This window comes from Prunus persica, chromosome G1, assembly GCF_000346465.2.
Source record: "Prunus persica cultivar Lovell chromosome G1, Prunus_persica_NCBIv2, whole genome shotgun sequence".
Taxonomy (NCBI): domain Eukaryota; kingdom Viridiplantae; phylum Streptophyta; class Magnoliopsida; order Rosales; family Rosaceae; genus Prunus; species Prunus persica.
The window spans coordinates 28342695-28562331 of NC_034009.1; the positions used below are offsets into that span (position 1 = coordinate 28342695).

General features: G+C 38.7%; 38 protein-coding genes, 3 non-coding genes and 2 pseudogenes across 56 annotated transcripts in view; 17 read left to right on the forward strand and 26 right to left on the reverse strand.

Moving 5' to 3' along the window:
• Window positions 1–283, reverse strand: part of LOC18789814 (vesicle transport v-SNARE 12) — a 2269-nt gene extending 1986 nt beyond the window's left edge. The window contains exon 1 of the mRNA XM_007226052.2: window positions 1–283. This exon is cut by the window's left edge and continues 50 nt beyond it. Within this exon, the coding sequence (XP_007226114.1) occupies window positions 1–47 (47 nt within the window). The 5' untranslated portion in view covers window positions 48–283.
• On the reverse strand, window positions 618–3560 carry LOC18792463 (26S proteasome non-ATPase regulatory subunit 11 homolog). The gene is made up of 2 exons (XM_007222485.2): window positions 3270–3560; window positions 618–2209 (listed from the first exon to the last, which is right to left on the reverse strand). Exon 2 carries the CDS (start codon window positions 2181–2183, stop codon window positions 915–917), a length of 1269 nt encoding a protein of 422 aa, XP_007222547.1. The 5' UTR covers window positions 2184–2209; window positions 3270–3560; the 3' UTR covers window positions 618–914.
• On the reverse strand, window positions 3919–7728 carry LOC18789038 (annotated as a pseudogene).
• On the forward strand, window positions 8011–13819 carry LOC18793469 (CSC1-like protein At1g69450). The gene is made up of 9 exons (XM_020555660.1): window positions 8011–8963; window positions 9254–9317; window positions 9458–9667; window positions 9861–10052; window positions 10751–11049; window positions 11486–11762; window positions 12459–12734; window positions 12933–13166; window positions 13265–13819. The coding sequence occupies exons 1-9, from the start codon at window positions 8527–8529 to the stop codon at window positions 13433–13435; spliced, it is 2160 nt and encodes a 719-aa protein (XP_020411249.1). The 5' UTR covers window positions 8011–8526; the 3' UTR covers window positions 13436–13819.
• LOC18788200 (protein argonaute 7) lies at window positions 17495–21515 on the forward strand. 2 transcript variants are annotated; one of them, XM_007225324.2, is made up of 3 exons: window positions 17495–18106; window positions 18530–19769; window positions 19922–21515. In XM_007225324.2, exons 1-3 carry the CDS (start codon window positions 17764–17766, stop codon window positions 21378–21380), a joined length of 3042 nt encoding a protein of 1013 aa, XP_007225386.1. In that variant the 5' UTR covers window positions 17495–17763; the 3' UTR covers window positions 21381–21515. The 2 variants fall into 2 exon arrangements, with proteins under 2 accessions (XP_007225386.1, XP_020411318.1); XM_020555729.1 differs by having other exon boundaries at window positions 18533–19769.
• LOC18791779 (protein UXT homolog) lies at window positions 23114–25564 on the reverse strand. Its single transcript, XM_007224949.2, has 6 exons — window positions 25326–25564; window positions 25072–25101; window positions 24824–24925; window positions 24451–24558; window positions 24167–24221; window positions 23114–23363 (listed from the first exon to the last, which is right to left on the reverse strand). The coding sequence occupies exons 1-6, from the start codon at window positions 25415–25417 to the stop codon at window positions 23295–23297; spliced, it is 456 nt and encodes a 151-aa protein (XP_007225011.1). The 5' UTR covers window positions 25418–25564; the 3' UTR covers window positions 23114–23294.
• Window positions 25767–27759, reverse strand: LOC18791416. The gene has a single exon (XM_007224124.2). It carries the CDS (start codon window positions 27297–27299, stop codon window positions 26226–26228), a length of 1074 nt encoding a protein of 357 aa, XP_007224186.1. The 5' UTR covers window positions 27300–27759; the 3' UTR covers window positions 25767–26225.
• Window positions 34304–36841, reverse strand: LOC109947122. Its single transcript, XM_020556601.1, has one exon. The coding sequence runs from the start codon at window positions 36839–36841 to the stop codon at window positions 34304–34306; it is 2538 nt and encodes an 845-aa protein (XP_020412190.1).
• On the forward strand, window positions 56450–57962 carry LOC18790595. Its single transcript, XM_007222496.2, has one exon. It carries the CDS (start codon window positions 56694–56696, stop codon window positions 57699–57701), a length of 1008 nt encoding a protein of 335 aa, XP_007222558.1. The 5' UTR covers window positions 56450–56693; the 3' UTR covers window positions 57702–57962.
• Window positions 58057–59188, forward strand: LOC18789048. Its single transcript, XM_020563913.1, has one exon. The coding sequence runs from the start codon at window positions 58153–58155 to the stop codon at window positions 59107–59109; it is 957 nt and encodes a 318-aa protein (XP_020419502.1). The 5' UTR covers window positions 58057–58152; the 3' UTR covers window positions 59110–59188.
• Window positions 59253–64629, reverse strand: LOC18791390 (probable protein S-acyltransferase 22). Its single transcript, XM_007221943.2, has 9 exons — window positions 63995–64629; window positions 63809–63922; window positions 62541–62942; window positions 62103–62171; window positions 61949–62020; window positions 61275–61403; window positions 61049–61129; window positions 60518–60706; window positions 59253–60264 (listed from the first exon to the last, which is right to left on the reverse strand). Exons 1-9 carry the CDS (start codon window positions 64034–64036, stop codon window positions 59491–59493), a joined length of 1872 nt encoding a protein of 623 aa, XP_007222005.1. The 5' UTR covers window positions 64037–64629; the 3' UTR covers window positions 59253–59490.
• LOC18788527 lies at window positions 70426–74845 on the forward strand. Of its 4 annotated transcripts, none has more exons than XM_020554382.1 (11): window positions 70426–71235; window positions 71715–71761; window positions 72068–72454; window positions 72615–72698; window positions 72833–73057; window positions 73218–73356; window positions 73445–73607; window positions 73755–73883; window positions 73971–74165; window positions 74265–74387; window positions 74494–74845. In XM_020554382.1, the coding sequence occupies exons 3-11, from the start codon at window positions 72190–72192 to the stop codon at window positions 74602–74604; spliced, it is 1434 nt and encodes a 477-aa protein (XP_020409971.1). In that variant the 5' UTR covers window positions 70426–71235; window positions 71715–71761; window positions 72068–72189; the 3' UTR covers window positions 74605–74845. The 4 variants fall into 4 exon arrangements, with proteins under 4 accessions (XP_020409971.1, XP_020409968.1, XP_020409970.1 ...); XM_020554379.1 differs by having other exon boundaries at window positions 70427–71235; window positions 72815–73057; XM_020554381.1 differs by lacking the exon at window positions 71715–71761 and having other exon boundaries at window positions 70427–71235; window positions 72815–73057.
• LOC18789223 (probable WRKY transcription factor 3) lies at window positions 75037–78271 on the reverse strand. Its single transcript, XM_007222810.2, has 4 exons — window positions 77501–78271; window positions 76332–77017; window positions 76078–76233; window positions 75037–75656 (listed from the first exon to the last, which is right to left on the reverse strand). The coding sequence occupies exons 1-4, from the start codon at window positions 77936–77938 to the stop codon at window positions 75383–75385; spliced, it is 1554 nt and encodes a 517-aa protein (XP_007222872.1). The 5' UTR covers window positions 77939–78271; the 3' UTR covers window positions 75037–75382.
• Window positions 88421–92080, forward strand: LOC18789342 (glutamate 5-kinase). Of its 4 annotated transcripts, none has more exons than XM_020569744.1 (12): window positions 88421–88617; window positions 89119–89349; window positions 89568–89665; window positions 89799–89841; window positions 90231–90292; window positions 90417–90473; window positions 90735–90770; window positions 90855–90932; window positions 91157–91223; window positions 91305–91367; window positions 91474–91577; window positions 91647–92080. In XM_020569744.1, exons 1-12 carry the CDS (start codon window positions 88536–88538, stop codon window positions 91677–91679), a joined length of 954 nt encoding a protein of 317 aa, XP_020425333.1. In that variant the 5' UTR covers window positions 88421–88535; the 3' UTR covers window positions 91680–92080. The 4 variants fall into 4 exon arrangements, with proteins under 4 accessions (XP_020425333.1, XP_020425327.1, XP_020425331.1 ...); XM_020569738.1 differs by having other exon boundaries at window positions 91657–92080; XM_020569742.1 differs by having other exon boundaries at window positions 90735–90764; window positions 91657–92080.
• On the reverse strand, window positions 92401–94545 carry LOC18792034 (eukaryotic translation initiation factor 5A-2). The gene is made up of 5 exons (XM_007223575.2): window positions 94212–94545; window positions 93380–93502; window positions 93235–93291; window positions 93038–93112; window positions 92401–92785 (listed from the first exon to the last, which is right to left on the reverse strand). The coding sequence occupies exons 1-5, from the start codon at window positions 94332–94334 to the stop codon at window positions 92684–92686; spliced, it is 480 nt and encodes a 159-aa protein (XP_007223637.1). The 5' UTR covers window positions 94335–94545; the 3' UTR covers window positions 92401–92683.
• Window positions 94884–97811, reverse strand: LOC18790064 (mitotic checkpoint protein BUB3.3). Of its 2 annotated transcripts, none has more exons than XM_020569753.1 (10): window positions 97498–97811; window positions 97280–97410; window positions 97008–97090; window positions 96574–96825; window positions 96343–96415; window positions 96133–96213; window positions 95977–96058; window positions 95723–95823; window positions 95528–95632; window positions 94884–95389 (listed from the first exon to the last, which is right to left on the reverse strand). In XM_020569753.1, exons 1-9 carry the CDS (start codon window positions 97600–97602, stop codon window positions 95548–95550), a joined length of 993 nt encoding a protein of 330 aa, XP_020425342.1. In that variant the 5' UTR covers window positions 97603–97811; the 3' UTR covers window positions 94884–95389; window positions 95528–95547. The 2 variants fall into 2 exon arrangements, with proteins under 2 accessions (XP_020425342.1, XP_020425347.1); XM_020569758.1 differs by having other exon boundaries at window positions 95514–95632.
• TRNAW-CCA lies at window positions 97890–97961 on the forward strand. Its single transcript has one exon. It is a non-coding gene; the product is annotated as a tRNA-Trp (tRNA).
• LOC18790183 (cell division topological specificity factor homolog, chloroplastic) lies at window positions 98333–100421 on the reverse strand. Its single transcript, XM_007223881.2, has 2 exons — window positions 100207–100421; window positions 98333–99094 (listed from the first exon to the last, which is right to left on the reverse strand). Exons 1-2 carry the CDS (start codon window positions 100291–100293, stop codon window positions 98510–98512), a joined length of 672 nt encoding a protein of 223 aa, XP_007223943.1. The 5' UTR covers window positions 100294–100421; the 3' UTR covers window positions 98333–98509.
• LOC18790352 lies at window positions 100516–103903 on the forward strand. The gene is made up of 7 exons (XM_007223275.2): window positions 100516–100928; window positions 101301–101412; window positions 102044–102203; window positions 102401–102549; window positions 102732–102883; window positions 103248–103362; window positions 103597–103903. Exons 1-7 carry the CDS (start codon window positions 100648–100650, stop codon window positions 103735–103737), a joined length of 1110 nt encoding a protein of 369 aa, XP_007223337.1. The 5' UTR covers window positions 100516–100647; the 3' UTR covers window positions 103738–103903.
• Window positions 103931–105436, reverse strand: LOC18789780 (uncharacterized protein At5g01610). The gene is made up of 3 exons (XM_007225876.2): window positions 105094–105436; window positions 104682–104736; window positions 103931–104505 (listed from the first exon to the last, which is right to left on the reverse strand). Exons 1-3 carry the CDS (start codon window positions 105193–105195, stop codon window positions 104126–104128), a joined length of 537 nt encoding a protein of 178 aa, XP_007225938.1. The 5' UTR covers window positions 105196–105436; the 3' UTR covers window positions 103931–104125.
• Window positions 105742–108832, reverse strand: LOC18792295 (chorismate mutase 3, chloroplastic). The gene is made up of 6 exons (XM_007222623.2): window positions 108506–108832; window positions 107379–107601; window positions 107153–107239; window positions 106871–107014; window positions 106284–106376; window positions 105742–106167 (listed from the first exon to the last, which is right to left on the reverse strand). Exons 1-6 carry the CDS (start codon window positions 108694–108696, stop codon window positions 105931–105933), a joined length of 975 nt encoding a protein of 324 aa, XP_007222685.1. The 5' UTR covers window positions 108697–108832; the 3' UTR covers window positions 105742–105930.
• Window positions 117153–119728, reverse strand: LOC18789169 (protein O-linked-mannose beta-1,4-N-acetylglucosaminyltransferase 2). Of its 3 annotated transcripts, none has more exons than XM_020562544.1 (3): window positions 119625–119728; window positions 119183–119338; window positions 117153–118553 (listed from the first exon to the last, which is right to left on the reverse strand). In XM_020562544.1, the coding sequence occupies exons 2-3, from the start codon at window positions 119313–119315 to the stop codon at window positions 117310–117312; spliced, it is 1377 nt and encodes a 458-aa protein (XP_020418133.1). In that variant the 5' UTR covers window positions 119316–119338; window positions 119625–119728; the 3' UTR covers window positions 117153–117309. The 3 variants fall into 3 exon arrangements, with proteins under 3 accessions (XP_020418133.1, XP_020418127.1, XP_020418117.1); XM_020562538.1 differs by having other exon boundaries at window positions 119183–119341; XM_020562528.1 differs by lacking the exon at window positions 119625–119728 and having other exon boundaries at window positions 119183–119412.
• LOC18788785 lies at window positions 120328–121533 on the reverse strand (annotated as a pseudogene).
• On the forward strand, window positions 125468–125541 carry TRNAN-GUU. The gene has a single exon. It is a non-coding gene; the product is annotated as a tRNA-Asn (tRNA).
• Window positions 132112–138451, forward strand: LOC18791172. The gene is made up of 4 exons (XM_007225348.2): window positions 132112–132463; window positions 134130–134365; window positions 134640–135456; window positions 135919–138451. Exons 2-4 carry the CDS (start codon window positions 134132–134134, stop codon window positions 138132–138134), a joined length of 3267 nt encoding a protein of 1088 aa, XP_007225410.1. The 5' UTR covers window positions 132112–132463; window positions 134130–134131; the 3' UTR covers window positions 138135–138451.
• On the forward strand, window positions 141001–143589 carry LOC18791803 (pentatricopeptide repeat-containing protein At2g03380, mitochondrial). The gene has a single exon (XM_020558917.1). It carries the CDS (start codon window positions 141440–141442, stop codon window positions 143582–143584), a length of 2145 nt encoding a protein of 714 aa, XP_020414506.1. The 5' UTR covers window positions 141001–141439; the 3' UTR covers window positions 143585–143589.
• On the reverse strand, window positions 144297–147597 carry LOC18793303 (putative pentatricopeptide repeat-containing protein At1g69350, mitochondrial). Its single transcript, XM_020558914.1, has one exon. The coding sequence runs from the start codon at window positions 147401–147403 to the stop codon at window positions 145049–145051; it is 2355 nt and encodes a 784-aa protein (XP_020414503.1). The 5' UTR covers window positions 147404–147597; the 3' UTR covers window positions 144297–145048.
• LOC18790986 (clp protease adapter protein ClpF, chloroplastic) lies at window positions 147747–150953 on the reverse strand. The gene is made up of 9 exons (XM_020558928.1): window positions 150775–150953; window positions 149968–150379; window positions 149802–149861; window positions 149284–149378; window positions 148940–149112; window positions 148571–148683; window positions 148342–148387; window positions 148224–148263; window positions 147747–148067 (listed from the first exon to the last, which is right to left on the reverse strand). The coding sequence occupies exons 2-9, from the start codon at window positions 150298–150300 to the stop codon at window positions 147911–147913; spliced, it is 1017 nt and encodes a 338-aa protein (XP_020414517.1). The 5' UTR covers window positions 150301–150379; window positions 150775–150953; the 3' UTR covers window positions 147747–147910.
• On the reverse strand, window positions 151362–156422 carry LOC18789087 (protein GDAP2 homolog). 2 transcript variants are annotated; one of them, XM_020558922.1, is made up of 15 exons: window positions 155946–156422; window positions 155364–155822; window positions 155122–155199; window positions 154772–154827; window positions 154544–154663; window positions 154363–154433; window positions 154070–154163; window positions 153741–153944; window positions 153213–153464; window positions 152712–152820; window positions 152534–152601; window positions 152219–152288; window positions 152062–152136; window positions 151874–151956; window positions 151362–151721 (listed from the first exon to the last, which is right to left on the reverse strand). In XM_020558922.1, exons 2-15 carry the CDS (start codon window positions 155685–155687, stop codon window positions 151646–151648), a joined length of 1680 nt encoding a protein of 559 aa, XP_020414511.1. In that variant the 5' UTR covers window positions 155688–155822; window positions 155946–156422; the 3' UTR covers window positions 151362–151645. The 2 variants fall into 2 exon arrangements, with proteins under 2 accessions (XP_020414511.1, XP_007225559.1); XM_007225497.2 differs by having other exon boundaries at window positions 151874–151965; window positions 155946–156420.
• LOC18791945 lies at window positions 158592–159868 on the reverse strand. The gene is made up of 4 exons (XM_007225833.2): window positions 159566–159868; window positions 159297–159386; window positions 159111–159207; window positions 158592–158907 (listed from the first exon to the last, which is right to left on the reverse strand). Exons 1-4 carry the CDS (start codon window positions 159816–159818, stop codon window positions 158766–158768), a joined length of 582 nt encoding a protein of 193 aa, XP_007225895.1. The 5' UTR covers window positions 159819–159868; the 3' UTR covers window positions 158592–158765.
• LOC18792255 (UDP-glycosyltransferase 13) lies at window positions 160512–165041 on the reverse strand. Its single transcript, XM_020556613.1, has 4 exons — window positions 164901–165041; window positions 164291–164789; window positions 162445–163112; window positions 160512–160739 (listed from the first exon to the last, which is right to left on the reverse strand). Exons 1-4 carry the CDS (start codon window positions 165039–165041, stop codon window positions 160512–160514), a joined length of 1536 nt encoding a protein of 511 aa, XP_020412202.1.
• On the reverse strand, window positions 172379–175141 carry LOC18792781 (26S proteasome non-ATPase regulatory subunit 10). 2 transcript variants are annotated; one of them, XM_020564230.1, is made up of 7 exons: window positions 174755–174792; window positions 174402–174489; window positions 174117–174317; window positions 173784–173916; window positions 173510–173634; window positions 173209–173355; window positions 172379–172763 (listed from the first exon to the last, which is right to left on the reverse strand). In XM_020564230.1, the coding sequence occupies exons 3-7, from the start codon at window positions 174309–174311 to the stop codon at window positions 172629–172631; spliced, it is 735 nt and encodes a 244-aa protein (XP_020419819.1). In that variant the 5' UTR covers window positions 174312–174317; window positions 174402–174489; window positions 174755–174792; the 3' UTR covers window positions 172379–172628. The 2 variants fall into 2 exon arrangements, with proteins under 2 accessions (XP_020419819.1, XP_007223775.2); XM_007223713.2 differs by lacking the exon at window positions 174755–174792 and adding an exon at window positions 174836–175141 and having other exon boundaries at window positions 172382–172763.
• LOC18790193 (transcriptional regulator ATRX homolog) lies at window positions 175495–177117 on the forward strand. The gene has a single exon (XM_020564220.1). The coding sequence runs from the start codon at window positions 175708–175710 to the stop codon at window positions 176881–176883; it is 1176 nt and encodes a 391-aa protein (XP_020419809.1). The 5' UTR covers window positions 175495–175707; the 3' UTR covers window positions 176884–177117.
• Window positions 177457–180948, forward strand: LOC18793836. The gene is made up of 3 exons (XM_007224289.2): window positions 177457–177977; window positions 179016–179279; window positions 179710–180948. Exon 3 carries the CDS (start codon window positions 179805–179807, stop codon window positions 180591–180593), a length of 789 nt encoding a protein of 262 aa, XP_007224351.2. The 5' UTR covers window positions 177457–177977; window positions 179016–179279; window positions 179710–179804; the 3' UTR covers window positions 180594–180948.
• Window positions 181297–183244, reverse strand: LOC18790760 (uncharacterized protein At3g61260). The gene is made up of 6 exons (XM_007224150.2): window positions 183036–183244; window positions 182843–182922; window positions 182455–182715; window positions 182000–182348; window positions 181672–181753; window positions 181297–181592 (listed from the first exon to the last, which is right to left on the reverse strand). The coding sequence occupies exons 1-6, from the start codon at window positions 183059–183061 to the stop codon at window positions 181401–181403; spliced, it is 990 nt and encodes a 329-aa protein (XP_007224212.2). The 5' UTR covers window positions 183062–183244; the 3' UTR covers window positions 181297–181400.
• LOC18790621 (heparanase-like protein 2) lies at window positions 183347–185897 on the reverse strand. 2 transcript variants are annotated; one of them, XM_020554280.1, is made up of 9 exons: window positions 185586–185897; window positions 185445–185481; window positions 185184–185367; window positions 184920–185074; window positions 184598–184831; window positions 184328–184517; window positions 184121–184246; window positions 183911–184010; window positions 183347–183805 (listed from the first exon to the last, which is right to left on the reverse strand). In XM_020554280.1, exons 1-9 carry the CDS (start codon window positions 185802–185804, stop codon window positions 183473–183475), a joined length of 1578 nt encoding a protein of 525 aa, XP_020409869.1. In that variant the 5' UTR covers window positions 185805–185897; the 3' UTR covers window positions 183347–183472. The 2 variants fall into 2 exon arrangements, with proteins under 2 accessions (XP_020409869.1, XP_007226518.2); XM_007226456.2 differs by having other exon boundaries at window positions 183347–183808.
• TRNAT-AGU lies at window positions 186569–186642 on the reverse strand. Its single transcript has one exon. It is a non-coding gene; the product is annotated as a tRNA-Thr (tRNA).
• LOC18792865 (pentatricopeptide repeat-containing protein At5g66520) lies at window positions 186733–188610 on the forward strand. The gene has a single exon (XM_007222313.2). The coding sequence runs from the start codon at window positions 186798–186800 to the stop codon at window positions 188403–188405; it is 1608 nt and encodes a 535-aa protein (XP_007222375.1). The 5' UTR covers window positions 186733–186797; the 3' UTR covers window positions 188406–188610.
• On the reverse strand, window positions 188525–192018 carry LOC18788874 (probable leucine-rich repeat receptor-like protein kinase At1g35710). Its single transcript, XM_007225629.2, has 11 exons — window positions 191602–192018; window positions 191306–191453; window positions 191128–191199; window positions 190807–190878; window positions 190549–190620; window positions 190292–190435; window positions 190120–190200; window positions 189951–190022; window positions 189760–189831; window positions 188972–189043; window positions 188525–188891 (listed from the first exon to the last, which is right to left on the reverse strand). Exons 1-11 carry the CDS (start codon window positions 191690–191692, stop codon window positions 188801–188803), a joined length of 987 nt encoding a protein of 328 aa, XP_007225691.1. The 5' UTR covers window positions 191693–192018; the 3' UTR covers window positions 188525–188800.
• Window positions 194536–196979, forward strand: LOC18793918 (probable inactive purple acid phosphatase 2). Of its 2 annotated transcripts, XM_020569693.1 has the most exons (3): window positions 194579–195376; window positions 195462–196750; window positions 196898–196979. In XM_020569693.1, exons 1-2 carry the CDS (start codon window positions 194675–194677, stop codon window positions 196731–196733), a joined length of 1974 nt encoding a protein of 657 aa, XP_020425282.1. In that variant the 5' UTR covers window positions 194579–194674; the 3' UTR covers window positions 196734–196750; window positions 196898–196979. The 2 variants fall into 2 exon arrangements, with proteins under 2 accessions (XP_007227447.1, XP_020425282.1); XM_007227385.2 differs by lacking the exon at window positions 196898–196979 and having other exon boundaries at window positions 194536–195376; window positions 195462–196896.
• On the reverse strand, window positions 197080–199197 carry LOC18793788 (putative SNAP25 homologous protein SNAP30). 2 transcript variants are annotated; one of them, XM_007227394.2, is made up of 6 exons: window positions 198954–199197; window positions 197992–198521; window positions 197692–197785; window positions 197467–197591; window positions 197284–197381; window positions 197080–197195 (listed from the first exon to the last, which is right to left on the reverse strand). In XM_007227394.2, exons 2-6 carry the CDS (start codon window positions 198418–198420, stop codon window positions 197096–197098), a joined length of 846 nt encoding a protein of 281 aa, XP_007227456.1. In that variant the 5' UTR covers window positions 198421–198521; window positions 198954–199197; the 3' UTR covers window positions 197080–197095. The 2 variants fall into 2 exon arrangements, with proteins under 2 accessions (XP_007227456.1, XP_020425292.1); XM_020569703.1 differs by having other exon boundaries at window positions 197099–197381.
• Window positions 199944–205688, forward strand: LOC18793797 (alpha-1,4 glucan phosphorylase L-2 isozyme, chloroplastic/amyloplastic). The gene is made up of 16 exons (XM_007225430.2): window positions 199944–200048; window positions 200215–200514; window positions 201006–201235; window positions 201352–201453; window positions 201619–201795; window positions 201943–202218; window positions 202353–202624; window positions 202803–202920; window positions 203117–203491; window positions 203638–203790; window positions 203903–204031; window positions 204283–204519; window positions 204623–204699; window positions 204791–204977; window positions 205092–205292; window positions 205406–205688. The coding sequence occupies exons 2-16, from the start codon at window positions 200313–200315 to the stop codon at window positions 205520–205522; spliced, it is 2853 nt and encodes a 950-aa protein (XP_007225492.1). The 5' UTR covers window positions 199944–200048; window positions 200215–200312; the 3' UTR covers window positions 205523–205688.
• LOC18791881 (probable WRKY transcription factor 57) lies at window positions 213836–217964 on the forward strand. The gene is made up of 4 exons (XM_007222551.2): window positions 213836–214550; window positions 215653–215796; window positions 216082–216521; window positions 217479–217964. Exons 1-3 carry the CDS (start codon window positions 214129–214131, stop codon window positions 216506–216508), a joined length of 993 nt encoding a protein of 330 aa, XP_007222613.1. The 5' UTR covers window positions 213836–214128; the 3' UTR covers window positions 216509–216521; window positions 217479–217964.

Consider the following 219637-nt stretch of genomic DNA (forward strand, 5'->3'; position numbering starts at 1 on the left):
GAGAGCTCGCAGTACTGACGCTCGTAGCCTTCGAACACCTCACTCATCTCGATTGATACGTGGCACACTATCCCCACTGGTTCAATTGAGAATTTGCGAATCGAGAAGACAACGATCTGAAGAGTCTGAGAGGGGATTTTGGGTTGTTTTGTTGGTTCTCCAACCTCAATTTTTCAGATTTTGTTGGTCTTCTTGTAGCTCACAGTTGACGGAATTCGAGATTCGACTTTGAGAGCTCGTCCGTAATTTCGGTATTTCGGAGGCTCAATTAAAAAAAGGAAAATGAACAGTCGTCGAAAAAACGTCCCGGTAGATTTTAAAGTTACCATGTCATATATTTTTGTATTTTCCTTGTACGACACTGCGTTTCGATCATCTTGTTTCTTTTTCCCTTCTCATAGAACTGAACTCTGACCCTCTATAAATTTTAATTTTGTATGATTATTATCATATACGTTTGTTCAATAAAGAAATTTTCGTTTTCCTTTTTCTTTTTCTAATAAAACAATACCATCTAGGCTCCAAGGTCAGTACCCTGTAAATTAAATTTGTGACAAAATCAAAGATTATTGTGCACAACGAAAACAGCTGAAGAATTAAAACTCTTGACAAGTTGCTGAAAGGGGGAGAAGAGGTGGGATTACGGGGATTAATCAACAAACCGCAGTAAAAGGGCACATTTCCTAAACAAAGTTAACCTCTAAAGTAAAATCCAAGCAACCTGAATAGGCTCAATACAAGTTCCTTTGTGTAAAATGAAAATTCTCCAAATGGTAGAACCTACCAAACTCACAGTACAATTTAGTCTAAAACCATAAAATGAAAGGTTTACTGCTGGCATTACAGTGTCGACTCAGAATAGAACCAAAAGAAATGAAGGGAAGGCAGGAAACTGCCTCCTTGAGCCTACAACCTCATGCCATTATCTTTGCAGACCTCACGTAGAGGCTGTCCACAACCTTGCCGATGTTAGATATGGTTTCCAACGTTGCAGGGTAGATTGCATCCGTTTTGGGATCGTCGAAAATGATGAGGCATCCAGCACCCTGATCTAAAGTCCCTGCAAACTTCTTGTCCAGAATCATCTGAGACAGTTTCTTTTCCACATGATCGATTGGCAGTTCAATGAGTTCTGCAATATGAGCAATCTCCACCCTTGAGAAAGGCTCAATCAACCTGCAGAGATTCTGTTCCAACAGAGTGTCATACAGGGATGAAAGGTGCCTGTGGACAATGGGATCTTCCTCCAGCTGGGCCTTAAAATCCCGAAGAGCAGTTTCAAAGAGCTTTAAAGAGCGCTTCGAGTGAGCATCAGCAACTGCTTTCATAGCATCCAGCTCGGGCCCCACATACTGTAGTCCTGCTTTTGATGATATTATACCTGCCACATCATCAGCCTGGCTCACCATGATTTTGCACAGCAACATATACTTGAGGCTAAATACAGCCCGAGGGTCTTCAAGAGCATTGAAGGCTTCAAATGCTTCAAAGAAATAACTATAAGCAGTCTTGTAGTCCTTTTCTTCGGCATGAAGAATCCCACTCTGCAAATCAATAGTTCCCTGCTGAGCTGGAGGCACATATATGGAATTGGCTGCTGTTCGTGCAGCTGTGAGTGAAGCCTTGGCTTTAGGGAGATTTCTCAAAGAGAAATGGAGCTTACTCTCCAACAAATCTATGTCCACAAGGAGAAGCTTGTCATCTAGCCTTCTCACTTCCTTGATCAAGCCTGATAGGAGACTTAGTGCTTCTGAATACTCCTTGCTTTCCATCAAAAGAGATGCAAGCCTGGCCTCCACTCGCTGTCGAAGGAAAGTTCGCTTCTCAGCACGGGTCCACTGCACCATTTCTTTGCAAAGGGAAATCTGAAGATCAGATGTGCCTGGTACTTTAGCTACTGCATCAATAATACTACGAACAATTTTTGCAGTTTTCGCCTTGGGAATCAAGTTAAAGAAAGGCCTCAACTGGGTAAGAAGGTTACGAAGATCCTCTGCCCGATTTTCTTGTCTAAGAAGATCCGTCAGATTTGCGATAGCCTGTTCCTTTATCCGCAGAGCTTCAGAAGAAGAAGATGGGTTTTCAAGAATGCGATAAAGAATGGAAATGGCTTCAGATGGGGCTTTGGCCTCTAAAGCTTGAGCAATCGAATCAGTAGTTGCTGGGAGATATGATGAAGACATTGTCAATGCTTTGAACTATCCAAGTCCTGCAGAAAGAGAACAATCCAAACTATTAAAATCAAATAATAAAATTGCCTCAGCATCTTAATACGAAGATAAAAGAGGCATCACTTTGGATCCCAAGCAATTGCATGCCTCCTAAAAACTGAGATTTGACCTGCGAATATTCTTATAATATAAAACTGCATAGGAAGATGTTACTTAAACCTTCTACTGCACTAACTTCTAAAATGATTCCCAAGTCTCTAATATTGACAAAAATGGACAAATAACAAATTTTACTCCCTCCCAAAAGCATTTACCAACATTATGAGCCATCTCCAACGAAGTAACTGATTTGGTACTTTAAGAGAACATTTAACCAGCTTCACCCCAAAATTCATCTAGCTGACCCCAATTAGGAGAATCCATGAAATTCTGTTCGTGCAAGTGAGATCTACATAGCTAGTCTATAACTAAATTCTTCTTCATCTGTTTATTTTTCTCTGTCACTATTTCACACCAAAACTAATGAAAATACAGAGTTAACAGTACTAATGAGAAAGCATATTTAGACCATGTATTTATGATATATCTTTATCAACATCAAAAACTGAATTTTGCTTACCATTTTATACTCTACAATATAATTTGATTGGCTAACCAGAAATGGCACTCTGCAGATTTTAAGGTTCAACTTTGTTTAAAGTACCTCAGATAATAAAAACAAAATTCAAACCAATAAAAGAAACTTAGACTCGAACACCCATGAATAAACAGTAACAAGAAATTCAAACAAAATCAAGGAGATGAATGTTTGAAAATACTAAAAATACAGCAATACATCAACATTTGAGCAAAATCGTATGAAAATACAGTAAACACATACTACCCACAGATATAGATGTACAATATAGAAATTCGAAGGCAAGAAAGCCCTGAAATTCAAGCAGAAAGCAACACATAAACTGAAATAATTTCAAATCGAGAAAAGAAAAAAAACCCTAAACTGAAGCATATCCCTAGTTTGAAAAAATAAAAAATGAAACCTAAATTTACAGAATTGAAGTAAATGAGATCGCAGGAAGGAGAGGGATGGATAGATACCCGGTTGACCTAGGGAATTCGACAAGCTTGAAGAAAGAGTGAAGAAGATTCACAGAGGACGAGAGGAGGAGGGTCGGTGGTGATGCACAGCGAGAGGCCGATTTGTGAAGTCCCAAATCTTAAGTAAAGGCTCACCTTAGCTGGGACGGTCCCTTTATTTTCTCTCTTTTTCTTTTTTTCTTTTTTTCTTTTTCTGCGGTGTTCCGATTCGCGGTGTAAATTCCTTGATGGACTATCGCTGCACGGGAACAAAACCCCCTCTCCACCAAAAATAATTGCTCTCTTTTAAAAATATCAACAGTTTTTCTTCTTTTCTTGTTTCTAAAGAAAAGCCTGTCCTTGGGCTGGGCTTGCCAATATGAGCTTTGATCTTGGGCTGGGCTGGGCTTTGTTTTCTTCTCTTTGGAAGACTGTGTGAGCTTTATTTATGATTCTTTTTTTTCTTTTAGACGCATTTTTTTATTTTAAAAATAAATATTATTATTATGCCAATAATGTAGTAAGAAAGTTTTATTAGGCATTTATCTTCTACTCATAAAGAATGAAAAAGGTACATGCACACAATAAGATATATATTTTTAACTTTGAAACATGATCGAATCAACTAAACAAGCAAAATCCAAATCATAGGAAGGTCTGTAATTACTAATAAGCAGAAGAAAATTTTACTATTGTAGAAGTTAAATTGAATACAAGCGATAATCTACTTTAAATTAATTTAAACTTAATAAAATCATGAGTCGACGGCAATTAAGATCATGTTCTTGCATTCCTTGATCCCACACGAGTCAGAAAATCAGCTTTAATTTGAGCAACTGATCGCTTAGAACCACACTTCTCGCATTTAAGAGAGAAGAGACATTCTTTTTTGAAAGCATAGTGTCCGGACTTTTACACCCATTGCAATTGACATGTTCCTTGACATATCCGCGTAGTATTCCTTAAAAATTAGGGAGCTTTAGTTTTAAAACACAATATAGTTTACTAATTTGGAAGATAGTAATACAATTTCATCTAATTAGCATAAGGCAAAAGACCAAATTGTGGTACCTAATTTTACAAAAATATCATTAAAACATATCAAAATTACACACAATGCCACTCCTTGTAAGGCAAGCATACTATGCCACATGTCCATATCTAGCCAATCATATCTCGCCGCCAAACTTCCGCCGCCGGCCACCGCCGCCGGCCACCTGCCACCACCACCGTTGGCCGCCATCGCCTGCCACCGTCTGTAGATGACCAACTCCGTTGCCCTTTATTCACCTTTAAAAAAAAAATTGTGTCATTGAATAGACTCGAACCTTGACCCTCAAAAGAAGAAGGCTCACTCACAAACCACTACACCAAACTTGATTTTGTAATATTTATTCAATTATACAATATTTATATAAACAATCAATGGTTTATTAAAAAAAAATAAAAATAAAAAGCATTTCAACACTTATTCACACAAAAACTGCAAATAAAAACAGAAACTGCAACAAAAATATAATGTAGATATCAATTATGTTAAAAAAAAAACAAAAACAAAAACGAAAACAACTACAAAAACAGTTGTAATTAAATAAAAACTGCAATGCAGTTTCCAGTTTCCAAAAGTCCAATTTTGAGTTCTCTTGCTCTTAGGTAGTTCTACTCTTCTCTTGCCCACCTAAGTCCTCATCTAGGTAGCTTCTACTCTTTAAATTGGTGAGGTTGAAGACCAAGGAAAGAGCAAAAATCCAATTGTAATTAAATGAAAACTGCAATGCAGTTTCCAAAAGTCCAATTTTGAGTTTTCTTGCTCTTGAGTAGTTCTACTCTTCTCTTGCCCACCCAATTCCTCATCTGGGTAGCCTCTACTCTTCAAATTGGTGAGATTGAAGGCCAAGAAAAGAGCAAAAATTCAATTGTAATTACAAAAACTGCAATGTAGTTTGTGCAAAACTATAATGCAGAACTTGTATAAAATTTTACTAAACTAAAGCTTAAATGGTATTGCAAAATATCATATGACAGTGATGTCATAAACAACAAGCATCTCTATCCTAAGAACCGCAATATGATCTCAAGTTTCCAGGTCGAAATTGAAAATATAGCTAGAAACAAAACAAAATTGAAATATGCATTGCTGCAAACTAAATAATTTAGATAGCAAACTCAACAAGTACAAAGAGAAGGGAATCAAATCAACACTAGCTTAACAACTCAATAACCAACAACCTATGGATTACGGGGCAAAAAATTTTGTGAATATGTTACTCAAGTGGAAAATGAGCACAAATATGGCATGAATGAGCAGGATAAGGTAAACTTCTTTTTTCGCAATCTTTTTTATTTTATTTTGTTGGTAATCAGTGTTTGTGTATATTTGATAATGAACTTTTTTGCAGTTTTTTTATTCGAAACAATTATACGAAAAATTGGAAAAGAGAAAATTTCATTTTGACCATTGCTGGAAGCTGTTGAAGGATGCCCCAAAGTGGGTGGATGATATGCACAAGAAAAAACCATCAAATAGAGTAAAAGGTACAAGTCTCTCTCCTGAATTCTCATCTCCTTCTACTTCACAGAGTTTGGTAGAACTTGTGGAGGACCAAGTCTGTAATACTGAATCTGGGAACATGGAGAGACCACAAAAAAGGAAGGAGGTTACAAATACTGATGTTGGGAACATAGAGAGACCACCAATAAGGAAGGACGTCCTAAATACTGATTTTGGGAACACGGTGAGAGCGCCGATAGGGAAGGACGTCCCAAGTAGGGATTTTGGAAGCAGGGAGAGACCATCGATAAGGAAGGACGTCCCGATTATTGATTTTGAGAACACAGAGAGACCACTGATAAGGAACATTACAATTACTGATTTTGGGAACATTGATAGACCGCCAGTAAGGAAGGATGTCCCAAATAGTGATTTTGGAAGCAGGGAGAGAACATCGACAAGGAAGGGGGTCCTGAGTATTGATTTTGGGAACACAGAGAGACCAGTGATAAAATAAAAGGGGTAAAAACGTTATTTCAAATACAAATTAAACAAGCTTAAAGAGCACATGGGTAGGGCCATTGGCTTTTAACAAAATAAAATTTAAAACTCATCCACCATATCCAAAACAAAAATAGATAATGTATCATATGCTAATTACTAAAGTTTTTTATGATTATACACTAATTTTTCTTAAAAATTATTGGGTGCAAATCTTCCGTTGACAACCAACCTTTGTTGCCCATCAAGTGATCCACTTCTCCCCAGTTCAGTCAGCAAGAAAGTCATGACATGATTCGGCTCCCTATACATCATCTTGCACTCATCTATGAAATTCACAAAAACTGTTCTGTCTGTGCCCTCACGAAGTACTTGTGGAGGCCTCAAAACTATCCTACGCCTGTCTCTAGCCAGCTCCAAGTTACTCTCGCGATCACGAAGAATGTTAAACACCCTATCAAGAAGCTCCTCATATGTGTTCCCCTTCCAAGAATGGGATGGAGCCCCAGAATCATCCACGGTATCTTGTATTACAACCACCTTCTTTTTCTGCTTTTTATAGGATCAAAGGGAGCAATATTTGATACCACCTCGTCCTTCATCTCATTTTAGAGTGCTGCTATTTTCACATCTGTGTCTTATTTTTTTCACTCACTTTATCTTCCTATCCATAATGTAAATTTGGAAAAACATAATCCTATTTTTACACCTACCGTTATTCCTAAAATGCCATTTAATTATTAATTCAACCAAAATAAAGTAAAATATTAATAATAAATAACATAGAAATAAAATATAAACAGGTCTCTCTCCTCTCACCACCTTCCCGACCCACCCCAACCCCTGAAGCCCTCAACCCTAGCCATCATTCCTTCCCCCACCTCGTTCAGCCTCCATAATTCCCTATCTTTACACGCATTAGATAACTCTTCTCTATAACTATTACTTTCTCTACTCCTTCTTATGAAATGGGTATTGTTGGGTCCTCCAATTTTCTGCAAACCAGAGCCTCCATTGTCTTCCTCCTCTTAGGTATTTGGATTCTGGAAGAGTGAGCTTCAATTTTTCTATAAAAAAAATTCAAATTGTGGGAAATTTTTTCTTCCTGAAGGAAAAGAGAAAAATGAAAATTTCTTTCTTTTACTACTTGTTATATTTATGTGTGCCCTGACTTGGTCTTGCTTAAGAATCGAGTAAAGTTTCAAGCTTTCATGGCTGCAACATCATCTTTAGCTTTCCTTCAAGATTTGGTTCAGATACCAAAAGCCCCAACAATCTTAAATGTTTCCTAGTTTGCTGAACAAGACACGTAAATAACTGTTGCAGGGGAATGGTGGCTAGGGTTGCTTAGGGGTGGCTGTAGAGATTCCAAGGATGGGTTGGGGGTGGCTCAGGAGGGGGAGACATAGGGAGAGAGAATTTGTTTTCATAAAGAAAATCTTATTTTATTTTAAGGAGAGTTTGAGGTTTTTTTCCTCAAATTCTTAAAAATAATTTTATAAAAAAATAAATTTATTTTTAAAATTTTAATTATAAAATAAGTGAAAAAATATGTGAAAATAGCAGCACTCTACTTATTGTTATATGCCATGACGTTTGAAATTAAAGAAAACTCTACTACTTCTCTAATGAATTATATAGGGGCTATTTATAATATTCTAACCCTAAGGTCAAAAGGAATTTAAATAAATTAGGAAACATAAATCAAATCTTAATAAAATTTGAAAAAATAAAAATCCTACTTAAATATGGGAAACTAAAAAATCCTACTACTCCGAAACTAAAAAAACCTGAAATTAGAAAATTGATCACGTGCTATATATACTGACCGTGGAGCCGAAGTCTCAAAAGTTCGGACGACGGCGGGAATTTTGACTGGTAGTTGGCCCGTTTATGGCTACCGGTCCGGTCCCTTCACCGAAATCCCCAAAATCACCCCCGGATTCAAAAATACAAAACACCCTCGTTTTTTCACCACTATCATGAAGAAAAAAAATCCCCCAATCCACCCAAACATCGCGAAACGGAAGCTTCCTTTCTTCCGTGAGAAGTAAGGAAGAAACACGCAGGGCCATTTCCGGCATTAAAAAATTTCCGAAGCAGCGGACAGTTCCAGTCCTGTCGGTTTAAGCTGCTAAACAGAGCAAAGCCACACACCAAACACCACCCCCCCCAAAAAAACAAAGTACAAAGCTCAATCATTTGAATGCCAGCGGTAGGATCCAAACAGTGATCCAAAGCTCAGAACTTTCTAGGGTTTACTGAAACCGATCAGCAGCTCAAGAAATGCTCGTTTCGGCTCTGTTGACGTCGCTCGGAATAAACTCCGGCCTCTGTGTCTTGTTCTTCACGCTCTACTCTATCCTGCGAAAACAGCCCAGCAACTATGAGGTTTACATGCCGAAATTGCTCGCCGAAGGAGAATCCAACACGTCGAGTATTTTCAACATCGAACGGCTGATTCCGTCTCCCGATTGGGTCAAGACGGCCTGGCAGCTCACCGAGGACGATTTGTTGTCGTCCTCGGGATTGGACGCCGTCGTTTTTATGCGGCTTATCAATTTCAGCCTGAGAGTGTTTTTGTTTGCTGGAGTGATTGGGGTCTTCGTTCTGCTTCCGATCAACTGCTCCGGAAATCAGCTTGAGTACGTTGACTTTACCGATCTGTCGAACAACTCTTTGGACGTGTTTACCATTTCAAATGTGAACAATGGCTCAAGCAAGTGAGTTTTTGCTCCAATTACTGTGAGGTTATTTCAAGCTGTTGATAGAGTTAGCAATTTGGAGCTCATGTTGTTAATTTAATTTCTAATTATAATATCCCTAGATTCTAATAATTCAATAATTAAGTTCCTAAAGTCTGAATTTTAATAAGAAAGATTTACCTAATCTTTGACTTGTGCTAATAAAGACAGGTTTTTCTTTCTTGCATCCCTCATCAGTTAGTTTTCCTTCTATATTATAGCCATGTTAGGTGCAAAAGTTAACTTATTTATGCTGACTCTTTTTACAGGTTATGGATTCACTTTGTTGCTGTGTACCTTGTCACCATCTTTGTCTGCTGTCTACTTTATTATGTAAGTAAAGCTTGGTGTGTTGAAAACTTTGCTACCTATGCTTGGGAGATTCTGATGACAACGTCACAATTAACAGTTTATGGTGATCTTTGTAAGAGGCAAAGGTTGAAATGGATACTGAATAATACTTCATTCTGCAGGAGTATAAATATATTTCTCAGAGAAGGATCGACTATTTTCTTTCATCCAAACCTCAGCCACATCAGTTCACCATCTTAGTTCGTAGCATTCCTGTTTCTGCTGGGAGTGGTGTCAGTGAAAAAGTTGACAGCTTCTTTAGGGAGTATCACCCTTCAACATATCTGTCGCATATTGTTGTTCGTCGAACAAACAAGCTTCAAAGTCTCATTGTAAGCATTTTGTATGATTTCTATCTTCTGCTTTGATGTTTCTAAGTTTTCTGTTTCTCTCAAGGATCCATAGAGTTAAGATACTGAGAAAGATCATGGTTGGATCTTATATTAAATTGCAGTTCATGCTTCAACATGTTTTTCTATGCTATACTTACATTTCTAACAGTTATATGTTTTCCTTATTCTTTAGAATGATGCGAAAAAACTATATACCAGGCTCATTCACTTGCAATCAGATCCCAACCAGCAAAAGTATAAACGTTCCAGTTGTTTTGGGTTGTTTGGACGCAAGGTTAATCTTGTGGATCATTATGAAAAGAAGCTTGAAGACATAGAGGAGAATGTGAGAATGGAGCAATCAGAGGTTTCATTAGCAGGAGAAGTATGTCGTTAACTCTATCTTTCTCTCTTTCCCTCCCACCCCATCTCCCCTCTCTTCCTCATTCCAGAAAAATTGTTATTTTCATCCATTATAGTTTTAATTTTATGGTGTGATTCTTATATTTCAAGTCAAGTGTTACGTGCAGATCTTGGTTTATGTATGTATTGTGTTTTTGTCAAATGTATCTAATACAGTAGATTCATCAGTGGTCAAACAAAAAAAGTCATTTGGATATGACTAGGTGAAGCATATCATTAAAGCATATTTAGGCATACAACTATGATAAATTGGGCGACAGGATTTAGAAATCTATATTCTGTTTCTGTGGTTGACCTACTCCTAATCCACCCTTGACTCGGGGACTGCCGGTAGGGGGTAAGAAATTCTTGTGAAATTGTGATAAGTTCTGGCTCCAAGCTCCATGCGGTTACAATCTGTTACCTGCTTGTATTGTTCTGTCATGCTCTTACTGTACAACTTAGGATAATAAGATTCCCTTGTTTACCTGTTATAAAATGTCAAAAAATAAAAGCTTCCACTATCTTTTCCAAATCATCCTCCCATCTAATAAGTCTTTCATCACTGTCACATTTTCATTGTGAATAAGTGGCAATAGGGGTGAACTCCATGTAAACTGGTCAGTTATCATGGTTCTGAGGGCACGTTATTAATTTGCATTCGTTTTTCTAATGTTTAAGGAAGTCCGATCTGCTTTTGTATCCTTCAAGTCTCGATATGGTGCCGCAGTTGCTCTCCACTTGCAACAATCAACCAATCCTACACACTGGGTCACAGAGCAAGCTCCAGAACCTCATGATGTTTACTGGCCCTTCTTTTCATCATCATTCCTCCGAAGATGGATATCTAAGCTGGTGGTTATACTTGCATGCATTCTCCTGACAGTCTTATTCCTCATTCCTGTTGTAGTTGTCCAAGGTCTTACTAACCTGAACCAGTTGGAAGTTTGGTTTCCCTTTCTCACCAGTGTTCTAACCATGTGAGTAAATATCATAAACCTCTCTCTCTCTCTCTCTCTCTCTCTCTCTGTCTCTCAACACACATTATGAATTTAAGCAGCCACTTGCTAGTGACTGCACTTTCACTTTTCACTTCAATCATTCTGGTTAAGTAAAGTGTCTTTGGTTTTCTCTTTTTCCTGATGAATGTCCAGATGTAAATGCACCAAATTTCAATCCATTAAATGAATCGTTCTGCAAAATTTGTGGAATACTTGATCTTAGACAAAATGATGAGAAAGCTGTATCTACCATAAATATTGTAGAAACTCTGAGGACACTTATCTTTAGCGATCTTTTTAAATGACCTTGTGGTTTTATGCAGTTCAAAAGTTAAATCGTGGTAACTTTTTTACAGTTTTTATCTTTTGGATTGGTTGATGATGTAAAGTTCTAACTTTGTGCGTCTTCCTGCAGCACATTTGTTAGTCAAGTCATTACAGGCTACCTCCCCAGTCTTATCCTTCTGTTGTTTCTGAAAATTGTGCCCCCTGTCATGGAGTTCCTTTCATCCATTCAAGGATTTATTTCTAACAGTGATATACAAAAGAGTGCGTGTTCAAAAGTACTATGGTTCACAATATGGAACATTTTTTTTGCTACTGTATTTTCTGGCTCAGTTTTGTATAAGGTTTCTCTCTTTCTTGACCCCAAGAACATCCCTTCAAGGCTAGCTGTTGCTGTTCCAGCACAGGTGGGAAAATATGTCCTCCATGATATTATTGCACAAAAGTCTTGTCCGATGAATTAATAAACTTCGGAGAATCGGAAACTACATACATGTCATTGTTATGTGTTCTCAACTTATCTAACCTGTAGGCTTTTGTCAATGCATTGTTGAGTGCCAAAATGGTAATATAACTTCCTGCTACTCTGATTGATTTGATAGGGTAATTTGGTACTTTTTTTTATATTACCCATCTATATCTGCAAGTAAAAATATGTTTCCCAGAAATTGTAATTGAATCCTTCTGAGAAGTGATGAGCTAAAATCTTCGACATGTGGTGCTTTTGTTTGGGGTTTGAATATGGGGTATCATGATAAGCTCCAAATGATGTTTGGTATTCAAGTTTTAAGTTCTTTCAGTATGTCTGAGCCTTTGGATCATATTAGAATTTTATCCATCCATCTGGCACACTGTTGCATGTAATAGATCACAGCTGCACATTTCAGGCACACGGCTACAATCAATATGCTAGACATATTTAGTGTCAGGCACATCTCAGACTGGAAATATATTTTAGCCAGATAAATTTGAAACTGAATTAAGTTTCCCTTCAGTTTAGGCATGCAATAAAAATGATGAGTGTACACTTTTACTACCTTATCATTATCATCAGGTTCACTATTTTCATGTTAATAACATCATTTACTATGGGTGTGATGCAGGCTTCTTTTTTCATTGCTTATGTAGTCACATCAGGATGGACGAGTACTTCATCAGAGCTCTTTCGCATATTTCCTTTACTCTGGAGTCTAATAAAAAGACCTTTTACTGACAGTAGAGATACTGAACTTGAAGTTCCAGGAATTCCTTATCATAGTCACACCCCAAGAATTCTTTTCTTTGTACTTCTCGGGATCACATACTTCTTCCTAGCTCCACTAATTCTGCCTTTCCTCTTGGTGTACCTCTGTCTTGGATACATCATCTATCGCAATCAGGTCAGCAGACTTAGCATGTTGATAATTTTTAATTTAAAAATTATCATATGGAAGTATCATTTGTTGAGTGAGATCAGAATTTTTTGGAAGAATTATTAAAGATTGCATTTAGAAGTTATTGTTTGTGATTTCTTGTAACTAGTTAGAGGATTTGATTTGAATGTAGTGTATTGATACTCAGCAAAATTCACTGTGCAGTTCATAAATGTATATGCGCCTCAGTATGAAACCGCAGGGAAGTTTTGGCCAATCGTGCACAATTCGATGATATTTTCTCTGGTACTTATGCATGCTATTGCAATTGGAATCTTTTCATTGAAGAAGCTCTCTCTAGCAACAACCTTAGTTTTTCCTCTTCCGGTATTAACACTTCTGTTTAATGAGTACTGCCGGAAACGCTTCCTGCCCAATTTTGTTGCTTACCCTGCTGAGGTATGTTTAAAATCCACATCATTGTTACTCTTTGACACGAAGACTCCCACCTATAAATCTTTTGCCCTGGTGTTCACCTGGTTTATTTTCTATTTCAGAGTTTGATAAGAAAGGACAGGCAAGATGAGAACGATCCTACAATGCCTGAATTTTTGGATGAATTGATCAGCTTATATCAGGACCCAGCCTTGATGCCTATCCACTATTCTGGGAACAGTGACAGACTTAACAGCCCTCTTTTATCTTCTGTTCATCAAGCAGAGGTTTGAGGTACATTTTTATGTGATATCTTATTCTTTTCCCTGTACAATAGAAGTGTCCTCAAAAGATCACTCTTCCATCCCAATTGATGTGCTTATTCCCCTTGTGTATGCATGCATATCCATCTGTGAATGGGCGTGTACAACCAACCATATGAGCTATTTATAGTTGTGTTCTTGAGATTAATTTTCATAAACTTGTCCCAACTGATTTTCCTTCAATCTGGAACTATCAGCATGCCATGCAGTCTCTACTAAAGAACGAGCAAAGTAATTAACTAAATGATTGTCAACTTCTTAAAGGTATCTTCTAAGATTTGAAGTGCTGCAATATCCAATGTATGTTTCTTGTGTTTAAAGAATTCACTAGGTAAATCATCATTAGTTACTGTCTTTCTTTGGTCTAAGTCATCATCAGTGTCTGCCTCTTTTGTTTCGAAGATATTCAAGGGAAGAAGGTCAATGGTCAAGATTTTCATGTCAAGGATCTTGTCAGTCTTCTTCTCATGAGTAGTATGAGCTAAAATTTAGGAAAAAAGAAAATTTGCTCTATCAACTTTAAGATAGATAAATATATCTGATTCTTCCCCTTTATATAGCAGATTGTCAAAAGCTTCTCCTTTTCATTTGCCACATTGCATGAGAGAGAGAGAGAGAGAGAGAGAGAGAGAGAGAGAGAGAGAGAGATGTTTCAGAATGATTCTAATTTGAGTTTTACTATTATACAGTGATGGATTGAATTCTTTTCAAATTGATTTGAAAAATATGCATATGAATTTCACTGTTCCAAGTTATATTTGAATGAAGCTGGTTCTGTAACCTGTTCTGCAAATACAGATCAGCTGTGTGTGGCCCAAATCTGTCCTTATGACTTCAGCCATCTTTGTAAACATCATATACAACATTAAACATTAAACATTTAATTAAAGAATATAATTAGTTTTCTAATTTGCTCTTAATTATACTGGTGACTTGTGATTCCAATAACATATTCATTTCTTCTCACATGCATGTATATACTACTAAACTCCGTAATTGACACCACTGAATTGGTCTTCATGCCGCCCACTGAATTGGTGTTTCATGATTATCTTTGACTGCAGTATGTTTGTTAATCATTGTTTAATTAATTTGTTTTTGAATGGAATTCTCACTTTAACAAATTGGAACTCTTATTAACCAAAAGTAAATAACTTTATCATTCCCGATGATTTCTTTATTTATCAGAATAATTTTTTATGATGTCAAAGACACACATCAAAGCAAAGCAATGGATGGAGATGAAAGTGAAGTCTTGAGTTCCTATTTCATCTCGAGAACTTATAATATTCATCTGTATTGGAGTGCTGGTAAAATCCCATCTCATGAAAACTAGTATTATATTTCTAAGTTTAATAAGAATCCAAATTTTTAACCACTAGCTAAGAGAATCTTGTGTGATTTCGCAATAATGAGGGCATAAATTATAAATATAGCAGGCACGAAAACAATGGATGAGTTGGACCCTTAGCATAGCGGCGCGTGATGCTAATACAATTGTTTTTTTTTAATTTTTATCAATGGTAGCACAATTGTTGATGACACAATTATAATCTTCACGGTAAATTAAATACATATCAAGGTCTATGATAGACAAGTGTTACCTTACCACATCGGGTAAATTCATCCTCCTTTCCCTCCTCCAGAACAGGGCAATGTTGCATACTTCAAAATTAATGGGTGTATTGAGACTCACTTACTTTTTACAATAAAATATTATCTCATATCTCTCATCTACTTTTTATGAAACACAAAAATTAATATAAAAGATAAAAATTAATCATATGATAATGGTTTGTGTACAATTGCATTACTTTATCTCTTGGAGGGACTAACTTTTTCTATGAGGCAAATATAATGAGTAGACAACATGCCACATAGGTTGTTATAGTACAATTTTGCTTACTTCATTTGCATATTCTCTTGGAGATTCAAATTATAAATATAGCAGGCACGAATACAATGGATGAGAGAGGACCCATAGCATAGCGGCGCGCGTGATGCTAGCACAATTGTTGATGATTGTTAACTCCATGATAAATTAAACACATATCAATGTCTATGATAGCGGCGACATAATGCCAGCATAATTGTTGATGATTGTAAACTCCACGATAAATTAAACACATATCAACGTCTATGATAGCGGCGGTATGATGCTAGCACAATTGTTGATGATTGTAAAATCCAAGATAAATTAAACACATATCAACGTCTATAATAACGTCACGACAAGTCCTACCAAGTAGCCAATGGAAATTCAAACTTCAAAGGCATTAGTAGTTTCAGTTAATCATGTTTTTCTCTGGGCATAAGAGCCATATTCAACAGTAAAAAAGCACAAACGACAGGTTCAATCAGATTGATTCAACTATATATTCTTGTTGCTTTAATTGCCTTCCATTGTTGCAGTGGGAGGATTTGATCTTTTGTCCCCATTCTGTTTTACCCTATTTCTTGGTTGTATCCAATTTGGATTTGCATTTTCCTCTTCTTGGTTTCGTTTTCTTCCTTTTGTTTTCCATTTTATCATCATGCATATCCAGAATATGCCCCGGGCATAGGGACACCCTTGAGACATGGACAGCTTATGAGGGAATTTGTAGAAATATGCACATGTTTCCAAAACCAGTTTTGTTTTGGGTTTAATCCGTTCTCTGCTAAAAACATAACTTTCAAGGATATGATAGTTGGAATTCCAGCCCAAAATAAAAAGGAAATGAATTGGAAAAGATGGGGTCTTTTCACTTGGCAATAATGGAGAAAGTAAAGGATGGAAAAAAGAAATAAAAGAAGCTAAAGATGAGAGAAAGCCACAACAGCTTTTCCCAGGGTTTGCTGGTGGTGACTGAAAGTCTTGGGATTTTGCCAATGGGTTCCCACCACACTGGTGGTGGCTTCCCCCCCTTCTATGGCACCCCAGTTCGAACCCGTTCGACTTCAATATAACCAAAAAAAAAGTCTGGGATTTTGCACCAAATTATCAAGAACTGCCCAGTTTTAAAATGTTGGGCTCAACTTTCTCTTTTCGTCTAGGTAAGGTAGGTAATTGTACACAGTACACTCAAAAGATTATTTGTCAATATCCATATTATGCAAAGCAAAGCAATAGACATTATATGTTCCAAAAAAAAGAACAAAAGAAAGGAAAGAGAAACAGTGGACATAATGGATGGAAATGATGTGGTCCAAATCTTGAAAAATCTTGAAAACAAGTTAAATATGTAGAGGCTCCACACTAATCATATTGTCCCATCACCACATTCCAACAATGTTTATCCTTAAAATTCAAAGAACCCCACCTTCCCAAGTGCATGAATGGCCCCCTTCTCATCAATTTGCCACTAATCATGTTCACAAAAGATGGGGCAAAGGAGGAACGGAAGTAGTAACAAAAGTGAAATACAAAAGGAAAAATATCAAGAGGTTTAGAAAAAATAAAATTTATAATATTAGAAGGAATTCTAAATTCGAATTTTTATCGTATCAATAAAAAAACATATTTAATATAGAAATTAAACCCTATGTGATGAACAACCTTCACGAAGGGTTGCTCTTAAGTGTTGCCGGTTTCAAATGCTGACTTATCCCACCAAAATTATTTATTTTATTCACTGGTTTGTTCTTCATTACCTTTTCAACCTTAATTAATATTTTCAGGTCCCATAAAATGGTTCCAAAAGATCCAAAATGTCCGTATTCAAAGACAATGATGCATTAAAATAAAGGGGGGGATAAAAAGGCAGTCAAATATTATGAATTGTAGTGTGGAATGAACAAGTACAATATATGAATTAATAAAAGTCTAAAAGATGAGAGTGCCTAATCACTATCAGAAGCAATTAAATTTTATTTAAAAGACCAAGCCTTTCCCTCCTCATTTTGACTCGCAAGCATTTTCAAGGAACAAGTCCAAGAAAGAACCTATTTGTTTTTGACAGATAGTCAATGGACCAGAAAGGGTGTTTTGTTTTGAATAAATTGGTTTCTCTAGTTTTACTCTTACCTAAATACATTGATTAGGCGTTTTACCTTTCTTTAAGGCATCAGTCCACTTTTCCCTTCAAACTATACTCACCAGAATCAAACCTTCTTCAGAGCTCGACATAAAGAACCTTGGGATTTTGGAACTAAAACCCAAACTCTCTCTCTCTCTCTGCAATAACTACAGCTTCTGCTGAGGCATCTTCCCACTGATATCACAAACAGAACCCATCTCTCTCTCTCTCTCTGTCTCTCTCTCACATGCTCAAAACCTCTCTTGCTCTCTCATTCTTGTTTTTTCACTCAATCAAGTAATGGAAGAGACCGAAGAATCCAATGGTAACAAGAAATGCCACACCAAAACCAGAAGCCTAAGGGGCGGAGCCAACCCTCAGAAGCATCACCATCAGCATCAACTAATACAGTACTCAAACCAGTTTGGTTTCTGCAACCAGAATCAGTACCAGAGATATTACTACCCAGCCCTTCTTCCACTCCCTCCTCCAATACCTCTGCAACTAGCTTTAACTCCACCTCTGCCGCAAAACTACAACTTCAGATCAAAAACCCATTTGCAGAAACCTTCATGCAGGCTCAATAATGCTCCTTTTGCCGCCTCTTCAGAAACCCAAGTGTCCACCGCCACAATTTCACCATGTAAGTATCAAAGCCCTCTGCTTTTTGCTATTTCCCCTTTCTTTGCATGTTTGTTCTTTGGAAGTGCAACTATGTATGCAATGATTTCTATTTTGTTTTCTGTTTTTGTGAGGATATGTTTCTTTATTCATTGAGGTTATCAGGAGGACACACTCACCAAAAGCGTAGGCAGAAAAATGGATATGATTTTTCTTTTTCTTTTTCAAAGTTTTGTTTTTTGCTTTCAGTTTTACACATTTGGTTCTTGTCCATTCAATGGCGACTTTCTGATATAGAACTGGATAGATATAGTTATCTGCAATGAGAAGAAAATTGCTAAAATTGATGTTTGTTGCCAGTTCTACCATCTACTGTTGATTTAGGCTTAAAATTTCTCAAGTTCTGACAATCTTATGAGTAACCTTGTTCTCTGTTAAAAATCAGCAGCTTCAGAGGGGTTCCAAGAGCAAACCAGTTCACCTTTCAAAGGAGAAGATGTAAGGAAGTTGACATGTGCAAGAACAGGAAAAGCAATAGTGACTGCAAGGAGACCAGACTCTGGTGGTGTAGAAGGAACTGTTATCTCTCTCTTAGCTAACCATTTTCTTGTCCAATTTGATTCATCAGAACGAATTTTCCATTATAATGTTGACATCTCGCCTAATCCCTCCAAGGAAGTTGCTCGAATGATCAAACAAACACTGGTAGAGGATAACTCAGCTTTGCTCTCTGGTGCTATTCCAGCTTATGATGGCCGCAAGAATCTTTACAGCCCGGTTGAATTCAAAAGTGATAGACTTGAATTCTATATAAGCCTCCCCATCCCCACAAGCAAGCCAAGCTTGCCATTTGGAGTATTCAGTGGTTTCCAGGAGAAGCATCAACAACTTAAACTATTTCGTATAAATATCAAACTGGTGTCAAAGATTGATGGGAGGGAATTGAGTAGTTACCTGAGCAAGGAAGGGGATGACTGGAAGCCTCTTCCTCAGGATTATCTCCATGCCTTGGATGTCGTTTTGAGGGAGGCCCCATTGGAGAAGTGTATACCTGTGGGAAGATCACTTTATTCAAGTTCAATGGGAGGAACTAAAGATATTGGAGGAGGAGCTGTGGGATTGAGGGGGTTCTTTCAAAGCCTTCGACCAACCCAACAAGGACTAGCTCTCAATGTAGATTTCTCTGTGACTGCTTTCCATGAAAGCGTTGGAGTGATCTCATACTTGCAGAAGCGTCTTGAGTTTCTTCGAGACCTTTCTCAAAGGAAGACAAGGGGTTTAACTGAAAAAGAAAGGAAAGAAGTGGAGAGGGCTTTAAAGAACATCAGGGTCTTTGTTTGCCACAGAGAAACTGTTCAGAGATACCGGGTTTTTGGCTTAACCGAGGAAGCCACTGAAAATCTTTGGTTTGCAGATAGGGATGGGAAGAATTTGAGGCTGGTGACTTACTTCAAGGATCACTATAACTATGATATACAATTCAGGAATTTGCCTTGTTTGCAGATTAGTAGGAGTAAACCATGTTATCTTCCAATGGAGCTATGTATGATCTGTGAAGGCCAGAAGTTTCTTGGGAAGCTGTCAGATGATCAGACTGCAAGGATACTTAAAATGGGCTGCCAACGACCAAAAGAACGAAAAGCCATTATAGATGGAGTCATGAGAGGTCCTGTTGGACCAACAAGGTAATTTTTCAACTTCTAAAAAAGTTCTGATGGAAATTTGTTGTGAATTGCCTTGAAGGTTGAATAATACCATCTTAGTTTCTGTTCTTGAAAGTATCCCAATTTGCTCTGTAATTAACTTTAGATGTTCATTTGTTTCTGTTTCTGTACAGTGGCATTCAGGAAAGAGAATTCAAACTCCATGTTTCAAGAGAAATGACGCGATTGAAAGGAAGAGTTCTTCAACCTCCAAAGCTAAAGCTTGGAGATGGTGGACATGTAAGAGACCTAATTCCCTCTCGTCATGATCGCCAGTGGAATCTTCTGGGCAGCCATGTGTTTGAAGGTACTCGAATCGAGAGGTGGGCATTGATTAGTTTTGGTGGAACCCCTGATCAGAAGAACAGCATTCCAAAATTCGTACACCAGCTATCTCAAAGATGTGAACAGTTGGGCATCTTTCTCAATAAAAACACAATTATTAGTCCCCAATTTGAACCATCCCAAGTCCTTAACAATGTGTCTCTTTTAGAATCTAAGCTTAAACGAATCCAAAGAGCTGCATCAAACAATCTCCAGCTGCTTATATGTGTAATGGAAAGAAAGCACAAAGGCTATGCAGACCTCAAGCGAATTGCAGATACAAGTGTTGGGGTTTTAAGCCAATGCTGCTTGTACTCAAACCTTGACAAGTTGGGTTCACAGTTTTTGGCAAATCTGGCTCTCAAGATCAATGCAAAAGTTGGAGGATGCACAGTTTCTTTGTACAATTCCTTGCCATCTCAAATCCCCCGGCTACTTCAAACTGATGAGCCAGTGATCTTTATGGGTGCAGATGTGACTCATCCGCACCCACTCGATGATTTTAGTCCTTCTGTTGCTGCTGTGGTTGGTAGCATGAATTGGCCCGCAGCAAACAAGTATGTTTCAAGAATGAGGTCTCAGACACATAGACAAGAAATCATCCAGGACCTTGGTACAATGACAGAAGAATTGTTGGATGAGTTTTACCAGGAAGTCGGCAAGCTCCCAAAGAGAATAGTTTTCTTTAGAGACGGGGTAAGTGAAACGCAATTTTATAAAGTGCTTCAAGAGGAGTTGCAAGCCATTAAAGGTGCGTGCTCAAAATTTCCTGGTTTTGCACCTCCTATAACATTTGCAGTGGTTCAGAAGAGGCATCACACAAGGTTGTTTCCTTTCAAAATTGATCCATCTTCCAGGCAGAACCAGTTACTGGACGAAAACATTCCCCCGGGAACTGTTGTGGATACTGTGATCACTCATCCAAAAGAGTTTGACTTCTATCTTTGTAGCCATTGGGGTGTTAAGGGAACAAGCAGGCCAACCCATTACCACATATTGTGGGATGAAAACCAGTTCACTTCAGATGAACTACAGAAACTGGTTAACATTCTGTGCTATACATATGTAAGGTGCACCAAGCCAGTTTCTCTGGTGCCTCCGGCTTACTATGCTCACTTGGCTGCATATAGAGGTAGGCTTTACCTTGAGAGATCAGAGTCCACAGCTTACACCAGAAGTGGTTGCACACTCTCCCGAGCTGGCCCCCCAAAGGAAATGGAACTACCAAAACTTAGTGAGAATGTAAGGAAACTCATGTTTTACTGCTGAATTTTAATTCCTTTAACCTCCTTGCATGGCAGTTAATTCATTGGTTTATATAGGAAGGCCACATAGATTATGTTAGTCCAATGTAACAGAACACAAGCTGATCAATTGCCTATGCTACTTCCCACTTATGATTAATTTGTAGGCCCTCATTGACACTGTCGAAGTTTGATGAAACATAACTTCTGCACCCAACAAACACATTATATTTAAACAATAGAACTTAACTACAACAATTTTTACATTTTGTATCATTAATTTCTTGATTAATTAGTTTATTGCTGGGGAGACAGAAAAGATGAAAGGGAGGATCTACTGGCACTCTTCACCTGTGACATTGACTTTTCCAGTGTAAATACATGTAGACATAGCTATTTACCATGCATGCAAGTATGCAAGGGCAAGAAGAATAGAAGGGGAAAAGCAAAACACTTGAACAAAAGAAAAGATGCATTTTTTATGTGGCCCCCAATAGATGGTACACACTCACCTCACCACTCACTGAAAATCTGAAGGGATGCCAGCCCAATTGAGCGAATATTACAGAGACAGACAGAGCCTAGCTCAGAGAGAGAGAGAGAGAGAGAGAGAGAGAGAGATGTAGAGGAGGGAGGAAGAAAACAAAAGCCTAGAAAGGATGGGATTTGAAGTAAAGGCAGTCCAAGTCTGACTTTGGACTTCCCCTTTTGTCTCTTCAGCTTTGCAAGGCCTTTTTCCCACCATTAATTTCTCCATTGCTTTTTTCCCCTCCCTTCGTGTCTCTCTCTTGCATCAGTCTTCTTCAGAGACAAATACTTTAAAGTACTGCACGGCCACGAGAAGATACAGAAAGACTGAGACACAACGTGGGTTTTGGCAGGGTGTGGTAGGGGCCAATGTACCCTCTACTCTCTACCTCTCTAGAGTCCATAGATAGATGGAGATGTCATATGTATCACTTGTCCCCACTTTTCAACTTAACCAAGTTCTCTGTTGGCGTGCACAAAATAAGCATCTTTGAGTCATTGTAGTGTAGTGCTGTAGAAAATCCATACTTTTCTTAGCCAAAAATACTTTTCTTAAGTGTTTAGAGAAAACATGTTTGATTAAATCCTGAAAAATAAATCACAAACAAATACAAAAACAGATGAAAGATGTTGCTTAAAGTTGTTATCTTCGTGATGGGATATGTCTGCAGGCGAAAAAGATATAGCCTTTGGGTAATAGAGTGTAGGATTATTGATGTCGGTCATGCAACCTCTTTTATTTTGATTATTTCCTTTTACCCAAAGTAGCAGGCTATTGACTAGTGAGGTGACAAGAAAAGGCATCTCCGTTTATTTTTTTGGGCACAAACCAGACGAATTTTTTTCAGGCGGCATCCAGAGCCAGCTCAAGTCTCTGACCGTTTAACTGGAACGAATACTTTTTTCACCATTGATGTGATTGCTTAAAGATTGTGAAAACTGTACCTCCAAAAACAAAAAACTTCTGAATGTGATATTGGTTGTGTTTCTAATTTTCTATTCATTATGGCAAAATCTTGAACTCAAGCTCGGCCCACTGTAGATATCCACATGCAACAATTCTATTATATATGACCAACAGTTAAGAGATAAAACCTCACCTAAGACCCTAACTGCAGAATCACTCTATCCAGAGGTCATTTGAAGGTGCATAAACCCTTTGGATTGCAAAGTTGGGGTGTTTGTTCTGTCGATATGGGTTGGGCCAACTTTGCAAATTGCTAGATACCGTGAGTAATGTAGTAATAAATGACGTGAATTGAAGCCCAAGGAAAATGCTCCCCTCATTGAAACATGCCATGGTTGATAAGGTAGCATAAGCATCAACTTTACATTAGTTGATGGTCAAGCATTTCTAACAGTCTTTGTTTTACTTGCAAGTCATAAGACACAGAAGTATAAGTTGTTGATGTCAAAAAATTCTCTCTGGGGCACGTTTCTCTGCTGGAAGCTGGAGTAATTCTCGGATCCCTTCGCATACCTGAAAGCAACGTGTAAGATTTTTGTTTTCGTAACCCAGAAACCTAAAAGAGTAATATACTTGTTCAACTACATCAAGATACAGCACTTTCTGTAGCACAGTTGCGTAATCTACAAAGAATTTGTATACTCAAAAGCTCAGAAAGAGGGCGAAAAAAAAGGCTCAAGTTATCTAATGTCTGCGCCTTCTAGTTTCTATCTTGGAAGCAAATAATATTTGAGTTATTAGGAACACCTAAAGTTGTTAAGATTTTATCTAGTTGCGGTAATTAAATGAACTGATTATCCTATTCTATAGGAAGTTATGTTGCAGTAGTGGAGGCAGTTTGTTAGTAGTGTCAGTAATGGATTAAGTTAGTGGAGTCATGTCCTTGAATTTAGCATAGTCTGGAGATGTAATGTTCTTTTTTTTTCTTTTTCTTTTTTTGTGTGATGACCTTTCCTATTGAGAGGGGTGATAGCACACTAAACTCACACACACTACACAGATGCTAGGACTCGAACCTAGGACCTTGCCTGAGGGAGTAAATACTCCAAACCACTACACTAGTGGGTCCTTTACGGAGATGTAATGTTCTATTTAAGTTCAACATTATCAATATATAATTAAGCTTTCTAGCACCTCTCCTCACCGGTGTTTGAATTGGAGTTAAACTCTACAATAATAGTATGAAGGCAGAGAAAATATCCTTACAAAATAAGATAATTTGATGAGTGTTAAACAATTTCCACTTCTGCAACCCTTGTCAACATTTAAAAAAAATGCAATAATCGAATAGAAAGCATCAATGGAAGTGAACATACCAGCTTTATCTGGGCTTTGATTGATGCAATAAGGTTAGTATACTCTTCAATTTGCCTACAGAGAGGAATTTGATACATTAAGTTTGAGCAATACTTGAAAAAAGAAGATTGAAGGTACCAAATCAGGGCAGAGGGGGAATTTGAACAAATCTTGTAGGATAACTCCCAAAAATCTAGTAGAATTCAACGAGTTCGATTATGTTTCTATCCTCTATAAGACATCCTACTATAATAAAATCTTCCAAGAAAACCGACTTCGAAAAATTATAAACAAAAGCTTGTACCTGGCTATCTTTTCTTCTCTTTGAGATATGTAATTTAAAGCTTCAGACCAGGTGAACTCCACATGAAATCCTAGTCCAATGTCTACAAATATGCGTCGTGTATCCGGGCTGCAGACATGCAGAAGAAAGAACAGGTAAGACACCATTGATATCAAAGATGAAACAAAACCAGGATTAATAGCAATTCGAACACAACTGTAAACAGAAAATTGTAACATGTAACAACTCTAATACAAAAGTCCATTGCATGATTCAGTAATTAGCCCCATGTTCCAGTGACTAAGAGCAACAAAGTGACCAATACATAGAGTACCATAAAAGAAGTTCAATGAAGAGTGAGAGCACACAAAAGGGAAAAAATCTGAAGACTTACACATCAGCTTGCATATAGACTTCAGAGCCAAGGTTAACCAAAGTCCTAAGACTGGTTACACTGTTTTTCTCCAAATTCTCAATGTTGTTCCGCAAATCCGAGCTAACAAAAGTCAAGGAAACACCTTTAACAAGCAAAGATCATCAAACGGGGTTGCAAAATTCACCGCATTCGATATTCCAATTGATCCATTAGGTCAAATTAATCAAAATTAAAAAGGGGAATATAAGGAAAAGCGAAAAGGATACAAAACTTTTTGTTGCTCAAACACCTTGTCCCTGCAAAACAAGAAACAGAAAAAAGCTATCAAAATAAGCTATAACTTCAAGGTACCAGTTCTTCAAGAAATTTGAAAAGCAACTAAGAAACCCTAACGGAGCATGAGAGCAAACTCAAGCTTATGCATTTACTGCTCTGCTCGAGCTGGGTAATGCTCACAAAACAAAACCCTAGGAAAACGGCTTCCAGGAAAGCAGAGGTCGGAGGTGTGTTAAAACGGTACCGTTGAGCAATGGCGCGAACAAGGTCTGGTTTGAGGCGTCCATCCACGAATTCCTCGTATTTCTGTATTTTGTGTTGGAGGTGACTCTCCATGAGTCCCAAGGCAAAATTCACGAATATTTCCGCGATTTTGTTTTTCTTTTTCTTCTTATTTATTTTATATTTCCGTTTTTGTCTTAATCTCAGCCGTCGGTGGCATCCACACAACGGATGATTAACTTTACTTTACTACCTTTTCCAACGACGTCGTATTACATCTTAAAAAACGCTAGAAGCGAGTAGTAATTCTCGTGGACCCAATTTACAAATTTTTTTTTTCGTTCGGACCAATTTGAATGGGCTTACTGGCTTACCGGGGCAATGGCCCAATTATGTCTTCTGGGGCTCAAATCACAGAGAGAGAGAGAGAGAGAGAGAGAGAGAGAGAGAGAGAGAGAGGAAATTTAAAGGAAATAAAAAAGTCAATAAATAAATTTTGATAAGTGGCGTGACTACATGTATTAATACACTAGTTGGGCATAGTGTACGAGAAAAAAAAAATATAGGCTATTAATTGAACTATGGATTTGTAAATTCATTTTTGAATCAAATTGACACTTCTACATCAGTTCTTTGCAATTACTAGACATTCAGATACCTCTCTCATTCTTCATCCTCCCTTCTATCTCCCTCAAGAAGTCAATGTCTGCACTCATACGAAGCATATGTCAACTAGCTGAAATGCACTAAGAGGTTACCGCCTGCCATGAACCCTTGTCTTGAAAGTTCTACCAAGGCACAAGTTTGCACTGTTTGATCAGGTGGTACCACGAACCGGCAATGAAATCCTAATTTTTCGTATAGCAGCTCCCATCTTCAAAATTATTGAATAAAAAAAGTTGTGCTGGTGGTACATATGGTGTCATTGAATACCAACTGATTCAGCAGAAAAGTTTATGGTTTCCAAAATTGAATGAGACTCGCTGTCTAAAGATGTTTCCATCTTAAAAGATCTGCAGCTGAAGTAGAAAACAGCACTCATCATGGAGTCGATGAGCACCACGAACGAATACATGATCACCAAAAGAGGCCCTTCCCATATGCGAGAAGACCCATCTCCGTAGCTCAACGTCTTCACTCTGTGCTCAAACAGCCCCTCAACAAATGCCATTCCGATTGTTGATCCAAGAAATATCAAAAGACCCACCTGAGTCTGGCCCTTGATTAAAACCCCAGACTGAACCAATGCCTCTGGTCCTGAGACATCCTCCAACACAGAGATCACAATAGCAATGTTGCAAATAATAATAGCATTGGCAAAAATAACCGAGAAGATGAGGCCAACCACCATTGCAGCATATACAATATGAGGAGGTGACAACCCAAATATGGAACATGTATTGCACACAGCAAGAAGAAGAATCAAAAACAAGATGAGGCAACCCACAACCACCATACACATCCACACATACGTCGAAAGAAGCCGTCTCCATATTTTGCACATAATTAAGTAAAACTGGGATACATCAAACTTCTTCAGGGAGTAACTACAATACACAGAGTAAACCACGGCGGCTTTCGACAACAAAGACAATGTGATGTACAGAGGAAAGCACATAGTGGATGAGATAGCCATCTCAGCAAACCTCTGGCAAGAATGACTGATAAAATCCCTCAAAGGGAGGCCACTGGACTTGGCAATTAACAACATCCTAATCGTTAGTCTCTTTACAAGTGACTGATCAACCAGCAAATTCGACAAAAGCAAGGCAGACAAAGGGCAAATTAGCAAGGCGGCAATGGCCAAAAAGCCCCACGAATTGTACCGGAGAATTCTCACAGTTTCCCTCAAAATCTCCAGAGCATTCATTGAATGGAACCTATGATCGTTACCAGTAGGTTCTAACTCAAATCTCAACAAATGGGTTTCTTCGGATCCCTCTTTCTTTGAATGATCCAATCTCATTCTTGGGGAATTTTCAGTATAAGCTTCCATTTCTCTTTGTTTCTTGAATCAATCTCTCATACCAATTCAACAAATTATGACATCTATATATATATTATATGTATATATGTGATGAGAATGAAAGATCTAACAGAGCTAGATTTAACTCTAGAGTGATAGCTGAGAAGGCAGATTTACATGGAAAAGCTTTAACAGCAGTATAGGTGATGTACAAAAGCGAGAATCAGATCTGGGCAGTAACGAAATTGAGACGGTGCAGTACCTTCAAAGCTGGAACCCACATTGGGGACGATGATCCAGAGGCGTTTCGCGAAGCTTCTGCGTGGGATTGGAGGAAGAAGAAGAAGGCGTTGAGAGAAGCTCTGACTCTCATGGAGATATGGAAAGTCTCTTTCTTTGTGTTTGTGAAATGTGCGAGGCGTGTGGCTTTTGGGCTTCTTCTGCGCGTCGGTGTGTTTAACTTGGTCGGGCTTTTATATCGGACGGTGTGGAGCTGCCAGCTTCACTACCTGACGTCTCTAAAACGGTGACTTGTCCATTAATTTAGTTTAATTTTTTTGGAAAATAGCTTAAAATGACACCCATTTCATAATTTTAACTAAAAATACCACCAATTTCCAATTTTTGTACAACTATAAATATAAAATTATTGTTCACTTATTGCTTATTTTTCACAAGTTCAGAAATTTTGTTCTCTCTTAGCTCACACAGCTCTCTCTCTCTGGCACAGCTCTCTTTCTCTTTAGTATCTGTCTATCACAGCTCTCTGTGTCTCTCTTGGCTCTCTATATATTGGCTCTCTCTCTCTCTCTCTAGCACAACTCTCTGTCTCTCCCTTTGCTCTCTTTCTCATAGCGCAGCTGTTTCTCTCTCTAGCTTCGTTATGTCTCTTTCTTCCCTATTCGATCTCTTGCTCTCTGTTTGGAATCGCGAACCCCTCCCGTTAGCTATGTCTTCAGAATAGTTGCTTGCAACCTTGAAGCTCTAGTGAATTGTTGACCTCGAAAAGGTAGTGTTGATGGTTATTTTCTTAATATCAGTGGGAAATGGGTTATAGTTTGATTGTTTGGGTTTGTGTTAAATTCGTTTTGGCTTTAATTTCTTTGGGTTAGGTTTTGTTGAATATTCATGCTCATTCATCTGGGTTTGTACCAATTGCATTTAGATTGGTCTGGATATGTGAATCTTGAAACTTGGGATTTTCCATTTGATGTAGTAGATCTGGATAGTGTGATTCTAATGTGTTACTAGTGGACTGCTGTTGTGTTCCTCTTATTTTACAGTTGTATTGCTGTTATATTGCCATTATATTGCTTATATATTGATGCTATATTGTTGTTATATTGTGGTTATATTGCTATTGTATTGTATGGTTATTGTGGTTATATTGTGTTAATGAAATGTTGTTTTGTCATGGTTAGAAATGGAGACAATTGTTATTCTCGTGTGCTACAATGAAAAATGGGTCACCTCGAAGAAGATGTGCAAATACGAAGGAGATGACTCAAAAGGCTTAATAGTTCCACGGACCATCAAATTTGCTGAACTGTTGGACCGTGTGTATCAGATTGGTAATACCAACAGCAGGGAAGACAATGTTTGCTTAAAATTCTCAGTTTTGGTGGCTTCGAATGAGTGGAAGCACATAAAGATTGAGGACGATGATGATGTCAATTTTTTTATGAAGTAAAATTCCAAGGTAACACCTTCAAAACTAACTCTCTTACTCGTGAGTATAGAAGATAAAGGATTGACAAATGATGTAGTTCATAGAATGCATATCACTACAGATAGTAGTCGGATGGGTTATTCTTCAGTTGTCATTGTTGAAAGTAATGAAGTAACTTGGAATAATACAAATGTCACTGATGTGGGAGGTGAAGTAGGGACATATTTTATAGATATGATTGATTTTAGCGAGGTGGAGGAGATGCATGGTGGTGATAATGGTACTGAAAGAAATGAAGTGTCAGTGTACTTTGCCCCTCCTAATTTGGGCTGCTTGAACACAGTTGCCCAGTTGCCAATAATGCGTTTAGAGGAGAATCTGAACCCACTCATCGACATTATTGGAGTCAAATGGGTGAACAAAATCTGTACAATGCAGCCGGTGTAAATGATGAAGAAGCATATTTGGACAGCGGGTTTTCACGAAGTGATTGGAATCCGAAAATTACAGTTTGACAAATTTTCTCTAGTAAGAAAGCATTGTTGACAGAGTTACGGTTGATGACATTAAGAGGCCACTTTGAATTTAAGGTTCAATTCTCTTGTAAAAACAATATTCCATTGCGCAATGTATCTTAGACAATATGATTTGTGTTGCTTTGGTAGGTCATGTAAACTCTACTTTTATTTGTGGTGGGTTTCGTGTTATGTTGAATGGGAATTCTTTTAAATTTGCATAATTTGGGTTGCATCAGCATGCTGTATTGCTGACAGATTGCTATTATATTGAACTTTTATTGTACTGGTATTGCTTCCAGATTGCTATTATAATTTGAGTGCGAAATTAAAGGGACTGGAATGTAATTCCAAATGGATCCAAAACATTAAAGTTCTTAGAATTCCTATATTACACAGTTACTGTGATACTCAGACTATACCTTCTTTTCTGATTACAAATTCGGCCGATGCATAGGCCAGATGTGAGGCAAATACAAGGTGAAATGTCCTATGTGTTTGACTACATATACTTGTTGAAGGAGCATTACGAATGTTAACCTCAATAGATTGCTCATGTCTTGCCAAGAACACTCTTGAATTTATGCAATGTGCCCAAGCCAGTCCCAAAGCTGGACTCACCCGTCTGCCTGATGTGTCCAGGGACTCCAAGTTTCCCAATCTCACCCCATTCACTTTATCATGTGGCCTAATAAAATCCACCACTTGGTTGGTGACAACCACCGCCAACCCAAACTTATTTGCTAAACCCTTCAATGTCCTAGATATGTTGAAGAAGAAATTCAGTCCGTTGCAATCTAGACAATAACAAGCAATAAACAATCAGCACTTATCAACAACCTATTATAAGATATTAAGTGTGTTGATGCGAAAAAATGGTTCTACACGTATTTCGTCAACTTAGTGATTTTAGGCCTTCGGTAGGTGACTGTCATCGGTAGATGTTCTACTGCAGAAGGGAGAGTACCTACAAAAGGTCACGTTCGGTAAGTCCTTGGGATACCGGTGTGGTACCGGCCGAAGGCTCTCCGATGCTTTAGTAAGTACGATTTTAGTAAAGATAACTGACAGATCAATCGATAGCGTACCGTTAGTTCTGATCCCCTTCTTTTGGGGATATGGGTCTCCTTATATAGGCCTTGGGAGGTATGCACTGTGCTCATATTTCCGATGTGGGACTGTTGACATGGAAGCTGAGCATGACACGTGCTCGATGGTAAAAGAGCCAAGATAGGTGGCTTCGGTAGGGAACATGCCGAAGGGACTCTGTGATCAGTGTCGATCCTGTCCACTTGTTCGGTCGTCATAGGCCGTTTATTTACGATATAAACAGTAGTCCCCCAGGTTCTCTTCCGAAGGTCCTTCGGAAGGGAATTTAGTTCTCCATGGCAGTTTGGAAGATAACCTGCCGTTCGGTAGGTTCGTTCTGGGGAGATTGGCCTGGGACTCGAGGGGTCGTTGATGCTGAGAGGGTTTTGGAGCAGAGAGGCGCTTCGTCTTCTGTGCCTGGCGTGCAGTCTGCGGCGCCATTCATCGGGTGACGCGTGACCAGTGAAAGCACGTCTGACGGCGCATTGATGAGCCGTTTAGTCTTCCGAGGCGTACCGTTACACCTCGCTCCCTATAAATAGAGGTGGTTCCGGGTGTAAGGCTCACTTTGTAATTGTGAGTTTGACGCGAGAGCTCTGCGTAGGCGATTTCCGAAGAGAGTGAACGGCAAACAAGGCGATTTTTCACAGCGGTTCTCGGCACACAGGGTGATTTCCAACGAAACTGAACGGCAACCCAATCATCCCACACTACTCAAGGTAAACTACCGTTCGGTACCCTCTGAATATTCTTTCTTTATGTAATACGTCTTTCCATGGCATAGGCTAGCCGATCGTTAAGTAGAATTTTCCTTCGGTAGTCTAGTGGCCATAGGTAGCGACATAGGTATCGGTAGGTTAGTTTGTGGCATGGGCCTTAGCTTCTCTTTCTCTGTTTTGTAGATGTCCGATAGCGAGTCGCCGTTCGACAGTGAGCCCAACGCTTTCGATGGGGAGTTGTCCTCGGGCTGGGATACATCCAGCGGGGCTGTAAGCCTCGATGCCGAGGGTGGAGAAGACACCGATCTCGAATTATTCGGTGAGGAGGTGAACTCCATTCCCACCCATGGCATTGGTAAGGGGCTGATGACGGGGCAACCGTTACCCTTGGCCGCGGTGTACAAGGACGGTACCCGTGTCGGGCCGTTCGAGCACTAGCCTGAGGCCTCCACCTCCAGTCGTAGTGAGGGCACTGCCGGTCCCTCCCGGCCGAGGGTAACCATCGTCCACCGAGGGCCGCCTAGGGTACCGGTGGGTGTGCCCCAAAAGACTCTGTTCGGGGTCGACTACCTGGAGCCCAACAAGATCACCGAACGGGAGTTGGAGAAGATCAGGGCCGAGTACCTCATTCCGGACTCGGTGATGATGAGGATACCGAGCCCTGTCGAATCCCTAAGCGACCCGGCTAACGGTGAAGTGACCTTCTTCACCGACGTTCTTCTGCAAGGGGTTCGGTTGCTGTTGCAACCTGCAGTGCAGAAGATCCTTGCCCAGATCGGGTATGCTCCCGGCCAGTACAACCCCAACTTTTGGGTGGCCTTGATGGGGGTGATCGCTGCGTTCGGGATTGCCGAGGAGGGGGAGCCTTCCTACGAGCAGTTCTCGTACCTCTACAGTATCACCAAGTCCAAGAGCGCCGATCACGGCGGCTGGGTTCAGGCGAACTGCCTGAAGGCTTCCGAGCGGGGGCATTTCATCAGCTCGGTGCCGACTTCTCAGAAGTCGTGGAGGAATCGGCAGGTGCTGCTCTCCGGCGATTGGGAATCGCCATCGGGAATACCCCTTAGCTTCCTGGTCCCTACGACATTCCAGATTGCCGGTAGGTTTTCGAACTACTGATCGGTAAGCTGGCTTCTCTTCTCTCTTCCTTGCTTTAATTTATTAATTTCCCTTCGGTATGACAGGTAAACTGAAGCAGCCGAGCCCCAGGCCGAGTGAGATCGGGCAGCTCGACAGAGTGAGGTTGAGAGTACCCGCCGCCGAGCGAGTTTATCCACGCTTCCTCTTCACCGGCAATCTTATCAGAGCCGGCCTTGTTAACCCTGCCGAGAGTAAGTATATCGTTCCTTCTCTTTTTTTTTTTTTTTTTTTTTATATATGGCCTTTCGCTTGCCGACTGACCAAACTCTTTTGACTAGTGACGGACGCAAGGAAGGCCGCCGAGGCGAAGAAAATGAATGAGTCCTCCAGGAGGCGCCTGATGATGGGCCTGGAGGGCAAAAAGAAGAAAAAACAGCCTGAGGCAGCTTCCGTTCGGCAGGCGGTGGCGGATCCGAAGGATCAAACCCTCGCTGAGCGTGTTCGGCAGCTTGATGCCGAGGCTGTTGCGAGGCGCACTGCCGATAAAGCCGCTGCGCTGAGGCATCGGGACGCCGAGGCTGCCACCTCCAAGGCCGCCGGCAAGCGACCGGAGATTGTCGATTTGGAGGCCGAGCCGGTCCCCAAGCGCCCTCGCCAATCGGAGGTTCCCAGGGCCGTCCTTGCGGTGGAGGACGAGGACAGTCCTTCCGAGGCTGTCACCATCGCCTGCCCGGCGAAAACTGTCCAGTTCGTCAACCATATGATCCTCGGCTCACAGATGGAGCTGCCGGAGATCGACGAACTACCGAAGAAGTTTCTTCGGGAGGAGGCGGGACACGCCTTCCGGCTTCAGGCCTCGGTAAGATTGTATTTCTTCTTTCGTCCTTTTATTTTTTAAAGTGGGGCACGCTTCTGACCTTCTTTGTTTTGTGCAGGCATCCATGGACATGTGGCTCTGCGTCAAGCGGGCCATCGCTGCTGCCGAGCGCGCCAAGAAGGCGTACGAGGACGGCAGGTCCAAGATTGCCGAGGTTGGCAAAGCGCTCCAGGAGCACGCCCACTTGGTCAAGGAGAAAGAATCTGCCGAACGGCATGTGGAGGAGATGAAGGGGCTCCTGGAGGCGGCGCTGGAGGCAACGAAGGATGCCGAGGCTTCCAAAGACGCGGTGCAGGCGACTTTGGGGGAGTCGGAACGGGCGAAGGCTGCGGTGCAGGTGGCCTTGGTGGAATCGGAAAAGGCCAAAGCTGCGGAGATCGAGGCTGCCGTTTGGTCGGCGATCCAGGGGTACCGTGCGTCTGAAGAGTTCACTGTCCTTCGGGATAAGGAGGTGGGCTCGGAGATGGCGGACCTGTTGTACCGTTTCAAACGGTACAACCCTGGGCAGAAGCTGAACCTGAACTTCATCGCCGATCCTCCTCCTCTACTGGAAGGGATAACTGAGGAGATGATTGAAGAGTACGAGGGGGAGGACGTCGCCGAAGGCTCCGGATCTGCCGAGGCCGCTGCTGCAGATGAACCCTGAGGGCCTTGTAATTTGTAATAATTGTATTAGTTTTTTTTTTATTTGTACGTACCGAACACCTTGATGCCGAGGGCATCTTTAATTTGAACGCATATTTTTCTCTACTGTTGTTCAATCTAATTTTGTTTCAATTGCCAATCGTACTTATTGCCAAAAGGTTCCGTATAGGATTTATAACGTTAAAGGGACACTTCGAAATTTGACCAGTTCCGGTGGAATCTGTAGGGTAACAATTTCGAAAATATTCATTGCCGTAGGCTAATACAGATGCCGTAGAACGTTATCTTGCCTATATTGGCAGCCGTAGGCTAGTAGAGTGATTTTAACAAGAGGTTCTGAAGTAATAATGCCGAAGGCTTTCTATTAATCTCTGCCGAAAGGCATTTACAATTTGTCCTACCGTAGGCTAGGTTACAACTCTGTCCTGCCGTAGGCTAGGTTACTTGAAATAGTACTTGAGATGTTCCACGTTCCAAGGATGACCGAGGGTCTTGCCGTTGGAGTCCTTTAGGCGGTAAGTTCCTGATCGAAGGATACCGATGATCTCATAGGGTCCTTCCCAGGAAGGTCCGAGGGTTCCTTCCGTGGCATCCTTGGTTGCTAGGGATACCTTCCGCATAACCCAGTCTCCGATTCGGAATGAGCAGTGTCTGACCCTGGAGTCATAATACCGAGAGACACGCTGCTTGTAGGCTTCATTCCGAAGGTTGGCATGTGTCCGGTGCTCTTCAAGAAGATCGAGGCTTAGAGAGAGTGCTTCTTCATTCGACTTCGGCGCGAAGGTTTCCGTTCGGTAGGAAGGTTCGTCGATTTCCACGGGCACCACAGCCTCCGAACCGAAGGCCAAAGAGAAAGGGGTCTCTCCCGTGGACGTTCGGTAAGATATCCGAATGGCCCAGAGTGCTTCGAGAAGCTTTTCTGGCCAGACTCCTTTGGCTTTGTCCAGTTGCCGTTTCAGTAGTTTCTTGATGATTTTGTTTATTGCTTCTACCTGACCGTTTGACTGGGGATGGGCCGGTGATGCGAAAAACAAGTTGATTTTCAGGCGGGTGCAAAATTGCCTGAAGAGTTCCGAATCGAACTGCCGGCCGTTGTCGGTAATGATTGCATAAGGGATACCGAACCGGCAACAAATGTGGGTCCAGACGAAGTCTTCCACTCTTGATGCCGTTATGGTTGCCAGGGGTTCAGCCTCTACCCATTTGGTGAAGTAGTCAACGGCAACCACAGCGTATTTTACCTGGCCTTTACCTTGCAGCATCGGACCGATCAGGTCTAGTCCCCATTGTGCGAAAGGCCAAGGACTCACGATCGGTGTCAGGGGTTCGGCAGGGATATGCTGTATGTTACCGAAGCGCTGACATTTATCACACTTCTTCACTAGCGAACTAGCATCCTGGTGCATGGTCGGCCAAAAGTATCCCTGCCGAAAGGTTTTGTGGGCGAGTGACCGGGACCCGGAGTGGTCGCCGCACACACCATTATGGATCTCCCGAAGGACGTAGTCCCCCTGTTCTGCCGTAAGGCATTTGAGATATGGAGTTGTGTAGCCACGTTTGTAAAGGACGTCGTTGATGACGGTGTACCTTGCCGCTCGGTACCTAAGCTTTCGGGCCTGGGCCTTGTCTTCTGGAAGGGTGACGTTGGCCAGGTACGAGTAGATAGGAGACATCCATGTATCTTCGTACCGTACGGTACATATTTCGGAGGCTACCGTGCTCGGTTGGGCAAGAATTTCCACCGGCACCTTTCTTCCGATTTTATCATTGATTGCCGAAGCTAGCCGTGCCAATGCATCGGCATGGCTGTTTTCGCTTCTGGGGATCTGCTTGATCTCGTAGGCTCGGAAGCTTTGGAGCAGCTGGTGGGTAGACGAAAGGTAGGCGTTCATGGAGGCGTCTCTGGCAGCGAAGTCTGCCGTTACCTGGTTCACAATGAGCTGGGAGTCGCTGTGAATCCTGATTTGTTTTGCATTCTTGCTCTTGGCTAACCGAAGGCCGGCCAAGAGAGCCTCATATTTCGCTTCATTGTTGGAGGTTCGGAAGTTGAATCGGAGGGCGTACTCGATCTTGAGTCCCTCCGGTGTTGTCAGTACCAAGCCTGCTCCGCATCCTTGTTGGTTTGTCGAGCCGTCGACGTGCAGGATCCATACGGGATTTGAGGCGTCGAACCGTTCGGCATCTACTTCCATCGGCGTTCCAGTTTCGGTTACCGGCTCGGGTGTCAGCTGTGCTGTTGATGGGGTGAGCTCGGAGATGAAGTCGGCAACGGCTTGACCCTTTTCGGCAGGCCTTGGCATGAATTGTATATCGAACTCTCCTAGCTCGATCGCCCACTTGATCAATCGGCCAGAAGTCTCTGGTTTTTGGAGCACTTGCCGAAGAGGTTGGTTAGTCAGGACTTTGATTCCGTGCGCTTGAAAGTATGGCCGAAGTCTTCGTGCCGAGACTACCAGGGCTAGTGCAAGCTGCTCCAATGGGGGATACCGAAGTTCAGCACTCTGGAGTGCCTTGCTGACATAAAAGATCGGTAGCTCTGCCCTCTCTGGCTTTCGGATCAATACCGAACTGACAGCAGTGCCAGATACCGAAAGGTATAGATAGAGAATCTCCCCAGATAATGGTTTTGACAGGAGGGGTGCTCTGCCCATGTAGTCCTTTAAGTCTTGAAACGCTTTATCACACTCGGCAGTCCATATGATATTCTGTTTGCCCCCTTTCAAGGCTTTAAAGAACGGCACACATTTGTCGGTAGCCTTTGAGATGAAGCGACTCAAGGCCGCGACGCGTCCGGTAAGGCTTTGAATGTCCTTCGTCGTCTTCGGTCTTTCCATGTCGATGATTGCCTTTATTTTTTCGGGATTCGCTTCGATACCCCTGTGACTAATCATGAACCCGAGGAATTTCCCAGAAGATACACCGAAGGCACATTTCATCGGGTTCAGCCTCATCCGGTACTCTTTCAGTATGCCGAACATGATTGATAAATTGTGCAGGTGTTATTCGGCAGTTCTGCTTTTTACTAGCATGTCGTCAACGTAAACTTCCATGATGCTGCCGATGTATTTGGCGAAAATTCTGTTGACGAGCCTTTGATATGTTGCCCCCGCGTTCTTCAGGCCGAACGGCATGACATTGTAACAGTACAAACCCCTGTCCGTTATGAAGGCGGTGTGTTCGCTGTCGGGAGGGTGCATGAATATCTGATTGTATCCCGAATAGGCGTCCATGAAGCTCAGCAGTTCGTGTCCGGCGGTGGCGTCCACGAGCTGGTCTATCCGTGGCAACGGGAAGCTGTCCTTCAGGCAGGCCTTGTTCAGATCGGTATAGTCTTGGCACATTCGCTACCCGCCTGTACCCTTTCGGACCATCACCGAGTTTGCCAGCCATACCGGATACGTAGTCTCCCTGATGAAGCCGATGGTTCGAAGTTCGTCAACCTCTGTGCGCATCGCTTCGTATCATTCGGCATCATACGAACGGCGCTTCTGTCTTACAGGCTTATATGCGGGGGAAATGCTGAGTTTATGGCTGATGATCTCAGGATTTATGCAGGGCATATCTTCGTAAGACCATGTGAACACCTCCGAATGGTGCCGTAAGAAGTCTAGGAACTGCGCTCGGAGGTTAGGGGTGAGTCTGGCGCCGATTTTAACCCGACGATCGGGCTGCTCGTCGCTCAGGGTTATCGTTTCCAGTTCTTCGGCAGGTTGTGTGTGTGGAGTCGGGGACTCATCCCTAGGGTCGTCAACGGGTCCCGTACCGTTCGGTATCCCCTGCACAGACATGGTCTCGTCGGGGATTTGGACAGAGGTTGACTTGAGTACCATGGCGTAGCAAGTCCGCGCGCTTAACTGATTTCCTCGGACAGCCCCTGTGCCGTAGGGGGTTGGGAACTTCATCAGTAGCATGTGGGGGGAAAGATGCGCCTTGACCTTGGTGAGTGCCGTCCGCCCAACTATGACGTTGTACGCCGTCGGGCAGTCAACGATGAGGAATTGATCGTATACCGTGGTTTTCCTTGGCGTGGTGCCGAAGGTAATGGGTAGTTTTACACTACCGATCGGTTAGACCAGGTCTCCGGAGAAACTTAACAAAGGTGTCAACTGCCGGTTCACCTGGCAGTCCTTTATTCCCATCTCTCGGAAAGCTTCGGAAAAAATCACGTTTACCGAGCTCCCGGTGTCGATCAGCACTCTTCCTACGTCGTAGTCGGTGATTTCTGCTCGGATGATCATTGGGTCGTCATGGGGATAGAGGATGCCCTCTTCCTCCTCTTCGCAGAATGTGATTGGTTCCCAACGAACTTTCGGGATTTCCTGGTGCCGATTCACCTCTATGCCGAATACCTGAGGAAATTGCGCGGCACGCATATATTGCTTCATTGACCGGTTGCTCATTCCTGTGATGGTGGGGCCACCGCTAATAGTGTTTATCATGTTTATCTGCCGAATTGAATTCGGCACCGGCACCGTTGGCTGCCGGGCGATGTACTGATATAGCTTCCCCTCTCTGATTAACCGTTCGACAATTTTTCTCAGGCTTATACAGTCTTCCGTATTATGGCTGTTGTGCTGATGGTATCGGCAGAATTTACCGGTATCCCGGTTGTCTTACCGATTGGGTCTTCGGGCATTCGGCTTCGGTATTATTTCCTGTTCGTTCAACAGGACGGCCTCGTAGGTAGTGTTCAACAGGGTGAAGACTTCAGTGCCGTGGTCACGATTCGACAGTGGTGCTCGGTTGTCGTTGCGACCATACCGCCCTTTCCCTTTCTTCGAGTGTTCTCTTCGATCGGCGCGGTTGTCTTTTCTCTTATGACCTGCCGAATATGTGTCGATTCACTCGTAGGGTGTCGCTTTTGCCGGATAAGCACTTGGTTAGGCGTCTCCTCGCGGTGCCGAAGCCGCGAGTTTCGAGTTGAAATATTCGGCCTTGGCGTGGACTGCCGCCTACTTCATCAATTCGTCGTACGTGCGCCAGTTGCTGCTGTGTACTAGGTATCGGAAATGCGAGGACCAAAGGCCACTCTTAAAGGCGCCGTAGGCTGCCCTATCGTCTGAAGCGCGCCGCGTATTCTCTCAACGGTTCGTCTTCTCTTTGCCGAATCGTGTACAGATCATCGGCAGAGTAAAGACGGTCTGTTTGGATCATGAAGTGGTTGAGGAAAATCTGCTTCAGTTCGTCAAAGGAGTCTACCGTTTCTGGCTCCAACCGGTAGAACCAGTTCAAGGCTGCTCCGGTAAGGGAGGACGGGAATAGCAGGCACTGCCCTTCGTCGCCCAGGCCCTTGGATCCGATGGCGGACTGAAATGAGTGGAGGTGTGTTAAGGGGTCTTCCGTTCCCGTATAGAACGGTATACGAAGTTGTTGCCCTTCCCGATCCTGCCGAGAGTCTCGGATGCGCCTGGTAAACGGTCCTGGCCGAAGCTTTCCCCACTCCGGTCCTTGGGAGTGGGCTTTGTCGTTTTCCATTTTCTGGATTCTTTGAAAAAGGAGTCGGACAACGGGGTCTCGGCTAGGGATTTCCTCGGAACCGTAGTCTTCCGATCGCCTTTGTAGGTCTAGTGGATTAACCTCCGAGTTCCGCGAATGTGTTGCCGAACGGTAGGTGGAAGTTTGCGTCCCGGACGGGATGTACTCGGATTCTGACTCCTCTGCGGGGCCCAGCCCTCTGACTTTCCGAATAGGTGATTTGTCCCCTAGGACTTTCATCCGTGAGTCCCTTAGTCGAGCGCTCACCCTGATCGGAGACCTCTATCTCTCTTCCTCTCGATCGTTAGTCCGATGTTCCCGGTCGTTAATCCGATGTCGGCAGTCAGAGTAGACCTTCTTGGGGATGTGCGGCTGGTCCCTGGGTGCCGGAACTACCAACTGTTTGGAAGGTGCGGGTGTTGCCTTCGCTACCTTCTCGCGTTTCTTCTTCCTATGGAGGGTCTGCAAGCTCTCGGAAGAGCGAGTTGTCTGGATGTTCTGCATGTGCTGCTGGTGGAGCAGCTGCTGGGTTTCATCCACTTTGGACGAAAGAAAGTTGTTGTGCTCCTGAAGCCTCGCCATGTCCTTCCGTAGGGACGCGATTTGGACTGCCAGCTCGGCTTCGGCGGTTGTTTGGGTTGCAGGGGCTTTCCCGATGGGAGTGCATGGGGGTAGCGCTGGGCTAGCTCTGCTCTGCCTTCCGAACGGTATGCCTTCTTCCGACAAGAACGTGGGTACTGAAGTGGTCCCCATGTGTTTTGGAAATGGTGGGTTGATAATTTTTTCGATTTCCCACAGACGGCGCCAAACTGTTGATGCGAAAAAATGGTTCTGCACGTATATCGTCAACTTAGTGATTTTAGGCCTTCGGTAGGTGACTGTCCTCGGTAGATGTTCTACTACAGAAGGGAGAGTACCTACAAAAGGTCACGTTCGGTAAGTCCTTGGAGTACCGGTGTGGTACCGGCCGAAGGCTCTCCGATGCTTTAGTAAGTACGGTTTTAGTAAAGATAACTGACAGATCAATCGATAGCGTACCGTTAGTTCTGATCCCCTTTTTTTGGGGATATGGGTCTCCTTATATAGGCCTTGGGAGGTGTGCACTGTACTCATATTTCCTATGTGGGACTGTTGACATGGAAGCTGAGCATGACACGTGCTCGATGGTAAAAGAGCCAAGATAGGTGGCTTCGGTAGGGAACATGCCGAAGGGACTCTGTGATCAGTGTCGATCCTGTCCACGTGTTCGGTCGTCATAGGCCGTTTATTTACGGTATAAACAAAGTGAAAAATAAACAAAAAATACAGAGCATAAACAAAACCCCAGCTATTTACAACTGACCTACTAATTCAATAGCTCAAAGCCACGTCTCAAGACACCCAGTACTCTACCACTCATGCATAATATAATATCTAAAGACACATCTCAACACACCAGATAATCATGAGACAGCTTCAGCTAGAATGGGAATGTGCGGTAGCACAAGCCTAATTGAGAACAAATCAAGACTAATGATAGAAATCTATCTGACTAGAAAGAGTTTTAAAAAAAAAAAGACATCGGGAAAGAATTGATTGACTTCAAGGTATAATGTAATGAAACATCCTATGAATTAGTGGCAACCACAATAATGACTCCACTATAGCCCTCCTTTCAAAGGTAAGAAAATGAATGAAATTGGCACAATCCCTTCAGTTTTTTCTTAACAAAATAAGAGGTCTGTATGTATTCTCTGCTTTATCGATATCAAAGATAAATTAATAAATAAACCATCAAAACTGTATAAAATGTTTGTAAGACATGTACAATTACAAAATTATAAGTTCTCCTCTGAAACAAAGTTCTCTAAGTATCCATACACAAACAAGAAAAGCAAAAGCTTAAAAAGTTAGCTTATAGCAAAATCAATGTCCCCATTTCTCTAAACCACACCTGCTGGTGGTAGGTTCCCATCTTCACTCATTTCCCGCTTTCTTTTAAGCAGACAATGATCAAGCACAAAAGAGCAAACTTTTAAAGAACTCATATTACACCAGATATAGTTCTAAAGAAAACTTATCCATATCCAATATGCAAGCCCTAAAGTTAGTAAACAGAGTTCTAAAAAAATATGTCAAATTAATAAGCATTATTCTCAAACAAAAAGTATGATATGGTTGGGAGTTTACAAGTTCAAAATGATATACACATGTTAATTGTCTTCAACTTTAGATATCATCTTCAACAAAGAAAATACATATCGATTAGACTTGTAAGAAGGTTAAATGCAATGGTCATAAAGACCCATAGTAAGCCACCAAATACCAATCAATAACTGCTACAAAAACCATAATAAAACCATAATAAACTAAAAATACAACAGCACTAAAATGCCAACACAACATCACTACATTAGCAATACACTAGCAAAAAACCCACAATACGACATCAATAGCAACAACAAAACAACAGCAGTGCAAGCATCAGTCCACAAAGAACAAACCCATTCACTGTTTCAAACAAGGGATCATCATACTAAGATCATTTCAGAGAAACCCCAAAACCAATTTCAGTGAAACCCCTAAATCAATTTCAGAGAAACCTCTAAACCTTCAACCAATTTCAAACAAACCCCTGAACCAATTTCATAGAAATGCATAAACCCTAAACCAACTTCAGAGAAACCCTGAAACTGTAAGAAAATGACGATAAACAGTACCTGTTCAAGGTGAATGATGGAGTTGAACTTCGATGAACAGATTTCGCTGGGAGAGGAAGAGAGAAGAGAGAGTCAGAGCTGAGCAACGAGAGATTGAGAGCTAAGCGACGAGAGAGTGAGAGCTGATCGACAAGAGATGAGAGAGTGAGAGCAAAGCGACGAGAGAGTGAAGAGAAACTGAGAGACGGAGCCAAGCGAGAGAGCTGAGAGAGAACTTCAGCAAAACTGATTGAGAACTTCAGCAAAAGTGATATATGTGCAATAAGGGGACAATAAATATATATTTATAGGTTATAGTTCCAAATTTTTTTAAAAAGGGTGGTATTTTCAGTTACAATTATAAAAATGGTGGCATTTAGAGCTATTTTCCAATTTTTTCACACAAAAGTAGTTTATTTAGTTTAATATTTGTAATTAAGTAATATCTTATTTAATTATTTTAATTAGTAATTATGTTCTAATTATTAAATATTTTAATTGATTTCGTAAATTACTTAATAAATCATAATTAATTATATTTAATTCTTGTAAATTATTTTGTGGACTTTAAAATTAGTTTTAATTTTTGAAATTATTTTAAAAATAGTTTAGGACCTGTTTGATAACAATTTCAATTTTTATTTTTGTTTTAATGTTTTGTGCTAGAGTATAGAAGAAAAAGAGGGTAAATAGAAGTGAGAATAAGAGTGGATATGAGATTGAGAGGGAAGGTAAGATGGTGACAGGACCCGATCCAAATTCCGCTTTGGAATCCGAGTCAGACCCCGTGCGTGTCCGACACTTGGCAAATGTCAGGCACAAATGACCTATTTGCCCTTCTATACAAAACACGATAAAATAACAATGTTGACTTCTACCGAAAAACCGGCAGAGTTTCCCTTGTAACTGGCTCAATACCAAAATATTTTTACCTGCCAAACAAGTATACATATATACAACCAACTGCCAGCATATGTATATATACATTCCAACATTTCAAATGTCAATCTAGGGCAAAACATCAGAGCGACTACTAAATGTACAAAAGAGTGAATCTGTTTACAAAACAAAATCCTACATCAGAAGAAAGGCACGGAAGATGGGAAGTGGCTTGGTGGTGGATTCATGTGCACGTCTATTTCCTGGGGGCGCAAAACAACAATAAGGGTAAGTGGACCCAAAAACAAAGTTTAGAAAATACCATATGAACATACTAACCTCACTGTAAAAACAATTATACAAACGAACTTCTTTTCTATATTTCTGCAATCAATGCATGTATATAACTATACATTTGAAAACAGTTGAAAATCATCACCTAGGTGTACCCTATTTCTGTCAAATCCTTATATCCGTCAATTCCTTGCATCACCATGGGTGACACATACTCACAGGTCTCAGTGACACGAGGTCAGTCCGAGCCGTAACTCGCAGGATTCAGGGAACCGTAGTCCACCTTTATCCGCATTACTCGCTCCACACAAGTTCGAGTACCAAGGAACTCGTGGGGCAACTGTCAAGCATGCTGACTAAACCGTAGGCAACAAATATAATCCGAAGGCAACATTTAATAACTGGGTACAAGGTGATTGAAGAAAATATAAAGTTTCTGAAGCAAAACTGTTGAATAATTCACTTTCTGTAACCTTTTAAATTCTGCTGCCATTTATCTGATAATTAACGAGAATATCCGTTCTTATAAGCTTTAAAGGAAATTTCACTCGGCAGCATGCAACATAAAATATTTTATAGAATAAAACAGCTGATAACTGAAACTGAACTGCTTAAATTCATTTATTAAAACAAAGAGTCCACTCACTGATAGTTCGAGCTCGCTGGACCTCTTGAAGGTCCCTCCTGCGGGTCAACTGGTGCCCGGGTGCCTGATTCAATGACCATAATATTCTATTAATACAATATAAAATTAAATTAAAAACCCTACTCCCGGCTCCTAAAAGTACGTGCAGCAATTTAAAGTGATCCCTATGCCCATAAAACCTTTCCTTCCACGTGGGGTAGTTTAGCGGTATCTTGGGACTCAAACAGCGCTAAGGTCCAAAAAGTCAATCCGGAACCCCACAGGTCCATGACCTCACAATATGATCCGGATGCCGCTAGAAGGTCCAATATGTCTAGGACACATGTCCCGAGGGTATTGGTGTCGATCGGACGGTCAGAGTAATCACAATCATGTAATCGCATAATTTCTAAACCCTCGCCCTAGGGTTCGCGTTTTCGGAGTATCCGAGACTCCGATTCACAATCTGTCGAATCCTACACGTTTCTAAAATTATCTCGAATAACATATCTAAAATTGATTACGATCCAACGGCTCAACCGTATTGAACCCGATAATCGCACAATATGGAAAATCCGTTCGAGGCTCAAACGGTATCCAAATTGAGATCCGCGAATTCCTATGCGCTCGTGACGACCTAAGGATTGCATCAGAACACAGTGCCACTGCACCACACTCGTCCACGCGCCGCCGCACGTGCCGGCAGCAATGGGTGTCCAAAGCGATAACGCATCGCCAGAAAATCTCAAAACCAAGGCTCCAAACTCCTATACTAGGTATAACACCATATTTGGAACCACTTGTGTTCTTGGACCTACCCCAAAAACTGACCGGAAGTGGCCGAATACGGAGGCCGAAAACCGGCCTAAACTTCAAGTTCAAAAATCCAATAGCTACACTGAGAACTGATTAATTCCTACCCAACAGGCAGCTAGAATAGCTCGAGAGGTTCAAAATCCATACGTGGCTCGACTGAAACGGTGGCCGGAGGAGGGAGATTGGCGGCTGTGAAGATCGGGCGATGTCGGCCGCTTCTTCTCCAAATTCCGGCGAAACCGCAGCGGCTGGAGGCGGGAGCTGGCTGGGGTTGGAAGAGGACGTCGTCCCGGTCAGTTTGGTACCGATCCCGTCCACAGGCGTGGCCGGTGGCTAGAGTTGCGAAGGAGAGAAGGAGGACGACGCGGGAGGGAGAGAGAGAAAGAGAGAGAGAAAGAGATAGAGAGAGAGAGAGAGAGAGAGAGAGAGAGAGAGAGAGAGAGAGAGAGAAAGAGAGAAACTGAGGTTTTTTATAAAATCTGATTTTTCAAATTACCATTTTGCCCCTTGTGATATTTTACTCGTATTTTCTTCGTTAAAGCTCCGATTCGAGCTCACTTCGTGTCTACGAACTCATTTCGTCGTGCTTTACGCAACGGTGTATGTGGAATTGTCAAATTCCTTTTCGGTCAAACAGTCAACTTTGCGTTCATAATTTAGTCAAATGGCAAAATTGTCTTTCCGCATAATAAATTACTAATTAAATATGAATTTTATGTTTGGGTCATTACAGATGGGAAGATCCAAAGATAGGGGGATGAGTAACAAAAGTGAAAACAAAAATTAAAAATTGAAATGTATTTGAAATTCTTTTCACTTTCAAGTTTTTTTTCACTTTTGTTACTCCTCCCTCCCATTCTCCCTTCTCATCCTTTTTCTCAATCTCACTTTCATTTTCCTCTATACTCTAGCACAAAAAATGAAAACTGAAAACTAAAATTGAAATGTTTATCAAACGAGCCCTTAAATTATTTTAGTATTCCAAAAATGGATTACAAACCCTAAATCTAAGTCTTGAACAAAAAAAAAAAACTAGCTTCCAAACTTATCTCAACTTGTTCCAAAACCGTTAGCAAGCCTCAAACTTGTTTCACTCAATAATATGAGCTTATTAACAAATGCAGCCTATAGCTGAACTGATACCATTTGTAGTTGCACTCGCATATTTTAAGTACAACCCTAATAAAGTGAGCACAGTAACTTAAAATTTCTGGGATTAAATTATCAGAGAGCTCAAAGAGACAGTTTAACACTTGATGTTAGAAAGATGAAGAGTAAATGTTTGGAGACCCTATGCCTGTTTTCAAACACCAAGGAAGACAAATGCGTTTTGTGTTCAAAGTTCCTGCATCACCTTCACCAGTTACCGTTGGAGTAGGAAGGAACTGGTTCTACTATCTTTGATCAGGCTCCATGGCTTTCAACGTTTCTGAGGTGTAGTAAAGTTTGCAACAAACGTAAAAAGGCCGACACTAATTTGCGTAATTTCCTCAGGCAACGTACGTTTCATTCACATGTTACTTGACTCAACTAAGATACAAACAAATACAGAAAGAAGAACTAACAGTTGTGTAGAATCTGAAAATAGAATGTCAACATGCAAAGTTTAAACACTCAGATGCTTGTCATGTAGAATCTGTAAATGGGATGCAAGACATCAATGTACCAATCTTGAAACACTAGCTTAAGCTAAGAAGGAACTTACTTCTTGTAAATATAAACAATTTTATATTTTAATTATTCTTTATTTTATGAATAATTAGTATTTAAGTATTTTAATAATTTCATAAATTACTAATTAATTATATTTACTTATCTTAACTATTTTTTTGGACTTTAAAATTATTTTCAATTTCACAAATTTCTTAATAAATACAAATTATTTATATTCACTTATCTCAAATTTAACAACCAACCAATGTTTCTTCAAATTGGAAAACATGTTCAATAATAGAATCTTGGAGCCTATTACTTTCAGTTTGGTTTAAGACTTTCTGCATAGAGTTCAGTTTCTTCTAACTTCTCAGTTTTATCAAGCTAATACAGAAACAGGAAATTACTAGCATCATATCATGCTTTTTATCCACCTTCACATCCACGAAGATCGGATTCTAAAACCTTCAATGATAATGTGTTCTTTTAAGTTGTTGTTAAGGCAAAATAGCCTAGTGATAAAGTGAACGGCATTTTAAAATAAAGTTGCAGCACATGCTCAGAAATACTGCCACTAGGAAATACAAGGAGCTATCAAACTCCTATAGAAACCTTCTAAAACCTAGCCTAGCTTGAAAAAAACTGTCTCAAACTCCGGCTCACACAAGTGAAACATTTAATTTCTTATTTCAAAGGGGTATGACATCTTACATGGAACGAATAACTGAAATATAATACGGCGGACCTCCCTCAATTGTATTCATGATCTTGAGAATGACAAGAGCAGGATCACACTTGTACAGCTAAAGAGCTTGCCTAAAAGTCACAAGGGGGAAAATGACATTAATAAGCAACTGTACCATAGAGAGAGAGAGACCTATGCCGATGAAATTTCGTCGGTAGAGACCTATACCGGCAGACATTTGCTGGATATTGGACCATATAGAGAGAGAGAGAGAGAGAGAGAGAGAGAGAGAGAGAGAGAAGGGGAAACGTAGTTCATTTTTGTCGATCAATAAAGCCACAGCCTTACTTTAACTTCACACGAGCTTGTGCATAGTGCTCCATCCGAATCAAAGCTTGTGTCCATGCATAAGCTCCACATATTCATAAGCTCAAATGCCTTAGATAATCACTGCCATTGTACAAACAAAATGTCATCAACATCTAACTGTAAAGGGTATAGAGGGATTCCAGCCAATGATGAGGAACCAAAGTAACTATTAGGCTTCGATTCTTCCAAAATGAATAAGAACAAAGAGACCTTCAACAATCAGATTTCATTGCTATCAAATTAAACAACAAAAACAGACTGATAAATAGTAATTAAGTAATATCTTAGTCTTATTTAATCACTTTAATTATAAGTCATATTTTAATTATTATTTCTTTAGTGAATACTTAGTATTTAAATATTTTTAATTAATCTCATAAATTAGTTGATAAATAGTAATTAATTAATTTTTAAAAGGCTCATTCCATCACTGTGAGCCGAGCCTATTAGAGAACACCACGTAGTCATAGGTGGGCTGGGTTACCTTTATACCGACCCAATCAGATATGGTACCCTAGATGTCGATAAAGGGCCTCCCAGCCAAAACCTGATAGGACAAAATGTGAAACAGTGCTCGGGCATTCAAACACCAACCTGACCACTGTGGTGCCGCATATCACTAGAGGCGCACTGATGATATACAGGCCTAATCAGACTCCTGTCAAGTCAGTCACTCCATCCGCCTGATAAACAGCCTGGCAATGGAAGGAGATCAGTTAATGTACTTCCCATCCAAGGTCATGTGTCGCCTCGCCCGTTGACCCCTAGGGTGCAGCCTGGTAATGGAGAGTGATCATTTAATGTGCCTCCCATCCAAAGCCATGTGTCGCTTTGCCACATGATCCCTGTCAGATATCATGGTGATCAGAATAGGCCATTTAATGTAATCCAGTCCCACCAGGAAGAAGGAAGATAAATATCTCCTCCTTAAATATCTTTGTCTCTTCTTCTACCCCCTATAAATACCCTTCACCTATATCTGGACAGAAGTAATAAATATTCTCACCTTACAAACCTCACATCCTTTTCCTCCATCTCCAAACCACTTCTGATGTCACGACCCCATTTGAAAAATAAGGAATATTCTCAAATCATAGTGTGAGTCATACCATAGTCATAAGAATAAAATCCTACAACCATGATATGATGAGAAATATAGCTACAAATAATACAAATTTAATTAACAACACAAAATCAGAGTCGCAGTAGCTCGTAGTTAAATATACACTAAGATTTTTATCAAACGGTTGACTACTTACAATTATTAATTACACAAATCAACAACAAAAGCCCAACAACTTAGTTAAGACCCGCTTCGTCAAACTTCTTCTTTAATCCTGCACATTCTATTAGGGTATGAGCATTCTAATGCCCAGTAGAGTATCGTCAAACCCCTCAAGGCCAACTATCATAGTTAATCAAAGTGTCATGCATCAAACAACACAAGATACAGAAATTATGCAACCATACCAGATAAATAAATTTGCATATGCGGTGATGCCATGAACTCACTTCCTTCTAATCCCACTAATTCATACCTTAGGGCAACAAGCCTGCATGTCTCATACCATGCGTTTTACCACTGCGGCTTCGAATACCCTAAAATATGAACTAGTGCTCATCCGTCCCTTAACCCAGTTTTCTTTTGTTTACGAATTTATCAATTTTCACTTTTCATTAGAGGCCCTACTGCCATCACCTCAATATATTCAAGCCCTGCTCCTGTCACCTGAATATATTTCACATTTTTTTACTCAGATATATCTAAGGCCTTCTCTCACCCTTTAGATATACATCAAACGACACACACACCCTTAGCACCACTGTATTTATGATGTATATGTAATGCAACGCAAACATCATTTATCTCTGCTGAATAATAATACAGATAATAATAATAATATTTCAGATTTAATCACATGAATAATAATATTCACCCAACGTTAAATAATATCCATGAAGAAACGTCAAATAATATTCACCGAGCAAAGCAACAATAATATTCATATTTATAGCACTATATATAAGCATCAAGATTAAAAGTGATATAGCCCAATCATCGGGAATCTGGAAATCCTACCTCGTGTCTAACTAACTTAACCTTGTGTGGGTTCATCCTCGAAAGTACGCAGAGTAGAACACCTAATTAAGATAATTTACAGATTAAAATTCACTGGAAATAAGGAAACATGTTTGAATGTCCTACTGGTGCATGTAGATATAAAACCCCATAATACGCTCGATAAGTTGTTCGACCCGATCATTACTCCCTTAATCTCACGTCCAATCAAGCATAGAACCAAGCGTCAAGGAAAAACCAATCTATTCCCCTCCTATAATAGCTCTACTCTTTTGGACGTTTAAAATCTGGTGGTTCGGCTCTAGACTCATAAAGAAAATTTAAAACATCAATTTAAAACAAAAACTTCAGTTCTGCTAAACATTTAGGTTGGAACATGTTAAATTTAAAAATTCACTAAATATTGAGTTTAAATCAAAATAATGTAAAACTTTCCATATCACAACTAGACATAGAAACATTAAAAATATCAAAATTTGATAAAAAGTAGGGTTAAGGAAGCATGTCAAAATAGAAACCAAAACAGACCAAGCTGCAGAATGTTCTTTTCTTTTTCTTTTCAGGTTTGTACACTTTATTTTGAAAACTCACCATAATTTCAATTTACAACCAAACTGGATAAAACTTTCCACATTTGAAGAAAATACGTGAAAGTAAAACACAATAAAATTTCATGAAAATCGAAGTTCAGGAAGTTTTCAAACACCTATTCAAAACAGGGCATGCAGCAAAATCAGAACAATTCTAGTAGCATAGTCTCCACTTGGTGACAGGACCCGCCCCGAATTTTCAAAAATCCGAGACGAATCCTGTGAAAATTCCTGACATCACCTCGATGTCGGGGCCACTTCTAAAACTATACCTTTTTTCCCAAAATGGAATGAGGGCACGAGACTGTCTACCGAAATTTCGGCAGAGTCTCCCCTATAAATTGAATATTTCCCAAATTTCAACCTGCACAAAATTCACTATTTATATCCCAACAGGCAGCACACACAATATAACTTCATGCAATCACATAATCGGCCTCTGGCCTTCAAAAAATTCGAAACGAAACCACCAACAAATTCTAAACACAATTATGAACTCCAAATGCGATTTCCATCATCTAAATTCCCAAATATTAAACGTACAAAATTTAAACCTCCTAACAAGACTGCATCTTATTTTCACCTAAATTTCAGGACCAACAACAAGATCCGAACCAACCTCCATCACACAACATGAGTAAAATTTAACCCACAGTTGCACCTAGGCATTACCCTAGGCTGCCTACGTACCCTCACCGAGGGATCAAGCCACACGTAGTTCTCTCATACAGAATTTCCAAAACCATCAACATGAAATCAATTACAGAAATCCCAAACAAAATCTTTTTCAAACATCATTCGTTCCCATCTCAGTATAATAATCATTAATTCATCTCTCTAATAACCACATAATCTCCCCATACGCCGGTACTACCAACGCCACGTATGGGGTCTGTCAACACGCCGGATAACCTACATCACGTGCAACCTCAACATACTATCACATAATATCCCCATACGCCGGTACTACCAACGTCACGAATGAGGTCTGTCCACACGCCGGATAACCTACGCCACGTGGGACCTAACAATCATATAATCTCCCCATACGCCGGTACTACCAAAGCCACGTATGGGGTATGTCGCAACACCGAAAAATCCTACGTCATGCAAGACCTCAACATCATATCACAATATCTCCCCATACGCCGGTACTACCAACGCCACGTATGAGGTCTATCAACACACCGGATAACCTACGCCACGTGCGACCTCAACATCATATCACAATATCTCCCCATACGCCGGTACAACCAACGCCACGTATGAGTTCTGTCAATACGCCGGATAACCTATGCCACGTGCGACCTCAACATACTATCACATAATCTCCCTATACGCCGGTACTACCAACGCCACGTATGGGGTCTGTCCGCACGCCGGATAACCTACGCCACGTCGGACCTAACAATCATATAATCTTCCCATACGCCGGTACTACCAATGCCACGTATGGGGTCTGTCTCAATGCCGGAAAATCCTACGCCACGCGAGACCTCAACATCATATCACAATATCTCCCCATACGTCGGTACTACCAATGCCACGTATTAGGTCTATTAACACGTCGGATAACCTACACCACGTGCGACCTCAACATACTATCACAATATCTCCCCATATGCTGGTACAACCAACGCCACGTATGGGGTCTATCAACACACCGGATAACCTACGCCACGTGCGACCTCAACATATTATCACATAATCTCCCCATACTCCGGTACTACCAACGCTACATATGGGGTCTATCTGCACGCCGAATAACCTACGCCACGTAGGACCTAACAAACACAGAGTGGTACTTATAGTGTAATCAAAATTCGGGGAGGTACCTATGGTAGTGCGTATAGCACTTCAAACTGACATTCTAAACTCTTTTTATACCTTTAAAAATATATATTAAGTTCTAAAGTTGTATAAACCTCACCTACAATCTAGCATCCGATAATTCTCGAATTCAAAACAAGAAATTAATATTCTAATCCTACATCATTAATAAAACTCAACAATGCTCAAGACCTGTCACTAAGGACATTATAATCCTCCTAGGAAGGTAAAACTACATCAGAAGACTCGCAGTCAATCAAGGGTCAAACTACCCAATCTTGGTCAAACGGGCCCACGGGGCCCACGACCTTCAAATTCCAATCCAAAAGTTCTTATGGGTTCTGCAAGGTATAGGACACTCGTCCTGCAAGTTTGGTCCAAATCAGATTGTCGGATCGCTCACGATCGCACGATCTGGCTGTTATTATAAAACATAAACTTTAAATTATTAAATCAGAACATCTTGGGCTCCGATTCACTATCCATGAATTTCTACACGATCCTAGAAATACCTAGATTAACCTATGATAAATTCAAGACCATCCAACGGTCCCAACCTATCGAACCCGGATAACGCGCAATAGGCGGTATCCATTCGATAGTCAAACGACGTCCGAATTGAGATCCGCAAAATCCTACGCACTCGTAACAGCCTAAGAATCTCATCGAGACAAAGTGCAACTTCACCACCCTGGCCCACGAGCCTCCACACGCATCGGCAACGCTGGGTGCCCAAAGCGATTACGCATCGCTGAAAAATCTCAAAACCATGGCTACAAACTCCTACCCTAGGTATAACACCCTATTTGGAGCCACTTTAGTTCTTGGACCTACCCCAAAAACTGACCGGAAGTGGCCGGAATCGCAATCCCAAAATCGACCAAATTTCAATTCGTAAATCGAATTACCTACGCTAGGAATTGATTGAATCCTACCCAACAGGCAACTAGAGCATGAAAAGTAGGTGAGAAACCATACCTCATTCATCGGAATCGGTGGCCGGAGGAGGGAGATCGACGTCGGAGAAGTTCGGACGACACCGGCCACTTCTTCTCCATTTTTCGATGAAACCACGGCGGCTGGCGCCGGGACCTAGCTGGGGTTGGAAGAGGACGACGGCCCGGTCATTTTGGTACCGGCCCCATCATCATTGGTGGCCGGAGGAGAGAACGGCCGGCCAAAACATGGCCGGTTGTAGCTGCGCGCGCGAGAGAGGAGAGAGAGAGAGAGAGAGAGAGAGAGAGAGAGAGAGAGAGAGAGAGAATCTGATTTTATCAAACCATTTTTGCCAAAATTACGGTTATGCCACTGAGGGTATTTTGATCGTATCTCTCTCGTTACAACTCCGATTCTAGCCCACCACGTGTCTACAGACTCATCTCGCCGTGCTCTACGTAATGGTATAGTCAAAATTCTCAAATTCTTTCCCGGTCAAAAAGTCAACTTTAAATCTAATAAAATATTTTAGGGGTAAAATGGTATTTTTCTCTCAATAAATTAATATTCACTAATTTATTTAGGACCGGGTCGTTACACTTGGAAATTTCACCCCAAAAAAATCAATTTAAATTCAAATTACACAAAACCAACTTTGAAATAACCCTTGAGATATCCATTTTGATGTAACAAAATCCCATAATGAAATTGGAACAAAATCACATCGAAATAATTTAGAACTTCACAAAAACACACTTCGAAAGAGATATATGTCACTGAGGCAATCTAACCAATACTTGATTTACAACTAGTACTCAAAGAGACAATAAGAAGATGAGCTTCATACCTTCAAAGAATCATTTACTTGAGTTGATAGTGGCTAATTTGATCAATTGAATGATAAGTAACAAGCCATTTGAGAGAAAGTACACATCTATAACAAGAAATTCAATATAATCAATGAACAAGTTTTGTTCATACCAATTTTTAGAGAGTTATAATGGTAGCATTTTGCTGACCTTTGGATATGTTATAAAGAGGAGAATTTGGAGTAACTATCATGAAGAAATCATAGTGTTTTGAGTTTTCAAAATGAGTGTTCTGGACTAAAACTAGGGGTGGGCATGGTCCGATTCAGTTCAATTCTCACCTCAAATCAGAATCGGAATCGGTACTATTTAACCGATACGGTTCGGTCTAGTTTAAGCAAATTTTTTTAAAAAACTGGCCAGTTCGATTCTGACCGGTTCCAATTTTGAACCGGATTATTAAAAAAAAAATTTATTTGTAAACTTTTATTTTTTAAAAAAAATAAAAATTATAATAAAAAATTTATTTTTTTGGCTTAAAATTTGACAAATGATCCAATTCATACAAAGAGAAATTTTTTGAAATTGAACTTGGAAAAATATTAATTATAAAATTTAAAATATAGCATTGGATTTTAAAATTTTGTAATAAAATAAAATAAAATAATACAACCGGTCCGATCCGGTTTGGTGCAATGTAAAATCAAAATCAAAATCAAAATCGGTTGGAACCAGTTCGTTTCTATTCCAGTCTAGTTTGTTGACTTTTTTGGTCAACCGGTTTTTTTTTTTTTGAATTTTTTTCACCGGTCCAATTCTGTGTTCCGGTTTTCTAGTCCCGATACCCACCCCTAACTGAAATTGAGGGAAGGAATTAGGGTCGAAGACTAAAAACAAGTTCCACTCTAAACATTCCCAAGGTGTTTATAAAAGTGCAATCAACCTAAACTTTTGACATGTTAAAATACACAGAATTTCAAACTTTGATGAAGGAACCAAAGTCATTTGAGTACAGGAAATCATAGAAACATATTAAAACCGAGCATACTATTGCGAAATCAGAAAATGGTACACATACTGTGATCATACCAACTTTTCAGAGCCTGTGCTAGTCAAATTGAGATGAAATTGGAGAATGTTATAGGAATCACATAGATGAACAACTTTTATGGAGGAAGTTTTCTCATTTGAGCTTCTGAAATTTGAGTTCTTGGCAGCTCCAAATGACGAATTTTGGATTTTGAAGAGGAACAAAAGAAGAATGAGGATGAAAATAAGGTGAATGAGGAAGAAAGGGATGATACAATGAATGATGAGGATAAGAATAATTTCATGATTGAAGAATCTTAGGCTAGGTGAGTCATCAATTTAGAAAAAAGTGATGATACAATGAATGGGGAGGAAGAGAATAAATTCATGATTAAAGAATCTTAGGCTAGGTGAGTCATCAATTTAGAATAGGTGACTCATCCTTTCATAAATAGTGGATTTGAAAACTTGAGGCAAGGGGGGGAGAATGGGAGGAGGGTGGTTTGATGCCCTTCACGTTTCATATATATATATTTTTTTTAAGTTTTTTTTTTGCCTATAAGGGTATTTTGGTAATCTTTCACACATAGGGGTATTTTTGTCATTTTTGTCCAACTTGAAATTAAACACACTTATTTTAATAATCTCCATCCAAAATCACTTGATAAAATACCCATAATCATTCTCCACCATAATATTATTTTTTACTAAAATATGAAAATCCACCTTGAATTTTTCGGGGTATTACATCTGACTTAACCATCGGAGGGGGTTCAACTGGGATAAACCCCAGTTCGCTCCTATTCTGATAACTGTTCAAAGTGAGTAGGTCTCTTTCATAAGACATCTCAACCAGGAAATCAGGTATAGGCCCTAACCTTAATCCAAGTCCATGCCATACGCTATATGAGAATGATACATAGTTTACAAATTATTTTAAAATTTTTTTGTAAAATTTTTTTAATACAAAATTAGTTTGTTTAGTTTAATATTTTTAATTAAGTAATATCTTAGCATTATTTATTTACATTAATTAGTGATTATGTTTAAATTATTATTTAAATATTTTATTTTATTTCATAAATTACTTAATAAATAGTATTTAATTATATTTAATTAACTTAAATGATTTTGTGGACTTTAAAATTATTATTTTTAAATAGTTTCAATTATCTAAAATCCTAGAAAATTATTTTAGTATCCAAAAAATGAATTTTAGCCTCTAAACCCTAAATCCAAGTCTCAAACCAAAAACCCTAACTTCCAAATTTGTTCCAAAATCATTCTCAAGCCTCAAACCCCAACCATAAGCCTAGTCTAGGGCACTTATGACTCGATTAGGCTTGGATACTAGTATAACTCACCTAGGGTTAGTACCACGTAACCGGACCTAACCCTAGTTAGTTGAGTATGACGTGAGGAAGATTTTAACAAGTGGTTTGTTGTCAGAATTCCGACAAAACTTGCCAGAAGACCTCTACTGACAAATAATTATCGACAGAGGTATATATATGCCAGCAAATGTTTGCCGGCATATACCTATCCTAGTAAATTGTCGCCGGCATAGACCTATCCCGGCAAAAATTTGTTGGGAGTTTTTTTAGTAAATTAAAATTTAGTCTCTTTAGTTTAATATTTATAATTAAGTAATATCTTAGCTTTATTTAATCACTTTAATTAGTAATTATATTTTAATTATTATTTCTTTAATGAATAATTAGTATTTAAATACATTTAAGCCAAATTAAAATAACAAAAACCAAACCAAGAATGCCGCTTAGTCTGACTTGGGGGATAGCGTTTCCATTGAGGTGGTAGTCATAGTCATGGCGGCCCGACTAAGACTACCCAAGGAAATAGGGCCACCAAGTTTCCAGGCCCGTCTGATATCTGCAATCCCATACCAGCCTAAAACCAATTCATTCAAGTTATCCAATCCAATCCAATCTGTCGACCTCCATACTTCCTAGAAAAGCCGAAGAAACTGTGACAGCATTGCTCGACGTCATCTTCTTCATCCTCTGCTTCCTTCTTCCACCTGCAATTTACTAAACCTTCACATTTCTTCAGTCCCAATCCACCATGGCAGCTCCATCGGCACCTCTAAACCTGTGCACAGTGCTCAACGAATCGAAGCGCATAGTCAACGCCCACTCCCGCCACTTCTTAGCCATCTCAGTCCTCTTCCTTCTCCCTCTCTGTTTCTCCTCCATCGTCTACCCAACAGTCCAAAACCTCCTTAACGAACCATCCCCAAACAACTCCAAGATATTCCTCCAAATTTCTACTTTCAATCCTCATCAACACCAACCCATCATCGCCACCAAACCCCTTTGTATCGCTCTATCTTTCTTCCTCTTCATCTTCGTTTTCTCTCTGTGTGCCGTGGGCTCGATCACCTTCAGCGTATTTCACGGATTCTATGGCCGACCCGTCAAACTCATCTCCGCAATCAAATCCGTTTTATTCTCCTTCTTCCCCTTATTGGGTACTGTTCTTGTTTCCCAGATCCTTGTCTTATTGGTTTTCACTGTTTTTGGGCTAGTGTTGTTTTTGGTGGTTCGAGGGGCTGAGCTGATGGGTTTTCAGATGGAGTACAATTCCCCTTATTTTATTGGGTTTTTAGCTGTTCTTGCGATGGCTCTGTTTCTGGTTTTACTCTATCTTCAAGTGAATTGGACCCTAGCTTCTGTGGTGGTTGTGGTGGAATCAAATTGGGGCTTCGGATCCTTAACTCGAAGCACGAATCTGATCAAGGGAATGAGAGGGGTAGCCTTGTCTTTGATGCTGTTTTTCGGGTTTTTCTTGTCGATTTTGGGGTTCTGTAGTTGGGCTTCGGCATTGGATTTGGATGGAGATACTGATGGTTGGAAGAGTTGGGCATTTGTAGTGCAAATTGTGGTGACTTCCACTTCTCTTATGCTGCTAATGCTCTACAACACGGCAGCGAACACGGTGTTGTATATGTATTGCAGGGCTCTTAACGGCGAGCTCGCCATGGAAATTGCAGAGGAGTTTGCGACGGAGTATGTGAGCTTGCCCTTCGACGATGGAAAAGTCCCTCATCTTGTTTCTGTTGCCTATACTTGATGAGTCAGGTGAGTCAGCTCTGTGATGGCTCATCAAACTGAGAATGCTTGCACTCCTTTGTTAGTGTAGAGTTTAGTTCATCAGACTTTGTGTAAAGAAAAAAGGAATAAACATCAAAGATATGTGAAAGATGCAAATTGGGATGTAAAAAATGTTAGTGAGTTTAGGTCATCGAACTTGTATGAAATGATGTTAAGTATTTGAGTATCTTCTTGTTTCAACGTTTTTACATTGATTTAAAAAACCATTTGCTTTGTTTGACGTTTTGGATTGGCCTCACTCTTGTTAGGCGACACAAAAGTTAAACAACCATTCTGGTTAACATCGAACACAAGAACAAGGGAGGGATTTTGAGGAGGACTGGTTTTAACTTTAATGAAACATTATGAAATGAATGAATGATTTGATATTAAGCATAAGCGCCATGGCAAGCCATTGACCCAAAAAAGCCATGGCTTGCAATTCGTTGTTGACAGTGCTGAGCAGAGCTCACAACCTAATGAACGGCCCCAACGGCAACTTCTTAGACCTCTCAGTCATGTTCCTTCTCCCCCTCGCTTTCTTCTTGTCCACCGTCGTTTACCCAGCGCTCCTTGATTTCTACACCAACCCATTTCTCACAACCCCTGTTTCTTCTTATGAGCTTCAGCAAAGCCAACCTGCCGTCCCCGACATGACCCTTTTTACTTTCATCGCCTTCCTACTTTATGTCTTTGTCTCTTCTCTGTTGGCCGTCGGGTCCGTTACTCACAGCGCCTCCCACGGGTTCCTAGACCGACCAGTGAGGCTGACCTCGGCCATTAAATCGGGGCTGGCTTCCTTCTTTCCTCTGCTGGGTACCCTTGTGGTCTCCCAGGTGGTGGATTTGTTGATTTTGAAGGCGTATGGGCAGTTTGTGTCTATGATTGGGCCATTTCATTTCATTTTCATGGCGTTCTCTGTGGTGAGTACGATTGCTCTGTTGCTGTACCTCCAAGTGATGTGGACCCTTGCCTTTGCGGTGGTTGTGGTGGAACCCAGTTGGGGTTTCGGTGCCCTGCTGCGAAGCTGGCGTTTGGTGAAGGGGATGAGAGTGAGAGGGGTTGTCTTCTCTATGATGTTGCTGCATGGGGTTTTCAGTGCAATGTTAGGGTTTTTTGGCTGGGTTTTGGAAATGGGGTCGGAGGCGGCTGGTAGTGGATGGAAGAGTTGGGCAATTGCTGTGCTTCTTGGCCTGATCACGATTTTGCAGATGATGGTGCTGCTTTGCTATGGAGTGGCAATCACCATCTTGTATTGCAAGGCAGCTAATGGTGAGGAGGAGGAGGAGGTGGTGGTGGTGGTTGTTTCTGATCCAATGGAGTATGTAATATTGGCTTTGGAGGATGATGAGAAAGGTTCTGCTTCTGCTGGTGTTGGATCTGTTTAGGCTTTGAACAATCAAGTGCTACGTGAATTCAGTGATGTAATTTCTCAACAAAAAAACAGTAATGTAAATTTTAACAATAGACCACGCAAGCAAAAACAGCCGATCGAGTACTGTGACAGCAAACTTGCCATTCAGATAGTCCCTAAAATTCAACAGAGGTGAACCTGCAATTAAGCTCAGACAAAATACAAAAGTATGTGCATCTCAGTTAAACCCAATTTTTTTCAAATTTCTATACAGCGCATGTCATGACTTACCCATGAAGCCCTGAAATGAAACTAAGATCTCAAGGCCAATTACGGCCCCCCACAAATGAAAGAATATTGAAATGTCCCCCTTAGTAAAATCAAAATGGCCTAAGTCCCATTAAATCACACTTGATCACAGCATTCTAGTGTTAGCCAGGCTAGAGGATGATGCTTTCAGTTTGCCAACCCGTTCATCTTGATCAGAGCCAAAGAGAAGGTTACTCCAGTTTGTTGACCTTTGGACGATTCTAGAAGGAACTCTATCACTATCTTCTCCACCAGATGCGTCATACCCATCACTGGTCGACCTTGATAGTGGCATTCCCTTCTGACCAGCTGCAGCAGCGGCAGGCAGACCCGTAAGCCGTCTTGCCTCTTCAGCTCCTGATGAGGACACCCGGAAGGGATGGATGTCAGGTGAGTCTAAACTGCTATCAGGAGAAGAAGCAACAATCCCTGTGGAGCTTGACATTGCTCGGCTTGTTTGGAAAGCACTCCGCGCTTCAAGCTGAAGAGGGGCCAAACTAGTTGATGTCTCAGTAAAGCCTTTGTCAACAGCTTTAGCCGAACCCTTTGTCAAAGCATCCATGGGAAGGTCGGCTGGGAGGCGCACCCGCTTCGTAGTTCGCCTTCGATTATTGTCAGGCCTTGGAACCATTCGGCGGCCACTGCTGCCAAAGCTGCTGTCTCTTTCTAGCCCAAAAGGAGCATCACGTCTCACAGGCTGCAGGATCTTCGACTTCTTTCTTGCCTCTGCCGCAGCTTTTGATACCTCTTCAGCATTTAATCTTGCCAGAGTCCACGGACTGATCTTTACTGCTGTATTCTTCTTCTTAACTGGTTCCTCTCCCACCATCTTTCTTCCATACGAACTGACAGATCCAGTCTCTGGGGGCACAACATCAAACTGGAAAAAGAAAGCAACAAAGCAAACAAATCAGCCCATTTTCATTATTCTAATATCTAGATTGTCACTGGAAATACCAGCTCCAGGCAATACAAATGATAGGACATGGGGGAGAATTCCTCTAGAAACACATCAATTGGGAAAGAACTACCCATTGGAAGGCCAATGGATTTTGAAATTGTGAACAAGTGTAAACAGATCGGGGAGCATTATCTTAGATCCACCGTAGCAAAATGGTTTCCGGTCAAATTACCTGATCTTCAAGGAACAGACGTGGAGGTGTACACCATGCACCTCGGTGGAAAGTAGTAAAGGAGCTTGCACTGCTTAATCCGGTAAGTGAGCTAGCAGGAGACATTTGGGGACTATGCTGACCTCCAACTCCTTGTTGCTCTTGCTCCTGCTCCCTCAAAGCAATGATGTAATCATATGTGCTGATTCCCTACACAAATTCAGATTAACATTATTAGCTTCTAAAAAATATATGCTGCGTGAAAAAGGATAAAGATAGGCAGATAACTTTTGGGGAAGAAATTAAGGATGTGAAAATGGGAAAAAATATTGAATTAACAAGCATTTCATTGTCAAGCAATTATTACTTTTTATTCACTATTAGAGGGATGACTAACAACTAGAGATAAATACACATTGGAGGCATGAAAAATGGATCCCCAAACTGCAACGATAAAAATAATCCAGACAATTATAACAAGGATTTGATATTCTATAGTAATATAAATGGAAAATTTAACATGATCGTGTAGGAAGCAATTGCAATGCTAACCTTCTTTATAAGGAGGATGTGAAAAAAGAAAAGTTGTGCAAGTGGCAAGGTTGCAATCATAGCCAAAAGGGTACACACCGCCTGCAAAGTTGAAGATTAGATTTCATTAGTTCTAGAATAGAAGCACAAATCAGATAAATAGATTCTCTAAACTAGCAAAAGCCAATTACAGAAAGCTGATTAGGACTTGGGCTCACTTGAACAGAGACAATAGCAGAACACTCACCACCACAATAATGAAAGGTGCCAAAGAGAAACTGCTCCCCAACTTCGAAGAAATATCCACAGAGAACTGCTTCCTCTCAACAATACAGCAGATAAGCACGAAGATTCCAGTTGACCATTGTAAAATAAGCTGCAATCTCAACCCCAAGGTGTACAAACCATGTACATACCTGTCAATAATTAGTCAAAATAAAAATAACTTGAAAATTAAAAAAAAACTTACTTTGACGTGATCTTCAGGTCTTGGCGTGTTGCTTTTGGGAATTATAGCAGAGAAAATAGGATAAACTGACCATGTAAGACCAGGAATAGTTCACCATTTTTGACATTGTTTAGAAGACTATCGAGGTTAACAATTGGGAAGGCCAATGGTGAAAATGAAATTGATTAAAAATATTGCCAAGCAAAGAGCCCCTACGAGTTCCAGAGTAAAGCTTCTATAGAGATCATTGATGACTTATGGAATCACTGTCAAAATGTCATCAAGATTTTAAAGAGAGGACCTTGATATGGTTGAATGGCGAAAAGAAGATCCATGTGTCTGGAATGGGAACACTCTCAAAGGCGGGTTATTAAGGTTCTTAATATATACAACAAGAGACAATATGCCGGTGATTGTAAGCTTGATTATATGAAAGATCCTAAGAAAGGAAAACAATGGAAGGTTATGCTTACCAAGAGGAGAGAAGTAACCATAAGCGTGAAAAATTGTCGGTAATTCTTTTTTCCAATACAGTTGTTAAGCCACTACAAATCAAAATGGAAATGGCATTAGAGGAATTACAAAGACACAACATAATAATATTCACCAAACTAAGATCATGCATACCCGGCAGTGATGATCAAACCGGTCAACACATTTGTCACAAACTCTGCAGTGTTTGCTGTACTTGAAAACCTGATGCAAACACTTATTCACATCACTTTGTACACAATCAATGCAATAATTTCAAGAGTGGCTAGTGGATGGTTGCACGTAATTTGAGTTTGAGAAGATGTCAAGAATACAATAATTCCCAACATGTTAATTTTTACTCAAGCTTTCTCCTTTTGAAGACAAAAAAAGAGTTAGTCGAACACACCCTATTTAATTCTTCAGTAGGATATCTCCTAAATGAAAACCCAAACTAGCATGCAATGCCATTTAACTGACACCCCCAATGAGTCCTTTCCAGTTTCCCCAGCTTGTTATAGATTATAGAACACAACTGAAAAAATGTACAGTGGAAAGCATGAATCTTTGTAGAATTCAAGTTCATTTGCACACCTCTACTTCACACAAACTGCAATAGAACATGCCTTCTTCGCTCATGTGTTGTACAGAAGATTCCTCACTCGAACTGGAGCAATTGCAGATATATGCACACGGAGAGAAAGCCAACAGGAAGCACGATGAATGTTCTGATTCATTCTTTGTTCCACCTTCACTGGTGGACATTTTGGAAGTCGCATCTTTGCCCAAAACATCCTTATCCAGAGGTTTTCCTCCAACTGTTACAGCATTAGCATCATGCATTGATGATGTTGACTCCCCACATAGTTTAGAATCTTTTGTTCTATTATGCTTTTCATCGGCAGGAATGTTGAGATATTTCTTTGACCTAAAAACTCCTGGGTCTGCAGGATCAGCAGCTGCACACCAAATATATAGGCCGAAGACACATGTAATCTGAAGAAGAAAAAAAAAAGGGAGCTACGTTACTTCTTATTGAGAAGAATACATAGGTAAATATACCATATCATAGGCAATCGTGACAAGCATAAATATATTTCGTTGACAGGCACATCAAACACACTACTTGAAGCTTTAGATTTCTTTTTCTTTTTTCACCTTTCATGAATTAAAACAGAGTACCATCTATTTCGAATGATTGCCTTCGTACCATCTTTAGATTTCCCTGAGCTAAGTATCCTTTTGTTCTGCATACTTCTTTCTATCAAAATTCACCAGCAATGTGAAATTAAATGTGGTCTAGATTCTCAAGGCCGTGAAAATAGAGAGCAACATAGATTGGCGCCAGAAACTTCAACTCAATTATCCATAAAATTAACACAACTGGTTTGCTATCAAAGAAACGGCTGCGCGGACTAAAGATAGTATTTTTCATCTGAAGAGGAGTTTGCAACAATTGCAGCAATTACTTCAAAATTTCAAACGACCTCATATCAACAAAATAGAAGGACGTCACACGAAAACCAAATGATGTGCTTTTGCTCACAAAGTTGCAAAAAACTCTGTTCTTTTAACACATCAAGTTTGGAATTCATGCAACTGAAATCAGGAGCCGTACAAGGCACATATACATGCTTAAAGACAAGCAACCCATTTCCCTTATCAGCTAAAGCAACGAGTTGATGACATCTCGAAGAATCCGCGGATAAGAACCAAAATAAATGAAACACACAGGAAGGAGCAAGAACCCAGATTGGAGAAATTATTTTAGGCATATATAACTAAGCACGGATCTCAGTTCTTAAACCACAAAAAATGAGTAGAAAATCATATAAAATGGGGGATTCAAGAAAGTAGCTTACAAGAGGAGTGTAGAGGCCCATCACAACATACTGAAAAATCCTCTTTCCAACAAAAGGAGCAAAGAACACATAGAAAGCAAAGGCCAACGCCAGAAATACAGCAACAGCCACCACCTTCAGAAATAAACAAAATTAGTACATCAATTGGCTGAGCTAACAACAATGCTAAGATTTTTGGAACTATACCTGGAGTGGATGGTAAGGAAGTTGCCATCCATGCTTCCTCATTTTCTGTTTGAATACTGCTGAAGACCCAAGATAGAAAAGAAGACGATACAATGTATGGGGCAAGAAAAAGAACGACTTGGGTATCTTTAACTTGTTTGTCTTTTATTTATTTTCCTCCACTTTCCCTCATTTTCCGGGAAAAATAAAGGTAATTGATTCACTATGGAACAAACCCAACAGAGATTGCATGAACATTTTCCAGGAGGGTGTCTAATCAGAGAGGAAAAGGAGCTCAAAGGTGGAGATAGATATGACAGGCAAGAGGTAGTGGGTTTATGAGCAACAATGAGGAAGCTTTGTCCCGGCTCACTCAATCATAACCTTATGTTATGGAAGGTGAGAAAAAGAGAGGGTCTTCGCTGGTTTTGGGTTTTCTCTTGTTTCTTCTTGCAAGGCTTTTTTACTTAGCAAAGATCTATGACTGTACACAAATGAGATGAGAGAGAGAGAGAGAGAGAGGGTGTGTCTGGTCTGGTTTTTCTTTCCTTGCCTATAATTACCTACAACCCACCTTTTACTTTTTTATTGTTTGTAGCGTTACCTTTTCCTCTGGGCAAATCATGTGTCACAGGCCATTGTTTGCAACAGACAGTTGTTTCCTTCTCCTTTTTGTAATTGACCACAATCCCTATCTGAAAAAAAAGGAAAAAAAGTTTTTTTCTTTTTCTGCATAATATGGTGATGGTGGCTTACGCTGTGTAATTGGATAATCTTCCTCTTGTGGAAAGGAAAAGCACAGTTAGAGAACAATTGAGGAGAATTGTGAGTTTTGTGTTGAATTTCTCCTTTTGAACGGGTGGGAATACTTTTTTTTTTTTCCCTTCTTTTTTCTATTAACTCCTTCAAGGTATTGGACAAATACCTACTAATACTAAATGCTGTTTTTTTGTTTCATAATGTTGTCCAAATTATAAAGGGGTAGTTGGTTGGTTGATGCCTACACAACAAGAGGAAGTTTGGATCTAGCAGCCAAGCCAACCATGTTAAGAATCTGTCATCTGTTGTGCCCACCATAAAACCTTCTATAACTTGAGTTTAGAGCAAATTTTTGCAATTTTGCTAAGAAAGAACCCATTTTGTTTTGGTCCCTACTCTTCTTTTGTCTCTCTTGGCTTTGGTGAATGCTTAGGGTTCACGTTTATTGTTTTGCACTCCATTACTTAGCTAAATTAATTGTCCTATCATATCCTATGTGTTAAAACGTCGTTGCCATCTTAAATTCTAACTTTAGTCTGCAAAATTCTGCTACTTGGTTGTCACTGTGTTTCTGCACCATGTCTTTCAATCTCGTTTATCAGATTTTTGAGTTCAGCTTGTTAAAAAAATCAGCTTTGCTCAAATAACTCGGATATATGCAAACATATTACCAAATTACCAAAAGCCATGGGCAAAACACAAGGCCCATTTTGTGCTTGAATTGAAGATGTGTGTGTGGGGTTGAATTGGATATTAACAATTGGAAAATATTTCTCTCTTTATTATGTAAGTAAAAGCTCATGTATTCCTGTAATGCCAATAACAGTGTGACATGTGTGCAGAATTTTTTTTATAAATATTTTTTATAAATTATTTTTATATATATATGTGATACGCAAAAATGAAGAATAGTCATACGAAATGAGGCAAGTACTATCTTAACAATTTGCAGGAGCAAGAAGGAAAGAGAGTGAGTGACTTAACAGTGAGAAAGGCTCAAATGGACAAAAGCTATGAAGGGGGATGGGGCTGGGGCAGATTGCCAAGTCCATGCAGGGACTGGTTAGGGTTTCTAAAAGCCTTTTTGTCAATTTGCATTTGGCATTTTCTTGTCAGATTTTGGACTTGATGACACATAAATAAAATATTTAAACCGCTACAACCAATGCCAATTTGGTAACCAAAGAGATTGTAATTGGACCCACATCCAATGGTGGGACCAAGCAAATGGGATCTCTCCACTCCAGCATAAAGACCGAATTTTTTACCGCCTTGATTGGGTAAAAAATATGACGTAAAAAGTTGAATTGAATAAAGGGGTTTGCGTATAGTCACTGACAGAGTTGTTGGGTGCATTAAATTCTTTGGATCTCTCTATCTCTCTGCCTGTCTGTGTCTCTCTCTCGGACCTCAAAACCCAAAAAGGGTCCTTTAGTATATATGCTCTCACTCACGCATTCCAAGCCCCCACCTATTTCCAATTACGTTGACCATACAGATGCTTACAGCCGTTGATGTATTGTTTTGATAGATGATGAAAGGAACGGTCCAAAAAGATACACGTTGGCTTCTACATCATACAAACTGTACTGGATAATTGATTGCTAGTGTTCAGCTCTTGTTCCTTTCCACGACGGGACCATCTGGTAATTGGCATGCAGAAAGAGAGAATCAAAATTTACTCATCTCAAGAGGTAACATATTTTATTGGAAATAAATAATAGCCTTAATTGTAGAAATACCCCTACCCTAAATTATGTTTTGTTTGACTTACTAAGAACGGTGATTCAATCACATGACCTCAAATCATGGTCCGTATTGTCTTATAAAAAAGAGAAATTCAAATACAGAATCTCGATTGTAAAGATAATTACTGTTAAACATTCAAGTTACAAATCTCTTTCAAACCGTGAATTAGTTCTTATTTTAGTGGGTTATAAGTCAAAATCCAACCAACTGTTTACTTACTTGTGCGCAAAATATAATAAGATAAGAAGAGAATGCGGATGGTAGTATAAGAGAACAAGAAAATAAAACACATGGAATAATACAAAAAATTTTGTTTATAATAAGACTAGTTGGGTTTGCCCTTTGTTTGTTTATTTGTTTTTTATGAGAAGCTCATGTCAAAGATGAAGGCGATAGGATTATAGACCCGTGACCATCCTCTTTTGATCTTTTCCTTTTCCTTTTTAGTTGTTTATAGACATGTGATTGGTAAAGCCCGTGACATAGCCCTCCTCCTAGTGTTGGTGTTGAACTTGGAAGTTGGAACCAATGGTCCCTTCACCTAATACAAATTTATAATTAATTAAGCATTATCTTAGACTTTTAATATTAAACAAACACTTTTTTCCCCTTATAAAAATATATATTATACAGAAAAGTATGTATCTGAGAAGAAGATCAAAAGAGAGCACTGAGTAAAGTCATGTGATAGAGAGCTGTTAGTCTCCAGAGCTCCAATCAAAACTAGAAACCCTAGATAGGCAAACTTATTTACTCATATCCACAAACAATTGTTCCATTCCCTTTGCAATTTCTCCTTACTTCAATTCCGATTGGCGGACCCAAAAATAGACGTAGGAAAGAGATCCTCTAAATCCAAAGTCAACAATCAATGGGATCATCAATAATTGATCAACAACTACAACAGTATCAAGTTGCTTCAATTGGTTGCAAACTGCGAAGGCAGATGCCTATATATATATAAGTCGTCGATGGAAACATATGAAAAAGACAGGGTGATTCCAATGCAATGCAAGTTCATATAATTGTAGTTTTTACGGTGATGGTGAAAGTCGAACTCTATCTTATAAAGAAAATGAAGATAAGAAAACATAGCTCTGAATTCATATCATGAGAAGTAGGGCCATGACAAATTTAAAGCTCGGGGTCATTCTTCAGTCTTTACTCGATGGGAAATTAAAGAGGATTGTGTGGGTGTGGTGGATGTCCTTTTTGGCTTTTGAAATATTACATTATTACTTTAGACAAACATGTTGGTGCAATCAATCATGCATGCCCTGTCCAACCTCCCCACTCCACTGCTATGCCTATGCGGTTATGCCCCCACCCTCTCTCCCCCATTGGGCTGGAAAATGAGAAAACAAATGATACCCCAATTTAGCCCCTGATCTTCAGCTTGGGCCCAGGATTTACAATGTAATTGTGGGCTGGGCTGGGTTGGGCTCAATTTCAGGCTACTAAGTGTATAAATTGTTGTGCAACAGGCTTTTGTATCCAATTGAAATTTCTGGGTAATAGTTTAATTTGGAAGATAAATATATCTCTGCCATGTGCTACTTTACACTACACAAGCAAAGCTATAAATTTCAAGAACATGGGGGGTTTTAATGCTTTTTGCAACCATCCATGAAGCTGCTATGTCTCTTAATTTTATATGTTTCTACTCGCACAGCCTTGGACCTTTTGTCTCCCCACAACACTGGGCAGGTTCAGGCTCTCTATGATAAGGTTATGAATTTAACTTCAAGCTCAAGGAGCTGAATTTAACAAACTACATATTTCATGCATTTCATCAAATATCACAGAAACTAAACAGAACTATCTGGTTCTTGCTGCTAATTAAACTGGTTCTGAGTAGCCTACTTCCTCTGATGCAATGTGGTTGATGAAGCGGGTGTACGTTTGCAGAAAAACTTGTATGAAATCCAGCCAATCATAGACTGTCATGTGGAAATGTTATCACGTATGACATACTGTGATTGATCAAAGATAGTAAAATAGTGTTATCCCCGTTTTATACAAGTATTTCTCATGGGTTTGGGCTGCAGGAACAAACCAAGAGAAATGGTAGTGCATTTGTAGCTGTATAGCACAACATAATAATTGGGTTGTTGATTTGGACAAATCATATCTTGTATCTTGTTTTGTTGGCTTCATCTATAATATAATCCAAATTAATTAATGTTTTTTATGATACCCAAGTGTTAGATTTTTATTTTTTTTATGTGTCTCACTTTTCAGATGAGCATCCACTACTTTCTCTAAATAAAAGAGTCTGGAATTCTACAAAAATCATTGGAAACCAAGATTGTTAAAGAATGATTATCAGATTATCCTTCCTTCCTCATTTTGGTGTAGTAGTTAGATATTCTATGTCCTCCATCCTCCTGAGTCTCGAGTGTGATTTGCACCTAACTTCTTTATCTGATATTCTTTTTTCCAGCCTAAAACTTCCATAGAATAATCATATAATGACATAAAACTTATAGGTTGAGGAGAATTAAAAAATGCATCGAGAGGCCTTGGCATTCATTCATAGGCAAAAGAAAGGGGAAGAAAGACTAAACTAAAAGCATTATTTGAAGGATGTTCTGAATATATGAACACCAACTTCAATATTCCTTATATATTGAACTTAAAATTAACCAGTTTTGAAAGGGACTGATTGGGTAGGGCTTCCCTCATTCTTTGGAACGAAGCATTCTTACTTCTTACAAATCACAGTTTGATATATGTACAAAAGTAATTCATCAAAAAAACAAATAGAGAAATCTCTACACGCATGTCAAACTATGATTAGTAGGAAAATAAGAATTCTTACTTCCAGAAAAGGAGGCGAGTATTTTTCTTCTAAAAAATATCGCTACCTACTTCTATTCTTTTGGGGCTATGTAACATCAAGACAAGTTTTTCAATTTAACATTATAAAAAATAAAAATAAAAACAGTATAGTTTATAGTTTGTTTGTTCTTCATTTGGTGGGTGTGAATGTGATGGATCATGAAAACAAAACCTTATAACTTGAATTAAGTCTCCTCATGGCTCAACCACTTCAACAGGGATCGATTAGCTAGTCCACTTCAACTATACTATGACAAATGCCTAATCAAAGACAAAATCAACCCGTTATTACTTTTAAATGTGGGTTGCTTAAGCATCCCATTCTGATTAAGGACCCCACTTTAACACACACTAATTGCATTGTTTATGTTGTTAAATTGTTGTTGTCCATACTTTTTTTTATAAATAATCTGCACAAGTTTAGCAATCATTGAGTTCTTCATAGATAATGGAACATGCTATTCATGCATCGAAATTTTGGGACCTCCCTCCCTTTTTTTCTCTGTTTTCCCTTAGAGTGGCCTAAACAAATTTCATACCATCACATTTAAACAATTTTCAGTATTAATAAGTTTTAAGGTGAACAACCAACAAAATGCCTAATAAATATGAATCTCATTTTCATTAACGACTGACAATCATCCATACACATGTGTGATTGTCCTAACACACAGGAGCGGAGACACATACAGACCTGCAGTGGCCGTGGTCCTCCAAAGCTCCTTAAAAAAGCCAATAACTCTTAAACACCTGCTGCAATATCAGTTAAAATATAAAATTATAAAAACCTTATAATTACAATATTGACCCCCAAAAACAAACTACTAGCTCCACCACTGCTAACACATCTGGCTAAATAAATCTTGATGTGAAATAAGACTAAGAGGTTGGTGGTGTCTTTACATGCAGAATGAGACCCAAAATTTTATATAGCAAGAGTCATGGTCAGTAGTCACTTGTCAGCCGACTGATTCTCACATTTGGACGTGCACAAAAATTTAAACCTAGAGTCTGCCTTTCCACAAGTGCCACTCTGCCATTGATGTCGACCTTCCACACTTGCATACTATTCATCGACAACTTTTACGTGCAAAATAATTTGAACTTCATTTCACAAGTTTTTTCAGCACTCAGTTATATATAATATAACTTATGTATATATATTTAGCTGCATTATGTATTGCGATTGAATCAAGATTCAGCTGCATTATTTATTGCACATAGGCAGACTCTGCACAGTCACTTATGAATTTGATTGAAACTACTTCAACCTAATATTAGAATATTCCACGTTGAATAAAACAAGTCAATGGTAATATGAAAATTAATCCAAAAAAGGAAAGAAAAAAAAAACAAACTAAACCCAAGCAAAATAGTAAGTCTAAAAATATGGTTTGTTGAAGGATGACATTGGCAGCAGAGGAGAAGAGGAGAAGAAGAGAACGCGTATGAGGTGGGTGGGTGGGTGTAATTTCTAAAACCCTGATAATTAAGCCATACCATCAAATTAAAATCCCACCTAAAAAACAACTAATCAAAAAAAAATTTAATTAAAAAAAGCCACCCAAAAAAAAGAAGATAAAGCAGGGGAGGAAGACACAGGAAGACAGAGAGATGGAGATTTAAAAGGAAAATAGGATCCGAATTCAACGGCGCCTGTCTTTCTTTCTCTTTCTCTTTCTCTCTGTGTGTTGGGTTTTGTGAGGTGTTTTCTGTCTTCTCGCCGTTATAATCTGTTTCGCATTTCCTGTGCGGAAAATTCATTTGGAATTAAAGCAGCAAAGGTTGGTTGAAAACAGAGAGAGGCAGAAAAACAGAGACAAGTTCAAAGAAGGAGGCCGAGTTCCTCACAGGGAACGACGGTTTTCCTCTTCTTATTTTCATGCCGGAATATCAATTCTAAGTCCCTCCAGGTCTGCAATTTCAATTTGCATGTTTCTTTCTCTGTTTTTTCCCCTATAAAATCTGATCCAACGTACGTTTTTTGCTTCCACTATTTTATTTTTAAAACTTTAATGCGTTGAATATGATTGCGCATTTACTGTTTCTTTAATGGTTCATAACACATTGCAACCACTCTCTTTCTACCACACGATCAGATGTATTAATTTCTTTTGACATCATAACTGGTTCTGGCTCTCAAATTATCAGACTCTTCTCTTGTCTTTTCGATCATGATTCATGACTGATGGGGACTTGTGCAGTGCAGACATAAATTTTCCAATATTTCGTGTTCCATTGGTTCTCTGTCAAAACTTACATAAAACGTTTACAGATCGAATGTCTTCAAGAATATTCACCTGGTGGTGGGTTTGTAATTGCATTCAGAATTTATTGATGGTTTTTTTTTTTTTTTTCTCTCTGTCTTTTTTCTTGTTGGGGTTATCTTCAGGTTTTTCTCAAAAGCATGGCCAAGTGATACTATCATTTGAATTGAAGGTAACTATTTTGAAATCCGGCTACGCGCTTAAAGTTCTGTCAAATGAATTTGTACAGATGTTCTCAGAAAACAAAAGAAGAAAAAATAGTTGTGTTTTAATTGTATGTTTAGAATTGATTGGACTAATTGGGTCCATGCCAACTTCAATATGTTGTAGCAGGAAAATGTTGGATTTTGCATTAATGCACATCCTAGCTACTTCTCATATTTTCCCTTTATTATTGTACAGTTTGTTTTTGAACTCCACACAACCAATCATAATGAGTTGGCATAGCTTGCTCTTATATCTTCTTATTGGCTTGCAGAGGTTAAATATATATGCATATGTAGACTGCTCTACATCCAGTGTGTCTTCTGTTATTGCAAAGTTGGCACATTACTTCAAGGAAGAAGTAGTTGTGTTTTTTTTGTAGAGAGGAGCTTTGTGATGGGTGTCTGTGTTTCAAAACCTCATGCAACTATTAAAGCCCAGCAGAAAAGGGTCCGCAGAGTTGCCAGACGCCGGGGGAGGAAGATGAAGAAGGTTGTCACGTCCAATTCTGATGCAGCTACGAGACGGTCTGTTAGTGAGTTTGTACATCTTGACTTTGAGAAAGGTGCTGCAACTACCTGCAAGAGATCTGAGGTTTCTAGTGGCACATTTCACCTCACTCAGCTTCAATGGAACCACAGTCAGATTGATGGAAATGGTGGTAAGTTTGAAGTGTTTAGGACTTTAGAATTTGTCTGTTAAATAACTCGATGTACATAGAAGATGTGAATTGAAATTATATCAAACAGAGGAGCAATATGAAAAGTTAACAAGCAAAAGAAGATGTGATTTCTGACTGTAAAGATTTCAACTATGTGCAGGAAAATGCCCAGGGGAAGCATGGTTTGACTCCCTTAGTATTATGGAATCTGATTCAGAAGATGACTTCTGCAGTGTGCATGGAGGTAATGAACTTAAATCTCATCACAAATTACCAAAAGTGATTGTTCTTTTGTGTGTGTGTGTGTGTGTGGCAATTGTGAATTATAGTCAACACTAGTTCTGTCTTTCTGGGTGTCAGATGGATTTCCTTTAGCAGGTAATATCCCAAATGGTCAATTGGTCCAGTATGAAAGTGCGTCATGCATTGTAGATAGTGGATGCAAGTATGAGGGGTTCTATGAAAGTTACCTGAAAATAGATGGAAATGCACGCCATTCGGTCGAGAAAACCCAAGTCAGTTTCAATGACAAGAACCCTAAGCAACCGGCAGTTATCATGCTTTCTTATAAGAGGAAATCCATCGACGAAAGTGAAAAGACCGGTGAGTACCTAATCTAAGTTTCTGCAGAATGTATATGGGTTTTGTGATTATGAGATAGCAATGTGATGCTGCATTTTATTATCCACTAACATTGCTTAAATATGAGTTTAAGCATACACACACACTGCTGCAATACTAAGTGTAACAAGTGTATGAACAGGTGCGTCTGATCATAAATACTTATTTCGCCCAAGAGCAGGACTTCGCATTCCTTGTTCAACCGATGAGAAGCCAAGTCCTGGATCCTGGTCTGCAGTTCCACCTTCAGTATTTAAGCTCCGTGGCGAGAATTATTTCAAGTATGCTAGTTGTTTGCCTGTTCCTAATTTTGTTTTTTCTTGATCATTGATTTTGATGGTAAAAAAACATGAAAAATTTATTATGCAGAGATAAACAGAAGTACCCTGCTCCAAACTACAGCTCATACGTACCAATTGGTGTTGATTTGTTTATCTGCCCCCGAAAGAGAGATCACATTGCTCAGCATCTTGAGCTTCCTTCTGTAAAACCACATGACAAAGTTCCTTCCCTCCTGATTGTTAATATACAGGTTCTCTCTCCCTCTTTACCCCAAAATAGTTTGCTGTAGGCTCAGTTTTGACGGTGTTGTAGTTGTAAAACTGAGGTGCAATTTCATTGCATTCGTCGCTGTATATAGAAAACTTCTTGTGAATTGATTCTGGTGTTGTTGTTGCAGTTGCCTACTTATCCTACCACAATGTTCCTTGGTGATTGCGACGGGGAAGGCATGAGTCTTGTATTGTATTTTAAAGTGAATGAAAATTTTGACAAAGAGATATCTGCTCAGTTTCAAGACAGCATCAGGGTACTTCCTCATCAATTTTCCAATTTTCATATCTCTGATCTGGGTGCACAGAGTATGACTTTCTTTATGTTTTGTTTTCTGTTACAGAAATTTGTTGAGGACGAGACAGAAAAAGTAAAAGGGTTTGCAAAGGATTCAGTGGTTCCTTTCAGGGAAAGGCTAAAAATCATGGCTGGATTGGTCAATCCAGATGACCTCCAGTTGAGTTCTGCAGAAAGGAAGCTTCTATCTGCTTATAATGATAAGCCTGTGCTTTCCCGTCCTCAACACAATTTCTACAGGGTAAAAAGAAAACAACAGAAAAAGAACATATATTTCTTGTTCTCATATAAACTAAACCAGTGCTTTCAACTAACTGGACCTCTGCAATCTATTTGACAGGGACCTAATTACTTTGAGATTGACCTAGATATCCATAGGTTCAGCTACATATCCAGGAAAGGACTTGAATCATTCAGAGAGCGTTTGACCAACGGCGTGCTTGATTTGGGATTAACAATCCAGGTACATTCAATATGAAACCCTTTTTTTTTTTTTTTTTTTTTTTTTTTTTGAGCTACCAGTTTTTACTTTTACACTGACTTGGGGTTTTCTTTGCTGGTTTTGGCAGGCACAAAAACAAGAGGAATTACCAGAGCAAGTCTTGTGCTGCCTGCGCTTGAATAAGATGGAATTTGTGAACCATGGTCAAATACCTACGCTTGTAACTATGGATGACTGATTTGGACGGGCACCTGGATCCTGGAGGGTTTGCATTTAAAAGCCTGTAATTTTCTGGCCAAAACACCAAACAAAAGGCATGTTTTGTAAACATTAGGTCACTGCGACCTATTCAATTCAATGGTGTCAACATGAGATCTGTAACCCACACTATCATAAATTGGTAACAAATCTTATAAACAAAAATGAGGACTTAAAGTTATATGTGAGATTGCAGGTTGCTTATTTAGGTTTTGATAAAAGAAGAGATCAATGATCCTGTTTCATAAACGGATCAAGTTGTGGGTTGTGGTGATGAAAATTAACACGCCATTGATGCAGCAGCAATCATAAAAACTTGTAACAGAGGATTCTAATCACATAACTTTGTGCTCAAACTACCTATTAAATACTTTTCTACAAAGAAAGACTCTAAATCAAGAACAAAAAGAAATAGGCAAAGCCAAAAGTCGTAATAATTTCGGGGATTTTCAGTTCAAACACCGATGCAAATAATCATATAAAACAACATCACTCTTTCCATATACAAAAGAATGCACAGAAGTTGTAAAATTTTAATACAGTATGCTTGTTAATTAGTTTACATACAACAAAAATTTGACCTGACTTCTTCCTTTCTCCTCTGTACATTAGCAATTGCGTAATTGGGCCTTGGTCAAAACTACGGTCTGGAGTGAAAAACAGATTCAGACAAAGATCACATACAACTTTTGCCTGCTTTGTGGAAATTTCAAGTTCTCCGACTCTTGATTGCTTTCCTGTTGAAACTCACACAGAAATCATGTTATTTGTTCTTCTTTTAAGCGTAAACGTGCTATAGGCTGTTGGTCATTGTTTCTAAGATCCATCTTGTTAATCTTCTCAGTTCCTGCATTGACTGCTCTTAGATTTAAGGCATTGTTGTTGGCTGCGTAGTGGCTGCCAGTTTTAGAAGCTGGTACATCATGATTATGTTTTCCCTCATACGTTGTTATGACAGCTTTAGGATCTGTCGAGGCTCTCTCTACATGCTTACGGACATTGCAGGCAGGGAACGTGCATTTGTAATAGCTCCTGCAGAATGCAGCATGACAGATGAGGAACTTTTTTAACCAACCATGCACCAAAGGATATACTCCTTTTATTGAAAATGTTAGGCAACATAAAATTGACACAATCTTAACATCAAGACCAAAAAAAAGAATAGGCAATGAAAACTAGAAGGTTTTCAGCTCTCAAAATTCATTTTCCAGGATTTAAATCTATATGCTATTAGATTTGTAAACAGTTAATGACATGTATTGATATGGTGATGGATTTTTAAACATTTTATGCCATGTGAAGGACATAAAGTGTTAGTTTTGTAGTCACATAAGAAAATCTAGTTCCGTTCTCAAAATCAAACTAAAGATCAGCACCAAACCTCCTTGAAAAAGTCTATTATATTCGAACAGTAAATATGACTAAGCTTAGAAATTAGGATAAGCAGTATTACCGCGGATAAGGGTTGCCTTTGACGACTTTCTGCCCATACTTGCGCCACCTATAGCCATCGTCTAAAAGATCGACTTCACTGGTTGTCTGCACTATGATTCTAGGCTCTGTCACAGTCCGATGTGAAGAAGCTGGCTCTGCCCTAACCTCTGTATTTCTGGAAAAATAAAGGGAATGGTGCTAAGGATACAAGATAAACAGGGAACATTAACTAGACCACAAGTATGCATATCCATATCTACATAAAATATCTACCGTCTCTTTGGGTCAGGTTGATCTTCATCTTTTTCATCTACTCTGGTTTCAGCATCTCCTACTTCCTCACTGTCACTAGTCCCAGATAAATGATCATGTGTTGCTTGGCTAGATTCCTGACCCTTCTTAGATTTGCTCAAATGCCCACCATGAACTTGGGAAGCTAAGTCAGGATTCGCCTGAATGTTTCCAATCGGATTTCCAGAATCCTTTGCACGCTTGGACTGAGGACGTTCATGGTTGTGCTCACCCTTGTAAATAATCTCAGTTATTTGTCCATCAATTGAGCGCTCAACCTTCTTCTTAACAGGACAATTTGAATGCGTGCATTTGTAATAACTTCGAGGAAACTCACTGCCCTTCACCTGCTTCTGCCCATATTTCCGCCAATTGTATCCATCATCATTAGGCTTATCAACAATAAACGAAGACGGTTGGGATCTCTGATCAGAATGGGAGATGTCAGATGATTCTTTTAAAACCACCCCAGAGTCAGCTGCTCCAGATGGCATCTCCTGGGGTGCTGTTGAATCGGAAGTAAAGGCTGGAAGCTGTGTCAAAGATGTGGCGGGCGCTGTCGATAAAGAAGATGAGTATTCAGTTGGGATATGGAAATAGGAAGAGGATTGTGCAGCCTGAGCTGTGACCTGTGCTAGGGCCTGCTGGTGTGTCATTCCAAAGGGTCCCTACATGATGCAAAAATCACAACCATAAGAAACCGATTCCGAGTAGCGTATCAAAGCAACAACAAAGCCCTAAGCAGATTGGTTTGAAGTAGCTTTATCCAATTTTCCTATAAAACAAGTAAATCAATTCTAAGAACCCAGAACCATTGCCTGATTCCCCACTTCCCCGGGCAAAAAAAAAAAGAAAAAGAAAAAAAAAAGTTACTAAATTTAGAATCTTTAATCTGTACCTTAATTACAACTTCTTGCCGCCATTTAAAACGGACTCAATCTATCGAAAATTTGCTACTTTCTTTTCTCGTCAGTTCTTTATAAATAAATAAAGTTACCATTTTTTCCTCAGTCCAGGCAACAACTAAAGACAAGACATTGTACTCGGAAAAATCTAAACCGAAAAAAAAAAACGAAACTTTTCAAAAATCCCCAACTCTCAAATAAGCTAGCAGCCTAGCAACCAGAGGTAACGGTAAATGAGTCGAGTACCTGACCAGGCGAGAAGAGCCCCGGAGAGTCGAGCAAGCCCGGAGACGGGACCGAAAACATCGGCGACGGTCTGTTCTGCTTGAACCGGAAATCGGAGTTGTCGTCGCCGTCGGCGGAGCTTCGGTTTTCGAGCTGAGGGAAGCCAGGCGGCCTGGCCGCCGGAGACATGGCTCCTGCGAGCAGCTGAGAGAAGGACTTGCAATCTTCGCCGTCGGACAAGAAGCTGGAGACGAGCGTCATAGGCCCTGGGCTGAAGCCGAGGCCGAAACCCGGCCCACTATTGGCGCCGCCGGAGTTGAAGAGCGTCTCGAAAGAGGTGCGCGGAGGGAGGGTGATCGTAGGGCGCGGCGGAGGAGGAGGAGGAGGAGCAGCTGATTTCAAGGGTGACGATGAAGTGGAAGGCGGTGGGCCCGGCGGCTGCTCTTGGTTCTCAGCCATTTGATCGACAAGCCAAAGGCCAGAACTTTCAACTAACTCTTTCTCTCTGCTTTTTTTCTCTTTCTGTGTAGTTTTGTTTGCTTTGTCTGTCTGAGTGTCGATGTGGTTATTTTTGGCTCTGTGGATCTGAAATTCAGCAAAAAGTCCACGCCGCAGATACGAAAAAGCTCTCTCTGATTTTCCCTTTTATTTTCTGTTTTTGTCTTTTTTATTTATGGATTTGTTGTTTGGTGTAGGTGGCGGTAACTACCACTCCCTCCGTGCTCCAGCTTGGATGCGAAATGACGACAATGCCCGAAGACTTTCCGTAAACTACGGGATTGCATTTCTTTTGTGTAGGGTATCAATCAATGATGTTCAAAACTTCCAAACCTTCCAAATGTAAAAGTTTTGAGAGCAGATTAGTAATAATAATAATAAATAAATAAAATTGAAAACGCAGTGATTTGCCGGAGAAGTAGTTTACTGGACATCCGGATTATGGTCCTATTAGCTATGGAACCCTCTCTCTCATGTGAGGTGGTGGTCTTTTAAAATATCGGTTAACAATATCTTAATTTTGTATGCTATTAATAATGTTATTAATTGATAAAATTTGGTGGTATAAGGCTGGAAAGTGAAAATGTTACGGATGTTAGAATTCGAACTCAAGAATAATTATTCAAAATCACTACACTTGTGGGAATGCTATTTAGGATTGAAGCATACAATCTATTAGAATGCTAATTTAACTGGTAATAGGTGGAAAGCCTTAACACACACCTTTCATGTGGGTGTGAAATTTTTGCCTCTTTCCGCATAAACAACTCATATTATTAAGTAACGTGGGAACACACACGGCGATTGACTTATAATGGTAACAGTAAAAGGGAGAGTGGATGAATCTAATAGACTATTGGTTGGTACTAAAAATTAAAATCATGGGAGGGGACTGGGCTAGTGTAGCGCTGTCTGTCAGTGTTGTCTGTGTGCTGCAACAGTCGCCATCGCAAACTGCACAAACTGAACAAGCTACATGCAGATGCATATATAGATACATACATGGATACGTACATGTAACATGTTACAAGTTGAGTTTAGAAAACTAAATTGTCGGTGTTCTCATCTCAATCTGTAAGCCCTGGGCTTGTAGCTAACCTTGCCTGCTGTCTGTATTGTTTTGTTTATCAGAAAATCCAAAGGCCCAAAGCTCACAAAAAAATCCAACGCATTAAAAATAGTGGATAAAATTAATAAATCTGCAAGTGATATTTGTTATATATTATTCATCATCTGCAGACAACGTGCGTTCTTATATTTCTATACATATATATACACACAACAGGATGAGATCGTGGCCGCACCGCACATATTCTGCCAGGAATTGTTATCCAGATGAAGGAAGAACCACCTACCTCCTCCGTACTATAAGTAGCTCAACGTGTTCATTATGAACATACAATCACAATCACATCCCAATTCCCAGAAGAGTCCCTTTCACCTATTTATTACTTTAAAAATCACTGATTTTACTTTTAAGCCAAAAGTCACTTTTGGTCCCTATAGTTTGACATTTCAATCACTTTTAATCTTATAATTTCAATTCCGTTAATTTTATCATTGTAGTTTCATGTTTGTAGCAATTAAGGACAATCCTAATTTCTGTCAAAATATTTTAAACTTTTGTTATCTATTGAAGGGTATTTTGGTCCAAACTTGCATCCCCTCCCCAACAAGCCAATACTCAAGAACAATATCACCCAACCCCAGCTAGCCACCACACCCCTATAACTAACCGCCACCACAGCCTCCCAAGGCCACCCCAACCCCATGATATCATGGACTCATAGATCTATATGTATTTAACAATTTGTGCAAGAAAAGTAGTGAATGTTAAAATAAATAAATAAAGCAACAAGAACACAATCAACAATTGAACAAAAACCTAAGGAACCCAAAACATAATTGGGCTAAAATCAGAGGGGCAACCGGTCTCCACAGCCCCCACCAAAAGTCCCACTTCCAATCTCTCCTCAATTTGCCCTCTCTCTCCCAACTCGATCTCGTACTTATTGCTTGGAGACGTCAGTCGGTCGTAGGGCAACTATTGGAACATAGCTCTCAACTTGCTAGCTTATGCCTTGTGCATTTTTTGGGGTTGGGGCAGCCTTGGGAGGCTGTGTTGGCGTTTAGTTATAGGGTGTGGTGGCTGGCTAGGGTTGGGTGGGGACTGCTCGTGACTGTTGACGTGTTGTGGGAGGGGATGCAGGTTTGGACCAAAATACCCCAAAATAGATAACAAAAGTTAGAATAATTTTATGAAAATTAGAATGGTCCTTAAATTGCTACAATTATTAAACTACAATGGCAAAATTGACAGAATTGAAACTACAAGGTCAAAAGTGGTTGAAGTGCCAAACTATAGGGACCAAAAGTGATTTTTGGCCTTACTTTTAATCCTGACCTAAATTAGATCGGAAAAGCTATACCTATTTAAATGTCCTATTTAAATGTGCGTATTTAACTACCAAAAATTAATTAAGTACACTTAATAATATATATATTTTTTGTCAAAGTTGCTGGAAAATTCTATTAGAAACAAATAGAAAGGTTTACATCTGCAGCAAGAATATTAAAAAATCATCCAGTTCCAACATAATCTCAAACATGAGTACTTAATATTGAGTGTTGTTAAACGAACTCTAAAATTAACTAAGTAAACCTTATTTAACTACCAAAATACCCCTAATATACTCTAATACAATGTATCAAAGTCACCATTCCTCCATAAATGTCCAATATTCTAACATTTTACAAAAACAATTTATTCAGAAAAAGTCAGACCAAGTGGTTTCTAGATTTGCAAATTCCACAACACGAGGAACACATAAAACGAAATTTTTTCTCCATTAATATACTCAACATCGTTATAAAACCACTTCATGGCCATAAGCAAAACATAATCATCATAGTTTTCTACAACAAAAAATCAGACCTTTGGGGTAATCCAACCCTCTTCTACACGGATCAATGGAAGAAAACCAACAGTCATTCTGTTATATCTAACTTATATGTGATGCAAGAATGTAATTCACATAGAGAAATAATCTAATTCACTTCAGTCAAAATGGTCTCTTTCAGTAAATTATCGGAGATGCATAAATTTTCCAATTCTAAGCTGACTCTTACTTTCTCACTCTTCAGCAAGATACACATAGAAAGCCATAGCCTCTGGCTCAAAATTTGGATCAACCATATTAAGATAAAGCAGCAACTAATTTAATAGGTTTAAGCTCTAACATATTGAAAATGATCATTACTCAACAAATAAAAAATCAAAACAAAAGGTCTGATCATAGAAGAACACATTCGCAGTTCATAGTAAACTAGTATTGAAAATAAAAGTAATAGCAAAAAATTGCTACGTTTGATTAGGGTTGAATGTGTGGAGTAAGGTCTATTTATTAAAATTACACTTATTTCATAATTCAATATATCCTTTTTGATCATTTTATACTATGATAAATTAGTAATTCAATAAATAATTTGATAATAAGATGTAACCAATTAATTTTAGAGTTCATTTAACAACACTCATAATATTTACTAAAACAAGTTATGTGGCACCCAACTAACATATAATTGACTAACTATAACTAAATTTACGACCAACACTAATTAAATGTTAAGATGCACTTTGTACTCTAATTCTTGATAAATGGAAGATCCATTATTGGGTTTTTTTTTGGTTTAGATGTGAGAAGCACATTCTTGTGAAATTATTATTAAATGGCAAACACCTCGCAAATGATTAATATAGTTGTGAGATTACAGGATATTGGCGCTATTGGTTTTTGGTCAAATGGCATCAATTTGATCCATCCTTATTTTTTTAATACACACGATAGTTTAAACTATAAGGGCAAATAGGGTTTCTCATACACACATAAAGATGCCCTAGTCACCTTTTCTCTAGCCTCATTTATGGTTGCAAAGACTTGCTATTGCGGAACTAGAACCAGGGGCATTTTTGTGCATAGGGCAGGTTGGGTGTCGTCCAGCCCAAATTTTTTCAACAAAAAAAACCCTACATATGTTATAACATATTTTCTTATTTTGGACTCATTCTCATTATCAACAAGAAGTATTATTCTCATTCTCATTGCATTTGCTTGTGTTTTTTATTTTTTTTATTTTTTTTGTTATACTTTTATTTATGTATAGAAATGCATTTGAGGATAACACTCATTATGTCTCCATGACTAGGTGTATCTTTTTATGTTTATTAATATGATTAAGTGTATCTTTTTATGTTTATTAATGAAATTCACTCGTATCTTCAAATTTAGTATTTAAATTTTGCCTATCTGACTTTCGATCCTAAATCCGCCACTGACCGAGACTGTTCCTAATAAGATCCGCCCCGAATTCCTCTCAACCCAGGATGAATTTAGTGGCATTTTCGGCATCATACCGATGCCAGGCCCACTTACTAGAGACAAGAGACTTTCTGCCGAAAATTCGACAGAGTCTTCCTTGAAAAATAGACTTTTACCAAATTTCTCAACCTGTTAAAAACACAATTTATAACTCCAACTGGCAGCATGCAATAGAAAGATTCAAATATTGTACATAGATGGCCTCCAGCCTTACAAATCAAACTCTAATATGGACGATAACAGAGCATATCTAGAGAATTTAGCTTACAAATGAAAATGAAGTTCAACAGGAGAGAAACGAATAAAAGAGTCCTATGAAAGTTCGAGGTTCGGAAGCTCGTAACTCGGCTCTGCTGCTCAGTTCAGTCAACTACTGGTTGGGAGGCGCAAAACAGAAAAGTGTGAGTGGATGAAAACAAGTTTAGTTCACAATTGAAACCAACATAGTATAACCCCACCATTTAGAAAACGATGCTGAAACCATATGCATTCAAAATCGAAATAGCCATATATGTATAAATAGTTGAATCAAAACCATAATGAAATCCGAAATCCCATAAAGGTACTTTGTTTTTCAACCCAATCAAACCATTTCAATATACTCGAACTGACAGGACCCGATCCAAATTTTGCTTTAGAATTCGAACCCGACCCTGTGCTTGTCCGACACCTGGCGGATGTCGGGCACAAATGATTTAATTACCTTTCTATGCAAAGCACGATAAAAATAACAAGGTTGACTTCTACCAAAAAACCAGCAGAGTTTCCCTTGTAACTGGCTCAATACCAAAACATTTTCACATGCCAAACAAGTATATATATATACAACCAACTGCTAGTATACATATATATATATATACATTCCAACAGTTCAATTCTCAGTCTAGGACAAAACATCAGAGCAAGTACTAAGAATTTACAAAGGAGTCAATCTTTTTACAAAACAAAAATCATACATCAAAAGAAAGGCGCGGAAGATGGAAAACGGCCAGGTGGTGGATTCCTGTGCACGTCTACTGCCTAGGAGCGCAAAACAATAAAAAGGGTGAGTGGACCCAAAAACAAAGTTTAGAAAAATAACATATGAACATCCGATCCCCACTGTAAAAACAGTTATACAAACTAGCTTATTTTATTTATTTATGAAATCAATGCACGTATATAATTATACATGTATAAGCCAATCATACTCATGGTCAACATTAATTCTTTAAGGTATTGAAAACAGTTTAAAACTACCACCTAGGTGTACCCTTTATTTCCGTCAATTCCTTATATCCGCCAATTCCTTGCATCACCATGGGTGACACATACTCGCAGGTCTCAGTGACACGAGGTCAGTCCGAGCCGCAACTCGCAGGATTCAAGGGACCGTAGTCCACCTTTATCCGCATTACTCGCTCCACACGAGTTCGAGTACCAAGGAACTTGTGGGGCAAGGGCAACTGTCAAGCATGCTGACTAAACCGAAGGCAACCAATATAATCCGAAGGCAACATTTAATCTCTGGGTACAAGGTGATGTCGGAAAATATAAAGTTTCTGAAGAAAATCTGCTGGATAACTGAATTCCTGTAACCTTTAAAATTCTGCTGCTATTTATCTGATTACCTAGAATTTCATTTCCTATATCATTTAAAGGAGATTTCACTCGGCAGCATGCAAAATAAAATATTCAAAAGCATAAAACAGCGTATAACTAAAACTGAACTGCTTAAATTCATTTATAAAAACAAAGAGTCCACTCACTAGTAGTCCGAGCTCGCTGCACCTCTTGAAGGTCCCTCCTGCTGGTCAACTGGTGCCCGGGTGCTTGATTTAATGACCATAATATTCTATTAATACAATATAGTATTAATACCCCTGGCTTCTAGAAGTACGTGCATCAAATTAAAGTTATCACTGTGCCCATAAAAGCTTTCCTTCCACTTGGACTAGTTTAGCAGTATCTTGGGACTCAAAAAACGTTAAAGATCCAAAAAGATCAACCGGGACCCCACGGGTCCATGACCTCACAATATGATTCAGAAGCCGCTAGAAGGTCCAATATATCTAGGACACATGTCCCGAGGGTATTGATCTCGATCGGATGGTCAGATTGATCACGATCGTGCAATCGCATAATTTATAAACCCTAGCCCTAGGGTTCGTGATTTCGGAGTATCCGGGGCTCCGATTCACGATCCGTCGAATCCTACACGTTTCTGAAATTATCTAGAGTAACATATCTGAAATTGATTACAATCCAACGGCTCAACAGTATTGAACCCGGAAATCGCACAATATGGAAAATCCATTCGAGGCTCAAACGGTATCCAAATTGAGCTCCGCGAAGTCCTACGCGCTCGTGACAACTAAGGATCGCATCAAGACATGGTGCCACTTCACTACCCTCGCCCACGCGCCGTCACACGCGCCGGCAGCGCTGGGTGTCCAAAGCAATTACGCATCGCCGGAAAATCTCAAAACTACGGCTCCAAACTCCTACCCTAGGTATAACACCATATTTGGAACCACTTTTGTTCTTGGACCTACCCCAAAAACTGACCAGAAGTGGCCGAACACGGAGGCTGAAAACTGGCCGAATTCCAATTTGAAAACCGAGCTTGTTACGGTCAAAATCAATGCAAACCTACCCAACCATCAGCTAGAGCATGGAAAATTGGTAGAAATCCATACCTTACTCGACAAATTTGGAGAAGAATTGAGGGAGAACGAGCGGGTTGAAGTTTCTGTCAAAACCGCTCGGTTTTCTACAGTTTCCGGCCAGCACCGGTTGTTCCACGGGCTGAGAGTGATTGAAAAGGGAAGAGGAGGTGGTGGCGGTTCAAACAAGACCGGTCTCGTGGCCGGTGGTGCTCCGTGGTGGCGACGACGTCACAAAAGCTCATCGGGGGAGGAGGGGAGGTCGCGCGACGGGAGGGGGAGAGAGAGAGAGAGAGAGAGAGAGAGAGAGAGAGAATGAGGGTTTTAAAATCTGATTTTTCTTAATTATCATTTTGCCCCTCGTGATATTTTAACTGTATTTTCTTCGTTAAAGCTCCGATTCGAGCCCACTTCGTGTCTGCGAACTCATTTCGTCGTGCTCTACGCAACGGTGTATGTGGAATTGTCAATTTCCTTTTCGGGTCAAAAAGTCAACTTTTCTTTAATAAATTATTTCAAGGGCAAAATTATCTTTTTCTCTTAATAAATTACTCATTAAATATTAATTAAGGTTTGGGTTATCACACGAACCATTCTCGAGACGTATGCCCGTTGGAACGGTGAGCAAGAAAGTATCCTCACCGATAGATAATAATGAATTAATAGTTATATATATATATATGTATAAAATGTGTAATATATACAAATATATAAATAAATATATAGGTATAACATCACCTAGTTTGTACCGAGGAAACAATCCAACCATGAGATTATTTGACTAGTTTACATGGAAGAATCCTCAATTGACCATGTGGCTAGGGAACGAGCCGTCCAACTAGGACTAAGCTCACCAGCACATACAGCAGAATCCTTAATACTTGTACGCCTATGACAAGTCCTACATGTGCAGACAAACCCCGCTAAAGGTCTACGAAACACCTCTTCAAAGGTGCCCTGGTTCCAACATATCCAAGTATCTCAACATTCCAAATCCAAAGTTCCAAATTCGGGGAGGTACATAGGGTAGTGCTTACAGCACTTCAAACTGACATAACTATAATCCACTCTCTTTTCACAATCTCATACCAACATCCCACGTACCCCACACATAATCAATCATAATATAGAAATTCTCAAAATCCACATATATAAACTCAAGATACTCAAATATGCCAAAACCCGAAGATAATGCAAATATTTTACAAAAATATTAAATTTCACAATTGAATATATAATATATTCAATAAACCATTAAATCAATATGCATAATTTTTCCATCATAAAACAATGTTTATTATTTGAAAACAAAGTCCACTCACAAGTAGTCCCATGCTGCTTAACCTTGAGAGGATCCCGCCTGCTGTGTGCGAGTAGCCGGAGTACCTATTTCAGAATATGAGTACGAGATTAATATAAAACGCTTCGAATGGGAACTTTAAATTAAAATCCTAGTTTTTTGGGTTTCAAGTAAGTGCACGAGGAACGAGATGTTCCTGAATTCCAACTATGTGTTTCGGATGATGGGATAGCCTCGGAAGACGATTGGTCAACTGGGCGATCAAATTTTCCAAATTAGGTCAACTGGGCCCACAAGGCCAACGACCTCCGATTTTCGATCCGGAAGTTCCTATAGGTTTCACAAGGTTTAGAATACACGTCCTGCAAGTTTGGTATGGATCAAATGGTCGGATAGCTCACGATCGCATGATCGGACGGTTATCGTTTAACGCAAATTTTAAGTTATTGAATTAGAACATTCGGGGCTCCGATTTACGATCCGCGAAATCCTACACGATCCTAGGAATGCCTAGATCAACAAATATGAAATTGAAGTCAATCCAACAGTCCGAACATATCGAACTCAGATAACGCCTAATATGTGATATCCGATTGACGGTCCAATGATAACCAAATTCAAATCAAAGCATACCTTCGTGCTCGGGACGACATGAGGATTATTTTAGGAACAAGAGGGACAACAAAACAGTACCCACGTGCCGCCACAAGAGCCGGCAATGCTAGGGTGTCCAAAGCGATTTCGGCGATCGAAAAATCTCCAAACCGCCGGTCAAGACTTATACCTACATGATCAGGACATTGATTGGAGCAACTTTTGTTCTTTGACCTACCCCAAAGAGTGGCTGGAAGTGGCCGAAATCAAGGGCCCAAACCAGCCAAAACTTCTTGTTTGACGACCAAAACGCATAAATTGATCCTAAATAACCCAACTAGCAGCTAGATCACATTGAGAGGATGGAAAAGCATACTTGGATTGCAAGATTTGGTTGCCGAAAACGTCTAAACGAGCTTCGTGAAATTTCTCACGAAAATCGGCCGAATTTTCGTGTTTTCCAGTGAATGCTGGCAGTTCCAACGACAAGGGAAAGGCAGGATTGAGAGAGGGGGAGGTGGCGGTTCCAGCGGTACCGGCCTTGTGGCCAGTGATGCGTTATGGTGGCGGCGATGGAGGCGGCTCAAAGAGGCAATCGGCTGAATTTTCTGATTTTTATCAAACTTTTTTCGAGAAATTTACCATTTTGCCACTGAGTCTATTTTGATCTTAACTTCTTCGTTACAACTCCGATTTGAGGCCACTACGTATCTACGAACTTATCTCGGCACGATCTACGAAATAGTACCAGTCATTTCCCCAAAATCCTTCCGGATTATAAAGTAACCAAATTACCCCTACCCCCGATGGCAAAATTGGAATTTCTGGATGGATAATTAAATTAGGGTCGAGGTGTTACAGTTCCATTTCTCATATTTATAGAGAACAAAACAATGTTACTGACCATATGGCTCATATGGGTCAAAATTTCAATTTGCGTTATCATGTTGTTGATCTTCCCCTCCTATTATAAGCCTCTTCGCAAACGATTTTGTTAGGATTACCACTGCTAGGCTTGTCCCACTGTAGTTTTTTTTTTTTTTGGTTTTCCTTGGGCTTCAACTTTCAATGTAACAAAAAAAAAAAAAAGGTCATTTGGATTCAAATAGGAGATCACAATTTTGCAAGTCTAAGGCGACTAGACCATGTTGGCATTTGACCCATCAACTTAATACAAGTCCAAAACTGTAATGTGGCCTTACAATTATCAATTAAAGTTGAGAACTTTTTTTTGCTAATTGGGAAATAAGTTGCTTTTTCCCCTTCCTGCGAGAACCCTTTTGTGCAAAACAAAATAAGTAAATTTAGATTTTAGCCACAAAAAAATTTTCACTTTAGGAAAAAATCAAAACTTTTCCGAAAAAGATAGAAAAATCCTTCAACTTTCAAACCAAAAACATGCAAATGCAAAATATTCTTTAAAAAATTCAAAAATAAATAAAGACATTGTTGTTCATTTTAACTTCTTTTAAAAATATCTCTCTCTTTTGTCCTTTTCCAAAATGTCCCAAGAAAATAACCTCGGGGGAACTTTGTTTTGTGCTCTGACTCCATTGACCGCGTGCGAATCTGCTGCACCTTAAACTTCACAGAGAAAAGAAAAGCCCAGAGCTTTAGATCAATAACCCAGACATTGCAAAATGGAGGTGAGCAACACAAAGCAGCAGCACCAAAGCGCTTCTATCAGTCTCACGAAACCAGTTCGTTGCATCGTCAAACTCGGTCTGGTTCTTTACCCCCCTTATTTTTATTTAATCTTATTTTGTTCCCTTTGGTAGAATTTAATCGCCACAACACTAGAACTTAATCAGTTTGTGAAGCCTTTATATACCCTCATTTATAGTTTTTTTTTCTTCTTCTGACCCAGAAAACTAATTGCCCAAATAAAGAAGGTCTATACGAGTCAATTTGGTATACTTGATTAATGGGCAGCTGATAAATTTTAATCCCATCTTGTGTTTATTTCCTGCTTCAATAATGGAACTTTTAATGGAATCAATATAAATTGAGGAAACACATTTCGTTTTGAATTTGGGCGAATCTTATGTTATGTCACTTGTCACTAAAGAAGCTAATATGGATGAATGGTTGTTTTGTTCATCATAGTAATATATGTGACATATATTTTACTTTAAGAATATGAAAGTTACACAAGAGGTGTTGCAAAGGATTTGTTCATATAGTTTCTATAGGTTGTTACAATAAGATTTTTATATAGTGTAGGAGGTGCAGCAATTACTTGCAAGAATGAATTAGAGACCATAAATGAAGAAAATCTGAAGACGGTTTCCTCGCAGCTGAGGCAATCAATGACCACGGGGTCGAATTCTGGGGAGGTTCTTGGGATGGATTGGAGCAAGCAACCTGGAGAATCAGAAATTTCATCTACCCTAAGTGATTTTGAAGATCGGCCGGTTGTGGATTCCAGCCCTTTTATAGTTGTTCACGGAGCAGGTTAGATGCTTGTCTTAATTCATGAATGGGAACTTGGTTAGATTGAACTGTGAAAAATATTGTACGGATAAATGGTAAATCTTGGCCATTTGTTTCCTACAATTTGTACCACAATGGAAACATCAGTATAAGTACATTGCATCTCTGCAGAACTCAATCTTCTATGTAGTCTTTTCAACCAGTTCTAAAGATATTTGTGTCTACCATGGTGGCTTCAGGTTCTTTTGGGCATTTTCAAGCTAGTAAATCTGGGGTCCATAAAGGTGGACTGTACCAACCCCTTGTGAAGGCTGGTTTTGTTGCCACACGCATCTCTGTAAGATATGCCGCCTTGTTGAATTCTTTTATGTTCATTGAGTCTTTATCACATCTATAAATTTTGCTTTAAGTTCACTTTCGTCTCTTGCAGATTATTTCCATGTGTATCATGTTTACTTCAATTATTTCAGGTTACAAAGCTCAATCTTGAAATTGTTAGAGCGCTAGCTAGGGGTACTGATCTACCTATTTCAATCCAACTTCAGAGAAAATTTTCATTCTATCTCTATCTATATACCTTTTTCACATCTTATATTCCGTGCAAGGGTTTAGGGTTTATACTGATTTTCTCAGTTTTAGGCTAACAATGTCTCTTATGTATCAGATACTATGAGCTAAATGTTGAAGAAAATTAGTTATTTAATTGATTCTTTAGTTAATTTGGCTGATCAGTATTTGTACTCAGCTTGCTCAGGAATGCTACAAACATTGTTTTATCTATTTTGTGTGGCTCTCAAAGCTGCATGAAACTGTCATTTCCCTATCCTGATTTCATGGTTGCTATTTATCTGCTTAACTGGACCATACTTTCACTCATGAGTTTTGTTGTGCTTTCCTTTCAGAGGGTATTCCTTCCATAGGAATGTCTCCATTTTCATGTGGATGGTCAACCCGTGAAAGAAATGTCAGTAGCTTGATTACACTTAAGCTTTGGTCCTGAAGTTATTTAACGGTCCATTTCCTTTTTATTAATTATTTGGGCGAGTAACTAATTTTCTTTTTCTAACTTAAGTTTCCTGTTTCTGCAGATAGCTTCAGCTGATTTATCTGCAGTGGCTAAGGCTATTGAATCTGGTTTAGTACCTGTAAGTTTGTATTCTTTAATTGACAATGATAATTTCAAGGCTCAGTATTTCTACCATTCATCCAGTTGTTTCTATTTTCCTGTTTTGAACTTTCTTTTTTGAACTTTTTTTAAACAGAAATATTGCCTGGTTGGCATTAAGAATACAAATAGTTTGATTGGATATGTTTTGTGTTATGTTTGATGTATGATTAATGTTGGTTTCTACTTTTCTTCTCTCATGTTTGCTTGTTACTAATCTTGATTGTTACATGTTTCCCAGGTTTTGCATGGAGATGCCGTGCTCGATGACTTACTGGTTTGGTCTCTCTTACAGAAATGCACTAGCTTATTGCTTTAATGAACTTGTACTGATACCTTGTTAATGGATTCTACTAATCAGGACTGTACCATCTTGAGTGGAGATGCCATCATCAGTCATCTTGCAGCCCACTTGAAGCCTGAATATGTTGTTTTTCTCGTATCCACCATGTCTGAATGGAAATTTTTCATGCATTTTTTTTTTGGGAATTGACATCTGAATACAGTCCATACTTGATAGTTGATATAGATGTCTTGGGAGTTAAATCAACCTAAAAGAATCTTTTTCTGGTGAAACTTTATCTCGAACTGTTCTAGTAAGTAGTAAATTATCATCTGATACGAGTGGATAAATGTTTGTTTTCATATTAATGAGGACTTAAGACTGATGTTTCGGGAGTTTATGATCGTCCACCATCAGATCCAAATGCAGTACTCTTGAGAGAAATTGGTAAGGAATGGATTTGTGCATGAATGAAATTTTGTGTTGATTTGTCAAATTGCGATGGCTCATCCAAAGTTTCACCTGCAGCTGTGGCTAAAGATGGGAGCTGGTCGATCGAGAAGCCAACATTTCAGAACAAGAACAAGCAAGGTGAGCAAGATTGCTGCAGTTTTAACATCACAATAACTGAAGGGGTCCTTTGTAGCAGTGTTTGTCTAAATGGTGTACATATTGATGGTGGTTGTCATGTCGACAGTTGAAACAAGTGTAGCAGCCCATGATACAACCGGTGGAATGCTGACCAAGATATCTGAAGCTGCAGCGATTGCGAAACTCGGAATCGATGTATATATTGTAAAGGTAAATATTTAATCCCTCCCTCAATTTCCACCCCTTCCACTCCTACTACGTGTAACCTGAGATATTTAGCTGGGTACAGGCAGCTACGAGCCATGCATTTAAGGCCTTTAGTGGAGAATTGAAAGGCAACCTTCCTGAAGACTGGCTTGGAACCGCAATCCGGTTTTCCAATAAATGAATTACGATGGATCTAACAGAGGAGGCAGAGATATGGAGAGGGGGAGCAACGAAATGGGAATAGGGAAGTTTTTCTCCTCACAGAGGTTTTGAAAGTCAGCATTTGGAAAAGACCAATAAAGGCATCTGGAGAAGACGTAAACAAACAGGATGAATTGTCACAACACAAGATCAGAAAACTGATTGTTAGACATTAGAATAAACTTATCATGTTCTACAACCGGCGTGAAACTCATTTTTTATGTGAGAAAATATGTACGGATAGAAAACGCATTATTGTTGTTATTAACAACTATGGCTCCTTAGTCATTTAGCCAACTCTCAAACAATTGGACTAGCATCCCAATCAGATAGTTGAACACCGCACTCGGGGTTGTGCCGTATACGATCAAAGAACGGCCCGACTCATAACAAAGTACAGAAACACAATGACCATAGTTGAATTTTCCAGTTTTGAATTTGGGGAAATTGGATAGCAAATGACAGAAAAACCTTTAACGTTGCCAAAGGCAAGCAAGAGAGCACGAACATATTCGACTTCGAAGTTGATACACTGGTTTATTATAAAGAGCCGAAATATTCAAGTAACAATTCATGCGAAACCAATAGCACAAGGTGATGCGAAATCCAGAAAGAAATGATCCAGTGCGGGCAAAAACCAAACCATGAAATTGCAAGTCTAAAACAAGTAAAGGTACTATACAGTCTCCAATATAACTCACCAATACCATGAAATTGGGCATGGTTCTTCAGACAGTAAACAGAACAAAAATATTGATAATGACAAGCTAATTAATGGCAACATCCACTTATAAGCCAGGGCCACCTCTAATCAAGAAAAGCTCCTGAATGGTGACCTCCAAACATACTATTAACCGTCCCAGTTTCAATTTGAAAACTAAAAGTGTTCCAGAAGAACCATAGCGTGACTATTTTGGACCAATGTCCTTGAGAGCACAAATCTGCTCCTCTCCCATAGCAGACATGACAGAAACAACCAGATCCTTCCCCTCACCAAAGCCATCCTTGATCTGCATCACATCCCAGGAAATACAATACCAATTAAGACAATAAACAACAGGAAACAGAATCAGAAAGGAAGCTTATAAAAGAAAGGGAGAGTTTTTTTTAATAGAACATGGTGCTCTACTTGCCCAAAAATGTGTGAACATAATAATGACTTCATGCAGAAAAATTATTAAGTTCACACTACATGAGAAATTCAATCAACCACTACATAAATAACTCATACCGCACATAGTCCATATTACAAAATCACTAACCTGCGTAAGCAGACTGTCATCGGTTGGAAGCCTCAGGTCATCCTTGGTGTTACCATTCTCAGTCAGCAGACTCACCTTTAGCAAGCAGCAGAAAAATGATGAAGTCAGGTTAAACCCTTATAACATAGCATGAGTATCTATAAGCAACAACTAGAAAGCATTTTTATTTATAAGAACTAGGGAAAGTGTGAACTTACAAATCCATCCTCAGAGATATCAATCAGCTGGTAGTCAGTACGGTTGACATGGGGAACCTATGACACAAACATAAAGACATTGATATACCCAAAAAAACGGAAGATATTCTTGAATGTTTAGACAAAATATTAAAGAGGTTCGTACATCACAATTGTGGGACGAGGGAACAATATCCTCAAGCTTCTTGGCAGTGAAGATATCAATACCAACAAAGTGACACTTGGCATGTCCGTGCTTTCCAGTCTTGGAAGTGGAAACCTCCACAACCTGTTACAAAAAAGAGAAAAAAGAAACCAAACCAACAAACACTCCACTAGTTAGGTGCGCATCTATGTTTACAAATTCGCAAGTATGACGAGGAGGAGGAACTGCATATAATAAGCAATTCACAAATAAATTCTCAGCAAGGCCACAGACAGCTACGAAAAAATTACCAGAAAGTTAACATATTATTCAGATAGAGCAGTGAATTGATATGTACATGTATACATAAAGAGGTTTAAGGTCTTCAGATCGAAGCATACACATCACGAACCCATAATTAATTTTTTTCAGCTTACAAAACTCACAATTAATTTCAGTCACATGCAGATGGTTATTATTAGAACGGTAAATCTGAATCATAAAGTGTGGAAGGACCTCACATTAACTACATCAAAATTACAGAATTTCATACGCGATCGATCAGCTAAACACTAACTAATCTGTCGGGAAAAAGAAAATCGAAAACAAAAAAAAAATCCTAAAAAAAAATCTAACAAAAATCAAATCCGATCTCGATGAATCTTTTCCACAGATTGACTAGAAGAACAACTAGCTTGATCGTGCCCAATTATACCAGATCATAACTACCAATAGAAAGAAAACTCTACAGAACGAAACAGTGATCAAATAAAAGTAGGAGAAGATCTATAAGCAAAGTCCTAAACGGCATTCAGATCGGAAGAGAATCGGCGAGAAAACGAAGAGATCGAACCTTGCAGGGCCTGCCCTTGATGACAATGTAACCGTTCTTGCGGATGGTGCCAGCTTGCTGAGGATAGGTCTTGGAAGCTCCGGCGTCAGCCTTGGATTCGAAGTGGTGCTCCTCGTCCGACATGGCTAGTTCTGAGCGCTGAGAGAGACAGAGAAGGAGTGAAGAGAGGATCAAGGGAGAGACGAGAAGCGGAAGAGAGGGATTTGGGAAAGTGGGTATTTATATTATAGGAAGCGTGGATTATTAAGGAAATTGGAAGAGAGGAAAGAGCACTCTAGGGTTTCTGGATCAAGCAATTTTATTATATTCTTCGGGTTATGGAAAGGGGGTGAGGGTCGCTGTCCACCGTTGGATTGCTTGACTCTTCACGGACGGATCTGATTAGAATATCGTTAGTTAGCGTTATGTTGACGCTCGAATGGTAAATGGGCACGTGGGCTGCTCATCCATAAAGAGACTGTAGATTCAGATATTTTTTATGCAATATGCCGCACAACTTCTATTTTCGATTTTTTTTTCTTTTTTTAGTTCTTCTTTTCTTTTGGGCTCTCCTAATCATGGGCTATGCAGTAGTGAAACTGAAAAATAAACCCGTTTATGGTGTAGTTTCATTGCTTCCATTTTGAGTTATCAAAAAGAAAAAAAAAAAGAAGAAAAAAATTTCATAATTTCTTGACTTCAATAAACATAATTCTTATTGAATTCACAACATAAATGAACTTATGAATAACATAATCATTTTACAGGAAGTAATTTTGCTCAGCTCGAGCTAAATAAGCAAGGAGCTTATAGCTTAAATGGTTAAAAGCAGTTACCCCTGCATCCAATGTCCTATGATCAAATGCCCTCCTCCCCAATATCGCTTATATATTTAATAAAAAGAACTTGAGTCAAATGGCTTCACAGATTTGCAGGCTAATGTGGAAGGTTCACATTAATACAAACAATAAACAAGCATGCTTCATACAACCAGTAGAGCAAAACCCATGAAAGTAGTTTCTGTCTAGAAGAGCATTACAAAAGTTAACACCATTCTACAACAGGTGCAGTTCCTAAAATTCTAGATTTTGCAGCTGACTACTCATCCAATTTGGTGGGTATAGCATTTCCTTCATGTTCAGGAAGGGCAACACTTAATATACAAGGACGCCACGAGCATCATAACTTTACACATGATCCTGAAATTTGGGCAAATTTTGAGTACATTTAGTTAGTCCAAAGGCTTTGATTCCATAGTCCAAGATATCAGAAGTGAGTTTGGCTCATCCTAGATTAAACATCAGCATCCAACCTATTGAGTACCTGTAGATCTTTACCTTCATCTGACTGTGTACAATTATCTTCTGCTTGAACTTCCAACAGATACAGATCTCATGTTGTCATTGTCAACTTCATGTATGAATACCAAAGGAGGCTCTTCTCTGACAAATGGAATCACACATGAGAAATATAGAACGCTGACAGTAATAAAGGACACAGAAAAAGTGAATCACAACACAAAATTTACTAACATTTCATTAGCTTCTTGATATGTGTAGCTTGATGCGACAGCCAGAAGTTGTCCCTTGTGATCGTACGATAAGGATGCCACACTGTTTGGGTATCTAGGCAACTGAAAATATGTAGAGGTTACAGAAGCAAATATAAAATAGTAAGACCTGAGCACACTTCAACAATTAAATCAACTATGTCAAGCAATTAAGGCAAAATACATTCACTTTGATAGGAGAATAAGCAAAATCCACGCAAATTTAGTGAAAAATACCTGAAACAGCCTCCTTTTGCTTGTAGCATCCCATGCAGTAACATAACCCTCATTGTCACCAGTAACAAAGGCACCGTAGATGCTAGATCAGACACATCAAATAAAAAGTAAGTTTTCATTATGGAAGTTGGTTAAAGCTGATAGAGTTACACATACATCGGATTGAATACAATGTCATTCACCGACACCAGATGATATTTGCTGTCAGTTGACTTTGGATGACACCGGAACATATATCTGAGACAAAACGTTAGAACATCTGTGAGAAAATTCATGACAAAGTATGACTCAAGCCCAAAAGAATAAATATTGCATATCATGGCAGGCTTGGGCATGCTAATAATAACATAGACTCTGAGAATTGACCTGATGTCATCTGAATTCGATGGGCAGGAAATCTCCAATGCTACACGTCCATCTACTGAGCCAACTGCAAACCCTGCAAAGACAATTCAAAGACTTGTATAAAATACAAGTTGTGATTTGTAATGCTAAATCAACAAGTGGACATAGAGTCAATATAAAGAATTTAATTCAAGCAAACATTTCGTAGGATGTTCTAATGAGCTACTGCTACGTGAAGTATTGTGATAGTACCTTTAGCATACGGAATTGAACTAACACATACAATCTGAACACCCATATGCGAATCTTTTGATTGAAATGGTTTTTCTAGCCTGCGCAAATCATATACATATATTGATGCTCCAACGGCTACCATCATATCAAAGCCTGAGAGTGACATGGACATCACCTCTGAATCCATATTTCTTACACACGCAATACCCTTCGGCGTACGTGTGTCCCATGACAATATCTTCTTATCCAAACCAGCAGTGATTACTTGGCCTACAACAATTTTAAGAGAAAACTTGATAACAATTATGTTCGGTACTATACAGAATAAACTAGAAATGCAGTTATGGTAATCCCGAGCTTTATGAAATTTTATGCATAAGATTTATATACAAATACTATCAAAACTTTCATTATCCTTGTTAATTCTATCACCTAACAAAAAAGTAGCTTACAGGTTTCATCAGAATATCCAACACACGTTGATGTGTCATCATGATTTCCAATTGAATCATGAATTCCAGAATGCAAGTCATACCTTGAACACATGAAACACAAAATCCCAGAAAATTCAAATGTTAGAAGAAAACATAAGAAACTCAGAACAGTTCCAGTCATTAGAACCACCTTAAGATTAAATACCTCTCAGAAAATTATTATTACCTCTTAATTAAAACTGCAAATTACAACATTAAGGATGTGATTAAAGTTCATTTCAATCGCATACCTTCTAATGAAGCCATCAGAGCCAGCGCTAAAAGCGACGGACTCGTTCTGGAAGCAACAATCGAGGAGCGCAGCTTCCGACGAAGCTTCTAACCTGAGTGCCGAGTTTCCGACGTCGTACAATCTCAGGCTCTGCGCAAAGAAACGACTTTTATTATTGAAAAGACAAAAGTGCTATGAACTCCACATTGTTGAGCCTAAAAGTATAGTACCACTCACAGAGTCCCAAGAAGAGATGAGGAGGCTGTCTGATTTCGGAGCGAACCGGATTCTGGAAATTGCATCTCGGATCGGGTTTTCGAACTTCAAGGCAGCTCCGCTCATTTTGGTGCACTTACAGACCGAACTTACTCAACGCATCGAAACAGAGAACGAACATGGAATTGGGGACAGAAAGCTCAGTAATTTCTTCAGAATTAACGAGAACGGGAGACGATTCGCCTCTTTAGGTTCCAGAAAACCCTAGAACTTGGCCAGTGAAGATTTGGGAGGGAGAGAGAACCTGAAAAGTTCCCGCTCAATGAGGAATAATTATCTGCTGAATTTAAATTCAGGCCATATTTAGTACTTAATGATTTAATATCTATTTAGTGATGAGTCTAACAACAAGTGGATCCGTGGCGCAATGGTAGCGCGTCTGACTCCAGATCAGAAGGTTGCGTGTTCGATTCACGTCGGGTTCAATCCCCGCTTGTTTTCCCTTTTTTGTTATTGTTATTATTATTATTTCTGGAGTTTTTTTGTTTGTTATTATTTTCTTTTTGGAGATATATCAACCAATAATTTTTTTTTTTGTTTACATTGATGGACCAATATCAACGTGGTATTAATGAGTTTTGTTTTTGCTTAAATTTGTATTTTCGGGTCTTTTGGACAATACCAATAACTGATCCCACAAAAAGCATATTCACCTATATATACAGGCTCCCTAAAGATTGTGCTTAAGAGTCAAGACCACTGATGTTATCAACAGAAAACAGGCTTGGATATCATACCAGTCACAAAATCTGTCATGAACTTGATAAGCTGACTAACAGACAAAATCACACTGCTAAAGTTAATTAAAGCCAAAATTAAAACCAAACCGTGGATTCGATTCAACAGATGAAAAACACATCTCTAATCGCCTTACAGGATTTTTTTCATTTATGTACAGAAGAAAAAGGTCCAATCCCAACATTTAAAAGAGAAACACAACCTATTTCTTGAACCTAAAACTCATTGGGTTCCTTTAGTCAGGAATGAAGAAATCAAACTTGACATCAACAGAACCAGAACTTTCTCCAGTATCTTTGTACTCAATATTTGTTATGGTTCCAGTCTCGTCTCCAATCTGATATTCTGGCTTAACCCGTCTTACAGGCACCGTGACGGAGTAAATGGTTCCCACATCTGTATCAGCAGACACACTCAGCTGAACTTTGTCTCGTGATTCTATCTCAACAAAATCTGATAGAGCATGCACAATGTTGTTGACAATCATCCTTTTAGCCTCATCACTAACTGCACATCGGTCAGAGAAGAGGATCATCTTCAAGCGCTGCTTGGCAATATTTGCATTAGAGCTCCTTCTAGTTGTTGGAGACGGGAACATTATTTTCCAAGCCAAGTTTAAACGGTCCAAGAAACTCATGTTGATGGCATTAAGGAGGAAGCTCTCGGAATCTTGGCTGCTTGACTTCGATGAGAGTTGAAAATCTCCACTCAATCGCTTGGAATGTTGACGAATACTGCGTCTATCAAATGACATACTGGGCCACTTCAGTGCAATGTCAGAAATGCTAGATCCTCTATTTGAAAAGCTAGCAAAGTCTACCTATAACACAAGACAAAACTTGGTAGTTGAGCAGACTCAGAGGAAGACGTTTGCATATATAATTAAACCATCTGATGAAATTTGAAAATTAGGAGCAAGTTCACTTGATGGGTTCTCAATATTAAAATGAAAGTGAGGATTTCTTTCCCTTCATGAATAAGGAAAAAACGTTAGGGGCACCATCAGAGCAACCATACAGATCATTGCAAGTAACCAACCATAAAGAAATGAAACACTTCAATTTCTACTTCAACTTAAGTTAGAAGAATAAACTTAACTGTGGATACAAACACCAGGGGAGATCTTAATTAGATACCATAGCTGAATGGATAACTCAAAGGCAATCTAGAATCGATCACCTAGATGACAAACCCAATCCAATATGACAGCAAAGGAAGAAAACAAGCAAGTATTAATCTGACGAACACCATGGTAAGCTTGATGATGACTATGACAAGAAATCCACAATCACAAAGACATATCTGCTTTCAGTTTTACCTAAGAGTGCTCCATTTAGACATATCTCACTTAAACATAAAAAAAAACCCTTCAGTGAATAATAAGCGAGTGTATTCATTTGTTTACCGCTTTACATGACCTTAAGACTTGGAGACTAGACTCAGAAGACAGACGATATTAAGTGAAATCCGAGTCAAATGAGATACAAGCAATACTTTCAAGGACCTTCATTCTACCACCGCAGCATTTTCCTTTTAGATATCAGTCCAGCGGGAAATACAATTCAGGTTAATGCGCATAAATTACCGAATTTCACCTTCTTTTTGTCTGTGAACTTGAGCTTCAAACGTAACTGGTAGTTTAGCAACAATGATTCAAACTTATGTTCTATGGCAGACCCCAATTCTTAAACATCTCCGTCTTCCAACTAAGGAAACGTTGTCTACAAGGGGAAAGAGGGAATCGGTATCGCACAGTTGACCTCAACCAAAACCCAAAGTTTCAGTTCATTTCTCACGCTTTCCCGAGAACCAAACAGCACAGAAAGCGAAATATGACGAAATGCATGAAACCCACTTCAAATCAGAAACAAAATGACAAAAATACATGAGAATTAACACTGGCAAGAAAAGGGTCAAGAAAAAAACTCAGACCTTTGAATTGGGCAAAGAGCTCCGGAGAGAGTGCGTTGTGTGAGAAGCCAGTGTTGCTGAGACCCTCAGATCACCAAAAACAGCCATATTTCGTCTTCAGTCTCTCTGCTCAGATACTCGTTGTACTCCTCGCGCTTTCCGTTTGCTCAAAGGGACTAGTTTTCAGCCTTTCAATTTCAAGGGTTCTGGTTTGTTTCTGAAAAAAATAAAAAAATAAAAAAAATAAAAAAAATAAAAAAATAAAGGGGGTTTTAGGTTGTTGAGCAATAAACACTGCACGTCGCTTATTTTCATATAAAACGAGATGTCGTATTTACAACAAAGTTGGAATAGAAGACAAGCTGCAGTCAACAACTAACAAAACTTTGCTCCACTTGAAAAAACCGAAGAAACGGCAAACACGGCAGTAAAATTAACTTCCAAAACCTTGAATTTCAGTGAATGGGGAGGTGGAGAGCCGCTTCTCTTCTCCTCAATCACGTAACCACCACAGCTTCCAAATCTTCTGTAGCTGCGAAGCCTCCTTTCCATCTCTCACGTCCTTCAAGCCCCATCTTCTGCTTTCACTTCGTCAATTCAATACCTTTCTCTGCAATCCCATCTCGGGTTTCCATTGATACCAATGATTATGACTCTGAGCCTCCTTATTATGCCCACAGCCAAACTCAAGAAGACGAGGAAACCAAAAAGGTTCCTGTTAAAGCCTACTTTCTTTGTACCAGGTTAGCCATTATCGCTCTTACTTCTCTGAATCTTCATGCGGGTTTTGATTGTTCCGACATATATTTATGTGGGTCTATCTTCATATGTGTTTTTCGTTTGATATAGGCATATATGGTTTCTTCAAGCTAATCACTTTCCTTAAAAGAACATTGATTTAAGCCGTTGTTTTCAACTTTCTGACTATTTGATACTGTTTTAATGCTTCTATGCTCTTCATTTTCTCATATTTGATCTGGGATTCTGATTTTCGTTTTTGGGTCTGTCACGAATTTTGTACTGGGGCGCTTCCACTTTTTGTTCTCTCTCACTTTCTCAGTTGTTCTGGCTATGTTCTTTATGATTTGGCTTTCTCAGATTCATGGTTTTCGCAGTATCAATTTGAAGAGCATGCAAGCCGAGAATTTAAGCAATGTCATTCCTCCTTCTTCTCGCTCAACAAATTATATTGCCCTCAGATTTTGCGATTTCCCTTCACAAAATGCTGTAAGATGATTTTATTAATCAGATATTTTGCTTGGTTGAAGTTCTTTTTCTAACTAAATTTCCTTGTTCAGACTATTCTGCCTCATGATATATATATATATATATATATATATATATAAAGAAATGATTTTTGGGGCATTAAATTTGCATTGAGGCAGTGCAATGCATTCATTTTTCTTTTTTGAGCAATAATGAGAGGAAATTTGAACTGAATTTTATACTAATTTGCTTTAAGCAATTTTGAATACCTTTTTCATAATTCAGAACAGAGTTACAACTGCATATCTCCTCAGGCTAGTTTGCCAATCAGATATTTTTTGTTTATTTGTTATTTTGTCCCCTGTGAAGAGGTATGTGGTCATTCAGATGGTCCAATGGAACCTTGATCACTCCTCGTACTAACCTATGGAGCTCTTTTTAACAACTGCTATGAGCATATTGTCTCTAGTGTCGAAACTGATGCTTGAATTTGCATAGCTGACTAAGCTATTTTCTTCATATACTTTCTGGGATATGGTACATATGGAATGACTGATTGATGTCCTATTGACTACAAGTCTACTTTTCTTTTTTGGTAATAACTAATAGCAGCGTTGAGTATAATTAATATGACAGTTCTGCTGTCGTTTAGGAACTTGGAGTCTGGGGGAAACCGAGCTACTGTCGTTACATGGTTGTATTCCAGTATGGATCTGCCGTTCTGTTTAATGTTGAGGACCATGAAGTTGGAGCTTACCTTGATATAGTTATAAGGCATGCTTCTGGATTACTTCCAGAGATGAGGAAAGACGGTAAATTTCTTTAAGTTCTACTTCATTTGAGCTCTTGAGTTGATCTTACACGTTATTTAAGTTCAATTCCACTGAATCATCAAATGCTAATTTTTTATTGTAGATATTGATGTACTCTGAAAAGGAAAAGGTTGAAACATTTTGAATTATTATGATAATTAATTTACCGTTTGTCTCTTTGTGTGTGCTTGCATTAGATTATGCTGTAAGAGAGAAGCCAAAGCTGGAGGAGGACATGCAGGGTGGCCCAGACTACATAGTTCTTAAAACTTTGGACACTGATGCTATTCGCATTATTGGAAGTGTGCTTGGCCAAAGCATTGCTTTAGATTATTTTGTATCGCAGGTAATTCTTATCCAGGATTCAATTTTATGCGAAAAGATCGCATTGTGTATCTATCTCACTTTTTCCGTAAACCAGCACAGCTGCATTTCAAATTCTCTGGAGATCCTTGTATCTTATATCATTACAATCTAAATCTCTCTATTCCCTGCCCACGCTTCGGTTGTGTGGGTCTCTCTCTCTAGGTTGATGGTATGGTTGAAGAGTTTGCAGATATAAATCGTGGCATGGAGAAAACTGGGACTTTCACAATGCATAAAAAGAAGCTCCTTCAACTTGTTGGGAAGGCTAACTCAAACCTAGCTGATGTAATTCTTAAAGTTGGTCTTTTTGAGAGGTAATGCCATTATAGCTGTCCTTGGGTTTTTTTAGTGATACTCTTTTGCATTTTGAGTTGGTCCTTCTGTATACATGATGATCTAGTTTTCTTACTGACCTGGAAATTGAATATGTTTCTTCTTCTCATTGATTTCAACTTCTCCCCTGTTCTGGATTAGAAATCTTGGTGCCAACTTATTTTGAAAATTCAGAAAATATACTATGGACTTGGCTGAGTTAAGATCGTATTAAACCCAAATTTTATAATTTCATCAGTTGACATGTTTTCTTATCTGACATTGCTTCAACTACTTGAATACATCAGCTTGGTTCACAACTTCACATTGCAGCTTCTCATATTAATTTTGTTCCTTATCCATCAGATCAGAAATTGCTTGGAGGGATGCAAAATATGCTAAAATACATGAGTACCTTCGGGAAGAGTATGAGGTTACACAACGCTTTGGAAACTTGGATTTCAAATTAAAATTTGTAGAGGTATTTTTTCCCTTGTAAACATTGTAAATTCATCTTGGTTCTTAAATCATGGAGACTTACTTCTGTCTCATAAGAGGTTGACTGAAAAGAGGATATAATTAGGATATATTACTCGGAAAAGCGTATGGACAAGAAGTTACTTATAGAAAGTTGTAAGATGGTATTTTGCAAGTGTAGATATTGTCTTTGAATAATTTCATATTTTCTTTTAACTAAACCACTCCTTCTTTGCAGCACAACATTCATTTCTTGCAAGAAGTCCTTCAAAATAGAAAGTCGGATCTTCTGGAATGGTGCATCATCTTCCTATTGAGTATAGAGAACATTATATCACTATACGAGATTGTTCGTGATTCAACTGCAGCTTCTTTGTGATTTGAGAAGTAGATGAGAAAAGTTGCAGCAGCCAAAGCCACTATGCTAGAAAATTTTGTCGACAAAGAAAAGTGAATTTTTTATGAATATTCTTTCACACTGTCAAAAATTCTCCGATTCACTCCTAATTGAATTGCTAGTTTCAATATAAAATTGAGTTTTACTGCATAAAATGTCTAAAACACAATGCGCATCAAGTGCAAAAGAAGCAATTGCATTATCGATCCCAATAATACTTATCCAACAGCCAAATTGTGAGATAACCACATAACAATCCTCTGCATTTTAAGCAATCAAACAAGAAGCAGCTTCATAAATGCCAATGCCAATTAAGTAAGAAGCTAGCAAGAATTCAGATCATCTTCCCATTATATTTTACTCAAAAAGCTTAGAATTCTTCTACTCTAACAGAGTCACGGGGTGTTATATAGGCATCCTTGGGTCTTGACTTCTTAACGCCGGCTGTAATCCACACCTTGTCGGACTTGGAACTTTCGAGTGCCACACAAGTGACCTTAACCCATACTACAACCTTGGTCTTCATTCCCTCTATCCCTGTGAGCTTTCCCCTCAGAAGAATTGCCTTTACCCGGGTTGCGTACCGTATAACAGAAGAATCCTTGAAGCTAACTTCACATGGAGAGGGCAAATACACTACCAGCTTGGCGTTTGATTCGGTAAACTCATAACAGGTTATGTTCTGCGGAAAGAGTCCCGGCGGCAAGTTGTACTCTCGAAGGAGATCTGGTAAGCTTTTTGGTGGCTTTCCTGTAGGTGAACCAACAAGGAAGAGAAACTATCTTTTGATCAATAAACAAGAAAGAATGCTGTTGGTTTAACATGAAATGAATTTGACAAGTAATAATAATATGCTGCAAGTTCAAAATATTGCCTGGTCTGCATTTAGGCATACTAATGATACTATGGTAGATATTGTTCCACACCTTTTAGTTTGTTGAAAACCCATTTTGCCTTCTCCTCGACAGTGTTCGAGAAAGTCTGCACCAACAAACATACTAATTAAGAAGAATGCACAAAATCTCAATTTGGTTACCCCATGTTTGGTTTAACAAGCGATTGTTTTCCAGAGACAAAAGGCATCATGAATGAACCAGGGAAACTGGAAATCGTTAAAAAATCCTAAATCATCCACTCCCATTCCTCTATTCTCATATTCATCCAAAACCCATCTTCCAACTCACTTTTTCTCAGCCAAAAACCTAACAGATCAGATCTCATCCACCCGTAATTACACACGAGGAAAGCAAAATTAGCAGAAAATCATGAACTGGGCAAACTTCATCCAAGGCACATTACACAAAGGAAAAGCAAAAAGGGCACAAAATCTGTACTTACAGTGAGGTCGTCAGAGATGTTAGAGAACTCTTCCTTAGCCTTCTTTGAGATCCACAAGCTTCCAACTTTTAAGCTGTTCACTTTTGTTAGGGCTCTCTCCATTCTCTCTCTCTCTCCCTCTATCTCTCTCTAATGAGTACACTGGTGGTGAGTAAGCAAGCAGTGATGAGTATATATATATATATATATATAAAGTAATCGCTCTCGTCAAGTCTGAAGCGGGAGGAGAATGGAGACAAACATGCGCCCTCACAATTATCAACAAAAGACGAATTTATAGCGAGAGAGTAAAGTCATGCTGCCTCGTGAGTCGGCCGCCGATTTTTACAGTTTTTGTGGCTTCAATTCAAAGTTTCAAACTTTCCCTCAGACAGACCCGAGAAAGAAGAGACAAAAAAAAGGTTCAAAATTTCCCTCAGTATGTTTTCTTCTGTTTTTACTAAAGAAAAGTTTAATACTTTAGTTTACAAATAAATAAATAAAGGTAAAAACTATTCAACTACAAGTCACATAATTTGTTACCCTTTTGGATGCTAAAGTTGCTCTGCACATGGTGGGGTCAAAGGTCGCGTAATTTCCAGGCCACAGTCAGTGACCAGTGACCACGACCTTTGGACATACATGCAGGAAGAATCCTTTAAACCTTAATTTGGAAAAAAAATGGTAGACAAATCTTTCATGTAAGTTGAGTTTCTCAAAGATAAGAATGACAAGTTCACTCATAACAATTACAAGTCCTTCACATCCGCAATAAATTATAAAATCCCACCAGGGGTGGAACTCTTAAAAACAAGATGGCTATGTAACTTATTTATTTATTTATTTCTTTTTTCTTTTTTAATCCAATCTTCTCAATAGGTATTCAACCTGAACTTCCTTTGTCAGAGGCATGATCGAATCTCGATACAGACTAGCAACTAAATGTGGCTTGATTTTGTATACAGGACTTGCTTCATCTTCCTCTTGGTGGATTTTAAATTCTTGGGCATAAGTTTTGGCCTTCATCTCTACTCTCTTTTGGATCGCCTCTTCCACTGTTTCGAATGTCAGCAAGGCCATCAATTGAGTCCTATCCTGCAACAACCACATACCATCACAAGAAAGAAAACGAAAAGCATTAAAATGTGGCATTATAAATCATCAAGCAAGGCATGAAATCAGCGCACATCAATGAGATGAAGGATCTTTACTTGTGCTCTAATGGCAGTCTCATATTCAGCAGGGGATTGAAGAAATTTGGCCTCTGCAACAAATTTACCATAGTGGATTCTTTTCGACAGTTCCTGTTGTGACAAACATCGAACAGTGGAGGGATTTTTAGGTTAAAAACGATTGATGTAGACTCTGACACCAATAAGGACAAATTCTTTATATAAGGAGCATTGCAAATATGTGCATATTGACTGAAAATTCGGAGAGGAAGACTGCAGCAAGGAGAAAACTCACTAATACCCCCTGAACCTTATAATGTAACACTTTTTCTTCTTTTTGGTCTGAAGAAACATTTCAATAAAGGCCAAAAGGCACCAAAGCCAATACCAACAAAATGCCAACCAGAAGGCTCGCCCAGGCCAGACGCCACAGACAAAAGAGACGAAAACAGAGAACACATAAAAACAAGCCTCTCAACTATTACAATGCGACACTAAACTCCCTAAACTATATTATATGTGTGTTTAGCTAGTTTTTATCGTATCTTGTGTTTAAAAATTAAATTTACAGAAGTGAGAATCATGAAGATCTACACAATTCAGTTAAGAGTAGCTGAATGGCTTACCTGCAAACAAAGTGTGTCACAAACAGCAGCTGATCCACAATTACCATCATCTCCAGCTTTGACTAATCTGGGAAGAAGGTTTCTAAAATACATATTCCAAAGCTTATTGTTTATATTAATTGAAGCGGCACAAGGATGCAGAACCTAGTTGCACATCAGAAAAAGACCACACTCAGCAATAACATCAATGAAAAGCACCTTCAAATTTTCTAGATGAGAACTTTGAATTTATAGATCACATTAACATAGGTAAGTACCAGATTCTGTATATTAGCAATATACCTGTGGGTACTGCAAAGGGGGAAGCATTGGCTCAGGTAAATATGCTGGGAAGAAAGGATGCTCATCTGGGCTCTTGTATCTGCCAACCTGGCTTGCACAATGAAAATCAATTAACAAAATTTCTCACATTATGACAGGGGCTCCCTTCTTTGGGTGTAGTGCTTAGCGTTCATTAACAATAGGATTGTAGTAGTTATACTAATCTTTTTAATCTCTTTTAGATTACCTGCGCATGGAGCTTTTCAGTTTCCCAGATCATAAACTCAACGAGCGACCCACGAAATCCTTCTGCCGAGATGGCATCATGGTCATATGTGTCTGCATTATAACAATACTGAGCCCTCTCCAAAAGGCTAAATATTATGCTCTCCTCTTGTCGAATTAAAGAGTGTCTTATATTGTCTAGAGTTAAACTTTCACTCTCATCCACCCTTTTCTTCCTTGAATATCTATATGAAATAGAATATGCAATATCAAAGATTAGCCTGCCAAAAATGGCCAGTCAAATGAGACAACATAACCCTCCTGATACCTAGTCATTGTTCTGCGCATATGAACAAGTTATGATTTCTTAAGTATGCCATGGATAAATTTATGGTTGTCTGGATAAACGTAAAATGAGTTTACAACATATGCAGGATTTGGCTGGAAGACCCAAGTTATTTTATTTGTAACAGTAGCTTGATTTTCTCGTTCGATCTCAAGCATAATAATAAAGTAATCCATTTGCAAGTACAAACAAATAACAAAACCACCTCACCTGAGTCCTGACAAATGAAAGTATCAAATGAGTCAGCTGATCATAATTAAATAATTTAATCCACAGCTAGAAAAAACCAAGATTGGGCTTTCTAGCAGGCAAAATCATAAATAACTGTTGGACTACATTGGTAGCCTTAACAGGTTGCTTTGCAATGTATATCCTGGTTCTGGAAAAGCTACCATGCCAGGAGTAGAGTTCTCTAATAATTACACTGATTGTGGCAAAACTTTGACTGATTCACCAGAAAATACTCAAAAATATAAACTAACCACCATTTGAAAGCTATCTAAGATTGAACTAGATTGGTAAAATCCTAATGGGATTTTGTTCCGAAACTGTGCTGTAAATTTCCTAATCGAGTGCACATTATACCCACACACACAAAAAAAAAAAAAAAAACTTCCTTGCAAGTAGATCATACAGAAACCCTCCTGACAAACAAGTGTACTTGCAGGGTATATGAAATCAAATCCCAATCTACTCTCTTTCAGAAACAAGCATACATTTCTCATAACAACAACAATGAAAAATGAGCCTAATCAATGTAGATGAACATACTGGTACTCAAAATTCTGTGTATAAGACTGTACCTGATGGGAGAGGTTGGAGAAGAAGAAACTCGGAGAAGATGGTACAGTTTTCTCCCGGGGTTGGATCGAAAGACATTGTTGGTGGTCTTAAAAATGGTGTGGGAGACCAAATGGGGAGTGGGTCTTGAAGATCTTGAGGTGTTGGGGCCTGAAGGGCTAAGCATTGAAGCTTTTAGCAGGTGGGCATCCATGGCGGTGGTGGTGGTGATTTTACTGGCTTGATTTGATTTGGGAGTGAAAGAGAGGGAGAAGATTAACGTATTACGTGTGGGATCCAACGTTTTATTTATAGTCCATCTAATTGCACCCCCGTGCTTACTTACACAACCGCTATTTTGAAACCCATGTTATAAATTATAATAATGTGATTTCACAAGTGCGAAAATTTTTTTTAAAAAAATTGTAGAACTAATTTGGTCAAATTTGACACTGCCGCATATAATCTCTCCATCTAGATTTCATATGCGTAATTTTCACAATTATGCTAAAAACCTACTTCTCTTTTGTTGGAAAAGATGCTTAATTCAAAAATAGAAGTACCATAAGAATATACAATGGATAAGATAAAATCATTCGAAAATTAATGTGAGAGTCATAAATAATAGTGTAATCTTAAAAAATATTCACGTTCTAACGCAATCACGAGGATTAAAGAACCTACTTAATATTCACAAGTATCATTTTACAAAATTACTTAAAATGATAAACTTGAGATTATTTCTGGCAAAAAAAGAAAACTTGAGATTCTTTTTGTTGGAAAAGATGCTTAATTCAAAAATAGAAGCACCATAATATGATAAAATCATTCAAAAATTAACGTGAGAGCCATAAACAATAGCGTAAAATGTTCACGTTCCAATGCAATCATGAGGAACAAAGAACCTACTTAATATTCAAAATTATCATTTTACAAAATTACTTAAATGATAAACTTGAGATTATTTTTGGCGCAAAAAAAAAAAAAACTTGAGATTCTTTTTGTTGGAAAATATGCTTAATTCAAAAATAGAAGCACCATAATAGGATAAAATCATTCAAAAATTAACATGAGAGCCATAAACAATAGCGTAAAATGTTCACATTCTAATGCAATCACGAGGAACAAAGAATACTTAATATTCACAATTATCATTTTACAAAATTACTTAAATGATAAACTTGAGATTATTTCTGGCTGTTGAGGCCAAAATGTCATGAGAAACCCAAGAATATTTAAAGCCCAATATAACATATAATGTTGGTCATGCATTAATCCAAACTGTATTTTGGGAATTTATCCATTCAATAAATATATAAATAGTGTACATGTCATGCCAAACAAATAAAATATTATCCTATGCTAAACCACCCGACAACCTTAAGTGGGCTCAAATCACATACATGCATGGGGCTTGCTGAGCGAGTTGTGGTGTGGATGGTTTACAAAGATCCATGAGGCCCATCAAAAGGTTCAAGAAATAGAGGTTTTGGGCTACTTGAGAGCACCAAAACCCAAGCTCATTTCTATTGAGCCTATTGAGTGGGTAAGCAAAGAGTGTATCTTCTTCCAGCCTTTATCATCCGACCAACAATTTCCTACCTTCCAGCACTAAATCCACGGTTTATGCTACCATCGTTTCCCACACTTATTATCCAACCCCCAACTTCTTACCTTTTGTCACCCGAAACCACATTCAAACACCATAAACAAATTCATTGTGTCACCAACTTTTGCCAAAGACTCATTCACTCATTCATTGATCGCTCGAGAAGTGTTTGAGCTTTAGCGCCTATAAAATGGGGAAATGGTTAACCCAACAACAACAAGACACAGCGAGCAAGCCATACACCTATTGCTGGAAACACTCAAGCTTAATCTTTCATCCTCTCCTTTTACCCTCAGAAACTATTGTAGGGGATTTTTCGTTCCGGCAGTTGCAAATGGGCTAGGCTGCCGTAAGGAGCAAATTGGTGAAATTACCCTATGTGTTTGAGTTTGAGAATCAGACTCCAAGAATGCTTCAAAAGGGTAATGAAGCCTTAGGAAGCACCTTGGTTATCTTCACCAACAAAAATAACAGTCGCTTACAGATAAATTCTTGGCTTGGCATGAGAAGCTTGTGGCATGGGAGCTGAGCATTCATGAGTTTAGCATGAGAGAGAGAGAAAGAGCTGCAATTTCCTGTGAGAAACAGAGTTTTCAAGGCAAGGGGAAAGGGATTCTAAGAGGGTTTGTTGAAGAGAGAGAGAGAGAGAGAGAGAGAGAGAGAGAGAGAGAGAGAGAGGAGAAGTGGGTGGTTTGAGTTATTTTCCGACAGCCTGACAAAAGCTTGGTCAGATTCTGGAATGGCTTACCAGAAGAGAAATAGGAAGAGATGGAGGAATATGGCTTAAATTTGAAAGGTTCCAGGGATGAGAGGTGATACTTGCTCTTTGTGGATAAGGTTGCTTGCCTTTTTGTAAGTTTTATACTGGGTAGAAGATGTCTCCCTTTTATAGGCGCTAGAAGCTCCTTTTTCCCAAGAAAACTTTAGTTCGTTCTCTCCAATTTTGCTAAGTATTCTCCTCCATTTCTCTTCTCTTCCTTCGATTCAACCTCTTTTGTGAAACATTTCTCTGTCCAAACACACAAAAACAAGATTTTTAGGAGCTCTAAGGCCTTCCCGTAGCTGCTTCAGTGTTAAACTCCTATTTTTTGCTACTACCTCACCTTCTTTCCTCCCTTATTTCATGGCAAGAGCTGGTAGGAGAAATGAATGGGTAATGGCACTGGTCTAAAGGGTGTTTTGCTCAAGTATCCTTTAATTTTTTGGATGGCTTGTGTTGGGATTTGTCTTTGGCCATGTGCTGGAGATTCCCAGCAGCCTGCATACATAGGTAACCTTTGGCTTTTGTCGTCGTTCTGTCTCCAGCCATGTGCTGGAGACTTTCAGATATTTTATAGGCCATTTGGGCCATTCTAAGGTGATGGGTTAACCCGTTAAGGGAATGGGCTAATTTCTTAGAGTATTGGGCTATTTTTCCTAAAATATTGTGCTATTTTCTCTCCTTTATGCTTACCTATATATTTGGACTCAAGAAATAGGCTTGAGTTTCGGGGCTCCCAAATAGCTCAAAACTTCCATTTCTCGGCTCATTAATGGGCCTCATGAAAACTCTTAACCATTCATACCACAACCCACTCATCAAACCCTAGGCATTCACGTGGCTTGGACCTACTTAAGCTTGTAGTATGGCGTGTTGCTTATTTGCTCAGCGTGGCACGTGTATAAGCGTATATGACAAACTCTTGCGTACTCAAGTTGGGTTTCTTCCCAAGTTAGGTGTCAGTACTAGGCTAGAAATATATTTGGGCCCAACCTTGGATTTTTTGGGCCTCAACAACTATCATCTGCTTCTCGCAAAAATCAAAAACCATTCCAAGCCCTAAAATAGCCTTCATCCAAAACCTTGTTTCAACTAAAGCAGACGCTCTTGCTAAACTCATGGAGACTTAGCTCTCACACCACAAGCCACTCAAGCCAAGCCAAAATCTCATTTCACAACAATCATTATCTGCTTGGTGAGAAAAACTAGAGTATTCCTTAAGAATCACCATTCTTTCGGAGTATTTTGAGGCCTAGTTCTTGAACCCAGGCAAAGAGGCAACTTCATTCTCTCTTTACAATGGCCCAAGTCCACCTAGAGCTGTTGGAACAAACAAAAAAACCCCAGGCTTGCACCCAAAAAAAAAAACTTGAGATTCTTTTTGTTGGAAAAGATGCTTAATTCAAAAATAGAAGCACCATAAGAATATACAACATATAGGATAAAATCATTCAAAAATTAACGTGAGAGCCATAAACAATAGCGTAATCTTAAAAAATGTTCATGTTCTAATGCAATCACGAAGAACAAAGAACCTACTTAATATTCACAATTATCATTGTACAAAATTATTTAAAATGATAAACTTGAGATTATTTTTGGTAATAAAAAAAAAACTTGAGATTCTTTCTTTTGGAAAATATGCTTTATCCAAGACAAAATAAGCACCATACATTAGATAACAGTGAAGCATTCTGTAAGATCCCACATCAACCAACGGAGAGGGGGTGATGTGGCTTATTGAAATTGGCACTTAGGTGACGAGGGGTAAATTTAAAAGATATTAAGAACGCAACAAACTTCACATACTCTAGACCTTGACCAAATACTCTTATGACTAGTCAACTGTTAGATATGAATTATACCAAACAATAACATACACAGAGCATACCAAGATGTACCTGCAGGCCTAGAGAATTACTAGTGACAACCTAGGCACTCAGAAGGACCCGTCAATCTAGGCATCCCCTGTGCTAGCAACAACTATGGTGAAAGTGTGTGAAGGCAACATAATCAAGCAAACACCAAACAGCAGAAAAAGATGACTAGTCAACCGCACAAATCCAGATGACTAGTCAACTATCAAGAACACAAACCCAGAAAATTTACAGAGATGGAAACCAGAAATTGTTCACCCAGAAACTCACCATTGGGAAAAACTGGGAGTCATCATCCGACTAGGCAATCCACTAAGTAAAAAGATTCTTACAAAGAACACTAGCAAGCTCAAGAAATTCCTAAGTCTATTTAGGAAGATGAGCTATACCTCATTTGTGCAATCTTCTTCTCCAACTTAGCAAAGCTTGAAGCTTAATTCTTCATGGCAATGACAGCTCATTCTCCAGCTCTTTCATCCCATGGTACTAGCTTGCAAGCTCTAACTCATATAGAAATGAAATTTGGATTCATGGAGAAAATGACCAATTTCTTCAAGAAACCATACTCTTGAAGAAATCAATCTTGAATCTGACCTAGATGTATATGATAGAGTGTTTGATCTAGCAAGATGAAGTTTTCATATTTCAAATGCAGTTTTCAAAAAGAAACAATTTGGAAAACTCAAAGATGAAATGAAGGTTACTCTTGAGGAAGAAGAAGCGAAAGTTTGCTATGAAACTTTCCAAAACTTGTCCCCAAAAGTGACGGCTGCCAAATGAGGAATTCTTTGGCTTTTATCAAAAATTCCTAGGTCAAAATAGACACATGGCAGCTGAGAAATTCGTAGAAAAGGACAAAAAAAATGCTTAAGCCCCAGCTGGAAACAATGAGCTGGAAATCCTAATTGAAACAAAGGTTGACTAGTCATACGAAAGAAAGATGACTAGTCATACGAAGGAAAGATGACTAGTCATAATCTTAAGAAATTTAGTGAATGCAATGTAGTGTAATACAGAATTTACCTTTGTCAAACGCATTATTTTCCATCAGAATGTAGGCAGATAAGAACACCTAGATAAGTAATTCTTAATCTAAACTTAGAGCTTGGGAAACTACAATGATTGTCCTATTACAAAATTGTCAAGGGAAGCCAAAAGAAAAAACTCAAAATGCATACATTAACACTTATATGTGCACACTCGCATCCATCTAGCACGAGGCCTTTTGAGAGCTCACTGGCTTCGGAGTCGTAGGAACTCCGAAGTTAAGCGAGTTGGGGGCCAGAACAATCCCAGGATGGGTGACCCACTGGGAAGTTGGTCGTGAGCTCCCAAAAATAAAATCGTGAGGGCCAGAAAGGGGGGCCCAAAGCAGACAATATCGTGCTACGGCGAAGTTGATCCCGGGATGTGACAATTTGGTATCAGAGCCACTCTGCCGTGTGGTGCGAGTGTTCCGAAGAGGACGTCGGGCCCTTAAGGGGGTGGATTGTAAGATTCCACATCAACCAACGGAGAGGGGGTGATGTGCCTTATATGTGCACACCCGCATCCATCTAGCACGAGGCCTTTTGGGAGCTCACTGGCTTCGGAGTCGTAGGAACTCCGAAGTTAAGCGAGTTGGGGGCCAGAGCAATCACAGGATGGATGACCCACTGGGAAGTTGGTCGTAAGCTCCCAAAAATAAAACCGTGAGGGCCAGAGAGGGAGGCCCAAAGCGGACAATATCGTGCTACGACGGAGTTGATCCCGGGATGTGACACATCCAATACTATTTGATACCCAAACATGAAAAACATGAACAAAAAACATAATCTTAAAAAAGATTCGTAGCCTGATACAAACACAGGGAACAAAGAACCTACTTAATATTTACAAGTATGACGGTAAACAATAATTACCATACTAAAAATACTCATGTACTGTCTTTCATAAATAATGAATACAATTTTATCATTTTATAAAATTCATTAAATGATAAACTTAATATTATTTCTAGCCAAAAAGAACTTGAGATATTTTTTTGTTGTAGGAAAATATGATTTTTCCAAAACAAAATACTCGGCTCGTTTGGTACATCAGATTGTACTGAATAATTTTTGTCGAATAGTATTAATCTGTTATGGAGAGTACTGACTGTTTATCCATAATATTATAAGGCGTTCAGTGCTGTTTCGGATAAATAATATGACTAAGTTATACAGTGTTTGGTATTGTTCTGGACAACGTCGAATCCATATATCACATACAAAGAAAACATTTGATTAAGAAAAATGTCAAAAAGGAAAAATTCATAACCTAATTTCCACAAAAATTTAATAAAAGATGAAATATTTAAATAAGAGAGAAGAGTAAGAAGAAGCATATTGGAGTAAATTCAAACCTTTTCTATTCAAATGCGGAACAGAGATAAGTCATGGTTTTAGCTGAAAAGCATCAGGTTGACGAAAGAGTTAGAAAAATCATTGAGCTGAAAAATAAGGTCGAGTGTTATTATTCATGTTGTATGCGTGATATTGATTCCCAAGTTTGATTTTGATGATAGTTTTCAGGGGCATTTGAGGTTTGATAATTTGGTTGAAACTGAAGTTTTTCTTGGCATTGAGAATAGCGAAACTAACTATTGGATTGAGGATTTCTCTTGTGGGAATAGTGGGATAAAGTTTAATTCAAGTGCAACGAGAGTGAGAGATGGATACTTGGAGAAGAGTGAAGAGAATAATCTGTGGAGAAGATAGCATAGGAAAACCATAGGGAGAAGATGATGAAAAGAGCGTATGATTTTTCTCATAGAACGCATGTTTTTTTTCCCTAACTGTATAATTAAGCGTGTATTATCTAAATTGATGTATGTGGGTTGTATTAATTAGTCAAGTAAGAAGAGTATTAAAAGTCCAACCCGTTTAAAATATTCAGATAATTAAATAATACAAGTTGACACCAAACAACTGACATAGACTATTTACTCCTATCCAAAGTCTAATACGGTGTACCAAACGAGCCCACAGTATACAATACATTATATAACCATCCAATACTATCCAATGTCCAAACATAAGACACATGAACAAAAATGTAATCTTAAAAAAGATTCGCATACTGAACAGCTACAACTAAACTAGTGGTGTTCTCTATTTGTTGGAAAAGAACTGACTTCAAATTACCTTATCTAACATTCCAAACAAAACACTGGGTTTCAAATCTTTCACATGCTAATCTTATCGTAGCGCTAAACCAATACATCACATTTGATGAAAAAATAAATAAATATATCAATATATCACATGGTGTTTAAGTAATAATTTTAGGTTTTATTCGACCTTCAACTTGCGAGCTGCATTTGATACCTTGACTATTCTATGAATAGGCTGCATTAAGAAATCTGGAGGATCATAAGATGCTGATTTGGTATACAATAAAAAAATTAAGCACAAACCCACTACCAGTCTACCACAAACTCAAGTCAAATTTCAAGTTTGACATTTTGTTCCTTCAAGTAAATGTCCATAATCTTAGTTGGCCAACCATTTGTTTTTTTCTGAAGGGTAGATGGTCTTTGAGCAGCAAATTGTTACTCCCATACTTGTCAACCAAGCTACTATCTTCCACCCCAATCTTATACTCAGACTCATAATATTGCAAATTTAAACCCTGCCACCGTCCCGAAAAATGCATACGTAGCGCATTCGACCCCAACCAGAACCACTTGCACAAGCACAGAGCCTGGCCTGAGGAACAACGAGTGTGTAACTGCAGCACCATGAACACGCACCAACCATGGCCTAGCAAAGCTCGAGCTTAAACACGACCACATCAAACCCCACTTTCTTTATGAGGCCAATCTCTTGCTTTGGAATCGACCTTCCCTTAGCTTTGTTGGGGCTGGCCAACACAAGTCTGGGCCTCGGTTTTGTGGGTTTGGAGGTCAATACTTTGGGTTGGACCTTGGGGTGTAGGCTTTGTCTTGGAGCAGACAAAAGTCAAGGTAGGTTTTCGAATTGGGTAGCAAAGTTTGGTGAGGGCAATTACTTTAAAACTAATTAAGCTTCAATTCCCATATTTAAGAAAACGAAAATCAGTGGACAGGTTTAGTTAAGTTGGATAAAATGGATGTGTACTTCATTATACAATCGAGTTTGAATTTTCCTTTCTGTAATTTAAATTAGATTAAAACAGAATATTGCTTGTATAATAAATAAACAAAACCAAAATTATTAAAGCTTGCTTAAGAAATTAGATGTGATATAGAGAAATCTTTTTAGTTTTCTTGGACGAGTGTTGTATCATGTATGCATGTCATTTATACCGAAAATTAGTAGCTTAAGCTTTGTCATTATTTATTTCTTAGCATGCATGTTCCAGTTGTTTGGTGATGTCTTGGTGACTAGTTTTTTTATAAATCATAAAATAAACAAGTTTAATTCTCTCAAAAACTAGGCCTTTAAATTAGACAACATTACAAGAAAAAAGAAAAAAGAATCCCAAATATTTGCCTACTGAAATGAATAAATAAATAAAACTTCAAATTGTTAGCAGTATATGTTGCTTCAGTTATTTCATAGCGCCAAAATAAAACGCTAATCAACCATTGGCCTCCATAAATCTCTTAGCCTTGATATAAGCCTTCTTCAAGCAAGCCTTGAACCTGATCAAATCAAGTTTGACATTTTGTTCCTTCAAGTAAATGTCCATAATCTCAGGGTCCCAGCCTGTTTTCTGAAGTGCAAAGGGTTCTTTCACCAACAAGCTGCCCTTCCCATACTTGCTCACCAGGCTACTCTCTTCCACCCCAATCTTATACTCAGAATATTGCAAATTTAAACCCTTCGCCACCCTCCCGAAAAACGCATATGCCGCCCATTCGACCCCAATCGGAACCACTTGCACAAGCACAGCGCCTGGCCTAAGGAACAAAGAGTGCGTAAGTGCAGCGCCATGAACACCAACCATGGCATGGCTTGAATTCAGCAATGCATAAGATTCATTCAATGGGGTTTTGTTCTTGGGCTTAAACACAACCACATCAAAGCCCACCTTCTTTATCAACCTAATCACTTGCTCTTGGTTCAAGATCGAGCGCCCCTTGGCTTCTTTGCGGCTGGCCAGCACAAGTTTGGGCCTAGGATTTGTGTCCTTGGAGGTCAAGACTTTGGGTTGGGCTTGTGGGGTGTAGGCTCTGTCTAGGAGCACTCGAAAATCCAAAAACGTTTTTGAATTGGGTAGTAAAGTTTGATTTATAGTCATGAAGCCATGTGATATGAGGCCTATTTTGGCAGAAGGAAAACAGTGGGTGGGAGTATCATTTTTAAGGACAATGATAGGGTGCTTTGTGAACACTGTCAATAGATCTGCATACTTACTAGGCCACCAATTGGGAGCTTCGGACACCACGATCACGAAGTCTTGATCATGGAAGATCGTGTGGACGGTGATGAAGAGGGGGATGAACCCGTCGTTGAAATCATGGAAGAAGTTTCCGGTGTACCCTCCCGCGCTGAATACTAGGGCCGGAACATTGTGCGGAACTTTACATGGTGGCCTTTGTGGTCCAGAAGTGAGTGTGAGGTTCTTGATGCGAGGCATTATGAATTTTTCGAATTTCCGAGGGTAGGGCTGGACTTTTTCCATGATTGAATGTTTGGCCGAGCCTATAATGAAGAATGTGAACTTGGCGGGGTCCAGAAAAGTTGGGCCGTTGATTGAGCAGAGATCATAGCGTATGTCAGTACGATCGCAGATGATTGGGCTTTCCACCCGAAGTCGCAAAGATTTTGGAGGGTGTGAGTTTGGTTGATTGATAACCTTCAGTTTACGTGTTCCTTCTTCTGAAAGAAGAAATCGAAATTTAATAAGAAAATAGTAAAAAATAAAACAGAGAATAATTGTGTAAGTTGTGACAAATTACATGTAATTACGAATCAATTAAGATATACTTAACCGAAAGTTCACAATTAAAACAAAAAGGTCAATGGCACAACATATGTTAACTTGTGGGAAATGACAGAGAGCTAGACTAGTCAATAATCACAATTAGCTAGCAAGATCAATATTATTCTTGTCTTATACTGACAGTATTACTAGAAGTGTTTCTGACAACGATCGACAGAAAAACCTCAAAGTGCTTCTAGCTCGTATAAGTGTTTTGGAGAAAAGCATCAGATGCTTCTTCAGCACTTCTACTCTACATAAAAATTTAAACTTTCACAGGCCAGATACATGCAGGGCTTAGGGATAGTAATTAAGAAAAACAATATTAGGTAGCAGTGGAGTGGACCAATAAAAATCTTGAGGACAACTAATACACAAGTGGAGGACATGCAAATTAACACCGAAAATAATTGGCTGTGAGTCTGACAAATAAATTGAAACGGAAGATGGGGAAATGGATTAGAAATAAATAATATTAATTATAAATGAATGGGAAAGGCATGCATTTGATATCATTTGTTCATACCTTGATTAGGCTTGGCTGAATTGGTAGCATATTTAAGAAATCTGGAGGTGGATGAGACGCTGATCTGGAAAATAATGAAAAACAAGCACAACGCCACTCCCACCAGCGCAGCCCTCGAAACTGTCTTCTTCATCCTTCCTTAATTAGCCCACTTTTCTGCTACATATTCACAACATGTCATGTCATCAACCCAATTCTCTCTCTCTCTCTCTCTCTCTCTCTCTCTCTCTCTCTCTCTCTCTCTCTCTATATATATATATATATATATATATAGTTATATGAAGATGAAATTTATTTTTGAATCTGCTTTTTGATGCAGATTAAAAAAAAAGACTGTAGAATTGTACAAGAAGATTGAATATGGGGGAGATAAAAGGAAAAGAGATGAGACATTCGTAAACACGTTTGGCAAGTATATGAGATGAGGTGCCAATTCACTTACCAGGGCTAGATCTTGTGCTGCTGGTGATGATGCTTTTCTGAAGGAAAATGACTTGAACATGAAGAAAGTTGAAAATTAAAGCTTTTCCTTTTCTTTCATTTTTATCAAAATTAAAGCTTGCTTAAGCATGCTATCCAATTAGATTCTTGCAGTTAATGAAAAATCTTTCGTTTTCTTGGTCGTGTATGTTGTGTCAGTTACACCAAACATTGCTACCTAGCGGCACCTGCCATGATTTTCCCCTACTTTTTCACTTGCTTGGTTGTGTACATGACTAGTCAGCTAGCTTTGAAATCTCTCTCCTTTTAGCAAGTTCTAATCCTTTCTTAATGTTCTTGGTTACTACCTAATTAATAAAGGGAGATTTTTCAATAAGTATATTTAAGTTAAGGATTGGTTACATACTTCTAATATCAGCCGTTGGATGGCATCTAAGAGACTTCCACACATTTAATGAATGTCATCCAACGGCCAAGATTAGAAGTATGTAACCAATCCTTATTGGAGAGACAATCTTCCAGTAATAAATCATAACTATTGGTAAGATCAGAACATAAACAATACACAGAACTACAGTTGATAAAATAAAATCTACTAATTGAAAAACTAAGGGGTCCTCATAACAATCACAAGCTCCTTGCCAATAGGTCATTAAATTTTGTGTTAACCAATTAACTTGATCTTTGAGAAGAAGAAAAAAAAACACATTTAGCTAATCATCGAATCATTATTTTCAACATACATAGTCATGCACTACCCTTCCTTGTCCATGAATTTCTTGGCCTTGTCATAAGCTGCCTTCAAAACCCAATTAAACCTAACCAAATCCAACTTCACGTTTTGCTCCTTGAGATAAATCTTCATAATCTCCATGGACCAATTGGAACCCATTTTAGAAACCGGGTCCTTGACCACAATATCATCCTTGCCATACTTGTCTACCAAGCTGCTCTCCTCTACGTTGATCCTATAGTCAATGTATTGCAACTCCATAGCCCTAGCTGGACTTTCATAGCACACATTTGCCAACCAATGGGTGCCCAGATGCACAATTTGCATGAACACCGAACCAGGCCTCATAAACAACAAGTGGGTCATGGCAGCTCCATGCACACCAACCATTGCATGACTCTTGCTAAGTAAATTATAAGCCACATGCATATCGGTCGTAGAAGATGGCACAAAAACAACAACTTCAAAACCAACCTTCTCCGCCGCTTGCTTCACTTCATTTCGGTTCAACATCTCCCGCCCAACACCGCCAGTTCGACTTATTAAGACGAGGCGCGGCCGGGAATCCGAAGGCCTAGGATGGTGGTGGTTTCAGCCGAAGGCTTTGTCTAGGATGCCATGAAAATGGACCAACGTTTTTGGGGTATGTAACAATTTAGGATTTATGGTCACAAGCCCATGGGATATAAGACCCACACTGGCAGAAGTAAAACAGTGGTTGGCAGTATCATTATCGAGGTTTATGATCGGGTGCTTTATAAAGGTTCGTAGTAAATCTCCGTACCTACTAACCCACCAATCACGTGCCTTGGATATCACGAGAACCGGCTCTTGATCGTGAAGGATGGAATTGACAATGATGAAGATAGGGATGAACCCATCATTGAGATCATGGAAAAACGTTTCCGGTGTACTTGCCCGCACTGAATACAAGGGCTGGGGCATTGTGTTGGATTTGGCATTTTGGGCCTCGTGGGCCTGAGGTAAGGATCAGCTCTTTGATACCCGACATTGTTGAATTCTCGAACTTTCGAGGGTAAGGCTTGATTTTCTCCACCAAGGGTGGGCTTGCGGGGTCCGCCATGAAGGATGTGGAGGTGGTGGGGTCCAAAATTGTTGAACCGTTGATGAAACAGAAATCGTAGTACCTGTGAGAACGGGTACAGGAGATCCACATGGATGGAGTGGACTGCAAAGGTCTCGAATAGTTTGGTTCCCGGCCGATCATTGATTTGGATGTCAAATTTTTGAAAGTAACTGCAACCCACAAATCAAATTGTAGGGAAACGCATTAATCAAGGTTTTAAAGAAAATCAATGAAAAATAAAAGAGTTGTTATTTGACTCTCAGAAACCTAATGAAGAAGTTGCAATGCGAGAATACACAAGAAGGCAATTAATCTTAATACGAAACATAATAATAATACATACAACAAGACTTAAGTCGCGAAAAGTGATAAAGCATAGATGTTCTGAGTAAAACTAATTATGAAGTCATGCATGTATGAAGGCGTTACATGCTATTGGGATAATTAAGCATAAGCATACCTTTAACCTGACACATTGGGTTAAAGAAAGAAAGAAAAAAAAAAAAGGAAAAAAGAAGATATGATAGAAGGAAAGAAAAGAATAAAGAAATTTATTGAAGATTTTGTTGTGAGAGTTAGGCAAAAACCTGGCGCTGTAGTCTTAGTTGAAATCGAATGGTTGAGTTGATGGAAGTGTAATCTCAACTTGGATGAGAGACTAACATGGAAAATAAAGAACACCAACAGCGACACCCATAAGATTGCTGCTATCGAATCTCTCTTGTTCGTCATTGATATATATATATATCAAGTATAATAACTAAAGATCAACAGGTCGATTTTCTTCCTTCTTGATCCTCTTCTCTGGTTCAAACTTCTGTGACACGAACGAGCAACAAAAACACAACTTCTTGCTGTTGATGAAATTCCATCTGATAAAAACAATAAACAAAATGATTCGACATATGTAAGAATATGGTGATCTTGTATTTAGGCAAGGACCAAGATCAGCTTTCTTGACTACAGGAAATGTAGACGTTTGCTACCTCTCACTCACTGCAGCTTGACTGTGATAGGCTCCTTGGATGTATTTTCTTTATTCCTTTTCTTTTTCGGCACTGTCGCAGATTCATGAAAGTAATTAGGGTTTGTTTGGTAATGTCTATTTTTCCTATTTTTGTTTTTCTTGACTACAGCAACAAAACACAACTATTTATTTATCTTTCTAAATTTGTATTTTGAAACCATTTTCTATTTTTCCTCGCACCTGTACGGTTTAGGGTGAGAAAATATTGCTTTGATTGAGACGTAAAAACAAGTCCTATAGACCAAATGCATATGGATTTCTTGCGTGTGTTAAGGAGGACCATATGGTCACTGTTTTAATCATCATTTATTTCCATATAAATACTGCATTGGCAAATGGTTGAAATGCAAAGTTTTTTTTTTCCTTTTTCTTTTTCTTAGGTCTGTATTATCCAAAGTTAGTCTCAGGAGCAGTTATGTGCACAGGGTAGGTTAGGTGCCCGCCTAGCCCAAATTTTTATTTTAAAAAACCCTGCATATGTTATAAGTCCAGGCCAAAACTAAAAAAATTAAAAGCAAACCCTACACACATGCTATCCATCCATGTGGTCCCATATCTTCTCTCTCCTTCCCTTTTGGCTATGCAACATCAACTTGTTTCTTTTGGAGAGTTCAGGAAAGTGATTTCCTAATTAGTGTAGTTGACTAATTCTTGTACAATTAGGACTTTGTTTCCTAGTTTATTTTATTTCCTTGTTAAACCTGTAAAACCCTATGTAAACATATAAATAGCTCATTATGGAGATGAATAGAATTGAATCAGTTTTACCTAAACATATATTTCTACTGTTTCTCTCTCTCTTAGCTACTCGACATCAACAGTTTCTTTCTCCCTCTATTTTCTATATATCTTTAATTATAGTTTTAATTTAAAATTGAGTATTGTAGGGTTTATTTACGGATGAAAGAGAGTTTGTTAATGCATCAATAATTGAGGAATTTAAGAGTTCTAAGCCTCGCATAGTTAAATTTTAGATTTAAAATAGTCTTGTTTTATTTTGTATTGCATTTACTTTTGGTGTAGTTTAGCTTTTGTATTTGTTAAACTTTTATTTATGCATAGAGAATAGAGATACATTTGAGGGTAAGGCTCATTACGTCCTCCCTAACTATGTGTATCTTTTTATGTTTATTAATGAAATTCACTCATAGTATCGAGTTTAATATGTAAGTTTTGCCCAATTAACTTTCGAATCCTGAAACCTCCACTGATTAATCTCCATTATTGCATGAATTAATGGATTTTGTAAGGTTGGAAAAAAGAAAAAAGGATGTGGTTATAACTAACTCAAAAATACCATAAACAATTGAACACTTGTTTTATTTTTCATACATATTAAGCTCTTATTTAGAATAATTTAACAAGTATGAAAAATGGTTAATGGGGTCTAGCTTATTGAAAAATGACTTGACTTGCAAATTATTGGTATTAGGTTCGAATTCATATCACGTCATGGTAGTGTGTGTGCAAGAAACCCTCTTCCTTTGTCATTTATACTATCGCTTGCACTGGAAAAAAAAAAAAAAAAAAAAGACTTCCAATATTAAACAATCCTAAAAAAATAGTAATAGACAATAAAAGTAAAAAAAAAAAAAACAAAGATAATAATGTTTGAGGACAATTTGACAAAGAAAAAAAATTCAAAAAAGGTTTGTTTAGCTAGTTTGGGGTTTAAAGCTTACAAAAGAAATTTTAAAAAAAAAACAAAAGTTAAATTGTTCTCAGAAGTCTTGGTGAAGATCTTCTGGTGTACCAGCCCGCACTGTAGAGTAGGTGTTCTACATTTCATGATTACATTATAGCGACGGTATTCACACGAGCGCCCTACGGTCATACTGAGATGTTTGATCGATACGGTGGGCCCTATATGGCATAACGCCAACAGCAGGACGTGAAGGAGGAGGAGGATGAGAGAGATGGAGAGACCGCAGGCGTAGATGATTTCTCCGATGCGGAGAGCAGTGATTAGACCAAAATAGATTCGGGCGTGGGTCCCGCGACACATACGTTTTAGTTTTAGTCCTTTTTGTTTCTGCCAATAAGAAAATGACCATGCATCCGTCATTCAGACTATCTCTCAGTCTCATATGAGAGAGATACGGGTAACAGTCCAAACGTACAATTTATGACTCTGAAATTATGAAAGCGTCCTTCTGTATGATTAACTACGAATGACGATACAACTTTTTTGCTATTGCCACCCCTGTGGATCAGTAAAAATAGCATCTTTTATTGAACACGGTGGCACCGACAATAACCATTATGCCATGCTTGAGTCCACTTATAATCCTTTTGTTTTCTTTTCCCAAATTTAGGAAAAACTAAAATACAAAATTTTAATGTTTACCCAAAAAAAAAAAAAATTCAACATTTTTTTGTTTTAATAATCTTTTATACAAGATATGGTATAAACTACTAGCTAACTTGTTGTGAATGACGAGAAAAATATATATTTGTGATGAGTTCAATATCTAAAGAAGGTCTCAAGTTCGACTCACATGAATGACAAGAACAATATACAATTGTAATGAGCTCAATACTTAGTTAGTGGTATAGTCTTATGTCATTGGTGGTTTGTCTCGTTGTAAATTGTTGTGAGTAGACTGACTGGTTGTAATAGTATCTTGTAATATCGTTTGTCTTATTTTAAAAAAGTATACTCTAATTTATGGAGAATGACATACGATCTCGGGTGCAAATGACCGAACTTACTATTATGACCAACTAACCTAATTTACGATTGAAATTTTTCATAAAACTCTATATTACTCCCTTTTAATTGTTAAAGCAAATTCATTTCCTCGGAGATCTCATGGGACGAGCCTGAGGCTTAAAATGAGCGACTAGTTTCATTTGGAAAACTAAACAAATAAAAGCCCATGCAGCTTTCAATTGGGCCTAACAGATCCCTCATATAAGTGGTTACAAAGAGACAGTAAGGTAGGTAGAGTCACAACATCAGTTTAAGTTAGAAACGTAAAGTCGTAATAACAAGTAGCTGGAATAGCTCAGTTGGCTAGAGCGTGTGGCTGTTAACCACAAGGTCGGAGGTTCGAGCCCTCCTTCTAGCGTTACTTTTTAACTTTTCTCGTATTAAAGAGGATAATATCGATTTCGGGCCTGGATTAGAATCTTTGCAATAAATTAGCTAGCCCAAACCCAATTACCCAATCTCTGTCTCTGGTAGGCCACAACCCTAATTCCAAACCAAGAAACGATGTAGAATTTGGTGAGATTATTGTGAGTAGAAGCCAAAGCTTTAGCCAATGATTTTGCATTAATGTACCAACCCAAACCAACCCAAGTGTAAATGTGTAATTGAATTCACCTTATGACTTATATGAGTTGTGAACTAGTGGTTTAGATTAGATGGCCATGGCCAGGCCAACACACTTCAACATCATATCCTGCTATTTAAAACAGTGGCTGTCCATACAACCTTAACTGACCCATTCAAGAGAATAAAATCCTATACCTACCAATTAGCTTTTCTCACTATTTATATTAAATTAATAAATAAAGTCATGCAATTGACAGACATGACCTCTTAGATCTCTTTATGGCATAGTAACTCACACCAATTTTTGGATCCCCCTTGAGTCGAATAATGTCTATGAGATTTGAATTTGGGATCTTCTTCAATCAGTTGGAGTCTAAAGTCTCGTTTGGGGTTCCTTTCTTTAGGAAACACTTCTGCTCATAAGTGCTTTTATTATAAAAACGTTGAAATTTTCATAAGAAATTCAACTGCTTCATGGAAAAGAACTTAGAGTGCTTCTTGAAGAAATACATAGTAGATGCTTCTCCATAAAGTGTTTCTATAACCCAAAAGCAGTTAGAGAGCTGTCAGAAATGATTTTAGCCCTTCCATAATCATTCCCAAATATGCTCTAAGTAGACCAAATTCTCATGTAAAAAGATATGTCGTTTTATATTATACACGTATATTTAAATAATTTAAAAAATTGTGCTAACGACAGTCGCTCAAGTGCGTGTAATTGTTGTTATATTCAAAACATGAACCCAAGTAACAATCAAAATCGCTCACTTTTTAACATTGGGCCGAATGCTCGCTTGTGAATGATCAGCTCGTTCAAACTTCTGTTCTCTAATATTTTTGCAAATGTTTTTTTTAAAAAGAAAGAATTATTGTGCAAGTGAAAATTACCTTAAAAGGACAATTATGGTAAATGCTGGGGCATAGTTTTGACTGACTTTCTTGAAAAAGCTAGTGGAAAGCAGATGCTTTGCTCTCTCCTGTCTCAGATGATCAGATTCTTGGGAGTTGTGAGAGGGGGACACACTACACTACAGAGAAGAGTGTGAGGGACTGGACTGGATTGGATTAGATTAGATTAGATGAGACGAGACCCCGATGAGATGAGAGATGCCATCAATGTGGGGACCCATCAGGGGCATCTTGGTCAGCCCATTAAGACAATGGCGTTTCCGTTATTGTTTCTCAAAGTGAGGGGCTTTCTTTCCGGAGGCAATTCGTTTAGAAGCCCAAGAATCGTGGACACAGATCGACATAGGGATTTGAGAGAGAGAGAGTTTTTAAGTTTGATGAGATTTAATGGAATTTTCGCCGCAAGATTTCGGACGCATGAAAGAGAAAGACATGTACGGACAGTGTTGGAATCTCAGTTTTGTCCCTCTAATAAGTATGCCTTCGGTTGCTTAAGAATCCCGTATTTGTATGACCGCAAATGACTTTTTATATATTTACTTGGATTTTTTATTTATTTATTTTTTGGTTGAAGTGATGTATACCCCTTTATAATTGTAGTATTTTACAAGCGAAATGAAATTGTAATATTTCATATATGTGAGGAATATTTACCTTATATAATTAAAAATGGCAAAATTGGAAGTTTCGAAGTAGTTTTTGTCATCTATGATTGCATTGTTGCCACCACTAGACATGTTTGTATTTTAAATGGTTAAGAAGTATGAGGGTATATTTGATATTTTACTATTGTCAATTTGACAGAGAGAGGAAAATTTTAAATTTTAATTTTTACAAATGAGATTCGATCGAACACAAACCTTCAATTGCAATGAGTTAACAACTCTTAATCATTTGAGCTATAAATCACTTATGAGATGAGTTATTTTAAGAGAAGAAGAAGAAATATCTCTATTCTCACTAGTTATATATAATTTTAGGCCTATATTAACTCAAAGTTATCCAATAAGTTAAACTTACACATCCGTTTAATTTCATATGTTCACATGTCTTTTGAAAAAAAGAATAAAATAAAATAAAATTCTTGTGCAACTGGATCACATGTGCGCATTGAATTATAGATCCAGAAAAGAACTAAAACATTTTATGAATGACCAAAGTTGGTGGTGACCTCGTCACATATCATAATCTATGATTACTTTTGTGTTCTATTTGGACAAAGACCCTATTTTTCCTTTGTCACAAATTCACAACTTTGTGGCATATGCTTCATCTCGCGACAGCTATTCAAAATTGCAATAATTTGTTCACTTGTTTGATTTTGGCTTTACAAATCAATTTCCCATCAGGATTCTTTCGCTGTCCCAAACCCTAAATTCCATAACTTTGCCAAATAAAACCCCCCACTGACTTGTCTATTCGGTATTTTGGCCATCCTATTCTTGCTGCAGGCATGCCTTTCACAAAGCTAGGGTTTCTGTTTCAGATCCTTTTCGGTTCCCAAGCACATGAAGCAACAAGTACCAAATTGGGGCAATTCTTGAAAAGTCCAAGCCCGGCTCTATATATATAATTAGCTCCATGGGCTCTGTTATCCGGAAGGGGAAAAAGAAAAGCCTGTGTGTTTACAGTGGTTCAAACTTTTTATTTTTAGTCTTAATTCACAAGATTGGAAAAAGAAAACCGTTTTTGGCGTTTTGTTGAAATTTATTAAATATATTAAGCTCAAATTTGGGAGGATTTTCCCAAGAAAGGAAAAGGAAAGTTTATGGACCCTGTTGTATTTACCCGGCAATTTGGGAAAAGTATGTGCAAGAATATTAATGTTTCATTATAAACAAATTAGTGTGACATGTGTATATAAATTTTTTTCTTTATAAGTTTAAACCAATAAAATTAAATTGCTCTTTACATGTAACGAGCCAAGTAATATCCTTATATACGTAACTAATAGAGCCAAACAGTATCCTTTAGTCAAATACATTGATAATACCCCCTAATTGCAATTGTAACTTATTGAAACTAGAACCTTGTCCCATATTTCCTTCAGTCAAATCAAGGATGGGGTTGCCCTTTTCAATCTAGAAATTTGATAATTACGTCTTGTTGTTTTCATCTTTGAAGGTACTATTTTTATAACTCAATAATATGGCTCAAATAAGTAGTGGGGTTGGGTTTGTGGCAGTAAAACTTTAACCTTTTTACTGCGTTTTTATATAGTTTTTTTTGCAAAGATTGTCGCAGAGTAAATCAATTGTGCCAAAATTCAAATTCAGATAAACAATTGTATGTAACGAGGATATCACTGTTTTGCTATTTTCGACTAATTATACTATGCCATGCATGATTGACATAACGCGATTGACCTATCTCCGTTTCACATAAGTTTTTCTACAAAATCCATGTTGCTTTAATTCTTCTGGTTGAAACTAATTTAGGGTGGGGTTTCCATTCAAGGGAATAAATTAAAACACTGAGTTGGCTCCTGCAACTGTTTTTGAGAGTGGTGAAGAGTAGCTCTGAAGAATTCATTACAACTTATGAGGGTCAGATCTGATTGAATTGGCCCTCTAACAAACAAACTGGTACAATCAAACACCCTTATATGAAATTAGAAAGGGATTTTTTTCTGCAACATTTCTATCTCCGGTGCCTCTCTCACAATATTACCCAAAAAGTGGAAATGAAAAATATTGCATTACTTGACCAAAAATCAAACATTAATAAAAGGTATGAGTCAATCAAAATTTGTGGGACCTCATGCACAATAACCCTAGTGGGGCCCTTCACATCTAGTTAGCCAAATCTTCCACTAGTTGGATTGGAAAGCCTCACACATTTTCCATGAAAGTGACCATGGGAAATAAAGGACCACAGTTTAGGTCTAACGTTGGGGAAAGATGGAAAAATATCTAGAATGATTAAACAATTACTTGGCTGGCAACCAGTTATTTGACGTGCTTAATGACATGTGGACATAATTGGTTGGACGGAGTAGCGGAGTTTGTCTCTACGTACTTATTAAGTTACAAATTAGTCTCTTAACATGCGCTCCACGTATGTCCGATATTTCATGTATCGATAATAACTTTTACATTAGTTGAAAAATGAGAATATTCAATCCACGCTATAAAGTTAAAGATAAATAAATAAATAAACATTGTTATGGGGTCTAATATCATCTGTCAAAGATAATTCGTTGAATTTTTTGTGGGTGGATTAGTCAAAAACATGAGATAAGAGAAAGAAGCAAATCTTGAATGAGAGAAAAATCGTTGAGGTATTTAATAAGTTTAATAATGAGCACTGAGCAAGAGAATGAGAAAAGAAGTTTGACTCAATGAGTATAACAAGAAGAAAAAAAGTTTTCATGTCTGGCAAAGAGGAAGAATTGGTAGATTCAAATTTCTTGAATCATGAGACATTCGGTAGAGATGCACAACCAATTATGATTAGACATATATATGTTGGGCACTATGTTTCAGGTAATAAGTTCGAGTCTTAGCATTCGTGTAGTGTATGTGAGTTTAATGAAAAAATAAAAAAGAAAAATGGTAAAAAAAAAACTTTTGATTGATGAGCGGATCATGAGAAGCCAAGGCAACATTGTCTGGACAACTGAACCGCCATATATGTTTAGTTTATGTCCAAAATTGGAATTGCATTGTTTGCTTTGCCCAGACTATCGACTGATGCCTTTTTGGGTTGTATTTTGCGGTCCCGAACCCGGAGACTTGCTGCTTTTGTTTGATTGACGTTTCTAAATATACATTCATTTCTTTCTATATAATTTTTTAAGTTGCAATTTTCCTGTCCATTTACAATAATTTCTGTCATTTTTTGCCCATATCATCTGCTTTTTTTTGTTGGTCAAGATTCCTGGTCCGTCTAGCGGGGTCTAGGGCATTGTGAGACCAAGTACGTTACCAAACCCTAAGGCCATGGGTGCCCAACTCACTTAATTTGAGCTCCAAATTGTAATGCATGCACCAACACCAAGGGAGTTTGAAGCACAGATGTTCATCAAGTATTCATAACGCCAATGTAAGCCATGATTTTAATAATCATCAATTGTTTTCTACTGGTTTTCTTGAATTTTGAACAATTATGATTTTTTTTAAACTGTTATAGTTTTTGAGTTGGTTTAGTGCTATTTGTGTCTACTCGGTTAGAGATATTTCATATTTGAATCACATGTTTGGAATGGCAAGAACGATACATGTTTGGGTATCTAGTTAGTTGTAGTTAACCTTATTATGGTGGTGTAGCCTTATTGGCGATGTATTGATCCGTTGTAAAAATATCCTGTAAATTATAAATGATTTTTTTTTTTTAAAACCGATAAATTGTTAATATTCTAACACATATATAAATTGTTTTCATATGTATATTTTAGTACAAGCAACCCGTTGGTAAATTATTTTCACATATAGAGATCAAATTGTTGAATGTATCATATGTGAAGATTTATTATAACCAACCATAATCAATGTCACCCAAGGTTCACGGGACATTTTTGTTTTGGTAAGAGTTGCAATTCAATATAGAGTAGTTATTTCAAAGAGTTTGGTAAATTTTCTATAAATAGAGTCTGTGGATAATTATTATTAAATTAAAACAGTAAGTAGTTTGGTAAAATAATTACGTGGAAATGGAGGAGGTTTTAAGGTGCTTAAAAAGTATGATTTGCTGGTAATAAAGTGATTAAACATTCTAATTGACCTGGCATTCATCGTGTGATCTAAGATGTCCCCGAAAATAAGCCACGTGGTGGAGGTTATAAATATCATCCGCTTTTCTTTTGTAACGAGGTACAGTTTCGCAGTGTTGTCGCAAATGACAAATAGACTCGCTGTTACAGAAACAGAGGATCAGCCAATCAATACCCAACAGAAGAATCAAATCCCATTCCCGTAATTATAAGCTACCAAGAAGGGCATTTGTTTCCTTCCTGCCCCCAAAGCCTCTCAACTCAAGAAACCTCATCCTTGCCACAGTATCAGGGGACCCACGTTTTGTCTGCTGTGTGTATTAACCAATTAAACACTGCTTAATTTGGAAAAATTTGAGTGCTTTGAGCTAAATTACGAGTCTTTTTAACAACCAGGGCTCAGAAAGATTGTATTGTCAAGCTTCGCTGCTGTTGCAGTAATGCAGGCGTTGCATATATTAATGCAATAATTTATTTATTTAAATATCTGGATATCAGTCTACCAGAGTTGTTTAGAATTAATTTTTAATATCTGTACCAAAAGCAAGGAGGGTGGAGAGAATCTAGAAATGCCCATTTCTTTTCATTTCTTCAAAAACCCATAAATAAATTATTTGTATACTTATTGGGAAAAATAAATATAAGAGAGAGAAGGGAAGAAAAAGCAGAGAATAAAAAGAGACCGGATGTTGACAAATTTCATGTCACTGTTCTTAGAAGGTCGTTTGTTTGTGTGAAGATTTCTTATCTGGGATCTCTCTCTAAAAAAATAAACTCTTTCTCTCTCTAAAGCTCTATGCTTTTCTTTCTTAGAGAGAGATACACAGAGAGAGAGAGAGAGAGTGGCCCAGCAGATCGAAATCTCCTCCTTTTCTTCAACCTGATGACGATCTAAGCTTCTTGAGTGGTGTTGCAAAAGCACCCACTTAGTTGTTGCTTGTATAATTTTAGATACACAATATAGTTTTTAGCTGCTCTTTTCATAGTGAGAGCCTGCTCGGACTCTGAATTTTCATGATGTGAAAGCGTCCGCTGAATGATTAAATCTGTAGCGGATGCTTGAGGAGAGGTGATAATAGGATGTGGGTCTGAGGTAAAATTCTCATCTGCTTTCTGGGTAAATTGATTTTCAGATAGTTTTTTTTTTGGTGATTTGATTAATTGGGTATTCAAATTAAGTATCAAGTTTGGATAAATTGTTGGTTTTTATGGGTCTAATATTTGGGTTTATGCATTTGTTTCCTCATTGCAACTTGTCTACTGAAAAAAAGAGTTTTGTGGTTCTCTTCTGTATTGATTGGTCTTGTTGGCTATTAAAAAATTTTGATGGGAAATTTCAGAATTTGTTACTATAGGTTCTGGGTTTTCATTGTTGCAAATTGTTGTTAGTTTTGTTTGTAACCGGCGAGATCTGTTTTATTAATTTTTATTGCAAAGTTCATTCTCGATCATAAGATTTCTAAAAGTTCCAGTCAGTTGGCCTTGCCCCCCTCAAATTTCTCTCTATATTGGTGATATGGTAAAACCATGTCCTTATTTATTGCTTATTTTATTTTCACCTTTTTTGGCCTTCTTGTGTCTGCTTCGAATTGCATCAGTTAAGGATATTTCTACTTCTTTAAGAATTAAATAAAGACCTCTTTTGTTTTCTCAAAGCTCACATTCATTAGACTTCAAATTGAAGGGGAGTTTTTATTGTGCTGCTGATTCATGGAGGTTTCTGTTGATGGGATGATTCCACCTTCGTTGGATCCATACCCATTAAACCAAATGGCTTCTAGTTAGATCATAGATGGCACTCTCTGATTTGGAAATCATAATTAACTGTTCACTTGCGTGTGTTTTGTCAATTGGGTGGTTTGGTTTACATCTCCAATTAAGCCATAAAGTCTGCTACTTGAGGATGTGAAACTCTTTGTGCATGTCCCATTTTGGCACAGTTCCTTAACTTGTTGCAGATTTCCCCGGTCAATGAGAAATGTGGATTCCTTCTCATTTAGCAATAGTATGTTGAATTTTGTTCAAGATAGCAGTCAAAGTCAGTCGAATGCGAGGGAGCCAGGAGCATTCATTAAATTTGCTTCACTTTAGAATATTTTAGATAATAGCTTACTTAATTCTTCGGCTTAAGCCCAGTAAAATTATTGAGGCTCTCAAGCAGGCAAAATTTTCCATATTGGTGAGATGATTTGTAAAACAGACTTGGGATAGTAGCTTTTAACTATTAATTTCATTTTTTCAGGCACTGTCAAGTTTTCAACTATAGTATACAATAGTTGGGAATGCCTAGTGGCCTTTTCGTGTAATAATCACTTGGATTATTCTGATCGTTGAGGGATTCTTTTCCTGCTTTGACAGTTCTAGGAGAACATGGAATCCATGTAATTTGATTGAAGAAGCTTTAGGTTCTGAATTTAGCCACAGAGAAACTAAATTAAGCTATAAAATTGACTCTTGTGCTGATTTGCATATGATAACTCCTCACCTTTGTGTTCTCAGTGCATAATAACTTTAGCAGCCAGTAAACATTTACCATCTATTGAAATGTTCCTTATGCAAGATTTAACTAGTCTAAGCATCTTACTTATTTAGGTTAGTGTGTCATATTACACAGAGGATTTCTGTTTCTGGTATATAACTGTAATCCATTTCCTTTACATGTACTTGATATTAGTTGCCCTTCTATGGTCCAGCAGTTTCCTGTTTGGTTTGTCTTAATTTTGGCACGTGAATGTTTCTTTATCGGTTTCCTTTTGCAGGAATGGGAACAAAAATGCAGTGTAAAAGCTACTTGCCAGGGTATTACTCAGTGAGGGATCTTAATGAGGATCCTAACAATTGTAGTTGGCCCGTATATTATGGAGATAAAACATTGTCAAACAGGCAGTATTGCAATGGCTTCTTGCCAAGGGCCACTGCTGATGCTTATCCAGGGTATGATAAGGATGTAGTCAAGCAGACAATGCTTGAGCATGAGGCCATATTCAAGAATCAGGTATTTGTCAAGTTTCTTATTTGTTCTGTGAGTATAATGTCATGTATCTTCAAGATGCCTTAATATAATTCAATTCATGTCAATATCTCTCAGCCTTTAACAAATTCTTAGTGATTTGATCAATTGAGCATTTTTGTATATTTTTTCAATTCTATATTTAGAGGACTTTAATTTGGTATAATCTGATTGACCCCTCAGGAACCTTGTTTGCTTTATTTATTATTCTACTCGATATGTAGGCACTTGAACATTTATGGACTTTCATTTCTTCCAGGTGCTTGAACTTCACCGGCTGTACAGAATTCAAAGGGACTTGATGGATGATATCAAAAGGAAAGAACTCCATAGAAACCAGATACCTATGGAGACATCATTGTCGTCAAGTCCCTTAGTATCTCAAATTACATCGGAAGATGCTCGTAAATGGCATGATTCCAGCTTTCCTTTGGTAAACAATGTTTATGCTGGTCCATCAATTCCAGGTGTTGAAGGTATCCATTCTCAATCTAGTGCTGTAAAAGGAAACATCCCAAAAAATGGTTTGTTTCCAAGTCAAAATGGGATTATTTCTAAAGATCTTGAGGTGATGGAGTCAAGACCCACAAAAGTGAGGAAAAAAATGTTTGATCTTCAACTTCCAGCTGATGTGTACATCGATTCCGAAGAAGGGGAGCAGTTCAGTGATGAGAAAGTTTCTGGCACGCCTAGTTGTCAGCCAAATAAAGGTTGTAAAACAGCACTTGAGGGTGGTACAAAGCTCTTTTCCAGCAATGGTGGGAAGACAGATTGCAAAGGAGATGCTTTGAGATCTGATTCATGTTTGAGGAGCCCAAATGGCTTGGCAGACTTGAATGAGCCTATTCAATTTGAAGAAACCAATGCTTCAGCATACGATTATCATCTGGCCTTTGACTCTTTTCATGGAAAGATTCAACGTCCTGATCTGGCTGCTAAGTCAAGGTTGCAGCTTCTAGGTTTGCCAAAGGATATATCACTCGAGTCTCGTTATGTAAGTGATAATGTTATCCAGAACAACTCACAATTGGAGAACAAGGGAAGTGGAAAAGGGTGGTTTTCCCATGTTCTTGCAGGTATTGTTACTGCATGAAATTTGATTAAACTTAAGCTGGTCCCTTGTGACATCTGCATTGACCCTACTTTTCTTTTGCTTTAGTAATTGATTAAATTTCTATTCCCTATTCGTTCACTGGAAGGCTTTGTAGATTGATATGTGCAATTTTGGTATATTCTAGTTTGTTTAAAAATTATAAATATGAATGTATTAGAAAACGACAAAATTTATCAGAAATTTAACAGATGAAACAAAGGATTAACTTGAACAACTAAAATGTCAGTGTTCTGAGCTGCGGGATCATCTCATTCTTTCATAATTGACCATGGATGTAGTTGGTGAATCTGCAGGCCTGCTATGGGCTATGTTGCCATTTGGATGGGCCATAAATTGAGAAGTCTATATTGAGAATGCAGCATTTTTTGTTAAAGATCTGTTCCATTATAAAAGTTAACTTCACCTATCTGCTATTGTATTACAGGGCAAAGTAAAAGCAACCTTGAAACGGTTTCCGAATGTCTCCAGACAGAAAGGTTGCCTGTATCATCCCAGCCAATGCAAGTTTCTATTAACAATGTTCATGAACCCACTTTCTATCTGACTGATAGAAGCAAGGTGGATTTGTGGAGAGAGAGGACAGTTTGTGGTGTGGAGAATTCCGAAAGAAGTCGTGAAATTTCCAATAGTAAGCATCCAAGTATTTTCGTGGCTTCTCATATGCCCAGTCCATATCCCATTCTTCCTTCCTCTGATGGGGCCAAGTCCTGGACACACTCGGTTTCATCTTGGGAAAACCCAGGCAGTAGCTTAAGCCAGAAGTCAATATCAGTTCAAACTCACCCATGTCTTAACTCATCTGCTACCTTGAGTAAGAGTTCCCAGTCATCAGTTCAGAGCAATGGGATTTTTGGAGATAGGCGGTATCTCAACAACCATTCTAGTTCTAACCAAGGTTCTGGGAGTGAAGTGCCATACCAAAATGGGTTTCACCATGGTTCCTCTTCAGGATCTAAGGAGCCAGTTCGCTTCCCTTCTCTCAGCTGTGACTATCAGAGCAGCAGTAACAATCATAATGGAGGCCCTGAACACTTGATGAGTCATGGTTCAACAACGCACCCCAAGGGTTCAAATTGCTTGGATGTGAAGTCTGGAAGGGAAGTAAACTTGAATGTAGTTCTTTCAAACAGCTCATCTAATGAAGAAATACTCCAGCAGGGTCTTAAAATCATAGGGGGAGAACAAAAGCATGTGGACCATCTTGCAGCTTTTCCCTGGCTAAGAGCTAAGCCTGCTTCTAAGAATGAGTTTTCCAACGTGGGCAAAGTTTCAAAGACTGGCGAGCGGGGTTTCTTTCAATCTTCTATGAATAATTCATCCAATAAAACTGAAGTTGGAAAGGATTTGAATCAAATTTTTGCTCAGGATATAAAATCTGTTTTGTCTGGAAATGATGTTGAGGCCAGAAGGAATGAACTAGGTGACATCCCATGCAAGAGAAAACTTCTTGGATTTCCTATTTTTGAGAAGTCTCATATTTCTAAGAACGAGTCCTCTTCCCTTACCTCCCCTTCTGTGTCTATTTCTCATCAATCTGAGAGAGGAGGGGAAAATACCAGGAGAAACAGAGAACTGGATATCAACTTGCCTTGTGATCCTTCAGCACCTGAGTTGGCCAGAAAAAATGTAGCAGAAATTGTAGTTGTAGAAGAAGGAAGAGATACAAAAGTTGCCAGTTTCAGACATTACATTGATTTAAACTCGTGTATCAGCGACGATGAAGTATCTTTGAAACCTTCTGTTCCAAGCACTAGTGTGAAGATTACAGTAGAGATAGACTTGGAAGCCCCCATTGTTCCGGAGACTGATGATGATGTTATTCCTGGAGAAACATCTGCTGAAAAGCAGAAAGAAATCTCTTTAGCATTGCCACAACACACAGCTGAACCTCCTCAAGATGAACTTGTGCGAGTAGCAGCAGAGGCAATAGTTTCCATCTCATCATCTGGTCCTCACAATCATATGAATGAATCATCTTGCGATCCACCAGAAGCTTCTTCAACTGACCCCCTTGTGTGGTTTGTGGAGATAGCTTCTATTTGTGGGAGTGATCTTGAGAGCAAGTTTGACACTGTTTTGAGAGGAAAAGATGGTGAAGATAAGGAGGAATCTTTATCAGAAGAGTTCGATTACTTTGAATCCATGACTTTGAAACTGATAGAGACCAAGGAAGAAGATTACATGCCTAAGCCTCTGGTTCCAGAAGACTTAAAGCTGGAAGAAACAGGAAACACATTACCAGCAAATCAGCCCAGAAAAGGCCAGTCAAGGAGAGGTAGGCAGCGGAGGGACTTCCAAAGGGATATCCTTCCTGGTATTGTTTCTTTGTCAAGGCATGAGGTAACAGAAGATCTTCAGACATTTGGAGGGTTGATGCGGGCAACAGGTCATGCATGGCATTCGGGACTGACAAGGAGAAACTCAACAAGAAACGGTTGTGGTAGAGGCAGGCGACGAGCAGTGGTGAGTCCCTCTCCCCCCGTGGCAACTAGCCCAGCTTGCACTCCGCTGGTACAGCAGCTTAATAATACCGAAATGGGACTGGAAGATAGGAGCCTGACAGGTTGGGGTAAGACTACCAGAAGGCCCCGTAGGCAAAGATGCCCGGCAGGCAATCCTCCATCAGTTCCATTAACCTAAACATGGTGAAGAGGCTTTAACTTATTGATTGAGTTCTATAGAGCAAATTAGGGTGTCGTTTCTATGGCTTCGGGGGGTTTGAGGTTGCCATGGGAATTGATTGCCCTCTGTACATTTCTTAGCCCAAATTCTGGGTTGGCTTGATTTTCTATCTTTGGGTGGTGCCATCTTTGTATTATTCAAAAATAATGTTGCATGATTTATTCCCGGATAGATACCAGTGTTTCTTCTATTTGCGTATGCATTGTCAGTCTTCTGGGAATTCAGATGTGAATTTATCATTATTTCATATGTGAATATGCTGCTTCTGAATCTAATCTGATCCCCCAAATTCTCTCTCTGTGTGAGTGTGTTTTTTGTTGATGAATTGGCTAATATACTAAGAACAAGTACAAACAGTACATCCATACGGCAATAAACATGTCCTGTGCAAACAGCACAGACAGCTCAAGCAAACCCAGTACAAACCAGAAAAATAAAATAAAATAAAATAAAATAAAAAAGCCCTCAACTCAAATGAAAGATGCCATGTGAGAGAATGAGTGTACAATTCTCATGTCATGCTCATGTGGGTTCTTTTTTTAAACCAAATCTACTTGTACATCCTTTTTATTTCTATTTTTGAGCTAAAACTTCATGGCCAGCAGTATGTACGTAAATGGTTTAATATCTGAGTTCAGGATGGATGGTGGATCAAGAAGTTGTTGCCACATAAGGAGAAAGAAAGCATGTAATGTAAGACGGGTTCCACGTACCCACATGATGTGCCTTGTTTGTTTGTGAATCAAAAAAGCGGTTTTTAGTTCACTGTCTATCCTTTTGCAGAAATTTGGGATGGTTTTATGGCCAAACATGCCCCACCAATAAGCTTCTTTTCACTTGCATTGACAAAGGTGATGATAAATATTCTGGACCCAAAGAATCAAAAGAATTAAAAGACAAAAGGAAGAAAGCCAGCAAAGAAAAGAAGCTGTCTTTGGCATTTGCCGTGTTCTATGCAATCTTGCCAAACCCATCACTTTATCCAACCACCTTCCCTAATCATCTTTTATTTTACTCAAAAGTTGATGGAAAGTTAAAATCTCTGCATTAAGAAACCAAAAGAAATAAAAGGATTGCATGTAATTTGCAGCTTAGCTTTTTACCATTTTTTATTTTAAATTTATATTCTACTACTTTGAAACCTGTATGGTTTATATCTTTGGATTTTGACTTAACAATCTTTTTGTTTTTTTTAGTTGATTCTCCAATTGGGTTATTTATTTATTTATAATTTCACACTCATGGACAACAAAAAAAGAAAAAAAGAGTTCATGTCTTAACATGGGTCCTACATAAGTTTCATTGTATAATATTTCCACGTCATATGCTTCATGGGAGTGAGGAGAGAGAGAAGGAGAAGATCTTAGGGTTGTACTACACGTGGCAGCAATCAGATATGATTAGATCAGCAGAGCATCAAGCACCAACCTGAATGAATGAATGAATGAATGGATGGGACTGTCGGTGTGTTTGGACTGAGAGTGAGTTTTGATTTGGTGCTACAACGACTACCTACCTCCCTCTCACCTCCCTCTCTACCTACAAATTACAATCACAATCTCAATCTCAATCTGAATCTATCCAATGTGTCATTGTAATTAATGTGTCCACGTGTCATACAAACAAACAAACAAAATAAAAAAAAGATACTCTCCTTCTAACGTCCTACCAATCACATTCCACACCAACCCCCACTCTCTCTCTCTCTCTCTCTCTCTCTCTCTCTCTCCGTTTTTTATTAAGTAAATTTAGATTTTACCCATAAAAAAACTTTCACTTTTGGAAAAAGCCAAAGCTTTTTGAAAAAAGACAGAATAACCTCTCAACTTTCAAACCAAAGACATGCAAATGTAAAGGATTTCTTAGGAAATCAAAAAATAAATAAGGGCAATTTTGTCCATTTTTGCTTGTTTTAAAAATTTTCTCTCTCCTTTGGGCTTTTCCAAAGTCTCCCTTTTTATTATGTCATTCTAGGACAACAATACCCACCAAAACTTCACAACCACAAATCATAATTCAACAATTCACAATTTTGAGACTTTTGAGTGCTTCCCCCTGCACATATTTATATTATCATCCTTTTGAAAAGACTAATTAAATTACAAAAAGAAATGAACCTTATCTTTCTGTATATTAATTTTCTATAATTGGGTTTGGGTATGAGGATCCTTTCTGTTTGTTTGTATCCTTGAAGTTAAATAAAGTAATTAACCAACTTGATTTGATCTCTCATCACTTGAAAAGAGACATTCTTACTTTCTGCAAATCAAAGTTTGACACATGCAAAAATAATTTATCAAAAATACAAAGAAAAATCTTATCGCACATGTCAAACTATGATTAAGAAGAAGATAAGAGTTCCTACTTTCAAGAAAGAAGGCAAGTATTTTCCTTACTTGACTAATTACAGAGTTTCCAAACCCTTCAAGTCAAGGAAAACCAAATTTAAGTATATTCACAATCTTATAATGACATCTACTCTAGTCTACGTTCCACCAAAATCAAGTAACAGTTTTATGATTAATCAAATGTCCTAATAACGAGTTTGTTTGGAAATAATTAAAATAAATACTTGGCCGTCCTTTGAAGATGGATGGTCTATCCTCCTAACCTAGGAGGTCTTTTATTTATTGTATTTTTTTCTCTTAAATTAGTGATGTCCTCCTCCTGTCTATGATTATATATGAAACGAGAATGTTGGGACTTCGTTTTCATGCAGCAGATTGTTACGGGATTCATTCATATTTTTAAAATTCCACTCCTATTCTTTGTTTTGACGATAAACTTTTTCTTTCTTAATATGTTGCGCAAATATTATTTCTCACTTATTATTTATAATTTATAAAAAAAGAAAAGAAAAACTATAATCTGAAGATTCTCTCACTTGATAATCTCTATTTGTATAAACGTGAGTTAAGCTAATTGGCTAATGTAATATACCCTCCTTCTTGCACCCAAATTTGATCCCCTTTCCCATACGTTAGTATATACGGCTTTGTTGAGGAAAAAAAAAAAAAAAATTATCTCTCTCATTTTTCCTTTCATACTTGGGCTTTGTTGTTTCAAAAATTAATCGGGCCCCAAGTTTCAACACTGGCCCAAACGCACGGGCCTGAGCAACCCCAAGGCCCTTATGTGGCAACAAAACGCCAGGACGCGCCAAAACAAAGAACCGTAGGAGTGGTCGTTCCGCCGCCATAAATTAACTGGTTTTCAAAAACTGAAAAATTTGCTGAGAAAATTAAAAATAGAAGAACAAAGTGATGAGGATGATGATGACGAAGGTCATCTCTACCGTACATGGGCAAATACCCAGAACGCGTTTACTTCAATGGCGGTCTGCAACCCATGCTATATATCAATTACCATCTTCAGAACCACCTGACCTTTCTGAAACCCTAGCCTCCACGCGCTCGGTGTTTTCAAACCCATGCTTTAATCTCCTCGTTTTGTGCAGGAACATCGATTCCCTTAAGAAAGTCCATAGTTTGCTCGTCCTCCACGGCCTCTCCAACGATCTTCTTTGTCGTACTAAACTGATTAGCTTATACGGGTCATTTGGGTACGTCAAATGTGCCCGGTTGTTGTTCGATCAAATGCCAAGCCCGGATTTTTATTCGTGGAAGGTGATGCTGAGGTGGTACTTTATGCACAACTTGTATGCCGAGGTTATGGGGTTCTATACTAGTATGAGAATATGCGTCAGAGAACATGACAACGTTGTTTTCTCGATTGTTCTGAAGGCTTGTAGTGAATTGCGGGACTTCAATGAGGGGAGGAAGGTGCATTGCCAGATTGTTAAGGTGGCCAGTCCTGATAGTTTTGTGTTGACGGGTTTGGTGGATGTGTATGCAAAGTGTGGATGGATTGAGTGTTCTCGTGCGGTCTTTGATGGAATTGTTGATGGAAATGTGGTTTGCTGGACTTCAATGATTGTGGGGTATGTGCAAAACGATTGTCCCCAAGATGGGTTGGTCTTGTTCAATAGGATGAGAGAGGAGTTGATTAAAGGGAACCAATTCACGTTAGGGAGCGTTCTTACGGCGTGTACAAAGTTAAGAGCTTTACATCAGGGAAAGTGGATTCATGGACATTTGATTAAAACTGGTATTGAAGTTAGCTCTTTCTTGGTGACATCTCTTCTCGACATGTATGTCAAGTGTGGCGACATCAGATATGCTCGTTCTATATTTGATGAGCTTCCTGCAATCGATCTTGTATCATGGACAGCAATGATTGTTGGGTACACTCAAAGTGGGTGTCCAGATGAGGCCTTGAAGTTGTTTACGGATGAGAAATGGGTTGGTCTCTTGCCCAATTCTATCACCACTGCAAGTGTGCTTTCATCTTGTGCACAGTCATGTAATTTGAATTTGGGAAGGTCAATCCATGGTCTTGGGATTAAACTCGGGTTGGAAGACTCTACTGTCAGAAATGCTCTAGTGGACATGTATGCAAAATGTCATATGATTGGTGATGCTCGTTACATCTTCGAAACAATCTTGGACAAGAATGTCATTGCTTGGAATTCAATTATTTCTGGGTATTCCCAAAATGGGTCGGCATATGAAGCCCTCCAACTGTTTCATCAAATGAGATCAGAATCCTTCTCGCATGATGCTTTCACATTGGCAAGTGTCCTTTCAGCATGTACTACCCTAGGTTTTCTTTCAGTAGGTTCATCGCTTCACGCTCACTCACTAAAGGATGGCCTGCTAACTTCAAATATCTATGTCGGCACTGCACTGTTAAACTTATACGCCAAGTGCGGGGATGCTGAATCTGCTCGTCTAGTTTTTGATGGAATGGGAGTGAAGAACACAGTCACGTGGAGTGCAATGATTGGTGGTTATGGAGTTCAGGGTGACAGCAGAGGTTCCCTAGCACTTTTTAGTGATATGTTGAAGAAGCATTTAGAGCCCACCGAAGTAATCTTCACGACTTTGTTATCAGCTTGCAGCCATACAGGAATGGTTGAAGAAGGGCGGAGGTATTTTAATTCACTGTCCCAGGACTATAACTTCAAGCCCTCTATGAAGCATTATGCATGTATGGTCGATCTATTGGCTCGTGCTGGCAAACTTGAAGAGGCCTTGGAGTTCATTGAGAGAATGCCGGTTCAGCCAGATGTTAGTTTGTTTGGGGCATTTCTCCATGGATGTGGACTCTATTCAAGATTTGATCTTGGCGAAGCCGCGATAAGAAGAATGCTAGAGTTGCATCCTGATGAAGCTTGCTACTATGTGCTAATGTCTAACCTGTATGCTTCAGATGGTAGATGGAGCCAGGTTAATCAAGTTAGAGAGTTAATGAAGCAGAGAGGATTGAGCAAGTCCCTTGCATATAGCCAAGTGGAGATGGATATCAGAAATGACATTGCACCTGTTAAAGTGGCATGTGTTGGTTAGTCATATGGTACATTAGGCATGTCATTACAGTGTGGAGGTGGTGACGACTAATGAGGTGTTGCACAAATGCTGCTCAGACCTAAATGTCATCGTTAGGGCCATTTTGGGTTGCCTACAGAAAAGCGGTCGAGCTTTGCCGACAGTCAATTTGCATCGGTGCCCTGCTCCCTCTTGATTTGGATGCTTACGATTTCATTAGTGGGACAAAATTTTTGAAATCCTAAGAGGCAGGTGCTTTCTCTGCAACCTCAACGTAGTGTTCTTCATAGTATGCTATAGATGACTTAACAAGACTGGGTTACCAGATCAAGCCATGAAGCTGTATGCTAATGTTGAAGCAAATACTCGAAGGCCAACGTACAAGAAGGCGTGCAGGTTGAGTGAGCTGAATTAGCCTGGGATCTGAGGAGGTTATGGTATGAAATGTGGATATGCGAATACTCTGTACCAGTTGATCACCAAAGAAAAAAGAAAAAGAATACTATGTATGTACCAAGTGTTTATATAATAGTTTCTTTTAATCCAGACGTTTAGCCTTGGCGCAAAAAAAAAAAAAAAAAACCAAAATCAGGTTACAGTTTTGCTTGTTATTCTAGAAAACTTTACTTGACAATCTAATACAAAGTTATTAGGGTGCCTCCTCCCTGATAATGTAACATGCTAATATGCAAATGGATCTAAAGGCAAATATAACACTGAGAAGGCAATGGACTTGTCATTCTTAAGGCCGAAAATTTGCATTAAAGAAAAGAAAGAATACATTGTTCATGCAATGAGCTGAACAAACAAAATCATCAGCTAGGTCTTTTAAGCATTATGTCAATGCTAATATACAAAGTTATTAGGGAGCCGCCTCCCACATAATGTAACATGCTAATATACAAAATCCTCAGCTAGGTCTTTTCTTCAAGTAATTTGGAATTAGAAGCTCTGGTTTGGGATAAAATTCGATGACAATCCAATGAAGCATCCCCTGGGCATGTTGGATGCCTGATCAAGTGGAGTGCCATAGAATTGGAGAAGCAAGCAGCAAAAGATAGACCTCAAAGGCGAACATATACTGAAACCATTCTTTTGTTCAGCTTATTGACCATCCAATGTTGTGTAACTACTGCTGTCATGTGCCACAATAAACTACAACCCTTGTGGGTGTTGAGCTCCAAAAATATAATGAACTGTATGTAAGACCTGTCTGATTTCCTTAGTGGAGTTACCAGAGCTACCTCAAAGATCCCCCAGCAACTGTGGTTCCCATTCAATTTCGTAGAAGGATTCAACCAGCTGAAATCTCTCATAGTGATCTGCCTGGGATTTTAGACACATGCCATGAACCAGTAGCACTCACAAGCAAGGTGTTCTAGGAAATTCAAGTGTTGTTTCTGGAAATGGACTTGAATATAATTCCACAGAGAATATACTAGACTTAGAACATATCAAATTCTACATTGTAGAACATATCAAATTCTACGTTATCCCTTGTTCACGAGTAAGACTCTGAAAATTCTCCAGAAAACTGTAAATCTCCTTCATTTGGGGATGAGGGGTATCTCCAGCTCCAAATCTGTAAACTTGCCTATCCAGCTCAATTATACTGTATCCAGGGACCTTCCTCAGACCGATGCCTTTCATCATTAATCTCACATTTCCAAATTCATCCCAGTTCCCTCCTTCAGCATATATGTTAGAAAATAAGGTGTAGTATCCACTGTCATCTGTGCTGATATCTAAAAGGTCTGTTTCAATGCTTTTAATCATGTCCATCCTCTGGTGGATTCTACATCCATTAAGAAGGGCGCCCCATATGCTGGCATCTACAGAGAATGGCATTGATTTGATGATTTCATATGCTCCGGTGAGATCACCAGCTCGACTTAGAAGGTCAACTATACAAGCAAAATGTTCTGCGCTGGACTCAATGCCGAAATCCCTCATTGATCTGAAATAGAACCTTCCTTTCTCGACAGCTCCTGCATGACTGCAAGCTGAAAGAATGTTCATGAAGGTAATCTCATTTGGTTGCATTCCTGTATCCAGCATTTGCGTAAAGATTGATATGGCAGCATTAATCTTGCCATGCATACCGTATCCGGCAATCATGACACTCCATGACACAACACTTCTTTCTTCCATCATATCAAATACTACTTGAGCAGACCGAAGGTCTCCACATTTGGCATACATATCAGTTAGAGCTGTATCAATATAGAGATCTTTCCCCACACCATATGTTATGAGCTTGTGGTGAACCCATTTTCCCTTTTCTAGATAACCTAATTCAGAGCAAGCTTGAATGACACTTAAAATGGCGACTTGATTAATCTCGAGACAGTTCAAGAACATTTTATCAAAAAGACTGATCGCCATGACAGGGTCACCATTTTGAGAAAATCCAGAAATCATTGAATTCCATGTTATGACACCAAGGTGTTGAATCTTATCAAATATCATGTATGCTGAATGTACAAACCCACATTTTGAGTACATATCAATCAGTGAATTCAAGACAAACTCATCCAAATAGCCTCTTTTGATTATATGACCATGTATCTGATGCCCAAGTTCTACTAAACCCACCTTTCCACAAGCTGAGAGAGCGCTTGACATGCTGAAAGAATCTGGCAGTAGTCCTTGGGTCTGCATCTGCACAAAGATTAGCAATGCCTCTCTCAACAAGCCTTTCTGGCAATAGCCTGAAATAATTGTGTTCCATGACACCACATTTCTCTCTCCAATTGTATTAAGAAGTTTCTGACAATAGCTTAGTCCCCCAATTTCAGAGTACAATTCGAATAATGCCAATCCTAAAAAATCAAGGTCGGGGTCTAGAACGTTTCTAATAGCAAAGCAATGAACAGACCTCCCTTCTTTGTGCAAGTCTAACCTAATACAAGACCGCAGAACACTCATCAAGGTTACTGAATTGGGTTCCACTTTAGACTCTTGCATCTCAACAAAAGCTTCTAGTGCTTCTGAAAAATAACCAGCTTGATTGTAGGAGGAGATCATTGCAGTCCAAGATGCAGTGTGCCAATGAGTAACTGTACGAAAAATCCTTTCCACACTTTGCAAGTCACCACATTTACTGTACATTGAAATTAGAGAGTTTTCTAAAGCCCCATCACTTTTAATTCCCCTTCTAACAACATGACCATGTACTGACCTTGCTACTCTCAACAATGCCAACTCCCCACAAGCCTCAGCTACACCAAGCATTGTGACTGAATCCGATTCAACACCTTCGGAGACCATCCAACGGAACATCTCAAGCCCTTCACTTGCCTCTCCATTCTCCACTAAACACGAAATAATCGAACTCCACGACACCACATCTCTCATTGGCATTGCGTAAAACACCTTCCGAGCATTATCTAAGCAACGCAGTTCTCCATACAAACCAAGCAATGAGGTCTCAATCACCACATCAGAGTCAAACCCACATTTTATTATCCTCCCATGGACCTTCCCTCCAACACCCAGATCACCATATCCCGAACAAGCTCTCAAAATGGAAGGGAATATAAACCTGTTCATGCTGGTTACATGGTGCAACATTTTGTGATAGAGTGAAATGGCTTCTTGAAAGTAGTGATTCCACACAAGGCACTTCATAAGCACACCCCACATGAAAGCATCTGGCTTTGGGAAGGTTTCAAAAACTTGGGTTGAGGATCGGAGGGAACCCATTTGGGCATAAGATTCGATGAGTTTGGTAGAGGCTTGTGGGTCTTTGTGGAGACCTGAAATTACGAGGTGGGCATGGAGTTGGGTGAGTGTTCTTAAGATGGTGCAGGACCTGAACAAGGGCATGTACAGGGTCATGGCTAAGCCTACTTGACATGGGACATATAAGACTGCATACGAAGAATCTCTGTCTCTGAACTTAGGTTGAGAGAGAGAGCGTCTGTTACAAATGGGTGACGGTGACGGAGGACTTAAACACGCGGCGGCAAAAGATTTCTCAAGCTATTGGGTCACTTGGACATAGTAGGCCTAAAGTCCACTCGGCATGGCATTGGCATATGTTCCATTTTTAACTTTTTGTTTTGGGTAAATATAAATTTGTGAAAATTTCAAATGACGACAAAATGATGAACAGGGCAGAAGAAATTTCACAACATCGTTATCAATAGTGTAATGTTCTAAGGCTTCAGAGTGAGTAGGGTACAAACATAAAGATAGAGACTGTTGATTTCTGCACGTTTAATGATCTATCCACATTCTAATGAGTAGGGAAGCTATTCTCAATGTATGGGGAAAAAAGATGAAAAAAATATATTGATGGTCAGTATCTTATACAAGGTCTTTTGCTTGGATTTGTCTAAGCATCTAAGCATCACTTCCATGCCCCTCATCTAGTGGATCAAAGGGTATTTCATGTCGGGGTCTATTGTACTTCTCTCGCAATTGCTTGATCGGGATGAAATCCCCAGCGGCATCCATCCCATGAAAAAAAAGGGAAATTAAGGGAGGTTCAATTGGTCCCCGCAAGGTTAACACCAGACCGGCCAAATTTACCGGGGTATTTTCTCTTTTCCTCAAGGGGACCCCACCTCAAAAAGGGGAAAAAATTGGCTCACAAAAAAAAAAAAAAAAAAAAAAAGGGGGTGTGGGGGGGGGGGGTGTGTGTTTTCTGCTCACCACATCTGGTTCGTCAGGGGCTAAAAGATTCTCCTCAGAAACTGCAGAAAGAGAAGCTGATTACATGGGAAAAGAAACTTAAATCTGAGAAGGAATTGGGTCAAACAGCTGAGTATTACCATATGCCACCAGAAGGTTGGGGTCCGCATGTACATCAACCAAAACCTGACAAATGATAAAGAAGAGATAAAAAGGGATAGAGATAAAAGCAATCATTCAGATAGCATATTATATATCACTCTTGCCATATCATTACTGTTGTTATTGTTGTTATGCTAACTGATTTTAATAGGTCATATCAGAGGCATATGTGGAGGTGCATAGTCATGAAGGGCTCAGATTTCAAACCTGATAAAATGGCTGATTAGAGCCCTGATGCAACTTTTCAACCTCTGCAGTTTCCATCCATGAACTTGATTCACAACAAACGGGATCCATTCCACAAACCACTGCTCGATAGCCTGAAAAAGTAACATAACATAAGATTTATATAACAGAAGCAAGCAGGAAAGCAGGAAAAGAAACAAAGAAACACATAAAATTCAGTTGTACTTATTCCACAATGATTCTTCCAAGCTGCTACTTTTTATACAGACTCTTCAATGCTTTTGCAATGAATTGCCTAGCAATCGCTCAAATTCATAAAAGTCAACTACCTAAACATGCTCCCAAAGTCTACAACTGAGAAGCATTCCTTTTACAGACTACTTAACATACCAAATTTTTTATGCCTCACTCTCTGTCCCAAACGAAACGAATAATTTGCATTTTCATGTGCCAAAGCTTTTGCGGATGCAGCCAGTGATTCTGCCTCCAGTTCAGATATTGAATCCCGTAGCTTGGCTGCTAACACATAATTCTCACTCTCAATTGCCTTCTGCAAGTCTGCACTGTAAGAAAAGACAAAGAAGCAGTCCACTTTAATGTTTAGTTGACCCCATATGCCAAAAGAATTGAAGGGTCGAATCGAAAGACAGTAGAAGGAAGCAACATATAAATTGCACCTTTCTCACTGAATTAAAACCTTAATTAGATAAAATATGGCAAAAATTGGGGCGTACCGTAAGCGAATGATACTTATAGCCTTATCTTGAGCTTCACTCTTGAGAGACGATCCCCTTTTTGCCTCTTGCTGCCTAATAACCTCAGCTTCAACCTTACAAAAAGAACGCTTATTAGGCAAGCTGGAATTCATTTCATTCTCCATTTATGCAGATGCTTAGACATGTTGGTATGGAACACAACACCCCAAAAGATTACATGCCAACGATCCTTTTCAAAGGCCAAGAAATCAGCTAGCATAGATCGTGTTCACAAAATTTTCTGGTTTTTGTAATGTTATTAAAAGTAATCTGAAGTTTCGTCAGTGTGATTCATAGAAAGCTAGGAACACTAAACCTGCATTAAAAATTGAGACTGTTTCTCAAGATTTTGTTAAGGCCTAAAAGGCCTTCCTTCGTATTCTTTGCCTTTTGTTTTTGGAGCTCAAAGACTGTTAATGTAGAAAAATTGAAATTTCAAAACAAGCCATGCCAGACCTGGTTAGCATATCGCTTAAAATCAGGATGAGAGACCTAACCTCAGTCAGCTTGTTTCTTAGTTGTTGTGCAATATCATACTGTTCCGTGTTCAAAGCATACTGCCATCGCATCCCCAAAAAAGCAAATTCTTGTTAGCCAAACAAAATTGAGAGAAATGCCATACCCTAATATAAAATTTAAACAGTGAAAGGAATCCCATCGGACCTGAACTCGAGTTGCCAGGTCCAGCTGGAAAAAGAATATCAAAATATCCTCATTAGCAGCCTCGCTTTGCTCTGAGCGTGCATTCAACCCCTGATCACCCCTTTTAAACAGCCACCCAGCTTCCACCCTCACGTTCCTTTGTTTTAACATATTGGGGTTACCTCTTAAGACTAAGCTTTGATGACACAGATGCCAGATACCATGCCCTTCAATAACAGAGCTTATCTGGGTTTTCGTCATTAGTTTGAAATGCTTCCTCCACGAAGGCATTGATCCACAGAAGGCACCATTGCGGGACGTAGTTAGAGCGTTCAGTAACAGACCTTGCACCATTTTGCTTTCTGAGCAATTAGATACCCTTTACAAAATACTACCTTTCTTCTTCCACACTTGTATTCAGAAATATCAGCATCTACAATGTTCAATAAGTCCTATTAAAATCGTAAACGTTATACTTGAACCAAATCTCTAACAACAAATCTTTCAAGCATGCAACACCAAGAAATAAACTACTGGGCATGTGAAACAAACACAACTGCAAAATGAGTTTTGACTCAAACTAACACATTTTGGTCCAATATTCAACTTCCAAGTACACAAAACGGAAGTGAAAATAATCACATATACCCAGTTGAAGACCCTTATCAAAAGCTTATCTTTCTGTAAATTATCCCATTAAATCCTCATTAATTGGGTCTAAAATTACCAGAGCAATTCTAAAAGCAAACCAAATCGATTAGCTCGAGCCTTTCCCGTGAAATAGAATTCACAGTGAAGAACATGAGAGTATGTAAGATGAGAGCTCACCGGAGAGTAGCCACAGAAAGCAAAGAAGAAGCAAACTTGGTTGGGTTCGTCTTCGTCTGCCAGATTTTATATAAACAATTTCCAAAATGTATAAATTAGTGTGTGGAACGGTTTCAAGCTGAGTCGCGCCTTCGTCTGCGTCGCGGATTACGATACGAACTGTGTTTCTCTGGAAAATAAGCTGACAAGTGTAACCACTAGACTTGGAGAACCAAGAGGAGAAATATCTGAAAACTTTTTTTTTACTCAATAGTAAATTTTTATATTTATTTTTGCTTAATTAATTAATAGATTTTATATTAATTGTATGACATTTTTTCTGAGTTTTTCATCGCTTAAACTTGAAATTCTTTTTACAAATGGTTTTTGAGAAATTGAGCAACTATTTTTTTTCATTTTCTTTGTAATAAGTTTCCCCCCTGTCATAGTGTCATGGCACTTTGAGAAATTTTTAATTTAGGTTTTTTTGGGGAAAAAGAAAAAGAAGGTTGGCAGAAAACAGGAAAGCCTGAGCACCGTATACAAAAGATTGCACGGTAACTGGTTGATTTGCAGGCTACAAAAATGCACAAGCAACTTCCTTGAAATTGTTTTTCAGAAAAAGCTCAAACCAACTTACATTTTATTGATAACTTGTCCAAGATAATACAAGAAAGAATATTAATATTTATTAATTTTCATCTTTAGATACAAACAGATCATTGCTTCAGAAAATAGAAGAAAAAAACTGTTTAAAAAAAATTGAACTTTTTTCTACACGAGACAAAATCAACTCCCATCTAACTATAAGATATAAGAAAAGAAAATATAATCAAGAAATCACAAGCCATGGATCTCCTTCAGTGTGTGCCCGATGGAACCGTGTGTGATGCTATGGTCGATGATACACATACTTTGTTCTTGGGTCCACAATAAGACCCTTCCCACCATTGACTTCTAAATCGTGCCTGCATTGATTATGGTCACCAAAATCATCAGAATCAAACCTCTGTTTACATTTTATTACAATCATTGCATACTGGGAAATTTGGAATTTTAAATCGAAGTTGCTATAAAAATTGGAGTGGGGTAAGTGGGGGAAGGAACATAGAAACTCAACTGGAACACAAAGTCAGGGATGGTCAACTGCTCACGAGGAACATATCTGAAGAGCTGCAGTAATCTATCTACATATACCACTTTCTTCCAGACCTAGAAACAAAAGTTAGAATGACATTCACTTGAAGCAGGCATTGTAAGTGATATGAAGTCTTAATGAATAACAATCACAAAGAAAGTTAGGCATACCAAATTGTCCACAAACAATTGCAGAGCAAATATTGCAGCCTTCAGTCCAAAAGTTGGGTGAAGGACATATATTGCCTATATAAAGAAGATAAAGATCAGAGAGATGAAGGCAGATATATAATTGCTGAAGTACTCGGACAAACTCAGTGGTACCTACATGCAGATTACGTTGGTGTTTACGACCAAGTATTTGTTGTACTCTTCTCATCCACCCCAAGTCTGGCTGACTGCAAAACATGCAGAAAATGAAACAAAACGAGTTACAGATATTTACATATAAGCTTTTCAGGTACAGTTTTATCACTTCACTTGTATTCAAAGTTAGAAATTAAACTCCACCCGACCAGTTCACATGGAGCGGAAGTATAGATTAGAATAAAAAGGCTCATTTTTTCCTTATGTTTTTATTCTTTTGGGTGAACGACCCTTAGAATTGTTTCAAGCTTTGCAAACTTAACTATGAAGAACTTACAGCTGTAAAGATGCTGCAGAATGGAAGTATACAATAGTATAAGGCTTCTGTATTATAGGTTCAAACTCCTGTAAATCAATAAACAAGATAGATAACTGAGTACCAAGAACCATAACTACCACAGATACAAAAGCTCCATCATATATGCAGAGTAACACAAATTTTAATGTTGTACTACCTTAACAACATAGTGTATAAATCGTTCTAGATCAAGACATCGTAAAAGAAAATGTGCCCCCACAACTACCATTACAGGACGACCCTCGCTGTCAACCCCACCTCGGTAACTGAAAAACATAGAAAAAATAGACATTAAGTTTAATATAAACTGCAACACAAGACACTTATTAACACCCTTCCCTTCTGCTCCACATGATTTCAAGACAAATTATAATAATAATTAAAATTTATAAATCTCATAGAAGGGTTCATAACATTTTTTGATTCAACCACCATTAGGTAGCAACATATCAACATTTGTATTGTTTTAACAACACAAAACCACCTACTGTTCTTTGTGTATGAGATATGAAAACAACTAACCGAAGAGCTACTAATAACAAGGGAAAATTAGAATGCAAAGCACTTTATAAATTAGTAGCTGTCCAGGAGTGAAAATTACAACCTGAAGACTCCACAACTGCCAATGAGTTAAAGATGAAAGAGTTATAAAGCTTACACAATTTTCATTTCTGCAATTTCAGAAAGATGAAGAGAATTTGCTTTAGCAAGGTATCTTGAATGAAGTGAGTATTCTTCAGCAGCAGACAATGGAGGTCCACCAAGGTCACCAAACCCAAGCATTTTAGCACAATTCCATCCACCTTGTGCTTGAGCAGTTTTCTCCCATTGCTCCTTGCGTCTCTGATCTGGATCTTTTATTAAGGACATGAAAGCAGGATCCAGAAATGAATCCAAATATGATGAATTCCTATATAACAGCCCTTCAGCGTGTCAGTTAATGATTTAAACCAAAACAGCTAATGATAGTGTTATATCTAGCAAAAGGAACCATAAGCTTGATACCAACAACAACAAAGAACATAATTGCACAGCACATGTATGAACACATTGATATTTGTACATGGAATTCTTCAACAGCTTTCTGCAGTGAGCATTTTGTAAGCATTTCTCTTGGTATTACTAAAGAAACTGCTCTAATTTTGCTATAAAATGTAAACTACTTCTAATTGAGTCATTGACTAACCTTCTTACCAAGCCGACATCACTCACAGGAAGATCAACTGGAGCCTTAGGAGGCTTTGGAATATTCTTCTTGGGCAAAGGCTTTATTCTGATTTTGCGCTCATCTATAATTGTCTCACCATTTTCATCACCTACATCTGCAGGAAGCTTCGACATGGCAACCTCCTCTTCAAGTTTGTCTCGGGGAAAGTAAAGCGGAAGCAATCTAAATTGGAAAAAGGTGAAGGGGAATGAGACAGTAAAACTAAGAATTGATTTTATAAGTGTAAATCATGGTTGAAGTATCACAATTCACATGTATTCCATAAATAAATAGCTATATTTATTAACCTTTTGTATATCTCTGTATCAGTTGATGTGGTGGTGCAAAAAACAACAGCTGCGATTTTATCTTTCTGCTTCTCCAGAAATCGCCGCACAGTCCCTGAACATAAGCACACATAGATGAGGCGGAGAATAAAGGATGAAAGAAATACATTCAATCTTCCAAAAACATAATTATCCACGAGCAATTAAAACGTGGATGCATATAAATGAATAGAAATTTGAGTGATCCAGCATTCATACAAATAGGCATGCATATTGTATGTATCAATTCTGAAACATGTAAGAAAATAACTCACTTATTGCTACATGGGCAGCTGGCTCCCGAGGGTAGTTCTTAGCCTCTGTATATATACAGCCCATTGCAATGCTACAATTATGTTGGTCAAGCAAAGTAAGCTCCACACTTTAAAAGGAACAGAACAAAAGGGAAAGAAAAGAGAAGCACAATAAATTAAAATACTAAGAAGAAAAATGCACCTTTGCAGTCCATTTTCAATGAGAAGTTCAAGGCAAGAACGATAGCAGTGGCTCAGAGCATTTTCTGCAGCAGTATGGTATTTCACTGCATACTTAGGACCAACAGTATGGATAACTCTCCTGGATAAATGCACAAGGAAAGAAACATAATTCACTTAGGCAAGAATGTTGTCTGCAGCGTGAATGCACGCTGAGCTTTCTATATGAAAACAGCATTAATATACCCACCTAGCTGGGAGGTCGTACGCTTTAGTAACCTTTGCCATTCCTGTTCTACATCCACCCTGCCAACAATCAAAGGTAAATCAAATCAGTTGAATCTTGATATTAATCAATTATGACAGAACACCAGCCAGAAAGCTTTAATTAATGGTTCACATAAAATATACATAACCTATGACATTGAAAATATTTGTAGTATCCTATTCAACATCTTCAATTTTACACATAAATCTGTATTTACACGGCATTTCAAACATCAAGGACAGTATGTCCGAAGACAACATTCTAGTGCTAATAAGTAAACACAAAATAATTCAGTACATCAATGGCTAAAAAACAATGAATAACTAGCATACCAGTGCTGCACATTCTTCTGCAAGACCAGGTCCAGCTGCAGCATGCAAACCAGGGCTGCAATGTGCTTCATCCATGTTCTGTAAGTTGTCCAATTGAAAAGAATGTCAGACTAGTAGAATTTGTAAGCCCCATGTCTCTATTGACAATGTAACCAGGTTTAAATATCATGAAGTTTCTCATTCCCAGTAATCCACATGTACAATGTTCTGTCAAGGATTTATCATCATAATCTAGTGCTCACCTCATTTGTAGAATTCACGACAGCATCAACTTCCAGATTCCATGGGTTCCCTCTCCACAGATATATCTTTGAATTAATTTCATGGTCAACGGGAAATCTTGAGACTATCCAACTGCTACTGCTCTCCCCTCCAGATTGAGAAGTTAAAGGGTCAGGAAAATATTTATTTGAAAACGAAGGATCTTCATTGTCATATTCCAAGGAAGAACGATGATCTGCATTGCTCCATCGAGGAACTTGATCCAAACTCACAACACAATCCCCACTATCAGTTGGAGATCCACCCCGGGTTGCAGTGGTGGCCGTGGCCACAGTCCGGTACATTTTTGTGACTCTGAATTACAGTCACAGTCCCGTAGCCAAAAGCACTACTATCTATACACCAGAACTTTCAAAATTCAAGCTTCAACTCCCACATGAATCTACAATGCTAACCCAAACTAATCACACAGAATTCCCCTGAAATCAGCCATGCGACAATCACATTAATCACATCTCTATACAAATAAGATCATGATTTTCAACAAAGCTACACAATTTATCCAAGAAATGAACTTTCATATAACCCACGAAAACCCTTACCTGAGTTTCCCAATTACAATTCCGCGCCTAATCTCAACCAAATAATCACCTTTTCTTCTTCCTTCTTTCGTTTATCTTGGCTAAGAAACCCAAATTCAAATTTTCTGCACAAGCAAGCTCTTACAGAGCCTCAGGAACAAATTAAGAGCAGCTCAATTTCTTAGCAATTCTCGTTTGGTAATTGAGGAACTGTAGGAGAACGAAATGAATTCAATTCTCCATTACATGGAACCAAGGGGCCTGGATATCTAACCCTAGTCTGAAATTTTCGGAGCAAATGAAAATCAAATAAAAAAAGGAAGAAAATCCTAAAATTCGTGGAGGAAGGGAAAGAGAGGAAGCACCTGTGAGGAGAGAGAGAGAGAGAGAGAGAGAGAGAGAGAGAGACAGCTATTATTGCTGGGCTCGCTGAGCTTGCAAAGGACATTTCATTTGGGTTCTGCCCAGGAATAGGAATAGATTATAGGATACACACAAATTATTAGCTAGTATTTTTATATTCTTTTATTGGACTCCCTTTTCATTTCGTATTTTTGTCTTTTGTCTTGATTGACTTGGAATATCGGAAGCACCCTTTCATCTTTCCTAAAATTCCAGAGCCGCCATTCTTATATTTAAAAATGAAAATAATTATTTTCTTTTGGTTGAATTAAATTATCAACTTAAATCTTTGTTTAGGCTTAAGTAAACAAATTTTGGCGGATTAATTATCCTTTGGTAATTCTTTTTCAAAACCAATTTGTGTGACATGACATGTATATTCTTAATATATATTTTAATGTTTCCCCGGGTGTGCGATTTTGATGCAAAAGTAGCAGATCGACATCAATATGCATAGAAATCATAAGTTTAATTGTCCGGTTCTGCCTTTGGAATTTTGTTAATTAAGATGGTAAACCTTCAGTTACATTTTTTTGTTTAAATTTTCAATAATTTTTTCATTTAGTCTCTTCACTCTTGTATATATATATTGGATGCATCAAATATAGGTGTGACATGTGTAATGTGATGAGGGTTACGCGAATAAAAGTTGTATTAGCGGAATTATGAATTTTTTTAGCGGATGTGTAATTTTGAAAGTTTAAAAGTTTTATAATTAAAAAAAAATTGACAACCAAATATCCTTATAATTCAAACAAGAAGAGTCTTAAGCTTATGATCATGACTAATTGACTATAATATATCAATTAATATAGAAATAAATATCAAATCATCAATTAATCTAATGAAAATTAATATCAAATGATTAATTAAATAAGTAAATCATAATGGATTGTACCTTAACTCGTGCGTCGTGCAACCTCTTTTTCCTGGCATTTGCTACTGATCATATGAATACAACAAAGATAGCCAAATAAAATATAAAATAAAAAATAAAAGAAAAAGAAAAAGAAAATAAAAGATTATTTTAAAATAAATAAATAAATAAAAATTGACGTTTGCTCAAGATTTTTAAAAAAAAGCATCATACTTACTTTGGAGTTGTGCAATTGGTGTTTGTTCCTTAAAGAAAAAAGTTTGCTCAAAATTGGTGTTAATCCTTAATAAAGATAACTCCTCCCAATCCCACATAAATAAGGAATTGTGCAATGTAAGAGTTTCCTTTTTTTTTTTTTAAAAAAAAAAAATTTGTTTTAAAAAAGACTAGCCTCTATGCACGGGCTTTCGCGCCTGCGAGAGGCTTTTTTTTAAAAAAATTTAAATTTATTTTAGAATTAAAAAAGATAATGGATAGTTGTGTTCCATAAAAATAGGATCAATTATCTGAATTTTTTTTTAATTTTAATTTTTTTAATACGAAAAATTGTGAATTTACCATATTATCCTCATTTAATTAATAATTTCAATTCTTAATGTTTGCATTAACCAAGGGCATTTTTTGGTATTTTGAATGTTTCACCATTCTCTGCCTTTTGCTTTATATATACTAGCCTCTCTGCACGCGCTTCCGCGCTTGCGAGAGGTTTTTTAAAATAAAAATAAGTAAATTTATTTTAGAATTAAAAAAGATAATGGGTAGTTGTGTTCCATAAAAATAGGATCCATTATCTGCTTTTTCTTTTTCTTTTAATTTTTTTAAATATGAAAAAGTGTGAATTTACCATATTATCCTCATTTAATTAATAATTTGAATTCTTAATGTTTGCATTAACCAAGGGCATTTTCTGGTATTTTGAATGTTTCACCATTCTCTGCCTTTTGCTTTATATATATAGAAGAAGAACAAAATCTTGTTAAAAGACCTTTTTTTAATAGCCTTTTATCATGTTTTAAGTAGCCCATATCAGAGCTTGTTAAAGCCCACATTCAGTTTGCTTTTAAATTTATTTTTTTTGAATCAAGAATGACGTTGATTTGGCCAGGATGTTTTAAAAAAAATAGGCGCCAACAACAACCCAACCCAGGAAACCTTGGTTTTGGTTGAGTCAATTCGTCAAACAAGTTGAGTGCACCACCCAACCTCACCAAAGGGGCAATATGTAGCGGCTGTAGAAATTTTTCCAGCGATGGGAGGTGCAGCTGTACCTCCTTGTGCCTTAATAGGTTCGCCACTCAAATAGTAGGATTTTCTAATAATGAAATTATAGTTGAAGTGCTTAAGAGCATTTAGGCTATACTCGACGTCATAGGTTCGATTCTCCTTTTCCCAATATCCTTGTATCAAATTGTGAACTGATTGTCACAATGTATGCTCCTAGAATTCATGATCATTATATGTATTCATATTACGAAGGCACGTATCAGGGTCTTAAAATGGAAAAAACAAATCTAAGGACTAGGAAATTAAGCTTGAAACAAAGCAAAACCAGGGTCTCTCGGTCAATCCTTGACACCAGCCTTCTCCTTCAACATAGCAATGAACTTGTCTTTCTCGTCAGGTGACATTCCCTCTGTCGAGCAATCTCCAACTCCCCACTCTGCCCCACGTATGCAGTACTTGTCTTGAATTTCTTTACTATTCCTGAACATTTCCAAGTTCATATAACATTAGAAACTAACTGATACATGAAAATCATGCAGAAACAGAATATATATATATATATATATGTACATATATTTTGATAATGTTTCCTAACAACTTTATTTTATAGCGTAAATGGTTGTCTAATATGGTATCAAAACTTCGGTAACAATAAGCGCATAAGGAGACAGCCAAGAAATTACTTTTCTTTGTTCAGCTTGGATTTTTCTAGTAGCCCCTTGAGCAATGGAGTTGATTTGAATCTTGCATCATTGTCAGCATACTTCTTCTGGTTTTCTTCTGCAAGAATGAAACAACATTTTCATCAATCTTGTTCGATGTGCTCCAGTTGAAAAATGAATGTTATCAGCTGTGAGTGAGGACCCAACCATTGAAGCGCTTAAGAAAGTCGACTTGAGGCAACTCAGGACCAGGAATTGATTCTATCCCGGTCGATCCTGATAGAAATCCGGCTTCAGCTGCAACGTCAAATTGCTCACTCAACAAATTTTCATTTTTCTAAACACATAATTACCAAGAAGATTGATGCTTTACTTAAAATATAAATGATAAAACTAATGAAATCTGAAAGTTGGCAAAACGAAGAAGAAAATAAGAAGAAAGCTCATTTTTATTCTTGGGTCTTTCAACTACATACCTGGACCTGAGCAGAGAAGAATGGCTGCTGAAACAGCCAGAGAAACAGAGCCATGAAGAAGACCTCGGCGAGATGGTGAAGGAGAAGACCTTTGACAAGAACTAGAAGAAACAACGACTGTGGCGGGTCTTCTATAGCTCTTAATTTGAACTCTGTTATGAAAGTTACTGGGTTGTTCACAGAAATCCAAATTGGTATATGGAATTTGAAAGGAAGGATGAGAGAGAGCTGAGAATGAAGAAGAGGAAACCATGGTTGTTGTTGGCCCGCCTCAGCCCAAGCCGAACAAGGGGATAACAAGGACGAGCCATATAAATATACCCTTAATATCAGCCACATAAAAAAAAAAAATTAAAAAAAAAAAAAAAAACATCAACTACTTAACACTTTTGGGGGCATAACTTGTAAATTTGTCTGAAGACATAACCCAAAAACAAGAAAACTACTTGTATGAAACTCTCAGATATCTTTCAGGACACATGCCATCCATGCAATATGGTCCAAAAACTCTCAGATATATTTAAGGACTGTTTTGCTTTTATTACTTGGGACAGAGGAGAAACAGAGAGAGCTTGTCAAAATCAGGAGACTTCCATGAAAGGGTATAACAATATTATGCTATTCTTCGATTCAATAATGCTATAAGATGCGTGATAATACTTTCACGTGACATTATTGATCGGATAGCAAAACAATGTTTAACGCAACTAAAATTTTCTCCAAAATCAGGTACGACAATTATTCAACTCAATTATATTTTGATGCTTTGTGGGTCTATAACGTAACAGAACATGTGATCCATGCGAAATGGTCCAAATGAAAGCACACAGAAACTTCAGAAAGTTTGGTTGCTTTTATTATTACCAAAACAGACATAGCAAACTGAGAAAAGTTTTGCCAAAACATTTTTGGTGAAGAGCTACAATACGACATTAATTCTACATAATTAGTTTTTCCTCCACTCGTCAATGAGTCTCTTCAACATTTTCCCACGGCACCCACCAACTTCAGCGGTCTTCTTAGCCTCTTGCTCAATCCTTGCAGCTTGCACTCTCAGAGCTTCACTCTGCATCAGTTCTTTGATCTTATCGCCAATCTCTTCACCGTTGACCACCACCTTGTCATTCTCGCCGCCGCCCCAAGGCCAAGTTTTGGCCCAAAACCCCAGCCCACACTGTGAAATTAGAGATTTTGTTAAGAAGAATAATTCTCAGTTGTTATTGATAGAGCCAAAAGGCTAAGTATTTATAGAGATATTACAAGCTTAACTAGGAAAACTAGGTTATTTGGAGACTACTCCAAATCAATTACAATCAACTAATAAAAGGAAACTAAATAATAATTTAATAACATTCCTAATTTCCAACACTCCCCCTCAAGTTGGAGAGTGGATAGCAAGAACATCCAACTTGCACAAGAGATTGTGAAAGGTGTTACTCCCAAAGGTTGCTGATAAAGAGGCAGTGGTGTCACTGCTGTAGAGGGTGCAGCTGTGTCTCAGCTGTGTCACTGTTGTAATGAAGGCAAATTTGGAGGCAAATGGAGCAGCGGTGTGCTGCTGTAAAGGGGGTTGTTGCTCCTCTCAAATCCGACGATGTATGAGAGTTGTGAGTTGAAGGAAGCAGCACCCAAATAAAGTTGCATCTATCTCCCCATCAAATTTGACACTGATAAATGGTCAAGATTTGAAAGAAGAGAAATTGAAATAATAATAAAGAGACTCAAACATGCCAGTCTCATGGCAGAAACAAATGCAAGAGGGGAATGTGGTAGCATACGGCTGTCTCATGAAGAAAAAACTTCAAAAAAGGAGAACAGTAAGGGAGGAAACCCGGCAAATCATGAACAGAGACAAAGACAAAGATAAGGTGCTCAAACTGAGAAGCGAAAAGGCAACTCAAGAGAGTAGCTGAAGAAGACAGAGACCGGCAGAACAGTCAAATGAAAGGCTCGACGAGCGTTGACGAGGCTCGTGGAGGAAAATAACGGCTCGGTGAGCGGTGACAAGGCTCACGGAGGAAAATAACCAAAGACCGGCAGAACAGTCAAATAAAAGGCTCGACGAGCGTTGACGAGGCTTGTGGAGGAAAATAAGGGCTCGGTGAGCGGTGACAAGGCTCACGGAGGAAATAAACGGCTTAGTGAGCAGTGACGAGGCTCACGAAGGAATCGCAATGAAGACGGCGTGCCTACCGCAAGTGTAGACGACTTAAAAAAATGATGGGTAGGCTCGATGAAGGCCGAAGATGCCGTGGTTGTGGCAAGCGTAGTAGACATCAAAACATGGGCTCAATATCTGATTGCAACAGAGAGCATGACTAGAGATGGCTCAATATGATTTGTATAGAGAGCAATACTTGTATGAAAAACATAAGGAAATTGCAGCGCCAAAGAAGGGTGCGACTGTTGGTTTAGTTAGATGTAGGAACTGTGGGATGGTATGGCTTTGGTAGCGGGAATAAAATATTGATCATTGAGGAGAGGGTGAATAAGACGACTATACAAGATGAATACCCATCATGGGTGAGGGATGAAAAGCGCCAACGACTCTCAATTTGGCAAAAGATTTCAAAGATTAGCAACTAGGGTTGTGAAACATCGGATTGTGAAGAAAATAAGGTTTGTAAAAAAAATTTCAAGAGACGCCCTAGAATCGGTGCTCTGATACCATGTGAAGTTAGAGATTTTGTTAAGAAGAATAATTCTCAGTTGTTATTGATAGAGCCAAAAGGCTAAGTATTTATAGAGATATTACAAGCTTAACTAGGAAAACTAGGTTACTTGGAGACTACTCCAAATCAATTACAATCAACTAATAAAAGGAAACTAAATAATAATTTAATAACATTCCTAATTTCCAACACACACCTCTCTACCACCTCTGCATTGATCTTTTGATCGCTCTGCTGTGGCCAAGCCAGAACTCTAACGCCATGCCATGCAGCCTCAACCACCGAGTTCCAGCCACAATGGCTCACAAAACCACCCACTGCTCTGTGACCCAAGATTTCTCCTTGCTCCACCCAGCTTTTCACTACCAACCCCCTGCCCTTCAGTTTCTCCACAAGGTCATGCCCAATTACTAAATTGCCCTCTTCTTCTTCCTCTGGCTCAACCAGCTTCTCCTTCACCACCCACAAGAACCTAAACCCGCTTTTGACCAGCCCATCACCCACCTCTCTGATTTGGTCTCCTGACAGGGCCGTCCTGCTTCCGAAGCTCACATTAACCACTGACCCATCATGTTGATCATCAAGCCAGTTTCTCAGTTGGTCGCGGTCATCATCTCCTTGCAGCTTCTCAAACTCACAGGGCACAAAAGGCCCAACGGGAAAAACTGGGGGCAACCCAAACCCATCATTGAAAGTTACTTTTCCACCGTTAAGCGCATGTAATGCCTCTGCTTCTAGCCCTTCAAACGTATTGATCAAAACCCCATTCAAATTTTTGAGCTTTGGACCGTCCTCTAAGAATATATTACTAAAAAGACTGTCCCTGATAAGAAGCAATGGAGACACAGACGATCTGGGTATTGGCGGGCAAATTCCTGGGATTTCAAGAACATCACCAAATTGAATTATGGGGTTGTTTATGTTAGAGAGGCAAGGCAAAGGCAAGGCAAGGTTTGTTACTATTTACGTGAATAGTAGCAGCCCTCGTCTTTTTTGTAATCCATGATGAGGATGATTCTTGAACTATGCCTATAAAAGGGAGGTCCCTACGCTATTCGGCTCTTGAATCTCTTTCTTGATGGGGTAGAATAATATTGAGAGTGATTAGCCGTTAGCATAGACACCTCCCTTTTATAGGCATAGTTTAAGAATCCTCCTCATCATGGATTACTTATACTCCTTTAACCAAAAGGATTAGTTATCTCAATCATTTAAAATAGGAAATCTTAAGCACTTGTATTTATCTGAAACAGTCATATATCAAGCCTTAAATTAAATCGATCCATGTAATCCTAATTGACATTGGACTAATTAACCTTAAGTGATTAGAAGACCATCTTTAGAGTTTGTATTAGAATGCAAGGATTACATTCTCCCACTTGGTCAAATAATCACTAAAGAACAATGTCAATTACTGTAAGGCCTTGTGGAATACAGTTCGATTTTATTTCCTCATCAAGCCACTTGTCAACAGTGAAAATGATAATGAGTTATCAAGACTGAGCAAGGAAACTTCCATGAAGTCTTTACAACTACAGTTATCAAATCCAATGTCACATAAGGCTGCCATCAAGATTGAAATCATAGAATAATCAAGCTAACCAAATTGACATAACTGCTATGATCATTCTTTTAGTCCGACTTATAGGATTGTTCAAGATCCTTTATTTTACACCAAGTAAAAGACATCACTGTTATGAATGCAATACTTTAAACAGTTAACCTTAAGCTAGCAACAAAACATTCAATGTTAATTACATTCAAATAACAAAAATAATTTATGCATAATAAATTGACCAAACAAAATAAGCAAAAACATCAAAATCAATACTTTCAACTCTTTAAATGCGTTTTTGGAAGGTTAAACGACCTCAGATGGCCAAAAACCACCATATATCACGGCAAAGCCGTGAATTTGATTTCTGGCTTCATTCCCTTTTCAAAAAGGTATCATTCACCTCAATCAGAGCTCGGACGACAAAACTGCAAATCCCCACTACGCCCTTTTGCTCCCACTGTTTTTATGCATCAAAACCGGATAACACCCCCATACTAGTTACATGCCTCTTGAAAACATTATTTGGTAGCCCTTTATTGAATGGATCTGCTAGATTGGACTCTGTATTAATATAATCCATGGCAATGCTTCCTTCACTGATCTTTTCTTTCACTGACAAGAACTTTAGCGATAGAGGCTTCCTTCTGATTGACCTTTTGTTCCCTTTTGCAAACAATATGGCTGAATTATTATCATTCCAAATATGAATAGGCTTCTCAATTGTTCCCAAAATATTCAGGCTAGTTAGAAAATTCTTCAGCCAAATAGCCTGACATGTTGCTTCATAACAAGCTATGAACTCTGCCTGCATAGTTGAGGTGGTCACAATGGACTGCTTAACACTTTTCCAAGAAACTACAGCTCCTCCAAATAGAAAAACAAAACCTGAAGTGGATTTTAAGTCATCTACACACCCTGCAAAATCAGCATCTGCATAGCCAACCAATTCTAAGCTCTCATTCCTTTTGTAAACTATCTTGAAATTCTTTGTCCTCTACAAGTATCTCATGATTTTCTTCCCTGCAACCCAATGAGCCTGTCCTGAATTTGATTGAAACCTCCCTAATACATTTAAAGGGAAGGCTAGATCAAGCATTGTGCAGACTTGAGCATACATAAGGCTCCCAACCAATGAAGCATAAGGCTTATCTGCCATCTCCAACTTCTCTTGATCTGTTTTTGGCGCTTGTTCACGACTGAACTTATCTCCTTTGTTAACAGGCACATCATCGCCTACACATTCCATCATATTGAATCTTTTGAGTATTTTCTCAATGTACCCCTTTTGTGAAAGTCCTAATAAGCCTATAGGAATGTAGTTTTGACATCCATCTGGTAAAGATGCAGGTCAAAATGTGCAACCAACGCCATAATTACTCTCAATGAGTCTTTAGTGGATACTGGTGAGAAAGTTTCTGTATAATCAATGCCCTCTTGTTGTGTGTACCTCTTTGCAACCAGCCTAGCTTTGTACCTGTCTATTGCCCCTTTCGAGTCCCTTTTAGTCTTATAAACCCATTTGCAGCCTATAGGTTTACATCCTTGAGGTAAAACTTCTAATTCCCAAACACCATTCTTTCTCATTGACTCTAACTCAGATTTCATTGCAGCCAACCACCTTTCATTGTCTTCACCCATTATGGCTTGCTTGAAATTCTCAGGATCATCCTTTCCAAGTATGTCATGCTCAGATTCTTGTAGATATACATAGAAATCCGGCAATGCAGATCTTCTTGCTCTTTTTGACCTTCTCAACTCCATATCCTGCATATTTTGGTCTGTGCCTTGAATGTCATTATTATTTTGCACAGGTAGATTCAAAATTCCTGCTTGAACTGTGTCTGGAATGTCATTATTGTCTTGCACAGGTGGATTCATAATTTCTGTTTGAACTATGTCTGGAATGTCATTATTGTTTTGCACATGTGGATTCAAAATTTCTATTTGAACTGTGTCTTCTTCCATATTGTCATGGTTTTTATAGTTTGTCTCAACTGCAGGTATTATAACAATGCCTTTACTTGTCTCAGATCCAGCATTGTTATCAATCTCCATTGATTCTTCATCAAAATCTAAAACTCTATCTTCTATTTCATCAGATCCATTTTCCATGAAAACTACTCTTTGAGTCTCAACAAATCTTGTAGTGTTCTTTGGACAATAGAACCTATACCCTTTGGATCCTTCAGGATAACTAATAAAGAAACAGCTCATAGTTCTTGAGTCTAGTTTCTTTTCCACAGGGTTGTAGAGTTTTGCCTCTGCTTTGCAACCCCAAACCTTTAAGTGGTTTAAGCTTGGTTTCCTTTTATTCCAAATTTCGAAAGGGATTTTGTCAACACTTTTTGTTGGAACTCTATTCAAGATATAGTTTGCAGTCTTCAAGGCTTCTCCTCACAGGAAAATAGAGAGATTGGTACAGCACATCATGCTTCTTACCATGTCTTTTAAAGTCCTATTCCTCATCTCAGAAACTCCATTGTGTTAAGGTGTACCTGGATTGGTATACTGAGCTATTATACCTTCTTCCTGGAGATATCTTGCAAAAGGACCTGGATTTCTTCCAGCTTTATCAAATCTGCCATAATATTCTCCACCTCTGTCTGACCTTATCACTTTGATTTTAAGTTCCAATTGTTTTTCCACCTCAGCTTTATAGATTTTGAACATATCTAGGGCTTCTGATTTTTCTTTTATTAAATAGATATGTCCATATCTTGAGTGATCTTCTGTGAAGGTGATAAAATACTTGTATCCTTCATGTGTTGGATTTGGAAAAGGACCACAAATATCAGTGTGAATTAATTCCAACAAATTTTCACTTCTTACTGCTCCTTTCTTCTTTAAGGTGGTTAGTTTTCCTTTTATGCATTCAACACAGTTTTCATCCAACTCATTAAAGTCAAGTGGTGCTAACACAGATTCTTTGCATAGGGTGTTCAATCTTTCTTTTGAAATATGGCCAAGTCTTTTGTGCCAAATTTTTGTAGATGTTTGATTCTTACGTTTTGTGCTTGTAATGTTCATAACCATTTGAGGAGTCTTGCAGTTTAACTGAAACATATTGCCAACAAGAATTCCATTTCCAACTAACTCTTTATTATTGAAAATTGAAATACCAAATTCATCAAAACTCAAAGTGAGCTTTGATATTACAAGCCTAGCAACTGAAATAAGGTTCCTTGTCATAGAAGGAACATATACTACATCCACCAAATCCAAAACAAAACCAGAATCTAATTAAATCCTAACTGCTCCAATGAACTCTACTTGTACTTTGACTCCATTTCCTATGAACACCTTCACCTCATCCTTGTTTGGTGGTCTCTTGGTTAGGAACCCCTGTAAAGAATTAGCAACATGTATTGAAGCACCACTGTCTAACCACCAAGTATCAGTTGAAACATCAATCAAATTTGATTCAAAACAGACCAAAGTGTTTTCAATCTTACCTTCATTTTTGCCTTTGTTCTTCTGCTTTTCTAACCACCTCTGGTACCTTGTGCAGTTTCTTTTCATGTGTCCAAATTTTCTGCAGAAATAGCATTTTAATCCAGTTGGCTTTTCCTCTTTCATCTTGGTATTTTCCTTATCTTTCTTTTCTGCAAAATTTCCCTTCTTTTCTTTGAACTGTTTGACACGATAATCTTGTACCATATTCACAGTTTTCTGACCTCTTTCCATGATGATATTATTTTCTTCTTGAACACTTATTGTTATGAGATCATTCAATGTCCAACTTTCCTTTTGAGCTACATAAGAACTCTTGAGAGTTTTGAATTCTTTTGGTAGATAAATACAAGTGCTTAAGATTTCCTATTTTAAATGGATTGAGATAACTAATCCTTTTGGTTAAAGGAGTTTAAGTAATCCATGATGAGGAGGATTCTTAAACTATGCCTATAAAAGGGAGGTCCCTATGCTAACGGCTAATCACTCTCAATATTATTCTACCCCATCAAGAAAGAGATTCAAGAGCCGGATAACATAGAGAAACAACCCTACAGCAAATCTGCCTATAACAGTGAACCAGTCAAGAATACAATGTCGGATCAAGGTATGTGTTTTAAGTAAATAAACCTAATAAAGTCTTATAGTTTCCACCCAAAGGGCAAGGGCAATTACTATTTACTTTAATTTATTTTTTATTTTTCATATTTTAACCATTAATTTTGGTGTGGGAAGTGAAGAAAATGACTAAGTATTTATTTAAATAAAAAAAATCTGAAATTTTTGTATTTTTTTAGATTTTTTTAATTTTTATAATTGCTGACGTCATCAATGACGTCAGCAAACCTAGGCAACAACCCATGCAAGATTTGTCTTTAGGCCTGCACAGGCTTGTGGAGCCCACCAGCTACCTAGCCTTGCTGTTGCGCGCTGGAGCCATTTGCTGGACCTAGCCCCTCTCATGCCAGGGAAAAATGGGAGCGTTGGAGGTGCTCTTAGCAGGTGTCGATGTAGATGCGACCAAATTGTGGTAAGATGCAAAGAGAGAGAACAGTTTGGCTGAGGTGATGAAGAGAATGTAAGCAGGGAGGTGATAAGGGAGGCTTTGGATGACGGGAAGAACATGGGCTATTAAACTGACGTCGTAGATGAGAGCATCGAGAGGTGGTGTTGGAGCAGGATTTCTTTCAATAAAAAATAACTCCACAGGTTCTTAATTGAAGTCCACATGCTTCCTTGGTTGAAAGAGTCCGGATTACGTTTCCGAGGTGGAACGGTGGAAATGGGATGAGTACCTACAAAAGTCACTCTGATGCTCAAGTCAGTGTTTGTGCAACGTACTCTTACTGTTCAATTGAATTTCTCGTCCCTTTGCTGGAGGTCTAGCCGAGTTTTTATAGTGCTTCGAGTTCTTGGGTTTAGCCCCATTTTCCTAGCTTTGCGCATCACATCCTCCAACTCATGATAATGGGATCATATGAGCGATTTGTGCCTCCCTCGCTCCGCACTTCTCTAGTGGGAGGGAAGTTCGATCATCTCACGTCTTTTAGTTGTGGTATATGGGTTAAGCCATGATACGTGAGATTTGGTCCCTACAGTGCTCCCCTTTTTTTCTTCTCTACACGCTTCACGGGTGGAGATGGAAAAATAATCTAAGTGGGACTTTGGAACATGACATGTCGTTATGATGGGCTCATGGCCGAGCCCAAATAAGCCATATGTTTTCTTTCTTGGGCTTGTTGGTTAAACCCAAAAATATGATTCCTATTGGCCTATCGCCAACCCTTGCATGTTGCTTTCACACCTTGCATGTGAAATATCAAAATACGAATTTTCATGCATGTTGCTAACTTTTCAAGTTTCAACTGTGGACTGTTATCCCCATGTGGAGTATCCAAGTGCAGACAACCAATCCCATGCGCAAGTGGACCTTTTTCTTTATTTTGGATTTCTGCACCTCTGCCGATCCGGTGGGCCCATGCGCATTTTCCTCTTTGCTAACCGACCCCAGTTGGGGTGCCCTTGGCTTGAAGCTTTTGCCGATCCGGTGGGCCCTATGATCCTTGCTTTCTCTTTGCTAGCCGATCCCAACCCCAATTGGGGTGCGCTTGGTTTTGAGCTTTTGCCAATCCGGTAGGCCCCATGCCTCTTGGTTTCTCTTTTTTACTGATCCCAACCCAAGTTGGGGTGCGCTTGGTTTTGAGCTTTTGCCAATCCGGTGGGTCCCATGCCTCTTGGTTTCTCTTTGCCAGCCGATCTCAACCCTAGTTGAGGTGCACTTGGTTTTGAGCTTTTGCCAATTCGGTGGGCTCCATGCTCCATGCTTTCTCTTTCCTAGCCGATCCCAAATTGATTAGGGTGTGCCTGGTTTTAAGCTTTTGCCGATCCGGTGGGTCCCATGCCTTTTGGTTTCTCTTTGCTAGCCGATCCCAACCCCAGTTGGGATGCGCTTGGTTTTGAGCTTTTGCCAATCCGGTGGGCCCCATGCTCCTTGCTTTCTCTTTCCTAGCTGATCCCAACAGGTTGGTCTTGGTTTTGAGCTTTTGCTAATTCAGTAGGCCCATGCTCCTAGCCGATCCCCACAGACGGCGCCAACTGTTGGAGCTTGATTTCTTTCAAGAAGAAATACCTCCACGGGTTCTTAACTGAAGTCCGCACACTTCCTTGGTTGAAAGAGAACTCTGAATTATGTTCCCGAAGTCAAACTTTGGAAATGGGGTGAGTACCTACAAAAGTCACTCCAACGCTCAAGTCAGTGTTTGTGCAACGTTCTCTTAGTGTTCAATTGAATTTCTCATCCCTTTTGCTGGGGGTCTAGACTGGTTTTTGTAGTCCTTCAAGTTCTTGGGTTTAGCCTCACTTCCCTAGCTTTGCGCATCCCGTCCTCCACCTCATGGTAATGGGATCAGATGAGCTATTTGTGCCTCCCTAGCTCCACAGTTCTCTAGTGGGAGGGAAGTTCGATCATTCCACATCTTTTAGTTGTGGCATATGGGTTAAGCCATGATACTTGAGATTTGGTCCCCACAGGTGGAGACAGAGAGGAAAGCAGAGGAGGGAGAAGGTGAGCAGAGAGACGAATGGCTTCGAACTTGAGCCAAAATGGGTCAGTGGAGTTGACAATGGAATGGTCCAAAGGAAAAAGATGAAAGTCCATTTGAGTGACTCGGTTAGGGAAAGCTGAAAGGAAATGAGAGATGAGAGAAGACTCGGCTAAGGACACAGTTGGGTGGGTGGTGATGAGGGCCAGTTTCAGTAGGGGCAGTGGTTTCAGGCAAGCAATAATGCGACAAGTTGTAGAAAAGGTGTCAAATGGCCCATGCCAGCGTTGGAAAAAAGAACGACATGAGTTTCGGGGGTTCAGAGAAGGCTGCCGGAGCCTGCTGTCATCTTGGGAGGGAGGTGTGATTTGTTGGGAAAAATTGGCTCACCTAAAAGATGCAAAGAAGTTGAGTTTGGAGCAAAGCAAGGACTTCTCTCCATGTGCTTTGCTTCTCCATTTCAATTCAAGTCATTTATGAACTCTAAGAGCATCTCCAATAAACTCTCTATTCTCTCATCCCTAGCTATTTTGGCTAAAAAGAAGAAAAATCATCCTCCAGTAGACTCTCTACTTGGTTCTCTATTTTGGAGAACCAACTTTTGGCTCTCTACATCTAGCAAGGAGGAGAGATAATTTGGTTAGGAGGAGAGAGAAAAAGAGAGAGAGAGAGAGAGAGAGAGAGAGAGAGAGAGAGAGAGAGAGAGACATTTGGGAGGTTAGTGGGATTGGGTTTCTACTTTTTTTAAAAAAATATATTGGATTTGCAAGAGAAAGAGAAAATAAAAAAAAAAAATTTAAGATTAGTCAAAATAGAAAACATTGCTGGAGGAAATATCTTTTATGTGGTTTGCTATATAGCTTTCTAGCTATTTTAGCTAAAATTTGGCTAAAATTCGGAGACTCTCCTGGAGATGCTCAGTTGTGGAAGCAAATATTTTAGCATCCAATCAAGAGACACCACGTGGACAAAAAGAATATCTCTTAGGTCAAATTAATTAAGTCATTTATTTGACAAGATAATTGACACCAAAAATAAGGATATTATTGTTGAAGCCCAAAAGGTCACGACAAGCCCAAAAATTTTTAAAGCCCAATATGACGTACGAAATAAGGGATAAATTGGTCATGTATTTTAATTCTAATTATATTTTCGAGAATTAATTTGACAAAATAAATATGTACGCAAACTTTTATAAAAATTCTAATAGCATCCATGTCATGCCAAAAACTTATTCCTTTAATTTCAAAATGTCACTAAGCTTGATCACAAGAGGCACAACCCACTGCAACACATGCCCAAACATTCTAAGCACATGCCAAATTACTCCATGCAAGGCTAATACATTTTTCTTATGACAATCACCTACCAAGCTCACATGAACCCAAGTCATGTGGTTTACGAGGCTTGCACGAGGGGTTGGGGTGTGGAAGGTTACGGAAGTCCACAAGGGCCACGAAAGCTCTTGGATAATGAAGACTTTGGGCTAGCTACTTAGGAGCACCAAAGTCTAAGCTCATTACTTGGAGTTCTCCAATGTAGGTGAGCAAATGAGATATTCTTCAAGTACTCCTTATTACCTGCTGGAAACAAGCCAATTCTCCAATGTTGACTTGTTTCATGGTCCCCCTACTCTTTGGCTCTAGGTAAGGTGGCTAAAAGTTGGATGTGCAGCTGGAGGAAGCTTCCTCCTGAGTTCAAAGGTTGATCCACACCAACATTATAAAGAGGAACTGATGCAAGAAAGCCTAGTAGCTGAGAGCCAATGAGTAAGAGAGAAAACCAAGTGTGAGAGAGTTCACAAGTGCATCAAAGTGTTGAAAAAGGGGTGTGAGAGAAACTGATTGTGAGGGTAGTGTTCTAAAGGGTTTTTATTGGTAAACCAAAGTTGTAACCTATATTCATTAGGAAATTTCTTAGGGAAATCATCAAAGAGGATGTAGACAAATTACTGAACCTCTAAAAATTCTTGTGTCCTTTGTGCTTAATTATTTTCTGTGTGTGTGTATGTGTTTGACACATCCATTTTGTGTTTGTCTAAAGTCCATCAACAATAAGATCATTGGGAGTTTTCTGCACAACATGGTTATGGTGATTGCTAAAACAGAGAGCCTGAACTTGCTTTAAATCGAAATTAGAAAATGCCAAACAACGATATCTTCGAGGTACATTCACTGAAACTAAAATTCAAAACAGTCTGCATGCCACAAAGCCTTGGTTGAAAAGTAAAAAGAAAAACTCCTATTTTCTCTTTGCTCCTATTGGTCATTGACGGTGGCATTTTAAACATCACAAGTGCAACTTCTGCCTTAGACAAGTTTTACAGTTTTAGTGCAAAAGAATCATCCTTCGCGCATGGCCTTAGCAGCATCAATCAATAATGGTCTGAATTCTTTTGAAGCTCGACCAAGCACTGTGTATCCTTCCTTGTCTTCCACATCAACATCTGCTCCGTGCCTTATTAGAAGGAGAGAAACCTGTCACCAACATAAATTAATTTAACAGAGATTTGAGAAAACCTTGACTTATGCTTTCCGCTGCTACACTAGACCAGAAGTTAATACAAAGTTCTTCCCATGTCAACTTGCTAACCAAATTGATAACATAGAAATGCAACATGCCTCATATATCACAAGCCATCCAGCTTTAGTGGACAGATTAAGCACTCATTCAACAGGCTCTAAAAAGCTCATATATTCCAATCAAGTTAATAATTAAAGAAAAGAAAAATGAAATACTATAAATTACAGCCAAATATTCATTTACTAAGACCTCTTTCCCAAACTATTTATTTCATTCCTACAACTAGAACCAGAAATGCTCGATCCCAATTAGCTTATTCGAGCGAGCATGAGTTTATATCCAAAATGCAATAAAAGTGCAATCAATAATGTAATTCTTTAACTAAGCACCCAAACCTACCTCTTGGTTATAGCAAATCACTGCACTCATAAGAGGAGTCTGACCCAATCTATCAACAGCGTCAACCTCTGCGCCTTCCTCAATTAAAAGTTCACACAACTGTGATTTCGCAGTGCTAGCTGCCCGGTGCAATGGGGTGCAACCAACCTAACCGCAACACATACCATATAATTAGAATCCAACAATTACAAGAAATTAAAAGAACATGTGAACATGATATCAACACATGGTGCTCATGAAAATGGATATACACTGAAAGTAAAGTTCCCCAGATAAAACACTATTGTTTGAAGTTACAGACCTTGTCTTTCAGATTAACCTTTGCCCCATGTGAGATCAAAATTTGAGCAATCTCCAACCATCCCTTGCTGGCAGCATAATGAAGGGCAGAGCGACCCCCACCATTTTTCAAATTAACATCAGCTCCTGTTAAGAACAATAAATCAGAACACTGAGATTCCAATTAAACCACTGGTCAAAATTTACCATTCACAAAGCCTAACATTGCCTAACCAAACACACAGAGCCAAGTGCTAAAAACGACATAAAGCAGAAACTAGGAATGACACCTTTACCTTTGCTTAGCAACAGCTCAACTATTCCAGAATTCCCAATGCTGGCAGCAGAATGAAGCGGTGACCATCCATCTTCATCCACACTGTTTATCACATTTTTTGATTCATCAGCAGCTAGTAGTACCTTCACCACCTGCCTCCACAGATAGCCACAAAATCATCAACCTTAAAGCGAGAGCATTAAAATTGAAGCAAATTGAGGATACTTCACAAATTTTATTTTCAATTCAAACTGAGAGCAAACAGAAAACATAAGACAGCAAATTTCCTATTATTTTCCTATAGTTTCTGGGCAACCAAATGGGATACGGAGGAATGTGAAAGAAGACGGACCTCAGAGTTACTCGAAGAGACGGCGACGTGGAGGACGGAGCGGGCGTCATCGTTTCTGAGAGACAAAGCTTCGGCAAGCTGCTTTTGACAGAGCGATTTGAACACCGAAGCATCACCAGCCTCAGCGGCTTTAAACAAGTCTTCGGCTTTGGGTTGCTGCTCGGATGAGTTGGGAGGATCGATCTCCATGTCCATGGCGAGCTGTACGGAACAAGGTCGGAGTTAGGGTTTTGGCGAATTTCAATTCTTCCCGGGTTTTTTCGTGCTGGACAAGTCGCGACTTACTGGTGATAGTGGACGGTAGTCCCACTGTACGGTGGTATTGTGGATATGCTTGTGTGCCACTCCGAGATTGATCTGTCCGGTATATAACCTAAGAAATTTAAAAAACAAATACATAAAAAAAAATACATGGAACAAAAACTAAATTTAATTTAGTGGTATTTTTCTTCTCATTATGAAAAACTATGTTTTAGATGTGAACAAATAATTATACTAAATATATTGAGAAGTTCCAAAATATATGATGCATGTAAACAAGGTGTCCCAAAGGGGTGACCTGAGAACACAAAATGCATTAGTTATGCTAATACTATTAATATAGCAACTAATGCCTTGTGTGTTCTCAGGCATCACACCTTTGGGGTGACCATCTGTTATATGATATGGAATTAACGAGCAATGTTTGAGAAGGAGCACTAGGTTCTTGTGTTACTTACTTGTAAGTCGCTCTTGATTTTATAAGGGTTGAGTCTTGCATTAATTAAAACCTTCATGTGTCACAATGTGGTCATTTTGGCGGCATCATAGAATGTCGTCATGTACAGATATTAGATAGATAGAAAAAGCTTTGGCTCCTTTCCCCTTATGAAAACAATACACATCGAGAAATGACAACACTCTATCCAACCAACAACTTTCTCTTTGCAATGGCGTTCGTGCCCTTAAAATTGAGAGAAACAAGGGTCTTTTTTGTAATTTCTCCAACCCTGAGCCCAGAAAAACAAACAAATTACAAGTATGGCAGCCCAATTCACAAGTAAGCCCAGGATTGACAACTCAAACTCAAATCATTGCCCTTTGCACCTTTCAGTCTCTTTCAAGCAGTTGGAAGTCAAGTTGAAGAGGGGGCGTGTCGTCTCCACATGCTGCCACGTGTACCTATCATCAATGACCTCTACTCACAAATATCTGTGATGTTTATCTTTAGGAGGGTGAAGAGGAAGAGCAGCAAGAGCCACAAGAAACGTGTGGCCGACAGGGTTGCCCGTGTCCCCCCTCTGACCCTGAGAGAGGCGAGGCTGAGGAGGACCCATCAGCCCATTATTATTTGTGCTTTCTTGCTTTTACTATTTCTGATTCTGCAGAAAAAAAAGCATGAAAAAGAAGGCCCTCCATTAACATAACATCACCCAAAATAAAAGCTTTGCTTGTGGATGCCGCGTGAATAACGGGTATATCACCAAAAAAAAAAAAGTCACAAACCCACCGACACTCGTATATATTCACTCACCATTCACCATTCACCATTCACCCATACAAGCAAGTCATATCATCTTGGCAATTACACTATCTTTCTTTGAATTAAGAAATGGATCGGCGCTCAGCTTATACTTCTGAGGATTATGAGGAAGATGAAGGTCAGAATCAGTATCGCGAGAGAAAACCCACCACTGGGACCAGACACAAAGCTGCTGCCAAACCAGCTTACACTTCTGCTGAAGATTATGAAGAAGAAGAACAAGAACAGGATCAATATCGCCAGAGAAAGCCCGCCACTGGGACCAGACCCAAAGCTGCTGCCAAACCAGCTTACACTTCTGCTGAAGATTATGAAGAAGAAGAACAAGACCAGGATCAATATCGCCAGAGAAAGCCCGCCACTGGGACCAGACCCAAAGCTTCTTCGAGACCCTCCACAGCTTACGCTTCTGCTGAAGAAAACGAAGATGAAGAGCGAGATCAGGAGGATCAATATCGCGAGAGAAAGCACACCACTGGGACCAAACCCAAAGCTGCGAAACCATCAGCTTATACTTCCGCTGATGATGAGGAAGATGACGAGGATCAATATGGCGGTAGAAAAGCTAGCAATGTGACCAAAGCCAAACCTGGAAAGCCATCCGCAGCTTACGGTTCTGCTGAAGATTATGAGGAGGAAGATCAGGACCAATACCGCGAGAAAAAAGCCGCCGCTGGGGCCAGAGGCTATGGCCATCCCGACAAGCATGCAGCTGCGGCGAAACCGGCGAAACCATCGACAGCTGAAGGTTATGAGGACGAAGAATATCAGGAGGATGAATATCGCGAGAGGAAAGCGCACACCGGGACGGCGACCGGGGCCCACCCGGACAAGCATGCATCTGGGCCGAAGCCAGCCAAAGGCGCGAAGCCATCGACCAGCGAGCTGATGTCCAGCGCCAAGATTATCGCCGGAGCAGCGAAAGGCGAGAAGGTGGACAAGGCCAAGGTCTGCGATGCTGCGAGCAATATTCTAGACGCTGCCTCTTCCTACGGCGGGCTCAATGAGAAAGAAGGCCTGGGCAGCTACGTCAGCAAGGCCGAGGATATGCTCCGTAAGTACGGCAGCGGCGGAAGCGGCGGAGGAAGCGGCGGCGATACTGCGGGAAAGGAAAAAAAGCAGCATGAATCGGGTAGCGGTGAGCATGAGACCAAGAAGAAACCCAGTAAAACTGATGAGGATGAGGGCGGATCTGGTGGATTTGGAGATTATTTTAAGATGGCTCAGGGTTTCTTAAAGGGTTGATTAAGAAAAAGTGATTTGATTAATCACTAATTATGTTATGTGGTCTTGATTATGTACTTAAGTTTTGGGCCTTGTTCTGCTGTTTTAAAGGCCCCCTGTTTGTTTTTCCTATTTTTGGTGCAGTTTTTGTTTGTGCTGGCCTGGCCTGGACTTTTTAGTCTTGGGGCCTGCCTTCCTGTGTAATGTGTTCGATGTATAATGTACTGTTGATTTCTAATGTAGATTAATTTGCCATTTTTCTTTTGTTTTATTTTTACAAAAGAACTATATTGCTTTGACCTGCTTCCTAACCTCAAACGGTATTCAAACCCATATCATGCAATATCTCATTCCTAGCAGACCAATTGTGTTTTGGATCTGAAAAAGTCAAACATTATTGTCAATCTAGTTGGATTTTGGTTGATAGTTGGGCAGCTTACCCATATCGTCTATTGGTCCAATATGTATATAATTACTATATGTATCCAACAAAACTATGAATTTAAATAATATGATTTCCTGAATCCCTATTTTTTAATTCAACAATACTCAAGTTCTTACTTAAAAATTAGGATTTTTAGCCGTTTTGCTCCATGAATTATGATCTTAATCGAACTTATACTCTTGAACTAAAAAGTCGGCCAATTTAATCCTCAAATTAAAAAATATCGCCATTTTCCATCCAAAAAGTCTTGTGTCATCCACTTGAGTTACTATTTGATTGTTTTACTATCTAAAGTACTTAGAATATATAAAAATGAAACCCCAAAAAAAACCCACCAGCGCTCCCACCAAACACCTACCCCTGCCACAAGCTTCTCTCTTTCCCTGACGCACCACAACCAGAAGCTTCTCTCCTTCTCTGAATCTCTCTCTCTCTCTCTCTCTCTCTCTCTCTCTCTCTCTCTCTCTCTCTCTCTCTCTCTCTCTCTTATAACCTGCGAGACGCAAGCCAACGCCATCGCCGGCGACCAAGACTCCACCAAAGGAAACTCCAACTCTAATAACCTGAATCTGAATTCGAATTCGTACTCCAGTTCCAACTCGCAACAGTTTTCACTGAACTTGAAGTCCAAGGCTGCAATTATCGGCCCCAACTTTCTCCTCAGCCATAAGTTCTGTACATTCTTCATTCCTTGAATTTCTTTCACTTTTGCAGATGATTAATTGGCGTTTGGTCGAGAAATTTGAGAATTTGGGTTGCATGGAAAATATAGGAAAGGAACCCAAAGCAATGTGGAGGTCTTAGTCAGGTGGTGGGATGAGGCTGTGGGGAAGAGTCTGGGGCTAGTTTTATTTATTTATTATAAATTTTATAATGTTTTTTTTTTCTCTTTTGATTTTATGTATTTAATTTTTATTTTATTTGAAAATAAAAGTATACTCTTAAAATTAACGAAGAATTGGATGAAATTATATAAAATCTAATTGCATGAGTGAAATTGGCCATTTCAATTAATTCGGGTGTTAAATTGGCAGATTTTGTAGTTCAGAGGGGTAAGTTCAATTAAGGTCTTAGTTCGGGGGGAATATGACACGTCGCTCTAAAAACTAAGGAATTGCAGAGGATGAGATGTGATTCTGTGAATAAGCCAAGTCAAAAATTGGCTAACAATATATTTAGTTACCAAAGAAACTAAATGGATTCTACGGTAAGCCAATATGAATTCCATTAACTCACCGGTGTAACTCCAACATATAAAAAAAAACTAAAAAAAAACTCACTGGTGTTACAAATTGAGTTACCTTTTTTTTTTTTTTTCTTCTTATAATTGTCTAATAGTCATCTTTTAGAATTTTTTATTATTTATTTTTTATAGAAGCGATATTATATTTTAAATTAATCTAAACTATGTGGAGTGGAGGGGAATTCGAACTTAGATGCAAAGTAGGGAATACATCTGTTTTAGCCAACTTAACTAATCACATATCTCTAGTCATCTTTTAGAGGTTTTTTTGTTTTTTTGTTTTTTTGTTTTTTGTTTTTCTCTTTTGGGGCAAAATCTTTTAGAGTTTAGTTATAAGAAATATTAATATTAACTCACTGTGATAAAATATTACTGAAAATACAAATTATTCTTATGAATTTTTTTTTTATGCGGAAATTATTCATGATTCTAATCCCAACCCCTACATTTTTCTTTTCCAACCAGACCTAACTAGAATCCTTGTGACACGGGCTTCGCCACCTGGCACCCGGCAATTTTTTAACACCGTGGTATTCGCACGACATCGTTTCTGGTTTCTTTCTTTTTACCTGTCAGCGATTCAGTTACATTATACAAACACGCTACGGCGATCGGAGAGACAGAGGAAGCGAGCTGATCATTCATCTTGGCTCTCTCTCTCTCTCTCTCTCTCTCTCTCTCTCCTTTCCAAATCCCGTGGAATATCAATTATCGACTGAAGCAATTTAGGTAACGTTTGGTTTCCCCCCTTATTTCTTCATCATTTCGAATTTACTTTCATAAAATCTATGCCAAATTGAAATGTTGCGGCAATTTTTCCTCATAAAACTTCTTAATTTCCGTTGTACTCCCAAGTCATATGTCACTCAGTTCTTTGTTGGGTAGTTGGTTTCCTAGCTCATCATGTCGTGTCTGCGTAAATGTTTGTTTCTCTACTCTATCAGAATTCAATTTGACGTTTTATTTGGTTTTGGTGGGATAATTTTGGCCTAATAATGCTGCATTGTGAAGAAAAAAAAAGTTTTAATATGTTAGAATTAGATAATGGCAAATTATTTCATATAAGAAATTGTTGCAATTTATACGCTGTTTTTTAAATATCTTTTATGTTTTTTTTTCATTCTAGACTTCGTTCTATGAACTAGCTTGTTGTTGACAGGATACACTAGAAGAATTCTTGAAGATTCAATTTGGTGTTGCACCTTCTACAGCAGTTAACCCCTTCTCTTGTATCACGCTTGTTTGTCTGGTGTGATGTGGGGTTTTGCTTCTAATGCCATCACAAGCATTGGACTTACAAGAAGCTCCTCAGAGCCAAGCCGGGTTTGTTTGGACTCCTCGGACGATGAAGTCTGCTCAAATTCAAGCCAAGAGGAGGGGTTAGAATGCCCTATATGCCTGGAATCTTTTAACATTGTCGAGAATGTGCCCCATGTCTTATGGTGTGGTCATACCCTGTGTAGAAATTGTGTCTTGGGGCTTCAATGGGCTCTCTTTAAATTCTCCTCTCAAAAGTTTAAGATCCCATTTTTCATTGCTTGCCCGTGGTGCCACTTGTTGTCTTTGCGGCTGGTTTATAAGGGGAATCTAAAGTTTCCACGCAAGAATTTCTTCCTTCTCTGGATGATTGAGAGCTTCAATGGTGAAAGGGTAAAGTTTGGTTCTGCACTCAGTCGGGAGAATCAACAAATTGGTTCTCCAAGAGCAAGTTTAGCTATTGGAAATCAAACTGGCAACGGTAACCTGAGGAGGACCCATTCTAGTTGCCCTTCGCTGTCGAGGTATAACCACGATGATAGAAGTAGTCGTGTCGAGCGGCATCATTTCTCCCTGCAGAAGTCTTTGGAAAGTTTCATTCACATTACATCCAAGTTCCCATTAGTCGTAGTGTTTCTTTTGATTGTCTTTTTTGCAATACCTGGCTGTGCTATTATTTTGGCTCTCTACTTGTTACTCACAGTGGTTTTCGCAATCCCCTCTTTCTTCCTGTTGTACTTTTCATACCCTATTTTGGAGAGGTTGGTGAGGGAGATAACCTCATGACCAGGCATTATTGGCTCATCATCCTTTTTAGAACCTTATGGCTCCAACCATCCTCTTCCAGTTGTCATCCAAATTTTTTTTCATCAAAGTAGAGCACATTATGCTAACTGGAGCCTTCGGCATCCAGAGCACTCTCGGATTACATGGTATGCATGACAGTGGAAGTTTCAAGAGTATATGAGGCATGTTTCTTGGGTAATTTGTAAGGTCTGGCGTCTGAGTTTGAATGATTGTCATTAATGTAACTACCATTGTTTATTGGAAGTGGCTGATTTCCTATTGCGCAACTGATTTTTGAGGAAGTATTTGAAGTTGTGTTAGTGAATTTTTACATGCACGCTTACTTGAAGGCCGGCAAAAATGACTGAAAACAACTATTTGACTTTCATGTCTAATCTGTTTCATGAAATCTCCGCAACATAAATGAATAGATTTGGGAAAGTCATTTGACTGGTGTAAACCTTTGGGAAGGCTAGGCTCCGAGGCTCGTCCTTATTCATTATACAATGAACAGTCAGTATTATTGCCTTCTAATTTCAGCTTGATGCATGCTGCGATACCTTATACATTCAACAGCACAAGCGTGGGATGTCTGATTGGTTTCTTGACAAAGGCCTTGTCTTTTACTCTTAACTTCATTTGTGGTCTTAGTACCATCTAATTAGTTGATTTGTACGTGCTTTTAGTATGGTATGAATAATCATGGTGGAACTGCCATCTTATTGTGATTGCACTCTGAGTTTCATACAGGATCTGAAAGAAATATTTACAATCTTGAAAGTAGCGGAGTATCTATAATTGGTCGACTTAGAAGCAGAAACATGATGTAGGAGCTTTCCCTGTTTTTCTGATTGCATTTGCCTTTTCTTTTACCTTCAAGACTTCATTTCTGTACCGCTCCTCTGCCTGTGCCCTTGCTCCCTCTGCAATCTGTTTAATATGTTCCATATCTCTGTTGAACTTTCGTTGAGCTTTTACTCTTTTTTTCTCTATTTCACTCTGCAGGTTCAATAAGTTTAAGTTGGTTATTAGTCCATATGGTCAAAGTATTACATTTGATAAAGAAATGAAACAAAACCTCTTTTGTACTGAGTCGGTGTCTGGTTTTCTTCTTCTTCTTGCTCTCCCAGGAAAGTATTGTGGCGTTTTGTTTCTCATACCTGACAATCATGAATGTTAGAGGAAGAACAGAATATGATCTTAAATTCCAAGGTGGAAGCTCTCAAGAATCTGTAGTTCATTCAAATTCAATATATAATAAGAGAAAGAACAGCATATGATCTTGAATTTCTAGGAGGAAAGCCATATTATTTTTCTGTAACCATTTTGGGTATGCTCGAGTTTCTAAACATAATATAATAAAGAATGTAGATCACGTAAAATGTTCGCCAATGCTGAGTAGCTACCTTTCTTTAAGCATAGTAAGCTTATTCTCCTCCCAAATATCTGCTTGTGTTTTTCTTGTTCCAGGTTCTGTTGCACTCTGCCTCATGGTTTCATTTGAAGGGCCTGCAGTCTCAGGTTTTATATTGTCAGCTTTGTTCAACTGTTTATCAGCAACAGTTGGAGTGTTTTTAATTGACGGGGAACGAAGGGGTTGTGGTGCTGCAGTTTCGGGTTTTATACTGTCAGTGCTGTTCATCTGCTTATCAGCAAAAGTTGGAGTTTTTTTTATTGACGGAGCCTTTCCGGGGACCTTCCCAGTTGTGGCAGCACCATCTGGATGTTCTCGTTCTGGAGTACTTTTAGTTGAACCTGCACTTAATACAGGCCATCTTCTTGGTTATGAACTTACAGTTTGCAAATAAAAACTGGGAACTCAGTTTTAGTTGTCATAAGAATGTTAACCATATTATCTTACCTGGGAATAGTTTGGAAACTCTTCCAGGTTCCGGCTTCGAAATTGCTGTTTCTTCCTTTTTGCTCTTGATCCTCACCAAAGAGGTTTTCGGCTCATTGCCGGTCTTTTTCTGATCAGAGATGGCTGAGTCTTCAATTGACTTAATGGCATATGCAGCTGCTGCCACTGCGGTTGCATGCTCTATTGCCTTGTTAGAATCATAGTCTTGACTCATTTTCCCCGACAGCTGTCTCTGGAACCAATTCTGGGGTTTCCTTTTATCTGCAGAAACAGCTTAAGGGGTTCACAATCTGATCATCCTGAAAAATTGTTTCTACACCAGAAAATCTGTATTCCTTTGACTTGAAAATGGGTGATATTTTCCCGAGAAAACGGGTTCAAATATTACCTTTGAAAGATTGAGCTTTCTGTGGCGATATTCTACGATCATGTTCAGTCTTCTCTTGTCTTACACCAGAAAATCTCACCCTAACAATAGTGATTAGTCATATTTAAATGGATGATCTCCTCTGGTTATGACTAGTAATCATAATTACATGTTTAAAACAAATCAACAATTTTCGAAGTTACGGTCGGAATACCTTATTTGCTTAAGCAAAGACTCCATCTTTCAGATGAAACTGGCCCCCCAATTTCTTCTTCCAAGTAATGATTTGGCACCCATAAGAAGTTGGTGTTTATTTGAAGGCTAAGCTTAGAGGGAAGGAGAGCTAGTTAATAGGCTGTTGTTAGGGCCAAGCCGCAAGAAAACTTGAGTATACTTTGCATGCACGTAATGCCTGGTTTGGATCTTAAAAAAGGCCTTTCCGGTGAAGAAAAGCATTCCTTCTTTCCTTTGATTCTTAGCTTTCTGACTTCCAAAGAACAAAGCATATGTGATCACAACATCACAGATAACAATGCTAATCTTCTATTTCGAAAGAGTACTTAGATTACAACCCTACCAAATGCTAAAGACATTTTATTCTAAGAACCGAAAAAAAAGGTAGCTAATGAATTTTATAACAAAAAGTTTATGCTAAGCGCAAGCAGGGGCATGGAAGTCTTTAATAGATACAAAGACAATTGAATCAGCTGCAACACTGATGGCAGAGGTAGGATCCACAAGTTTTGGTTCCATTTTAGGAATGTCTGATGAATTTGTGAGCTTCAAAGGATTTCCATTGAGCAGCACCACATCGCTTTGAATGTTGCCACCTTCTGGTGTCAAATGATACTCTTCTCTTTCTCGTCCAACTATATGACCATGCTTTCTCATCCGTATTGGCCCCAGATACAAATTGTAGTCGGGGAGGACAGCAACGTCGAAAGTGGTTGTGTTGGACATGTTGATCAAGACTAGAGTGATACCCTTCTGAAACAAAATATGTTGTGAATGTCAGATATTTTAAAGATCCTTTTAAGTATCAAAAAGGCAGAGGCTGATTGAAATCTGAGGTCTGAAACATTGAGTTACCTGATTCTTTGAGCAATGGGAATATGCACGCAAATAAGGGGAGCCAAGGTGCGTGGTGGAGAGCACCCTATTTCCCATTAGTCGATGCCACAAAAGAGCACTGGTGGAAAAGCAGAAAGAAAAAAAAAAAAAAGGAAAATCCAATGAACATGTCAAGATAAGTTAGTTGATCATTTTAAGTTAAGAAAAATTTAAGGCAGAGATTCTAACCCATAATAGTCCGGATTAGGGATGAATGTTGTGGTATTAAGAAGAGCATAGTTCCCTCCAATCAAGGCTTGTCTGCAGTAAACCTTATGGCTGTAGGTTGATGTCATGCCAAGTTGGTCCAAGTACCTATTTCAATCAAAGTTAGATCCACATTTGTTTTGTTTGTGTCTCTTTCTAAATTATTAAAGCTAGAGTAAAGGTCCTGACCAGAAGCCATTAGCAAAGGTATGTGACACATCTTTGCCACCACTGTTATAAGCTCCACCTGCTTCCCCAACCCAAGCTTCTGACCATGGCCCAAACTCCTTGATTGTATTTGACAGATCATAAAATGTCTGAGCTATCTCTGAAAGGAAAAATGGGTTTTGAACCCTGTCGATAAGGGTGGGATCAACACCTGCAATCACAATATTTTCATCAAATATAAATCAAATCACAGACACACATCCTGGTCCAGAAGTGGGCATGATTATGTACCTGCACCAAGATTGTAGAGGTGATGAGTTACCGCGTCTACGACACCGGGTCCTGTAGCCTGCAGGAAGTTTTCATACCATTTTTTGTCATAAAAACTTGCTGGGCCTATAATCTTTGGTCGTTTAGAGGCATCCGGGTACAATTCTGTCACAACTTCTTTGAGTTTTTTGATGTCTTTTGCATATTGATCACTTTCTATCCTTGCAGCAACCCCACTCCCGGCTAGCTCATTTCCTGTTAGCATTTGCACTCAGTGAGTAACACAATCAAGTTATATATATAAGCACATATCTAAGCCAAAATTAAAAATAATTTTATTTACCAAGCTCATATGAATCAATCTGGTATCCCTTTGCAATAGTGTACTCCATGAGATCACGAGAGTTTTGCGGGTTCCAGTCACCAATACGGAGACTTTTGTCTTTGGGAGACACTTGCTTCCCTTGGAGGGCATTCAGCCCAAATGTGATTTTAGCTCTACAACAATCAATAATGTGTGAGTTTGCTAGCAAATGTTCAAATAACCATGGAGCTTCCTAGTTCCTGCACAGCTTTGTATACACAAAAGATCAGCATATATACTTACTTTGTATTGTTAAAGAAGTCATTGAGCTCATCCCATCTTTTCCGGTCAAGGCAAGCATCACTGAACCCGAACAAACCAGACTCTTGTTTTTTGAAACCTTCACATGATTTAACTCCATATCCAACACCATAATTCACCTGATCTTGCAATGAGCCTCCAACTCTGATTCTCATTGGATTGAAAGCTGAAATTATATCAACAAATTTAGTCCCCCTTGTGATGTGACCGTAAACGAATTGTACTTTTTATTCAGAAACTTACCCTTGATAGCATTGTTCAAGATCTTGTTATCCAAATCCTGCAAAAATTGGCCCAAATTATCAAGAAAGTTCAGCTCCTCATGAATTTGTTCATAAAGAAGATGAAAGAGTAAGCAGAGAAAGCAAAACAAAACATACATACCAGATTGAAGATGCCAGCCTTTCCCCATGGACACTGATTGTAGTCACATTTGTTAGTTGGCCACCAGTCCAGAGTTGCACATATGAAATTATCATCTGTGCTGGCTATTGAAGTAACCCCTCCAACGCTGACTTCAACATATTCAGCTAAAGATAATGAAAACCAAGATACAAAGATACAGCATATAAGTGCTCTGAGTCTGACCATCTTTTTCCACATACAAAAAGCCGTGAAAGAAAGATGACATCTATACAGAAAAGTGGAGTTTGTTTGGGGATAAAAGTCAGATATTAATAAAGACAAAATCTCTGTAATTTGGTTGTCTTTCAAATTCTAGTATTTGTTGATGTATATACCACTGATTCAGTTAAACTTAAATGTTGAGGAAAATACTTCTCTCCTTATCATGTAAGCAAGAGTTCCTGCTAATAGCATTGTGACATATGTGCAGAAGTTTTTATTTTTGTGTTTTTTCATGAATTATTTTTGTATATATTTCAAACTATGATTCGCATGAATGAATAGTATCTCCTTATGAGGAAAATAGTATCCAAATGTTGATAAAAACCAAATCTTTGAATCTTTTATGGTGTTATCTATTTATCCAATTTGAAATAATAATTTCGTTGCTCATCTATTGATATGAAGTTCAATTGATCATGGTTAAGGGTTATACTGATTGACTCGTGTTGTATTAGTAAGAAACATATTATTGGTTGGTTTTTGACTGTTGAGTGTGTTTGTCGAGTCGAGTTTCAAGCTTTCTACTAAACACCTCCTCGTCCAATCCATTCTTATCTTTAATTGGACTTTTGGGTTAGAATAAAAAAAGGTTATCTTGAAAAGGATTTTTGGATTCTGGCAAAAAGAAAAGGATTTTTAGCCGATGGAGTCACAATCTGGACCTGAGCTGTTGCTATCTTGATGAGAGTCTTGTCTGGTTTGGATATCTGTTGCTTTAAAAAGTTTAAAAAATACAAAAATGCTTTCATTGAGAGTTGAACTCAAGACCTCCCGCTTACTAAACGGGTGCTCTAACCAACTGAGCTATGAAAGCAATCTTGTTATTGCTTTTACCACGAACATATTTTAAATGCAACTCGGTGAAACCATCTCAACAAAGAATAAGATGCGCTGCGTCACCCACCCACAATTCTCTCCCACTTTTATTACCATAATCAATCGAACAGATGGTTTTAGAGATGGACGCCAATGTCATCATATGGCAGCAGCAGCAGCAGCAGATGCCTGCAACTGTTAGAGAAGTGCAAGAACATGAAGCACTTGCAGCAAGCTCATGCACAAGTATTCACATGTGGGCTTGGCAACAGCAGCTTTGCCTTAAGCAGGGTCTTGGCCTTCTGCTCAGACCCAAATCATGGAAGTCTCTCCCATGCTTGGAAACTCTTCCAACACATCCCACAACCCACCATTTGCATCTACAACACCATGCTAAAAGCTTTATTGCTCAGAAATGATCTCATCCTAACCATCAATGTATTTACCAAGATGTTGCAAAATGGGATGTACCCAGATAATTATACCCTCCCTTATGTGTTAAAAGCTTGTGCTAGGCTGCAAAGCTCTTGTCTTGGAGAATTGGTTCATGGGTGCAGTTTGAAATTGGGTTTTGTTTCTGATATCTTTGTGGGTAACTCTCTGATTGTCATGTACTGTGCATTTGATGATATGAAAGCTGCAAGACACATATTTGATGAAATTCCCAGCCTAAGTGCTGTTTCATGGACGGTCATGATTTCTGGCCATTCAAAGGCGGGTGATCTCGACACAGCAAGACTGTTCTTTGATGAAGCTCCTGTGAGAGACAGAGGAATATGGGGCGCCATGATTTCTGGGTATGTGCAGAATAATTGTTTCAAGGAAGGTCTTTATATGTTCCGGCTGATGCAGCTTACAGAGATAGAGCCTGATGAGGCAATTTTTGTCAGCGTTCTATGTGCATGTGCTCATTTGGGAGCTCTGGATACCGGGATTTGGATTCACTCGTATTTGAATCGGCTTCGGTTGCCGCTGAGTGTTCGTTTGAGCACTGGTCTTATTGACATGTATGCTAAATGTGGGAAATTGGATTTGGCTAGAGGACTGTTTTATCAGATGCCAAAGAGAGACACAGTTTGCTGGAATGCTATGATATCAGGAATGGCAACGCATGGAGATGGAGAAGGTGCACTTGAGCTGTTTAGAGAGATGGAGGCTGCTTGGGTTAGGCCAGATGATATCACCTTCATTGCTGTGTTTACTGCTTGTAGTTATTCAGGCATGGCACATGAAGGCATGAAGGTGTTTGATAAAATGTGTCGGATATACAACATTGAGCCGAAAAGCGAACATTATGGATGTATAGTCGACCTTCTAAGCCGTGCCGGTCTCTTTGAAGAAGCAAAGGAAATAATTCAAAGAATGCCCAGTTCAAGTAAACCATCTGAAGAAGCAGTGGCTTGGAGAGCGTTTCTTAGTGCTTGTTGCAATCAGGGACAAGCTCAACTAGCTGAGTTTGCTGCGGAGAAACTCTTTCAGCTCGAACGCCACAGTGGGGTCTATGTCTTGCTCTCAAATTTATATGTTGCCGGGGGGAAGCATGGTGCTGCCAGAAGAATGAGGCATTTGATGAGAAACAGAGGAGTCGAGAAAGCACCAGGTTGCAGTTCGGTTGAGGTTAATAGAGCAGTTCATGAATTCATTGCGGGGGAGAAAACACACCGGCAAATGGAAGAAATACAATTAGTTTTGGGGACCATAAGCAAACAGTTGGATTTTTTAGGCAGTTATCCATATTTGTTTCTAGCTGACAAGACATGAGTCAATTAAATAAGGTTAATTGCCGCCCAATTCCTAACCTTGGATTTCATGCAGCTGATAATACAGAGACCTAATCTAAACCAAAATTAGCTCTGAAAATAAAATTGAAACACCAAGAATGGGTAGGGAATGTTAAATTTTGCTTCTCTGATAACACATGATATTGTATCCCTGTTGAACTGGGTGTATACTATGATCTAAGACATCCATCAGTTCTGAAACTACTATTTACGATTTCAGCAACTCCTCAGACAGTTAGCAACATAGGAACTCATTAATGACATCAAAACTTCATCGACACAGATTTTTCATTTCATTCAGAGACTACGTGCGCCCTTGTTTGGGCAGTACATAAACACAATTGGTAACAAATAAATAATTGCTTGATGTCTTGACTAAACAAGAAATTCCGTGTCAGTGAGCTCAAGAACTTTGTGTATGCCTATCGGTTTCACACCTGGTCTGAATGCATTCCCTTCAATATACCTATAACCGAGATATCAAACATTTAGCTGCATAGTTTCAGGAATTAAAAGTTTCCAAGTTCCAGAGGCAAAGAAACTCACATGTCTTTCAAGAATGGGTGTTTATAGAAGGCATCGGGAATTCTCCCTGAAAATTGATTGTGATCCAAATACCTAAAATTGATAAATGAACCATAAGCATGTTGGTGAAAATAATTTTGCACACAAAAACACTCATATGCACAAGTGTCTCAAGATAACAAACTGATATGAATCCTGATATATCAATTTCACCAATGAATGGGTAAGTGTGCTAGTCTCTAATAGAAGCCAATAAAGCCAACAAGAAATGCATGTCAATGTAGCTAAAGGAATAAAAAATCTTGAAAATCCCTAGTCAATTTTCCATGAGAAGCGAGGGCAGAAACTAAAATTATGAAGGATGCTGTCAGAATTTCTAGCGTGCCAAGATAATTTGCCCACGTGCAAGGTATAGTAGATATTAGACAACTCGAAAAGATGATAGCAGAATTAATAAAAAGGAAAATTCTTGGTTGAGAGCACAAGATAATGCATGTCTAAAAAAAATAATAATTCACAACCAGAAATGAATGAACTTACAAATCTACTTCCTCAATCTAATGCAGTAGTAGGTAAACCTTTGTCAAGGTTGTTCAGTTAGCCCAAGATTTGTTATAATGGTGCCTTTTCCATTATTATTTTTTATAAAAGTGTAATAACGATATGTAGTTCAGTGGTATTGCAAGAGCCTAGATTCAAGTTGAATACTGGCATTAAAAAGGAGGCAAAACCCTTGATGAAAGTACCCCTAAACAATCACTATTCAAGCACAAATAAAAAGAACAGAAATTTCATAAAAAGAAACTCACAAGTAAGTCAATCTCGGAATATGGGAAAGTCCTAATGGAACTATCCCAGACATCTTGTTGTAAGATAGGTACCTGTAGCCAACAAAAGAATTAACCCAACAAACTTTATCTCAGGTAAAAATGTAATTATAACACATACACAGATGGAGAGAGAGAGAGAGAGAGAGAGAGAGAGAGAGAGAGAGACATACAAGATTTCCAACTTGGTCAAGTTTGCAAGCTGTGCTGGAATTCCTCCCGTAAGATAGTTGTTGTTTAAGTAACTACACAACCCAGTTGCAAAAAGAACAACTTAATTTATCATATCATTTCTACTAGAGGTGTAAGTAATTACGTATTCATCAGCTTGGATTAACTTACAGGTTACGTAAAGCTGGAAAGCAGCCCTCGATACGTATGAGTTCCCTAATGGTACCCACCAAATGATTATTACCAACGTCCCTATGAACAAATGGCATCACAATGACACACATCAGTAACCAGATACAGATGCGTTATCATTAAGAATATGCGAAGAACTATGTAAACATACAAGTGCCGAAGATTTTGCAAAGTTCCTAGTTCTGCAGGAATCCGCCCAACAAGACGATTTTCTTGCAGATAGAGATAGCGAAGCTCTGGAAGATTAGCAAGCTCCTTTGGAATTTCCCCTTTGAAACTATTAAAGCTTAGATGCCTACAGAATTATTAGTTCATAAAAATAGTGAATAAGTAAATAAATCATGGTGAAATAGTCACAGATAAGAAAGATGCAAATCATTGTGAAAGATAGAATCTGAGTTCACTCACAAATGGGTTAAACTCTTCAGTTCACCAATTTCAGGAGGAATGACATCTTGTAACTTATTCCATCTCAAATTACTGAGAATTAAAAAATAAATAAAACCAAAAGCTTCTATTAGAATTAAGAAGAAGATGGCAAATCTATCTCTAACTGTCAACCTGCTAGCATATAAAAGCATGTTATCACATAAACCGAATACTATGCCCATAAGTTGAACAGAAAACAAACTGATCTAAAATAAAAAAGGAGTAGAAAGGCTGTACAGCATTTTAAGACGCTTCAAACGTCCAATTTGGGGGGGAATAGGGCCCGTCAGCTTGTTGTTATGGAGATCCCTGTGACACGAAGGAACACAGTCACATACAGATACATCAGATTCTTGAAAACAAATATGAAGTTTGAGTTTTGACAAAACTGAAAAACAACTGAGGGGTTATTAATCATGAATGTGTAGCTTATAAATTTGAGGTTTATAAACGTCAACGAGTAAATGAGCACTGAAACAACATAAATTTGTATTAATTGTGAGCAAATTGCAAATTAAAGAGGATTAAAGAGCAGCAGATTTAAAGAGGTGTTCTTACAGCCTAGTGAGATCCAAGAGATTGGTGACAGCAGTAGGAAAAGGGCCAACAATTGAGACTGCATAAACCTCCCTGCAAATTAGCAAAACAAAAACAACATAAATACATTTTTTCTTCAAAATTGAAAACTCTGGGCAATCGCATCGAATCGGACAGAAGGCAAAAGAAAATGGCTTACAACTCAGTGACAACTCGATAATCGCCTTGAGTGGAGCAAGTGACGCCGGACCACGGCGGAAGGTCGCCGTCTCCGCAAGGATCGTCTCCGACCCAAGCGTACACGACTCTCCATCCGAGCGAAGCCTTGATCTCGTTCAATGCTTTCACTGCCCAAAATCACCACAAAAATTCCATATTTCCAAGCCAAACGCAGACAGAGAGAGAGAGAGAGAGAGAGAGAGAGAGAGAGACAGAGAGACAGAGAGAGAGAGAGTGAAAATACAAGTGAAGTGAATGAAGGAGCTGAGAACTTACTGTCACGTTTGAGGGTTTTGGCGTTGAGAAGCAGAGGATAGGATAGAAGGAGGATCAGAGAAAATGCTGCTAACGAAAAACGAAGCGCCATTTTCGTTATTGGGAAGCCAAAACCTCCAAAAGGATTGAAGATCCTAGCTAGATCTCTCTGATCTCTCACACAGTTGACGCAGACTTTCAACTAGATTGAGTGGGTAACATTTATTTATTAGTTGAATAGATCTCAAACTCAACGCTCAAAACTCATTTTTGATTTCTGAATAGTTGAAGAACAGTGTTTTCTCCTTCGATCTTTTCTTTAGTCTTCGGTGTTTGGCCAAACGCGGAAAGGGAACTCTCTCTGCTTTCGTCCGTCGGTGACCGGATTTTTTTTTTTCTAAGTCCTTCGTTTTTGTTTTATTTTATTTTCCTTGGTTCTGATTGGTGGGGGCCTCCTTTCGTCTCATTTCGGCTTCCCGTTTAGTTACCCGCGGTTCACAGTACGCTGCGTGTTGTGAATTCGGTGACCAATAAAAAATAAGAAGAAAAACTTCGTGATAATCTTCATTAGAAAAATGTAAGATTTTCTAACTCAAATTTCAATTGCACTTTTCCTCTACTACACGTCTATATTAACAAAATGAGAGTATTCAACTCAAAATAATTGACAGTAGATGGAGCTGTTGAATATTTTTTTAACTATTAAGTAACGCTTTAATTCTTCGACATGAATTCTCAATAATAAATACACATGTTTGGCTATATATAAAAAAAATCTTTGTTCATTATCAAGAAAGTGTAAATACGATAAGAATAAGATTTGAGAGGAAGATAACTTCTTACTGCGTTGGTGCTCTCTTCCCTGTCCTAAATGAAAAAATTGATGAGAATGTTGAATTTATGAATGGCATGACCTACATGTTGTATACTTTCCCACTAAATTCCCTAAGTGCATCATTATGATAGATGTGATCCATAATGTTTATCCCAAACAGTATGTATGACTTAATTACGATTGACAATATTTTGAAAACGATACAATACCTTATTGTAAAATGTTGCTGGTTGGGAATACGGTATATTTGTACGTACCAACATATAGTCATCGACACAAACCAACCAGCAAACTTGTCTTGCCAACATAGTAAAATAGTTTTTCTTAATTTTTTTTAAAAAAATTTACTAACTTTTAATCTAACGATACATCTCTTTCAAAATCCCGACTTCAAGTTTCCCCACCACCACCACCATGGTTGTGTCACGGGATTCACCTCACAAACTGCAGTTGGCAAATTAAGTTGAAAGATGATGTATATTTTTTGGGAACATTCATGTCATGCATGAATGAGTTAAAAGGGACAAAAGAAGAACAAACCAAACTAGAAATAAATAAAATTTCATTCATATACTCTGATGATATCCCAAGGCTTCGCTTCAACTGTTTCTACCTGACTATACACGAAAATATTAAATGCGGACCCACATATTAGCTAGTATTACACGGGGAAAAAGTCCATTTTGACCTTGGAAAAGAAAGGGTTACCCGTTGCCCCCCCTGACTGAATTGACATTATGGTACTCATGGACTTCTTTTGAATTCTTCTGTAATCTTCTCCACCCCTGGACTCTGGACCATTTCCATGCTTGTTTTTGCCGCTTCCACAAAAATTTGTCTGCCCTTCTCTAATCTCTAAGCAAAAGGTAGCGATGGCCCAAGAGTTCAAAAACAAGCATGGAAATAGGTAGCTTAACACACAACAAGTAGTAAAGAAAATTAATACTGATTAAACAAGTAGCCTAGCTCCTTCGATCTTCAACCTCTCCTTCGTCTTCTGATCTCTTCTTGGGTGTTCAAGAAATGAAAGATAGACCAAGAAATGCTAAAGAAGTATAAATAATGGGGACGGAGACTTTATTTTTTCAATTGTGAAGAGGGTTGGGGCCGGAGGGGACGAGTCTCTTCTCGACGCCGTATCTTGGGTCAATCTCATCGTGGTGATCTAGAGCGACGGGTGGCGGCGGCGGCGGTGGGATGGATTGGTAGGCGTGGAAGATTTTGTGTTGGTGGAGTTGAAGACACAAAGAACGTAATTGGGCACTCGATGATTCCGAAACTGAGCTCTGATGATCGCACGGCTGAGGATGAAAAGGATGGTGGTTTGCCTCCTGGACCTTGTAGTGTAGTAACTTGTCTTCTTGGTTAGTGCTAGGGTTTCTTGGTACAATATTGGTTGGGCTAGAGATCGCCGGTGTGGCGGCAGATGTGAGAAGAAGCGAGAGGAAGACCACCACCAAGGCCAAGACCGAAAGCCGCCGGAGGCCGAAAGTAGAGGTTGAACAAGAAGAGAGAGAGCTCTTCATTTTGAATTTTTTTGTTGGGTTTTTTCTTTCTATGGAGATTGTGAAAGAAAGGGGGAGAGAGAGAGTAAGTAAGAGAGGTAAAGGGTTGATGATGGAATGAATGAAGAAGAGTATAAAAGAGTTTTAATGCAAAGGCGCAAGAGACACATGAAACACTATAAATTGCCCAGAAACCGGATTCACGATTGGCTTGGCTTGGCTACCTGTTTTCTTCTCTATTCCATAATCCTCTAGGGGTTATATTCGTCATATGAAATGCATAGAGTCGGAAATCACATGACTCACGTAAATATATGTACCCACTTAATTATATAGTCTCCTTCTTCCTATGATCCTATATCCTGTCCAATCCAATCATGTTATTTAAAACAAAACAAGAAGAAGGAAAATTCAAACCAACAGTGGACAAAAGAACTACAATTCCACCAATTGGACTGGACTTTTATGACACTGAGATGGGTTTGGGATATGGCTCGTGTTCAAAGACTTCTGATTGGGTTTTCATCCTCCCGCATTTCCTTGACAAGGTTGGAAACACACAAAAGTGGCCCAGCCCTTTTTCTTCACAAATCCTGATCAAATATGGTGAAAGAAATTTGACTTTCTTTGGTTCTTACAAGCAAAATATCTCGGAATAAATAAAACAAGAATATGCCTAAGAATAAATATATATTTTCATAAATACCATCCAATTCCATAGCTCATCAATCACAGTCATCTCTCATCCGCCACAATGATCATTTCTCAAACGCCCTTCATCTTCCTCCTCCTCCTTCTCTTTGCCTTCTTCACGCCAACCCATCAAAATGTTTCAGTCTCTCTATCCAAAACCACTCTATCCAAATCCGGCGACTCAGTCCTCATCCAATGGTCCGGCGTCGACTCACCTTCCAAGCTCGACTGGCTCGGCATCTACTCACCCCCTTCCTCCCACCACGACAACTTCATCGGCTACAAGTTCCTCTCCTCCAGCCCCACCTGGAAATCCGGCTCGGGCTCCATTTCTCTCCCCTTGGTCAACCTCCGATCCAACTACTCCTTCCGGATCTTCCGCTGGACCGAAGACGAGGTCGACCGGAACCACCTCGACCAGGACCACAACCCTCTCCCGGGAACCGCCCACCTGCTCGCCACGTCGGACGATGAGCTCACCTTCGAATCGGGGCGGGGCCCGGATCAGATCCACCTGTCCTACACGGACGCAGACGACGAGATGCGGGTCATGTTCGTGACGTCAGACGCCGGGGAGAGGACGGTTCGATACGGTCCGAGCGACGACTCGCTTGATGACGTGGCAGTGGCGCATGTGGAGAGGTACGAGAGGGAGCACATGTGCGATTCTCCCGCCAACGCTAGCATAGGGTGGAGAGACCCCGGGTTCATTCACGGTGCGGTCATGACCCGGTTGAAAAAAGGCGTCAGATATTATTACAAGGTACAAAAATTAAATTAAATTGTTAAACAAATTGACAACGAATTTTTGAAAATTCTGATTATGTATGTTATGTTAATGTTTTCAGGTTGGGAGTGACAATGGAGGTTGGAGCAAAACGCACAGCTTCGTGTCACGAAACGGGGATTCGGACGAAACGACGGCGTTCATGTTCGGCGACATGGGCACTGCAACGCCTTATGCGACGTTTTATCGGACCCAAGACGAGAGCATATCCACAGTAAAATGGATCCTCCGGGACATTGAAGCTCTCGGCGACAAGCCGGCTTTTGTGTCCCATATCGGAGACATAAGCTATGCAAGAGGCTACTCTTGGTTGTGGGATCAATTTTTCAGTCAAATTGAACCTCTTGCGTCCAAGTTGCCTTACCATGTTTGCATTGGCAATCACGAGTATGACTGGCCCTTGCAGCCATGGAAACCAGAGTGGGCAAGCATGTATGGGAAAGATGGAGGTGGTGAATGTGGGGTGCCGTATAGTCTTAAGTTCAACATGCCCGGAAACTCATCGGAACCAACCGGAACTGGTGCTCCGGCTACTCGAAATCTTTACTACTCGTTCGATGTTGGCTCTGTCCATTTTGTGTACATATCTACTGAGACCAATTTTGTTCAAGGAAGCAAGCAACTTGAATTTATTAAGCGTGATTTGGAGGCGGTGGATAGGAGGAAGACACCTTTTGTGGTGGTGCAGGGACATAGGCCAATGTACACAACCAGCAATGAGAGAGGCGATGCTCCTTTGAGGGAGAAAATGCTGGAGCACTTGGAACCTTTGTTTGTGAAGAACAACGTGACTCTGGCGTTATGGGGACATGTACACAGATATGAGAGGTTTTGTCAGTTGAATAACTTTACTTGCGGGAGTGTGGGGCCTGTTCATGTTGTGATTGGGATGGCAGGACAAGACTGGCAGCCCATATGGGAGCCTAGACCGGATCATCTAACTGACCCGATCTACCCACAGCCTGAGCGGTCTTTGTACCGCGGTGGTGAATTTGGGTACACTAGGTTGGTTGCTACAAAGCAGAAGCTTACACTTTCTTATGTTGGCAACCATGACGGAAAAGTGCACGATACACTGGAGATTCTGGCGTCCGGACAAGTTGTCGGCGTTAATGGAGCTGGTATCAAAGCTGTTGATAGCAGTAGTGGTGGTGCTGGTGAGCCTGGAGTTATTGGGGGCAGTGGGGAGTCTACATTCTCTTGGTTTGTGAAGGGAGCAAGTCTGGTGGTGCTTGGAATTTTTGTAGGCTATGTTGGGGGTTACATTTCATATGCCAGGAAAAGGGATGGCACTGGAAATAACTGGACCCCCGTGAAGAGTGAGGATATGTGAGCTCCAGAATCCAGATGGTAAGCCTTTAACACACCTGTTGTAAATATTCAGATTTCTTCACACTTGTTTTGTGATTTAGAGCTATATGCAAATTAATATGTAGGTTCCTCTCTTTCTTTACCAATGTATGTAGTGCCTTCATGATATACTTAAAATTTCTGCAGGTAAGATAGTGAAATCGGGAAACAATGTGCAACAAGGTAACTGCAAGGGGAAAAAAATAACACTGAACAAAAAGGCTCATTTTATTGCATGCGTGTATCCCAAAATGGGGGAAAGCCAATAATATATACAATCAAGAGGGAAAACTAAAGTTATGTGGAAAATTTTTATGTAGCCTGGAATTCTAAGGCTCTAGACCTTCACTTCCCAAGCAGACGGCGTGTACGTTGGTTGGCACCTTTCATTCGAGAGTTAAGCTCATCCACGTCGTCAGAGAGATGATCGATAGTTTTGTTTTGCCTGCAGTTTCCATATATTACTTAACAACAACGTAGAGATATAGATGCAGTCATGAAGAATGTGCAGAGAGTAGAAGAATGATATTGACCTGTCAAGTTCACTTCCCATGTCCACAGCCATACCCTTCAAATCACCCAAAATATTACTCAGGTCTGAAAGAGCATCATCTTGCTTTGCCTTCTCATACTGGTATTGACAACCAATCCCATATAAGTAAATCTGGAGAACATGTAGCCATATTCTTGATCACCATAATCACAAAGACTCTTACCTCAACTTGCTGCAAGGCACCTGAACCATCAGGAGGAGATGTCGCAGGAGCCGACCTTCCTTTGGGTATAGGAGCTAAACCCAACTTTTCCCTCTGATGGGGGTCACTCTTTTTGGGTGCAGAAGCTGAACATGATCACCAGATCAAAACCGAATTACATTATACAATAAGTTTCACGATGCTTTGAGTATACAGAACAAGTAGATTATTATAACAGAAGCACACCTGCTGAAAAATCAGGCCCAGAAATATCCTTCCCCTTCTTTGCCTTCCAAGGCATTGCGAACATACCCCCGAGATTATTTAAAAGCTTCTCACCCTGTTTTGAAAATGCATCATTAGGTAAAATGGTAAAGGGGAGCAAAAGAAATGCTGCTCAAAAATCACATACATCCCTACAAGGATTTCACAAATGCTGCCTCTTCTTGTTTCATAGTTTCAAACTTTCTTGTGTCGTAAGAAAAATTAAGTATATAACAAAACCAGAGAGTTCATAAATCAAAATCCTGACAACATTGAGCTTACCCGACTCAAATCCTTATCTATATCGACAGCCGCCATGTGGGTCCTTGTAATTTGCTCACCCTGCGCATGCAACATGTCAAGGGTCTTTGTAGCATCCTCTCTGATGTTCTCAGCAATCCTGAGGCAGTTGTTGACACTCTGTGTAGTCTCCTCAGCCTTGTACACAGCATATTTCTCCAACTCTTGCACACTCTGGTTCTCTATCCCCCCCGAGTCAAGAAAATCATTCTTGTAGGAAGCAGGCGAAGACCCTCTTTTACCAGGCTTTTCTTTACTAAAATCCGGGGTTATAAGCATCGGTTCGGAAGAAGTTCGTCTTGCAGGCTTATGAGTGTCCTTATCAGTTTCTGAATCAGCAGGAGCTTGAAATCCCGGGTCTACAGAGTTTTGCTTAGCAATTTTTGCTGGTGATTTCTTAAACCCAAACATTTTCACAAGAAACCAAAGTTGTCAAGTGTTTAGTTTTGAGTCCAAAGTCACTAAATCAAAGGAATTGGTAGAAACCCTGTGTAGATTTAAAAAAATGGTACCTACAACCACAGACAAGGTTCAACGATGAGAACAAATTCCGAAAGATTACCGAAACATAAGTTCCAGAAGGCAATAACAAATATTTCATACAACTATACCAATCAATCAATAGGGGCATTCATATTTATTCTGTTTCAATCAAAAAAAGATTACGAATTTAGAAATAGAAGAAGATCAAATATGGCACTGGGTGTGAAGGAGGCTGAGAAAGTTGACCCAGAAAGAAAACAGGAATACAAATTCACAACTAGGATTTCCAAATTTCTTTTATACACTTTCCTTACCTTTACAAAGCAAACCCAAAAGAACAATAATGAAACAAAATACAATTCCACCGAATTCAATAACAAAAAAGAAAAGGTGAAGAGCGATATCGCAAACATTTCCACTAAGAAACACGACATGGGTTATGATCAAGACCCATAATGTACCTAGAAATTTCGATAAAAATCGAAAATTGGCAGAGTTTCATACACAAACCAACACTGGTTTGGTTTGGGATTTGGTTTGTGCTTGAAACGAGAAGAGGAATAATCTAGAGAATGGAGAGAAACAAAGGGTTTCCTTTCGAGAAGTATTTATTTTCTCTATCTGTGGCTATGAGAAAAATCAGAGAAAGGCGCCGCGGAAAAGCAGAGAACTGGACGGCTCTAACCTCCTCCAAGTCCAAGACCAACTTTGAGTCCTTTCAGACCGTTGGGATTTACCCTCCTCCCTCTTCAAATCACCTTTTTTTATTATATATTTAATCTTAGATGATTATTGTATACACATATATGCATGCCACGTGGGCAGACCAGATGTCGAGCTGGCACTATGGTGAATGGGCATATGGCAGGCTGGTTATTTGGCTAATCAATACCAAATGGTCTTTATTGGGTCTGATTTTGAATTGGAAGAGGAGCTGATTGGCCCAGACCTTTTGCCATTTATCTTTTTCTTTTAACCCAAAACTCTTTTATTCTAGAATCTTCCCTGGAATTGGAAGGATGAAGTAAGAAAATTCTGGAAAGGGGTAATTTAAAGAATGCATTAAAAGGGAGCAGAACCGTGCTGATGATCATCTTGCGTAGTTTTGATGTATTCCCAATTTCTTTGGCTCCTATTTGAATGATGAGATTAAATCGGGTGTTGGCACGAAGTATTCTATATTTCTTAGGAAATTTGCACAAATCCCACCTAGATTATTAGAGGTGTGCATATTTACCACCGAATAAAAGGAATTTAGCTATGTACGACCCAAACTTCACATTTAGTGCTAATCTACCACTTCCGTCAACTTTTGTTGAATTTTCTATTCAAAATGGGCCCATTTGTTAAATTTTAATTCATCTGCAAATTCAAAATAATGAAGAAAAAAAAGCATTTAAACCAATAAATAAAAATGAATGTGGCTATTTGGGATATGAAGCGGCAAGCAAGACCCCAAAGAGAAAGAAGGTGTGAGTTGTTTGAATGGTGGGGGTATGTAGCTAACGATGATTGCAGGCCCACTTGTGCTGGCCCAAAGTGGGAAGAGAGGTAAGGTAAGCAATCAATCAAACCTTCATATACGTTTCAAGGAATCTTGATTAAATGCATAAACCCACCAAGAAAAAAGTTTCATTAGTGAGGGAAAGCGACGAATCAAAATATTTCCCTCGTTTGAAACATGAGGAACAAGAAGTTTACGTTTGTGATGAAACAGCGCAGACGCAGAGCTATTTGCCCAACAAAACAAGATAAGCAGACAAAACACAAGACTCTCTCTTTCACTCATTTTCTCATTCCTCTGCTTCTAACTCCTGGCAATGGCGACTTTACCGACATCCGCACACTCAAATTTAGCTACTCAATCCAAGTTCATCTCAAGCTTCATATACTCGAACACCATAAGAAGAAATTCAAGATGGTTGTTTATCAGTACCTTTTGTTCCAGTCGAGCAAGGAGACAGCTTTGTGTGAAGACTGTGGCTACTGATCAGAAAGATGCTGCCACCCAAACCCAAGAAGGTTTGTTTGTTTTCTCAACCCTCCTCCCTAATGTTTTGTTTGCTTTTGTTCAGAGTTTTGGCTGTAATTTGGTATTATGCGATGAGCTTTTCCTTTTCTTTTTTTGGGTGGAATTTTCAATGTTTTTTCTTTACAAAGTGAAAAGAGCTGTGATTCTGTGAATGGGAAAGATTGATGCTTTCCAAGCCAATTATAGAAGTACTTGCCACCCATCTCAGCCGAGGTGGGAATTCACTTTGCTTTTATCATTCTAAGCCAAACTGGCCCATCATAGTCTCATTCAGTTTCAAAATTTCACTGCGCCGTGGGTCGCTGGATTTTGTTGTCAGTCACCAACATAATCTAGTGAAATTAATGGAGGACATTGTGTTTTCAATCTTGGACACCCCCATTCTGAATGTCAAAGGTCTTGTCCCAATTTGGACATTTAAAATTCATGAAGCTGTTATTTGATACAATTCTATAGGAATTGTTGCGTTTAAGTGTTGCAGGTAGTTTGGCCACATTTCCTCCCGATTCGGCATCCATTGCATCGATTATCAAATACCATGCAGAATTCACACCTTCTTTTTCTATTGAGTCCTTTGGGCTTCCCAAGGCATTCTATGCCACAGCAGAGAGTGTTCGTGACATGCTTATCATGAATTGGAATGAAACATATGAGTACTATGAGAAGCTGAACGTAAAGCAGGCATATTATCTCTCAATGGAGTTCCTACAGGTTTGCCATGAGTCTCACTCTTTGTCCTTCCAACGGCTGAAAATGTCTTGTGGTGTATATATTACTTGCTAAGAGTAAGGGGTATTGTTATCTATTATGTTTTTAAATTGTTGCAGGGTAGAGCATTGCTAAATGCAGTTGGTAATTTAGAGCTTTCTGGGGCTTATGCGGAGGCTTTGAAAAAGCTAGGGCACAATCTAGAGGATGTGGCTAGGCAGGTCAGATTCACTGACCATTTGATTGAGTTATGATTTCATCGTACGGATCACTTTTACATTAGTTCATTGTAACTTCCATTTCGCTTTCCTTTGAGTAGAATTATCTAACACTATCCTTTACTTTGGAAATCTCAAAATTCTGTGTTGTTAAATCTTGATTGACAGGAACCAGATGCTGCGCTTGGAAATGGGGGACTGGGGAGACTTGCTTCATGCTTTTTGGATTCCCTGGCCACCCAAAATTACCCTGCATGGGGATATGGGCTGAGGTACAAGTATGGCTTGTTTAAGCAGCACATTACAAAAGATGGGCAGGAGGAAGTTGCTGAAAATTGGCTGGAGGTTTGATCATCTTTTGCATTGTTATGCTAGAAACTTACTTTTCCTTTGTTCTTATGCTCTTCAAGGGTAATTCAGTGATTTTTAAAGGGTCACACATGGTATTGATTTATATGATACCTGTTAATTGATTAAAGTATCTCTTATCAGATGGGAAATCCGTGGGAAATTCCAAGAAATGATGTTAGCTATCCTGTGAAATTCTATGGTGAAGTCGTTTCGGGCCCAGATGGAAATAAGCAATGGATTGGAGGAGAAAATGTCACGGCCGTTGCCTATGATGTCCCCATACCAGGGTATAAAACTAAAACCACCGTAAACCTTCGACTATGGTCCACAAAAGTTGCACCAGAAGAATTTGACTTACGTGCTTTCAACACTGGTGACCATGCCAAGGCATATGCAGCTATAAAGAATGCTGAGAAGGTTTGGATGAGCTCATCAGAATCATTAAGCTTCTTCTTTCAAATTTGCTTTACATTGTGTTGCTTTAATTTTGTATGCGCAGGAACTGCCATAACCAACTAACAATGGTTATTTTAATCCCTTTTCCTGATTAGATCTGTTATATATTGTACCCTGGGGATGAATCTGTGGAGGGAAAATCACTTCGATTGAAGCAACAGTATACTTTGTGTTCTGCGTCTCTCCAAGATATAATTGCACGTTTTGAAAGGAGATCAGGGGAGCCAATGAAATGGGAAGAGTTCCCTGAAAAGGTTGCAGTGCAGATGAATGATACTCATCCAACACTCTGCATTCCGGAGTTGATCAGAATATTGATGGATGCGAAGGGCTTGAGCTGGAAGGAAGCCTGGGATATTACTCGAAGGTACTTCCTTTCTTGGTATTTTCTCAGTAGATGTGCATTAATTTATTAGCTCTTTAGCTTCAAGTTGTTGCATTCCTTGTGATCTGATGTATACACAGGCACAATGCATTGAATCCTCATTGTTACTTATACGAATTGCACTCACTTATAATTTTTTAATTCAAAACTATTATGCCAGAACTGTTGCATACACAAACCATACAGTTCTACCTGAGGCATTGGAGAAATGGAGTTTGCAGCTTATACAGGAACTGCTTCCTCGACATGTTCAAATCATAAAACTGATTGACGAGGAGGTAATATTTGAGGCCATACGCTTCAAATTTTAATCAGAACCAAATCTTCATCAAGTATTCTTACTGCTGGACAAGTGCAAATGTGCTGAAGCACCTATACATACATATTTATCAGTCTCAATATTTTTATTGTATAGAACAAAAGATTTATTCTTTACTTTGTACCTTAATGTAACATATCTGATATCTTGGCCAGCTAATTCATACCATTATTGCTGAGTATGGCACGGAGGATCTTGACTTGTTGGTACAAAAACTGAGAGAAATGAGAATTCTTGATAATATCGAGTTACCTGACTCTGTCCTCGAAATTCTGAGTAAATCAGAAGAAAGTTCTGCGGTTGATCACATTGAGGAAGTTGATAAAGAAGCTAAAGCTACTGATGAAGAAGCTCAATCGGAAGGACTGAACACCGAGAAGAAAAAGGAGGTTACATTTGAACCAGATCCTAAACTGCCAAAGATGGTTCGAATGGCTAATCTATGTGTTGCTGGTGGACATGCAGTAAATGGGGTCGCTGAGATTCATAGTGAAATAGTGAAGAATGAAGTATTTAACGATTTTTATAAGGTATAAACATCAAACGGCTACTTTTTGTTCTTTGTTTCACCATAACCATCCTATTCCTACAACAACTTGAAGTGTTACTGGTAGCCTATTATTATTAATTGCATGCTTTGCTCTCCACTTGTTTTCACGTACATTACTTCTGGCAGTTGTGGCCTGAGAAATTTCAAAACAAGACAAATGGGGTGACACCAAGAAGATGGATTCGATTCTGCAACCCAGATCTAAGTACAATTATAACCAAGTGGACTGGAACAGAAGACTGGGTAAAAGATACTGAAATCTTGGTGACCCTTGGAAAGGTAAAACATCATATCCAGACTTGTAATTGTTTGAATATTTCTGCTTGTCATATGATTTTTCTTATATTAAACTCTCCGAGGTGATTTTTTATTTTTGAATCTTTCTCAACAGTTTGCTGATAATGAAGATATCCAATCTGAATGGAGGGAAGCAAAAAGGAGAAACAAGATTAAGGTTGCATCCTTCCTCAAGGAAAAAACTGGTTATCTAGTCAACCCTGATGCAATGTTTGATGTACAGGTCATTCTCTGCCTCTCAAATATTTGCTCTGTTTTGTTGGCAAAGATGAACCAATTTTTGGCTCATAAGAACTTTATCGAAGTCAATGTGTTGGCAAAGATGAAGCAATTTCTTTGAGCAATGGGATTGCCTTGGCCTTGCTTTTGCTCATCATACAACTCATTTTGATATTGTACAGCAATCTCAGTTTATTATACTCTTGTTGTAAGCTCTAGAAAGAAGAGGATAAAGTAAATCTACCACAATTTCAGGTGAAGCGCATTCACGAATATAAACGGCAGCTATTGAACATCCTGGGAATTGTTTATCGCTACAAAAAAATGAAGGAAATGAGTCCTGATGAAAGAAAAGCAAGGTTTGTTCCACGGGTATGCATATTTGGAGGAAAGGCATTCGCTACATATGTCCAAGCCAAAAGGATCGTGAAGTTCATCACAGATGTAGGAGCCACTGTGAACCACGATCAAGAGATAGGTGACCTTTTGAAGGTACGTTTTGGCTCACAAACAATACCAGCTTCACCATCATGTTCTCAGTGATGAACTAATTATTCTTTTACTACATTATTTATCTTTGATCTTGCAAGTATAGGTTGTATTTGTTCCTGACTACAATGTCAGCGTCGCAGAAGTGCTCATTCCTGGTAGTGAGCTGTCTCAGCATATCAGGTTTCTAATTCAAAGCATTTCATACAAGAATTGCTTCAATTGTCCAATTGCTTGCAGATCATTGAGCCATCAAAAACTTTGTCTGTCTCAGCACTGCAGGAATGGAGGCGAGTGGAACCAGCAATATGAAGTTTGCAATGAACGGGTGCATACAAATTGGAACTTTAGATGGTGCTAATGTTGAAATAAGGCAAGAGGTTGGAGAGGACAACTTTTTCCTATTTGGTGCACATGCTCATGAAATTGCCGGGCTAAGGAATGAAAGAGCTCAAGGAAAGGTATCATTCAGTTAACATACTCTACTAGATTAGAGCTCTTGATTTGTTGTTTGATGTTTAAATATATATTTTCGTGTGAATAATATATATATGTGTGTGCGCGCGCTCCCGCAGTTTGTGGCTGACCCTCGGTTCGAAGAAGTGAAGGCATATGTGAGAAGTGGTGTTTTTGGTCCCTACAACTATGGCGAACTTATGGGATCTTTGGAAGGAAATGAAGGTTATGGCCGTGCTGATTATTTTCTTGTTGGCAAAGACTACCCTAGTTATTTAGAGTGCCAAGACAAAGTTGATGAAGCATATCGAGACCAAAAGGTGTGACTATTTATATTTGTGTTTTTGTTGCATTCACCTTTATTATTATCATTTTCCTTGTTGAAGATTTTCTTGTTGCATTCATAATTAATATGAGATATATAATGATGCAGAGATGGACAAAGATGTCGATCTTGAACACAGCTGGTTCATACAAGTTCAGCAGTGACCGTACCATTCATGAATACGCAAGAGACATATGGAGGATTGAACCTGTTGTCTTACCGTAAAGTAATCAATTGTAATTAGCCTAATTAAGCCCGATCGTTAATAACTTAACACATTCACTCACCTATCCAAATAAACCCCTACTTAGTGAGCTCTCTTTTCTCTTAATCTTTTAATTAGCTACTTAAAAAAATAATGGCCTTATCAAGTGCTATTCTTTGAAACAAATCGATTGCTTTTGAAATCCAACCCAAGCACGCATATATAAAATATTATTCCACATATTCTAGTCTTAGGCAGAGGAGTATGCGAAAGAGAGAATACCTTTTTTTAGTGGTTAAATTTAAAAGGTATTCTCTCTTTCCCATGCTATTCTGCCTTTCTAAAGCCGCTCTTTTTGACTATAAATTAAAATCTACTTTATGGGACGAATATTTAACTTTAGCCCTCGTTTGTTAGGGATGATTATACTAGACTAGCAAAGTTGGCTACATTTCATGTGCAATCAAGGCATATTATGAATATTATTGTCTAATTTGGAGGATGAAAGATGACTATTCATAAGAGGTTGATGACTAAAACTCAGAGGTGGCCCTAGCCCAGGGCGCCCAAAGCTAAGAGGGGGCACACAAAACTTCAAAACTAGAAGGAGCCGTTCCTGATATGGTGGCATCTCAGCACAAACCACTTTTTGATACTCTCAAGGAAACTTCCTTACTTGGAAAACAAAGTCAAATATATATTATATATTATATAATATAACAAAAGAAAAACCAACCATAGGGAAATTAAACAAAGATAAACCAACATCCACATAAATAAATAAATAAAGATAAACCAACATGCCTTTTTTAAAAAAATTTCAAAAAGCAAAAAGGCTATCAAACACAACACAAGAAGACTCTGAAATGCAAGCAAATTTTTATTTTTATTTTTTGTAATTCTCTTCTTTTCCAACACCGAGTTGGAAAACAATCCTCCAGAATACCAGATCAGTGCCTTTCTTTCAAGATTTTTTATTATTTATCAGATCTTTCAAGGTTCTTCCTTTTTTTTATAGATAGATATAGATGTATAAATTTTATAATACGTTATACACATCTTTAATAACTTCTTTTTCTTTATTATTTGATTCAACAAAAAAATTGGCAAAGATTCTTGTTCTTTACAATTAGAAGTTTCAAGTTAAAGAAAATATGCTCAAAATCCAAGTTTTATTGTTATTTGTTAGTTAGTTATTTGTTATTGTGTTGTGTTTATTATAAAAATTAAAAAATGCTTCCTAATAAACAACTTTATGGAAATCTCAAAAGCAGTGGCGGAGCCAGGATTTTGCATTAGAGGGGGCCCTTCACAAAATATTATAAAATAATTTGAATATGAGCATTTAAATGCTAACCGGTTAATAAGTTAATATGATACTAACTACTTGGTTTAGCCCACTTCATAATATCATTTCATTTTGATTAATCATTTATTCGCTCATTACAATCATAATTGTCCTTAATTTCATATTATAAAATGCTTGAATATTAATTTCATCATCTACACTATTAAAGACTCATAAGTTAATAATTCATATTCCAAAAGAGAGAAGAAAATACAAAAAAAGTTCATAAATCTACCCTACTTAGACATGTAAAAAGGGAGGGAAAAAAATTACAAAGCTTAAGCTTGAGTTAAACAAAAGAGAAAGAGAAAGAGAATGAAAAAATTAGGAGTTTTTAGTGCAAATATCATAACATGGCTTTGGAAAAGGCCGAAGGAGAGAGAAATTTTTTAAAAGAAGCCAAAATGGACAAAATTGCCCTTATTTATTTTTAGATTTCCTAAGGAATCCTTTACATTTGCATGTCTTTGGTTTGAAAGTTGAGAGGTTTTTTTGTTTTTTTTGAAAAAGTTTTAGCTTTTTTCAAAAGTGAAAATTTTTTTGTGGCTAAAATCTAAATTTACTTAGATTTAATTGAAAGTAGAAAAGTGATTAAGAAGTTTATTGGTTAATTTGTAGACAAAAATAACCTAATATATTGTTTATTTTAAAATAAATATCACAAATATAATATAATATATTATAATATTTAAATACAAGGGTAAATAGATTGAGGGGGGCTTGGGACCACACTGGTCCCTAGATGGCTCCGCCCCTGCTCAAAAGACAAAAAAGAAAAAGAAGAAGAAATTTTCCAATTGTAAGAGGATTTTTGAATAAATATTTTATTAAAAAGACCAATGCTTCACTTGAAAATTTACCAAATGCATCTAAGCAGTGTTTAATTTTGATAAAAATTGTAATTTTAGTGTTTATTTATCTAAAGGGGCACACTTTTGAAATTTGCCCAGGGCCTTTGAAAATCCTGGATCGGCTCTACTAAAACTTATCCCTCCTAATCTCATCATTTTCAAGGAGATTGGGGGGATAAGTTTTAGTCATTAACCTCTTATAGATAGTCTCAATTCTTCCTTCAAGTTAAACAACATATCCATATTACACCTTGAATGCACATGAAAAATAGGCACGTTACTAATCTAGTACTCTCTATCAAGCAAGCCTCAAGTGGTTTAATTTGCTGGAGTTAATAATTAGCTTACCATTTTTGTGAAAGTTGTTGTAAAGATCCCCACGGAAGTTCTATGAGATTCGTAAAGATAAATGTTTATACCACTAAAAAAAGTGGATTGAAATTGGCCGCGAGATAATATTAATATAAATATAGAAAAAATGCCTGTGGGAATATGATTCCTTTATTATAAATAAATAAATAAATAAATAAATAAATAAATAAAGTTGTTCTGGAACTCATTCTCTTGATTTCTTTATTGACATGCATATACAACTCACCTATGACCTAGAGTTCCTAGGCCAACAACACCACTTTTAAACACCCTACTTTAATAATTCGATTGTTAACTGCAACTGATGTAATCTGGTCCATCTCCACCCTATTCCAACTATAATTACGCACAGAAAAAACTAAAGCATAAAAAGGTGCGGACGGGAAAACTCATAGACATGACTTAAAGATATCCCAAGCACGATCAGAATTCTAGTGGAACTTGCCCTACCTATATATAGATAGTTCACGAGTGTGAAATAGCTAGGGCGCCTTGTGTTTGTTTTGCCCTACCTAGCTACCTGTTGGAACGTACGATTTTTCGAGCCATCGATCTCATGCAGAAATAGAGATTATTATCTTGATTACAGAATGTAATTAAGTTTTTTTTTTTTTTCTTTCCCGGATCATATGTTAAGCTTATGATGTGATTAGGCTCTTTATATGTAAAAGGTGTGAAACCCTTTTGAATTAAACAAATTAAACTTTTGCGAGGTGGTCCATCCTTCAATTTCATAGCTAGCAGAGAGATGAGAGAGAGAGAGAGAGAGAGAGAGAGAGAGAGAGAGAGCAGTGCATTGTATATAATATCATAAAGCAACCCCACTTAATTAAAAATGATTCTAAAGCTAAAGTTAAAATATAAAAAAAAGGTACACTCCAACAATTATTTGTGCATGAAAGCTAGCTAGCATTTGGTTCATTCATGCATATACATATGATGATTTGGTATAAATTTCACTTCCCCGACATGCATATTTTTTCGTGAGCAGTTAAGATTCTGCAGAAGAATATCTTTTGGCCTAAATGTGTCTGTGTGTCACTTTCAGTTAGGGTTTCGCAAAGGGAACAAAAAATGGTTGTTGAAGCTAGAATCATGGCATTTGTGCCTCCACTATGAGTGTAATCATTATAATTTACTAACAATGGAAACTTATGATTATTTATGCATCAAGGTTCAATGCTTCTGGTTAATCTTGGTGTAATTCCCTTGACCCACTTTTGCTTATATAATTGAGCACTGTATCTAATCTTTACTTCCTGTAACCCTAATTTTTCGGTGTCGGCCGGTTGTAGATTAACATCTTTTTTTCTTTCTGATTAGGAGAGAATTTAGCATCAAATTTACACTAGGATAGGAGTTAGTTACAATACTTGTCAATAAATCACCAAAAGTAGAAAAAAAACAAATGGTCCCCTCGCAATACTCACAAATCTTGAGCAACTAATACGGTTCATTAATAAAGTGTGAATGGGATGAAAAGGATATCTAATCTCAAATCACAATTGGCGCTGCTGATCAATGATGACCAACATGAACCGCAAATGTTTGGTACGGCCTGAGCAGCCTGCCTAGCTAGTTTGCGTTATATATATTTTTTGTTTTGTCAAAGAATGCATCATGGAGGTTTGAACCTGAGACCAATAATTTGCAAATCATCAAAGTTCTTTTTTCCAGGACTAGACTCCGGTGTTAACCCACCCTCCATTAATTGAATTTTAAAAATTTTGTATTAACACATTAATTATTGCAGTAGGGATATGGGATGCAGATTGATAGGAGCTTGATGGGACGCAGATTCATGATTAGCATACATTAATCCATAACGTTTTGATAGGCACCTTATATAATAAGAAGATTAAACTCTGGGAACTGTAGAATACATATATTATATCATTTATATACGACATCACATGCATGCAGATTAATGAGTCATGACAAATTGACAATGACCGAAATAAAGGAAAGGAAAAAAAAATTAATCCAAGGAACGCGGTATCTTGTTTGTTTTCAACTTTCACTCGATTATAATTTCCAAATGCTTTTTTGCTCCTTCACGTTTTCTTTAAATTTCTACTTTCTACCAAACAATTATATTACATGAATATAATATATATTAATATTTATTTATTTATTTATATTTGGGTGGTGGTGGTGGGGGTGGTTTGGTGACTTGTGAATGTGATGTTACTTTATCCAACGAGCTGATTCTGGAGTTTCAATTGAAGCTAGGATCCATGTTTTAGGCTTTTAGCCAGTCACTTTCGTTTCTTTTCTTTCTTTTAGGTGCAAGATAATGCGGCACAGTGCACGCGCCTTCATCTAAAATAGCTACTACAATCCAACACAAACAAAATCTACCACAGCTGCGATCCAATATCAAATTTTCTGTGTCATGGCTCATAACCGTGGGTTTAAAAAGGCATATTTGCAGCTCCTTTCTATATCAAATTTTAAAGTTTGAGAAAAATTATGTCTGTCTAGCTAGGTCTAAAGTCCGATCCAAATTTTCTGAAACATAAGAAAAATTATATCGTTATCCTTGTGCCATCGACAAACATCAATTCAGGATTAAGAATTTAGAGTTCAAATCAGTTTAAAGAAATGTGGAAAATAGCATTGGTGCAATTAAAAGATGAATTTTCTTTGGCGATGACACAAGAATAAACAATTTATGCTCTTTTTGGGTCATTATATTATCAAGCCTCCAAAAACTCCAGCAATAAAATATTAAAATAAGATTAAGATTGAAATCATATTCTTGAAAGTGATTTTGAAATTTCAAATGGTCCAACTTGCTTTTTATTTCTTGTCCGTTTTAGCAAGAAGGATTTATATTTATATTTAACTATTTATAAATAAAATCGTATGCCTAGCTAAGCTAACTAGGTGGGTAAAGAGCGACCCAATTCCACCAGTTGTGCCGGGGATATGGTAGCTTGGACCCCATCCTAACCTATAGCCTATAGCCTATCGACACACCACCAACTAAGCAAACATTTGCAATTTGTTTTTAATTATACATAATACATTATTATAATTTTTAACAAGGTAATAATTGTTCTGAGAATTATAATAAATTAATAATCAAATAATAGAACCGGTGGAGGCAAAACAGGGAGATGGTGAGGGTCCTCACCTCACTGGTCTGCACTGTATGCTGAGGAGGAAACCGCAACCACTCCGATTGATGACATTACAAAGTTTGGATGTTTAACCTCCTGAGAAATATTTCCCTATTTCGATTGTATTGTCTCATTCTTTCTATTTATTTTTTTAATAAGTAACATGAAGAATGAGATAGAAAGAAAAAGACAATAAAACGGGTAAAGAAATTTTTCTCCCACTAAAATATTAATTCAACCATACAAATTCAAATTCTCTCACAATTTCCAAATAATTTAAGGTGCTTTGCTTTCAAGCTAAATTCCACATCTGATTACTAATTCAACTTAATACATACAATAAATTTTACTTAATTATGGGACTGGAGCTGTAAGTTGGAGTGCAAATTGGATTGGAACTTCATATTCCAATCCGAGAATTTCTAAATTTGAAAAACTCAAATTAATTTCGACATCCAAAAATTCTTAAATTTGAAAATTCTAAAAACGAAAAAATAAAATATTCTAAAGATGGATCGAAACCCTTGGGATTGAAATTGAAATCCACTTATTATGATCCGATCAGTCAGAAAATTTAGGTTGATGTACGTAGGTCAGGATTTATTGAAAGCAATGAGTCCAACAGGGTTAAAGGACCCCTGATATTTTTAGGGCAAGGGATGCTATTACTATATCTGGGGATCGACCAAAGCAGTCAATTAAGGGTTCCACAATCCCACAAGTGGACGATTCAAAAGATTACAAAGCTTTCATGTTTGTTATTGTAACCATCGATCGATCCCATTACCCCACGTTACCTAATTTGTTATCTACATAAAATCTTGTGAGATGACACTGTGGGGCCCCAGTCCCTACCTCCCCCTTCCAAGAGTACACGTGCGTTCATACGGTATCTCACACCCGCATGTGGGCCATGGCCTTATCGATGCTTCAAAAGAGGTGCAACGCTGGAACGTGAAGCAGGCGATCCTAGCTCTTTCACAGTAAACTTGTAATTTGGAAAGTGGGGTTGAAATTGACGTGCTTGCTTGAGGCTCAAGTAGTTTTTTTTTTTTTGCTTGAATAAACTAAGAGATTCGGATATCAGTCTTTGGATTAATTAAGTAATCGGGAAATGGTATTTTAATTTGAGTAATAATTTGGTCCATAAATAAAGATTTATAACTTTATTAAGAGATAATAGCATGATTATTGTGTTTGGTATGGACATAAATCTTCCACGTCAGAGGTTTCTGATATGGACCAGATATTCCAACGGAGCCCATGGCTTCCAAACCCATAAAAATTAGGGTGGGGCAGATCTCCACTCCTTCTATATTCCAAAGGAAATTGAATAATTGGAGATGAATATTTGTTTTATCGGTGATGAAGAAGAAAGACAAACAAAGGTGTATAAAAGGGGATTAACTTTATTTCAAAAATAGTTTATGGAAATGATAACGAATTTACTCATAACTTTTAATCATGGTGTAGCAATACCCGCTTCACTTGATACATGTCATCTCACATGCGCTATTTATATTAATTATGGTAAAACTTTAAGCATTAGTCGGTGATTTCTTTAAAGGCTCATTTGTGAGTAATTCTGAATAAACCAATAATCACTTTAAGCCCTAGAAGCATCCTACGAAAACATTTATCATGAGGTTTTTCAAAAAAAGTCACTTTTACACACATGCAGCTCTAATTTTCCGTTAAATTGGCAAAGAAAACAGATTAAAAAGTTGATGATACGACTTGTGTTTATATGGAGTTTTTGTAATGTTAGTCGTGTAAACATTATTTCAATTATTGGTGTTGTTCAGTCATGGAAGATAATGTTTCATGGGTGTAGAAAAGGCGTGAAATAAATTGAGAATAGGGGAATTGGGTAAGCACAAGCACGTACATCATTGCAATAGTCGTACAATATAACTATTTATGTACAATCATACATCTATATATATTTATATGTCTTCACTATCACTATTTAAGATCTAGCTTCTTCTTTTTGTTGCTTGTAAAAAAAATTATATATATAGTTTATGGGACTCAAAATTTCCATTCAAATGAATCAAACTTCATAATACTCTTTCGGTTAAGTTCCTTATCAATCTTAGACCAAATCAAACTCTCCCAGATTCGGACCAATGTGTATATCATTTGTAAGATGAATGATTCATTCAAGCTTGAACATGATGCGCAACGGGAAAAAATATACAAAATTTGAATGTAAAAATCAAATTGAATTGAATTAATAAAGAACTTAGCCATAATAGTATTATCATCACGTACGAGACTGGCATTGCTAATGATCCACACCAGAATGATAATTTGTACGTGTTGCATATACACATAAGGTATGAGATTCACACTCTTATCAATATCATCAAGTCACCATACATCCGACCCATGCAATATTAGGCATCCCACATAACCAAGTGGCATATAATATAATATATATATATAATACAAATAATAATAAATATTTATTGGACTAAAAATATATATTGAAGCGTGTGGGGGCCATTTTAGCCGGGGCTGTCCTGCTTGCTTAAATATGAGCCTCCCGTACTATACTGAGAGGTTGACGGCGATTTTTCTAACTTATCTTTTTTCTATTCCCTTCTCTTTCTTTCTTTCTTTCTTTCTCTTCTTATTAATTTGATTCCTTTTTTCAATTTCCACTGCTCTCTCTCTGTTTCTCTCTCTCTCTCTTCTGTAGGAAAATTGAATTGCAATTTGCAACTGTACATTGATGAGACTAAAGCTTTCAAGCCCCTCCCCACCCTTCAAAAAGTTCAAAAACTACGCGTCCTTTCCAACACTCACACTCACACGCACAACCAAACACCCCAAAACCCTAATCTCGCTCTCTCTGGCATCTCTCTTCAGATTCATGCTCAATTTTCACAGCCGATTACAATCTCAACCGATCCTGGTCGATTCTCATGGACGACGACAAAGACAACCGCGATCCAGCTAGAACGACCGAGTTCACGACTCAGTCCACCTGGCCACTCGACCCGGACAGCGCCTACTTCTTCACCAGCCACGACGTCAGAGACAACACACTCCTCACCGAATTCGGCTGGAACTTCCACCCGGACGGCTCCAGACCCGACGGCTTTTCGGAACTTGACCCGATCGGAACCCGCGACATGTCCGATTTGGCGGCAACTAGTAGCCAGCTTGTTGCGGACTGCTTACGACCCGCCGACAGCAGCAGCAGCAGCACCGCGGCGTTTCGGAGCTCCGACCCGGCCCCCGTCGTCGGATCCGCTTCGATGAACCCGTCTGTTTCGTCGACCTCCAGCGAGGATCCGCCAGAAAAATCAACGGGGTCCGTCGGCAAACCACCGCCCGAGATACCGTGAGTGGGTTTCAATGATTAATGGCTTGAATGCGTAATTAACTTGTTTTTCCGTGGGCTAAGCTGTGCCAGGTATCTCTTTACAAAATCAATCAATAATTGAATTCGAAAATGAAAAAGAGAGAGAGGGAGGGAGGGAGTTTGGGTGCAATCTGCAAAAATCTGCGTCCGTACGGTCTAGAAAGTAGAAAATTCCGCGCACACAGAAAACAGAAAACACAACAGAATATTACCAACAGCATAATAAAAATGATAGTAAAGTTCGCTTCATTCATGCAAGTTGGGGTGGCAATTTCGTAATTTTCAACACGAGAAGGGAATTGAGCGAAATTAAAGGGCTGCAGTTTTTGTGCACTCGAACGCTACCGTTATTACGGCGGGAATGGCGTGCCATAACTTTTCACGCTTTTGGGTAAAATAATTCTGTGTCTTCTTTTATATATTTTATTTATAAAATATTTGTTCTCGCAAATTACTAAAATGTTTAGAACGAAGATACTAATTAATCAGCCTTTTAAATAATTTTTAATTAATTAATTAATTTAAAATTTTTGTTCTTGCTGTAGTGTCCTAGCATTTGCGTCATAATGTGATGAATGCATGCGACATATTTGTCTCCAAGTTGCATGCTATAATACAATGCTTAGTGGTGGGATTTTATCATAATATTCTTGGATGGGATTCTTCTTTATTTGTGGTCCATTTTATTGTTACAGTTCTTCCTAATAATGGTGGCTTATAATTACATGTGCCATATCATTCTGATGATCTTAGAGAGCCTACACTGCATGGTTCTAAACTCTGCATGCCTCCTCATGTGAAGTAAGAGCTATAACATAAGCAAAATCATTTACGGTTTCGTTTCGAAAAACTCTAATGAACAAGAATTACAATGCACATTCACTTTAGATTTCTATGTAAAATTCATAGAATGAATGCATGGATTTTAATAGCATTACAAAACATGACTTATTATAAGTAACTTTAGCATTCCTGTTTGTTTTAAAATAGACATGAATTCATTCACTAAGTTTTGCTTTTTCCTTTTGGATTTTCAAGATATTGTTTTTATTGTGATAATTGTAGGTAAAATATTTTGTAGGAGTAAGGTTAAAAAGAAGGGGCAGAAGAGAATCCGGCAGCCACGATTTGCATTTATGACTAAAAGTGAAGTTGATCATCTTGAGGATGGCTACCGCTGGCGGAAATATGGACAGAAAGCTGTCAAAAACAGTCCCTTTCCAAGGTCTGCAACTTTTGAATTAACTTATATCTGGAGACCAAAACTTTACATTGTTTTTTCAGTATTGATTTCATTTCAAGTAATTCTGTAGGTTTCAAGGCAATTTGTTGGTTTGAAAACACAGGGATCGCATATATATATATATATATATATATATATATACTGAATATGATAAATTGATGAGAGTGAGAATAACATTGTCCTCCAATGATTTTACGAAATTACATTTCATAATCCGAACCGTTTAATTTCTTTGTTACACTCTCAAGTCAAGCGTGTGTTTTGCAGGAGCTACTATCGCTGCACAAATAGCAAATGCACAGTGAAGAAAAGGGTTGAACGTTCCTCTGAAGATCCCACAATTGTAATTACGACGTACGAAGGCCAACACTGTCATCATACTGTTGCATTCCCCCGGGGCGGAGTGATTGCTCAAGAATCTGGGTTTGCAGGCCACCATTTGGCGCAGCTGCCTCCAGTCAGCTCACACTTCATGTATTATCCTGCAATTCAACCCAGAGAAGGAGTTAGTCCTGTTAACTTGACAAGAACGACTTCGCACCAATTAGCATCCCCACGTGGTGATGATGAGGATGATGATGATCAAGCTGCAGGAGGAGGATCATCACACTGCCTTGATCCACAGACAACTGCAGTTCCTACAGATGAAGGGCTTCTTGGGGACATTGTACCTCCTGGGATGCGTAATCGATGAGATGGGTAAAACGGTAATTATACACCCATTCACTTGAATTATTTAATTGAATCGAATCGAATCGAATCAATGAAGTGATCACCTTGCTAGGTAGGTTGCACACATTACTAGAATATCGAAAGCAAAACCCTAAGTCATCGAATGATGATGAAGCTAGAAAAAAAAGGAAGAAATGAAATGATGATGAAGCTAGCCTAAGAAACATAGCAAGTTGATCTGGAATATTGAAACATTACTTTAGGCGCATGAACGAAAGAATTTAGCTTTTAAATTCTGGAATCCATGGTTGGACTGCCAGGAGATCGCAAAAAAGAAAAGCAAAAGCGTCGAGTATATATATATATGAGTGGTTCTTAATCTATGTGCCCCGATTTTGACTATAATATCTTTCCTTTTTGATGTGAAAATGTAACTGTATCTATATATGCACCACCACTATCAACATCATGTACTTGTCATTGGCTACAAACTTATCTGCTACGCTTGGGATCTAGAGCTAGCTAGTTTACTATATATCTTATCTTTGATCATTACAATTTACATGCCCCCGTACTTTAATTATTATCCTTCCACACCACATCTATCATTCAGCTTTCTCCTCTCCTCTCCTCTCCTCTCCTCTCCTCTCCTCTTTCAACCAAAACAAAGCCAGCAGCTCTAGCTAAACCCATAATGCTTTATTATATCTTTTTCTTATTCAACCTCTGCTGTGGTATTCTTGGAAGCCTTCTATGTTATTTCAGCCTCGTCAGCCAAATTTCATTTCTTCAAATACTTTTTTGCAAGGAGGTGCGCATCAATATATATATATACACACACACACCGGGAACATTTGGGATGAGCCAAAAACTTTTTAAAAAGGTTAAAGAAAACAAGCTTAAAAAAAGAAACGTATACAAAAGTCTATTCTATATGATGAGGGTTTTGTAAATGGGACCTAATTATTACCTAAATATTATTTGTTGTGTAGCATTGATCTTATTCAAGCTTGGTCAACGTCGCCATATATATATATGCATGCATGCATATGCGGGTACCAGCTGCAGTGCAGTATCTTCAGCTTTACTAGCTAGTATTATCAGGAGCATGCGCATCTTCCAAAATCCAACAGAGCCAAATATATATATCTTTATATCGGAGGAGATGACTGTGGTCTGGTCCATGACCTCTAGCTTTGCATGTGACTGATCTGAGCACCATCAGACTCTTAATCCCTATTGTTGTGTATATAATTTAAATTAATTAAACATCCCAATTATTCATGCACAATCATGTAGGTAGTCCACCGTTTAATTACGATATTTAATTATAAACTCAGATCTGATCTTATATATTCAGTCTAATTCACTTTTGGATGATTAAACATTATATTATATAATGTGCATATGTATACAGATTTTTTCTTATGCGGATGTTCGCACGTTATTATTATGCAGATGTCTTATATTTTCTACTATTCTTCTATGTATTATTACCGTACAAACATCCGAATAGAAGAAGAATTGAATTTATGTAATATCGAACATGCATATGGTTATAAGAGTGTTGTGGATATCATATACATGCACCTCCTCGTCGACAGGTTTATGAATTAATACTCATCTTCAACCTTAGAATTAATTAGGGAAGTTAATTGGTATGATCCTTGAAACAAGTTGTTTCGTACATAAAGATTTCGTCAGACTGTGAATTGCCCTAGTTCTAGTTGTTGACTGAGTTACGTGGACTTGCGTACGCGTTGGTTGCCCTAGTTTCTAGTTGCCGTTGCCGACATTGCTTTTTTACTTTTACTTATTATTTTTTTAACTCTTCCTTTTCACCTTATATCTCTATTTTTTTTTAAAATTCCGTTGCCGCAATTACGTTTCTTTTATTCCCGGCCCAGTGGCGAAAAGTGGCAATTACACAAGTTAACCCGTGCGCTCTTTACCGAAATTGTTTGTTAATTGTCGGCTAATCTAACGCTGGAGAAGTTTATTATCGTGCCTACTAACCTACTTAGCTTTTCCATACCTACTTAGCTTTTCCATGCATGTATATATAGAGAGCTTCAATTGAGAGATCTTTCAAATAAGCTTATTTGAGGATATAAGTCTACTTCGTATTGTATTTCACTAATCCAAACTGTCTATTTTTTAGATAATCATTCAAAAATCACATTTACAAAAAATCACTTGAATCCGATATTATTTGATCATCCAATTAAGTTATTGAAATTTAGTGCTTTTTTGAAGCACCGAGTTTATTGATTTTGTATGACACAATTGGATGTCGAAACGGTTTCCGATTTGTCTAATTTTTTGCAAGGATGATCTATGTATGTAGACTTAAAGAATAAATAGTTTGGATCGTTGAAAAAAAAATCGTAGGGGACCCTAAAGGGTATCTCTCAAATGAAATTATTTAAGGAATCTCTCAATAAAAGGGGATTATATATATATATATATACTAATGGTTCAATTAACAAATAATTAAGGAAGTAATCAGTGGGAGCCTAATTTAGTTTGGTGATGGTTAAAAATTGATAAATCTTCAACGTAAACTTTCCTTCAAGGCAAAATAAGAAAATACAAAAGCTGGGAATTCATTAACAAGTTTTGGCAGCCAACAACGGTAATAGGATAATGAGCAGATACGGTAAATTGTGGTGATGTCATGTCATGTAGAAAGGCTTCCATGTAATAAGGATAGTAATCCTGAATTTTTTAGGGCCAGGGCAAGCTAGTTAAATCTTAAGTGCTAGTTTCACTCTCATTTTTCAATCAAGATTTAACTTATTCGAATTAATTAAAAATTTAACATTTAAGATAAATAAATTATATAAATTTAATCCAATGAAATGTCAATACTTCAAATAATAAACAAAGAATAACATAACTTGAAATTTGAGAAATCCCCCTCCTCAACAACAAACTTTAAACTTTCAAATTTGCAATCAATTATTGCTTAAAAGAGTTGAAGCACCCCATGTTATTTTTAAAAAGAAATATTAAAATAATATACCTCTTTATAAAGTTTTTAAAAAAAGGGTCCCTTGGATAGTGGGCTCTAGATAGTCACACTGACCGTTCTGTTAAATGCCGACGTTAAATAATGCTATAGCACACGTAATAACATTTTACGCAACAT

Coding starts and splice junctions, on each gene's coding strand:
- LOC18793303 (XM_020558914.1), bottom strand. CDS start 147,403: ATGACCCTGTACATGCCCTTGTTCAGGTCCTGCACCATCTTAAGAACA.
- LOC18792295 (XM_007222623.2), bottom strand. CDS start 108,696: ATGGATGCCCACCTGCTAAAAGCTTCAATGCTTAGCCCTTCAGGCCCC. Junction 106,377..106,870: donor GTGACACACTTTGTTTGCAG/GTAAGCCATTCA, acceptor TTGTCACAACAG/GAACTGTCGAAAAGAATCCA. Junction 106,168..106,283: donor AGACTGCCATTAGAGCACAA/GTAAAGATCCTT, acceptor TGGTTGTTGCAG/GATAGGACTCAATTGATGGC.
- LOC18792781 (XM_007223713.2), bottom strand. CDS start 174,876: ATGCAAGACTCAACCCTTATAAAATCAAGAGCGACTTACAA. Junction 173,917..174,116: donor TCTCTTCGAGTAACTCTGAG/GTCCGTCTTCTT, acceptor CTGTGGAGGCAG/GTGGTGAAGGTACTACTAGC. Junction 173,356..173,509: donor AGGTTAATCTGAAAGACAAG/GTCTGTAACTTC, acceptor TGTTGCGGTTAG/GTTGGTTGCACCCCATTGCA.
- LOC18791416 (XM_007224124.2), bottom strand. CDS start 27,299: ATGGAAGCTTATACTGAAAATTCCCCAAGAATGAGATTGGATCATTCA.
- LOC18793918 (XM_007227385.2), top strand. CDS start 194,675: ATGATCATTTCTCAAACGCCCTTCATCTTCCTCCTCCTCCTTCTCTTT. Junction 195,377..195,461: donor GCGTCAGATATTATTACAAG/GTACAAAAATTA, acceptor TAATGTTTTCAG/GTTGGGAGTGACAATGGAGG.
- LOC18793469 (XM_020555660.1), top strand. CDS start 8,527: ATGCTCGTTTCGGCTCTGTTGACGTCGCTCGGAATAAACTCCGGCCTC. Junction 8,964..9,253: donor GTGAACAATGGCTCAAGCAA/GTGAGTTTTTGC, acceptor CTCTTTTTACAG/GTTATGGATTCACTTTGTTG. Junction 12,735..12,932: donor ACATCATCTATCGCAATCAG/GTCAGCAGACTT, acceptor TTCACTGTGCAG/TTCATAAATGTATATGCGCC.
- LOC18793788 (XM_020569703.1), bottom strand. CDS start 198,420: ATGTTTGGGTTTAAGAAATCACCAGCAAAAATTGCTAAGCAAAACTCT. Junction 197,786..197,991: donor TAGATAAGGATTTGAGTCGG/GTAAGCTCAATG, acceptor TTTTCAAAACAG/GGTGAGAAGCTTTTAAATAA. Junction 197,382..197,466: donor GTGCCTTGCAGCAAGTTGAG/GTAAGAGTCTTT, acceptor TGTCAATACCAG/TATGAGAAGGCAAAGCAAGA.
- LOC18790760 (XM_007224150.2), bottom strand. CDS start 183,061: ATGGAGTCTTTGCTTAAGCAAATAAG. Junction 182,349..182,454: donor AGTTTCCAAACTATTCCCAG/GTAAGATAATAT, acceptor TATTAAGTGCAG/GTTCAACTAAAAGTACTCCA. Junction 181,754..181,999: donor CTTACTATGCTTAAAGAAAG/GTAGCTACTCAG, acceptor CATGATTGTCAG/GTATGAGAAACAAAACGCCA.
- LOC18793836 (XM_007224289.2), top strand. CDS start 179,805: ATGTGGGGTTTTGCTTCTAATGCCATCACAAGCATTGGACTTACAAGA.
- LOC18789223 (XM_007222810.2), bottom strand. CDS start 77,938: ATGGCTGAGAACCAAGAGCAGCCGCCGGGCCCACCGCCTTCCACTTCA. Junction 77,018..77,500: donor GGCTCTTCTCGCCTGGTCAG/GTACTCGACTCA, acceptor TGCATCATGTAG/GGACCCTTTGGAATGACACA. Junction 75,657..76,077: donor AAAGGCAACCCTTATCCGCG/GTAATACTGCTT, acceptor TGCATTCTGCAG/GAGCTATTACAAATGCACGT.
- LOC18789342 (XM_020569738.1), top strand. CDS start 88,536: ATGGAGGTGAGCAACACAAAGCAGCAGCACCAAAGCGCTTCTATCAGT. Junction 88,618..89,118: donor TCGTTGCATCGTCAAACTCG/GTCTGGTTCTTT, acceptor TATATAGTGTAG/GAGGTGCAGCAATTACTTGC. Junction 89,842..90,230: donor TGTTAGAGCGCTAGCTAGGG/GTACTGATCTAC, acceptor CTTTCCTTTCAG/AGGGTATTCCTTCCATAGGA.
- LOC18791945 (XM_007225833.2), bottom strand. CDS start 159,818: ATGGTTTCCTCTTCTTCATTCTCAGCTCTCTCTCATCCTTCCTTTCAA. Junction 159,387..159,565: donor TCTTCTCTGCTCAGGTCCAG/GTATGTAGTTGA, acceptor TTGACGTTGCAG/CTGAAGCCGGATTTCTATCA. Junction 158,908..159,110: donor TCCAAGCTGAACAAAGAAAA/GTAATTTCTTGG, acceptor GGAAATGTTCAG/GAATAGTAAAGAAATTCAAG.
- LOC18791803 (XM_020558917.1), top strand. CDS start 141,440: ATGAGGATGATGATGACGAAGGTCATCTCTACCGTACATGGGCAAATA.
- LOC18788200 (XM_007225324.2), top strand. CDS start 17,764: ATGGAAGAGACCGAAGAATCCAATGGTAACAAGAAATGCCACACCAAA. Junction 18,107..18,529: donor CACCGCCACAATTTCACCAT/GTAAGTATCAAA, acceptor GTTAAAAATCAG/CAGCTTCAGAGGGGTTCCAA. Junction 19,770..19,921: donor GGTCCTGTTGGACCAACAAG/GTAATTTTTCAA, acceptor GTTTCTGTACAG/TGGCATTCAGGAAAGAGAAT.
- LOC18789169 (XM_020562544.1), bottom strand. CDS start 119,315: ATGAAGAAGACAGTTTCGAGGGCTGCGCTGGTGGGAGTGGCGTTGTGC. Junction 118,554..119,182: donor TTCAGCCAAGCCTAATCAAG/GTATGAACAAAT, acceptor TTCTTCTTTCAG/AAGAAGGAACACGTAAACTG.
- LOC18792865 (XM_007222313.2), top strand. CDS start 186,798: ATGTCATCATATGGCAGCAGCAGCAGCAGCAGATGCCTGCAACTGTTA.
- LOC18792463 (XM_007222485.2), bottom strand. CDS start 2,183: ATGTCTTCATCATATCTCCCAGCAACTACTGATTCGATTGCTCAAGCT.
- LOC18789087 (XM_007225497.2), bottom strand. CDS start 155,687: ATGTACCGGACTGTGGCCACGGCCACCACTGCAACCCGGGGTGGATCT. Junction 155,200..155,363: donor TCGTGAATTCTACAAATGAG/GTGAGCACTAGA, acceptor GACAACTTACAG/AACATGGATGAAGCACATTG. Junction 152,137..152,218: donor AACACCAACGTAATCTGCAT/GTAGGTACCACT, acceptor TTCTTTATATAG/GCAATATATGTCCTTCACCC.
- LOC18791390 (XM_007221943.2), bottom strand. CDS start 64,036: ATGAGGAAGCATGGATGGCAACTTCCTTACCATCCACTCCAG. Junction 62,172..62,540: donor GCAGTTTGTGTGAAGTAGAG/GTGTGCAAATGA, acceptor TGTTTGCATCAG/GTTTTCAAGTACAGCAAACA. Junction 62,021..62,102: donor GGTTTGATCATCACTGCCGG/GTATGCATGATC, acceptor TTTGATTTGTAG/TGGCTTAACAACTGTATTGG.
- LOC109947122 (XM_020556601.1), bottom strand. CDS start 36,841: ATGTTCGGCATACTGAAAGAGTACCGGATGAGGCTGAACCCGATGAAA.
- LOC18791172 (XM_007225348.2), top strand. CDS start 134,132: ATGGGAACAAAAATGCAGTGTAAAAGCTACTTGCCAGGGTATTACTCA. Junction 134,366..134,639: donor AGGCCATATTCAAGAATCAG/GTATTTGTCAAG, acceptor CATTTCTTCCAG/GTGCTTGAACTTCACCGGCT. Junction 135,457..135,918: donor GTTTTCCCATGTTCTTGCAG/GTATTGTTACTG, acceptor ATTGTATTACAG/GGCAAAGTAAAAGCAACCTT.
- LOC18790064 (XM_020569753.1), bottom strand. CDS start 97,602: ATGAGCGGAGCTGCCTTGAAGTTCGAAAACCCGATCCGAGATGCAATT. Junction 97,091..97,279: donor TCTGATGGCTTCATTAGAAG/GTATGCGATTGA, acceptor CATGTGTTCAAG/GTATGACTTGCATTCTGGAA. Junction 95,633..95,722: donor TATCAAGAAGCTAATGAAAT/GTTAGTAAATTT, acceptor TCCATTTGTCAG/AGAAGAGCCTCCTTTGGTAT.
- LOC18793797 (XM_007225430.2), top strand. CDS start 200,313: ATGGCGACTTTACCGACATCCGCACACTCAAATTTAGCTACTCAATCC. Junction 201,454..201,618: donor TAGAGGATGTGGCTAGGCAG/GTCAGATTCACT, acceptor CTTGATTGACAG/GAACCAGATGCTGCGCTTGG. Junction 204,032..204,282: donor ATGCAATGTTTGATGTACAG/GTCATTCTCTGC, acceptor CCACAATTTCAG/GTGAAGCGCATTCACGAATA.
- LOC18790621 (XM_007226456.2), bottom strand. CDS start 185,804: ATGTGGAAAAAGATGGTCAGACTCAGAGCACTTATATGCTGTATCTTT. Junction 185,482..185,585: donor AGGCTGGCATCTTCAATCTG/GTATGTATGTTT, acceptor CAATTTTTGCAG/GATTTGGATAACAAGATCTT. Junction 184,247..184,327: donor ACCTTTGCTAATGGCTTCTG/GTCAGGACCTTT, acceptor TGATTGAAATAG/GTACTTGGACCAACTTGGCA.
- LOC18790352 (XM_007223275.2), top strand. CDS start 100,648: ATGGGGAGGTGGAGAGCCGCTTCTCTTCTCCTCAATCACGTAACCACC. Junction 100,929..101,300: donor GCCTACTTTCTTTGTACCAG/GTTAGCCATTAT, acceptor TGGTTTTCGCAG/TATCAATTTGAAGAGCATGC. Junction 102,884..103,247: donor AAAGTTGGTCTTTTTGAGAG/GTAATGCCATTA, acceptor CTTATCCATCAG/ATCAGAAATTGCTTGGAGGG.
- LOC18788527 (XM_020554379.1), top strand. CDS start 72,190: ATGGGTGTCTGTGTTTCAAAACCTCATGCAACTATTAAAGCCCAGCAG. Junction 72,699..72,814: donor CTTCTGCAGTGTGCATGGAG/GTAATGAACTTA, acceptor TCTGGGTGTCAG/ATGGATTTCCTTTAGCAGGT. Junction 74,388..74,493: donor ATTTGGGATTAACAATCCAG/GTACATTCAATA, acceptor TGGTTTTGGCAG/GCACAAAAACAAGAGGAATT.
- LOC18791881 (XM_007222551.2), top strand. CDS start 214,129: ATGGACGACGACAAAGACAACCGCGATCCAGCTAGAACGACCGAGTTC. Junction 214,551..215,652: donor AAACCACCGCCCGAGATACC/GTGAGTGGGTTT, acceptor AATATTTTGTAG/GAGTAAGGTTAAAAAGAAGG. Junction 215,797..216,081: donor AAAAACAGTCCCTTTCCAAG/GTCTGCAACTTT, acceptor TGTGTTTTGCAG/GAGCTACTATCGCTGCACAA.
- LOC18790986 (XM_020558928.1), bottom strand. CDS start 150,300: ATGGTGCAAGGTCTGTTACTGAACGCTCTAACTACGTCCCGCAATGGT. Junction 149,379..149,801: donor TAAGAAACAAGCTGACTGAG/GTTAGGTCTCTC, acceptor TCTTTTTGTAAG/GTTGAAGCTGAGGTTATTAG. Junction 149,113..149,283: donor ATAAGTATCATTCGCTTACG/GTACGCCCCAAT, acceptor CTTTTCTTACAG/TGCAGACTTGCAGAAGGCAA.
- LOC18791779 (XM_007224949.2), bottom strand. CDS start 25,417: ATGGAGAGTCACCTCCAACACAAAATACAGAAATACGAGGAATTCGTG. Junction 24,926..25,071: donor TTTGAGCAACAAAAAGTTTT/GTATCCTTTTCG, acceptor GACTTTTGTTAG/CTCGGATTTGCGGAACAACA. Junction 23,364..24,166: donor TCAAAGCCCAGATAAAGCTG/GTATGTTCACTT, acceptor CGTTGCTTTCAG/GTATGCGAAGGGATCCGAGA.
- LOC18792034 (XM_007223575.2), bottom strand. CDS start 94,334: ATGTCGGACGAGGAGCACCACTTCGAATCCAAGGCTGACGCCGGAGCT. Junction 93,503..94,211: donor TCAAGGGCAGGCCCTGCAAG/GTTCGATCTCTT, acceptor TTTTTGTAACAG/GTTGTGGAGGTTTCCACTTC. Junction 93,292..93,379: donor CCTCGTCCCACAATTGTGAT/GTACGAACCTCT, acceptor TTTGTGTCATAG/GTTCCCCATGTCAACCGTAC.
- LOC18788874 (XM_007225629.2), bottom strand. CDS start 191,692: ATGGCGCTTCGTTTTTCGTTAGCAGCATTTTCTCTGATCCTCCTTCTA. Junction 189,832..189,950: donor TTGACCAAGTTGGAAATCTT/GTATGTCTCTCT, acceptor TGTTGGCTACAG/GTACCTATCTTACAACAAGA. Junction 188,892..188,971: donor CACCCATTCTTGAAAGACAT/GTGAGTTTCTTT, acceptor TCTCGGTTATAG/GTATATTGAAGGGAATGCAT.
- LOC18790595 (XM_007222496.2), top strand. CDS start 56,694: ATGGCAGCTCCATCGGCACCTCTAAACCTGTGCACAGTGCTCAACGAA.
- LOC18790183 (XM_007223881.2), bottom strand. CDS start 100,293: ATGGCTGTTTTTGGTGATCTGAGGGTCTCAGCAACACTGGCTTCTCAC. Junction 99,095..100,206: donor GCTCTTTGCCCAATTCAAAG/GTCTGAGTTTTT, acceptor CTTGTGTTATAG/GTAGACTTTGCTAGCTTTTC.
- LOC18789048 (XM_020563913.1), top strand. CDS start 58,153: ATGGCTTGCAATTCGTTGTTGACAGTGCTGAGCAGAGCTCACAACCTA.
- LOC18789780 (XM_007225876.2), bottom strand. CDS start 105,195: ATGGAGAGAGCCCTAACAAAAGTGAACAGCTTAAAAGTTGGAAGCTTG. Junction 104,737..105,093: donor ACATCTCTGACGACCTCACT/GTAAGTACAGAT, acceptor TTGTTGGTGCAG/ACTTTCTCGAACACTGTCGA. Junction 104,506..104,681: donor GGTTTTCAACAAACTAAAAG/GTGTGGAACAAT, acceptor GTTCACCTACAG/GAAAGCCACCAAAAAGCTTA.
- LOC18790193 (XM_020564220.1), top strand. CDS start 175,708: ATGGATCGGCGCTCAGCTTATACTTCTGAGGATTATGAGGAAGATGAA.
- LOC18792255 (XM_020556613.1), bottom strand. CDS start 165,041: ATGGAATGTGTAGGCGATGATGTGCCTGTTAACAAAGGAGATAAGTTC. Junction 164,790..164,900: donor GGAGCCTTATGTATGCTCAA/GTCTGCACAATG, acceptor AGATACTTGTAG/AGGACAAAGAATTTCAAGAT. Junction 163,113..164,290: donor TTTCAAGAGGCATGTAACTA/GTATGGGGGTGT, acceptor TTGAAATCCCAG/GAATTTGCCCGCCAATACCC.